The sequence below is a fragment of the Gordionus sp. m RMFG-2023 genome, chromosome 3 (assembly GCF_954871325.1).
Source record: "Gordionus sp. m RMFG-2023 chromosome 3, tfGorSpeb1-WG-v2, whole genome shotgun sequence".
Classification (NCBI taxonomy): Eukaryota; Metazoa; Nematomorpha; class Gordioida; order Chordodea; family Parachordodidae; genus Gordionus; species Gordionus sp. m RMFG-2023.
Genome location: NC_088777.1, coordinates 31,695,434 through 31,970,052, shown reverse-complemented (window position 1 = coordinate 31,970,052; position 274,619 = coordinate 31,695,434). Strand labels below are relative to the sequence as shown.

The following is a 274,619-nucleotide window of genomic DNA, read 5'->3' as shown; positions in this document are numbered from 1 at the left end:
TATGGCATACGCAAAACTCCATAGAATATTGGAGACTACAATAATACCTACTGGTTGTTGTGATAATAATGATAATTATAGAGCCTTAGGAATACCAAAGCTATAAAAACTAAGGTATTCGGTTATATCCCACATTTCCCTTAAACAGGGGAAATGTTGGAGGATATAGCTCATTGATGATCTTGAAATTTTACTTTTAGATAGAGAAAAAAAAATCAAATTATCATCAGATAGAAAGGAGGATCAAAAAATGCCTTAGGAGAAAAATTTTCAGAAGTTAAGAGAATAAATAAGACAAATATTTTAAAATTCTGGGAAGAAAATTCTTCAATATATCCAGAATTATATATATATTGTCTAGAATCGTCATGGCTGTACCGGCGACATAAGTACAATAATTTATGTATTATAAAGATAACTATCTATTTTAGGTAAGCGCAGAACGTGGATTTTCATATTTGAAATATATATATAGTCTAATTTACGTGGAAATCTCAAGGATGATATTTTAGAAGATATTATGATCGTGCGATTGCAGGCGCGTACGCAGGAATTTGGTCTGGGGGGGGGGATAATAAAATTTTTTAATAAATATTATAGTTTTTTAAAAATATTAAGCATAAATTTATTAGGACTAAAAACTATTTCTAATACACAATTTTAAATTAATGTGAATTATAAAAAAATTATATGTAAAGAATCACTTAAATGACCCAAAATAGAAATTTGGAATTTTTTGAGCCTTTACACCAAAAGTTTCTTAGGAATAATTGCATTTTGTATGTTATATATTTACAATGTAAAATCCAATTTTCGTTGTGATTGAGCTAATTTTTCAATTATCTCATCCTTGCTTGTCGTCAAATACCTATGAATATTCAAAAGATCCAAACCTTTCAATCTACTTTCAGATGTTGTACTTCTTGGCATGTTTTTCAGAGACCTGCAGGCCCGGCATCCGGGCCGCACAGCATTTTAATTTTTTTAAATATACCCGGGCCAAAAAAACACCCAAGCCGGGCCTGAATTATTTTAAAAAAACACCCAATCCGGGCTGTATTTTTTAAAACAGCCTATATTTGAAATCGTTATTATTAGATATAAAAATCAAAAATATATATAAATTATTTTTAAAAAATACGGGCCGGGCCTGAAAATTTTATTAAAAAAAAGCCGGGCCGGGCCTTTAAAAGAAGCCGAGTCGGGCCTAAACATTTTTTTTAAAAAGCCGGGCCGGGCCTGAAAATTTTTTTAAAAAAAACCCAGGCCGGGCCGTAAAAAATCTTTAAAAAAATCCGGGCCGTGCCCTGCAAATGGTACTTCTCCAGGCCTCTGTTATTCTTCTTAAAAGAATGTTCTCTCATTAGTTTACTAATGGGAAGAGTTTATAAACCCTTTTAATACATTGGGAATTTAATCTAAAATGTGGAAGGCTTTTGTGGAAGTAATATTTGCAGATTAGTAAGTTTTGGGTTATAAATGCATCTGTATTTAAGATATACTCTTCTACTGATTCTATATTAATGTTTTAACGATGAGCTTGCCTTGCTACAAGTAGAGGGAGACAAATATTAAACACGTATAGTCTGCTTTTGACTCAACAATAAAATATGAAATTCTTCATCAACATTAGCCCTAATTTTCTTGAGTTCTGATAAAATGCTCTCCGCTATTCTAATCTTCTTAATCGAGTCAATGTCATGTTTTTGAAAAGTAATACTTAAAATAGTTGTATAATTAAATAATACATTCTAATGAGAAATAAAATTTGGAATAAGCATTGAATCCAATAATTTTCTTGCTTCTGAGGAAATATTTTTTTCAGGCCATTGTGATATTTCAGTAATAGCAAATAATTGGCTCTTCTAACTCCTTAAAAGCTGTTACTGCTTGATGGCAGAGACTCTATCGCGTTGGACAAAGTTGCAATTTCTTTTTCCCTGTTGGACAAGAAGTTTCAGAAATAATTATTATTTGACTAGAAATTTGAAAATGGTAGATAAATATTACGCCACTAAAAATTTGAAAATAATAATTAAATATTACGCCAGAAAACTTGAAATCGAAATTAATTGATAAAATAACTTAGTAGATAAATGTGATAATAAATGTAATTAAATATATATTTAATATGAGATACGAATAAATAACAAATATAAATTAATATAAACAATAATATTTTGAAAAATATATCCGGCATCTGCATTTTTTGGCTTTGGGGGAGGGGGATTTGCCCCCCCCCGCTGCGTACGCCAATGTCCGATTGAATAAAACATTTAACATATAAATTATTTCATTTTATAATTTTTTATTTGTAAATTATGAATATATTGAAATATAATAATAAATGAATGAAAAAAAGTATTTTAAGTCATTTTTTTATGTTCCCTGAACCCTGGCCCTTTTTAAATTTTATTACTGTACCCGAACCCGGACCTGGATTCTTTTTTTTTGTCGAAGGGTTCACATCCCTGATTTATATTTTACGAATTTTTTTATTATAAAATTCAAAATCAAAATTATTTATATAAAAACAAGAGACCTGCAGGCACAAGCCAAAGCCCTTAGGGCGGAGTGGTAATTTTTTTAAATAAACCGGGGCCGTGTTAAAAATGTTTATATATATTTTTTTAAGAAATATCCAGGCCCGGCCTAATACCCTGGTTAGGCTTTAAAAAAATACCCGGGCCGATCTTTAATTTTTTTAAAAAATGCCTTGGCCATACCTAGGATTTATTTTTAAAAAAAATCTCCTAGCCGGGCCTAAATTTTTTTTAGAAGAGGCTGGGTCTAAAAAAATTTTTTTTAAAAATACACAACCGAATATTTTAAATCGCGATTATTACACGGTTTGCTGTTTTTTTTTCAAACAGAAACTCTTATTATGAGAGCACAAAATACGTAAACAACATTTTTTATACTTTGTTCTCATTCAATTCGAACATCATGAGAAAATAAAAATATCAATACCCCTATTTTTACCATTTTTTTTTATTTGCTCAAATAATTTTGTGCATTTATGGTATTTCACAAAAATATATTATAAAATACTCGAAATAAACTATATTTTTTTAAAAAAAGAAGAATATCTATAAACTTATTTTTGAATAAAAAGAAAGTTGTTTTTTTATAGAAAAGAGTACTCAGATATCCTTATTTTTTACAAAAATATTTTGCCATATAAGATTTTGAAAGTGATATAGAATAAATTTTTTTTAATGAAGGAGGTTGAAAGAATCGCATCAAGTAATTTTATTTGCTAAAAATACCATCATTATGTCATCTAATATACTAAAAAGAAATTAATTTTTTGGTATAAAAAATATTAATTCTAAAATGTAATCGCATGTGCATAATTAGCTAGAACCTGGAAGGAACATATTTTATTGATGAATACTTACTTTTATAAGTATTTTTTAAATGAATGATGAAAAAAGAAAATTAGCGATAATGGAATGAATATATAAATCCTTGCTTAGCCATGACGTCCATTAATATTAAAATAACAATAAAAAAATTTATGCTCTTTTTAAATGGGAATTTGTTCGCAAAAATTATAAAAATAAGGGCAATGACATTTTTTTTGGATACCCGAATAGAACAAAATATAAAAAATATTGTTAACATTTTGTGCTCTCATAATAAGAAATTCTATTGGAAACAAAGTATTTATTCACTTCTCATATTTCCTATTTGCATTTCAAAATTATTTTATCGATTGTTAGAAAACACTTAACAGGTTTATAAATAAAGGTAAAATATTTTACAAATTATTCAACTAATTATTTTTATGTGAAGTTAAAAATTTTATATCGAAATCTAGTTATTTAACTATTTTTTTTGGTATTGTAAAATAATCTCTATCATTTTAGAATAAAGATAATTTTGAGTTATTAGATGAGGAGGCTCGGGCAAAACGATGGGTATTTTGCATTTTTACCATAATATTTTGAAACATTAACTAATCAGAACAAATTATATATATGTAGTCAAATCCCTCATCTACAAAATAAAAAAAAGTGTAGCTCTCTACCTCATATGAATAAATTTTTCTATATGAAGGCAAATGACGCTGCACTATCTGATTTATACAATATTTTAATGAATGAATGTGAGTAGTAGATATGATATATCATTGAAAACAATATATAAAAATTAAGAGGTATACCATCCAAAAGTCCAAACTGGCCGAAAATTTTCTAATAGTTTTTAAAAATTATTATTTCCAATGAGGTTTAACTCCATGTTAATATTTTTTTAAATTTTCTGGCTGATTTTGTTGATTTATAATTTTAATATTTATATTATATATAACTAGTTGATAACCCGTCAAGAATGACGGGAATAATAAAATCTTGTATATGAAATTGTAATTAAAAATGTAGGGTAGATATTGATAAATTGGTATTGTATGTCATTTCCAGAGTTTAAATATTGTTGTTGAGATAAAAATTTTATACTGGCATATTTTGGGGTGGTAATATGAGATAAATATTTATTTTTCAATTGGCTAAATATAATTTAAATATATTTGTTAAATCTAAATTATAATAAGTACTTAGGATTAGTGAGGGAGGTTAATTTTCTGGCATGGGAAGATATTGATAAATAGGTATTTTATACTATTGCAGAGCTCCCATATTGTGGTTGAGATAAAAAAAAATTTTACTGCCATATTTTGGAGTGGGAAATAATTTAAATTTATTTGTTAAATCTAAATTGAAATATAAAAATAATTTTATAAAAATTAATAAATTTTACTTTGATTGAATATAAATACTTACGCTAAAATTAATATGAGATAAATGTTTATTTTTCAATTGGCTAATTATAATTTAATTTGCTATTTTAAATTTAATAATATTCATTCTTACCATAATTTAAGGTGAGGTTAGTATTCTTTTTAAAATAACATAAGATCTAAATTATATAAGAAAAATTATATTACAAAATCTAATATAGAAGGTGGCTGCGTGTAAGAACGTTTGCCTTCAAATCGTTAAGTCATAGGTTTGAATTCCGTGATGTACAAAAAATTTTCTTAAAATTTAACATTAGAAATATATAGTCTCCATCGATTTATTTAATATTAAGAGGATAGGAAAGTTGATAGAAAAAATAAAAATTAACATTTAAATGATAGGAAAAATAAAAATTAACATTAAGATTATATGAAAACGTTCATTTCTTGATTACGGTGATTATATATATAGATAGACTACTCATTCGTTTGTTTAATTTTTTTAAAAAACTTATTTTTAAATTAAGGATATTTTGGCGATATAACTCCTCAAAGATGGTTACCTAATCAATCATTAGCTAGTAATCTTAATTTTACAAAAAATAGTTATCATCATCTCACCAAAAAGGATGATATGAATACTAAAATCGATTTTAAGGATATTTCCCTATTTCGTTCCAAACAAAACATACCATGGCACTTTATTACTTCAAAAAAAATTATTCCAGAAAAGGAAAATAATGATACCAATCTTACTAATACTAGTAATTCTAAAATGTTTACTACTCTGTCGGAAACTTTAGAGAACTCCGTTACACAACTCATCCCCATTCAGTCAAAAGGAATCATTTTACTTAATAATGGCGCTTGGAAAAAAAGTTTAGAGAGAATAGATACTTCCCTAAAAAATTTGAGTAATAGACAAGAGATAATTTATGATATGGCTGTCATTGAGAAGATAGACTTAGAGACTAAGGTATTAATAATATAAATTTTATTTTTTATACCAAGAATAAAGAATATTTTTTTATATGTTATAATACCATTAGGGCCACAATTTATATCTTGATTATTACAATGTTCTATCCATCTACTACACTAATTTCGTGAAATTAAATTGCTTTTACATAGAATGATTATGATTTAACTTATTATCTCTAAATTTTTTTAAGAAAATCTAAACTAAATTACCAGAAGGAATTGAGATATTATAATAATCAATAAACGATTTGTTTTTCTTTATATAGTCTATATTTGAAATATTACCCACAATTATTACACCCTTGGGCTTATATATAGAGGGCAAAAGGGAAATCGTTTTTATTTTTTTGTAAAACTATTTGAGTCGAAATCAATTTGTTTAAGGATGTAAATTTAAGGTATGCAGTGCCTATAGGAAATTTCCCGAATATCAGGAATATAGGGAAACAACGGGAAAAAATGGAAAATTTCCTTTAAAAAATTATTTTACAGGTCAATATTAATTTTTTTTTCATGTTTTATTAAAAATATATAGACTATAAATATATTATTTAAATAAGTATGATATATAGTCATCTTCGCGTGAAACGATTCCAAATCTCTAAAATTATAAGCAATTTGTCATTTGTCTCGCATAACATCTAAATTTAGGTATCCAGAAAATCGGGTTATAACATCTTTTATCATACCTTTAAAATTAAATCAACAATATCTTAGGTAAAGTATATGAGCAGAGTAATGTCCCAGCAACAGAAAAAAATTTCGGTTTTTTTAAATAAATTGTTCGATCTTTATAATTTCCTATCCTTAAGATATCTCCCTAATATGAATAAATGCTTGAGGAACGTTAGATAAGTTTCATTTGCCCGCTTCCACAACTTTATTGTATAGATGTGCAAGATCATTTAAAAAACTTTATTATTAGGAAGAATAAGTCTCTTATCCTCTATAAAAATATAGAGTATTGCCCAAAATATTTTTATTTTTTAACAGACTATTAATTATCAAAGTTATACTGTCCAAAGAGTTGGGTGGGCTAGACAGCTTTAATGAAATAATCCTATTTTTATCTTAAATAGTTGTTTTTCCTTAAATATGTTAAAGAATGTTGAATTTTACATATTTTATAATGATTTGGGCTTTTCCTACTAAAATTTAAATTGACAATATTTTATTTGATAGATCCTTTAAAAGCAAATTAAATCCATGAGATGCAGCCCCAATGCATTCGATAATTTAATATTTATTTCTCACAAGTATCCAGGTTTTCTTCATTTTATTATGATGTTAATTTTTGAGTTTCCTATTTCTACAAGTACTTTAAAAAAATTATTAAATATATTTTTTCCTATATGCATATTGGTTAATTAATTTATAGAAAATGATTCCGGGCTATAATAAAATATAATACATTCCACTATTTCTCCACCCATCATTAATAAAGGTCAGATTTTTATTTTATCTTTCTTTTACTGTATTTTTAATCTGCTTACAATTTTTTACTGACTAAATATCTTGAGAGCATGTTAAATGCTATTTTTATAGTATAAAATAACTTCTTCCAAATACACCTTGCATTATGGAAAATGATCAATTTATAACATAAAAATGGTTTTGCAAAATTATCAATATATTTCATTAAATTAATTTCCCATAAATTTATATTATTAGTTGAATCAAAATTAGAAGATGTAGTTAGCCTACCCTATCTTATATCTCTTTAATCTTTAACCCTACTCCTTATCCTTTTTCATTGATTATTAAAAATTTTAAATATATATCAGTCAATGAAAAAATTTCCTTCTGATGGACATTATTAGAATTGTGCTATTATTATGTTACCGAAACTGAACGTACATACAAAAACATAACACAATTATGATTTTTTTTTCTCTTTAGCTTTCACCCTTTCTGGTGGTAAGCTCCTTCAATATTGTCACAATTGGGTGTTTTTGATTGTGAACTTAAAAACCTAAATATAAAATAAAAATAAAAATATATACTAAAATATGATTCTAAATCTTTATTTAATAAATTACTATAATCAAATACCAAGTGAAAAACATAATCAAAATAAAAGAAAAATAAAATTAATATAAAAATAAAAGGAAAAATTAAAAATTATATATAAAAGTAAAAATTAAAAAAAGTCTTCCAAGCAAAAAATAAAAAAGTTCAACATCCCACTTGTTAAAACTCTTAAAGTGAAAAAATCTACAATTATCACTCGTTTTTTTCTCATTTACATAGACGGGGATCTAAATAATAACTTAATAATTTTAATAAAACATTATTTTTGTTTACAATTTGAATAATGCATTTTTTTGTAACACAAAAATGCAACATATATCTCTCTCCACTTTATGTTATTCATACTATCTCGTTTATCTAATTTATACTTCTTCATATTGGCTCTAAATTTATGGCCCCATTGAAGTTTTGGCCTTTCTCTTTTACGTTTACCCATCACTTCCAAACTCTCAACCTTATTTCCTATGTAGTTCATAGGCCTTCTCATTGTATGCCCATACCACCTAAGTCTGTTTACCATTATCCTTTTAAACTTACTAGTATTCTTGTACTTCGCACCTTATCCTTTCTTGTTACCCCCGCAATCATCCTCAGCATTCTCATCTCCATAGTTTATAGACTTCTCTCGTCTGATTCTTTGGTTGGCCATGTTGAACTATATAGAATAGTTGGTTGTACTATGGAACTGTAAATTTTTCCCTTCAATTCGTGTGGGATTCTTTTGTCAAAGAGCACTCCAGATAAAGATCTCCACTTTAACCACCCTTGATTAATTTTACTCTTTATCTCTTTCTCTATTGTGCCGTTTGTTTGTATAGTGGAGCCCAAATATTTGCAGCTTTCAATTGCCGATATCTGCCATTCATTTATATCAATGCTATCTATTTCTTCTCCTCCTATCACCATATACTCCGTCTTTTCTCTAATTACTTTTAGTCCGTGCTTTTCTAGGATATTTTCACAGCTCACTAATCTTTCTTTCATTTCATCCTTGCATTCGGCAAGTACCACAATATCATCTGCAAATATCATATTCCACGGGACTGTTTGTGGTATAGACTGTGCTAATACATCTATTACTGTTATGAAGAGAAATGGGATGAGAGCCGACTCTTGATGAACTCCCTCGGCTATTGTGAAGCCTGTTGAAGTACCAGTTCTGCTACGGACCATTGTTGTATGGCCCATATACATATCCTGTATTATTCTTATATATTTTTATTCGGGAACCTTTTTGTGGCGTAGCGCCCACCAGATAAGTTTTCTTGGGATTCTATCGAAGACCTTTTCTAGATTGAGAAAGGCCATGTATAGCCTTTTGTTCTTTTCCCTATATTTTTCACTCATTTGCCTAATTGCGTGGATAGCATCAGTTGTTGATCTTCCAGGCATAAAGCTAAACTGATTCTCTCCTATTTTGATTATGTCTCTTAACTTTCTATTATTTTTTCGTAGAGTTTAAGACAGTGTGGCATTAGTTTTATGCCCCTGTAATTTTGACAATTGTGTGGATCCCCTTTATTTTTAAAGATAGGAACTAGATAGCTCTTTTCCCATTTTTGAGGGATCTCTTCATTTCTCAGTATTTTATTGTACAGATGAGGAGATGCATTTCATCATCTCCTAGTGCTTTAAGACTTTCTATTGGAATATCATCTGGACCCCTAGCTTTGTTGTTTTTCATATGCTTGATATTTCTTGTTCTGTTATTTGTTGTATAAGGTTTTGACATGGGGAGTGTTCGTCTAGATGTAGTATGTGGGGATTAAAGTTGAGAAGCTCCTGAAAATATTCTTTCCATCTATTCATTATTTCTTTTTCCTTTATTAACAATTTCCCATCTTTATTTTTGATTACTTTCGGAGCTCCGTTTAAATCCCTAGAATTTTTTTCTCGCTGTTTGGCTAATCTATATATTTTATTTTGCAATTCTTTGGTATTTACTTCTTCATACATGTCATCGTATGCCATAGCTTTGGCCCTAGCCACCGCCTTTGTAGCTATTCTCTTGGATTTTTTGTAATTTGTCTTGACATCTGGGCTTTTGGATTTGCCATATTTTATAAAGGGATTTTTTCTCGTGTATAGTGGTTTGTACCTCTTCATTCCACCACCATAGTTCTTTGTATGATTTGTTGCCTCCCTTTGTCAAGTATAGTGTCGATTTGGCAATGTCTATTAATCTGGATGAAAGGTCTGTCCACATTTTTTCACTGTTGTGAGGAATCTATTGTTTCAATGTTTGCATTGATTGCAAAGGCATCTGTCATTGTTTTTAATTTACCCCATTTGATGCATGGTTCAAGTTTAATCTTATTTTGAGTAGATTTATTTGAGATGTGTAAATCCATGACTAGCATGTGTTGCGCAGCGATATCTTCTCCTGGGATGACTTTGCAGTCTATTACATCTTTTAATCTTCTGCGAGAGATTAGCATGTAATCTATCTGTGTTTTCCTTGTATCACTTTCATATGTTATTAAATGATTGTCTTTTTTTCTATAGTAGGTGTTGGTTAAGGCAAGGTCGAAGGCCTTCGCAAATTTCAGTATATGCTCTCCTTCATCATTTCTTTCTCTGTATCCAAAACTACCATGATGCCTTTTGTAACTATCTCTTGCTTTTCCCACATGCGCGTTTAAGTCACCACCTATTGTGACTAGGTCATCCTTAGGAATTTCCATTACAGCTTCACAAGGATAGTTCTAAAGTCATCTTTTTCCTCTTCTTTGCAACCCGTTTGAGGAGCATATACTGAAAGGATGTGTAGTATTGATTGACCAATGCAGAGTTTTATCTTCATTAGTCTATCAGAGATCCTGTTGACTTCTACTACTGAGGAGGTTAGATCTTGACTGAGGATGATGCCGCACCGTTCCTATTGCTAACAATTCCCTTATAGTACAATTTATACCCATCTCCAATCAATAAAGTCTTCTGACCTTTCCATTTCGTCTCTTGTATGCACGCTATATCAACTTTTCTCTTGTTCAACATTGATGCCAATTCTCTCGTCTTACCATTAAGTGTCCCAATATTCAAACTTGCTAACCTTATCTTCTTTGCTTTGACCTTTATTTTACTTTTCGCAGGATGGAGGTCTACACACTGCGCGTCGCTTGGAGGGAACGCCCTAGATTTCATATTCATATTTTCATTTGTGTCCTACATTTTTGTTTATTACAAGTATCTTTAGCACCGGGCTGTCCAAGTTTGTCGGTGACCGGGGTGTCATCTCTAAGCTTCGAAATTCATCCTAGAAAGAACCTTTATAATTTTTTGAACCGTAACCAAACCTTAACGCCAACTCGCTTAAGGTAGTGAACCGAATGATGTACCCCCTTTTAAAAAGTTTAACTATTTAAAAATTATATTGCAAATCTTATATTGCTGATAATATTCAAGTCTTTACACATCAGTCATCGAAGAAGAACAATTTTTACGTTCCTTACCAGGATCGAACCTGGCACCTTCTGTTTCCAAGCCTACATCATAACCCACTAGGCCACCTTGATATATAGCTAAATTTTTTTTTTATCTAAAATATTATAATACTCCTAAATATTTAATCAAAAAAACATAAAATAAAAATTGGGTGTTACATCCCTACCTGTAATTCCCCTCACTCCCGAAACAATTCAATAGATTAGCTTTCACAATAAAGGAAACTAATTAATACCTATTATATACTATGTTACCAATATTAGGCACTTCATTTTGCAACTGTACTTTGCAGATTTATTATGAGGGTATTACACACTATAAACTTATATTAAATTAGTTCATTTAACCATAAAATAATATATTATCTTTTGACCTTTTTGCGCGTAGCCAAAAAGGAAACGCAGAATACTCATTTCCCAAAGCTAATATCTTTTTCATATTTATTAGATTTTTAAACTGAACCCTTAAAATGTATTTTAACGCACTTTAAAATCTTCTATAAATGAGATCGTCAATAATTTTCAAATACAAAGATCAACTGGTCTCACACGAACTTAAGATTAAAAACCTAATGATATCTCTCACCAATTTAAAATTCTTAAATTCCGCAAACCCTTGCCTTGTAAATTCGGGATAGGCATTTGCTCTACCTTGTCCTTATGAATATTAACCTTCATGTTGTCCAATATTTTCTACTGTATAATCTTGATCTTCTAATTCTCTTTCAAGTCCATTACTTAGCTCTTATTAGACTCTGGGGCAAAAAGAATCATCTATCCAATATTAAACTCACTTATATACAAAAATAACACCGTTTTAATGATTATCCCATTTTGAACGGCCAATTCGACATTAATCTCAATTAATTATCTTTATATCTAAAATGGGCTACCAATGGCTTAAAGTTATACCTAGCTCTAACCTTCAGCTCATTCCCTTAACTAATAATCTCTATTAGCCTGCACCTTGGCTACAAAACATTATTACTTATCTTGTATTGACAGTGGCCAAACCATAGATGACAAGGACCACCACCCTTCCTGCAAATATTCCGTGGATGTTTTTAATTTTTTATCACTTTATTTACATAACTATCAATAATAAGGTGGACCATTTAAACACCCTTTTGCTCAACTTATCATTTCGAACAGGGCAGTTAGAAAATGCATCAAAAGACGCCTTTTACAAATTGAAAGCGGTATCTATTAAAGCTCAAAAATCGGAATTCGGGGGTTTACAAAGGCAAAAAATGATAGACCTATTGTTTCAAACTCAAGAAGCCATATCTAGTCTCCAAATCGAAGTATATTTGATTTTTTAATTATAATATATTGCTAGTAAAATTTTATTTAGATGTATATTTTGAGATATTAAATTTAAACTTAGATCATCCACTTTGATGAAACCACTAAAATATTAAAAAGTGAAGATTTTATGTTTTTAAATATATTAGATTATTAATTTAGATCAGAACAAACTAAATAAGATAGTGGTGCAATCAAATGCAATGCCCCCCCCCCACCTCTGCTCATATCTGGAAGAAGAATTTACTTAAGATAAAAATTTCAGGGAAGAAATCGAAATATTTTTTTAGAATATTTTTGAGTTTCAGTTACAATTTATTTATTTAAATATTACTAGTGCTGTGCTGTAAAAGTTATACTTCAAAAAAGAAATGCGTTACTCGTTATGTTCGAAAAATAGAACGTTACCGTTACTCGTAACCTTGTGAAAAAATATTTTCACTATTCATAAAAGGAAGCGTTACTTAATAAATACTCTATTAGTCTTGTTTAGCGGCTCGATTTTCAAAAGCGGTTAGCTCAATATTTTAGCCAAACAAATTACGCTAGCCTCGAGATTTCGTTTATAGATGTTCAAACCTTTCTCCCTTATATGTGATAAATCTTCAGGCTTTCGTAATATTTTTTGGGCTAAAATATTGGGTTAACTGTTTTTAAAAATCTAGACGTTATGTAAAAAATTTCTTTTTCTTCATTTTTTCCTCATAGATAATAAAAATGAAATTGTGCAAAAATAATATATTATAAGATAAATTCTTTTTATAATAATTTTTTATTTTTTTAACAATTGATTTTCTAACAATAGCACTTAAGATCAAAGCCTTCGCTGTGCTAAGCAGTTCAACTGACGCGTTAGGATAGGAGAATTGTATTATTTTTAATAAATAAAATGAGGAACTTATTAGATCATCTTCACAAGTATCTTTATTTCAGATCAATCAAATTTTTATCTTTATCAGATCCTCATCAATTTTTTTTATCTTTATCAGATTAACAGAATTTAATCTGAATTAATATTTTTACTTTTATATGTTTTTTAGATTTGAACTGCTGGACATCATAGTTAGAATTTTTAAATTAGAATCTACGCTTAGAAAGAGGAGACTAAGTGCCTTTAATTCTTCATTTGTGTAGAAAAATGTTTCATAAGGCCAGAGCAGAATTAAATCATCCCTGACATATATTCTTTATAATATTAGATAATATAAATTGAGATAATTATAGAATTAAAGTGCTCCACTTGCAAAATTGTTAAAACTGGGAAGATTTTAAAGTTTAAATTCAAATATAAGAAAAACTTATAGATTTAATTAAAAATTTAAGAGGCAATTTATAACAGGAATGTGAACCCGAACCCGGACCTTGAACCCTCCTGAACCCTTGTATTTTGGCTGAACATGGACTCGGACCCTTTTTAAAAGTGGAGGGTCCAAGGGTTCTAGGTGGCATAAAAATTTTTAAAAATAAAATATTTTTTTTAAAAAATAATATAAATTTTTTTAAATTTTATTAACTTTTTTTGTGGAATCATTATTATCTTCGCGTTTTTCTTTTAATTTTCTTCCTGGACTTCCATTATATTTAGAGATTGATATCATAAATTATTTTCCAGTGTGATAATATTTTATTATGTAAATTTATTAATATTCTATGTTATAGAAATACGTTGATTATTTTGAAAGTGAATTATTTTGTAGTACAATTAATAATATTTTAATTTAAATGATAATGCACAACACGTTGGTCCTCAATTTATATGAAGCTAGAACGATTATTAAGTTTGAAAGATTTCTGTAATGATTAATATAGGAGCATGTGAGGTCATTTTGTCGGAAGATGATTGGTGCCAAATTTATTTGATTTTAAGGCATATGGATTAGATGCCGATTAGATTTAGAAAAATTTACCCTTTTTATACGAAATATTAGAAAACATGAAAATTCGAAAGCAACAATATTTGCATGTTGTATACGCTTCTATATATTAGACACTCGATATCTAGTTTTATTTAGTATTGAGCAAAAACAAATGGCTAGAGACCATCTTAAGGATTTATGGCATGAGCAAAACTCCATTACAATATATTGGTGGCTACGACAATACCTATTGGTTGTAGATAATAATAATGATAGCAACATTGGTGATCTTGAAATTTTACTTTTAGATAGAGAAAAAAAAATCAAATTATCATCAGATAGAAAGGAGCATCAAAAAATGTCTATTGCATCTTTAATAGTAAAGTTCTCAGAAGTTAAGGGAATAAATAAGGATATAAATATTTTAAAATTCTGGGAAGAAAATTCTTCAATATATCCAGAATTATATATCTTATCTAGAATCTTCATGGCTGTACCGGCGATACAAGTACAATATTAAATATTTCCCAAAGATTTTTATTTTTTAAAAATTTTAGTCATTAAAAAAAATCATCTGCTTTTGCATACTGTTACTATATATATATTTTAAATTTATATTTTATAACATTAATCATATTATTTGGTATGAGATTTAAATTTAAGAAAATTGACTTATCAAAAACTAAAATATACTTTAAAGAGCGTATTAAGAAAAAAGACTTTTTAAGAAGGTTCCAGTCAGGAAATAAAAAAAAGGTATTTTTTTATGTTGGGCAAGATCTCAATTGCTTCAGTCTAATTTGGGAAAATTCAATAGCTAATTCAATAGACCTTCTTAATTTTTTTTTATTGATCAATTTTTTTTAAAAAGGAGATTTATTTTACTTAATAGATCTGCCATCACCAACATAGGAAAATTTTACAAATGATGACTATTTAGATATTTGCCATATATTAAAAGTACCAAAATGAACAAATATCTCATTTTACTTAAATTTAATTTGAATTTACCCCTATATAATTCTTTTTGACAAAATTTAATATTCATTTTTGATAATTGAAATTTAGCAAACATATTTTAATTTGCTACGAGCAGAAATTGTAATATTATTTTTTTTAAATCCAAATCAGACTGGTAGAAATGAATGCTCTTAATATTTTCAGGTTCAACCCGTTCCGGGTCGAAAAAAAGATAAAGTTTGTAAAAGGACTTTATTTTCAAAAAAGAAAACTAAGATCGCAGGCTTAATATCTTTTAAAATAATGAAAAATAAACAGTTATCGACCAACATGTCTCTTACAATATCCAAGACCCGCGAATTAGAAACTAAAACAGAAGCTCATGCTATTAAATTGCTAAATTTGTCTTTAGAAGTTTGTAAAGATATTAGCGAGAGATTACAAATGAAACTTGATACGATGGGGAATGCCATAACTCTTCTCAATCATTCCACTAAAATCGAACAATTTTTGATCAAGTTTTCTTCTAATAATACTTTAGAAGTTTTGTATTTTTATGATAATTAAAAATTCAAAAAAAATAAGATATTAGTCTAATTAGACGTTTAGATTTTACTTATTTTTTTTATCACATCCTCTAACTTAAACTACTATGCAATTATTTGTGAAATGTTGGAAATTTATTGTAATAAATAATATAAAAATATAATGTAGAATGAAAGATGTGCAAAGCCGATTGAGTCAGACACCGACATATGTTGATTTACAGAGTCTGAAGGTATGTGCTTAGAAATCGATATAAATTTTGGAGAAAGTGAAATTATTTTTAAAACTGATTTTCACATAATTTGTATAAATGAAGCAATAAAACAAATGAATTTTGTGAAAAGTAGCATTGTTTATTAGGGAAATTCCACGAAAAATCAACCAAAATAACGTGATTTTCGGACGATCATTTTTAAAATGAATGAAACTTGACATGGTTGAATAGATTGTTTATTTTGTACAAATCAAAATTTTAATGTGTTCTGGCTCAAATATATCCCGAGTTATGGGTCTTCAAAGTCTTTTTCTCTTAACGAATCTTAAAATAATGAAAATATTTTTGGTCTAAAGGTTACAAATTTTATATCACTTTTGGCCCTTAAAATTCTCTTTAAGAAAATGTAAAAATTATTTTTTAAAATATCTTTAGTGTCGTTGTTTTTTCGGTGAAACAAAAAATAATTATTTTGAAAAGTTTCCCATTTAAAATGATGACTCATGAAATATGTTACATATATTATTTATATATTTAAGTAAAAATATTAATGGAGAAAATAAGAATTTAAATTTTATTTAGTTTTTTATAATTTTAGAAATAGGAAAATCAATTATAAAGGGCGCGTGAAACGAAGAAACGTATCAAATATGTTTATTATCAATATACTTAAATATTAAAGTAAAAAATATAAATGGTTAAAATAAGAATTTAAATTTTATCTAGTTTTAATAATTTTAGAAATAAATAAATCTATTATAGACAGCGTTATTTTTAAAAATATAAATTTATATTATAAATAACCATTAATATTTCTATAAAATTATTATATACATTAGAATTATTTTAAAAAAAAATACATACCCCAATAAAACAAAACATTATAATTATCTTTATAGATAGCGCCCTCTATAATTGCTTTTTTATTACTAAAATTATAAAAACTAGATAAAATTTCTTATTTTCTCCATTAATATTTTTTACTTAATTATTTAAATATATTGGTAATAAATATATTTGATTAATTTCATCGTTTTAAACGCTCTTTATAGTTGATTTTTCAATTCATAAAATTATAAACTAAATAAAATTTAAATTCTTGTTTTCTCCATTAATATTTTTACTTAAATTATAAACATATTGGTAATAAACACATTTCATGAGTTTCGTCATGGGACACTTTTTAAAATAATTATTTTTGGTTTTACCGGAAATACAACGACACTGATGATAGTTTTAAAATAATTTTTGTATTTTCTTAGGAGAATTCTAAGGGCCACAAAATTATATAAAATTTGTTACTTTAGACCAAAAATATTTGAGTATTTTAAGATTCGTTAAAAGAGGAAAAGGCTCTCATGGGTTATATTTGAGATAGGGCATTAGAATTTGGATTTATATAAAGTATACAATATATTTAACCTTTATGCAAAGTTTCTTTCATTTTAAAAATGGTCATCCGAATCACTGGTCGATTTGTCATGGAATAACCCATTAGATTAATATATAATTTTTAAAATTTAGGAAAAAATTGAGGCTTTATTTTAAATTTGTAAATAGAAAACATTAGGTATGATCAAGAATGAATTGATTAGAGTCAAAGGAAACGAGATAGAACATTTAACTACAATGGCGGATGGTGTATCAAGGATGGTGTCCAAAATAATCAATATATTTCCTCATGGTAAATAGTATTTGAAAAGGAAAGGAAGAAATGTAGGAAGGGCGGAAGAGAAGAAGTGTGAGAGGGAGGGAAGGAAAGAATGAAGGAAGGAAAAAAGAAAGAGAAAATGAAAGAAGGAAGTGAAGGGCATTATATATTTTTAAATTTATGTGACTTTATAGACTGTTCAATGGACTGGAATTTTGTTATGCAGGATTATAAGAGCGGCGTTTACGTGATTAAACCTAACTTGTCTAAGGATGTCTTCGAAGTATAAAATAATTAATAGATTTTAATAATAACTTTATTTTTGAATTCGCTGTTGAGTTAATTATTTTATAATTCTAAACTTCTTCTTTTTTCAATTTTGTATCTTATAAAATTTAATAGGTGGTCTAAACTTCAAAAGTTGAGCAATTCTACATAACAACCACGAATCATAATTTCAGCTCATGCTTCACGAATCCAATTTTATATGACCACCTATGAATCATTTTTAGAAACACACTTTTATGAATTAAATTTGGAAATTTCATTTGCATCAGAATAATATACTTTATTTAATGAAACTTAACAAGGTTATATAATTTCCTTCTTAATATTTATTATTCGGGAATCTAAACTCCTCTTTTTATCTATTTATTAAATTTATCTCAAACCACACAATAAATTCGAGAAAAAGAATCTATTTTTATATGAGGAAATGCATGTATTAAACTAAAAAGGTTTATTGCGACATGGATGAAATCATCAAAAATGAACATACGATCCAAAATAACGCATTTATCAGCGGCACCATCAAAAAGAATGATAATGATGACCTATACAAAGGTAAGGGTTGGACAGTTATACAAAGAAGAATCGATGGAACAGTTAATTTCACTAGAGATTGGAATGATTACAAATGGGGTTTCGGGAATTTGACAGGTTAATAATAAATATAAATACTAACAATAAAATATTTTAACATGAAAATAATTATTTTGATATTTATAGGATATATTGTGAGTATAGAGAAATTTTTTTCTTCTTATACCTCGACTTATAAGGTATTTCATTATCTATGCTTACTTCAAAGTTTCGCCAGTTAATTTGACAGCATTAAATTGCATGTTATTTTATGATCATTAAGAACGCTCAATAATTTAATTTGTCATTACAATATAAATATATAATAAATTCAATCGTATTTTATTAATTATCAGGATGACATATGCTTTTACTTGTATTTTATTATGTTTTTAACTTTTCGCCATTTTTGTGTTCCGATTTCGGCATAAACGTTTTATTTCTTTTAGATTTTATGATATACTTTCTATTAAGTGGATTAACAATCAAATATAAATATATAAATAGAAGCATTCACACAATAAGCAAAACCAGGGTTGGTAAGTCGATCAATTGACCTAGGAGTAATTGACCTGGTCAAATACTCCAAAAAATCTGAAGATAAAAAATTAAAAATATATTTGAAAAAAGAAAAAACAATATAAATGCATGTTATCACAATATTGCTTTCTATTGGGTCCCTACTATTAAGGGGAGCATCTTACTAGTATTGAATTTAATGAAGCAATATAATACAAGAATTAGGCATTTTTACAAAGTGGTGATGATCAAAATATTTCAAGTGATATCATAAATTTTAGAAGTAAAAGCGGCATGTTTAATAGCAAATTATATGGAAGGCAATAATTTCCATAAGAAACAATCAGATTCCGGTCTCAAGTTAGTGGAATAAGCTTTGGCGACCATGCCCATTAAGAGAAGCGGCATTTTACTAACAATTTTTAGTTCTGCTTCTTCTTCAGAAAGAAATAGATCGATTTGAGTTAATATACTTACTAAAACAGAAATAGATTGAAGATCTCGACAAAGGATAATGACAATATTGAATAGAACAAAAATTTGCCCTGCAGGAAACATTAGTTATTGAATGACAATGAATTTAAAGAATATTGTAAAATTAATATAAAAGATTCATTTTACTATTATATACAAAATAAAGTTAATATTGTCTTAAAAACATTTGTTTGAATTTGACCAGTCATATCGGTCAATTGACCGAATCGTATTTGATCGGTTAAATACACAACCCTGAGTAATACATCTAGCATTACAATCAGCTAACATTCTCGAAGCAATACTCTAATTCCTGGATTGGTTATTCCCTGGTAGTAGGGGAGACCAGGGCTAGTCGGCGCAATTTTTGTCAAAATCATCATAGCTCCGAAAATAATGATCGTATAAGATCCTACAAAATACTAATCGATACCTTAAACATCTACCTATAAATATATACTGTTACATTTTTTAAATATTTAATAGTTTTTTCTCTAAAAAAGATTTAGTAAAAGTCATTTTTTGAACCGAGTAGCCCCAAACCCGTGGCTAGTCGGATCATCGATGGGGCTAGTCGAATCAAGTGGTTTATTAGGCTTCTTATGAGACAAAAATTTTTTTTTTCATATTTTAATATATAACTACGATGCTTTATTTGTATAATATTCTATTTACAATTATAACATATAAAATAACAATCTTTTTTGACACATGACCCATGCGCCCAACCTTTACATACTCGACATTGAAACCAATCCTCAAAATTATGAAAATTTTTATAATCTTGTTTACATATAATACACACATCTTTTATTAATTTTTTAACAATATTTTTTTTTGATTTTTTATTCTTTTCTTTTAATAAAAGTTCCCTCTTGAATGGGGATGAGGTAAAGATCTCAGCCTTTTTTTCCTTGATCCTTTAGTTTGCTTTACCAGATGAGATTGATATCGGAGTAAATGACGAACCTGGGAGAGTATTGTTTGAAGGGATAGTATCCTTAATTGAGATGTTAGTAGAGGGGCTAGGAATAGAAGAAAAAGTGTTGGGAAGAGAATTAGTAAAAGAGCTAGGAATTAACATAATTGACGAATTTGAAGGCGGATGTCCTGAACTTTCTCCTAATATAAACGATCTTTCATCATTTGATGAAGGAATAAAATCCTCCTCCCGAAAAATATTTTCATTGTAGGGATATATTCCACAAGATTCAAATCCCTTTTGAATATTTTTTGAAGAGGCTGCTAAAGGTAAAATATCCTTTACAATAGAGGGAATATCATAAAGAGAAAAAGAGATTCCACGATGATTTGGATGGATCCGACTTGTTTCTGACCCTTTTGCGCAACAATTTTTGATAGATTTTGCACAGTTGTCAAGCCTGTTTCGTCCATATTGTAAATTGACATAGGTCTTAATTCTTCTTTATCTAGTATTCCCTTATAAAGATTAAAAAAATATAGAACAGCCTCTTGATTAAAACCAGCCGCTCGAGCTAAACTTGTAGCTTCCGGAGATCTTAAAGATAATCTTGGATTTCTTCTCATAAATGAAGAAAACCATTCTTCACCGGCCATTTTATTAATAATCCATGATTTTGGTATTTTTTTGTTTAATTGAATAGCATGATAATATGCTTGAATTTTTATCTAAATATAAAATAAATAATTTTAGTATAATTTTTTAAATACCTTTTTAACGGATAAACCATAAAAGGGTTTACTACATGCAATTAGATATTCAACAATTTTATTTTCTTCATCATCATCAAAAATTTTTTGTTTATTATCTTGGCCTATCTTGGGCATAGTGCCAACCAGTTTGTATTTTTTGTAATATCTTAAAAAATTTGTTGCAGGTATACCTAATAAAATATATAATAAATTTACTCAAAATTTATCTAATTGTATATTTAAATATATAACATCATTTGAATATCCTGAAAACTAAAATGTTCATATCCAATAAAATGTATTAATTTAAATCATATTATACTGTTAATTATAATTATTATATATAAATATTTGTTTGCTTCACATAATTTATATTAAAAAATTGATCTTATTATCAAGCTAAAGTTTATTTACTAAAATGTTCATATCCAATAAGATGTATTAATTTGAATCATATTATACTGTTATAATTTATATTAAATAATTGATCTTATTATCAGGCTAAAATTTATATATGCAATATATCTATGACAATATATATTTAATTATCACAATATATATATATATATACAAAGATTTTATTTGCAAGATATTTATTTAGGTCTGCTATTATATTAAAATTGATGAAAAATTACATGAATAAATTTATATAATAATTATTATTTTTATATTACATTTATAAAATATTATATTTTAACCTGTAATAGTTGATATTTTTCTTGATGATGATCTTATTTTCATATAGTCTAATAGCTTCTTCAAAATCACTATTACTAAATATTTTCCTGTTTTGAATTTTTCGTATATATAGGCGTACCATATTAATATTATAAACATTAATTGATTGATTGCGCCGACTAGCCACGATTCTACTAACCTCAATGGTGGTAATATTACTAATATAATCTTAACATATATTTAAGCATTATATATCAATCTGAAACTTTCCCAGATATTAAAATAGATATTTTACTTTCATATATTGTGCATTTTGTCATGTTTAAACTTTTACTTTTTTAATACAGCTTAATAATATTAAGGGAAAATATTCTGAAATTCATGTCAAAAACATGTTATAACAGATAAAAATTTAAATAGCTAATATTATAAATTATTTTTATCCCCAAATATGGATATTATAGAATTCTACTTTAGAACAAAATTTCAGTTATTAATCGTTACTAGTTTTAAAGTAAAATCCTTTGAACCGACAAGCCCCTTGCGCCGACTAGCCATGGTCTCCCCTATGTGTTCTTTAGAAATGTAATCCCCATTTACTACAGATTGCACATACAATCTAACAATATTTATTATAATGCTAGCATTTTTATTCCAATAATATTATTTTGTATTTTGACGCCCACAGATAACAAGTGGAATTATTATTTGTTTTAAATATTGTAAAATAAAACTTAAAATAAAATATTTTTATCTAAGGAATATAGAAAAAATTTATAAATTTTTTTTAAAACTTATTTAAAAAAGTATTTGTAATATTTGGGGAAATGTGTGATATTTTATAATAGTAACTAATTGGGGAGATTGTAAAATATGAGAACAATTAATATAGAACGTTATTTGATTATGATAGGGTTCTAACCTTCCTTTGATCAGAGGAGAGCCACTTAAAAACAACATCTCATCTGGGATTATGATAACTATATATTTTATTAAATAAAAACCCATTCAAAATAAATTTCTTAAGTTTTTCATAAATTTAAAGGGATTGACATAGATTGAATCCATTAGGATACAATTTCTCACTTTCGACCAGAGACCTGCAGGCCCGGCCCTAAGCCCCGGGCCGGGCGGTATTTTAAATTTTTTAAATATACCCGGGCCGGGCCTAAAAATTTTTTTTTAAAATGTATCCGGGCCGGGCCTAAAAATTTTTTTTTTAATATATCCGGGCCGGGCCTAAGATTGTTAAACCCGGGCCGGGCCGGGCCTTAATATTTTTTATAAAAATTTTTACATTATGAGTTAATGGTTATAAGATTATATTATATTATAGTTATGATTAATATAATATTGGGTGATGGTTAACACACCTAACACCCACAGATCGATCTAATTATTAATTTCCTGCAAATTTATTCAAAGTATTAATATATTTTTTTATAATTCATATCTAAATTTTTACAACATATTTTACCAAAACAATCAAATAAAGGAATATCTTAAATAAGCCCCAATATTCAAGTATTAATAATATATTTTTTATAATTCATATCTAAATTTTTAGAATATTTACCAAAACATAAAGGAATATCATGGCACAAAATACTAATGATATAATTAATAAAATTAAAAATAATATTTATTCTTTTAGAAATACAAATAATAATTTAAAATCTTGAAATATGGGCTAAATTTAACATCATAGATGAAAATAAAAAAAAAATTGGCTACGTACAATGTAAGAATTGTTCAAGTATATTATCTTATAATTATAAACATGGTACATCACATCTAAAAAGACATAAATGTGATGGTAAATCCATGAAAATTAATAATTTTTTTTACACCTGAAAAACCAACCTATAAATGTAATATAAAATATTTAAAAATTATAAAATAAATTATATTAATATTGTGCAATTAGATTAATTTTCAAAATACTATTTATTATACATGCATTTTTTTAAATAGCGATTTATTTTTATTTTATAAATTAAATAGTAAATTAAATACAATATATTATATTCTCAAAATATTTTCCATTTTTATAAATTAAATATTAGTTTTATTTTTTTAAATGCAATATAAAATATAGGGTTACTGCCACTCTCGGGGGGTATATTATTTTTATTTTATTTTTTTTTGTTATTTTTTATGTTATTTTTTTTATGTTATTTTTTTTATGTTATTTTTTTTATGTTATTTTTTTTATGTTATTTTTTTTATGTTATTTTTTTTATGTTATTTTTTTTATGTTATTTTTTTTATGTTATTTTTTTTATGTTATTTTTTTTATGTTATTTATTTTATGTTATTTATTTTATGTTATTTATTTTATGTTATTTATTTTATGTTATTTATTTTATGTTATTTTTTTTATGTTATTTTTTTTATGTTATTTTTTTTATGTTATTTTTTTTATGTTATTTTTTATGTTATTTTTTTTATGTTATTTTTTTTATGTTATTTTTTTTATGTTATTTTTTTTATGTTATTTTTTTATGTTATTTTTTTTATGTTATTTTTTTTATGTTATTTTTTTTATGTTATTTTTTTTATGTTATTTTTTTATGTTATTTTTTTTATGTTATTTTTTTTATGTTATTTTTTTTATGTTATTTTTTTTATGATATTTTTTTATGATATTTTTTTATGATATTTTTTTATGATATTTTTTTATGATATTTTTTTATGATATTTTTTTATGATATTTTTTTATGATATTTTTTATGATATTTTTTTATGATATTTTTTTATGATATTTTTTTATGATATTTTTTTATGATATTTTTTTATGATATTTTTTTATGATATTTTTTTATGATATTTTTTTATGTTATTTTTTTTGATATTTTTTTTTATCAATTTTTTATTTTTAAGTTATATTTTTGAGAATTTTGCATACAAATTTAATTTTTTTGTGTTAAAAAATAGGAATTATTAATTCCGCATATTTAAGTTATATTTATGAGAATTTTGCATACAAATTTAATTTTTTTTGTGGTAAAATATAGGAATTATTAATTCCGCATATTTAAGTTATATTTAGGAGAATTTTGCATACAAATTTAATTTTTTTTGTGGTAAAATATAGGAATTATTAATTCCGCATATTTAAGTTATATTTAGGAGAATTTTGCATACAAATTTAATTTTTTTTGTGGTAAAATATTTAAATTATTTTTATAGGAGAATTTTGCCTACAAATTATATTTTTTATTTAGGTCTACAAATTTTTATTGACCCCCCTTTGAAGTTTAAGTGATTTTTAGGAAAATTTTGCCTACAAATTTAATTTTTTATTTAAGATATTTAAAAAAGCTTTTTCTATAAATTTTTATTTAAGATATTTTGAAAAATTTTTTCTACAAAATGTTGTATTAAGGGTAAAAAAATATAGAAATTCTTAATTCCGCATCGTTTATATATATCAGGGAGAGAGGGGGTAGGTAATGGGTCAATCATTATCGAAATTTTGTTGACCCTAATGACAGATCCATCCACACCCAAAAAGTCGAAAGGCTGTGGCAGGATCTAAAAACAAACTATAAAAGACATGGGGATCGCGATAATATTCATGAATATCTTCTTGAATATAGATATTTTAGAAAATATAAATTGTTAAATCGTTCTGACATTTTATTCATTTTATAAATGATTGTATTAACTTTAATAATATATTTATTCAATGAATAAAATTGAGTATTTAATACTATATATCGTGTATAAATTTGAATACTATATTTAATTGCGTCATTTAATACTATATTTCGATTTAACCCTTCATTAGTAGAAAGGTTAAAAATCACTTAAACTTCAAAGGTGGGGTCAATAAAAATTTGTAGACCTAAATAAAAAATATAATTTGTAGGCAAAATTCTCCTAAATATAACTTAAATATGCGGAATTAATAATTCCTATATTTTACCACAATAAAAATTAAATTTGTATGCAAAATTCTCCTAAATATAACTTAAATATGCCGAATTAATAATTCCTATATTTTAAATTTGTAGACCTAAATAAAAAATATAATATATGCGGAATTAATAATTCCTATATTTTACCACAATAAAAATAAACTTTGTATGCAAAATTCTCCTAATTTACCACAAAAAAATTAAATTTGTATGCAAAATTCTCAAAAATATAACTTAAAAATAAAAAATTGATAAAAAAAAATATCATAAAAAAATATCTTAAAATAATAACATAAAAAAAATAACATTAAAAAATAACATAAAAAAATAACAAAAAAAAATAAATAAAAAAAAAATAATATACCCCCCGAGAGTGGCAATAACCAAATATTGTATATGCTCAAAATATTATTACCATTTTTATGAATATTAGTTTTATTTTTATAAATGCAAAAAATATAGTATATGCTCAAAATATCCATTTTTATAAATAACAGTTTTATAATTTTTATAAATTCTATATAATATTCTCAAAATATTAGCTTTTTTCATGTATTTTTTAAATAATAAGCGAAAATACTCGCTGAAAAATATGGTAAAATACCTCATAGGTGAATTTTTGTATATACCAGGTCGAATATAATTTTAAAAAATTCCGAGGCCTTAAATTTTTAAATCCGGGCCGGGCCGTAAAAAATTTTTTTAAAATTCATCCGGGCTGGACCGGGCAGGGCCTTAAATCTTTAAATCCGGGCCGGGCCGTAAAAATTTTTTTTAAAAAATATCCGGGCAGGGCCGGGCCTAAAAAATTTAAGACCGGGCCGGGCCGTGCAAATGGTGCCTCTGCAGGTCTCTGCTTTCGACCAAATAAGGAATTAAACTAAGAACAGCAAAATAATCAAGCTACGATATATATAATGTAAATGAAAAGTATGGCATTATAGTATATATAATTTGCAAATTAAATGGGACAGAATTATATTTATTCGAATCCAGATAAATTAGGAGTAATTATATTTATCGATTGTTAAAATAATTAGTTTGACACACTTCCAGGTAAGCCAGAATTAAGCTTTATTAAATTATTCAGTAGTAGCTAGAGTTAGAAAGATTATTTTTTATACATTTTATGCCTTATAACTAGAATATGGAACACTAATGGTGAACACATTTATTTTATATAAGGAACTTTTACCCGCATTATTATTTAAAGAATAGTTTATTTTATAATATACATGTTTTAGGCATAATATTAAATTGAAGAATCACAATTTTTATTAGAAAGGGGTGATATTGGTAAATTTTTTGAATATTATTTAAGGATGCATATTTTAAAAAAAAACGTATATAAATTTTCCATATGAAGGGATAATTATTATTAGAAAGATGACTTGGAAGTTTAATTTTAGGAAAGGGTGAATTTTTTTTGCTGTTGATATTCCCTGTTATTTATAATTCAATTTATGAAATGTAAATGTTTTCTTGCTTTTATTATTTTGATTTTAGGTCCTAGAAATCTTCAATTTAAAAATTTTAACCTTTTTAAAAATTTTTCTCACTTTTAAATTATTTTTTTAAATTGCCTCTTGAGAATTGTTATTAATATTTTTTTTAAATTAGGTGAGTTTTGGCTAGGTAATGAACGTTTGTACCAATTAACCAATCAACATGAGCAGCAATATATCCTGAGAATAGATATGTGGGAAGACTCAGTGACATCTTCAACCACTTCCCAAGTATACAGGGCCGAATATGAATATTTTAAGATTGGCCCAGAATCAGATGGCTACTTTTTAAATATTGGTCGTATATTTAATGAAACTGCTACGAAATACTTTAAAGGTTTTAACCCAGTAAACTCAAAAGATGATGATAGTATTACCGAAAATGATGATAATAAAAGAGTGGACAGCGTTTTAAAGGAGGGTTTAGCTAGTGCAAAGGATAATGATGATGAAAATAATGTAATGTACGTTTCAGATTGTTTGGCACAGTACCATAACGGAATGAAGTTCAGCTCTATCGATAAGTAAAATTATCAATTTGTTTCGAATTATTTTGGTTCTAATAGATTTAATTTAAGAATTTTTTTAATGTTATAGTTTTTCAATTAAAAAATATATAGTTAATTCTACAACAAATAAACAAAAAAAATAGTTTTTTCATCCCGGCTTCTTCAATTTTTTATAAAAAATTTTGGGTAATTTTTTATTTTGATTAAAATAAATGCAAATAATTTTCAATGACTATTTATCAATCAAGAATATAATTTTTAATATAAATGCATCGATTTTGGGAGCGATTTAACAGAAATGCTTTAGCAATTAATTTGACAGAAATCTTAAAAATAAGCAAATATTCAGACATAGTTTACGTAATATTTATCCCATTTGTCACCAATACTCTTGGTGTTTTTGGTGAGAATTCCTTAAATTTATTACATTATTAAGGAGAAAGCTAAATAAGTGGCGATCGTAATGAAGCCTCTTATTTCAAACAAGCCATTATGGCTATTTATCGAAGTAATTGCATTGCTATTCATGGTTCCATAGAGCAATACAATTAAACCGATCTCTTCATTGTTTTTTTTAATAATTCTGATTTTATTAATAATTCAATTTTTTTTTTAAATTTTATATATGCGCTATATTTTTATATAATTGTTTTTTATAAGACCTTTGGTTTAAATTCATTTTAATAATATATTTTGCAAAAATTTCTAAAATTTTAATCTTTAATGATGAATTTGATGTTTAACTTTATCAATTTAAAGGTTATCTAGGATAAAATGCTACCATCCTCATAACTCTAAATCTTGTAAAATTTCCATTATATACGACTATGATCAACTTATATAAAATGAGTCAAGGAAAAAATCAATTTTCTTTTATACCTATTTCCGGTTTGATGTTTCTAGCATCATACATTGACATTTTTCCCTAAGTTAAATTTTTATACAGTATTAAAGAACTATTATTAAACCACTAAAATATATTTGTATAATTATGCTAGCTCAACAACTTTTAGAAATAATTCTATTTCTAAATTCAATAATTTCCCTAAAATTCACATTTCTAGATCCATATCTCGACCCCTGAATGAGATTGAGATAGAAAATTATATTATTTTCTTTTTTACCATAGGTGTTATCACACCAATACACAAAATTCTTATAAAATCTGAGTGGGTAAGGCCGAAACTCTTGTTGATTTGAAGTGGAATCTATCATATATATTATATAAGCTTTAGCCAGAGTTAAAATATCTTAAGAATATTCTATAAAATTCATCCAAAAATTGAAAATGACAATTATTTCTAGGTACTATTTCCCTGATAATTTATAAATAATACATGTTTACAATCTATCTCAAAAAAAATGAAAAAAATTAAATGAAGATTACGACAATTGCTACATCCAAAATTTTAATTAATATTAATAGTATTAAAATACAGGATAAAAATGAAATGTAATTAAGATATAATAAAAATTCAAAAAACAATCTATCGAAATATATTTGTAAGACAAAATTTCAAAACCTGGAATTTTTAAAAATATGTAAAAAAAATTATTTAATTTTTGGTTGAAATTTTTTCTTTACGTTTGGAACTTTTCCTTTCTTGGTCGAGGTTTACCCCTTTTTCTTTTCCTTCTTTAATTGACCTTTATACTTTTTTGATCAGGGTTTTTCTTCTATTTAAAATGAAAATCATTTATGAGTACTTTTTTAAAATTGTTGATGGTCAAGGATTTTAACTTTAGAAGTACATGAAAGGTTTTAATATAATTAACATTGAACAAAAGATGATATCATAGATCTGGACGGGTAGGGTTGAGTAACATGTGCAATATATAATTTATGATTTTTCTTAACAAAAATTATTACTGGCATAGAACTTGTAAAAAATTTTTTAAAGGATCAGAACGAACCTTTTTAAAATTTTTGACTGACCAGTTCAGGGCGTGCCAATCTCTAATTTATATATGATGTTTATACACAAGAGACCAAGATGCTAGCTCAACGAACTGCGCCAAATTTTATTCTGGAGGTTGGTGGTATTCCAATTGCCAAAAGTGCAACCTTAATGGAAGGTATGGGATAGGCATAACTTGGTTTGATTCGTTTATCAAAAAGGATTGGATCAAGGTAAGCCGAGTAACCATGAAAATCAAAAGGCGAAAATCTATAATATGATACGCCTAAAATATTTGACTCATTTTAATTTTTAAAATTCTAAATTTTTTTTTACCATAATTACCAAAGTAATTGTAGATAATTTTAATTAAATTTTATGCTAATCATTTGTTAATATAAATATCATCTATCTTGCATCTTGTATATTATTTTAATTGATTTTTGTACACATTTCCTATTATGATGCTACATTTGACCATTAATATGTTATATATATATATATCATATTATACCTTTCTTATTGTAAGTCAGAGCTGAAATCTTTCTACATTACATTTTGTTCACTATTTCATAATTAATTTGTATGTAATGCATTTGTAAATAAATGAAAAGTTGTGATATGAATATACTTATAATATATCTGTAGAATTGCAAATCAATATTAACCAAAGAAATCTTATACGATTTAATCATATTTTTCTTATGATTTCTAATAATTAATGGGATCGTTAATTTTTTTTTACTATGAATTCTATAAATAAAATTTTTATAGTAGGTATTTATACTTATTATTCCTATAAATATCAGATTTAATCATATTTTTCTTATGATTTCTAATAATTAATGGGATTGTTAATTTTTTTTACTAGAAACTCTATAAATAATTAAATAGTAGGTATTTATACTTATTATTCCTTTAAATATCTGATTTACTCAATTTTTTTTGTTATTTCTAATGATTAATGGGATCGTTAATTTTTTTTCTTACTAAGAACTCCTTTAATAAAATTTTTATCGTAAATATTTATATAATATAATTATGGATACATATAAATATTTTTGTTTATTTCAAGTGCATTATTAGCTTTTAAAACGGAGTGGCACTATAATTTGACAACACAAAACTAAATTATTTTTCATTATGAAATTTTTCTAAAAATTCGCGAATATAATTTTATTTTTTCATGCCTGTGTAGACAATATTAAAATGTATTTTATAAGAATTTAATTACATATATATCAGGTTAAATAAAAAAAATAATTTTATAATAGTGCGCGAAACAAAGATATAAACGTACAATATGAAAGATGATTTTTATATTTCTATTCATCATAAACTTTGTGTTGATATTGATTTGAATTTTTGCTGGTAGCAATTTGGATCTTTAATACATTTAATTTATATATATTTAAAAATATTTATCTGCCAGTACACTCTTTAGATATACTAAATACATTATATTTGAGTATGTCTTTCCCTTTGCATGATGCTTTTGAGCTACAATAAGTATTTGATTCATTATAATATTTATGTAAACGGAAATTTGGGAATAGGCATCTTCAATTATATGTAATTTATATATCCATTTTTGAATAAAATATACCTTTCTTTTTTTTACTGCAATATGGTTTAATTGAAAATGAATATCTGCAATATAATATTTATAAAAGCTTGTAAATTATATAATAATTAGCTGCATTATAATAAGATTTATGGATTATTGAATTATAAAGTAAGGCTACTCTTTTTTAAACGGTAATATGGTTTAATTGAAATTGAAGATTCAATATAATATTCATAAAAGCTTGTAAATTGAGTAATAAATAGCTGCAATGTAATAAGATAAATATAAGATTTATGGATTATTGAATTATAAAGTAATGCTACTTTTCTTTTTATTGTAATATGGCTTGAAAATGAGAGCTGCGATATGATATTTATAAAAGCTTGTAAATTGAGCAGTAAGCTTAAGATATTTGAGCATATGAATTTTAGGCTTAAGCGAAATTTACCGAAAATTTACCGACAAAATACCTAATTATAACTAAAAAATTAAAGGCGGTACGATATGAATGGAAATTTTAAGATCTTTTCAATTTTTTTTTCATTCTTTGATATAATTTGCGTTTTTAATTTAATTTTTATTACATTAATTTTTAAATTAAATTTTTGATTAAATTATATTTGGTTATGATTTTATATGAATACAATAATAAAAAAATGGAATTTTTGAACAGAGACCTGCAGGCCCGGCTTTTTTAAATCCGGGACGGGCCTGAAATTTTTTTAAAAAATTTTTAAAACCAAATATTTTGAAATTGCCATTTTTAGCTGTAAAAATCAAAAATATATAAAAAAAATCCGGGCCGAAAAATTTTTTTGAAAATATGGTTCTCTGCAGGTCTCTGTTTTTGAAATTATATTTTTATTCTATTTAAATTTTAAGTTTTTTTCAAAACTAAATTGATAGTATAAAAATATTGTAAGCTGGAAGAAGTAAATGACAAATATAAATTTAATGACATATTTTATTTTCGAAAACATTAGAGGGGGGGGGGGCTAACATTTTAAACGTAATTTCAAATATTTTTATATCATTGTACTTAGATTTCCTATTTTAAAATGTTAGTTTTTTCCCTCTTAATGTTTTCGTGACAAAAAAAATATTTCGAACCGGAAACTTAAAAAAATACATCTAAACACTTTTAGATAGGAAATTTAATTCGTACAATGATATAAAAATATTTGAAATTACGTTTAAAATGTTAGCCTTTTCCCTCTGAATGTTTTCGCGACAAAAAATAATTTTTCGAATCGAAAACTTAAAAAATTTTTATCATTTAATTTATATTTGTCAATTACTTCGTAATCCAGTACTTACAATATCTTTATACTTACTATCAATTTAGTTTTAAAAAAATTCAAAAATTCCATTTTTTTAAATTGTATTCATATAAAATCTTCTCTTTTTTTTCCTTTTAGCTTTCACCTTTTCTGGTGGTAAGCTCCTTTACTAACTATCTCCACTTTCTCATGCTATTTATTTTTATCTAATTTATATTTGTATTTCTGATCGATTTCATTTGTATCGATCACCGGTGTATCGCTATAGAGGCCAAAGTATCTTGATCTCCCATCGGTGTATCAAATCAATATCGACCAGATATTCCACCGGAGTATTCCTCACACCGAATTATCAAATCGACAGATATCCCAATCTTGATCTCCCACCGGAGGATCGTTATCAAGTCCATTGTATTGGTAGACATTGAGCTTGAGCGGCCCCCGAGATCACCATCATCCCATCATCTTAGCGCTGGCCAAGAAATCGTTATCACCTGACCCACGAATTCAGCTGGCCGTCTTTTTTGGTTTATTAGACAAGTATCCTAGCACCCGGCTGTCCAAACCTGTCGGTGACCGGGGTGGCATTTTCCGGCCCAGAAATTAATCATATCATATGTCTAAAGCCATCCGTCATCGAAGAAAACCCGAAATTCTTTAGTTCCTTACCAGGAATGAACCTGGGACCTTCGGTTTGCAAGCATATATCACACACCACTGGGTATAAAATCATAACGAAATATAATTTAATCAAAAATTTAATTTAAAAATTAATATAATAAAATTAAATTAAAACCGCAAATTATATCAAAGAATAAATAAAAAAATTAAGAAGATCTTAAAATTTTCATTTTTTTAAAATATTATAATATGTTAATATAATATTTTTCTCGTAAAGAAAGTAATAAATCAATCAAATTTCTCATTAATAATTTTCTTTGTTATTTTATTTTCAATATTATTTTTTAGCCTTTCGTATTACCAAGCCTTTCGACTTATAGACCTTGCGAAAATTTAACATTGGAAAAACAAATATAATATTGTAATTTTTTTAAAAATAAATAAAGATACTATCATATGATTATATAATGTTGGGCAAGCGTTGGGGCAGCAAATAAAAAAATGCTTACTTATAAATAGAAGAGAAATTTAAATTCTTAATAGTAATCTCAAATTTTCTTTTAAGGAAATCCCACTCATTTTTAAAATGATCATTAAATTTAAATGAAATATGTTAATTGTTATATATATATATATATATATATTTTTGACATGTTAAATTTATTAGCTTTATTTTAATGATATTTATTTTTGTTTTAAAGTTTCAATGTTTTACGGCTAAAGCACGATTTATAGTTATATTTAGTTTTTCTTAACTCAAATTCCATTTGTATCATCGTTTAAATTATATTTAATTTTATTTTACATTCGTTTTGCGTAACTTAAAATGAATGAATATTTACCTATTGATTTATTTTAACTTATCTAAATTTTTGACAAAAAGAGATATATAAAGACAGTCATATATTATTTATGATTCAGTGATATATATTTTGATGTGTGATTCAATAAAATTATAATTATATATTTAAAATCTGACTTGATGACAATTATAGAATGTGTTAAATACATTATTCTCCAACCACCATTAAATTTTTTATCTCTCTATAAACAACATGGTGGCAGCTCCGAGGAGAAGATGGTATCTTCCGATTATAACAATAATACTTTGAATTAAATATCATAAATAAATAAAAACCACAAATATACATGAATTGTCATTTTATGATAACAAAAATTTATTATTTTTCTTCTTTTTACTTAAATTTGGGATTTTTTTTCTTTTAAAGTCCAGAATATCTTATGACTATGGATATTTTACTATGGATATTTTACCATAGATGTTAGTTAAAATGAGACAATTCTAAACGTACCTAAGCAGTAAAGGAATTTATCTAGTTAATCATAATTTAAAATATTATTTCAAAATAAAAGTATATCTATATGTTAATATTTATGTAATCATAATGGACATAAATAAATATATAGAAAATCGTGATAAAGTAACTAAAAAAATAATAAAAAAAATGATTTAAAGATTATATATAGTTGTAAATTTTTTTATAAAAGGAAAATTAATTAAAATTGTTTTATAAAATAATTATGGCTTAGTCCACCAAAGGTGATACCGAGATAACTATAAAGATTATATATAATTGTAAATTTTTTTATAAAAGGAAAATTAATTAAAATTGTTTTATAAAATAATTATGGCTTAGTCCACCAAAGGTGATACCGAGATAACTATCAGTTTACCTATAGATGAGACAGAGGCCTTTTTTATCTTTTCCCAAGCAAATAGGTGATATGCACTTATATATTTCAAAAATTAATGAATTTTTTGAGACTAGTAAGTTAAGCGATCGCAATAAAGCAAATTTTGTAACAAATAACGTATCTGAAAACTATTAAAAAGTGACCATTTCGACAGATGAGGAATTTAAGTCTCCCGACGCTTAAAAAATCTTGAGCTTTTATAATAATATGCAGGAAGATTATCATTATGAGTTTAACTAGTAATAAGGGCATAAATCTTATAAATAAAAAAAATTAGTATTCATAAAATTAACACGTATGAGTGAAATTCATAATGATAGTATATTATTTAATAAAATTTAGTAACTAAAGAAAACTATGATTTATTTTGCTTATAACTCTTTAACCTTTGATTCCGCTGATGTTTGGTTTGAAGATCAATTAGGATCAATTAAGACTCTAAATATTGGCATAGGTTTTGTTAATTGATCCTCACATCGTTCCGCCAACTTCACGGACCTAAAAAGAAATAGATATAAAATCTAAAATTTATGTAAACAAAATTTTCGAAGTCATCAAAATTCAAATCTTACTTTAAATGTAAAACTGTTAAAAATATGATTAAATCCCTTATTCATATAAAATTAAAATTATGAAAAGGTGATATAATTAACATTTAAAAATCCCCATGTTTATGAATTTGTTTAATATAAAAACGTTGATGAAAGTAAGGACTTTTAAGATATTAAGATACTTCACATTTTAAAGAACAAAGAGCCAAGTTTAAATAATTTCCTGAAAATTATAAGGAGGGAGAACCTCATTGAACAAGGTGATAAATAATTCAATTTTTAATATTTAAATGATTATTATTGAAAATTAATTCGATTAAATATGAAAATATAATAATCAGTATTGATTCTCATTTTATTTTTCAACGTTGTGGATATTATTCAATGTTCTCAATTTTATTCCGATTTATTCCTAATTCCATTATTCATATAATATCATATGAATTATACGAATTCATTCTTATTACAATTATTCTATTTGCTATAAATTTAAAATAATATTGATAACTATTATCATTATCGAATGATAACGAAAACAATCAAACGAGATGACGATAAACAACAAGATGGGTGAAGAGCACAATCGAAAAGCTTAACTTAGCAAACCTCTCATATGAATAAAACAAAGGAGGGAATGTTATAAATATTTATTTTAATGATATTTATTTAATTTTAAAGTTTTAATGTTTTATGGCAAAAATATCATTGATACGATTTATATTTATATTTAGTTTTTGCTTAACTCAAATTTAGTTTATATCAGAGTTTATATTACATCTAATTTTATTTTATTTTCGTTTTGCGTAACCTATAATGTTTGTTTATTTACTTATTGATTTATTTTAACATATTTAAATTGTTGACAAAATAAGATATATAAAGAGAGTCATGTATTTATTATTCAGTGATAGGGGAGACCAGGGCTAGTCGGCGCAAGGGGCTTGTCGGTTCAAAGGATTTTATTTTAAATCTAGTAAAGATTAAAATTTGAAATTTAATTCTAAAATAGAATTCTATAATATCCATAATTGGGGATGAAAATAATTTATAATATTTAGCTATTTAAATTTTTATCCGTTATGACATGTTTTTGACGTAAAAATTACAATATTTTCACTTTATATTATTAGGTTGTATTAAAAAATTAAAAGTTTAAACATGACAAAATGAACATTATATGAAAGTTAAATATCTATTTTAATATTTGGGAAAGTTTTAGATTGATATATAATGCTTAAATATATGTTAAGATCAAATTAATAATATTACCACCATTGAGGTTAGTAGAATCGTGGCTAGTCGGCGCAATCAGTCAATTTTTATTATATTATTATGGTACCCAAATATATATGCAAAATTCAAAATAGTAAAATTTTTATTAAAAAAAGATTATGAAGAAACTATAAAACTCTATGAAAATGATATCTCATTAAGAAAAATACCATTTATTACAGGTTAAAATATAATATTTTATAAATGTAATATATTAAATAATAATTATTATATAAATTTATTAATGTGATTGATTTTTCATAATACATTTCAATTTTAATATAATATCAGACCTAAATAAATATCTTGCAAACTAAAATCTTCATATACATATTGTGATAATATATTATATATTGTACAAATAATCATAATATAATATTTTATAAATGTAATATATTAAATAATAATTATTATATAAATTTATTAATGTGATTGATTTTTCATAATACATTTCAATTTTAATATAATATCAGACCTATATAAATATCTTGCAAACTAAAATCTTCATATACATATTGTGAATATATATTATATATTGTCACAGATATTATATATATTGCATATATAAATTTTAGCTTGATAATAAGATCAATTATTTAAATTAATTATATCTAGCAAACAAATATAATATATATATATTTGTTTTTATTAATTGACAAGTTAATATGATTCAAATTAATACATTTTATTAGATATGAACATTTTAGCATATAAATTTTAGCCTGATAATAATATCAATATATTTAAAATGAATTATATCTAACAAACAAATATTTATATATATATATCTATTTTAATTGACAATATAACATGATTCAAATTAATTCATTTTATTGGACATGAACATTTTAGTTATCAGATTATATTTAGCCTGATAATAAAATCAAATGATGTTATATATTTAAATATAGAATTAGATAAATTTTGAGTAAATTTATTATTAATAAATATAAACATTAACAAAAGATGTGTGTATTATATGTAAACAGGATTAGAAAAGTTTTCATAATTTTGAAGATTGGTTTCAATGTAGAGTAGTTCTCTGTCAAAAAAGATTGTTATTTTATTTGTTATAATTATAAATAGAATATTATATAAATAAAGTATCATAGTTATATATTAAAATCTGCGAAAAATTTTTTTTGTCCCATAAGAAGCCTAATAAACCACTTGATTCGACTAGCCCCATCGATGATCCGACTAACCACGGGGTCGGGGTTAATAGGTTCAAAAAATGACTTTTACTAAAACCATTCTAGAAAAATAATTATTAAATATTTAAAAAATATAACAGTATATATTTATAGGTAGATGTTTAAGGTATCTATTGGTATTTGGTAAGATCTTATATGATCATTATTTTCGGAGCTATGATGATTTTGACAAAAATTGCGCCGACTAGCCCTGGTCTCCCTTATATATTTTTTGATACGTGATTTAATAAAGTTATAGTGATATATTTAAATTCTGACTTGATGATAACTATAGAATGTGTTAAATATATTATTCTCCAACCACCACCAAATTCTCTCTCTCTAAATAACAATAATATATTTTAAAATATTCCTGATCCATAGAAATTTTGTTATGAAAAAATTGAATTATAGAGTAAAGAGACCAACACCAACTTTTGAAAAAATAAATCTAAAATTTTTATCTGTTATTGGCAATTTTATCTCATTGATTTTAATTCTTAAATCTCTCCAAAAAATATAAAATATAAAAGTAATAACTTAATTCAGCACTTATGTATATTACTTAAATACTGAAGCAAATTTAACCCATTTTAAACATTAATTTAGAATAGTTTGTCTAATATTAATAAAATAAGTGTTGTTGCGAAAAAGAGCGCTATCGCTTTCGCTATTTTTTCAAAAAAAAAATTGGGTGTTATCATTACTTTATTAAAAAGAAACTTGTTTAAATTTATTTAAAAAAATTGAATATATTTAATATACATATATCATATCTATATTCATAAAATTACTATCCCAAATACAAATATGATATTGTTATAAAAACTTAAATTTGTAAAGTATATGCAATATCTTTTTAGAGCATATTTTATAATAAAATCACCGCTATATTATCATTTTCATGTCTAGAACCTGGTTCAGAAAGTATGAGGTATGCCCTTTCAAATAATAGCTTTCAACGTATACAGTACAGAATATTCACAGGAAACAACCCCCCCCCCAATCAATATACCCCCCCCTCCCCCCCTCCAAAAAATTTGCTATCGAAGGCGGCGATATTATCACATTATTAATTACACCTTTTTAATTATAATGGTACTCCATTCATATATAGTAAAAACAATAACTCAAATTATCAATACTCTATAAATTATCAAAAATTGGGAATGTAAGAGGGTTATTTTTTAGAACATGGATTAAATAAAAAAAAACTCCTTTACAATGAATCCTTGAATATAACATATTATTTGGCATGAACGTGAGTTAGTTAATTGTATAGCCCTTTTTAAATATATTTAAAAAGATAGCAGCATTATCCATAGGCCTATAATCAAATTATAAATTATTATAACAATATATTATCTATAAATTTTTCAAAAATAATTGATAACATATTAAATAAATATATTCTAACCCCCAATTAATGCCTACCCAAAACACCCTTATAAAATATTTAGAAGCAAACTGCCCCTTCCCCTTCTGTTCATATAATTAAAAATGTTTATTTGAGTATTTTAGATTTAAAATGCACCAACACACCATTTATTAGCTAATGGTATTAAATCAATAAACATTAGATATTCTCTTCAATAAAGTTAAAAGATTAAAGCATAAATACTTTATTCTACTTGCATATCTCAGGGGCGTCGCAAGCCTTTACAATCTCAGGGGGCTCAAGTAAAAAAATTTGTATAATGGGCTTCGCCTCCCATACCTCCCAATTAGCGGGCCTTCGGCCGGGTTCTATAATAATTATACCTTTTTTAAATTTGCTAACTCTGAACAATTATTCTGAATTTCATATTTTGTCATTTATTATATTATGCATACAAAATAAACTAGCATATAAATAATTAAAACAATACAAGACATTTCTAGAAATAATATTTTTTAATACAAAATCTATATAATTTCGATTGCTGATATAAAAAATTTTGCGTCTAAGGAATTACAAGTGATAAAAAAGGTTAATTAATTCATAAATATGCCTCAATATATAATGGTTTTTAAAAACCACATAATATAATATAACTCTTAGCAACTTACATTGACAAAAGGTCGTCAAACTATTATAACTCTCTGTTAACATTCTAAAAAGTGTTTTATAGAATGAACTAATAAAGAAAAATTTATATGCCTAACCAAATCAAAAATTCTTGTAGAAGAGAATATAAACGGCTAATCCAAATCATAAAACTATATGGTGGTTAGAGCTTCCTCTTAGATGACATGATGGAAGCTTGATATATAATCGAGAAAATTATTGTGAGATATTAAATTTATAAAAGATTATCTTCAATTTTTAATGATTTATAAATGACTACACAGTTGACCATTATTGCTTATAAAATACGCATATGCTCTCAGCAGCTGTAGTAATAATCTTAAATTACATAGCCACACAAATGATAGATGCTGGTTAATTTGTAGTCATAGCCATGACACTAACGATGTTAACTCATATCAGAATTTATTATGTTAGATAAATTGATAAAACAAAAACACTAAAAATCTTTAGAAGATATTATGCAAATATATTGAAGCCTTAAGTTATTTACACAGCATGGATGCCATATTAGAAATAAAACATTTTGTAACTATAAAATAAGAACCAGAGTGATATGATAAAAGCAATTAGGATTTTATATATTATTGTCGCACCACCTCTAGTTGGTATATTATATCTTAAAATAATAGTCAAAAATATACTCGTATATCAAACTCAAAACTGTTTTTCAAATAAGAAAAAATAGCTTTCCTAAAAGCACGTAAAAAAGAGAGAAAAGTTATCTAATTTATTACATATATTGTGGGATACAGGGCCGTAGCCAGGAATTTTCACTTAGGGGGGCCAAGTGCTTACTTGGGGGAGGGGGGCACTATTTTTTTAAAATCAAACAAATAATTACGCATTCATATAAATTTTTTCCTATTTTTATTAAAAATTTAGTAACAAAATAATACTATAATATGAATATACAAAACAAAATAATACTATAATATGCATATACAAAACAAAATATTACTATAATAGAATACGGCGATTTTTATTTTGAAATTTTAATATAAATGAACTAAAAGATAAATTCTGCGTTATTCTTTTTTCATACGCCATTAATACTTTAATGTAGAGAACGAGGCCTCACAAGAAGCCGTTGATATCCCAATGATTATCGCTGCTGAGTAGCATTTATATAATTCTTTAAATGCATGATTATATTTTGTTTTATACATAATATGCAAGATATTTTCAAAATTATGATTTTCTTTAGCTTCCGAAGCTAGCAATCCTTTTGCTATCTTCATTTCATGATGCAGTGTTTCCATATTTAAGTTTAACAGGGATTTTAATGGGGCCATTTTATCTGATAAAAAATAATCAGAGTCAAGGGGGGACAATGTATTAAAAGATGAAAAAAGATTAAAATCATCTTCTGTAAATCGATCTAAAAAACGATCCACAAAGTTATCTATAATTTCATAATATATCCTTTTTAAAGAACTCCAATTGGAGTCTTTTTCACAATCGAATTCTAGTTTGCTATCAACTAAAAAATCTTGGAAATTTTTAGGCGTTTTACGTACCCGTGATGATTTTTGGGGAGTAAGATTAAATTTTGATAGAAGTTTTTCAGCCTTAATCATAATCAAAGCAAAAGAATTATCACTTCTTTTATTTTTTAATTTATTGATAGTAGAATCAATACAATTTTTAGCATCCACTAGATTAGTACCTACTGATTGTAGATACTTATTTAGTGGATCTATTGTAATTAATATCTCATAAATTATGATGGCTAATATAATGTAATTTATATTAATACATTGAGATAAAAGACCAGAGGCTTCGACTGAATCATGAATTGAAACCTCTGAATTAAGAGTTCTATTAGAAAAGTAAAATAATACTTCACCAATAGCCTCAAAATTCTCATAAATAATGCGAGATGTTTCCAAATGACCAGGCCACCTCTGGTCTAAAAGTCTCTTAAGGGTGTGGCCTGTATATTTACAGGATACGTTAAAACGCCTGAAAAAATTATACAATGCATTTGATAAATTAAAAAAATTAGAAATAATAACAATATTATTATACCAATTTTGAACCACAAGATGCAACTTGTGGTTGTAGCAATGTATAAAAGGAACATTTTTATTAATTTTTTTTTGAAGAAGTGTTTGCACTCCTCCATTTCGGCCAGACATAACGTTTGCACCATCATATGCCTGGCTTATTATATTAGCTGAATTAATATTTAGATCATTAAGTTGCTTTAAAATGCAATCTGTAATGCTTTCAGCAGAAAGACACTCTAAATTAATGATTCCTATTATATTTTCTTGGATTTCCCAGAAAAAATATAACGAATTATTATGCTCAGGTTTTCACAACCTGAAGCATCTTTTGTCTCATCAGCCTTAAGACAAAAAAAGGGCATCTCGCTTTTATTATATTTGTCTGAAATATGTTCAAGCACCATATTTGCCATAATGAATATTACTTCGTTTTGAATCTGTGGTGATGTATACTGGGCATTTTGGGGTATAAATTTCATAATTTTATTTAATTCAGGGTCTTTTTGGATGGTGTAGGAAAATATTGCTATAAATAGCCCAGAAGAATAAATTATGTTCTCATCTTTTGCAGCATCCGTAATATTTGTTGAACCAGTCCCACGGAAAGGTAGCTCTTGTATGCTAAGAAATAGCATCAAATCAAATATTGATTTAATATAATATTGATTACGATTAATTTGATCACCTCCCAACATTTTAGTTATTTCTGTACCTTTGTTTATATTTTGATTTTTATCATACAATATTGTAATTGAATTTAAATGAGCTTTTGAGCTCTCGTGTTTTAGCAGTCCCTTCTTGGCAGCTAACGCATTTTTCCAATTTCTGAATCCCGTTTGTCCAAATTCATCACTTGGATTACACAAGTATTTCCTACATGGAAAACGAAAGGCAGCGTCAGCTTCTACATTATACTCCAACCAGTCTCGGCCTCTATACCATGATTTTTGAAATGATCTTTGCCTTCCATGGATATCTTTTTTCACGTAATTGTTTAATTTGATTTGATTTGGTTTATTCTATCCAAAATCACCTGGGATTTGAATTGAACCATTAGAGGATTTTTTGACACTAAAAATATTATAATTAATAAATTGTAATAAGGGAAAGGGTCATAAATTAATAATGGTCATCAGGATGGGCGAAGGAAGGGCCTGCTGAAAATGAACAAACACAAAATTTATCTTGTATTTAAGATACAAGTATTTGCTATACTGTAGTGCCCAACCTTGATGAAGATTATCAGTAAAGTTGATCAGTAAAATTATAGATATTCAGTATTAAAAACTAGAAAAAGCTCATAAACGTTATATCTTTAAAGATTAACAAAAAAATATAATATTTTTATATTTATAAATCAATTACTAGTTGCTTCTTGACAATGAGAGACTGAGCTGCTAGATGAAGTTGATTGAGTCTCTTCTTCGTCTTTATTTGTTTTAAAATCAAAATGTAATAATGAAACACCATAATCTCCTACTACTATTGATATTGTCAAAAATATAATAGAAAAATTTGGGTTAAATTTTAAACTATTTACCATCTTCCTCCTCCTGAGTGTAGTGAGGATCATTTTCTAGATTATTAGCTTCATTCATATCTTGAAATATGAGTGAATATATTTATTTTAATAATTAAAATTATTATACAAAAATGATAATATTAAAAATAAATGTCTGTCTCTTATCTTATATAAAATAAATATATATGAAATAATAATATATAGGTAATACCCTATATCAATATCATATAAGTCATGAAATAATAATGTAAATTTATACTAACTATGAGAAGAATCAGTTTCTGAAATTTCTGATGTAGTATTACTAGATGTTTGTAGAGGTGATGTTGCTTGACATTTGTTTAACTTTAACTTAAAATAAGAGTTAATAACTGATTGTTTCTTCATAATTTTAAAATAAACGTTGTAAAATAAAATAACTGGTTATATATTATAATATAAATGTGATACCTATAGAGAATGTTATACACAACAAAAAAAAATGAATGAATGATAATTTAATATTGGGTAAAAATAAAAATAAAACAGGATAGAAAAAAATTTACAAACTAGACATGTTTGTAGAATAAATATTCAAAATTTATTTTAAAAATATAAAAATAATCAATTCTAAATAGACATGTTTTTCGAATATTTTTGAATAAATATTCAAAATATAAAAATAATCAATTCTAAAAAAAAAATTCAAATTGGGGGGGGGGGGCCAGAAAAATTTTTGGGGGCCACTTTTGGGGGCCAAAGATTTTTCCTGAGGGCCAGATTTGGGGGCCAAAAATTATTTGAGAGGGGGGCCGCTTCCCCCCCCCCCCCCCCCCGCCTCCCCACCCCCACCTTGTGCCCCCCGTGGCTACGGCCCTGGTGGGATAATAATAATATGTTAAATTTTTAATAATATTTCTAAATAAATAGATAGAGTTAAATATTTGAATGCAAAATAACTTATATTTATTATCAAAAGCATTTATTAGTAAATTTTATTAAAATATTAACTATAATATATTATGTACTGTCAAATACGTCTGTAAAAGTGGCATTTTACCTAATATTTTATAGCCAATTATATATAATAGAGTATATGTCTACTTACTTTTTATAAATAAATCTCTTATACCTATTTGGATGTGGACCTTGAAAATAATTTAGGAAGAGGCTTGGTAATTAAATTTAAAAATCAATAATATAGTTGATTAATGATTTTGAACTCGGCTAATTTCAATATTAAATTTGTTAATTTTTAATTAATATTTATTTAATTAGATAATAATTTAAATAATAAAAGTCAATCAAGCTTCAACTATTAATGCTAAATTAATATTTATTGTGTGATATTGATATTCTATTTTTAACACAGATTTTGATTGCAAGCTGACAATGAAAATATAATTTACATGTTTTATTCTAATCTAATAATTAAAATAGTATTCAGATAGTATTATTAATTTTTAAATAATAAAATTAAATCGATATATTACTCATAGAATTATAAAAGAAATCGTTCAAGTGGCAATTAAAATTATTTTTAATTCAAGAGGATATTAAGGAGCCATTAAAAAAAGTTTTTGCTTCAGGGGGCTCGAGCCCCTACGCCTCCACCCCCTCTAGTGACGCCACTGGCATATCTTGAGTCCTAACAATTTTTTGTTTTGCAGATATAAGCTTTTAGTATATCTGATATAGACCCTTTAATTTCTTGAAAATTATCAAAAATTACCATTTGCTTCTGTGTGCAAGATATCGTAGCAATTAGCAACAAATGAATGTGGCGTATCCAGGATTTTCCTATAGGAGGGGGGATTTTTTTGGGGGGATTCGCTTCCTAAAATTACCCTTAGTTGACCATCGGTCAGCTTTTCCCCGGCCTTCGGCCGAGTCATATGTATGAGCTATTATATAAAATTATTTATAATTCAACAATAATTAATATTTTTAGCTTTTATTAACTAATTCGCGATTATGGATATTTAAAGTATGACTCAATTTTTATTCTTTTAAGTTAATAAAGTTTAGCATCATTTTTGTTTATAAAATTTGCTTCAAAAACTATCCTCAGACTAAATTATCACACAATATAAGTAGAATAATTTTTTTTTATTGAAAATACTATATGTAGTGTGTATAATATTTTGACTAGAAAATAATCTGAAAAATAATTTTTATAACTTCTTATCGAATCTAATATTATAAAAAAATTATTAAATACTATAATTTTAATTCGATTTTTAACTTTCATACCAATATCAAGAATTTATTTTGTCGTTGGAAACAAATCTCTGTGGATATTTAATAGAGCTAACCCATTTAGTTGAGATTCGGAAGTAATAATTCGTAAATAAGTTTTCAACCTTCTCAAGTTGGAAAAGGTCTTTTCAATCGTACATGTTGTAATAGGCAAGCATGCAAGAATATAAAACAACTTCAAAATATTTAGAGAAATGAGCAAACGTTTTCTTACACCTATTGAGTGCAGTGCACCAATAACATGCTCAGGTAAAATAAACAAACGTAGTAAATATTTATACCACAATTCGAATTTATAGATTAATTTTAGTATCAATTTTCAATAGTGGCATCAGAAAACGAAGAAGAGTCTTTAGGTAATAAAATTTGAAAATTGCTAAAGAATTGTTTTTAAAAACTTATATTTGCGATAAAAAAGTATCTAAAATGGGATGAAAATGGATATTTTATAATATTCTTCAATTAAGTCAACATTTATATTACATCTTAATAATTGCCTAGGGTGCTAAACGAGGTTTAATTAGTGTTATAATATAAGATTTAGCTTTCGATTCTATTATGAAAATATTCATCTACTTTCATTCTTATTATTTACTCTCATATACATTTTTCAGTGGCGTAGCCAAGATTTATCCATTGGGGGGAGGGTTTAAGATTTTATGGGGGGGGCTTCGCCCCCAAACCCTATTTTAAATTTTGCTAATATTATGTGCTTTATTAGTGTCAAATCACTATTAATATTGTTAAACGGCTCTTTTTGAGCCGATTTTTAAAAACGACTAACTCAATATTTCATCCTGAATAATATTAAGCAAGAATGAAGATTTTGTTTGTAGAAAGAACAAAGATTTGAACATCTATTAGCAAAATCTCAAGGCTTAGGCAATATTTTTCTGGTAAAAATATTGAGTATGCCGTTTTTAAAAATCGGCTCAAAACGAGCGGTTTAACAACACTACACTATAGTAGCCAGCATAAATGAGAGAATATTAGTAACAGAATTTTGGCCAAATTTATGGTTAATAAGCGGCTGGAAATATTATTCTAAAAATTTTATCAATGTTTAATAAATTGTAAATTAATCTATCCAGTGTAGAAAGAAGAAAAAAATTTGCCCCCAAACCTTCCATTTTTATGATCACTCAATATATCTTATTGAGTGTTAAAAATAATAATTTTAATTAAATTTAAGAGAATTTCTTTATAGATTTTATTTATTGTTAAAATAATATGGTATAAATAACATCTCTTATTTATTTTAATGATAAAATACAATAAAATAAATTTCAAAATGTAGAAATTTTATATAGATTATTATATTAAAAATTTATTGTATACAACTATATTTAAAAAAATATAATTCAATAAAATATAAGTAATTCTTGTACGGTATTTAAAAAAAAACAATTATAATTAATACAAATGAATCAAAATATAAATAATTCATATTGCAAAGCAATAGTTTTATTAAAAATAGGCAGAGAATCTAAAATGCAATAATACATGGAAATGGTTTGCAAAACATTTTTTGGCCTCAAAGATTATTCTATTTTATCAAGATTTTTATACCAAAATACGACATCACAGTAATTTATCATGCGATCCTGATAAATCATCAGAATAAAATGAGATTTTATCCTCTCGCGTTTCAAGTGTAATCAACAGTTCAGACTCAACTGACAGAAGAAAATAAAAGCTTTTTAAAATAAAATTGTGACTAATAAATCTTTTATTTAATTTAAATAAAAATGTAGAATAAAATATTTATATAAAAAGCCTCAATCGTAGATGCATCAATATTTAAGCGATTGGACTGTCTAAAAACTACTCTAGGTTTAAAATTACAATCCCAAACATATTAGCGATCTCTTTTACTTTCTCGTATATTTAATAAAATTTTCATCCATATTATCTCTGATATTTGTTAATATTTCAACACTGCCCTTTGACCTATTCATAACCTCCCTTAAATCCTAATCAATTTTTTGTAGCATTTTGCTAAAATCATATGTATAATTTAATAAAAATATACACATTGAATTGATATTAAAAATATGGCTTTGTAATAGCCTGCAAAAGATTTTCAGGATCTGCGGAATCCTTTACTTTGCTTGATATGTAGGATTCGAGCGCTGCAAAAATAACTTCATATAGTTCGATGAAAAGTCTCACTGATTGTTGTCTTTCAATAAATAGTTGGGAAAAATCTTTTTAGTTTTTTTTTGATTATTTGAATCAATATCATAAACGTTCGGTTAAAGGCTGCCTCTTCTTGGGTGGTGTGAAAAAGTCACAAACCGACGATATTGTTTCTATATAAATATATATTAGAATTATAAAAAGATATATATAATACATAATAAAATCCAATAAATTCCAATTAAATTAAAATATTTTTACGTAAACTGTTCCTGATGTCTCGAATTTTGCATGCCTCATATATCATCAAATTTAGGCAATGTGAATTACAGCGAACATATAGAGCTGTGCTATAAAGCTTTCTAATACTTGACTGCACCCAGTGGCGTAGCTACGGGGGTGGTTTTCGGGTTTGAACCCCTCCCAGAGCAAAATTTTTTTTTTAGATTATACGTTCAAAAGACTTAAAAGTGATTTTATATGAATTATATTTTTCTGGTTTTGATGTTTGTGGAAGGATATTATTTTACTATTGAAATTATTCTGGATAGTATTATTATAAAGTCATTGAGAATAATTTACTAAATTATAATAACACATTATTGATGCATTCAAAAAATATATTTATTATATATTATCGAAGATATGGTTATGATTTGTAAGATAAACCCGGCCAAAGGCCGAGCAAAGGGCCGAAGGCCCGTTAAAGGGGTCTGGGGGGCGAAGCCCCTTAGCTTTTATATGTATGGACCCCCTCTAAGGAAAATTCCTAGCTACGCCACTGACTGCACTCCTTTAACCTGACCAATCAGGGAACTCTATCATATCCTTCATTAGATTTAAATTTAAATCTAGGTCTTAAATGGATGCTAAAATTTTTTGGCTAACGTCTTTGACTTAGTGTCATGTAAAGTCAATAAATTGAACAAAGTGTTCCTTCATTTTGAAATCACCTGATTCCATATCAATAAACATTACCGCTATGGATAATTGCTCTATGTTAACAACATCGAAGTCTCATCTGCCAAAATATTAAAAAATGGTGATGCTTTCACTTTTGAAGAAATTTCTTTCAATATGAACCTATTTGCATATGGCTATTATTTCATTTTGAATACTTAAACTAAGATAGGGTAGGTGGCATTTTTAGCAGAGCTTTCAAATGTAGTTATCATTATTATTAAATAAAAGTTTCAACAATTCCTTAAAATTCCCTTCATTATGAGAAATTTATTTATGAATTGAAACCGTTTTTTAAATAAAATTATTCGCAATAAGAAATAAATTAAAAAATTTTCTAAATTTTTTTTTTAAATTAAAAATTTTGTTTTGGAGGTTATGGGGGGGGGGGGGGTTACTGACATTTTTCGCCAATTCAATAACTTGACTAAATTTAAATTTGTGTTTTAAAATAATTTATTGATGCAACTAGCATTAGAGATAAACTCTGATTGATATTGCAAACTAGTGGAGGGGGGGGGGAGAAGTATTTTTATTAGAAAATTATATTTATGAAAACAGGGGAATTTCTCCCCTCCTCCATTGGTACGCATCTGAATGAATTAGATCAAATTGACAAATAAAGGATTATTCACCAAAGAAACGGACTTATCGATTTTAATTATAAAATTATTATAACTTTATAAGTTACTTTTTGAACACCTTTATCAAAATTATAAATAATATCTTAATATCTTTTTTTAAGTTGAAGCTGCTAATATAGTGAACGATATTTTACTGTGCTATTTTATCCACTAATATTAAATCATATATATATTATTTAAATTCAAAATATTTTTCAAAATTAAGAAAAGTTAAATTCATAATATCAATTTAATAAAGTTTTGTAGTAATTATCTGTCCCAAAATTATCTTTCATCTATATCTCTTTTTGCGACATTTTATATTTAAAATAACTTGATGAATTAGATTTATAAAGGCTTTTTTAAATATAAATTTTAATTAAAGATTATAATTTTAGTATATATTTATTATATAAAATTTTAGAGTAGCAAAGTAATGTGCTACTTAACTATAAAAAAGAGCGCAATTCCGTGTTCGCTACTTCTTTCTAAAGTAGCTCACTCAATTACTTCGCTACTAATAAACTTCACGTTTCCTTATATTTTTATGAAATGAAGGCATAATTTATTTATATTAATAGTGTTTGAAGGTAATAGCCATTCCATATGTGTTCATTTTATAGCTGTCATAGATTACTTGATTGGCGTAATTTAACTTAATTATAACATATTCTTTAACATATGTTCCTTATCCAATTTTAAGAAATGCCATCCCCAGATACAAATAGCAATGCAGGGGAAAGAGCGCGTATGTCTGTCAATTCATTTAAAAACTCATCTGGGATTGTTGATAGTCTGAGACACGCATTAGCAGTTATCGAAGAAAGGAAGGCAGCTTCTTTAGCTGGTTTTTAATTATTATTCAATATTAATTTTATTTTAAGCCTCTGAAGAAAAGATTTTGAATCAAAATAAAGTAGGCATGTTTTATTTCTAACTTATAAAAATTTGCCTTATAGAAAGATACAGAAATACAAATTAATGATGTAAATATTGAACACAATCATAGATTAGTTGGAAAACCAAAACCTGACTATAAAGAAGATGAAATTTATAATACTTTACATAAAATAAATTCAAATGAAGATAATTTGTTTTCAAGATTATCTAATGGAATTGATAATATCAATGATAAAGTTATTATAATTTTCCATATAAAAATGTTTATATAATATTGCTTAGGATGGACATAATACCAATGAACAAAAATGTAAGCTATATTATTAATATATAAAATTTTAATTCCATTTTTAAAACTGAAAAAGATGACAAATTTCAAGTAATATTTAATTTAATAAAATTGTTATGTTGCATGTTATTATATTTTAAATCAATTATTATTGAATTTCAGAGTTGTTAAAAGATACTTTTTAAATGGATCTAGATACAGATACATAGTCTCAAAAGTTATCTAGATACAGATACAGCGTCTAAAAAGTTATCAAGATACAGATACAATTTTTAATTAAATGTATCTGTATACAGATACAATTTTTTATTATGCTCTTATAGGTTTGCATAAACCTAAATTAATATTATATTGTGAAAAGGTCATGGTAAAGCAATAGAACTTGTTGTTGCTTCCTCTTTTTCATCGATATAGATCTAAATAAATATATAAACTTAAAAATTTAGTTATAAAATAAAATTTACCATTTCCATATTGTAATATTAAAATTTGTATGGTTTATTGATAAACTCGGACATAATATTTAAATTAATGAATATTTATATATATTTTTTATATATAAGTTTTAATATTTTATGTATATATAATTCTTTATTATAGTATTAATAAATATTAATATATAATATATATATATTTATTTATATTATAAGCTCATATGAAATAAAATAAATTTTACAGTCAAATATTTTTATTTATAATAAAAAAAGGGGTATATAACATGTATCTTAAAAAGTATCGAAAAACATATACAGATACCTCTAAAAAAATATCTAGATACAGATACCTTTCTAAAAAATCTATCTAGATACAGATACTACATTTTTATATCTAGATACTTTAACAACTCTGTTGAATTTATATATATTATTTAACACTTCAATTAATCAGAGAAGTATAGGACAAGGCCAAAAAATGGTATGATTATCTGACCTTAAAAAATACAAACATATGCCTAATCACCCACAATGCACCATAACATCCATTTACTTATATATTTTATTTATTTCCCATTAATATCATTTAATACATAGGTATAACCAGGCCCTAAAAAATTTTCCGGTTCTTGTTAATATCATTTTAAGTTAATAAAAATCCCCCCCCCCCCCCCCCCCCCATTCCCAGTATACAATATATCACTATTAGGCCTATTCAAAAATGAATTCGAATCGAATAGTGCATTATTCATATTTTGTACAAATAATAAAATCTACTATTTGTATTCAATTCGAATTATTCAAATAATTCAAATTAATTTTTTTAATAAAGTAAATCATACTCAAATATATTGACAAATTTTTTTATTACAAATTTGATTTTAAACAGAAAAAATTATAATAATATGTAATCAATAATCTGATAATAAAAATATATAATCAAGTTATAAAAAAAATTAAAATATATTATTAATTTAATTTATAATTTAAGCCAATTTTTAAGGCAAAGAGTTTTTCTTTTATTTTCTTCCTTATATGACATGCGGTTTTTTGACAATAAATTAGTTCCAACTGAGAAAAGCCTTTCACAAGCGGATGATATTCCTTGTATAGATAGATAATCCCTTGCCATTTTTGAGAGTATGGGGATCTGATATGCATTTGCCTTCCACCACATACGAATCATTCTAATAATGTTTCTTAGTTTTAGAATTAAAGGATCTAAAATTTTTAAAATTTCTTTGGATATTGAATTAATTACATGGGCAAAGCATCGGATGTGCCCTATTTTTATTAATGGATATTTTAAAGAAAATGTATCAATAAATGTTTTATTATTAGTTGCATTATCTAAAGTTATATAAAAAATTTTATTCTCTAAATTATAATTTTTAATTATTTTAACAAAGGCTTTAAATATATTTTCACCTGAATATGTTTCATTTAATGGACTGACATCCAAAATTATCTTATTTATTTTAAAATTATCATCAATAAAATGGGCTGTTAGCCCTAAAAAAGGAACCTGAGTTGCTAGTCCAAATGTCAGATGAAAAATTAATTTGACTTTTATTTTTATATATTTTTCCTTTACCAACTGTTCTTTTTCTGCAAATATATTATACATGTGCAATTTAAAAGAGTATTGGAGCATATTGATTTTACAAAACAATCAAGATCACTTATAAAATTTTTAAAATCATTTGAATTAATAATTTTAAAAGTATATTATTATTTATCAATTATTTTAATAAATTATTCTTAAAATTAATTTTTTTTTGAAGAATTTGGTGTAGACTTTAAAAAAATGTCAATTTTATTATTTTTTTTTACTAAGGTGTGAATGAAACCTATAATAATGATTAATAAGAGGATATGTTGTTTTGCCTTTACATTTTATAATACTCTTGCAATGATTGCAAGCAGCCTTTTCACCGTCTTTAAGGATTTGTTATTGATCCCATATGATTGCTCTCTTTTGTGAGGAAATTTCTCATCTTCAACATCAAGCATAATTTCATCAGAAGAATTCTCCTCTAACTAGGCTAGCTAACAATAATTATTGTAGAGATGTAATATATTTTTATATATCTCTGGTTTATGTAATTTTTAATACAATTTATTATGAGATTCAAAAAATAAATTTTTCGTGAGATGCAAAAAATATGGCAAATAAAAATTTAAATTTTCACTAGAAATTTTTAAATTTGTGCTAGAATTTTTAAAAACACAAACACATCACCTGTCAGATTGGCAGGTCAACGAATAGAAATGACAAATGTTAGATTTATTAAACAATTTATTAAATATTACGTATAATTCGTTTTATTCGAATCGAATAAATGATTATTCGTATTCAGATAAAACAAATAATTTATTATTCGTATTCAATATTCGAATTATTTTTGAATAGGCCTAATCACTATAAACATAATTTTTAAAAAAATAAGCAAAAGTTAATAATTTTTTAAAATATTGACTATAATCCAATATTTTAGAAAAAACATATTTTATATAAAAAAATGAAAACCATTATTATTTTTATAAAAATGTAACAGCCAAAGGCTTATAATAATTGGACCTAATGATTTCCAATAAAAATTATGTGGGAAAACTCCTAATAGCAAGTATCCACAGTAAGAATTATTGGTTCAGGTTTAGCTTCAAATAAAGATTTAGGCTCAGTAAAAATAATATATTGGTTTGGTTTCAATATAACCAATTCAGACAGCAATCAAGGGTATTAGGATATGTAATAAAAGGATTTTTTAAAATTTATCACTGTTCTCTAATAATATTTAGCCATATGCAACTAAAATACATGATTCTTTTTTGTCAAATTATATCTGTAAGGAGAGATAATGAATTTTACGCTTAGAACTCTTCTATTTGCATTGGGTAGCTAGCACTGTGAAATAGTGATATAGAAAAAATATAATAATAATTACTGATACTTTTTAGCCATAATTGATTATTAATCATCTTTAAAAGATTTAAAATATCAAGTGGTTCAACACGGTTTATAGACGTTTTTAGAGATTCAGTTCAGGTTCAGGTGATTGAATGGAAGAAAGAAATTATAAGGAGGCATGGACGATCAGTTGATGGAAGAAATATGGTTGTAACTAGTGATCTGCATTGGGCCTAATTTTTTGAATCCGGCCCGGCTCAAAATTTTTCTTACAAAAGTTTGCCGGCCTGGCCCGAGCCCCTAATTTTTTTTAAAAAAGTTTTGCCGGCCAAGCCCGAACTTGAAATTTAAAAAAAAAATTTACTGGTCCTACCCGGCCCGAATTTATTTAAATATAGATATTAATTTTTATAATTATTCAAAATAAAAGACATATGTTATATGTCATCTAGTTTCTATGAATAAAATCAAATATTTTTATTTTACATAAAAAATTCAATATAAAATTGATAAATTTAGATTAAAAAAATTTTCAAGGCCCGATTCGACCCGGCCCAAATTTTTTTAAAAAATATTAGGCCTGACCCAGTCCAAACCCGATTTTTTTAAAAATAATGGGTCCGGCCTACTTTTGCAGATCTCTAGTTTGAACCTATTTGTGGTAGCAAGCTTTTGTTGTAAAAAAAGAGATTCCTTAGGCTGATCAATCTTTTCACGAATCCATCTCCCTAATCCCAAAGTATTAAGCATTGCTGCCAAAAATGGTAAGAATAGAGCAGACAATTGGTGTGAATGAGTTAGAAAACAGACAATTGGTGTGAACGAGTAAGAAGTTTTGAGAGATGTATTTGGTGATTTTTAAGGTTTCTGCAAGGGCCAGAGCATCGATGTTGTGGTTGGATGGTACATTTGGATCAATACAGTTGAAGTCCTAAACCAGAAACTAAACCCCTTAACAAGAAATTAAGGACATTCAGGTTATTTTCCATCGGTTCTAAATATGCTAGTTGGTTCTAGTATAGAGGGAATACCTGCAGATTTAAGAGCACAAAATGATGTTACATTTGGTGGGCTATGGAAAACGACTTTGACATAACAATCTCTCAGTTGAGCCGTAATCCAATAGCAAATCATAGCTCATCAGCCAGCAAATCGGTTGGTGGAGTGTATGGTTACCAGAAACTATAACCGGAAATCGACGAATCCATTGATAGAATGGGTTAGAGAGAAGGTAAGCTGGCATTTTTGAAGTTTACATTGAGTTATGATTAAATCGGAAAGTAAGGATATTTTCAATGGGAGATTTACACAAGTTTCAGATTATTTTAATGAATCAGGAAATTTGAAAATTGAGGAAGATCGAATGACGAAGAATTTTCGGAATATAATAAAAGTTTTGAGAAGATAGAAGCTTGATGAGGAGGGTGATGCTTGGAGATGTTTTAAAATGAAGTAGGCTAGATGAAGGATTAGTTATGAAGAAGTGATTGATGGATTTTAAACCACCAACTGGGGAGCCAAGATGAGTATGGGACGAGAGTTCTGTTATGTGGAAGTTAAGGATGAATGGGATATTTTGCAGGTCTAAGGTTTCTTTTCGTTAAGTGAAAGTCCAATTGTTTAGGAGTGTGTTTTAATGATGACTAGTTTCTTTACGACTTTTTAGGGGAGCCACAGATTATTCCATCATAGATGTACCAGGTGTGCAATGGAAGATTACAATAGGCGCTAATATTTTTGACCATTTCGTTAATGCCTATGCAGAAAAGTAGCGAACCAAAGGATCGCCTTGTTGGATCCCATCTTATGATGAAAGTAAATAATTGTTGAATTTGAGATAATATGGCAAAGAATAGCAGGAGCGATATTTAATATTTATATTGTTAGAAATTATCTTGGCCTTTAATTGGAGGCTAAAAAGCTTGGTTTTTATGAGGGGTTGCAGTAGTTATAAGGGTGAGGGGATGTAAGGTTGCCTCTTTGATTTGTTGGGTTAAAGATATCTGGATTTCTGGGTATGGAGATTGGAGGGTGGTGAAGGAAAATGGAAAAAGTTTGAGCCAATAATCAAGAGAGGAAAAGTTATTTAATAAGAGGACAGGTGGAAAGGACTTTGGCTACTTGTACTCTAGAACCTTTATTAATTTTAGGGATAAGGGGAGTTTCAGATTTTAGGATGTTGATAATGACACGAGTGGCAGGTGGTAGGGGAATAAATGTATATGATGAGATAGGTATGTAGGTGTTATTGAACGGGTAGTAGTGTTATGTGACTAGAAAAGTTAGAAAGGGGGTTTTGGAAAGAAGTAGAAAGACGCCTTCCGGATTCAGGACATACGATGCCTTAGATTTTATGTTAGGCCGGGTTATCTTCAACAAATTAGTAATCGACAGTTTAAATTACTTAAAAAATATGAAAATTGTATTTCTTTGTTGTAATGATACGTACTTTGCTTATTAATTCCACATTAAATTTTAAACAAATATAAAAAATTACTTTTTCTTTTATATTTTCACTTTTAAAAATAAATACCTTAATATATTTTTGAAAAAAGAACAGTTTAATTAAATCGGTTGGATCTAAATATAGAAAATATGATACCGGTTCTGGATTGAAAACATTTAACAAAAAAGAGACAAATTTGTTCAATTTTTTGGAAGTAGACCCAATTTTTAAAATCTATTAATAAGCTGGAACCCATTTTTTACTTGCAGGGATATAATAAAAAATAAGCTGATTTCTGCAATTTTTTTGGAATCATTATATATCTTATCTAATAATAAAGGTATCAGAGAAAGAATTATTAGCCCCTCTATGTACCTGTACTTTTCCTGCCATTAAAAATCCTTATTTTAAAAAACCGAATCTCTGCCAAGCCAAAGATAGTGTGGATGACAAAGTAAAATTATTGAAATTATTACACCAGGTTAAAAATTATTATAATATTTGAATTTTTATAGGTAAAAAAACTATTAAAACACTAGAACTAAAAAAATTGGAACCTAAGAAACACATTTTTAAAATAAATATATATTTTCATATTTTTAAAAAATTATTTAGTAAATAAATCTTTATTTGGCTATATGAAACATTATCAATATACATATATAGGTTTTATTAAGATTTGAACATAATAAATTATTAATATTGTTATCAGTATATATATAAATATATAATACATAAAGACACGTTCATTTTATTATAAAAGCTTGTGGGATGCTTAAATCCCGTAAACCTCATTGAAATGTGTCGTCCGGCCCCAAAAATAATGTTTTCCTACATGTGTCAAGTTCATAAGAAAAGACTTAAACACCATCATTGTTGTCCAATTTGTGGAGTTTTTTGCACTCAGGTAAATAATTTTTTAAAAAAAATTAAATATAATCTGAATGTATACTCTGTATAGGGCGAATTTTTGGTTTGCTTCAACAATATCCCTATGGCTCCTTTGATAGATATTAACGAACTAAGTGACGAAAAAAAATTGAAAGAAAAGAGAATTTTGCACCTCTCCCACGTCTATTGCGCTACTGTTTACTCCCAAACTAAATTCCAGGATGATATCGAACGATCAAATGAAAATTTAGGAGACTTAAGCACACAAGGTAAATGAATATATTTCGAGATTTCATTTTTTTTATAGTAAATCTTCAATTTTGAAATTTAAATTTTTGGAGATATATTTTATGGTTAGGTTACCATAATTGTAATCATTTTTTTTAAAGTAAATGTATCAATGTACAATACATTAATGGTTATCGATATTTATAAAAAATATGCATAAGAAAAACCAGTAAAAATTTAATACTTTAACTGTTTATATATAAATCTGTACAGGCGTCACTTTATAGTTATATTATATTGATGAATTAAATGACTTAAAATCATTGTTAATAAATAAAGGAAAAGAAAACAAGAGAGAAATAATTGCAAACATTAAATTAAATTTAAAAAAAAATGAATTCTAGTCTCTCGCAAAGCTACTAAAAGCGATTCAAACAGCAATGGCTCGAATAATAATCAAAAAGAAGATAAAGGCGAAAAAGTTCAAGAAAATAATGATCAAATTCATTGCCCTCATTGTTGGAAGTTACTAAGCCTGATAGCTTCAAAGATAACCATAAAGTTGCCCGTAAATATGGTCAAAATCGAACATTTGTTACCAGTGCCCAAGTAAAATAATTTTAAAGTTATTATGTTTTCAATTCTTATTTTATGCTTTGAACCGTTTATTTAACATTCATTTAGTTTTTATATGCCAAGCTTCGGTAAACAGGGACCCGAACCGTTATTTATAAAGGTTACGGTTTGGATATGGTTCAGTAGTTTAAAATTAAAAAAGGTTTTAGAAAAAAATATAAAGTTTTTTTCAGGTTTTGAAATTTTGTAATTTATTGTCGCCTTTTTAGTCACACATTGTCCCTTTTTAAACAAGTGAATTTTTCAAAAACATAGTGTCCATTTGTCATCATAATGGAATTGCATGGCCAGGTCTCCCCCCATCAGCGAGAGCCTCTCTCAATTTTTTAGTCAACACACAACACACAACGATCTCTCTCCCGCAAAACTCCCACAACTGAAAATCTCCCCCAATTTTAAAATGGAATAATCATTTTTTAAAATGTTTTTAATTCGTAAATTATGATAAACGTTAACTAATTTTCCTAGTCAAAGTTTTCAATTGATTTCTGCTCTTTGTGTGAATATTATTCGAGCGGACCAATTTTTTTCTGCAAAAGTTGAACTTGAAAGGATAATAAGATATTTGCTACTTTCCCTAAAGGGCAAAGTGTACAAAATCCCTTTAACTAGCTTGATGCCGAAATCTGATTAATGGTTATTGATTTTCTTCCACTTATTTTGTTTATCAAATATACCGCATTTACAGCGAATTTTTTTTATATCACCTAAGATGACGTGATTATCACCATTTTGCAGAATTCTTAGTTTTTTTATCATATCACAAGCTTTCGAATTCATTATTGGTAAGGTGCCGTCCATAATATTGAAGAACTTTAAGTAGGCAGCATTATGACAAGTTGTATTTAGATCATTTTTATTTATTTCAAACTTATTTATAATTTTTCTTCTTCTAATGGAGAAAATATTGGGATTTAGCACGATTATGTTGTTCTAAAGAGAATATCTCATTTTTTATTAAATTATCAACAATGACTTAGTAGTTTAAGTATATTTAAAATCTTTAAATTTTTCATCCAGAATTGTTCTTCATCTCACAAAAAATTCCTTAATGAAGAACGCTTTTAAAGCTCATTTTTAAATTTATATTTATTGCAGAGAAAATACTGCACTTGGTATATGTTAATTTTAAAAAATTGAATATGGTCATAGGTCGATAAGCAGCTTTCATATTAGCCGCATTATCCTTAACCAAAGAATACACTTTTTTAAGATTTAATTCTTCGATTATATTTATTGCTGGGGAATATAATCTTCCTTATGGCGATTTTTCATGGTATTTAAAAAACTTATAAAATACAGGAACCTGTGTCATTGCCATATAATTTATAATGCTTTCTTTGGGTATTGCTCCACTTATCTGAGACAATAGTTATAAATGGGAAGCTTTATGTAAAATATCTGTAACCTTCACTTCTATATTTTCAAAAATTTATCTTAAAAATAAATAAATTTTAAAAAATAGAATCGACTTCGATATATTAATTTTTAAAAAACATATTTTTGGATAAATCACATTGCAAAATATTATTTATGAAAATTTTTTATTATTTTCCAAAAATTCCAAGATAAATTAATCAAAATTTTTGATATTATATTATAATTATTATGCATTTAAATATTTAAAATATACATATTAACAATTAATTATTATGAAACGATATATAATATAAAATTATGATAAACAGATATTTAAAAAAATACATAATAATTATGATATATATTTAAGCAAAAATATAAAAAATAACATTTTAGAGTATTTGATCTAGAGTTCTGCAACCCCACCCATTTGTCTAAAGTTCCTTACACGCCCGCCCGCCTATTAGTCTAAAAATTTTTACCCGCCCGCCCATTATTTATAAAATTTTTTTAACCCAAGCTCGCTTATGAAATTTAATTATGGCCGTTCTTTCAATTTTTTAAGTATTTAATAAAAATATTTCAGCATTACACCTTACAAAAAGTTTATAATTTAGTAAATAAATTTAATAAAAAAAATAATCAATTAAAATTATGGACAATTTATTTGATCAAATAAAATATTTATGAAAAAAATATAAATATAAAATTGATATCAGAAGAAGCACTAGTTGCAGGAATTGCCAATATTTTTCTTGCTAATCTTGATAGCTTTGGCAAATCTCTTTCTTGCTAATCTTGATAGCTTTGGCAACTCTTTCTTGCTAATCTTGATAGCTTTGGCAAATCTCTTTCTTGCTAATCTTGATAACCTTGGCAAATCTCTTTCTTGTCGTTTCCACCAAAGTAGGATATCCGTTTGAAATATATCCTCTTCCTCAAGTGAGATCCGGTATGCAACTTTTTTGAAGTGAGTACGGAATGATTAATCTGCCATTCCAAAATAAAATACCATGCTATTTTTGTAATCGTTTTCATGATATTCGGAATAGTAACAGAATAAAAAGTATAGAGTTACAAACCGGACCTCGAGTTAATATTAGAAACAAATGCATCTAACCAAGGATTTGAAGCTGTATGCAAAAATATGATAATGATAACGAATTTCCAATAGCTTACACCTCAAGAATTTTACAAGACGCTGAAAAGAGTTATTCTACAATAGACAGAGCAAAAGCAATAATAAACGGCGCAGAAAAATTTCATAACTATTTGTATGGACCAAAATTTAAAATACGAAAACACCACAAACCTGGTAATAGCAGAGATTTAAGCTCATTAACAAACCAAAGATTATTACTTTGGGCTTATAAATTATCTGCAATGATTATGATATAATGTACAAGAATGGCGCTAATAATATAACTGCAGATGCTTTATCGCGAAACCCAATAGAGAAAAATGATGATAGAATAACAAGCGAAAATAAAACAGTGAAATATATAAGAAATCTTACTTATGACACATTAACTCTAGAAAGAAAAGAACTTAGAGAGGAAACCGCAAAAGATCCAATTTTAAGAAAGTAAAAATATTTATAAATGGTAAAAATATACAAAATCAAGCACCAGAATTACAAGCTTTTAGAACAAGAATAGATGAAATAGAAAATGATGACGGTATTTTATTTTGAAATGGCAGATTAATCATTTCGTACTCACTTCAAAAAAGAGTTTACATATATTGCATACGGGACATCCGGGTATTACATCAATGAAATCCATTACGAGACATTATATATGTTGGAAACAATTAGATAAAGATGTAGAAAAACTAGTAAAGTGCTCTTCACTTAAAAAAACGATTGGTATTATAAAAAAAGAAATATTATTATTGATCATTTAATTTATTATGATTTTTCTTTAGTTTGTTTTTGAACAAAAATTTAAAATTTCTTTAACCCGCCCGCCCATTGTTTAAATTTCTTAACCCTCCTACCTACCCACCCGCCCGCCCATATTTTCAAATTTTTTTATCCGCCCTTTGGTAAATTAACTATATTTGAAATGGCAATTGATTAGCTAGATAACCCTGATTTTAATTTTTAGAATTAAATATATTCAGCAACAAAAAATCAAATATTAAGTTTTAAAAAAAACAAACTTATCAACATTTAATGTGAAAGGATATATCAACTAAAGGTTTGCAATTGGCGGGTTTTAGCCAAAAAGCCCGCCCACTCGTTGTTTTATTTATTTAACCCGCTTATCTGCTCACTTATAATTTTTTTAAACGCCCGCCCATTTATCTATAAATTTTGCTTAACCCGCCCTACCGCCTAGTGTTAAAGAGTATTTTAATGGCTGGTTTGGCTCTTTATTTATTTATTTAAATGTATTTTTAATTAAACGTATATAATATGCAATATTATGAAATAAAACTATTATTTTTAATAAATTGAAGTCTGTTCTGCTTATTTCGCCTGAAAAATATCAAAAATTTACTCGCCCACGCCCGCCCATTACGTTAAAAAAATTTTTAACACGCAAGCCACCCACCCAATGTTGAAAATATTTTAAAAACCCTATCATGTCAATTTAAAGTATGGGTGGGCGAAAAACCTGGCCAATGTAGACCTCTAATATCAGCTGCGAAATTTAAATCACCGCTTAAAATCTCCCAAGGAAAAGTCATACTTATCAAACTTATGGACTTTAATTACAATTTATTTTATACTGGTTCAGAAATATATATTTAGTACGATATTTTTAGCATTGTTTCAGAAAATTATAAGAGTTCATTCCGATATAGCAGTTTGGTACACCCCGAGTCTCGGTAAATAAAAAATGGCCGATGATGGCGAACTACTTATTTTCATGACCCCTATAAAGTAAAGGCATAATTTTAGACTTTTCTGCTGATTCCGATATATCTAATATTATATTTAATGCCTCAATATTTTGTTATGATATTTCAGAATAGGACTTATCCTATTTGTATATCTAATTTTTTGACGCTTGTCAGTGAAAACATTTTCTTAAAGATTATTATTATTTTGAAATGAAATTAACATTGTTGAAAGTTGGGGGGTGGGGGTGAAAATAGAAAATCCCCTTTAGCAAAATTTGATAGTTTTCATAAATATCATTTTGAGTTTATAAAAAATTCCCTCACACTCTTTCAACCCCTCTTTCCAAAGTACAATATGCCAAAAATTGTGTAAAACAAATTTTTTTTTCCAATTGCTGCCAAAGACCTTCAAGGATGGGGTTTAAAACGATCCAATAAAATTTATGTCGAAAAAAGCTTCTCAGAAGTCTTCCCTTCCCCCTTACGAAAATCCTGGATACGCCTATGCAAATTAAATTGATCATTTACATACACTTTTACAATACCTTTAAATTTAAAAAGTAAAATTCATCAAAGGGAAGTTTTCATTTAGATAAATATTTGTTATACATTATATTGGCCAATTATTAAAATACTGGGAATTGGAAGTACCGTGATTCTCTACTATAAAGTACTATTTATTTCAGCCAATTTTCAATTTTCAGCCATAATTTTATCGGATATCTTTTTTATTGATCCTTTTTCGAATCGAATATTACGTAGAAGAGCCAGGATATCTAGGAGCTCCTCTAAATACTCACAGCCGCATTCAGAACATAATAACGGGTACAGTACAGAAGATAATACTGAAACGAATCACCCCAATTTTCTTCAGACCTTCAACAATAATCACCCACCCAATGAAGAGCACCACAATAATGATTGCGAAGACTATATGACCCCTTCCATACCTTCCCCAGATAAAATAATAAGCTACTTAAGGGCCGCTATTTCGAATAACTGTTTAAAATGGAATGCGGGTATTAAAATGGCAAGCGCATCCAAATGCAAATCTAAATCTAGGAAAAGGGTAACAAATAGCGTTACGGTAAGTACAGACGTTAAACAAGACGGTGATGGGAATGATGCTAATGAATCTCTTTATCTAGAGAATTTGTTGCTTATTGTTAACAAACTGGCACAAACCGATATCAAGTTTGGTGTTTTATTATTTTTTTCTTTCTTATAAATTTTTTTTACATCCCGTTTATTATTATTTTTGATATTTTCTCAGAAGATTTCGGAATATATGATGATCATATAGAAACCAAAAAGAATCAGGAAGAGAATGAATAAATAAATTAGAGAAGAATAAAAGAAAAAATAATAGAGAGTTGTTTAATAATTAAGGGAAAATCAGTATAATTCAGATAGAAGAAAGCCATTATAATTGACTCTTATAACTCAAATATAAACCATAATAATAGAAGATCATTTTAAATACAAAAATAAATAAACAATGGCACCTAGTCCTCAAACTATCAGCGTAAAACAAAAAGACTTGTACCAAGCTTGTATAGAAGCGGACGTCGAAGCCGTTATTAAATTTCTATGTATGTACGCACAAAAAATATTATAAATACATTTAATTTTTTTATTTAATTAAGTATACCTCTAAAATAAATACTCTTTGGCACGCCTAAATTATAAGAACTAAAAATTAAAATAGTTTTCATTTTTTTTATAAAATTTTTAAAAATTTTATAAAAAAAAATGTTGTTAATTTTTGGATCGTCACTTTTGGAGATTTTACTTAAAATATGTAATCGAAGGCAAAACAACTTCTCCATCAGCTCTCTATTGGAGTACTTATGCCCCCGCTCATTTTTCTATAACAATTAAATATTATATATGTAAGATAAAGGAAGTAACCCAAATCTCAGGCACATAGACCCGGAAAATGGAAGGCAAGGGGAAAACGCATTGCATGCTTCTTGTATTTCCGGAAATTTGATAATTTTGCACCTATTAGTTCAGGTCTAATATATTTTTAAACAATCAATTTTTTTTCTCTTCCCCTTTCTTCTTTTTCTAATTACGTATTCCTTTTTTAAAATTAATATTCTTATAGTTTTTTTATGTATAATAAATAAATTTTATTATAAGTTGCTTGTTAAGGTTCTTTCGTTGAATTTTTTTAAAATTACAACCAAAATTCGAATAAAGTAGGGGAAACCGGGGATGGTTGGGGCGCTTTTCGTTCAAACCTATAATTTCAATAATATTTGTCTAATCTGAATAAGTAAAACATTTTCTGAATCAGTATAGGCTATTTGAAATAATTAATATATATTTTATAAAGACTATTTTTTTCGAAAATTGAATTGAAATATTTTTTTGCACCAACCATAACAGACTCTGTGTACGTTGGGACACACGTATGTGATAGTTGGGACACTCATGAAATAGAGGTCTAAATAAATTAAAAATATTTAATCAGTATTCCAATAAGACTGGTGACTATAACACTATTTTTATTGATAATATTATAATTTATGGTAAATAACTTTATAAAAAATATTTTCGCAAAATTTAGGAAATTTATTTTGGTCAAAAAAGTTTTGTAAAAGATAAATATTTAATTACATTTGCTCTTAAAAAAATTATCTAATTTGGCACCCATGTACCCATTACAACCCTAATTCTTTTAATGTTTTTTGTGATATATAATACAAATATTTTCATTTAAAAAAATATAAAGGATAAGATCGAAATATAATAGATTTTAATTTAATATTATATATGCCTGATTAAGGTGAAACTATATTACAGTCCTTTATAAGCTTAATAATATAAATTTTTATTAAGGATATTATACTGTTTTATATTCTAAAATATGATATTATAATGTTCTATATCCCTTAATATAAATAATAATAATTCTATAAACAAGTTAATTGTATCTTTCTTATGAAATATATTATTATAAATTTAGCTTATAAATAATGACAATAATTTAAATGAGGAGAGATTTTTAATATCACAATAAAAATGTTTAAGTATGAAGTGAATATTTTAATTATTATTAAATTTATATATTGAATATTAATTTATATTTTAAATGGCGAGAAATAGGATTATTTTAATGAAAATCTATAAACAAGTTAATAATTTTTATTTTTTAAGTTTGAAATGAACATTTTATTATTAATTTAGTATTGTGAATAATGATATTATTTTAAATGATGAGATTATCACAATAAGAATCTATATATAAACAAGTTAATAATTTTTAAATATAAAATAAAAATCCTAATTATTATTAATTTAGTATTGTATATATATGATATTATTTTAAAAGCTGAGAAATCCCAGGATAAGAATTAAATTTCATTAAATCTATAAAGGACTGGAATATAAGTTTGCCTTAATCATTACATATAAAATATTAAATTGAAATCTAGTAATTAGCTGATCTTGTTTACCTTTTTTTTGGTCAGTCTATAAATTTTTTTAGATGTAATATGTAATTAGCAATATTATCTTCCTCCACTTTATTGAAAACATATTTATGATGTGAATATCCCATTGTAGGTAACATATTATTTCCCTCTTTCTTCTTTTTTGATATTTACCTTGCTATGTTTAATTTTGGAATGCCTAAAAAAATATATTTAATAATATAAATAATCCAGCTGTAAGTAATGATAACTCTCTGACTGAGGTTTTCGTATACAAATTTAAGGGGTTTTCTTATCTTCTCTACTGAAGATGTTCCTATCTTTTTAATGTAATTTCGCATAACAGTGAATGATAAAATTAGCAAAAATGGTGTGTTTCAACTATACTATAACCAACTATGACCGAACTCACTAACTTCATAAATATTCAAAATCATATAAATTCATGTTTCTGATAGTTTGTCAGATTGAAAAATAGGGTAAATTTTCCTAAAATTTATTTATTAAGATTTTAAAAGTATAAACGATAAGGTTTACAATTATTTTTTATCACTTTTGGTATGCTAAAAACATTTTCTTCTGTAAAAATTAAAATACTAGCCAATTATATATGACGTATTTATCTATGTTAGGCTCAAATTTCCAGTCTTATAAAATAATAGCTTAAATTATAATTGGAGTGACCTAATGTTCCACTGTACACAACGTACCCCGGTCTCCCCTAAAATAAAATATTTATTTGCTGTCCAAAGGGTTATAATAATTTTGTGTGGTTATTTTAATGTAGACAGGAGCTGATCTAAACGCGAAAAATGATTATTTATGCACGCCACTAATGATGGCAGCTTCCAATAATTACGTGAAACAGATCGAATATTTGATTAAGGCCGGCGCTTGTATCAAAGATCAGGTATACATTCTACACTTAAATTTTTGTTATAAATGAGTAATACTTTTTCTTATTCCTCGTAAATGTTTACATAATATATATTTTTTCTCTATAAAGAGTTAAAACATGAAATGCTTAGAGATTAAATAAAAAGTGAGAGCCGAAAAATTAATGTTATATTTTCATTATTATATTGTATTATATATTTTTGAAGAATATGAAATGGAAAAATTATACAGAATACCATTTTTATTGAATTTTTTTGAAATAATATTTATGTTAAAAGGAAATTGTTAAGTCTTTATAAGAAGGAATTAATCAAAATAATCTTTTATCTTATTGAACAAAATTGTTGTTTTCATGTAACATATTTCTCTATATATGAAAAAAAATCCAATCTATCAAGTAGTATAAAATATAAACCAATTTAATTTACATATTATCAAATGCGATTATTTGCATAATATTATTGCAATAAAATAATTATCTAATGGTAACAACCGTAACAAATAATAATAAAAACCCACAAGGCTTAATAATTACATGAACTACTTACGATAATAATAATGTTGAGGTTATTAAAACCTTAGCAGAAAAACAGAAATAAAAACTATTTTTTCTTGGATTACATATTAAAATCTAAAAGGGAGTAAAAAAGAAAATAATACAAGCCAATTGAACTATCGACCAAGAGGTAGGGTCTGTTCTACTCCACTCTTAACCTAACCTTCTATCCCAGGTGCTAGGGTCTGCTGTTTTCCTTTTAGTACCCGTGGCCTAAAACTGGAGCGAAATAGTTTAGCCTATATGCCTTTACTTAGAGAAATTTACATTTGAATATAGATAAAGGGTCCCTTTTATTAGGTTTCCAATAGGAATTGCGAGCAAGCTTACAAGCGAAAAATTAAATGGCCCCAGGACCGATATCATGGTGAACTTAGGGAATTTGTTAATGCTTTTATTTCCTGTCCCAAAATTGTCAATTGTGTTGATCGTGGGGCAACGTAATTGACTAACCCAGGTGCCGAGGGCTGTTCTCTCTCGAATATCTGTGGTGCAACCATTTGTTTTATTTTTTAACCTTTTTTTATTTTCTTGCATTTCTCGTTAAAAAATCTTTTCAAAGGAACATTTTGAATAAAATTTTCAAAGACAAATCTTCCGCTTCCTATCTTTAATATCTATGGTAATTATCGAACGATTACGGTGTTTAACCGAAAATCTTTGCTCTAGAGACTTCCCACAATTTTGATAATTTTATAGTTATTGGTCCATGTCAACTGGCGGGTGACTTTGACAACTTCAGGGATATGCATTATCTCTTCTCACATGTTATACAAAATAATAATGATGAAATGGAATAATTGATGAAATTGAATAATAATGATGAAATAAAAAAATACAAGTTTGAAGAATTTTTTTAAAATTAATGTAAAAAATGGTTATCATTATTGTTAAGATGAAATATAAAAAAAAGGTAAAATCTCACATAGATATATTATAGGATCTTTAAATACCGAGGGTAGACTTATCTATTAATTTAAGTAAGAACTTACTTTTTATCCGTTCATTCATAAACTATCAGTAGTTGCTACTTTTGATGCTTGAATATTGGGATTTATACCAGAAATAATTTATTTTTTAAGGACGAAGATGGCCTAACGGCTTTCCATATAGCCGCCAAATTTGGTAATCTCGAAGCCTGCAAAATTCTTTACGCCACCAAGAAATTCAAAATTAACGTTCAGGTTTTTTATTTATTTATAAATTATATATTTTTTCCTTTTCTGATAATTGATATTTATCTGGGGCAGGCCAGTTCTCTCAAATCATCGATGTGCCCCATTCTTTTTATTTCCTACTTTACCACCTTCATCATGTTTGTCTCGCTCAATATGCCCAAATAATCTCTTTTAGGATAGGAATGAAATATCTAAAAAAAAATATCTTTAATTAAAGAAAGTTCGATTTAAAAAGTTGGGCAAAATTTTTCAAACTTGCTCAATCGATAATCTATTTTCAACAATTTTATATATTTATATGAAAACTAAATAGGTAAAGCTGCACACTATAATATCATGAAACCCAGTATAAGGGAATCTTTTTTTTTCTATATATAATCAATTGTTTACTTCTTTTATAGCCTATTAATTTGTTATCAAAATTTTTTTCTCCGGGCTGGGCCAAAATTTTTTTCAAAAATACCCTGACTGGTCATAAATTCTTTTTAAATACCCGGGCCTGGTCGAATATTTCAAATCGCGAATTTTATATATTACATATAAAAATTAAAAGTGAATAAATAATATCGTCAATGCATTACTGCCAAAACTTCATCTCGAATGCATTATAGAGAATGTATAACAACGAAAAATTATCGCGATTGCATTTATAAAAAAAATAATGCAGCCGCTAATGCATTATTGCGAAAAAATTATGTTAATGCATTAGGCTACGTCTTCGCAAGCAATTAACAATGCTCGTATACGCTCATTTTGTAAAAATAAAATAATGCTTTTTTATTGATGCGCATCAAATATTTGCGAAGATACTAATATCTTTTTATATTGTTTACAAAAATATGCGAATTTTAATTGCTAGCGAAGACAAAGCCTTAGAGCGAACATAGTACCACGAAAATAATATCGCGAATGCATTATGCCATTACCGCGAAAAATTACCGCAAAAAATTATCGCGAATGCATTATAACGAAAGCAATATCGCATAGATATTGCCGCGAATGCAATAGTAATTTATTTATAGTTGACAAATGGATATAATTAATATAAAACAGGGTTGTGTATTTGTCCGGTCAAATTCAAATAAATATTTTTTAAAACAATATTTACCTTATATAAATAAATAATAGTAAAAAAATGAATATTGTAATATTAAATTATATTTTTTTAAATTCTATAAATGTGTCGCTCTCCATGGCAGAGTCTTGTTCTGATTTATATTCAATATTATCATTTTCTTTAATATTTTTAATCAATCTTAGGTTATGATATACTCTTACCAATTTTCTGGTTGTCGAAGTCTTCAATCGATATCTTTTCTTCGTATGAATATTATCTTAAACCGACCAATTTCTTTCTGAAAAAGAAGTATAACTAGAAATTATTAGTAAGATATTAGACACATGCTTAAAGTGGGCAAAGCCCATTCCTTTAGGCCGATATCTGATTGTTTTTACAAAAGTAACTGTTTTCCACACACCTTGGTTATTAAATTACCGCTTCTTTTACTTCTGAAATTTATGATATCACTTAAATTTTGATTATCACACCTAAAATGCTTAATTCTTATATCTAGAGATGTCAATTTCCCGGGGAAATTGGGTAAATAACGGAAAATTAATAAATAACCACAAAATACACTTAACCTTTCAATTTTTTTTATTGAATAATTTTATTAAATTTGGGGAACTAAGGGAAAATAAAATTTTAAACAATAAAGACATAAATAAACTGTAAATATTTTATCTTTTTACTGAATAACTTTATTAATTACAAGAAGCATGTATTATAAAATACATTTAAAATTCATGGGATGCTAATGAAATAGCATCAACATCTTCATGGGATGCAATTGAAATATCATCATTATCAATTGATATTGATTCCTGAACATGATGTATTTGTGTGATTCTTTAAATGTATGTTATGCAGGATTGATATTAATTTTTCTACTCTTTTATTCTTTATTCTATTTCTCGGAATGAATTTCCTAATGCGGACCAGACTCTTTCTGGCGAGGTGGTATCGAAAAACATCTTACTGTCACTTGATAAAGGGGTTGATTTGCACAAAACCCTTTTCACCTTATGAGTGGTTTGGTATGGATCGAGCTCTCCCATATGCCAGCTCCTTTATAGAAATTTTGTTTGAAAGATATTCTGCTAAATTATCCATAATTTTTCCAATATCGCAATTAATTTGGCCTGAAATAATATTTATTAAACTTAAAGCTACTGTCCATTAATTTCACACCATAATATCTAGGATCTAGAAGATTCGTTGCATAATGATATTCTCGGCATCAAAATTTCTTTCGTTGTTTATTAATATGCATCTTAACACTTTTCAAATCATTTTCATTAAAATTAAAAATTGATGCTTTTTATATCCCAAAATATTTTTGATACTTCAGATAATACCGCTGTATCCGATTCTACAATTATAATTTTGTTATAAATAAATTACAAAAAAGTCAGTACAGACTTTAATTTATCCCAGTATCCTTCTTTGTCTAATATAATTTACCTTCTTTGTTTGTCTATAAATAAACTTGAAATTGCAATTTCTTGCAAAACTTCCTTATTTTTCACAACACTTGGCAACATTATAACAAAACCTCCCTATCTTGTCGGACTTGAAATTTTTAAGGAAGATTTATATTCTTTCAATATTTGCCTTTCTTTAAAAGTTGCCAATAAAATACCATTAAATTTTATATATTTAATTAATTGTTTGGTTTTTATGAAGATCTTTTTAATAAAACTTATTTGGCATAAATCTTTAATAAGCAGATTCAAGCCATGTGCGGCACATCCAAAGCATTCAATATAATTATATTTTGCCTTAACAAGACTCCAGGCCTTTTTCATATTCTTTGCATTATCAGTTACTAGTGAGATAAATTTTTACTACCAATTTCTTCAATTACTTTGATCAGCTCAGATGCGATATAATCATCAGTGTGAGCACTAGATCTTGTGTCAATGGATTCTGGAGTCATAATTATGAAATTAATGATGGACTCTCCATGAATGTTTGTCCAGCCATCAGTAAAATTTTTTAAAGTTTCGAATTTGTTGATAATATTTGTCAGTTTACTATATTCAAAATCTAATAATGTTTACTAATTGTATATCTAGATGGAATTTTATAGGCTGGGCGCATTAATTTTAAAAAATTGATATAATATTTATTTTCAACTAAATGAAAAGGGCAATTTGCCATAAAAATAGCTAATGCAGTACTGCCAAGTTGTGTTTGATTTTGTTCAATTACAATGTCAAAACAATTTTTAATTTTAGATATGCCTGATACATTATTAAAATTATTGGTATTTTCTTTAAAAGTATTTAGAATGGTTTTATTTATGTATTTTTATAGGATTACTGGAATCTGGTCTACATACTATAATATCCTCTTCAGTAGAATTATTATCAACTTCATTAAATTGTAAACTGTTAATATACCTTTGACATATTTTGATAAGGTGAAACATCTTTGTCGAATTTGGGAAATTATATGTCAATTGACAATATTTGCATATTGATCTATACCCTTACATTAGCTGTATCTTTAATAAAATGTTTCCAGATGTTGTAAGTTTTCCGAGGCATCTATAAAATATTGCAATCATATTTATTTAAATAAACATCAATAAATTATTATACCAGTTATATAGTATGATTAAAATATAATGATCCTTATATATCTCTAAATATTTCATTAATTATTAATAATTCTATAATATATCATATTAATATTATATATGAGAATATAAAACATTTTACCTTTGTTTTTGTAGTTTTAAAATTATAGATTTGAAGAGTTGCACTCAATGGTTGCACTAATAAAAAAAATAAGTTTAAAGACTCACGAGTAGGGCTGGGAACCAATAGTAAAAACCCAATATTAACAAAATATTGTATTGGTATTGGTATTGGGTCTAAAATATTGGTATTGGTTTAAACAATATTTTCTATTTCTTGTATTGATATTGCTATTGGTATTGGTTTATATTGGTAACTATTGGTTTATAATGGTATTGGTTTAAATTCAAATTACTGATTTAAAGAATAGAAATAGTGATTATAAAACCCTTAATTTCTAATTTTAAATAAACATGGGAAAAAAAATCATGATACCATAAATCAGGACTAAGAACCAACTCTCAAAATTTTACTGAATTCAAATTCTTTTTTTAAACTAGGAATTTATTAGGTGATGTGAATATAAAAAATTTTGATTTAATCATGTATTTTTTGTATCAACAATAATAAACGTATTGATTTTGAACCATTTTATTTATCACAAAGAACATAGCAAAATAAGTAAACTAAAAATGTAACATAACTGTCTATTTATACAAAATATAATGCAAAAGAATGATATAATTTTAATATAAGAAGAGGAAATAATTTTATGTATTTAAGAAGAATCTTGCATGCGCATCCAACTTTTTAGGCACAGGCAAGCTTGTATAGTATGCTCATCTAGTTAACAACGTTGGTCTGTTATAACATACGGTCCTTCTGAAAAAGCCCTTTCAGAGCTAGATGAGGTGGCCGGAATTGCTAGATAATCTCTGGCAATTTTTGATAATACTGGATATCTATTTTTATTTAATTTCCACCAATCTAATGGATTTGTATCATTGGAAATTGTGGCTTCATCTACGTATTTACTTATTTCTAAGTTGTTATTATTATGAGGTTTCACCTGATAAATTTTGTCATAAAAGGACAATTTTTTGTTATTTTGTGCTTCATTTGTAAGTTCCGCTTAATTGTTATTATTTATTTTATAAATATTGTATTCATTAGTAAGATATCCAATAAGAGTTTCCATATTATTATGCTTTAATAAATGACTTGATAGTTTAAATCTTAAGTCAATCATTGTTGAAATAATATATAGGTGTTTATTAAAATTATAGTATTTATTAAGTTTTGTCAAGGCAGCTATTGAAGCTGTCTTTAAAATAGCATTAGGATTATTATTATAACTCTCAACGTGCTCAAAAATACTGGAATATAAAGGAATGATTGTTGAAACTGATGGTATTAGCACATGAGACCATCTCTGTAGCAAAATTAAATGGTTCTAAAAATTCTCTGTATATTTCAGTATTATTCCAAGCTAAGGCACTAATATAATATTCTTCATTAGTATTTTGTTGATGATTGGTATATATTGTGAGATAAGGTTTGAGCAATATAGCCCTTTAGAGCATTTGGTACGTTGAATTTCAACGTGTTGGTATATCCAAAATAGGGTGAGGAAATTTTAAATTTGGATTTTTTTCAAGATATATTTTTTCAAGTTTATTAAATTTAGAAATAGAAAGTTTAAAATTTTTTTTAAAATTTCTTATTTTTTTTAAAGTTGGATTTAGAGGTTCCAGGCGCGTAACCAATGGGGGGTGAAGGGAGGAATTCCCCCCCCCCATCGCAAATTTTACTAATTTCATAAATATCATTTTAAGCTAATAAAAATTTTACCCCCCCCCCCCCCCCCCACCACCACCAATCAAAATTTTACAAATATTTGAATATCAATTTTCCAACATATTATTCAAAAATATTAATAAAATGGAAAAATATTTAGTCAAAGAGATTGAAATCAAACGATAATTTATAAATAAGGCTGAGCATGAAAAAAAGTAATGTGTCGTCAGCAGCGATATCATTATTGAATTCATTGCTGCTAGTTGCATCAATAAATTATTTTTAGCTCACTACTTTGTAGAAATTTACAAAAGTAGAAATTTACAAAAACCAAATTTAGATTTGGTTCAGGTTATTGATTTGGCGGAAAATATACATGAACAGGTAGATACAATAAGAATGAATGTAGATAAATATTTTCATAATATTTATGGAAGACGTTGAATCGAAGGTTAAATTTTATGATATAACACTAATTAAACCTCGTCTAGCACCTAGGCCATTATTGAGATGAAAATAAATATTGGCTCAACTGAAGAATATTAAAAAATATCCATTTCCATCCCATTCTTAGATACTTTTTTATCGCAAATAAAAGTACGGGTTTTAGATAAAAATAAGTCTTTAGCAATCTTCAAGTTTTATTACCCAAAGATCCTTCTTCATTTTCTAATGCCACTATTGGTAAAATTAAATATTTAGAAAAATTTTATTCCTATGAGATTGATACTGAAATAAATTTAATCAGTGAATTCAAATTGTGGTATAAATATTTATACGTTTAGCTATTTATACGTTTAGCTATTTTACCTGAGCATGCTATTGATGCGCTCAATCGGTGTAAAGAAACCTTGGCTCAATTTCTTAATATTTCGAAGTTGTTTTATATTCTTGCATGTTTACCTATTACAACATGTACGAATGAAAGGACTTCCAACTTGAGAAGGTTGAAAACATATTTACGAAGTACTGAATCTCGGCTAAATGGGTTAGCTCTGTTAAATATACACAGAGATTTGGTTCCAACGACAAACGAAATAATTAAAAATCTTGTATTTGATAAGAAGTTAAAAAATCTTGTTAATTTAATTATTTTCTAGTCAATATTTTAAACACACTACTATTAGTATTTTCAATAAAAAAATTATATTCTACTTATATTGTATGAGAATTTAAGGTGAGGCTAGTTTTTAAAGCAAATTTTATAAAAAAAATGACATTACACTTTATTTCAACTTTACATTTAAAAAACCTTATTAAATATAATATACCTAACTTGAAATAATAAAAAAGAGGCTTGTAATATCCTATCCATAAGCACGAATTAGTAGCCACTGAGAGGTTCCAATCCAGCCATGACAGACAAATGGATAATATGGCAAAAACATTTGCACACATTATCAAAATTGTCTTTTAGTTTTAAAATTTTTAAAAATGCTAAATTATTACTAGCATTATCTAATGTAATACAAAAAAAATCAATTTCAAATTTTACTTTTAATACATTAAAAATATTATAAATATTAATAGCATTATGTGCTGATTTAAAAGGAATAAAATCTAATAAATGATTAATTAATTTAAAATCATTATCAATATAATGAATGGTTATGCCCATAAAGGGTATTTTATTTGGAGAGAACCAAATGTCCATTGTTAAAGAAAATTTAGAAGTAATTTTAGAAAGTACAGATTTTAAATTGATAAAAGAACTATGATAATGTTTCATAATTTCTTTTTCTAGAAATTAATGTTAATGAGGGGTTGCAAAAGCTTATTAAATTTTTAAATGACTCATTTTCAACCATTGAAAAGGCTAAATTATTTTGAATAAAAAAGTCCATAATTAAATTATTTAAATTAGCTTTGTTATTTACATTATTAATTAAAAATGATTTTATGGTGTTAATTTTTTAATGCCATTATTTATTTGTTCACATTTCTTGTATAAAGTTGGGTGGATGGATTTAAGATGTGTCCATAATCCTGAGGTTCTAAAATTGGGAATAGATAATTTTTTTTTACATTTATTACAAATAGCTATTTTTTTGTTATCACAACTAGTATAAAATTCCCAGATTTTTGCTGTATTTCGTCTTTTATTAGATATCGTTGATTCTTCTTGTTCATTATCGCTATTATTATTAGTATCAACATCATTATCTATATTTATTAACTCGATTTGGTTTTCATTCATTATAATATCCTAAATGAATAAATAGATAAAATTGATAGATATCATATAGAAAACTTACTTCCATAATAATAAACTATAATTATAAATAACACCAATATATAAATACAGGAATATTTGGAAGAAATAACAGATGTAATATGTTTATGAATGAAAGTAAAAAAATATACCACGATATAATTATCCACGATAAAACCAAATAATTTTATGTATTTATCTATTTTAAATTTATAATATTGGTATTGGTATTGGTTAAAATTGTATTTAAACAATATTTCAAAACCAATATATTTAGGTAATTGGTATTGGTATTGGTTGTAAAAACAATACCAATATTTAATTATATATTGGTTTATATTGGTATTGGTATTGTAAACCAATATTATATTGGTATTGGTCCCACCCCTACTCACGAGGAAAATAAAAATATTTTAAAATTTATTATAAATTAAATTATAAATCATAATTTTTGCAATATATTATATTTTATAAATTATAAATCATAATTTTTGCAATAAAATATTGTATTTTATTAAGGAAAAATTCGGGAAATTTTCCGTTATTTTCCGAGAAATTTTCTTACCTTTACATCTTTATCACATGCTTTATCAAACTAATTGCTAGTTAGATATTTCCTTATATTGGGGATCCAATAATTAATCAGCATATGAGCACATGTATTTTGAATGTTTTTTCAAATAATCTTTAATTTTTTTTCTTTAGGTGGAGAATTATAAAATCATGGCATGAATGAAATATGTGTTTTCCAAATAAAACATCTCGTTTTTACGTGTGATAAAGTACATTTTTCCCTTTGCACTTAGAACAATAAAATAGATAAATGTTAAAGAATAGGTTAAAATTTTAAATTTCACGTCCATAATATTTCTTTATTTAATATAATATTGGTAATTCCTTTTGGACACAACTTCTTCAACAGCTGCTTTCAGAGCTTTCTTGCATATTTGTATTTGCTTTTACATTCTATTAAAAACATCTTGTTTGAAGACATAGTAATTTCTCAAACCATGTTTTAGCAAAATTATTATATTTTTTTATATATTGAGATCCAGAAAGTATTAACGACAAAAATTCTTTTATTTTTATATTTTAAGATATAATATGGAATTTTATTATTAAATTATAATTAAGATGCCTTGATGATACAAATATATTTTTAAATAAATTGTAACCTATAGATTGAAAACATGCTTTAGATATATAGTAATTAATTAAATCAATATATTTATTCACCAACAATGTTTTAGGTATTTGAGCAAATACTCCTTCGGTCAATTGATCGACTTGCCAATCCTCATAAAAAGTATTAAAATTCCTCTGCTACTTTTATATTTTTCCTACTTCGTAGCAAGGAATTAGTTCATCAATAACTAATTTTGTTATTAGAAGCTTTAAAAAATTTACTCAGAATTTAATGAGAAGCAAATGCCATTGCATTATTTTTGACCATAACAATTCTGTCTAATATTCTTTTCTTTATTTTGTATAAACCATAATAAAAGATGTGTATTATAGGAAAATGAAATTATATAATATAATAAAATTTAGATTTGATTGATTATTGTTTTTATTAATAAGAAAAAAATAATAAAGATAGGCCAAATAAAAAATATTAAGTTTGTACAATTTTCAAAATTAACTATAAAATTTAAGAAATTATGAATTGGCTTTGAATTTTTGAAAATTAATAAAAGTCCAACATTGTTGTCTTCCTTCCATCATAAACAGTTGGCATATTTTTTGGTATATCATTGGTTATCTTTTATTTATTATCTGTCATATGATTGGGTGAATTTTATTTATTTATTTCTTTTTAAAATATTTTTTTGTTGAATGATATTTCTTATCAAATACCATTGCTTGCTTATTTTTACACATATTTTGTTTAAAATATTTTTTTGTTGAATGATATATTTATTATAGAAAATTATTTAGCCATTTTTTGTAAAAAGATAAATAAAAATGAGATGGATAGGATAAAATTTAAATAAAGGGAAGGACAAATTTGGTAAAAAATCTTTTGTGCAGTTTTGTAATTTAGATATATTTGATTCTTTCTCAATGGTCACTTATAACATTACTTATAAGCTTTATTTCTAATTTCATATTTGTTTAAAATATTTATTTTTCAAATTTAAAATATAAAAATGTATAACAAAATATATATACTATATATTTATAATAGAAAATGCTTGAATAATATATTTAAAAACATTTTTAAAGTTATTCAATAAATTTATATTTTCTCTCTTCTTTAAATAAATGTATGCCGCTATGTAATCTTCATAAACTGGGATCTCCCAGATTTAACATATTTTGTTTAGAGGTCTCGCCAAAGACGCTTGGACTGGGTATTTATGCTTCTATTAACCGGGTCCACAAAAATATATTATTTTCAAATAAATATTTAAAACATTTATCCTACTACTAAAAAAATTATTAAAATTTAAAAAATTATAAAAAAAATTTAAGAAATTAATTTTAAAAAAAATATATGTAAAAATTAAAACAAACCAATGGTTTTCAATAATAAAAATATCATTCAACAAAAAATAATTTAAAAAAAAATAAAATAAAATTCAATCAATTATATGACAGTCAAATAAATAAAAGATAGCCAAACACAATTAAAACCATAATTCTATCCCCATTATTTTCCCTTTAACTATTTTAAATTTTGTCTATTCAATATTAAAAAAATTAAAAGAGAGTCAAAAATATAAATTACATTGAGTCAACTTGAATTCATATAAATTCATTACATTTAAAAAATCATAGCTTTATTTTATGTTTACTATTTTATTCTTAAATCACATTTCTATTGCTTTATTAACTCTTTCCCTCCCCTCTTGATTTTCTTTCAATTCTAATATCATATTGTTTAATTCGTTATTTCTTATGCATGTTTTATAATTGTGAAAATGTCCATTTGCGATTTCTATATACTTTTTATACCCACAATGAATAAATAAATATAAATGACCTATATTGCAAGTCCTTGAAGAAGATAAAATCCTTCTTTTGGTTCGTCTGTTTTTACGGAAATTCTTTGGCCCAGTTTCTTGATTAGCTCTTGAGCTTGAGGACAAAAAGTTGTGAGAGTGTTTATGTGATGATTGGAATGAATAATGTTGTTCAGAATTTTTATTATATATAAATCTTTAAATATAAATCATATCTTGGACAAAAATTGACATTTGAATAAGTAGCATAAAATAAATGATATAGGATGGCCAATAAATGATAATATTATATATTAGATTTTTAATATGCTTCATGAAGCTATTTAAGAAAAATATTTGAAATTTTGTTTCACTTTTTTTATGGACATCTATGTTATTTATATTATTTTTTAGGGTTTTTTTTATAAAGATGTTTTGTTTCCTTTTCTCCTTATATCTTTTGTCATCCCGGAAATTTTTCTCCCGATTATAACTTATAACCCTCTTGTCCGTATAAATAATAAGATTATTTGAACCGAGAGGTGCACCATTATTGTTTAGACCCCTTTTTGTGAAATAAATTGCAAATTCCTTTGTAATTTATAAAGGGTTAAATAAAATAATACTATATGGTTATAAACCCATTGCGTAAGCTTTTTATGAAGACCGAAAATCATCATTTTTTTTATATGGAAAAGTGAAATAATTTTTGAATCCAATTATTATTATATATTTATAATTCAAAATTCAGGACAATGGCGGCTGGACTCCTATAATTTGGGCGGCCGATAACAAAAATGTTGGAGTTATCAAATGGCTCTTGGAACTTGGAGCCGATGCTAAGTTAACTGACTCGGTAAATGCCCGTTTTTTTAAAATAAACTTATTGATACCTTGATTTATTTTGATGTTCGAAAAATATTTTACTCTTTTATGTTGAGTTATAAGATAATTTTTCTTTTAGGAAGGCAATACTGCCCTACACTGGAGTTGCTTTTCGGGTTCGGTCAGCGCTTGTCAACTGTTTTTAGATACCCACTGTGATATAAATTGCCAAAATGAACGAGGAGATACTCCTTTGTAAAAAAATTAATCGATATTTTTGTTTCTTTTAATTTTAAGAATTTAAAATTTGCATTTAAATTCATTCCTTTACAAAGTATACTCTTTGTGGAAAAAAATTACTTTTCACCTGCCTAATAATATTTTTTTAAAGTCTCAATCATGATCACATAAGAATTTTCAATTTTGCATTTTAGGCACATAGCTTCCAGAAGGGAAAACAGGGATTGCGTTTTGTAAGTATATTTGTATTGCATCTCATCAAATTTTAATAATCATTTTTAATTATTAGAATTACATTTTAAAATTTAATTAATTTTCTTCACTACAGTTATAGTTAGAGGAAAGGAAAGAAAAATAAATAAATAATGTTTTTATAATGGTTTAATAATTTGACTCTTTTTCTTATTCAGATTTAAGAAGTTAATTAAAATATTTAGGAATATCGTCTGATCATATTTTGGAAGAAGATAGATATTTTATACTTTAAAATTACATAAAAAATAATTCAAAATAAAGAAACTTATTTTTTTTGTGTTGTCTCATCAATTAAGGAAAGAGTTTAAATGAAAAGGGGTACATTCAGCCCACTACATATTAATTACTCCATTGAACGAATCATATTTCTTATTTTTTGAAACAAAATCATAAGCCGAATAAAGAATTATTATAATTATTTAGATTATTGTTATCCCGAGGAGCGGACACAACCATAAATAACAATAATGGCGAAAATTCTATTCAAGTAATTTTATTATAAACTTTTAAATAAAGAAGGAAATAACAAAAAAGAATGAATTTTAAAATATGCCCGACTCTCTTATTTATAGCTCTATAATCCCCCCCCCCCACCCTAAATATTAGATTCTAGGCCACAACTAATAATCTTCCAAACCATTTTTCCTAATTAGAGTTATGTATTTTTTAATTCCTTTAATAATGAGTATTATCGATTTTTAGTGAAATAGGTATGATTGTTAGCAAGTTAAATAATTAACCTTTCTTAAAAAAGTAAGTGGAATAAACGCCTTTATCGTTTTACAAGCATAAATATATTCACAACTAATTTTTTTTCTGCTTCTCTTTTCTAAAAATATAAAGAGCTGCAAAGATATGAATTCCCAGGCATGGATGTCTCTCAAAATCAGCCAAAACCTTAATCAGTGGAGAATGGAAAATAACTATCCAAAATTTCATACTGTAACTAGGTTAAAATAAAAATTCATTTAATTTTCATTTTGATCCATAATTTTTCTTATCTCTCTTTTCATTGTAAGCGTCAATTTGAACATTTTTTTAACGGTTTCATCAGAAGTTCATCCACTGATGGTAAACAAATAATATAAATATGCACTAAGATGTACAGATTTATAAATATCGAATCAAGTTTTAATCTATCAATTAGTGTGGGTGGTGTTATATGCGGTATGGAATGATGGGACATAGATTTAAAATGGATGAGTATAACTTTAAGCATTGTTGGATGATATCGGAAGTCGTAATGAGGATTTGAAACTAATAAGATCTTATTATTGTTTATTTAGGTAAGATAAATTATTAATGTATATAAATGATAATCTATAACAATTGATAATAAGTATTGGTTGAATATAAAAAGAGATAATTTTGTATTTAAAAAGTGTAAAATTAGAAGAATTTTTTTTCATTAATTGATAATAATTATGTTATCAAACGTCGATCACAAAAATCATGTCTCCACGATCGACAAACAAAACTATCGAAAAACTTCACTCAAGATACCTCGATGAATATAGGGTTTTAAAACCGATCCAATGTATAGAAATGGCGGAGAAAATATTTTTGAGACAATGTTGATATTAGATTATAGGAATTTTTTAAAAATTTGCTTTCTATGCACTGGGTTTGTCGAAGAAGAAGGGGGGGGGGAGTTCAAATCCCCAAAAATTTTGAATTTTTTGATAATGAATTAATTTTTTTAGATAAAATTTTGCTAATTATTGTTTTTGTCAATTTTTAAAAAGATTTTTTTAGTTAATCCCCCCCCCCCCCTGCCACAGATGCTAGCGATGCTATTGTTTATATGTAAGATTTATTTTTTTGTTTAGTTTACTCCCTATAAACATTGTTCTCATAATCTTATATTTTTATATATATTAAATCAGTTGATCATATAGGTATCTATAAATCTATATAGTTACATCTCTTGATTATACAGTTATCAACTAAATACACGATTTTTATAGGTTTTATTATGTAAAATTTAATTTCAAATGGAATATATCCAGAATTTATTTTTGAAATATAATGTTGATCTGGAAGGTTGGCGGTAATCAACAAATTAGTTTCTTCACTTTTTTAATACAACCTCTTACAAATAAAAATGTATCTATAGACGTTCGTTCCACCAATTTAATTAACCACAACAAATAAACAAGCTAATTTTATGAAATCATATAAATATACAGTATAACCCCTGTTATCGCGATCACATTTATATTTCTTGTCCCGGAAATCTTGTAATTTGCAATATTTAATTTACCAACTTTCCCATTTTTGGTATATATTTTGAAATTATAACCAAGTTATATTTATATTCTTCTAACCACGTAATCAATAATGAAGCGATATCTCTAAGGGTAGGGAAAAGCACGCTATTCCTTGCGTTTTAGAAAAGAATGACCTAATTTCAAGCAACGATACCGTTAAAGTTCTATCTTGTCAAAATTTTATGTATGTTTCGGATCACGTTCAAACACAGGAATTGGACATAGACCTCACTATAACCTCTATGACGGTAAAATAACATTTATAAAACATTGGAATAGAGAGAAAAAGAAGGAATAAAGTAAGGACAATATAAAAGGATAATAAAAGATGGTATGGAAGAAAGAGGAACATATGTTTTTAAATCTTTATTATTATTAGATATGTAATTGCGAGGAGGACTGTTCTCAAGAAAATTGCAGTTGCATCAACGAAAGCGGAGGCTGTTTTTATGACCAAGTTATTTCAAATTTTAATAAAAATTGATTACCATTTACTTACGCATTTTGTATAACGTATACGCTTTGTTTGCGAATTTGTTAGTTGGAAAACTATAAAGGTCTCGAAAAACTAATGTTTTAAAATGACAATCAACAAAATAGATTGCCTAGAATTTTAAATTTTTGAGCTATAATATTTACTTACTTGTGGTACTATAATTAGACATTCGGGTTTTGTTCTTCGACATCTATTTAAATATTTTTACAACGGTCATTCGATTTGATATACAATTGTAGTCTAGAAGGAAAGAGACCTGATTGTTAAAGCGATTTTCAAAATTTATTTTATTCCATATATTAATTCAATGATCAAACATTGATGACTATTTCATCAAAATTTTAAGCAAACGAAAAAAAGGAATGTAAAATAAAATATCATAATGTATTTTCTTCTTGTTTTCTCCCGATATAATTATCAATTTAATAAACCTTTATCGGTGAACCCAGATTGTTACTTTTAATTATAATGAAAACAAAACATATTTTGCAAGACAAAACAGCAAACTTTCATTTAAACATTAAAAGAGGGATATTAGCGTATTTTGAAACAAATTTCTTGAAATAAAAGAAGAGAATCATAAGATTATATTACCATTTAGGGAATGGCCTTTAGTTTAAAATAATCTGTTAAACAAAATATTAAACAACAATGTTGTGTGTTGGGAGCACCATAAAATCCACCCAAGGTTGGACTGGGGATGTTGCAGCCCCATGGAAAAATTTTCCTAGCCACCTGATTTATGGGGAGTTTCGTTCCTCATGCCCCCATTTGCGAGATTTAAGCTGGGTCCCCTTCGAAAGCTGATTTTTTTTAATGAGTACTTAATTTTTTAAATAAAATTTTCACCAAAACGATGGGTTATTGAAATTGCAACTATTATATTATAAATTGATGATATGGCTGGTATTAAATTTTTTTTATTTATTTAAACAAATTGTACTTAATATCAAAAAATGTACATATAAAAATATATATTATTTCTAAAGTTTATATAATAAAATATATCTCATGAGATTTGAATAGCTCCGTTAATGTACTAAGGCTATATATAAAAAAAATAAGTTAAGAAATAAGAAAAGTTAAGTTGAATATTAAAATAAGGTTAAAATCTATAAATATATTTTTCTCTAATATAACATAAATAAATAAGGAAAAGGCTAGTATGAAACGATAGATCTATAAGACAAAATTTCACCAAGTTTTCGACTTTAAAAATATATATGAGGGGTGACATTTTAAATTTATTTATCTTTTTCCTTGTTTTTTTTGAGGTTTTGGACATATATAAAAATAATTCAATTTCATAAAACACATGACAAGATAATATTTTTTTATAAATACATTATTTTGTTTATTCCTTGACTCAAATGCATTTTTTCTAAATTTTTATTTATATCATTGCATTTAAATCAATTCCTTTGCTTTTCCTTTTTTAATATTTAAATTTATTAGATAACAAGCACTTACAAGAATGGTGAATAACATTTTTAAAAAATTTAACATACTCAAAAATAATGGAAATATTTACTTTTTTCTTTTAATATAGTTATTAGAAGGCACAATTTTATCAACACTGATAATTATTATTTTCTTTTCTACGGGAACTGACTACTGAGTTTCCACTATCTACCGTTGCAAAAGCCTAAAAATAGATAATTATTTGCACTCAGCGCTAGGGTTGAGATATTAAGTAAGGTAATACTAATATAGATAGCCTTTTGCAGTGTCAATAGAAAAGGCCGAACGTCGATCCCATATGGAAGAAGACAATTAAGTAGAGGGTCTTACCAATTTACAAATCTTCCCCTTTTCGTTTAAATATCAATAATTTAAACAAAAAATCTATCCTCCATTTTACGTCAGTGGTCACTATCTATTGCACGAATCTTGAACATAGGAAAATTTTGTTGAGATATTTTAGCTATATTTCTATCATTGAACGCAAATTTATTTTAAAGCTTAATTAAAGAAATAAAATATTCTTAGCAATTTTTTTTAAACGAAAATTTAAAATTTATAACAATAAATATTTTTATATCACCTTGGAAAAATTTCTGCGTGCGCCCATGAAATGGTTAACTTGTCTAACAATTGTTTGAAACGTTTAAATTTATATTCCCGTGAGGAACCTTGGACCTAATTTTAATATGTTAAATTTTTAAATGTAATTATTTTGATCATTATTTTTAAATTGTTTTATGTAAAAATTTGACTCCAAAGACCTGCAGTATGTTAATTTCAATAGAGCAAAGAAGATAAAATGTATAAAGCTCATTTAATATTAGAATTATAAATTATTTTTTTTCGATAAAAAGAATTTGTCAAAAAAATAATCATTTATGTTTTTATACAACTGGTATATTTTAAGAAAAAAAAATTAAATATAAAATATTGATAAAAGTACCAATGCAAATAATAAATTTTTTTTTTTACTTTCACCAACTGGCCTCAAAAAACTGTATTTTTGCCTTACCGTTTTCCAAAAACTGCATTTTTCCATCGGTCTCATATAAAATTTCCCAGTAGGCTGGCCAGTCTGTCCTGAATCCATCTCAAGAATCAATTATTAAACGATTTTTACACTAAATATACTTTTATATCACTTTGGTAGGAATTTCAATTTGTCTTGAAAATATTTATTTTAAACTATTTACGAAAAAAATATTTAGGAAGGTAGATTGGTCTCCGATTTTAATTATAAAAACAGCCCCGTTATATTTGAATGCAACAAAGGTTGCCGATGCTGGAACAATTGCGTTAACAGGGTCGTTCAAAACGGAATAAAGTTAGTAAAGGATTATTATTTTATGAAGTTAAAAAAAAAATATAAATGGATAGGAAATCATTTTAAAAAAGATTTATATTTTAAAACTCTTTGCTTTTCAAAATAATGTTTTTCTTTTGGAATCGTGAAAAATTATTTTGACTAATAAAAAAAGTTGCAGATTACAAGTGTTCCTGACGCCTCAAAAAGGCTGGTCCGTTAGAACTTTACAAAAAATACTGAAGGGTACTTTCGTTTGCGAGTAAATTATACAAAAAAAATGTTTTTTATCATTCATGATTTATATTAGCATTTTAAAAACCTAGTAATTGTATGTCCCTTTTTTAAAACTCATTCTTTCCATAAAAGATAGGACCCTCTGTTCAAGAAATTATTTAGGTTAAAATGCTTATTTTATTCCATGTATTAATTTTTTTTTAAAATGTATAAGTTAAGGATGCGAGTTTTATTTATATAAAAAAAAATTGAACAAACAAATAATAAAAAATATTTATACATAAAAAACATTAAAATTAGATAATAATTGCAATTTTTTTTATTGAATTAAAGAAAAATTGATGGAATAAAATTAGTTTTGGTTTGTACATATATTTTTTTACTTATTTGTTTAACTGGATTCTCCCGATTGTCATAATACACATAACATATGACTTGTTATAACTAATTTTTTGTATCTATTTTTTTATATATAAATATTTCAAATAAAGAAATAATTGAACGGAAAAAAAAGAATAAAATGAAATAAGCTTTATTTAAAATATTTGAATGTTTTACAATCGATTCATTTATTTATAAATAGCTCATTTAATGAAATAAATAGTAAAGATTTTTAACGAGAAATGAAAAGTAATTTCAAATTTTAATTTAAAAAAAGGCTTACTTAGTTAAATGGTAGACAAAAATTAATTTTCCATCCATTTATCCTTCATTGTGAAAAAAAATAAATTTATTGTGTTCTGTGCCGTAAAAATATATTGTTCACATATCATGTCAACTTTTTAATCCTCCCTCCCTTCGATAAACTAAAAGTGAAATTTATTAATCTCTTTGATTGTCATATCAATCTTTTTATCATAATTTATGATCCAGGTATATAGGCGAGTTAATTAGTGACAAAGAAGCTGATGAAAGGCAAGATGATTCCTATTTGTTCGACTTGGAGTACAAAGTATTATTGTTATATTATTTAAGTTTTTATTTTTTTTACCATAACTAACATCCACATATTTCCCTTTTAAAAAAATACACAGAACTAGAAGTATTATATAACAAACAACAGTACATATGTTATATATCCATCATTACTTTTATACACACTATGGAATATTTTTTGCTCCTTCTTTGATGTTAAATTCTCCAAAAATTATAAAAATAAAGTAATTATAATGTTTTGCAGAACTTCTGATATTTCTCATAAAAAAGGCAAACGATCAAAAAAGTAAAAAGTCCTATCTAAATGTCAATAAAAAAAGATATCATAAAAGAAAAATTCCCCTCAAAGAAAAAAAGTTATATTTTAATAATTCTTAAATGTTATTCATTGCAGTTTTCTTTAATTGTTATGTTTTTTCTAACTTTTTGTGATCTCTTGAAGGGATGTGAGCCCGTCTTGTATTTCTGCTGGACCAGGACCCTCTTTAAAAGTGAAGGGTTCTAGGTGTCAAAAAAAATTAATAATATTTTAAAAAAATTTCTTTCTTTAATCCATTAAAAATAAATTAACAATTATTTAAAAAAAACAAATAAAAATTTTCAATTTTAAATTATAACATGGTTTAAAAATATAATTAAATAACAATAAAAATATATTGTAAAATTTTTCTCGCATAGTTAAATTAGATATTTATAAATTAATTAAAAATTTATATTGTTAAACTAATTAGATAGTTTTAAAAATTGTAATTAATTTTTTATAATTTTTAAATAAAAGAAAAATCATTTAATTTGAGAAATATAATGAGAAAGTAAAGGCGATCGCTAATATGTTTGGAATTAAAAATTTTAACCCTAGAGTAGTTTCTAGATAGTCCAATCGCTTAAATATTGATGCATCTACGATTGAGGATTTTATAAAATAAATATTTATACTCCTCTTATTGATATATTTTTATTTCAATTAAAGGAAAGATTTATTAGTCATAATTTTATTTTAAACAGCTTCTATTTTCTTTTGCCCGTTGAGTCTAAATACACTTGAAACGCTAAGAAAATCTCAGAGTTTTATTCTGATGAATTATCAGGATCTTATGATATACTTTGTGATGTCGAATTTTGGTATAAAAATTTGACAGAATAGACCAAAATATGCTTTGCAGGCCCTTTCCATGTATAATTGCACTTTAGATTCCCTGCCTAATATCAAAACATTGCTTTTTATTTTAGCTACCTTACCGATCAGCACTTGCACTAATGAAAGGTCTTTTACTACTTTGAAAAGGTTAAAAACCTATTTAAGAAAGAGCACTGGTGAAAGCCGTTTAAATGGATTCGCAATATTAAATATTTATAAGGAGATTATTCTAGATAAAAATTAGATTATAGATGAATTAGTCAAATCTCAGAGAAAAGTAGACCTCTCTTTATAAATTCAAATTATAAAATTGCTATATTATTATAATATGATCTTAGTCATAAAATTTTATATTCAAAACGTAATTATAATGAATTCTTAGTCATAATATTTATATATTATACTATTTTTAGTAAAAATATTGCATTTGCACTAAGAATTAATGATCTGCATCGGGCCTAATTTTTCAAGCCCGGCCCTGCCTAAAATTATTTTAAAAAAGTTTTGCCGGCCCGAACCCCACATTTTTTTAAAAAAGTTTATTTAAATATAGAAATTAATTTTTATAATTACTCAAAATAAAAGATATATGATATATGGCGTCTAGTTTTTATAAATAAAATCAATTATTTTTATTTTACAGAAAGTTTTTTATATAAAATTGATATATTTAAAAAAAATTCCAAGGCCCGACCCAACCCGGCCCGAATTTTTTTAAAAAATATTAGGCCCTACCCAGCCCGATCCCGATTTTCCTACTTTTGCGGATCTATAAGAATTATTTATGTTTTTTAATATACTCATTTGTATTAAATTATATTATAATTGTTAAAATAGATTTTTTAAATACCGCACAAGAATTACTCATATTTTATTGTAATTCTATTTTTTTTTAAATATAGTTATTTAGAATAAATTTTTAATATAATCTTGTATAAAATTTATATATTTGAAAATTTATTTTATTGTATAAATAATAAATAAAATCTATAATGAAATTCTCTGCAAAATTTTGTTATATGCAAAAATTATATTAAAATAATTATTTTTAACATAGAATAAGATATATTGAGTGATCATAAAAAATCGGCGGTTTGGAGGGCAATTTTATTCTTCTTCCTACACCGAATGGATTGAATTAATTTAAAATTGACTAAACATTGATAAAATTTTCCGAATAATGCTTTCAGTCGCGTATTAATCATAAATTTGGCCAAAATTTTGTATGTAATATTTTTCCATTTATGCTGGCTACTATAGTGGTTAAACACCAATAAAGCACAGAAATGGCTAATTTTTAAAATCGGAAACTATAGTGGTTAAACACCAATAAAGCACAGAATTGGCTAATTTTTAAAATCGGAACCCCCCCCCCCTCTCACCCCTCCCCTTCTTCATGGATCAATCCTGGCTACGCCACTGTTTTAAACTAATAGGAATTTCCTCCTTACATTCGCTCCCTCTAAAAAAATATATACAATACTATACGGAAGAATTTAAAAGAAAAAATATATAAAAGTTAGTAAAAAAAATTACGACTAAAATTCAAAATTTTTATAAAATAATCATTTATAAAAAAATGAAAACCAAAAATTATTTTTAGAAAAATCTAATATAAAAAAGGCCTACAATAAGTGAATCTAATCTCCAATAAGTTTATGCAAAAAAAACCTCTAATAGTGCTCACCCCCTCTAGCAAAATCCTGGATACGCCTATGTTTTGTATTGTAGGTAGTAATATTTTATTATAAATGACAAAGGGAGAGAATATTAAGGATATAAGAATAGAGATGTAGAAATTTTTAATCTTCGTAGAGTGTTTCAGGGCATTTTTCAGTAAGTGAATGATGGAATATTCACTTGGCTATGCGATTAAATAAAACATTTAAAAAATAAATTATAATTAATTTATAACTTTTAAAAAAAAATTATCATTTTGAGTCAATATTTCTTTATGTCAATCCGGACCCTGGACCCTAACCCTTTTTTTATATTTCTGAACCCTAAAAAGTTCACATCCATGGATCTCTTGAATTTTATGTCATATTTTTTTATCATTTTTGATTAATTTTGTCTTCTTGACACTATAATCTTTAACTTTTTGTTTTCACCTTATTTTATTCTCTATTTTTTAAATTATTTTTAGTCATTCTTTTTCTTATTACAAATGCGGAAAATAAATTCGGCCTGAGACCCCAATTTTGTAAAAAAAAACAATTAAGACCGGCATTCGTAATATATTTTTTTTAAATCAGTTCCGGAGAAAAAATATTTTGGCTACTTCCGGTTCGTTCAGGGTCATTATGACAAATCGACAACAATTCGGCCGACCCCCCTCGATTTTTTTAAAATTTGGTAAGTAAAAATAGATTAATGTGACTAAGAAATAGCCAAAATTTTAGCCCCTAACATTTATATTTTTGTAGATATTAAGATTCAAGTTTCAAATATGACTTATTTTTACTATTATCTGCCTTCATTGAATTAAGCATATGTTAAAAACTACATAATTGTAAATAACAAATTTAATAACAAAATTAGGGTAGGTTTATAAGTCGAAAGGCTGCATGATACATAGTGTTAAACGGCTCGATTTGAGCCGATTTTTAAGGGCTAACTCAATATTTTATCCAGAATAATACTAAGCAAGCCTGGAGATTTTTCTCATAGATGGCATAAAGGTCTAGACAAATTAGTGAAATTTCGAGGCTTAGGCAATATTATTCTGACTAAAAGATTGAGTTAGCCGTTTTTAAAAATCGGTTCAAAATGAGCCGTTTAACACTATACGAAAGGCTAAAAAATAATATTGAAAATAAAAAATAAGGAAAATGATTAATGAGTAATTTGATTGATTTATTTTTCTTTACGAGAAAAATATAATATAACAATACATTATGTATAATATATTAAAAAATGGAAATTTTAAGATCTTTTCAATTTTTTTATTTATTCTTTCATATAATTTGCAGTTTTAATTTAATTATATTAATTTTTAAATTAAATTTTTGATTAAATTATATTTGGTTATGATTTTATATGAATACAATTTTAAAAAAAATGAAATTTTTGAAATTATATTAAAAAAAAAATTTATTAAATTTTTTAAATTTTTTTCAAAACTAAATTGATAGTAAGTATAAAGATATTGTAAGCTGGATTAAGAAGTAAATGACAAATATAAATTTAATGATATATTTTTTAAGTTTTCGGTTCTTATCTTATCTAGCACTTTGGTCATATACCTGCCCAAAATGAGCAAGCGTGAATTATATGAAGGCTTACCCTTCATATAATTATACCGATTTTTTCTCAGGATATTGACAAACCTTGTACCCAGATGAAACTAATTTAATGAGTGGAACTAACCTTATACCGTTTTAGTAAATAATTTGATTTAGTAGAAGAAAGTAAGAAAATATATAATAAGGAGAAATAGATTAGATATAGAAATACTGTTTAAAGTATTCCAAATACAACTGTCTAATATTAAAATTAAATTAAATTAAAAACTTTAAGGGAAACTTTATCTTTTTACAGATAACCAATTGAATCTCATGATGTTTAAATATTTACAGATATCCAATTGAATATCACGATTGTTTAAATTTATTTATTACAAAAATATAATCACGATTGTTTAAATTTAATTTATTACTATAAAATGTAAAAGTATCAGTAAGTGGTTTTTACGGAAAATACGACAATTCATTCACTTATTATAATGATGTTATAACTATAATAAAATAGTAATTTATATTTCCATGTAAAACATCTTTTAGTAGATATCAAATATATAAACATAACCTAGTTATGTGAGATACCGTATGAATAGTTAGGAATAATAAAATTCAATATAAAACATTAAGGGATTTCCATTTAAGAACCTCCTTTTCTAGTATAATAGCTCACTGTCTTAATTATTTTATAAAATAACTTGATAATGATTATAATTTATTAATTATTTACCTCACTTAGCAGTTATTTGTTATGTGCTCGTAAATAAGCCTCAGGATATACTTGAAGATTTATCCGCCGAAGCTCTTTTTAATAATTCCCAAGATAGATCAAACTCCCCCAAGGACCTTATAATTTTGCCGAACCAACTGCCTTTGAAAGGCTTAACCCTTTCGCTCCCATGGATAACTTTTGGAATCTTTTTCAATAGTATTTTTTATGCATTAAAAATAACCACTGATAACTTTTGAAATCATATTTTTAATATTTGCTCTTTCGTATTTTATCAATAACTCGCTTTGTATCATATGTTATTATATCATATTATAGTTATAAAAAATCAATTTTTTCATATCATTTTCGCGCCAAAATTTTAACTCATATTTCTGGTTATCAAATCTTGCTAAAAATATAAGTAATAATTTTATTATTAATATATATATGAGTATTAATATTTTTATTTAAAAATTATCATCTTTTTAATCATTTTAGGTGCTAGAAATTGAGCATAATGCCATTTGGCATCAATGGTCATTTCTTATGCACCAAAATATTAATTTATCAATAAATGGAAATTTTAGGCAAATTATTTAGGATATTAAGTTTTAGGGTTATGAAAACTAGATGGGGGGGGGATTAAATTTTTGTAATTATTACCTGTATTAATCATATACTATCTATAAGTAGGTTTTCTTGGATATAAAGAGGTTCTAATAAATATTTTTTTATAAATAACATGTAATATGAGATGCTTTTTATATCAATATGCATTTAGATATGACTACACTTATCCCCGAGGGTGATATATCTGAGGCTGATATAGAGAGCTCAGACGAAGAAGATAATTATTATCCTTTGCTGGGAGATAATTTGCCGACATCATCTTCTATTACGAATGAACTAGGTCTTCAATTGGAGGATATAGTAGAAGATACAACTATAACTAAAATAAAAGATAACCCGATTTGGTCTAAGAAAGACATCGGACAAATTAATTCAGAATTTATCCCTGGAAATTCCTGAGCATGATTCAACTCCTTTAACTTATTTTCGTAAATTTTTGGACCACCAGATAATTAGTAATTTCGTATCGGAAACAAATATTTATTCATTCCAATGTTGTGGTAAATCTATAAATACAGATAGCGATGAAATTGAAAGATTTATTGGGATACATTTATATACTAGCTTAGTTAAAATGCCTTCTATAAGACAATATTGGTCTGTTGAAACATCTATTCCACAAGTAGCGGAAACTATGTCCCGAAATCGTTTCCTTTTGATCCGGAAATTTTTCCATATTAATAATAACAAAGATATGGTAAATAGGGAAGATGAAGGATACAATAAATTATTCAAAATTCAACCCTTTATATGCCAACTAAGAAAAAAATTCAACTCGAAGAGAAGTTAGCTGTAGACGAATTCATAATTCCTTTCAAGGGGCGCTCTAAATTAAGGCAATACATTAAATCGAAGCCCCATAAATGGGGGATAAAAGTGTTTGCCCTATGTGGCTCTTTTGGATTTATGTATGATTTTGAAATATACCAGGGAAAGTCCACTAATACTATAAAATCATATTTAGGTATCAGTGGAGATATCGTACTTCACCACTGAAATAATACCATCAAATAAAAACCATAAATTATATATGGATAATTTTTTCTCCTCATACCAATTATTTATGATTATTAAAAAAAAGGGATATTTGGTGTCCAGAACGGTGAGGTCTAATCGATTATCAGGATGCGCACTTAAAAACGATAAGGCTTTAAAAAAGGAAGGAAGAGGCGCTGTAGATTATAAAAGTGAAAAAAACGGTATTATTTTCTGCAAATGGCAGGACAACAAAGCTGTTATTACAATATCTAATTTTATAGGTGTTTTACCTACCACCAAAATTAAACGATGGTCTGTATCGGATAAAACCTTTATAAATGTAGAAATGCCCGCTATAATTAAAAACTATAATGAGGGAATGGGTGGAGTAGATCTTCACGATATGCTGGTAGAGTTATATAGGACAGATATTAAATGGAAAAGATATTATATGCGAATGGTTTTCCATTTATTGGATTCTTGTGTAATAAATGCATGGCTCCTTTATAGACGCCATATGAAAGCAAATAATATCAAATTTATGACATTATTGGTATTTAAATCTCAAATAGCAAAAGGGCTGATGCTAGCAGGAAAGGTTAATAACAAGAAGACTGGAAGACCTTCCAGTATAGTTGTAAAGAGAAGAAAAGCCATAAATATTGTCCCCATATCGGATATAAGATATGACCAAGTAGGTCATTTCCCAAAGCCCGTAACAATTAAACAAAGGTGCAAGTACTGCGTAGATGCATATTCAAGAATTATGTGTCAAAAGTGTAATATTTATTTATGTTTAAATAATAAACGAAATTGTTATTTGTCATTTCATATGAAATAAAATATTTTTTTAAATGAACTTGCATTTTGCCCATTGATGACATTTGGAATCATTGAATATTTTTTGACAGAAATACTCAAAATAAGTTTTTTTTGATAAAAATGTGTTATTTGTGTCTATAATAGTATCTCTTAAAAAAAAAATTTTTCATCGAGGGAAAAAAAGTCGGGCGCGAAAGGGTTAAGAGCAGTCTCTTCCAGGAATATGTTTACAAGTGCCTGATGGATTAGGTTGGAAAAATGTTATTTTTGTCGCGAAAACATTCAGAGGGAAAAGGCTAACATCCTAAACGTAAATTCAAATATTATTATATCATTGTATTCAGAATTTCCTATCTAAATAAATTAAAATGTATTTTTTTACGTTTCCGGTCGAAAAATTTTTTTGTCGCGAAAACATTCAGTTTGAACCGGAAACGTAAAAAAATACATCTAAATATTTTTAGATAGGAAATTTAATTCTGAGTACAATGATATAATAATATTTGAAATTACTTTTAAGATATTCTTTTGAATGTTTTCGAGACAAAAATAAAATTTTTCGAACCGAAAACGTAAAAAAATACGTCTAAATATTTTTAGATAGGAAATTTAATTCTGAGTACAATGATATAATAATATTTGAAATTACTTTTAAGATATTCTTTTGAATGTTTTCGAGACAAAAAAACTATTTTTCGAACCGAAAACTTAAAAAAATACATCTTAAGCATTTTTAGATAGAAAATTTAATTCTGAGACAATGATATAAAAATATTTAAAATTACGTTTAAGATGTTAACCTTTTCCTCTAAATGTTTTCACGACAAAAGAATATTTTTCGAACCGAAAACGTAAAAATAATATATAAAATTTATATTTGTCAATTACTTCTTAATCCAGTTCTTACAATATCTTCATATTTATCAATTTAGTTTTGAAAAAAACTTAAATAGAATAAAAATATAATTCAAACTCCATTTTTTAAAAATTATATTTATAAAGTAAGTATAATTTAATTAAAAATTAATATAATAAATTAAAATTAAAACGGCAAATTATATGAAAGAATTTTAAAAAAATTGAAAAGATCTTAAAATTTCCATTTTTTTAATATATATTTATAATGTAATGTTATTATAATATTTTTCTCATAAAGAAAGCAATAAATCAATCAAATTTCTCATTAATCATTTTCTATGTTTTTTTTATTTTCAATATTATTTTTTAGCCTTTCGTATCATGCAGTTTCGACTTATAGACCTTGCGACAAAATTACGTACAAAGATTGTACCTTAAATAAAAAAATTTCTGTGATTTTTCCAATTTCCAGCCAATTTATATCTTCTTAGTCTTCTTCTCCGTTTTATGGCGATTTCCAGGTTTACCCGGGTAGGCTAGTTTTCCCTCTGATTTTTCTTTTCCATTTTTGACGGTCCTGAGCATCAATATTTGTAAGATTCATGCTTCTTATATCCGCCGCTATCACATTTGTCCACGTCATCTTGGGTCTTCCTCTAAGTCTTTATCCTCCTACTTCCATCATTGTGCATCTCTTTACCCAGTCATCTTTTGTCATACGTTCCACATGCCCAAACCATCTTAGTCTATTTTGTCGCATTACCATTCCAATCATTTCTATACCCAATCTTGCTCTCAATTCCTTGCTAGTTTTTCTCTCTCCTCCAGGTGTTCCATTTTTCCTTCCATATTTTTCAAACACTTTACACCTATCACATCCTGCCTCTTTTTTGACATCTGCTTTGCCATTCGAACCATATTTCCAATTCCATCAGCGCATTCCATTTCTTTAGCAAACTCGTGTCTTTTTTCTTCTTGAGCCTTCGCTAATTTCTTAGATTTTCTTTTAGCCATCTTGTAAATATCATTATCACATTTTCTTTGCTATTATACCATACTTTGAAACACCTCCGTTTCTCATCCACAGCTTTCGTTACCTCCGGGATCCACCACCAAGTCTCCTTATGTCTAGGCGGCCCTTTTGTCCATCCACATACTTCCTCAGTTGTCATCACCCAGGCTTTTTCTTCATGGCTTCCCACTTGTCATTTACCCCAGATGCTTGTGCCACCTCCGCCTCCCTAATCACCAATGTCATATTAAATTGACGTCTAGCACTCTCCTTCAATTTCCAAAACTTCAGCCTTGGCACAAACTTTCTTTTAGTGACCCTGAAGCTGATTTATACATTCCTCTCCCGGTATTACTTTCACATTTTTTACTATATATCGGTCACATCTCCTTAATAACAAGTAATCCACTGCACTTTTGGTACTACCCGACTTATAAGTCACCAGCTTCTCGGATTCTTTCTTAAACATTGTATTACAGACAATCATATCCATAGCATCACTAAAATTTAAAATCCTTTCTCCTTCCAAATTTTTCATGCCGTAACTGAACCCTCCATGTACTCCTTATAACCCTCACTACTCGCTCCCACATGTCCATTCAGATCACCAGCCAGGATAATCCCCTCTTCATTTGCCAGTCTCGATGTCACCCCCAATAGACTGTCCCAAAATATATCTTTCTCTTCACTTCTTCCAACCTGAGGAACATATGCCGAGATAATATTATATAGCTTTCTACCAAAAATCATCTTGATAACCATTATCTGGTTATCTAGCCTTCTCACTTCGACTACTTTGTCTACCAATTTCTCCGCAACTAATACCCCAACTCCAGCCTTACCATCATTACCTCCTTGCCAAAAGAATTTATATTTTTCGCTAGTCTTGCCAATCATTCTGGTCCCATTTCTTTTCCATCTAGTCTCCTGTATGCAGCACGCATCTATATGCCTTCTGTGCAATACAACGACGACTTCTCACGCTCTTCCCGTCATACTCCCAACATTTCATGTCGCGACCTTAACTCGATCCCCCGTAGACTGGTTTCTCCACTTATTATCAGGTCGTTTATGGCCGTCATAAGTTTCATTTTCATAAATCGTGGTTCCACCAGGTTTCCCATCCTTCTTTTTGTCGTCGGTGGATGAGGAGGCCCACGAGGTACTTTAGGCTGTACCCCGCCCATGCTTTGTTGTAACCATAGGGAAATTTTGTAGCAAGGTTTTTACAATCGGATGCCCTTCCTGACATCAACCTCTTTAAGTGGTTTTTACACCCTGTCGAGGAGACGGTGATCCTATTCTAGACCCAGATCACAGGGAACCTTTTAGACCTTCATTAGCCGCCAAAAGACGTTGACTCCCCCGCCACAATGAGGCTGAAGGTAGGATTAATATATAAAAACTAAAAACGATTTTTTGGAAATCAATTTTTATAAAAAATTTAATAGACATTACTACTTAACTCTTCCTTCATATTTATAAGGTCTGGAACGCGGCCAGCTTCATTCTCAAAATCGATAAAGATTATTAGAAGTGTATAAATTATTTCGAAAGGGAGCGTCTTTGTATGGAATTATATATTAATCAGTTTTTAATGGTTTTTTTGAAATATTTGATATAATTTAAAGAATTGTGAAAATAACAATAAATGGGGGTTTCAATCAAATAGAAATTGTCTATCGAAAGAATTTCAATTTATTACATTATAATTTATTATAAAATTATTTGCCCATATAACATTTAATGAATATTAATAAAATATTTTAACTAAGTTTAGAGTTCTTGAATATATGAATTCTTGCGTATTTCATATATGGCGTCAAAAATAATATCAAATGTTTTACTCTATTTTTTAAATTATTTGATATTTTTAAAACATTACAAATAATAATTTATTTTTATGAAATTATGTACAAAATAAAAAATTATCATCATAAAATAACCCATAACAATAAAGATATTGGATTGGATATCTAAAGCCGATTTTTTACATAATATTGGCATAGCCATACTTTTTAAATAAAAATAACAATAAATGACTGCAAAAATTTTAAATCAATGATTATTGGATCAAATTTGCCCTTAACCAAAGATGAAATGTTGCCCTTTGAAACATACAAACATATTTTACCCTTAATAATTTGTAATCCACCTCATCCTTCCTGTTATGTGGGCAAATGTATTAATTTTTCAGGGTCAAAACATTTACGCCAACAAATAGAAATATTGTTTCGTTCTAAGAACATCTAATTTATAACATACAAACAATGGCTATCCGTAGATAGAACCACTCGAATGTATTAATTTTTCAGGGTCAAAACATTTGCGCCAACAAACAGAAATATTGTTTCGTTTTAAGAACATCTAATTTATAACATACAAACAATGGCTATCCGTAGATAGAACCACTTTTAAAACAATCACTAAGCCAATAGATGAATTTATCATTGCCTTTTTTCAAAAAATGGAATCTTTATTACTGCATTTTATTTCAACGCAACAATCATATTAAAACCATCTAAAATTGAACTTATACGAAGGCTAATATTTAATTTTATGTAGTGCTGTAAACATTTCTAAAAAAATCGAACGCGTTCAAACGTTCATTGACAAAAATCGAACGCGTTCACGTTCAAGTTCAAAAAAAGGGTTCATAAAACCGTTCAAAATTTTATGATAAATTATTTTAAAATTAAATTTAATATAAATAAACTTATATTTTTTAATACAATATATTTTAGCCATGTTAAAAAATAATATAGTTTTATTTTGATATTATAATTAATCATAAATAAAATATAATATAATATAGCGAATAAAAAAATATTTTTATTTATAAAAAATCTTATTAAATTTTAATAACAATTGTTTTCAAAATATTTATCTGATAGACAGGAACACTTGGCAATTAATACGGCATTAGCTATACTAAAAACGCGCTCTTCAGGGGCAGATGAGGGGATTGCGGTATTATACTTAATAAACAGCTCTTTTAACGTGGAGAATTAATTAAAAACATATTGTTTTGTTATTTGCAAAAAATTGAGATAAGTTATCCTCCTCCAATCCATTCTCTACTCTCGACAAAAAAGGATATCTCGAACAGTTCTCTAGGGTTTTCATAGTATTTTTTTCATTGACGCTATAAGTTTATTTCTAATAGGTTCGTTCTGTGGAAGTTTTATCCATGGCCATTGAAGTTTGAATGCTGGATGTATAATTGCAGATAGAACATATTGATCCTTATATATATGTTCAAATCTTTAAAAAAATAAAATATATGTAATTAATTGAGAGTAATAGGTTTAATACCTCTTATTAATCCCATTTAATACGGCGTCATCAATAGTTGACCATATTTGAGGCCACTAATTTTTTAATTTTAAAATAACTATCGTTATTGTTGTCAAATATCCCAAATGCATTATTTCTTCAAATTTAATGATTTAACTTAGTTATATCATATAAAATCAAATAATTAATATTAAAATCATATTTCGTTTTAAATTGGAACCTGAAGATTTTGACAATATAATACTTTTTGGCCACATTTTACACTTTAGCATTGGATTAGTTTCTTCAATATAGGATGTTAATGTAAAACATTTATCATATTTGCCATAGTAATGATAATTCATTTGATTTTGGATTTTCAGAATCAGATGATGAGGATTAAATAATAATATCCATGCTTATGCTAATCTATTAAATTAAAATATAAACGATAATATTCAAATTAATAAACTGTGTTAAAAAAATTGAAATTTGAAAAGGAAATACACAGCCGATTAAAAAATATAAATAATACATTTTTAAAAAAAATTCGGAAATATTAAATTTTTTAAATAAAAATATTTTTAAAATTGAACGAACGTTAAATTTGAACGCGTTCGTCATAAAAAAGGAACAGTTCACGTTCAAAATTCGTCAAAAATAAAAGGAACGCCGTTCATCATTTTTTTCAAAAAAACGAACTTATATGATTTTTACTCCAGGATGAAGTACAAAGTTATCATTCGAATAGGGCTCGATCCACTGGTTTACCCTTTATTTATTTTGATATCCGAATCTTTGCAACATAATTCAATAGCAGTACATTATTTCCAAAAAACATTGGTAAATTTTTTAATTAATAATATTTGCCATCATAAGATAGATTTCGGAGTACACACGGGAAAAGCATTTGTGATAGGATTGGTGGCAGGGATCCAAACCGAAACGAATATCGGTTCAGGTTCAGATAAAAATAACGGTTCAGGTTCGGTTCGTAAAAAATAAAAATATCGGTTTGGTTTGAACCTCTAAAAACCGGTTTGAACATTTTTGTATTAAAACCTGTTATGTTCTATCCCCCCTTATTTCTTTTTTTTGGTTTCTACTTGTTTCTTTTGTTTTCCTATCTTCCTTTATTTTGTTATGAAATTAATATATTATACCTTATTTTTATATTGCATTTGAAACTGGTTCTTACCAGTTTCATGAATGATTATATCCCGATTAAATAACAACTTTTTTTTCCCCTTTTGTTTTAAAAATTATAAAGGTGGAAAACAAAACACCATTAATTCATTAATTATTTTTCGTGCTTTTTAAATTGAATTTTTCTTTTTTGTTGTAATTTCACTTATTCGAATAAACTTTGAAAATTACGTTGTCCAAGTGATTCCTTGACTAAATCGATAAAACCCGGCCCCCTGGATCCAGTCATTGACCATCCCGGACTCCCGATCACGGACTGTGTTATTCCCATTCAGACTGGGGGACCCATCGGTCCAAAAAAAACTGAATAAACGGATCTGAATAATACTCTGAAATTGATAAATAGATCTGAATAATATTCTGAAATTGATAAACGGATCTGAATAATATTCTGAAACTTTAATACAAATTTTTTATTTATTCTAAAAGCATAAAAATATAATATTGTAAGAAATTCTCCCGAGAAAAAAAATAATAATCATAAAATCCTTTTTTTTTCTCTATAATTCAATCTTCATGATTGACATTTTACATTAACAAATGAATTAATATTATAAAAATTACAATAAAACTAGGACATGTCACCCCTTTATGGGCGTAACAATCACTAGTATATAAAAAAAATTTACATATACTATATATATACTACGTACTATATCACTATATTAAAATTGAATTTCTTACTATTTTAAATTAATGAACATCTAAAATTGTAATATGTCCGATTATTTGTGGGTATCCATTATCATACTTTCTTCCCACATTTTTATTATTCTTTCTTGAGTTTTACTGTCAACATTTTGTATCTGTAACGTTTCTATTGGCGGAATTGATGTTGATTCATCAGTACTGAATTTATTGTTTGTCATTGTTTCTCTTTGTTTGTTTATATTTTCAATTGATTGTTGAGTTTCATTAATTCTTTCTTTACTATCATTGTATTTATTCCTTTTTTTAATTGTTTTATTCTGAATGTTGTTTCTGTTTATATATCTAGGGCGTTGATGTATCAAATGGCTATCAGAGTTGCATTTGAAACATCTTTTTGGCGTCATTGCCTGTGGTATTGTTGGGGTTATCAGTTGAGTTGGTCGGGTTTGCATTGTGGAAGTGGAAGCTTCAAATCTATCTAGAATCATTCCACTCTTTTTTGGGATAATAATCACTTGGAGATAATGTGTGTCAAAGTCTAATAACTGACTGGTGGTATTCATTTCAATTTTTAATTCTTTTTAAAAAGTTTTTTGTTTTTATCTTTTTCCCTAACAAAATCTAAAACAATAATTTTTTCTCTCGAAAAAAATTTTACTTTCAAATTACCAAAAAAAAATTTATGAAAATTAATGAATAAAAATTTGAAAATGTAAAATTTGGAAAACATTTTTTTTTTATCCTATTACCAAAACAAATAATAACATTATTTATTTTTTTATTTTTCTATCTACATCTTTTCATTAATAACTCATAATATTTCACTTTTTACCCTTAACACATCTTTCTGTTTATTTTATAAAGAAATGGGCCAAAGGGAACTATTGTCACCATAATTGGATACAAATTAAGTAAAATTAATTTAGATAATGGAGTGATGATCGTTAGACATCATGATCATTTACAGGCGCGTACTGCAGGAATTTGGTCTGGGGGGGGAGATAATAAATTTTTTTAAGAAATATTATTGTTTTTTAAAAATATCAAGCATAAATTTATTAGGACTAATAACTAATCCTTATACACAATTTTAAATTAATGTGAATTATAAAAAAATTATATGTAAAGAATCACTTAATGACCCAAATATAGAAATTTGAGTTTTTTTGAGCCTTTACACAAAATGTTTCTTAGGAATAATTGTATTTTGTATGTTATATATTTACAATGTAAAATCACAATCTTCGTTGGGATTGAACTAATTTTTCAATTATCTCATCCTTAGCTTGTCGTCAAATGCCTATGAAAATTCAAAATTGATCCAAACCTTTCAATCTACTTTCACATGTTGTACTTCTTGGTATGTTTTTCAGAGACCTGCAGGCTGGCTCCCTGGGCCGGACAAGTATTTTAATATTTTTAAATATACTCCGGGCCAGGCTGTATTTTTTAAAATAGCCTATATTCTGAAATCGATTATTATTAGCTATTAAAAAATCAAAAATAAATATAATTTTATTTTAAAAAAATTCCGGGCCGGGCCTGAAAATTTTATTTAAAAAAAAGCCGAGGCCGAGCCTGAAAATTTAATAAAAAAACCCAGGCCGTGGTCGTAAAAACATCTTTAATAAAAAATCCGTGGCCGTGCCCTGAAAAATGGTACTTATGACAGGAACTCTCTGTTATCTTTCTTAAATAATGAATTAAGTTATGACGGTATAAATTGTAATTTTCTCTCGATCAAGTATTCCCACATTTAGTTGGTCCAAGAGTTATAGCTATAACTTCCTGTTCAATAATAGCATACCTCGTCTGAACTTCTCGAAAGTTCTCGAAAAGAAAATAAGTGTCTCTCCGAACATCAATTATATGCAATAGAGCACCTCCAATAGCATTTATTGGAGGCATCTATCACCAACCATTATGTCTAAATCATTATTAAAACATACTAAAATTGGCTTCACTAATTTCAGCTTAAAGTTTCGAAGGCATCTTGTTGTACAATTTTCAATCATCATTACCCATTTTGATAATCATACAATCTAGAGGCAAATATTTCATTTTTCTACCGATGATCACCATATCATAGCCAAAAATGATTGCTCCATTATTGTGGAAGGCTTTATATGTTGTATTTTTTAGATTAATCAAGATTTACCACGCATTCCATTAATCTGATGTCTGCATGATGAATTAACCAATTACTCCTACACCTTTTATTTACTGGTTAACCCTTATCCGAATTCGTTTAATCTCTATCCTCTAAAGATGATTACGTCGTTCCCGGTTTACTAGAATCCCATATTACCATATAATAAAATAATCCGATGCATACCTTGGCAAACTGATGCCATGGTACGCTGAAATATCGAGCGCTGACGCACTAAATCCATTATAATCTACGTATAAGGCTCATAGACCTTTAGGACTCATTATCGTATAACAATTTATTGAAATTCTTCCTTTAATGGCAACTGCAAATAAGTAGACGAAAAATCCACTTTCGAAAAACATTTGGCAGCTTCTAAATTGGCCAAAATTTGCTCCATCCTAGGTAAGGCGTATTTAACATCAACTACCCATTTATTTACGGTTACATCGGAAATCAGCACTAGCCTTAATTTCCCATTTGCTTTTTTAATGACACCAATGGTGAGCCCATTCACTGTATTCAATGGGAATAATAATTCCATCTGATACCCATTTATCTAACTCTTAATTTATTTCCATCTTCCATTCAAATGGAACTCTTCGACAAGCTAAGAAAATGTGTCAAATACCCAGCTTTTGCTTAACGTCCACTTTATAATCATTTAAACGTCCTAAGCTTCTGAGGAAATTATTTCATATTTTCTACGAACATATTCATATCATGATAATTTCAATTAATACATTGGTTCTTCAAATTCTCTTAATTAATCTTTATAATTTCGCAATTGATTTGGAGTGATATGTGTATCAATTTTTAATTCTTCAGGAAATTCAGGAAAATTACTATTAGCAAAGTATTTTGTTCTTTTAATATTTCAATATTCCTCCTTCTTGATTAGAGGTTTCCACTATCAGCTATTAATTTTTTCTAGAATTATCATAGCTAATTCATTTGTCAATAACTAGACAATTTGCCAATAATTATTACGGGGATTATAATCCATCCCACCCCATAATAGTTCTACATTTTTGTCCACTATCCATAAATTTGAACATATATATGAACATGGTAAAGTACATCCTATAGCACGTTTTACCCAAAACTTCAATTTCAGAACCATCTAATTGTTTTATAAACATATTTTACTTTATGAATGTTGATTAGGTCAATATTTATATAAAATTTTCCCGAGATCATTATTAATCTCGCATCCTGAGTCATACGAATACAATACCTTCTTCAATTCTCAAAATAGTAAACCACCTTCAATATCATAGCGAATGGACACTGGATTTTTGAAAAGGGATAGGTAGGTACCGAGGACATCTGCATAATTATTTTCAGATAGGAAATCTTTGTGGTAGACGTATGAGGGCCAGGATTTGTCACCACCATTAGATCCACAAATCTAAGCCAAAACTACACCTAGCATAATGCGAGTGACGATCATTAGGCATCATGATCATTTAAGAGTGAGATCTTAGAATATGAGAATTAATATTTAAAAAAAAAATATTCATATATGTCTTAGTTTCTTGCAATTTACTCAACATAAAAATATTAATACATGTCTTAGTTTCTTGCAATTTACTCAACATAAAAATATTTAATATTTGAGACACTTTATAATTTGTATTCTTTTACAAAAATACTTATTTGATAAAATAAAATCTGATTTGAAAATATTGTGTCTTATTGAATCAAGACGTTTTTAGTGTATTATTAATTAAGTCAAGTTATCAAGACTGGTTATGTTAAAACTCTGGAATGTAGATAAGTAAATTGTAAAATTAAAGTTAACAATTACAAAAGACTTAGCACATGTGGATTTAAAACACAAATGTAAATTAATAAATGTCCGAAGTTGTAAATATATTAGTTTTATAAACTTTCGATTATTATATGTGTAGCATAGATAAAAAGAGAAATGGTAAAAATTGTGAAATTTCAAATTTGTAGAAGACATATGTATGCATTAAAGAAACAAAAAGATCCGTTAAAGATAAAAAATTTAAAAAAAAAAAATTAAAGATAATGGTCGAAGTAATTAACATATATGTTTAAAAAATATAAAATAAACAGAAAGATGTGTTAAGGGTAAAAAGTGAAATATTATGAGTTATTAATGAAAAGATGTAGATAGAAAAATAAAAAAATAAATAATGTTATTATTTGTTTTGGTAATAGGATAAAAAAAAAATGTTTTCCAAATTTTACATTTTTAAATTTTTATTCATTAATTTTCATAAATTTTTTTTTGGTAATTTGAAAGTAAAATTTTTTTCGAGAGAAAAAATTATTGTTTCAGATTTTGTTAGGGAAAAAGATAAAAAAAAACTTTTTAAAAAGAATTAAAAATTGAAATGAATACCACCAGTCAGTTATTAGACTTTGACACACATTATCTCCAAGTGATTCTTATCCCAAAAAGGAGTGGAATGATTCTAGATAGATTTGAAGCTTCCACTTCCACAATGCAAACCCGACCAACTCAACTGATAACCCCAACAATACCACAGGCAATGACGCCAAAAAGATGTTTCAAATGCAACTCTGATAGCCATTTGATACATCAATGCCCTAGATATATAAACAGAAACAACATTCAGAATAAAACAATTAAAAAAAAGGAATAAATACAATGATAGTAAAGAAAGAATTAATGAAGCTCAACAATCAATTGAAAATATAAAGAAACAGAGAGAAACAATGACAAACAATAAATTCAGTACTGATGAATCAACATCAATTCCGCCAATAGAAACGTTACAGATACAAAATGTTGACAGTAAAACTCAAGAAAGAATAATAAAAATGTGGGAAGAAAGTATGATAATGGATACCCACAAATAATCGGACATATTACAATTTTAGATGTTCATTAATTTAAAATAGTAAGAAATTCAATTTTAATATAGTGATATAGTACGTAGTATATATATATAGTAGTATGTAAATTTTTTTATATACTAGTGATTGTTACGCCCATAAAGGGGTGACATGTCCTAGTTTTATTGTAATTTTTATAATATTAATTCATTTGTTAATGTAAAATGTCAATCATGAAGATTGAATTATAGAGAAAAAAAAGGATTTTATGATTATTATTTTTTTCTCGGGAAAATTTCTTACAATATTATATTTTTATGCTTTTAGAAAAAATAAAGAATTTGTATTACAGTTTCAGAATATTATTCAGATCCGTTTATCAATTTCAGAATATTATTCAGATCTATTTATATATTTTTATGCTTTTAGAATAAATAAAGAATTTGTATTAAAGTTTCAGAATATTATTCAGATCTATTTATCAATTTCAGAGTATTATTAATAAGATCCGTTTATTCAGTTTTTTTTATTGGAATGCCGTATTTCCACAAAAACACCTTTTTTTTTTCTATTTTGATTATATATATATTGATTTTTTTTTTGTCTGGTCATCCATCTGTTACAAATCCCTTTTTTTATATATGTCCTCCACGTGTTTTCATAATTTAGTCGTAATTAAATCCGCTCTAAGCCAGCGGTGCGGCGAATGCCGTTTTATTTATTTTACTGACTTAAGGTAGGGTTTACCTTCGTTATTAAATCCACTCTAAACCAGCGGTGCTGCGAATGCCGTTCATTATTTTCGTAGGAATTAAGAATGAAATCGGCGCCGACGGCCGGGTAGCCGTATTTAAGAGGGGAGGAGTGTTATTATCCCCCCTTATTTCTTTTTTTTGGTTTCTACTTGTTTCTTTTGTTTTCCCATCTTCCTTTATTTTGTTATGAAATTAATATATTATACCTTATTTTTATATTGCATTTGAAACTGGTTCTTACCAGTTTCATGAATGATTATATCGCGATTAAATAACAACTTTTTTCTCCCCTTTTGTTTTAAAAATTATAAAGGTGGAAAACAAAACACCATTAATTCATTAATTATTTTTCGTGCTTTTTAAATTGAATTTTTCTTTTTTGTTGTAATTTCACTTATTCGAATAAACTTTGAAAATTACGTTGTCCAAGTGATTCCTTGACTAAATCGATAAAACCCGGCCCCCTGGATCCAGTCATTGACCATCCCGGACCCCCGATCACGGACTGTATTATTCCCATTCAGACTGGGGGACCCATCGGTCCAAACTCAACAAAACCTACATTCGAATTATATATAGAGAAGAATATTTTTTTTTATTTCATCATTAAAGTAAAAATCATAAACATAAAACCTTCATTTTTATTAATTGCACATTATAAAATAATTTTTAATTTATAAATATAATAAATAAATATCAATGATTAATTTTAATATGAACAATATTTAACTTTATTTACTAAATATTTTTTATTAAGCCGCGCAATTAATATATTTTCAGGATTCGTCTCACTCAAATTACATCTATAAGGAGATAGTATAAATTTAATTGTTGAAAAACATCCACACTAACTTAGATAGCCGGCACTGCCAGTATGATATCCAGGGCCGTAGCCAGGAATTTTCACTTAGGGGGGGCCAAGTGCTTACTTGGGGGGGCCACTATTTTTTTAAAATCAAACAAATAATTACGCATTCATATAAATTTTTTCCTATTTTTATTAAAAATTTAGTAACAAAATAATACTATAATATGAATATACAAAACAAAATAATACTATAATATGCATATACAAAACAAAATATTACTATAATAGAATACGGCGATTTTTATTTTTAAATTTTAATATAAATGAACTAAAAGATAAATTCTGCGTTATTCTTTTTTCATACGCCATTAATACTTTAATGTAGAGAACGAGGCCTCACAAGAAGCCGTTGATATCCCAATGATTATCGCTGCTGATTAGCATTTATATAATTCTTTAAATGCATGATTATATTTTGTTTTATACATAATATGCAAGATATTTTCAAAATTATGATTTTCTTTAGCTTCCGAAGCTAGCAATCCTTTTGCTATCTTCATTTCATGATGCAGTGTTTCCATATTTAAGTTTAACAGGGATTTTAATGGGGCCATTTTATCTGATAAAAAATAATCAGGGTCAAGGGGGCACAATGTATTAAAAGATGAAAAAAGATTAAAATCATCTTCTGTAAATCGGTCTAAAAAACGATCCACAAAGTTATCTATAATTTCATAATATATCCTTTTTAAAGAACTCCAATTGGAGTCTTTTTCACAATCGAATTCTAGTTTGCTATCAACTAAAAAATCTTGGAAATTTTTAGGCGTTTTACGTACCCGTGATGATTTTTGGGGAGTAAGATTAAATTTTGATAGAAGTTTTTCAGCCTTAATCATAATCAAAGCAAAAGAATTATCACTTCTTTTATTTTTTAATATATTGATAGTAGAATCAATACAATTTTTAGCATCCACTAGATTAGTACCTACTGATTGTAGATACTTATTTAGTGGATCTATTGTAATTAATATCTCATAAATTATGATGGCTAATATAATGTAATTTATATTAATACATTGAGATAAAAGACCAGAGGCTTCGACTGAATCATGAATTGAAACCTCTGAATTAAGAGTTCTATTAGAAAAGTAAAATAATACTTCACCAATAGCCTCAAAATTCTCATAAATAATGCGAGATGTTTCCAAATGACCAGGCCATCTCTGGTCTAAAAGTCTCTTAAGGGTGTGGCCTGTATATTTACAGGATACGTTAAAACGCCTGAAAAAATTATACAATGCATTTGATAAATTAAAAAAATTAGAAATAATAACAATATTATTATACCAATTTTGAACCACAAGATGCAACTTGTGGTTGTAGCAATGTATAAAAGGAACATTTTTATTAATTTTTTTTTGAAGAAGTGTTTGCACTCCTCCATTTCGGCCAGACATAACGTTTGCACCATCATATGCCTGGCTTATTATATTAGCTGAATTAATATTTAGATCATTAAGTTGCTTTAAAATGCAATCTGTAATGCTTTCAGCAGAAAGACTAATGATTCCTATTATATTTTCTTGGATTTCTCCAGAAAAAATATAACGAATTATTATGCTCAGGTTTTCACAACCTGAAGCATCTTTTGTCTCATCAGCCTTAAGACAAAAAAAGGGCATCTCGCTTTTATTATATTTGTCTGAAATATGTTCAAGCACCATATTTGCCATAATGAATATTACTTCGTTTTGAATCTGTGGTGATGTATACTGGGCATTTTGGGGTATAAATTTCATAATTTTATTTAATTCAGGGTCTTTTTGGATGGTGTAGGAAAATATTGCTATAAATAGCCCAGAAGAATAAATTATGTTCTCATCTTTTGCAGCATCCGTAATATTTGTTGAACCAGTCCCACGGAAAGGTAGCTCTTGTATGCTAAGAAATAGCATCAAATCAAATATTGATTTAATATAATATTGATTACGATTAATTTGATCACCTCCCAACATTTTAGTTATTTCTGTACCTTTGTTTATATTTTGATTTTTATCATACAATATTGTAATTGAATTTAAATGAGCTTTTGAGCTCTCGTGTTTTAGCAGTCCCTTCTTGGCAGCTAACGCATTTTTCCAATTTCTGAATCCCGTTTGTCCAAATTCATCACTTGGATTACACAAGTATTTCCTACATGGAAAACGAAAGGCAGCGTCAGCTTCTACATTATACTCCAACCAGTCTCGGCCTCTATACCATGATTTTTGAAATGATCTTTGCCTTCCATGGATATCTTTTTTCACGTAATTGTTTAATTTGATTTAATTTGGTTTATTCTGGCCAAAATCACCTGGGATTTGAATTGAACCATTAGAGGACTTTTTTGACACTAAAAATATTATAATTAATAAATTGTAATAAGGGAAAGGGTCATAAATAATAATGGTCATCAGGATGGGCGAAGGAAGAGCCTGCTGAAAATGAACAAACACAAAATTTATCTTGTATTTAAGATACAAGTATTTGCTATACTGTAGTGCCCAATCCTGATGAAGATTATCAGTAAAGTTGATCAGTAAAATTATAGATATTCAGTATTAAAAACTAGAAAAAGCTCATAAACGTTATATCTTTAAAGATTAACAAAAAAATATAATATTTTTATATTTATAAATCAATTACTAGTTGCCTCTTGACAATGAGAGACTGAGCTGCTAGATGAAGATGATTGAGTCTCTTCTTCGTCTTTATTTGTTTTAAAATCAAAATGTAATAATGAAACACCATAATCTCCTACTACTATTGATATTGTCAAAAATATAATAGAAAAATTTGGGTTAAATTTTAAACTATTTACCATCTTCCTCCTCCTGAGTGTAGTGAGGATCATTTTCAAGATTCTTAGCTTCATTCATATCTTGAAATATGAGTGAATATATTTATTTTAATAATTAAAATTATTATACAAAAATGATAATATTAATAATAAATGTCTGTCTCTTATCTTATATAAAATAAATATATATGAAATAATAATATATAGGTAATACCCTATATCAATATCATATAAGTCATGAAATAATAATATAAATTTATACTAACTATGAGAAGAATCAGTTTCTGAAATTTCTGATGTAGTATTACTAGATGTTTGTAGAGGTGATGTTGCTTGACATTTGTTTAACTTTAACTTAAAATAAGAGTTAATAACTGATTGTTTCTTCATAATTTTAAAATAAACGTTGTAAAATAAAATAACTGGTTATATATTATAATATAAATGTGATACCTATAGAGAATGTTATACACAACAACAAAAAAATGAAAAAAAAATGAATGAATGATAATTTAATATTGGGTAAAAATAAAAATAAAACAGGATAGAAAAAAATTTACAAACTAGACATGTTTGTAGAATAAATATTCAAAATTTATTTTAAAAATATAAAAATAATCAATTCTAAATAGACATGTTTTTCGAATATTTTTGAATAAATATTCAAAATTTATATTAAAAATATAAAAATAATCAATTCTAAAAAAATTTTAAAATTTTTTTTTTGGGGGGGGGCAGAAAAATTTTTGGGGGCCACTTTTGGGGGCCAAAGATTTTTTCTGGGGGCCAGGTTTGGGGGCCAAAAATTTTTTTCGGGGGTTCGGGCCCCCTCAGGGCCCCTCCTGTGGCTACGGCTCTGATGATATCAGATTTGATGTGTCATTTATAATACCATATGTAAATAATTTCTATCTTGTATTTAATTTTTCTCCTAGGCATTATAATTATTAAGCTTAAAATATTTTAAAAAATATTGTAAAATGGCAATATACTAAAGTTTATAAAAATTATGACTGACACTTATCAATCAAAGGTGATTGATAATAATTTGTAAACAATTCGAATATAATTAAAATGTTTGCAATAAGTAATAACTTACACATTATTTTATAAGCATGAAATCACGAGGCTCGAACCGGTTCAGAGTCATTTTAATCGTTCGGTTCATGTTCGGCTAGTAATTTTTTAGTGGTTTAGGTTCGGTTTCGGTTCGATAAAAAATACCGGTTTACATGGTTCAGTTCAGGTTCGGTTTGGATCCTTGTTGGTGGCACTGTTAAAAGAAAGGTATTACTCAAGCAAAAATCAACATCATATGAATTGTACGAATTCGCTAAAGATAATATTAATGGCATATATTTTGAATATATGACCCAAACAAATTATGATGACGAAGAACTATTACTCAGAGAGATTTTAAAAACTAGACCAATACCTGGAACACAGAAAATTTACATCAGGATTCCGACATGTCTACATCAATTTAGAAGTAAAATGTAATCGAATTCAATAGTAAGCACTCTAGAATATTTATCATATAATGATGAAAGTATAATCTTGAGAGAAATATCAAGATAGATAACGTATGTTTATGATTCTAATTGGTGGTTAACCTTTGTTTGAAGGAAAGATCAAAAGCAGGAAGAAATACATATATATATAAAGTTTTTACACCCATTCGGACCTTCTAATTCCTTTACATTTTTAAGTATAGACGACACTCTTTACTTGCCTACTGGCCTTAGGTTCACAAGAAAATAAAGCGCTACCAAAAAATTAGAATCCTTTAAAAGTGAGTTATATATTGGATTTTCGAATTTATATTATATTAATTTATCTATAATATTTAGGGCGCCATATATGAATGCACAAAATTCTGATTCAGTGGCGTAGCCAGGATTGATCCACGGGGGGGGGGGGTTTAAATTTTTTTGAAGGCTTCCTCCCCAAACCGCATTTTAAAAATTAGCCAATTCTGTGCTTTATTGGTGTCTAACCACTATAGTAGCCAGCATAAATGAAAAAATATTAGATACAAAATTTTGGCCAAATTTATGATTAATACGCGTCTGAAAGCATTATTTTGAAAATTTTATCAATGTTTAGTCAATTGTAAATTAATTCAATCCATTCGGTGAAGAAAGAAGAATAAAATCGCCCCCCAAACCTTCCATTATTTATGATCACTCAATATATCTTATTCTATGTTAAAAACTAATATTTTAATTAAATTTTTGCATATAACAAAATTTTGCAGAGAATTTCATTATAGATTTTATTTATTATTTATACAATAAAATAAATTTCAAAATGTATAAATTTTATACAGATTATATTAAAAATTTATTCTAAATAACTATTTTAAAAAAATAGAATTACAATAAAATATGATTAATTCTTGTGCGGTATTTAAAAAAATCTAATTTAACAATTATAATATAATTAATAAAAATGAGTATATTAATAAGACATAAATAATTCTTATTAGAGATCCGCAAAAGTAGGAAAATCGGGCTGGGTTGGGCGTAAATTTTTTAAAAAAAATCGGGCCGGGTTGGGTCGTGCCTTGGAAATAAAAATTTTTTTCCAGAGGTTATGAGGGGGAGGTTCAATCCCCCCCTCCCCCCCCCCCTCACCCTCTTCTCTACGCCACTGTTCTGATTCACATATGAAAGAACTCTAACTCAGTTGAAAACATTTTATTATTATTCATTAAATGTTATATGGGCAAAATGTAATAAATTGAATTCTTTTATCGATAAACAATTTCTATAATTGTTATTTTCATTTACAAGATGAATAATACTTTAAATTATATTAAATAATTCAAGTAAAACCATTAAAACTATTTAATTTTTATACAAAGTCGACCCCCTTCGGGAAAAAATACACTTTTCTAATCATTTTTATTGATTTTGAGAATGAAACCTGCCGCATCCCAGACACATTTTTTTAAATATAAAGGTAGATTTATTAGTAATGCCTACAAATTTTTTTATAAAATTTGAAGGTCATATTATTTCTAAAAAATTATTTTTAATTTTAATATATTAAATAAAATGGCCGGAAATTGTAAAACAAAAAAATTTTTTTTGTCTAAAAACAAAAAGTATTTACTTTGTACCTAATTTTGATATAAAATTTGTTATTTACAATTATCTAGTTTTTAAGATATGCTTAATTGAATGAAGGCGATAATGGTGAAAATACGTCACTTATGCCACTTTGAGCCGTAATATCTCGAGAACAGGGTTGGGCAAATTTTCAGAAAATCGTATTCGGATACAGATACAGATACTTTATAAAATTTTGTATTTAAGATACAAGATACTAGATATTTTAGAAAAATTTCAATAAGATATAAGATACTTGTATTTTTTTTAAAAAAAAGTATCTGATACAAGATACTTTTTTAAAAAACTTTAAATAGTCAAAATCAAAATGTATAAAGCTTTATTTTCTTATCTATAATATAAATTTATAAAAAAATATTTAAAATAAATTGTAGAAAATAACAAATTTATTATTAAAGATAATTCGATATTCCATTTAATAATTATATAATTAGTAAATAATAATAAATCAGCATTATTTTTAATATTAATTTTTCGTTCAATCTTTGACGATTTGGTCTATTAACCATATTAGCAAAGCTAAATAATCTTTCAACGGGGGCTGAGGAGGGTAATATTGTGTTATATTTAATAAATATTTCTTTTATATATTTATAACTATTTAACATATTTATACTCCGCCTGTCATCTTTCATATAATTTAGGACCTCTATTTCAATATCATTTATTGAATTATAAGAATTGGATGTGGTACTTTTTAGACAAAAGTAATCAGCGTCTACATGAGCGGGAGGGGTAGGAACAGTTTGCATCCTATTTTTTTGAGGGGGTAGGAGGTAAGCTGCTTTATTGGGGGTAGGATAAATTTTTTGGGGGGTTATCTATTAAATTTTGAGATGAGATAGGACAAAATTTATTGCTGTAAAAATTATACTTTTATTATAGTATATTATTATAATACAATTCATCGACCAAATCTATATATTGCAAACAATCATACACATTGTTTTCCAAATAAACTATCCTTTTAAATGTAATTTAAAAGATTTAGATATTTTAGCAAGCTCATAATGCCATAATAACTAATTCATTGTAAATAATGGAGGTTTTAATTGAATTTATTATCTAAAAAATAAATTATTTATAATCACAAAATATAGATAGTTGGTAGTAGATATAGATTAATTTAAGTTATCCTTTATAAATTCTTTGAAAAGAGTATCAATAAATAAATAGGTAAAAATAATGATAAAGAGACACCGCCACCGAAGGCGGTGATTTTTTAGGGGGGTAGGCAAAGGTTTTTGAAGGGGGTTTGCATCCAGTGAAAATCCTGTTATGTAGACGCTGTCATCAATTGTAGATTTTGTTGAAGTATTCATTTCAATATTATTTTTAAAAACAATTAAAACTTCATGTAATAAAAAATCCTGTAGGAATTTTTTTTCTTTTTCACCATCAATCCAACGATTTTTAAAATAGGGATGAGAAATAGTTACCAAAAATGCACTTTTAAAATTGTTATCAAAATCATATATATTTTTAAATCTTTTATTTAAATAATTTTCTATGGCAACAGCTAATGGTTTGCAAAATTGTAGATTGGTTTGAATTAAATTTGTAAATTTTTTTTAACGACATTTAAAATTGGAGCTGATTCTCCATAATAGCAGTTGATTTCACTCTGTATTTTGTCAATCGCTATAGCCAATGGGGCCATTATATTGCAATATTCTTCTAAATATTGAATTTCAATATCTCTTAATTTAGGAAATTCTAATTTTTGACATAATTTAGGAAGTTCGCCTTTAAATTTTAATAAACTATGAAGACTATCATACAAACTATTCCATCTAGTGCAACAAGGTGTAACTAATTGTTTTCCTAAAACTGCTTTGATAAGTTCTGCAGTTTTAGGCCTATTATTTGCATTCCATAGCTTAGTACATTTAGCTATTGCAGGATGATAAATTTTAGAAATGTTAGGAGAATCCTTAATAGCTCTCTCGACATCTGTTGTGGCAATTAGACTTATCATATGGCACAAACAACGAATGTGTTGAGGCAATGTTATTGAGGCTTTTTTAGACCCTTAAATAAACAAATAAATAATTTTATTTGAACAAAATTTTTTACTAAATTTACAATATCATAATAAATTTACAATAAATTAATAAATTTTAAAGAAGTATTAAATAATACTTTCAATGATTTTGAATTCTATACATTCATCATCATTGATGTCAAAGTCATTCTCTACAGCTTCCATAGAATATCCAAACTCCTTGAAAGCTTTCTTAAAGTTAGAGCCGTTATCTGTAACAGTTGCTATAACTTTTTCGTCAATACCAAAGTCACGATGAATTTCTTTATTATGATCATCTTGAAGTACTTCAAAAAATTTGCCATTAAGTATGCTTAGTTTTAATTTATTGTTGTAATTTTCGGTTGAAGAATCATCTGAAGACGAAGATAAAACATATTATTCTATTTTCTTCTTCCATAATTTTAAAATAGACATATATAAAACGATTCAAATATGGTAGTTCTAATTGTTAGCAAATTGCTATATGACGACCAACGTCATATATCAAAAATTATCTTAAAATATCTAAATTTTGATTAAATTTTTCATTTAAATCTTAAAACAATATCATTTTAAATTTTAATACTATTTAAATTAACCAATATAAATTTTTATTAAAGTATCTTTATCTTTTTTAATACAAATTTGGTTAAGATACAAATACTTTTAAATAATATGTATCTTAGATACTGGATACAAGATACTTTCCAAAATTTTAAAAAAGATACAAATATCCGCGATACTGCCCAACCCTGCTCGAGAATATAAATGTTAGAAGGCTAAAATGTTAACTATTACTTAGTTACATTAACCTTTCTTTGCTTATCAAATTTTTTAAAAAAAGAAGGGGTCGGCCGGAATTCTCATCTTTTGCTCATTAGTTGACTGGATTAAATATAATTCACTAATCATTTGGTATTGGAGTTAAAATTTTATTTTATTTAAAAATGGTACTTTATTATAAATGATTAATTTATTTCCCGCAATTGTAATAAGATAAAGGTGAAAAAAGAAAAGAATGGTTAAAAATCACAAAAAAGAGTGAGTTGAAGAAAGGCGGGGAAAATAAAGAAATTATTTTATAAAAAAATGAGAAGACAAAAATTATTCAAAATTAAAGAGAAATCGCAAAAAGTTAGAAAAAGGAAGAAAATTAAAAATAAACAAAAATTAAAAAAATACGTTTCAGAATTATTAAAACGACAATAAAAAATGTAATAAATAGCGGTTACCCTTTTTTGAATGGGAATTTTTTTTTTAATTGAACCTTTTCTTTTGATCAGATTATTATCATTCAACTTTTTTTTTTGATCGAGAATTTTCCTAAGTCGTAAGTCTTTATCGATTGAGACCTTTCTTAAGTCTTAGGTGCGGTTTAATTTTTTGATCAGGACCTTTCCTTGTTTTAGTGGGAAACCCTATAAATAATTACTTATCAGGTCAATACCGTTAAACTTTTTACGCGAAATGCATTACCGCAAATGCATCATAGCGACAGTATAGCGAATGCATTACAGCAAATGTATTATCGCGAATGCATCATAGCGAATTTATTAAAGCGTAGATATTATCGCGAATGCATCATGGCGAATGCATTATCGCGACTACATTATCGTGAGTGCAATATCGAATGTATTATCGCGAATGCATTATCACGTATACGATAGTGATTTATATGTGACAAATGGTTGATATAATTAATAGAAGTATTAAAATTCCTTACTACTTATCCACTTACTTTCTAATAAGGAGTTCATCATTAATATCTTTTTATTTTTTAAATATATCGGAAACCATAAATTTGTTACCTTTTGGAAGTTCCTGGCCTATAATATTTTTCCACCGGGTCTCTATTTCTCTATGGAAATTCTTTACACTCTATTATATTGTAACTCATTTAGCAAGTTCAGACCTTTTTCAAAAATCCAATATTTATTTAAGGTAGCGTTTTTAAATTTTTATAACTAAAGCACGTCACTTGCTATTTATGAAATTTCATATTTTATTAAAAAATATATGGAATTTAATATTTTCAATTTTTTTTAATTATTAGATTAAGTCGTTTTTTTTAGAAAATTTGAAATACCAATTATTTGAAAAAAAATAACTTAAGACCCTCATTATTTTTATATATTTAAAAATGGGCTAGACGTGTTCCCATTATGTTGGTCTACAGCCCGACTCTCGCTTTTTTTCAAATTTTTTTCGTAATTATAAATTATGAGGCAAAACACAAAGCGTACTTTGAGATCCATAAAATTATTAGAATCATAAATATAATTAATCTATCCTTTTTTTTTCTTGTATAACACCTAACAATAAACGCCAATTTGATTATTTTTTGCGAAATTATAGACCATATTTTACCAATTTTTTTTCAAGAATTTTTCGGTATATGGAACCCGTATTTTGAGATCTCTTTAAAGCTTGTTGAACTGGACGAATATTCCACTTCCTATAGAATTCAGGAATTAAACTTCATTCCAATTTTTCTTCTCATGGCATAATTTTATTGTCTTTAATCACATAACTAGAAAAAAGGCTCGTCAGGAAGCAAAAGCCAGGAAATTATTATTCGATTGTTTTTCCTAAATCCTAAGTCACAATTTTATCATCAGAGATTGCATAAATTAAGTTCTGAGATGTGTAGCCATTCAATTCGATAATTTACCTATGATGCTGAATATTGTTTCATGTCTTTTTATGATTGTGATAAGCTTTGGCTTGTCTTTTTGATTAAGCAATAAGAGAACTTACAAATTTATTATCAAAATATGCTTATTAAATCAATCCTAAATCCCTCACTAATTATAGCATATTTTGTCAAAGAATAATATAAATGATTTCCGAGGACTAATTATCTGTTTGGCTCAATGTTTTAAATAAGATTTTTTCTTAGCGCCTCGCAAATTTAATTTATTTCAGCCAAAGCTCCATCCAAAATCTTTATTTATTTTAGCCTAGCCATTATTTTAAATTTTACTGAACCTGCCCTGTCCCAAATTTAATTGAGAAATATAACTAAACGCGTATTTAAACAATCATTTAATATAAAAATTTAATTCCTAATCTATTTTATTACTTAGAATCTTTTTTTATATATTTTGAGTCAAAAACTTAAGCACTATTTTCAAAAAAAAATGTTTTTAGACCCAAACCTGACTATAACTTAATTTCCAGGTTTAACTAAGTCTGTCTAATGGCCGATAAATATAAAATTGTAATTTTCATCAAACTCCATTCCCGATATTGCAACTCATGTAATTCATTTAAGATAATGCATACGCGATTATGCATTCGCCACAATACATTCTCACTAATGTATTCGCTATAATAAATTCGCGATAATTCATTCGCTATAATGCATTCGCTATAATAAATTCGCAATAATTCATTCGGTATAATGCATTCGCGGTATAACTTTTGCTGCAATGCTTTCGCGGTAATACATTCAATTCATTCGCTGTAATGTATTTGCTATAATACATTCGCCATAACACTTTCACGGTATTACATTCGCCATAACACTTTCACGGTATTACATTCGCTTTAATGAATTCGCCATAATATTTTCGCTGTATTATATTCTCTATAATGCATTCGCTATAATATTATTTCGCTATAATACATTTTGCGGTAATACATTTCGCGCTAAAATTTTCGCATATTGACAATAACCAAATAATTATATCAATGAATCAAATAAAACAAAGAAGAGATAAGTTAAGGTGTTCCATCTCCAAATCTTCTGAATAAGATGAATTTTCTCAGAGGGATCTTTAGATGATAAGAATTAAGTTAAATAAAAATATAATATGAAATCTTGTAAATTAAAAGATTGAATGATATTTTTAAAAAATAACTTTTGATTTTAATATTTGGTAAGTTAGATTTTAAAGAAAATATAAGGATTTCATTAAAAATTCCCAACTGAATCCTTATTCCTACAACGTAAATTATCTTCCTTATAGGAAGGAGATCTGAAAACAAGCCATTCCTTCTGTATAGATGCTAGGTTTTACGGTAACGTCTCTAGGTTCCTGAATCATAATTGCCAGCCCAATCTGTCTCCCGTTAAAATTCATAGCCAAGATCACCAAGATCTGAGATTCCCCAGGATAAGTTTCTTCGCCACTCGGGATATATCGCCTTACGAAGAATTAGGGTATATTATATAAGCTTTTTTAATTGGAGAAGTAGAAAGAAAATTTTGAAATAACACTCGTGAACATGTTATTATTTTTTTAAGCTTTGATTACGGAGAAAAGTTTTGGGTTATAAAATACAAGAATTTTACTTGTAAGTGCGATACCCCTGCTTGCAAATATTCTGACGCTAAAATATTCGACACCTTGGCCGAGTATCACAAAAAATTGCAAATGTTTAACAATCAAGATAACGATAGCCTTACGGAAGACGAATGATGATAAATATAAAAGAAACTTTATTTCGAATGAACCTTTATTTATAAGTTTCTCCTCATGTTTCTATCATATTATCCTTCATTCAATTTTTCTAAATTTATTTCACTCTATCTTCTTATGATAGTTGTGATGTTTTTGACTGTGATTATATTCGATTGCCAAGCTTTTAGCCTTTTTATATAAATTTTTTAAAATCATATATTTAAATTTTATGATCTGATAGGGACTTACTTAATATTTTCTATATATTTTTAAAAATATGTACATACATAAATTATTATAACTTGTTAGCGACTTAAAAATTATTTATGATATTGTAGACAAATGATATATTTTTTAAATGAGTGCTTGGAATTTTTTATATGATAATTTATATAGTTTTTGTTTGAATAAATTATTTTTTGTATAATATTCTATAATAGACATTATATATTATTAATAAATTTTATATATAGAATGGTAATTAGAATCAACAGTTTTATTTCTTATATAAAAATTATTACCAATTTAACTTCATCGATCTGATATTTAGATTGATTTTTATTTACCATCTTTCTCCGAATCAATGTATTATAAAATCAATATTTTCTAGTGTCTTTAATGCACTCAAGTTTAGACAAGCTTTCAGCCTAAAAAAATGAAAACCTAAATTAAGCCACAAATTGAGGATTAAGACAATTTTTTTTAAAATAAAAACTTGGTTAAGTCGTTTTCTAGTAAGTCAAACTTAAGTAATAACAATAACCATGGGAAATAAGTAACATCTTGAAATTTTACGTTTCTCATGACCAAGGTGATATGGGCACCAGCACGAATTTAAGTGTATTTTGTTTTTTTATTCCCTAAAGGTTAATAATATCCTTTAAAATATGGGCAATGTTGGCTGAATCTAAATTTTCTTGCTGCAATTAAATAACACAAAAATAGTATTACATTTTTAGCTACTTTTTATTTTAAAATAATTCGATTTTATTCAAAGATTACAAATAATGGTTCCTTTTATTTATTATTATTAGGAAAATATGTAGAAAATATTATATAGTTATAAATACAGTCATAAAATAACCTAATAGAATGATCATAGCGTGATTGAGCCGGTTTATTTTGATAAATCGGATCTAGTAACTCAATGGCGCAGGCAGCTAATCTCCTTTTAACGATACCCGTCATTCAAATAATACAACTACTTTTTAATAGATACCAAGTCTCATTCAAAATATTTTTCAATTGGGCCGTTCATGAGGTTGAAGCAAGGATCCAAACCTTAACAGATTTCGGTTTAAGTTCCGATAAAAATAACGGTTCGGTTTAAATCTTCAAAAACCGGGTTTTCCCATCTCTTCTCTTTTCTTTATTTAAAATTTTATTAGTATTCTCTAAAAATAATATTAAGCCAATACAAATCAAAATATTTTCAAGATTCTCTTGTCAAATTAAATCTAAAAAGAAAAGGCATAAATTTTATGACTAAGAACACTTTTATATGCTAACTTGAGTAGCCAGCACCGTCAAATAAAGATAATTACAAATATTTATCAGTCAAAACTGATTATTAATCATCTTTAAAGGGGTTAAAATATCAAAAGAACCCAGTTCACAGGCATCTTAAATGTGATCCAGATTTGGCGAAGGTCACAAATTTCTTAATGGCAGGTTCGGTTTAATAAATAATACCGGTTTAACGGTTCCGTTTAAATTTCTAGTTTGACGCAAGGTTGCTAGATCTCCTATTTATCCGTAACTGACGATTTTGCCTCATTTTTCTTACGTTTTTTGAACAAATTGAAAAAATCAGACTTTTTAAAATTATTTTTGGTCAGATTCAGACTAAATTTATTTGGGGTCGGACTCGGAAGACATCAATGGTTTTAAACCATTATGTTTTTTTAATGTTATTATAGAGAAGATTATCGTCAGTTCGCATACTTGATCGACTTAATTTTTGCACTTATCTGAATTTTGTTCAGAATAGCAGCCTGAATACCATTTTTTTAAATGATTTCTTTTAAATATTTTAAGATATACTTATTCCTATTTTTTAAATCTAAAAATCACTATTCTGATGAGATTAAAAAGAAAAAGGACGAGCTAGACCCCTTCTCAGCGTTTATCATTTTTCCGATTTCGTTAAAATATTGTACTTTTTCAACGGTTCAATAAAAAATTCGAATCGGACCTATTTCTAAAATAAATATTCGTATCGCTCTCGAATCTTTAAAAAAATTATCTAATCGTTGGGGCAAGTTTTTGTCGGACCTGAAGAAAAGGCCAGATGTAGGATTCTAATCAGATTATAAATTTTAGCATATTATCAAAAACCAAACTAGATTTTAAATAAATTAACATACAGAATTTTTTGAAAAAACCTCAAATTTATAAAATGTTTTAGAGCGAAAACAGTGATGGGATATATAAAAATAAGTCCCGAATAAACAGCCCACGAATAAGAAAAAATTCAATATTTTTAACAAAACACCCGGCCATCCTAGGTTGAATTGAAAGGATAGCCTGTGTATTGTATAAAATTTGATAGATTGGTGAAACTGAATAAATTTAAAAACATTAAATAATTGAAGAAAAATGATGAAAATCAGGATTGTGAACCGGAACCCTCAATATTTTAGTGAACCAAACCAAACTATATTGAAATGAAATTAAAAAAACATGCAATTTATTCTAATATATTCTTATTATCAATATAAAGACCTTTTTAATTAAAAATCATTTTACGTGGAATATTTTAGAGTACTCCATTTTATGTAAAAATTTTAAATAACAGCATATTATGGAACTTTTTTTAATGGATACTGTATAATATAATAATATATCTTTTAGGTATCTATTTTTGTTTGTTCAATTATTAAATTAAAAGTAAGACTAAAGAAAAAAACATAATCACAAGGTAAAATAAAATGCAAGTTACAATGCGCTCGAAAGGCATAAAAAATGATATTTTAATTTTAGCATTTCGATTTTGGAAGATATCATAATTCGTTTATACTCTAATTATGATAAATTATTTTTATGGTAAGGGCTAAGTATAGTAAAATAAAGTTTATAAAAAAACTGATATTCCTATTATTTTTGCTATATTTTATAAGCCTTTAATTTCCCGGACCACGAACCTGGTTCAAAGATATTTCTCTGAACCAGAACCTAAGTCTGAACCCTTTTTTTAGAAGGAGAGTGTACAAACCTAAAGAAAATAAAGAAATTATTTAGAAAAAAAGAATAATTTAAAATGAGAAAAAAAAATCGAGTAGAAGTGACAAAAAGTAAAAATATTTTATTTCCTAAGAAGAATATTTAAAGAGTTTCGAAGTTTAGACGATCGATATGTGTTGATTTGTCTTAAGAAATGAACTTATACTGGTATAGTCTCAAGCTAGAGGTTCTCATCAAGAAGTTTGCTGTCTAAGGTATTGAGTCCTATGAGTTTTCGTGTTGTTGGAATAAGAGTAGTAGATAGGGCAAGCCATCAAGTGTGTGGAAACGGACACTATCTGACTAAAAAGGCTATATATAATATTTTAATTTTTTATTATTAATATTATTAAAAAAAAATAATAAATTTTAACTTCGTACAAATAGGAAACTATTCAGTTCGTATTCTACGTGACAATAATTTTCAAATTTCTTTTTATTGCTTTGTAAATAATAACTTTAAACTTAATATTTCTATAATACCACCAAAACTATATATAAAATAAAAACACATGATTATAAAATATATAATAGTTATATAATATATTAAAAATCAATATTTACATCCAGTATATATATTTATATTTATATAGGTTTCGTTTTCGTCAAAAAAATGAAAAATTGCACACATATAATTCATTCTTCTATAAATTATTATAAATTATAAATTGGTAAACTCTTTAATACAAATATCATATTCATGCGAAAATATGAATTACCTCGAAAAAATATTATGCAGGTTTCAGATAGTTTTGGAAAAAAATTCATTTTAATAAACGAAGGATAAATTATGAGTTTATAAAAAATATAGTATCCAAATTCAATTTAAAAATTTTTTAAATAAAGTTCTAAGGATACAGAATAAAATTTCGAATAGATAAAAATGAGATATGAAGAAAAACAAAATTTTACATTTTGGTTAGAAAAATATATTGGCTAAAATAAACAAAAAACCTAAAATTTTTATTCGTCCATAAATAATTTACAAATATACCTACGTATACTTATTATGGCTGCTACTATTCTCTACCATGTATCAAAGAAATTTCTGTTTGGAATAAAAAAGATAAAATAAAGTGATATAAGAATTCGGTATATAATTTAAGAAAAATGATTAGTTTTTCTTTAGACAATTTTGTCACAAATTTTAAAAGTTCCTTTGCAATTCGAATCCGGCAAAGTGAGGAATAAACGTCCGTTTTCGCAAATACATAGTTGAAATACCCCCTTGTAATGTTCTTCTCCTTGGTTAACGATGTTGTCGCTGTTCAGATTACGTGGGTTCTCGATGTCGTTATTACTTTAAATATTAAAAAAAATAAAATATTACTTAAAATTATTATGGGATTTTAAAAAAAATTTGTCCATTACGTTCTGTTTCATTTCTATATATTTTTCAGAAGAGCGATTTGAAAACAACAATATACCATTTGTTTAACATTATTATAAATATATTTTATTACATAAAAAACATACTAAATAAAGATAATTTGAGTTTTTTTTATGTAAAGGAAGAAAAAAATAACTGATTTTGAACCAAAAATAGAGTTAAAACCTTATAACACGCGACACATAAATTATTGTCATAAATAAATTTTGATATTATTATTTTCTTAAACGCAATAATACCATTTTTTTCATGTTTCTTTAAAAAATATATAAACATTACCCCGAGTTCAATTTGGGAAGATTAGGAAAGTATATGCGACCACCAGCCAAATTAATCTTGCCTTCCTGCGAATTCAAGGTTATATCCTGCAGTGAGAGAACGTTGATGGGACCGGCTAGCGCTTTCATATCTATACCGTTCGATTCTAATTCAAGAGTACGGGTTAGGGATTCTAATCTACAAAGTGGTGAGAGTGGGAGTATAATTTTGTAAAATTCAAGGGAATAAAAAAAAACTTTTTGATAGCCATTTTTTTTTAGTTTTAGGAATTCCTTTGAAGATCTTCATTTGCACCCCTTTTAATTATTTAGTGTCTCTTTTTGGCTATATCTTTTTTAAAACTTAATTAATGCCTCCGTATAAAGATAATTATCAGTTTTTCTGACAAAATAAGACTAGTTAATTACACAAGAAATGACACTAATTAAATCAAAATGACTATAATTTAGTCAAAATAACAATAAATAGTTTAAAAAAGACATCAACGTGATTGTTTAAAAATGAAAGTAAAAAAACCATGATAAAAAAATTAAAAAAATGAAATATATTAATTTTAATTACTTTAAGGATTCAGAAGGCGGGGACCGAATCAAAGGAGTTTGAACCGATGTTTTAAACCTCCCACCATTTTTACCTTTCATATTTTAATTTAAAGTACAATATTAATTAATATTGGTTTCTGTAAAACAATGGGTTCAAAAATAAATAAAAAAAATATTTATTATAATTGTGTATGATATATTTGTGAAAGTTTTATTCTTAATAAATATAAAAATTATTATAAAAAATTAGGGATAAGAATTATAATGACTTAAATTTAACAGTACATTATTGATTTTGAATAAATTCAAATTAGCTAAAATGGAAATCCCAACAAATTTCCTATAAAAAGGGTATAATTTTTTTAAAGGGACTTTTAAATTGAGATTTCCTATAATTGTCATACAACCGCTATATTTAACCCATACCTAAATTCGAAGCCAATTTATATAAATAAGGAGACATCTCCTGCACTTGTAAGGGATATTTTTCTCGAAAAGCTGCACTGGCGAAAAATAATATATTGTAAAAACATTTGGCATATAATTTAGTTGAATAAGTTTATGACCTATGATTGACTTAGAGGAGTAAAAAATTATGTGAAAAAACAAGTATTAAATTACTGTTGACGTTGAGAGTATTCAATTTTATGGTCATATTATCGGGAGTCACTGCGAACACGGTATGCCCAAATTTGTTTTTGACTTCGAATTTAGGCCCTTGTGATATTATGCCGTTTGGACCTGTGTATAAAAAATAAATTATAATATATTGCATTTGAAAAAAATTTAAATTTGATCGCTTAATTATTTATATAGGATTTTTAACCGAATTCGTGTTTTTAAAGTGCCTTTTTCCAAATCAAATTTTTTAAGCCAAAGTTCTATCATTTTTAAACTAAATAGAGTCCTGGAAACTAATTTAAACCCTGCATTTTTAACGCAAATACCGTCTTATAGCCTAATTGGAACATTTTAAGTCCAATCTGTTTCATTTTTTAAGTTTATTAGTATTATTTTTTTAACCTTATTAGTGTATTTTTTAAACATAATTAGTTCCTTTTAACCTAATTATCCCATTAATCAGCAGTTGAAAATGCCTAATTTTTTCAAATATTATTTAAATCTGAACTGCTATATATCTGAAACGTTACCCATTAATAAGAGCATAAAAAAATGTATAATAGAAAAAATAAAAATATGTTACAAATTTAAAAATTTATTTATATATATTATATTTATTAGATACAATATAGATAATTTTAATATTTTGTTATTTTTTATAACAATTATGGATGGCACGGACGACATATCTCTTACCTGATTATGACGAACTTTATATCAACAGTTTTTCTATCACTAATCATTTTAATATAATAGCCACCCACAAGCATTTTCAGGTGTTCAGTTAATTAATTTATTAATGGGATTTTATAAGCGGCAGTTATCTCCAGACGAAATGTAGGTAAATGACTTCTTATCATTAGATAGCTTAAATATTTTAAAAATTTATAACTGAAACACCAAAAAAATTGCGAAAATTGGGTCGTAACATTATATATGTTGATACTATATTATCGCATGGATCAAGCAGCTTCATGAGAATTATATGAATTTATCAGATTAGGTTGAATAAAAAAAATTGAAATCTTACAATAGAATCTAAATATAATTATTTAACATTTTTTTAAACATATTTTATTTGTTTTCAAATATATAAGATAATTATAATAATATATAATTGCGCCTGACAAAAAATTTAAAAAAAATATACATTAAATATTAATTAAAAAAAAGAAGTATTATTATAAATTTTCGTTATCATGAGACAATGGCCATGAAGCTTTGAAAAATTTAATATTAAAATGAATTACCTCAAATCTTATTTCCTGTTTAATTTTAAATGAACTTGGGATTGTGGATTTAGGGCTTCTTTGACTTATAAATTTGAAAGAGATTTGTTCTTTCAAAAAGAATTTAGCTAATACTACTAATGGGATGAATATGTAATTAACATATGTGGGAATAATTTAAGCTCTTCTTTTTGCAATTTCACCAAGAGGAGTAAAATTATCGATATAGGTAAAATCCCAATATGTATACCTTTGCACCATGGGATCAGTTTGTTTATATTCATCCAGCTGAGTGTTGTTTATACAGAGCGCTTTGTGAATTGGTAAGGGTTGTGCTTGTTGCTTCAACAAGCATTATTAAAACCCATCGACAATTTTATTTAAATAAATGAAAAATTTTTTTCCTTGGTCAACGTTGCAAATATGGTACACCAAAAATTATTTGATTATAAATTAAAAAATAGATAAAATGATTGGCTAAAACTAAATAGAATAGGTTAAGGTTTCTATAAGGAATAAATTTAAATAAATTCTCTGTCCAAAAATTGACGATATTCATTGGCATCTAGCATACTGAAAAATAAATACTTTCTATACAATAATATAATAGTAAAATCTATGAGTTATGAGCTATAAAAGGCATCTTTTAAATGATTTCAATTTAAAAAATAATATGTGAAAAATTAATAAATATCAACTGCACCATATTTCCTTTTCTTTACTTTCTTAATTTGCTACCACTTCTTGAAATCTATCTCCTGTAATATTCGGTTCTTATCAAAAATTAGAAAAATATCATAATATATTTATTATAATTAACCTATGTACAACGAATTAGATATGTTTGAATTGTTATCGAATGCCTGCATAACTACGCTTCTATCGGATATGAGATTCAAGTTGCCCTGAATTTTTTGAAAAATATACAATTAATTTGTAATTTTTGTTATTTATTAAAAAGTAATTTTAATTGATAATACATATCTAATAAAAAGAATTTTTAAAAATAGTTAAAAAATAAGTAAGGAAGACCGAGAATCTTATGAACCAAGAGTTCTTGTGAGCGCTTTAGATTTTCTTCTATACTTAAAATATATTACTATATTATGAATATGCGGCTGGATCACATATTCATGTCAAAATATATAAATTTAACCCTTAAAAGTAACTTTTTTTAAATTAGGCTATTTTAAAAAATATAAAAAAATAATAATTTTAATTATCTAATATCTTATATAAGAACTAAACCAACCCTGTTTTATATAAAAATTATACTTTATTTGATCAAAAAATGTGTTTAAACTAACATAAAAATAAATTTTATATAAAATGATGGTATGAGACTTGTTTTCAGAGGTTCATACGAGCCAATTATATAACAAATATGACTAAATTTTTTAATTTATATATACATCTATTTTATAAATAGTGATAGGAAAACCTTCCCAGGGTATGGCTTATATTTTCCGGAAAAATCAATGTGCTAGAAGTATAATAGATTTTTATATATGATGTAAAAGTAGGTATATTATTTAATAATTATCAAGTAGGTTTGGTTTTTTTGCGCCTTTTAGGACTAGCATGATTCCCGGCCTTCCTCAAGGATATAAGTAAATTTGCCATTTTGAAAAATATTAATGTTGTTTGCTTTCCAAAAGTAACTAGTTACATTAGTAAGTTACATTGTCTAAAACTGGTGTTGTTAAAGGGCTCGATTTGAGATTTTTTAAAAATAGCTAACTCAATATTTCATCAATAAAAATATTATGCAAGCCTAAAGATTTTGTTCATAGATGGCACAAAGATTTGAACATCTATTAGCGGAGTCTTGAGGCTTAGGAAATATTTTTCTGGTTAAAATATTGAGTTGGCCGTTTTTAAAATCGGTTCAAATAGAGCTATTTAACAAACTAAAAAGTAACTAGTTACACTACAGAGTATAGTTACCAGATATAAAATATACCAAGTTAAAATAACTCATAAAAGTTACTTTTGTATTAGAAAGAAATAATGCTTATTATAAATAAAAGCAGCTTTGAGAAAAAAATAAGCATTTTATTTATATTTCATATGTATATTATTTACTTTATTATATAACTAAACATATAAATATATTAAATTCTATTACAGAGATCTTTGCCAAGCAAGTTTTCATTTGCTTTTAAAATTGTTTTTAAAACTTTTAATAAGCAAGTTCTATTTTTCCCATAAATCAGTTTTGCAATGCAAATAAATATTCTAGCGTGGTATTTGATGAAAAAGGAACATTATATTTGGCTAATATTAGCTTTATAAGAAGATATTTATCACAAGGGAGAAAAGTTTACAAGTCTTCAATACATTCGCAATTGGAGTTCGGCCTTTTTTTTAATCAAAAATTACCATTTAACCAAGGTTAGTATAATCTTGTATTTCGTTATTTTTAATAATTTGATTTTTTGTTCTTTTGGCTTCGATCTTGTTTAATCAAACCAATTTTAGATTTGGTTGCAAATATTTTAGTTGATTAAAACCTTGATTGTATAGTTTTGAATAGGGTTGTTATTTATTATAAAATCATTAAATCATCAAATTTTTCTTGTTTAGTTGTTGGTGTTTATTTTGAACTACAAGTGAGTTTACTCGGACTCAAGTTGATTTCAATGGATTTCTTCTTTTTAAAAATTGTTCCAATATTTTTTTAAATATTTAGTGTTTCAGAATAATGCATTTCTAAAAAATAATTATATCAAAATTATCCATTTTATAAGATGCCTCATAAATTTCTTGCTGAAGAAAGAAAAATGTTTGCAAAGAAGATGGATAATTAATTATTATTCCCATTTGATTAATATTATTTAAAACTGGTGTGGGTAAAGGTTCATTATTATGATTCTCCAATTTCGAATCTAATAAGTTAAATTAATGTTATCCATAAAATTACTATTATTTCATATGATTGAACCACTCATTTAAAATGTAATTAAGCTTATCATGAAGTATAAATTATATCTAATATATTTAAATTCAAATGGGCTAAAAAATTTAGTAATGTAATAAAATAAGAGGAAAAAATTGTTTTAACTGAAGTCTGGTTATGATATCTGGACAAACCTATTTAGGTTGCTTTTAAAAGTGAGGGGACTATATTTTTTTAAAACTCCCCTTTCTCAAAATAAAATCAACATATATAAAGAAATCTTTTTAAAGGGATATCCATTAGTGATCTGCATCGGGCCTAATCTTTCAAGCCCGGCCCGAATTTATTTAAATATAGAAATTAATTTTTATAATTACTCAAAATAAAAGACATATGTTATATGTCGTTTAGTTTCAATAAATAAAATCAAATATTTTTATTTTACATAAAAAATTCAATATAAAATTGATAAATTAAGTTATATTTAAAAAAATTTCCAAAATCCTATCCGACCCGGCCCGAATTTTTTTAAAATATTAGGCCTAACTTTGCAGATCTCTATTATCCATATCGTTTTTTTCCTTTATTTTTTTTCCTTATGTCAGTTTTTTTATTTTTGATAAATTTTTTAATAAAAACTCGTAGTAGAAAATTAAAAATGTTTTCCTTGATATAAAATAAATCTAAATACGATGATTAGATTAGATAATCAATATGGCTCAAGAAAGAAGGAAAAGAAGTTTATTTATTAATAAGATTTCTTTGAATAATTAGAAAATATTATGGATTTAGATATCATGAAAGCAAAGTGTGGAAGGGGACATCATAGTAAAAATCAATAAAAAAATATAATCATAAATCCAAAAAGGTTATTTGTTAGTAAGTGATAAACTGAATCTTAAAAAATTTAATTATAACGGATACACCATGCTCGTAAATATATGTGAAAAAATTTTTTCGGTTGTCTGTTTTATTTCTTTTTTTATTGATTAATTTTTTTTCCCATATTTTTTATTTATCTCTTTCTTTCGTTCTTTTTTTCTTGCAATATTATCTTAAAATCTAATGTAATGCTTTGCACTTATAAATTATGAAAATATTGATACAAATCGATTCGTTTTATCTTAATGAGATTCAATTAATGAATAGGAAAATTAAACAATATGAACCAATCACTACTTTATAATTTATACGTAAAAATGTGTTATAATTTTAATTTTATTATATTTTGAATAAAAAATTGAAATCATCAGCACCATTTCGATAAAATATGATTTTAAAAAAATAAATTAAAATTAATTGATACAAAAAGGAAATTGGGCAATGTAAAGTAAGAAATAATTGAAAATATAATAAAATTTATGATATATAATTGGGATTTTACATAAATGTTTTATATGAAATGGGGAAGGGATATACAGGCGCAGAGTGTAATGATAGTGCACACACTGTTCGAGGCAGCCTATAGCAACTTATTAATCAACGACCAAATTTTATTAAAAACTATTAACCTCTCTAACCTGTTTGAACCCTAACATCGTCCAAAAAGTTGTTCAGAAGAAATGAATTCGGCTGTGAATTGTACTTTAATTAATTGTTGGATTATATCTTTATTAATGCTCTCATACTGTGTTAACCCCGAAATATTTAATATATAAACTCATGAAATTTCAGTAATGTTAAGATTTAATGAGATATTAAAATCTTTTTAATTATTTTTGCCTTGTTTAATAATTATTGGGTTAATAATTTTTTTATAAGAAGATTAATATTATATCAAAATATTAATTAAATTAAAATAATCAAAATTGTTAAACATAAAAATTGGATTTCTTTAATGATAAATTAAATTTATATGATCTAATAGTTAATTCAATTTTATTGTCAATTTTACAATGGTTTATACTAGAACCGAATCCAAATCCAATCAAATTCGGGTCGATCGCGTTGATTTTTCTCGAACACCGTCGCGGGCCTAGGTTAACTTATTTCAGACCGGAAGAGGGCGACTAAATTTTTTTTTAAATATTTTGCTTTCCTAATGTTTATAATATTTTCTTCCAGCGTTTTAAATTTTCCGCTTTCTTTGGACTTGGTATATCGTACTTTTTTTAAGACCAATAAATTAAATATCGGATGTATTTTTTAAAATAAACTTAATATCGGATCGGACTTTAAAAAACTTGGATTGGATAGGTAGACAAAAAATTTTAAATTTTTTCTCAGCTCGGGTTGGACATGAAAAGATAGGCCCGATGCAGGGTTTAGTTTAACATAAATTCCACATAAAAACATATGTTTGCTATATAATTAAATTAATATGCTAAATTAATAGCTTTCCCTCAGAAATTAATTTCCTCCAGGGTATAATTTAAAAATTATTTTAAAAAAATGTGATTTAATCAAAAAATGATTTTTATATATTGCACAAATATAAATTATAACTTTTTAAAAAATGCCTTAATTAATACTACATAGTATAAAAATAAGTTTAATATATAATATTCATTGAAAGAACCATTTTCAAATAATAAAGTTACAATACTAACATATAATTATGCCTAATAGAATATTTATCATTGTAAGTATAAAATAACATATTAGATATATTTAGTCCTGTGGGCCGGCCGGCCATGATGAAAACTCCACCGTTTGTAAGAATCAGGCAGATAGACAACGCATAAATTTTTTAAAAATAATTTTCATATTTTATACATTTTTAAGGAAAAAGACCAGTTAAAATAAAAAAACTTTAGGACTAAGAAAGGTTCGATGAAATGTTTAAATTTTAATTCAAAGAAATTTAGAAGAGAAATATATTGAAAGGCTGGGGAAGATTTTAAAATATGCAAGAATTTGGGTAGAAAAAGACATTTTTTGGATAGGAAAAAAACTGATGAATTGAAGGTGATGAAGATTGTTCAGGGAATTAAATAGAAATTGCATCAAGTTGTCAAAAAATTGTCTGGGAAATAATTTTAAAATCTAGGGGAGGAATAATATCCTCATTATTGAGGGATGATATCTCGCATTTTTTCCTGTTTAAGGAAAGACAAATTTTAGAGATATGCAATTCAATAAATTTAAATGACATTAGGTAAAGATCCGTCAAAAGAACAGTCAAGATACCAAATCAAAACTCTACAAATTTGAGTAACGAAGGGAAACCATAGCAAGAGCTGAGAAAATTACCGTATTTAGGAAAATATATGGAAAAAAGAAAGGCAGGAACGAATGCATATAGATGCTATGAAAGACATTTCTGAAGTCTAATTTACAGAAAACCATATCTCTCATTATTTATAAAAATACGTGCAACGTGATTGGCTACTTCCCAACCACCCCATAACTCCGAAATCTAACTGGAAACCGAATAAAAGGGAACTAACTTTCGAAAGGATTCTGTTTACTATAACCTTAGCAACTAAACGACGAAATAAAACTCAACAGATATGGGTTTAATACCACCGTGCGGTTTGTTTAATGACACAAAGTGTGAATCAAAGAGAATAGGACGCATCAAAAGAGGAACTTCCCGTATGAAGATATTATTTGGTTAAAGATTGTAGCAAAGGGTCAATAAACCACTATCAAGGCATTGGATGTTAAAAAAAAAACCTATAAATATTGTTTTTGTTAACAAAAAAACCTATAAATATTGTTTATTTGTGATTTTTGTCAGATGAATATCATAATATGAGAACATTTTTTATTATTTTTTGAACTTGCACGCCATGTAAGATTGGATAAGATTTAGGATAACATTACAAATTAAAGAAAATATCGGAATCAGATCTCGTTTAATCCATACTAGCAAGTATCGGATCAGTAAACATAAAATAGATCGGCGAAGCTCTAGCTAGAACCCTTTATTATAATAGTTTTAAGTAAGACTGTATTTAAAAGCCTGACTTTAGCATCCTTTTTAAAATTTATTTCTAGCCTGTCATTCAGGACAGTTAACAGCGATTATTAAGTTAAAGAAAAAGGTTGACAAAAAGTTTCAAAAAATTTGGTTAAAATGTAACCTGCAGCCGAAAAATGGTATGATTTTAAAAATCCGAGCCGGGCTAAAATAATTAAAAATCTAGGGGTCGATTTAAAAAATTTAAATTATATCAATTATTCAATTGAAAATAGTTATTATTCCTCTTTCTTTAAATATCGGTTAGGTCGATATTTCTAAATTTTCCGATCAGAAAATAGCTTAATTATAAAATTTAAGAAAATATAATTATTAATAAGATTAAGAACATATTATATATAAAATATATAATTGAAGTGATAAATTTAAAAAACAAACTAAATATTTAAAATGCTAAAAAAAATAATAAAATTTTTATTTTTATAAGGATATTTATGATTATAAATCTAAATAAATAATTTTTAAAAAATTGTAACAATTTACATTGGGCTATAAAATTTCTAAAAAAGATCCGGGCCAGTAAAATATGTTTTTTTTTAAATCTCGAGTCGGATTGGGAGATTTTTTTAAAATTCGGGGCCAGCCTCTTGTAGCAAGAGGAAAGTTAAGTCAACGACTAAATTACAAATTTATTTATTAAAAATTCATCACCATCATTCTCGTTAACAATGAGAGTCGATTGAATTTATATTTGAAAAGACTTCTCTAGTATGTGATAAATTTTTTGGATATAAAACAACTTTAGCCATGCCATTTTAGATCCTGGCAAATCAAATGGTTTAATCAATATTTTTTTTAACTTTCTTCCTAGTCCCTAGCCTTCTATTTTTATCTTTTTTGCATGTTATGTAATAAATCATATTTTATAATTGGATAATTGATCTGAACTGAATATAACGAACTAATCGATTCGTATAATACTAAATATAAACTATTTTCCCCTATTCCACTATCCATTGATCATTTTTTGTATTATTTTCGTCCATCCATCCAATCATCGATTGTAAATCTTATCACCATCTAATTATATGTAATCATAGTGTAGCATAATGATTGTGTACTTCATAATTAAACTTAGTGGGAAGAAAATTTTCAATAAAATTATTTAAAAAATACAACCCCCCCCCCCTTTATTCCCATCTGACAAAATTTTTAAAAAGGAATTTATAATTAACAAACCAATTAATATACTACATTTACATATAAATTGTATATTTTGATATAATATATAAATAAATATAATAATTTTAATTATATTATTTGTAAATTCCTTATATGAATGGGAATTAGATAAGTGGGTATAAAATCAAATTCTCTTTAAATTTTAATTTAAAAAAATATATTATATGGTAAATTTCAGAGGTCGGCGCAGCCCGGCCCCGAAAAAAAATTTTTTTTATGTCTGGCGACAAATTTTTAAAATTTTTTTTAAAATTTATGTCGTTTCCCTTATAAAAAATTATCAGAGAGCTGCAGATACCTGGCCTACCTGGCCCGTGGTTTATATTTTCACCCAGCCCGTAATATTTCTTAAAAAATTCCGGCCAGGCACATGTATCAAAATTTTTTTTTGATAGCATAGGTTTAAAAAAAAAATCCCCGCCCGATAAAAATATACGAATTTGATTTACGGTTCGTTTTTCAGCTAATTTTAAAATTATATTTATTCTAAAATGAAGATTATTTTCATACCAAAAAAGGAGTAATTGTGTTCAATTTTGGTGAAACGCATTTTATTTTGTAGTGTATGTTTAATTCATAGGCCTATCAGGATTTTACGTTAGGGAGGGGAACTATTAAATGTGTTTTCCCCACAAATCTTATTGAAGATCTTTAGGTCATTCATTGTACTTTGACTATATTATATTTTTATAAAAACAAATTTGGGTTTTCACTTTTTAATAAAAATACTTTTTTTTAAAAAATTTGAATTATAGTCGTTATTTTAAAAAGTTAACTTTTACTAAATATTTTTCAAATTCTTCCTTATAGTGATATATTATATATAATTTTTGAAGAGAATAGGGGGGGGGGGATTTTATTAACTTAAAATGATATTTACGAGAACAGGCAAATTTGCGATGGGGATCTTCTGGTTTGATCGAATAAAAAATTAAAATTATTAGTTTCTAAATTAATATTTTATTTACCTTGTATGTAAGGTATATAAGGACGGATTAAATAATTGATTATATTGTAAGTTATTTTCTACTAATTTATAAAAATTTAATAATCTATATAAAAATAAAAATTACCTGTAAAATTAGTTGGATTTGGATATTATGTTGTAATTATTTAAATAGTAACTATCTTTCTTCATAACAGTTAATGCAATTTTTGATTAAAAACATTTTATTTACCTAGTATAATAGAGTATATAAGGACAAATTTAAATGATTTTGAATTATAATTTGTGAATAATTTAAAAATGATTTTATTTTTTTATAAACTAGTTAAGTATTTTCTAACGAGATATAAATGGGTTTTAAATGGAAATATGATAAGTGAAGGAATGTGATATATCATTCGATGTAATTAAAAAATATACACTAATTTTTTAAGTGATAATAGTCGAGTTTTAAAATATTCGGTTTTAAAATTTTTTTAAGGCCCAGCCCGTATATTCGGGCAGGGTATTGGTTCGGGCCTGCAGATCTCTGAAAATTATTAAGGGCCGGGCCGGACAACTTACAAAATATATTTCCCTGGCTAGGCTATGTAAAATAATTATGGATCAGGCTGAAAAACCCGATATGAAATTTTCAGAGGCGGTTCGGGCGATCTGTATAAATTTCTTATTTTAAAAAAGGAATTGAGTAGTATTTTCAAATTCTAGTTATTAATCCGAACTTATCAAAATACAAATTCGCTCGTTAATTGACTTTTTATGAGAAAAATTAAATATAATACTGAATAATTATACTATATTTATTTAATATATAATATGTGGTTCAAAATTAGATAATATATTTATTTTGATTAGATATGTACTTCATAAGGTAGTACCTATCAAATTTATAATATACATTTGAAAAATCGTGTTTTTTTAGAAGCGTCTGTGTCCAAGTTGGCAAAAGCATCGCTTACCAATCCGATGGTTCTGGGTTCGAATCCCATCAAAGATAATCTTTTTTTCTTAATCCAACTTGGTGGTTCCGTCTTGGGGGGATAATATATAGGAGATCGGACTCGACCACGTGATTCCGTTAATATATGTTAAATAATAAGAGGGTCTTATTACAGATAAATATTGTCGATATTTAGCAAATTAGGTTGTTATTTAATTTAGAAAATTGCTATGTTGATTTGGCCATATCCATATTTAACCTTTATTTGTTTTAATTTTTTTTTTATCTGAAATGATTTTGAACAAACTTGGGCTCGAGCCGGATCCTGCTGTGTCAGTTATATTCTCTACCTCTGAGTTACTAGCAAATTGAAAAATGTTTTTTATAAGTTGGAAATGATGTCAAACTTTATAAAATGAAAATAAATATTACCTCAGAATCAGAAATAATCGGGTCAACTCATCAACATGAAAAAATAACATTAATCCATTGCGGCGTATGTGGTGTCTCCTTAATGGTAGATTTATTTTTCATTAACTCATAGCATACAAAATAACGTTCAAATTCGTTTATGTGGAACATTTGTATGTGCCAATATCCCAATGTAAAGATTTTTATAGTTTAAACTTGATATTTGTACATACACCATCATACAGTGCCAAAATGACCCCAGATTTTCTATCTATTTGACAGAACTTCATCAGGTATTCAGAATAGCTACTGAATTATTTTGATTTGATTCCATTAGATTATCAAGTATTGTATACCAACTCTTGACAGTTAGTATAATATGTATCTCGATCTCTATTGTCATTATAAGAAAGGATTCCGGATATGACCTTTACAAAAGAGAATATTATATCAGCCATGGTGGGCATGTAAGAAAATAAAGAACTTATTAACATCGATATTATTAAAAGTTGAAAGTAATCTAAGGGCTGGGAAAGGAGGGGTGTCGGAGGTATCGATTTTTATTTGTTTATGAAATTTGTAAATTTGTCAAGGGGAATTTCCGATTCCTCTTTCTTTACCAAATGGACATTGTGAAGAAAATATTTAACATAAACTTAATATAATCTTCTTTGCTACTATTTATAAATGAGCCATGCTACTATTGAATTTTAATATTAAATTATAATTCATTCCAGATTTATTTTGTAATTTATTTCATATTAATGTTGAAATAATTTTATTAAGAAAGGCCTATGATTCTATATAATTGGTCGACTTTTTAAAGAAATTCGAATCGAATTAAGAATAATAATGTAATGTATTCTTTTCATTTCAACTAACACGAATTAGAGGTCTGCATTAAGCGGGGTTTTAGACCAAAAGCCCGCCCATCCAATGTTTTAAAAAAAATTTAATCCGCCCGCCCAGCCCATTTGTCTAAAATTCCTTACCCGCTCACTCGCCCATTACTAAAATTTTTTACCCGCCCGCCCATTATTTATAAAAAATTTTTAACCCAAGCCCGCTTATAAAATTTAATTAAGGTCATTCTTTCATTTTTTTAAGCATCTAATAAAAATATTTCAGCATTATACCTCTACAAAAAGTTTGTAATTTAGGAAATTAATATAAGTATAAAAATAATCAATGTAAATTATGGACAATTTATTAGATCAAATTGAATATTTATGAAAAAAATATAAATGTAAAATTAATATTATATGTAATTATTATGCAAAAATAATAATAAATCGACATTTTCTGGATTCAAACACGTTCTTCTTTGTTCTAAAAATCTTCGCACTAGTTGCAGGAATTGCCAATATAAGAAAAAAGTTTTATGTTGTGTTTATTACATAATATAGTTAGGTAAATGTTCTTCACTTAAAAAAAACGATTGGTATAATAAAAAAAGAAATATTGTTATAGATCATTTAAACAATTATTTTTTTAGTTTGTTTTTGAACAAAATTTTAAATTTCCTTAACCCGCCTGCCCATTGTTTAAATTTAACCCGCCCACCCAACCCACCCATAGTTTCAAATTTTTTTAAACCCGCCCGCCTGCCCACTTTCGAAAAATATTTTACCCGCCCATCCGCCCACCCATCGGGCGGGCCGAAACCCCGCCCAATGCAGACCTCTAACACGAATACATTAAGAATCAAATCTTATCAATATATGCTTTTTATAAACAACTATTATTTTCCGGTTAGAAATTCAAACTAAAATTTTTTTTCAATTCAAGAAACTAGAATTAGAGATCTGCATTCCAAAATCTAGACCCAAAATTTGAAAATTTTTGCGGGTCGGGCAAAGAAACCTTTTTAAAAATCGTAACGAAAATTAGGTCAGATTTTATATTATCCTATCTTATTGGTTATACAAATTTATATTAACAATATAATATTCAACCAGAGACTTCAGGCCCACTCCGCCTGGGTCGTTAAATAGTATGATTTGAAAAATCAGGGCCGTATCTAAAAGAAATTTATCTACTGCTTCTATAATTTTGTTCCAGCATGATACCTATCCTATTTTCTTAATTTGCCAATACATTTTTCTTTAAGCTTACCAAAAAACGGGTTAAGCACTAAATGCAGGGTTGGCAAGTAGGTCAATTGACAGAAGGAATATTTGACCTGGTCAAATACGGTCAAATACCCTAAAATGTTATTGGTGAATAACTATATATATTTAATGAACTAATATGTATTTAAAGCATATTTATCAATCTAATTTATTTCATTTAAAAATATATTTGTATCATCAAGGCATCGATTTAGTTATAATTTTATATAAAAATATAAAATTTTCATATTAAAATATTAAGAATTTTTCTCATTATTAATTTTATATAAATAAATATAATAATTTTATTTAAGCATGGTGAGAAAATTACTAATTGCCAATTTATATTACATTATGTACAATTATCTAAAAAGATGGGCATCATCAATAAAATGTAATGAACAAATATAAATATGCAAGTAAGCTCTGAAAGCAGCAGTTTAAGAAGTTGGATATTTGTCCGATAGAAAATGCCAATAATATATTAAATGATATTTTGGACAAAAAATTTAAAATTTTAAACTATTCATAAAAACATAAATTATCTTATTGACCTTGCCTCACGTAAAAAACGAGATGCTTAATTTAGAAAATACATAATACAATCATGTCCATGATTTTATAATTTACCAACCTAAAGAAAAATTATTAAAGATAAGTTTAAAAAAGAAAACAATCCAAATACATGTGCTCATACTGCACTGCTGATTATTGATCCCCAATATAAGGGAAACATCTTACTTAAGTTTGATGAAGCATATGACATAATACAAAAATTAGTCGTTTCATAAAGAGATTCATCAAAATATTTTAAGTGATTTCATAAATTTCAGAAATAAAAGTGGCGTATAGCCAAAATATGTGGAAACCAGTAACTTTCATAAAAAACAATCAGATTTCGGGCTCAAGTTGTTGGAATGGGCTTTGTTCACCTTGAATATTAAGAGAAGTGACTAAGAAATCTGATTGAAGAACTCGACAACCAGAAAATTGGTAAGAGTATATCATAACCTAAGATTGATTAAAAAATGTTAAAGAAAATTATAAGATTGAATATAAATTAGAACAAGGCTCTGCCATGGAGAGCGAAACATTAATTATAGAATTTAGAAAATAATTTATTATACATACATTTTTTACTATTATATATAAAATAGAATTAATATTGTCCTAAAAAACATTTATTTGAATTTAACCGTATTTGACCGGTCAAATGCACAACCTGACTAAATGTACTTAATACGCACCAATTTTTTTTATAAAAGTTTAAGAGTTAAAGATTCCAGATTGGCTGACTTCATGCTTAAGGCGCGATATAGTCTCTATTTGGATTATAATACCTTTATTTTTGTGGTTGGCGAAATTGATTGAAGAATTAATAAACCAGGTATTTAGCTTCCTCCACTCTGGCATGATGCAAATTTTTTTTTAACTATGCTAATATATATTTTTTTCTTTTTATACTGGTCCACCAAGCAAAAACGGATTAAAATATTATACAATTAGGCACTAAACATTGATGAAATTTCAGAATGCCTTCAACCGCTTTTAATCCTAAGGTTGACCAATTTGGTGAATAATAATTTTCTTCCTTTACAATGGGTAGTATGCTGGTTAAAATACTCATAGGCACTAATACATGGAATATTAGCATATATTTATAACTGTGCTCCAAATTATTCAGCTACTTCAACGGAGATGATTAAAGATATTACATATAAAAAAACAAAATTAAAATAGCTAAAGTAGACGGACTCCCACCTTGTATGCGGAAATATTACGGCCATGGTACTCCCGGCTTAAGGTTGCATCCGGAAATTAACATTTTAGTCAAATGGATGGTGTGCAAACCGCGGGTGATAAGGCTTTATCAGAGGTTTAAAAATTGGATGTCAACTGACGGGGGAAAGACTGTATCACCTAAGGCAATTATCCCAAGGGCGATTGTATTGGCAAGATTTGAGAATGTCCAAGGAATGGCCAAGAGAAAACCCCATGAGGTCATCATAGCGTCAGAAGTAAGGTGGTTCGAACATGTTTTAATTCAGATATATGTCAATTATTTTAGATGATTTTATAAGAAATATAAAATACTCTGGTCTTAAATTTATTGGAGGGAGGGGGCGTGTTATAAAGGTTTAAATTTGTATACATTTTTCGTGGTTTTTCGAAGGTGAAAATAATATTATTTAATATTTTATTTTTCTTATTTCTTTATAAGGCGATGTCCAAAATCTAAAAAATAGTGCTGTTAAACGGCTCGTTTTGAGTCGATTTTTAAAAACGGCTAACTCGATATTTTAGACAGAAAAATATTGTCTAAGCCTCGAAACTTCGCTAATAGATATTTGGACCTTTGTGCCATCTATGTGCAAAATCTTCAGGCTTGCGTCATATTATTCTGGATAAAGTGTTGAGTTAGCCGTTTTTAAAAATCGGCTCAAATCGAGCCGTTTAACAACACTATTAAAAAATATAAAAAAAATTTTGAAGAAAAAAATAACATAAGCTACTTTTAATGTAAAAATATAATAGTTTCTAAATCATTTGTTATTTACAAATTTTTATTTTTTGAAAAATAATAGAAATTAATAAATTTGAATAAAAATTTATTCAAAATTTATTTATTTAGGTAATTTTTATGAAAAAACTAGTAAGTAATATTAAAATATGTTATTTTTCGTATTTTATTCTAGTTTTTTTAGTTGTATTTTTCTTTATTTTATTTTTCGTTTTTTTGTAAAAATAAATAATGGAAGATTTCGGACATGTTTCATATAGCGAAAATTTATAAATTTTGAGGTATCTCAAAACCTTTTGGACACAGCCTAAAGAGAAATAATAATTATAGACATAATTGTGTATTTTATGAAAAAAAATTATATTATTTTTTAAAATATTTTGTTTTAAAAGAGAAATTTAATAAAGTGAGATTTAGTTGATATAAATTCCAGTTCATAAGAGATAATTTAAATTAGAGATTAATTGAAATAAATACCCTACAACACAGACTCGTAATATAATTCTGGTTACGGCACCAACATTGCGCATAACGATTAAGTAATTTTGATGGATTAAAAAATGAAATATTTCCCAGTACTTCCCTGCACTATGCCCAATTTAATGATTTAGATGTGCTATATATATAAAGAATGGGTTGGCTACCCAAACTTGATATATTTTAAATATTTAAAATTAAAATTTTACATTTGGCGCTTGTAAATTTGCTACCCTGAGAGGTTGGTTGAACACAGTATTCCCGTTGAGTATTATATTATCGCGCGTAAATTTCATGGTGCCCATTCCACGCTGTAAACACATATTACATAAATTAAAGTTTAATTATAATAATAATAATACATAAATAATGCAAATCACCTTTGTCCAATTCAGGTTTAAATTGGGTAAGTGCACATCTTAACGGGATATCAAATAATAATTAAGTGAAGAAAACGTAAGATCAAATTAGCTAAGTAATACTCTAAGGTTAAATTAGTTACATTTAAATTGATATATGATCCTCATTTTATATTAATAATAAACGTCAGAGCCCCCCCCCCTCCTTTTTTTTATAGATGCGATAAAAAAATGCTTTAATCAAATTAAATTTCTAGTTCGCCAATGAATCCACTTAGAAAAGGTCTCAATTTTCACAATGAAGAACAGTTATGTAATAAAAAATAGCGTAAGAAAAATCCCCTCCCTCACCCATAAAAAGCGAAATTTTTTATGGGGCTCATCGCCAAAAGGAGAGGCTTCGCAAGGCTCGTTTGTTTGCTTAAAAATCAAACCAACCCGTGGGATCGATACGATGTCCGATACACAAATAGTAATAAACGGTATTCTATAAATAAGGAACACAAGTTATTAATAAACAAAATTATATATTTTTGAAATATAAACATATAAATAATATCATAAATTCAATATTTAGGCTAAGGTTAATTGTATGTATATTTATTTATAAAATTTTTTATTATATATAAAAATTTTATAGTTTAGTTTGATTTTGAAAAATTATTGATATTATATTGTATTTTAAGAAAAAAATGTAAATAACATTTTTATAGATTTTGAGAAAAATATGCTTTGGAATCTTTTTTATTGTATGTGATTGTGATTATTATTTTAATCATTTTTATGTTTAAATTTAATATATATTTATATGTTTTTTTAAATAATAAAATTTCAAAAAACAATATGAAAAGGAGTTTTTACAACAAATTATGTTAATTTTTTCGTGGTTTGATTTAAAATAAATCTTTAATATTTTATAAGGCAATTTTTCAAGATTAAGCGCATGTGTGGAGTAGACTTTTTATCAGATTATATAATTATGCCTATGTTTTTTAAAGATCGACAATCCAGTCGATTTGCCAAAGTTAGAATCTAATCCGCGACTTTTTAACAACTATGTAAAATAATAATTATCTCTTTATATCTATCAAAATAAGTTAAGCTTAAGGTATCTAAATTAACCAAATTATTTATTGTTATTATAAAATCAAGTTTTCTCTAGCCATTTTCTCTATTCATTAATATTTAATAATTATATAACAATTTATGAATTGCATTATCGGTTGAATTTTTCAAAGGAGGCATGAATTGGTATCTGGATTTTTTTCTAATTTTTTATGGGGCTAATTTATTTCATACTTAACCCTAACATAAACATCAAGCGTTCTATAAATATAAAATAACAAAATTATTTTTAAGCTAGTATTTTCTAATTCTGTGTATATATAGCTATAAAAATCAAGAAAATAAATTTTATTTAACAAAAGTTATAGGATAATTAAAACTATGGTATTTTAAAAAATGCTAATAAATTACAATATATTTTTTATTTATAACTCAATTCAAAATTAAAAATAAATTTTTTTCAATCAGTTGATTTTCTTTCTCTTGAAACCATGCTGGGTTGAAACTAATTTGACAATTGAAAATTTCAAGAAATATAAAATTATAAAGTTAATGGAATATACAATATATTATTTTTCTCAACTTTGAGTTTATAGAAAAGAATATATTTCCCATTTTTTTTTCAGTTTCGAGATTTTTGATTTGTAAATTTGTGTCTAACTTTTGTATAGTGCCAATAAGAAGCAATAAAAATAATATAAATTTATTTGTATGGCCCTGGAAAATAAAAAAAAATCAATTATCTGAGATAGGCCAACTACCATAGAAAAAACAATATATCAATACAATAGTAGCAAACTAAATCATCAAAATTATTTATCCTAGTTTAAAAAATATATAACTGAATAAGAAATAAAATTTAACTCAATGATTACTCAGCATATAATTATCTATATTATATTCATTTTAAAAAAATAAATGGAAGGCTATTTTAAAACATTTATATGATGTTCATTTTCTTTTAAATGCTTAAACTTTTTAGGCATCACTAACTCTTATCATTTAGGTGTAACAATTGTAATGTTATATAAAAACCGGTATTTTTTTTATTTTTGCTTGATCAAAAAGTAAGTTTTGCTTAGAATATTTTAGGATTACTCAAATTAAATGTAATGCTGAGCCCTCTTATAACCATCCATAGTAATACCATTGAGAATAAAGGTTTTAAAAAATATATATATCAGGACAGAAAATTAGCCAAAAACTTAGCATCTTCCATTTTCTACATCCAAGCTACAGACCCTTAAATCTTAATTGTACCAAAGAAATATCATCCTACTCCTATTCATTTTTTTTAAATTAACTGTAGTTAGAAAACAATCAAAAGGGAGAAAATTAGCTTTAAAAATTTTTTTTTTATTAAGGTGAAAAAAATCATTTCCATACATTATCATTTATATTATTACCCAGTTGAATCTTAAAAGCCTCAGCATCCATATGGTTAAAGCAAGGTTGAGTAGGCTCAACAAGCCCAATGTTAGCACCCAAAAATAGAGACACCTCTTTCTCCAACCATACACACCTGCCCTTTGTCTGTGGTAGTGGTAATTAGGTGATACAGTACGATCAATCAACTTGGTATCTGGGTTGCTGTCCATGATTCTTACATGCTTTTCTGTCTCTTCTCTATCATTTCTCCTGCCTTCTTGATTCTTATAATTACTTGTTGTTCTACTATCATCAACTATATTTTGTGTGTTGCTTTCATTCCCATTCTTGTCTCTATTCTTCTTTAGAAGAGCACCCTGATTTATGCTTTTTCCCCTAGAATGATAAGTATCATTGATTTGATCAACGTTTTCATCATAATCTCCAATTATGTAGCCTGAATTGGGTTGTCTGACTGAATTTGTATTGCTGTAACTCATCCCATCATCTCTATCTTTTGAACCTTTATTATTAGATGAATTAACAATATTGTCGTTTGAATTATTAAGGTTAGAATTGGTTGATTTGTAATCATTTTGATGATTCCCATAATAAAAAGATGGGGTTCCCTCTATCGATAGTAATTTGTCATATTTAATATCTTCTTTGTCCTTACTACTTAGATTTTTAAGCAATTTTGGTTTATGGTTTTTATGAAATGTTGTATCATTGTTATTTTGTAAAACCATGGTAAGAAAGATATTTTTTTAAAGATTATGGTGCTATGAATATTTTATTGATCATTATTTCATAATATTGTTTTTTTAGTGAAATTAGTTATACACACTAGATTTTTGAATGCAAACTATTAATTCTTAGTGAATGAAAGATATATTTTGATATAAATTCATTATACACAAGATATTAGTTTATTTATGCATTTAAGAAATGCAAAACTCTCCAACTTTTCTCTATTTAATTTTTTGTGAAAAGAAAATGTTATGACAGTTTTTCTTGAATAAAATTTTCAAAATTCATGATAAAGTAGAATTGAATTAAAGGCTCAATTTAAGCAATATAAACTTTAATATAAAATATAAGCTTATAATATATTATATTTGTGTTTTTATAATTTATTAAATAAAATGTAAGAAGCCATATAATAATATTTAAATTATTTTTCAAAAATATTTAAATTAAGTTTCATAATTAATTTAAAAACTGAAGCAATTTGTTATTGAAAATAATTTAGAAACTTATATTTATCGCTAAGCATTAATTTAATATAATCTATCATATTTATGTTAAAATTACTTCAATTTTTAAAAATAATATGTAATATTCAAGATATAAGGGTTATTTTATATCTTATCTTATCTTTCATGTTTAAGGGTTACTTTAAATCGAACAGCTTGTATTATGAATGAACGCAAACATGGTAATATTAATTTTTTTTAAAATTCTTTTGTAGAAGGTATAATTATCGCGTAATAATTATTGGGTAAGGAAAACCCTTACCATAAATATGACAATGTATTTAATAGAATGTTCTATTTTAATAATTATTATAACTTTTGTTGAACATTAATTATCATAAATTATTACCTAATAAAATCTAATTCAATATATTTATTACTCCATGTGCTAAATGGTAGCGAGGAAATGTCAGAGTAAAAATAAAAAAATGAGAAAACTCAAAGAAAAATAAAAAAATAGAAATTATGATAAAAATATTTATAATTTTTATATAATTTGAATTTATCTATTATATCCAAAATTACTTATTGAATTATAAAGATTGGTTATGCACAGATAATATATTTTGTTAGACAAATAATTTTGTTATATAGATATGGAAACGCGAGATATTGTATAATTATTCACTTTTTTAAATATTTCTTATAATCTTTTATTTAAATTTTTGTTTTGTTTATACCTTTTACCTTACGGATTGTAATACAGATTATTTGATTAATAAAGATTATTAAAGGAGTTATAATTTTAATTAGAACCTTTATTATTTATATATACATTTTTCTTCATTACAAGGGTTACTTCAATCATTTTTTACAAAAATAAAATCCGATTGAATGAAAATGGAGCCATAATAAAAATGGAAATAATGTGTAAATTAATAAAAATAAAATCGGTACAAATCGAAAATAAATCTATCGAAATGAACAAAGAAGAAATCGGCTTCCTTTTTTATTTTGAATTTATCATCTCATAAATTTTCGGAATTAAATTGAAAATTATTTAATCGATAATTAAAATAAAATCGGTTTACAAATCGAAAATAAATCTATCGAAATGAACAAAGAAGAAATCGGCGATTATCGATCAAATAATATTCAATTTAATTCCGGCTATGAGATGATAAATTCAAAATAAAAAAAAAGAAGTAATTAAAATAAATTTATAAATGAAAATTTAAAAATAAGAAATAACCGATTTAATAATTATACAAGGGAAGATAAAGAAAGAAAAAACGTAACACAGAAAAATAAATATGAAACATAAATATTTTTTTAAAAAAGAATAAATTTAAAAAAAAGGATAAGGATAAAAATAAATTTATATTAAAAATTAATTAATGTAAAATGAAGTACAAATAATGTATTCAAGAGATTTGAAATTTTAATTTAGGATACAATTCTTCTGTAAAAAAGGAGATGCTACTTAATTACTTTTTAAATATATAATAAAAGTAACTATAAACATGAAAATTTAAATATAATATCATAATTAATTATTTTTATGATTCATTATTTAATTTTGATATTGAAATTTATATCTTCAATTTGTATTATAAGCCTAAATCATCTGGTGTAAATTATTAAAATGTCATCGCAAATGGATATCGAAATCGATGTAATTGAGTCAGATAATGATGCTATTATTGAAATGGAAGGTACCATGGAAGAAAATGTTCCTGGTAACAATAATTTTCGATTTCATTAGAAAAATATTTTTAAATTAATATATAAACACAAGGTGACCACAAATTTAATTGTTTAAAATGTAGAAAAAATATATCCTCAAATAAATCTAGTAGCTATAACCTCAAAAAATACCTTAAGATAATTGCCATTTTCAAATTCTGATGGTATTATTATTTTGTAAGAATATTCATACCTAGAGTTTTAAAGAGATAGAAAAATATCTTAATAATTTTAGTATAGGGCTACATATAAAAAGACTAATTCAATTCAAACTAAATTGAATAATAATATTGCACATGCCAATATTTCCCAGAAAGTGGCTGATAAACTCATTTTCGATTTTATAATTGATACAGTTTAGCCAATGTCATTGGTTGATAATCCATCATTTACCATGATAATTAAAACTATCCCCTGATATAAATTTTTTTATCGTCAGACACTAATATTAAGATAGTAGATAACTTTGAAGTGATGAAAGATGCTCTATTCTATTATGCTAAAGATCAACGTGATAGGCTTGGTAAAGCTTAATAATCTAATACCAAACAAAGATACCTTAGTTAGAATCACAAAAACGACTCCCACTGATTTTTTTGAAATAAAGTACACTAATATATTAGAAAATCTCATAGAGGCGTTTTTTAAATCTAAAAATACTCAAATGAGTTGATAATTTTTCTTGTATTAAAATTATGTATATAAAATTAAATACTGCTTTTCGCTCAGGTGTTAGTGTTGAGAGAATTTGTATAAATAATATTTATTTCCCATTCTGAATTGTAAAGTTCAAAAGCTTAATCGTAATAAAAATAAACCATGCACAAAGGAACAACAACAAAGATTATACTAAACTAATAAAATTGTATAGTTAATTAGCCATAGCAATTTTAAAGTTTACGGTTAATAAGCCTTAGTCGTTTGTGGCTATAGATAAAAAGCTAAGATGGCTGAGTAAGACGACTATACTTATTAGGTACCTCTGCTTATAAAATTAATTTAATCATCCGATTGCATAGATGAAATTATTTAGGATGTACCTTTTTCAATGTCAAGCAACAAAATTAACTAAAGTATTGCTGTAAAATTTTAAAATTAGTCCAGGAAAAAAGTATCAACTGATTCTCATATAAAAAAAGGCATAATATGAATCTAATATTTTCTTCATTTGGAATATAAAATAAGCTAATTCCATTATAATAGTGCTCTAAAACCTTCAATGGTAGTTTTAAGTTAGAAATTGATAATAATGGGGGGGGGGGGGGGAGAGGAATAATATTTGGGATATAAAATTATCATTTACTTAGGGAGAGTATAGAAGTCGCTGTTAATGTAAATAATAAATTTAAAAAAGATATATTTCCCCAAAATATCAATTTTATTGAATAAAATAAAATAATATTATTATTATGCAATTTAATCTTCCTCGAACAATAAGCAATTCATTAAAGATAAAAAAAAAATTTTTAAATAAATAAAATCTTTTGTTTTCCTACCTTTACCTAATTATATGATTTTTTGTAATTTTTTTTAAATAAAATTTCCCTCATTATAAAGTAAAAAAAAACTTATGAATTATTGAATTCAACTAATACCATTTATTATAATAAAAATAATCAAATTTTCTTTCTTCCTTTAGTTTTTTCTACACTCTTTTACATTTATGGTATTTAAATCTATTGAATATAGCTAAAGAATGTGAAATATTTTTTGTAAAACCCTATATTAACTGACGTGAGTAGCACTTTAATTTATCTCGGGCAATGCTTGACTTAATATTTGTTTAGGCTAGACCGAGTCAGACATGATTTTGTTTTAAAATATTATTCAGTTTTTTTAAAAAATATCAATTTCATTGAAATATAAACATTTTGGTTTATCTTATTTTTGCATGGTTTCTTGCATTTTTATAATAGTTTTAAAATATTAAAGTTCACCACGCTAGGCTATTGCGCGTTATCTTTTTTTCTCAATAAAAACCAAAATTGTCGATGATTAGAAGTTAAATAAAAATAAAAATATCTTAAGATTTTTTTCGCATATTTTTATTGATTTTCATAGTGAAATATGCGAATTTATTAAATCTTCAAAAATTTTATTATTTATAAATAAGTTAGGTTAAGTTTTAAAATATTAAAACTTAATATAGAATTTGAGAGAGATATTAAAGGAAAATAATGGTTAATTATGCCATACATAACCATTCGTCTTTTATTTACCGAATCTCTTAAGAGTTAAAATTATTTTAAGGCCAAACTAGATGAGACCTATTTTACAGGTCTGATGTATAGTTCTAGTTCTTCTAGCAATTATGAAAGTATTCATATAGATGATTTAGTGATAACCAATTATCTCGAGTCAATTGGAATACCAAAATATAAAATGAATATCGAGGCCACGTTAGTTTTGAATTGTAAAATTATTTAAATTGAAAAAAATAGAATTACTCTGTGCACATATCTAGGTCAATCATAATAATTTTAAAAAAAAATTAGTAGAGGAGACAGAGAGATAGGTTGGCACAGAGGTTGGCTTACCCCTTCCAATTTTTTATATATTGGATTATTTTTGTTTTGTGTGAAATCTTCTTTAAATACAAACTATGTACCCTACCAATGTTCATATCAATGATAATAGAGTCTAGATTGGCAATTAATTAATTAAAAGCGTACATACATAGGAGCCAGCGGTAGCGCCATTTTGTGAACGTCTACTAATTGTCTTTTCGATCAATAAATTGATGCATATTAATGTCATTTATCGAAATACAGATCAAAAAATAGCCCTACTTTTGAATATATGTATATACACTTTTATATGTATTTAATGCACGAATCGCCAATCTAATTATATATATGGATTGGTACATGTATTAGACTGGTAGCGCCATTTTATTTGCATTTTTACTAATTACTTGTTGATCATTATATTATACATGCAAATCTCGGCGCTACAGCTGATACTTGTGTATGCATTGATTTAAATGCATTTAATACATGAATTGTCAATCTAATACTATATACGCGTCATTGGTTCATATATTCGATTGATTAATCCAAATTTAAAAAAAAAGATTATGGTACACTGCTGAATAAAAATTTATTCTGCATTTTTTTATCTAGCAAAAATTTATTTTATATAGATAAAATCCTTAAACTTTAAACTCTATCCTGAAAAAATTCGGAACTTAAATGCTTTATTCACCATACAAAGATCATTTAATAATAGTTGATGGGAAGGCAATGATTTGCCAGTCTAAGTGGCCATATTATATAACTCAAAATCTTATCTACTTAAGATTATAAATGATATCATCCTTTTATAATATTTAAAATATTTCTATAATTATAGGTTTTTAATATTTAGAAATAGCAAAAATTATTAATTTAAATGAACCAATTTGAATATCGATTCGGGTTAGGGTTAAAATAAAGATACTAAACATGCCACAAATATGAAAATATATTAGCTAAAAAAAGGTATATATGTGAATTTCTTTTAAAAGTCATTTAAAAATAACCTATCAGAGTTTGCTTTATCTTTAAAAAAATATAGCATGGTTATTCAACACCAAAAAAATGGGTTTCATTTAAATTATCTAGCTAAATAAACTATGATATAATTTTAATTTTATTAATGTTTGGGCTACTAATTCATATGAAGTTTTTAGATTAAAAGTAATCTTTTTTAACCCTCTTGAGCGAAAAATGACTACTTACAGTCTTCTCTACCTTCATTATTTTTTATCCGGTGTGTTAACTTAAAATATATACATTAGATACTTTCCATTGCACAAAATCTCAAAAATATAGTCAAGTGAGATCAAAACATATATTTTTCTATACGCATTTTATTTATCTTAGAATAACGTTGGTTTGTGAATAAGACACAAGAAGTTTTATTTTTTCTAAATATAATTAATTTTTGCTAATATTCAAAATCACTATTTTAGAAGGTACAGTAAGCGTTAATCATAGGCAATTTGATTCACATTTATATTGATTCACTCTAAAAATTTATATAATTTTTTTAAATAGTATATGCTAACTGTAGAGAAGAATAACATTCAATTATATTTCTATTTTATTTAAAAAAATGAAACATTGAACCTAAACTACTTTTCTTGATAAAGAATAACTTCCCATAAATATCCTTTCTAGAAATCGGGGAAAAATTAATAAAATTTATTAAGGTAAAGATTCTGAAATTGCATTTTAGTATTTTTCCTAAAGTGTTAAGTAATATGAAGAATTGATTCCACATTTTTTCAAAAGTTTGAATATGGAATTGCAACAACCTACCAGATATAGCAATTTTAAGGGTAAAACTATATCCCTTTTCCACCTTTTACTAATTGTTTTCTTGGAAAAAACACAAAATCAGATTTGTTAATCATTTTTTTTAAAAAAAATATATAATTTGTGAATAATTAATAAATTATATAAAAAGATTTATATAAGATAAAATTAATTAGAGCATAAATATGAGACAGAGTGATTTTTTGTTTTAAAAATGAATTAAATAAAAATGATTTTTTAAATAATTTGCAATCAAATTGTTTTTGGAAACTACATTGCGATATCTAGATTTAAGTCTAAAAATAAACTGTTGTCCTTAAATACTAATTATTCAGGTAAGGTTTAATTTTATTTACTATCCAATAAACAAATTGGAGTGTAGAATAGTAATCCATGCAAGTTATAAGTCTAATAAAAATTGATCATATTGGAAAATTTTTATAATTATAAATAAATTTATTGTGTCTCGAATTTTCGGTCAGGAGTATGGGTAGACTATTTAACTTAATATTTAGAGAGGTAGATTCTTAGAGCGGAGGCATGTATTTAATCAAAAATGAGTTTTAAATAGTAAATATTGGCTTAATTCAAGGATTAACATTTTTATATTAACTCATTTATATATTGTTCCACGAATCAAATGTATTGGGAGACCTGCAGGCTGGGCCGTATTTTAATTTTTTTAAATATATCCGAGCCTGGCCTAATTTTTTTTTTAAAATACCAGGGCTTAGCCAATTATTTTAAAACTGAATATTATAAATCGCCATTATTATCTATAAATTAAAAAAAATATAATTTATTTTAAAAAAATCTGGGTCGGGCCGTGAAAATGGTACCTTTTCAGGTCTCTGATATATATGTAAACCTTATTTACTATAAAAATAAAATATTTCTATATTTTGCAATTTTATTCATTATATATCCATATCACATCCCAGTTTTACATTATAACTTAATTTAGACAAATCATCTATTATGCGTTTTACTTCATTTATTTATATCTTAAGATAATTCGTAATTTCTTTCACACGGTTTATAATTACAAAGACAGAACTCATCTACAATTCCTGGATTTTAAACATTGTTAATAAAGAAAAATCCTTTATATTTTTTTTTAAATTTACAATAATGATTTGTTGTAAAAAATTTCCATATATTTGTAACCAGGATTGGGCAAGTTACTCTAAAAATGTAACGGTTATTGTTACCATTACTGAAGGAAAAATATAACGGTTACGATACTCTCGATACCATAAAAAAGGGTTAAGTCGCCGTTATCCAAAACATGTAACGATTAAAAAAGCTCTTTGTTACATTAAAAAAAAATTTAATCATTCATTTTGCTGCAAGTCTCAAAATAATAAAAGGAAGTATAAACACAAACTAGTTTATTTATATTTTTTAAACTAAATAAATCACAGATCTGCAGCCCTGGCCCTAAGCCCGGTCCGGATACACGGGGCGTGCCGTATTTTAATTTTTTTTAAATACCCGGGCTTGTTGGACCTAGTATTTTTTTAAAAAATACCCGGGCTAAGCCAACGCCGGGCTGGGTCGGGCCATGCAAATGGTACCTCTAGAGGTCTTTGAAATAAATATTATAACAATTAAGTATTATAATTTTAAGTATTTGATAAAAGAACTAATTTTTCAAATAGATCATCATTTAATCTTTTTCTATATTGGTCTATTACAAATTTGCAAAGAAATCAGGCCTACTACAGGACAGGAGGATAGTAAATTTGTATTATAACGAATAAAAATTTGATTATCGGATATTTTTGCAGTAACTTCAAATGATGGATCATGATTTTTTAGAGTCCAACTCTGTAAGTAAATGCAGAGATGTTGATATTAAATTCATTCGATTTTAATTTCTTCCTAATCTAATGTCTTCTATAATTTTGCTTTCTAAAAATTATGTCTTTAGTTTTTATCAATTTGAAGTGTAAATAAATGAATGCATGAATTTTAACAGTAACGGAAAACAAACGTTTACACAAAAAATGTAACGATTACAGAACTCGTTTTAGAAGATAAATTAAAGGAGCGTTATGTAACGTAACGCTACCTATAATGTAATGATATTTATAACTTCGTGCCCAACTCTATTCTTAGCAACTTTCTTATAAAATTATTTAATGTGTTTTTAATTTTATCAATAGGTTATTTTCATAGTAATCATAGCATGTTAAAAAATTTTATCAGAAAGTTGTTACAAATATATGAAGATGTTTTACAATATATATTATTACTATTATATAACAAGAATTTGTTTGGCAGCCATTTAATTAAGATAGTTGTGATTAATGCACCTAAGAAAAATCTTAGATATTCCACTGATATGATAAATGTCGTTTATTTAGCTTTTAATGGGTAATCTTTTTTAGTGTTGTTAATTAACAAAGCCTAAAAAAACTACCCGAAAATGAAATCAACCTACTAATATGATTTAGAATTTGATTTAAATAGTGAACGTTTTGAGTCAATACTTATTATAAAGAAATTGAAAAAAAAATATTTTTTTTAATTGAAATCGGGATAAGAAACAGACAAAATAATGTGAAAAAAGAAAGTAGATAAATATAAGAAAAAAAGGTAAAAGAAAGAATGCCATATTTTTGTCCTTATTTAAAAAAATATTTTTAATTTATGCATAAGTTATTTGATAAAATTGGATAAAATGAAATATTTATAAAAATTTATTAATTTATGTTATGTTATAAAAAAAATTAATTAATAATATCATAATATTATAAAGTATATAATGCTCAAGTTACAAAAAATTCTATAATTTTAAAACACAATAAAAATAATTGTGTTTAACTTAATTAATTTTCTTAAAAATATTATATTTATAAAAAAATTTAATTATACAAATTTTTTTTTAATCAAAAATAATTCTTTGGAGAAAGGAATATATAGAAATAGATTCTGCATTATAAATATAGAAGGTAAATTATAGAAAATTTAAAAAAATTAAAAATCATAATTTGAAATATAATTCATTCTTCCTTTAATACTGAACAACCGCTAAAAAATTTGAAAATCATTATTCAAAAGTGAATAAAATATTATATAATAGAAACTTTTTTTTACCGACAAATTAAGATAATTGTTCATAATATTTAATTCTTATTTATTCTAAAAGATGGTATATAAATTGTATATTTTCATGTATACTTTTAGAACAATGGTTAACTCCATAATAATATTTTAAGTAGTTTTTTTTTGTAAAAAAATATTTTTAAAACATTAAAAAAAATTTGGCATGATTTTTATTTCCATATAATAATTGTCAAGTTTTACATGTAATATATTAGCCTTTAATCTAACTTTATCAGTTAATTATTAGCCTTTATCCAATTTTATCCGTTGATTATTATTTTCCCTTGATTCGAGTTTGATTCTATTTTCTAATCAAACAAATGATTCATGTTATTAATATCTTTATCCATTCTTTAAAATAAATTGTAAAATATCTTGTCCTTGACATTTATACATAAATTAGATTTGATATGAAAAAATATCTTCCACAATCCAGCAATAATCGAAACCCAGCTAGCGATCATCCTAATAATGAAGGAACAATCAACACCAAAGTGAAAAGGCCTAATATTTTAGATCAGTGTCCTACATTAAACATATTCCATAAAAACTGCAAATCATATCAATCTACCAACGAAATTACAAATAATATTATGGATTTAGATACCGGTTCAATCTGCGATTCGAACTCATCTCGAGAAGCTCAATTTACCCAAAATCATTTTAAAACAACCAACCAAACAAATAATCCAAAAGAATCCATGATTTATGAAAAAAGAATTTTGACTGATTCGGAATACGCTAGAATCAAGTATAGTAAAAAGAATGAACTTTGCGATGATGATAAAACTGATAATAGCGGCAAATGCCATAATATACTCAAGTTCTCGATCATATTTGGAACTTTGTGTTTGGCCCTAGTAACGGCTTCTATGATATTTATCAGGCTCAACAAAATAGCTGGAAAAATGATCAAAATTAATAATGAGGAAGATTACACATTAACACCAGAAGGAAATATTATAAACAACAATTGGGCCATGTTTGATAGTTCTCAAGAATCGCTAAATTCAGATTTAAATCCTCTTGTAATAGCATCCACGCCACCAGTGGACTCCATTTTCAACATAGACGATAGTGATGATAGTAATTTTAATGAATATAATAAGAATCAAACTACAAAATTTTCCGAAACTAAAGTAGTAACTCGGCGAATAGGAGGGTTTTATAAGTTAGACGCCATGAAAAAGCTGATGCTAAAAGAAGAGGAGATATCTGAAATGATGAAAATATTATCTGCTCTTCAGGTTTAAATAACCCCCCTATTAATAATAAATATATATTTTAATATTACATTACTAATTTAAATGAAATTTAGTTAAGAAATTTAGTTAAGGTCACAGCAAATTTGGCTATAATTTATTTTATTTTCCAAAGAAATACGCCAAGAGTGAAAATTGGGTAAAGAAATATTTTAAATGCCAAGGCTGTAAAAAAGGTTAATTTCTTTACCCCGCATCTATTAAAAGAAGGGGAAAAATAAATTATCCCGAAAAAATAACCAAAATATAATATATATCGAATAAGAGTATATATAAGGAATTTATGGAATTTAACAGGCGTATATATTTTTTAATTTTGAAAGAATTGATTTTATTGGGTGTCAGTAAAGTAGTATACCTACGCATAATCTATGAATTTAGGACAATTTTATCATTAAATTTTAATCAATTTTAATTTAAATCGATTTTTCATAGATTTCTATATATTAGTTAAATTTAACCAAAAATTTTTTGTCAAAATTGTATAATATTTTTACATATATATTATATATAATTTATAAAAATTTATACGGTGGCTAAAAGTTTTTCGTGGTACCTATATTCAATAACTTTCAAATAAAACTTACAAAATTTTAACAAATTGGACGGCGTTGAAAATCTCTAAAATATGCTAAATTTTATTATCATTTTAACTTTTAAGACATAAAACATGAAGCATTATTTAGCAATAAATTTAGTAATATTTAAAAATTATTTCTATTGATTTGAGGGATATTAATATCATTAGTCAACGAATAGTTATAATAGCCTATCACTATCATTATTTATAGGCTGGACTTCCTAACGCTAAATTCGATCATAACAATAACCTGACATCTGCATTTCTTCATTCCTAATGGATATCTAAAAATATATATTTGATTACTCTATGCAAATGTTCGGAATTTGTCTTCAATACTTTATATAATTTTAAAGATAACATCGAAATCTTCACTTAACAAAAAAATATAAAAAACAGATCTCTGTATATTGATCCTTTACCTTTATGAATCCTTAAAGCTAATACTTAAATTGCAAGATATGATATTATTTTAACCATGCAATGCTTGATTTTTTCATGAGTTGCAATAATGTACGTGAGCTCATATCGCAAACAATACTGATTTTCCTTTATTATTTTCTATGCAATATCAGAGACCTGTAGAGGTACCATTTGCATGGCCTGGCCCAGATTTTTAAAAAAATTTTCCAGGCCCGATGTGAATTTTTTAAAAATATATTTTCATTAATTTTTATAGCTAATAATTGCGATCTAAAATATTTAGTTTTAAGGCCCGGCCCAGGTATTTTTAAAAATAATTTTTTTAAGCCCGGCTAGTCCGAATATTTTTTTTAAAAAAATTTTAGGCCCGCCTGCAGGTCTATGAAATATATAAAGAGCCGTATAAAATAATTACTAATTTTTCAATCTTTAAATTGTCATTTTCCAATTGGAAAATCCGTTATGAACTAAAACCTTAGATGTTTTCTCTCATAATTTGTAGATGGTAAAGTGATCTTCAGATCATTTTTACAATTGTAACAGTAAAATGCACATTTATATTTTTTACATGTTCTGTTGAAAGCCTTTGAAATAAAAAATATGGTATGTTTAAAAAAATATATGGTCGAATTGAAACAAGGAAAAGTAAGAGCACGGGAATATTATATATAAAATCGTTTATTAAGTGTTTGGAATAGAGAAATACAAATTAGGGGGCTAAACGCTCATAGAAATTTGCCGTGGCAGCTTATAAATATAATATAATAAACATATTTGTTTAAACTTCCAACAGTTTAAGCTAATAATGTATTCGAAGATAACCCTTCTAATAAAATCTATGAGGGCCAACACAAAAGTTCACCCCATTTTACAAAAATCCTGACCACACCTATAACCTGTAAATACTAATTACAACCAACCATTACTTGGTCTGTAAGTACTGATAATTGCATATACCTAGCTAGGATTTTGCTGAGATGGTGGGGGGGGGCACTATTTAGTTAGTTTTTTCCTCATAAATTTTATTGGAGATTTTTAAATCCACATATTGCAGACATTTGGCTATGCTGGATTTTTTAAAAATAATTTTGGTCGTTTTTTTTATAAATGGGCTTTTTTAATAGAAATTTTGAATTATAGTAATTATTTAAAAAATTATTAACTTTTACGTATTTGTCTTTTAAACAATTGTTTATTAGAATATATTGTTTGCATACATTATTGTGGGAAGGGGAGGGGGAGTGAGGATAGGAGAAATTATTATACGCTTAAAATTATATTTACGAGAACAGGCAAATTTATCCGGAGAAGGAATTTCCTCTTATCCCCTCTACCTTTGGTTACGCCTATGGATTACAATGATTAATTATAATATGAAACTCGAAATTACTTAATATATGAATTCCTGCAATAGTAATAAAATAAGAAAAGTAATGAAATAATAATTAATTACTTACCTCTAAAATGTAAGAAAAGAATATCAGCAAAAGGATCTCAATGTCAATTTATTGATTATCCCGCTTTTATATCCTAAAATTTCAAATTTTGTAATTGTACTATTTATTTTATTATTTTGGGTGTTATTATATTGCTTGCTTTAGAAATTTCCAATTTTTCAAGGGATTTATTTTTTCAATAACCTCGGAGTAATTGAAAACAAAATTTTTAAAAATTTTGTTGTTTTAAGAATTTTAATATTTTATTTACCTAAAACTTCTTGTATTTAGTAGAAAATCTTGTAGAAGGATTGTAACTATTATAATATCCTAGCAATACAACAGTAAGATTATTAAAATTCAGTAAACAAAATTATAATCAGCCTGCTTCAGACTAATTGGAAGTAAACAGTTTTTATGTCAATTGTAATAGTTTAGTTAATTTGCGATTAAAACGGTCACTTTATTGAGGAAACCCTAAATATTAGAGATGGGATATATTTTTCATTAGTTTTTTACTCTCGGAGAAGGTGAAAGTCACCCCTCTGTCCCTCCCCCCCCCTTCTTCCAATAGAATTTTCTAAATTTATAAAACAAATATTAATTAAAAATACTTTACAACAATATGTTTATCTAGATTTACTATTATGATTTGTAATTTATGCGCTGAATATTCCTCTAATTCATATCTATTATTTATATGATGTTAAACTAATATATCTTATAAGTCATAAGAATGCATGTAGATGTATATTTGGCATAATATACAATAAATTTTTACATTTAAGAAAAATATTATTTTCCTACCCCTTTTAGTGAAAATATTTGGTGACCGCCCTGTTTTTAAGTATATTGGCTTTAGCTGAATATACATTCTGACCTAAAATCATAAAATTTTAGATCCAGATCTAAGTTTAGGATTAATTTAATTATTATTATTGCGATAATTCCCATGTATAATATGTTAGGAGTTTCTCTTTCGTGTTATCATCATTTTTTTAAAAGTTCTATTATAATTAAAATGTTGATACTGTTATACTTTATATATTTAATCTAGAAACAAACTAATTAGCACAACCAAGTAACTTATGACTATCATTATAATCCTCTCTTTTTCACCCCCCCCCACCCCACCCACCCACCTTTTTTTTGTCCTGGTTATCAGATTTAGTTGTTGAAATCTTAGAAATTCATTTTTTCACTAATAAAACAAGTCGTTATCATCCAGCTTAGAATAAATATAAAATATAACATATTTAATAATTATAAAAATATTACATATTTAATAATTATACAAATATAACATATTTAATAATTATAAAAATATTACACATTTAATATTATATAAATATTATATTTAATAATTAATAATTATAAAAATTTATTTAAAAAATTTTATTTTTAAATGTGATGAACTTTGCAAAATAAATTTTGAATCGAAAAATATTTATAATTTTATTTCACTTTTTTTAGGTCATTTCACATACTTTTTTTTGGACAAAATATGTGTTCTTAGGTACATTATACCTAATTTAAATCCCGAAAAAAAATTCTCTCAAAAAAAAAACTCGACCAAAAACACTGTGCAAAAAAAATCTCAAGGACTATGCAGGAAAACAACTTTGGAATTAAATTTTAGATAATAAATCTCAGGGTAAATAAACTTTAGGGGGAAAAACCTATGAGTAAAAAAACCAAGAAAAAAAATCTTTTGGCCTAAAAGTTCGTAATTTTATTTTTATTTAAAAAGAAAATATGACTATTTAGAGTATTTAAGGATAAGAATTAACATTTATATAATACTTGCTTGCATAATTGTGATAAATTTTTAGAACAGGTAGACTATATTTATTCATGGAAATTAAAATAATTTCAAATAAATTGGTTTTGGCTAACTACCCAAATCATTTTGAGTCTGTTAACCTATCTCTGTCTGATGGCAAAAAATCAAAAAGTCTTACTAATATTCCCTGTAAATAAAACCATCTCATTTAGTATTCTACCCTTCCAGTTCTCTTATGACCTCAACATTAATCTAATTATCTCTACTAATGATCCTTCCCTAAGCTTCAATTCTTTTAAGATGGTAAATAAAATTTCGGTCAATAGGGATCGTGAAAGCTCTTTTGAAATTTTACTATTGGCCCAAATAACTGTGTTCAGTGGCAACTACCTAAGTTTCCTAGGAGTTAAATGATGGCCTTCTTATTCTTATTTATGTATTCTTTTTAATTTTGTTTTATATAGTTTTTATTTATATAAATAAATTTATAAGTTATTTTTAATATATTTTTTAAAATAAATAAAATGTTTTGACTTCTTTTAAAATTGATTTAATGTTTTAAATGACACTGCAGAAAAAATTATTCAAGTTTGAAATAATCGATTTTATTTCAAATTTATTATATTAAACTCTAAAAATTAAAATTAATTTTAAATATTATAATATAAAAACGAAAGCCCTAGTATAATTTATTTTTATAATATTATGAAATTTAAATATACAAATTATACTAATATAATTGTTAAGTGTATCTGTCCCCGGAGTATTGTTATTATCGGCTCGATTTTTAAAAACGGCTAGCCCAATATTTTACAAAATATATTGCGTAATCTTCAAGATATCGTTAAGAGATGTCCAAATCTTTCTGCCTTCATTATGCAAAATCTATAGGTTTGCGTGATAGTTATGACTAAGATATTGGGTTAGCCGTTTAACAACACTACTCCGAAGCTTGTAAAGTTTCTAGTATAGATCTTAAGTGTTTGTCATATTCTTCCAAAATATTTTTTAGTATGATAGATTACTTTTTTATGAGCAACTCATTTTTTTCTTTCATTGGGTGGACTGGAAAAGGAGGTTTTATATGTTGGCTGCAAATTGCGGCCTTTTCAATTTTCTCCACCAACTTAGAATTTGTCGAAATTGGGTAAAATTTCTTTTTATACTGATGATGAAATATATTTAAAATGGTTTTTGATGGTATATTCTCTTCGATACAAAGTTTATTAATATCAGAAACATTGAACTGTGAATTGTTGTAATCCGACTCTTGTCCTAATGCTTATTTAGGAGAAGATTTAGTCAAATGCTAGAGGCACCTCAGGATGCACACGTGTTATTCTATAAAAGCAACAAATTTATAGCATATTATTTAATTACACTTACTCAAAATATTTTTACACCATTAATGAGTATTTTTTGACATCGAGGCATATTATTTTGTACACTATTTCTAAATAGTGCTTTATTACTTTCATTTTCTTCCTTTATATCATCAAGACTGGCGTGTTCTAAGTTCTAAGATGAACCCAGTTATTGCGCAATATAATGACCCTCTACTAGACAAGAATTTGATAGCTTGTTATTTATATTTACTCAATTTTCCTTGCCCTTCTGTCTGATTACTTGTAAAAAAAACTCGGACTACCATTGATAGCCCGTTTTATTGAATATATACTAGCAAAGCAGTAATTTTTGATAATAAACAGCCTGGAATTTGTAAAAAAAGGCTATGAAGTGAAAGTTATCTCCAAGAACTGCAAATAGTTATCAAACTCTAAACCAATTTCCCCATAGTTATCTTTTCAATGTATACCACTTTGCTTGCATCAAATAGACCTACCCTTTCCATATTAAATACTCCAAAGGTAGGCCAATTAGACCCAAAATTGTAAATAACATAATTCGGCAGACTATAATAAGCGGACAAACACACTCTCGAAGCTAAAAGATGTACCTAGAAGACAATAAACGCCATCCCTTGGCAATTTAGTTGCCCGTCTATTGGGAATACTCATGTATAGACATATTCGCAGCATCGAATAATAAATAACACTAATAAAATATTTTTTTTCAATCCCCGTTGATTAACACCAAGGTTGGGGTTGAATTTAAAAAAATATTAGATATGAAAATTTATCGCAATATTGGGGTAGCTGTTGAAAGCTTCGATTTTTTACAAAAAATTGAAATAGGAGTATGCCGATCAAATGTTATTTTTATATATGGGTGTATATCCATTATATTTTTAATATATAATACATTTTATGCCTTTTTTAATATTTTGATTTTTGAATTGAAATTAAATAAAATTTTTTTAAAAAAATCTAAGTTGATTATTTCATCGAGCTATGATAAATTCCATAAATGACATCAAACTCTGTTAAAATCGTTTTCAAATGATTAAACTTCTCCATAACACTAACAAACACACTTATTTCGACGGCTATAATAAAATATTGTCACGATAGGTCATTTATATAAATATAATTATCCAAAATGTTTGAGCTTGAAATATAAATAAATACATTTTTTTCACCCTATAAAATAAGATGCTGATTATTTTAATATAATGATTAATATAAATATGGACAAGTAATCCTAACACTAATAGATTTGATAAGTCAAAATATAAAATGATAATGAATACTAATTTTATAATATGAAGATAGCAAAGAGAAAAAAAACGAATATGAACGCAAGAATTTACGAAAATAAATGTTAAGTGAATATTACATTTTTAAGCATAATTTGAAAAGCATCGGTAATCTCTTTTCAAGGAAATGACAAGGATACAAGATGGATTCTTTTAAAGATAGAGTATCTTATAAAAATATCATAAAGATACAAAGTACGAGATTCAAAAGGATCTTGTGCCTTAGATGCAAGTACCTCCAACTGCTTAACTTTGGTCAATAGTCACTTCTTGAATAGTAACTGATAATAAGATAGCATGATTTTGTATTTAGAATGTATTCAATGCTGATCAAATAGCCCTAAGATATTTGAATATACCATTTGGTTAAAAACATACTATATATTTTTTTGCGTGCGAGAAAATCTAGTGGGTGGGCAATGATGATTAGAACAAAAAAAAATTATAGGGATAAAAACAAAATTTTTTTAAAAATTAGTATGTGTCGAGTTAAAGCAAATTAATTATATTATTTAAAATTATAACATTAACTAACCGATTAATTATTAAAAAAAGATTTCGATATGATGATTTTTCAATATTTTTATTTTAAATGAATTCAATATTCCACTTTTATTAATAATCATAGAAAACTAAACTAATAAATCAATTTTTCACTTAATGAGGAAATAAAATAGAAAAAAAAATACAATTGTTTTAACCCAGATTACAGGTATTATAAAATTGTATTTTAAAATTTTCTTATAGATAATTATCAAAATATTTTAACATAATTCCTCAAATCAATTTAATTTTCTTTTCCCTCTTTTTTTTCTCATTATAACAAAAATTGTGTTAATAGATTAGTAAAAAAAATTTTTCACAAAATATTGAAATCATCTTTTCACTATATTGCAAGAACCTATAAAATATAAAAGGGAATATGATGCATTAAATAATCAGCTTTGCAACTTTCGTTTATTTTGTTTATTTTATTTATTTGGGAAAATCGGATTTGGGCTTATATTAACTGATTTGTATTTTATTTTCCAAATATTTTACGTCCAATAAGATTAACAAAATTGTATTAGCATTTATTATATTTAAGGACGGGATATTCTGTTCTCATATTTATTATTTTACATTTTCTTTAGGCTTCAAACCAAACCCAGTGAAACTGGTTTAGAGTGCATTTTTTTAAACTTGAACCTTTCCATAAGCTCCTTATGAACCCAAACCGAAGCAGTTTTTGGAACTTCGGATTCGGTCCTGGTTTATATTTTTTTTAATTATTAAAATTTATCAAAATTATAAAAATGGAATTTAATTTGTGCTGAAAAAATTATTATTTAATCATTACATAATAAATATGCATTAATTTTCATATTATGATATGGAATCCATGGTTCCGAATCTCTGAATTTTAAATCATTTAGTTATGGAAATTTTAAAAATATAAAATCTTATTATATTAAAATATAAAGATAATTAATATTGATGACATTTGTATTATTTAGCAGACTTGTTAAAGAAACTTTTAATGTATCGAAAAGCGATGCATTCTAAAAAGGTTTATCGAACCGATATAAATATATTTTTCTCAAATATATTCGATGTCAATAAAAATTATCGATAGATTTTCGAAGCATATTTTTTACTATTCATTAATATAAAGGAGGCATCCCATCCCATAAGTGAAAAATTTTTTAGCCAGGCTGAATAAATATTCAAACGGTGCATTGGAAGGTACTGTTGTATTTCATAAATAACTCTTTAATATTAGGAAAATTTTTTAAAATGGTGAAATCTTTAGTCTGTTTCCTAAAAAATAACAGCAAAAACAACAAATTTTTTTGCTCACTTACTAAAGTTAGGTCTTCCTTAAATTTGCTATGAATTACGAAATTTAAATTTATAAAATAAATCATGGAGAAAATAAGATACTGCATAGTTTGTATAATTCGGATTAAATAATTTTATAACAAATTCAAATTTTTTTTTATAAGGATAAAGTTTTTTAATTTTTAAATCTAGGGGTGTGTATGCCATTCCAAGCGTTTTGAAATTGGTAAGCGGGAAATAATTTCCCGAAACATAAACGTGCAAAAATTTCTGAAAATAATTATCCGAAAATAAATTTTACCAAAAAAAGTTTTCGTTAAAAAATTCCACGGAAAAAATATTTCCCGTATACCATTTCCTGACAGAACGTATTTTAAAAGTGGTTTTTGAGGTATGTTTCTAGAAATTTTTTTATGTTTCTAAATAAAGGTTAATAATTGGTCGAATTATTATTTTTGTATATATAATATTTAGAAAAAATTGTTCAGCCACCATTTAATCATTTGTAATAATCAAAATCATTTGTTTTCTTTAACGATTAAATAGCGCCGGAGATATCCGAACAGACAAGTCTTTTCCTAAGAATTATATGTGCAAAAATTAATTCGCAAATGGCAGTAAATTAAATCGTGGGAGAAAAAAATTCCCAGAAAATAGATCTCCAAAAAATTCCCCTCCAAAATAAATTCCCAAGAAAAAAATTTCCCTGGAAAAACGATGCCCATTTTCTTAGATTCTAAAAGGTATAAGTGGAAAACAATTCCCAGGAAAAAATTTCCTAAGTAAAAATTTACCAAATTTTAAAGATTGGTATTCTCCCATATGAAATTCTCAATAAAATAGGAAAAAAACCATAGTTCAAAGTTTGTTGAAAATCAATGGAATTGTCAAAAGATACTTCCAAGTAAAAACTTTAAAAAATTAGGTAATTTTTAATCGAAATGATTGTAGAAAAAAAACTCTAATATTCAATAAGTAAATATTAGAAAAAATTTTGCTGAAATATATATAACGCGATTATTTGTTCTAACTACCTAAATTTTATGTTTTCCATCGAATAATAATCAGGCCTCCATATACTTTCTTTCCTCCCTTCTCCTCCCTAGTTTCTTTATACTATTTTTTTTAGACATCTTTTTTTAAAATAGATTATCATCCTTTTGTCTTCCAAAATTATATTTTTATATTTATCACCTTTATCAATTTGGTTTTAGAAAAATATAGTATATGTTTTTCCTTTTTTACAATATATTATATTAGTTATATCTACTCAAATAAAGAAACGATTGAACGGAAAAAAAATATTAGTTTCATATGGAAATTATTCAATCAATAAATTTTTATTTTTGAGATATTACAGTAAATATATATATCCTTGTTACCTTTGTCAAATAAATTTATAACAAACTTTTTAGAACTTTAGAACTTAAAAATAAAAATAAAATAATCGATAAATTTCAATATTATATTTATACTATAGAAAATGTACAAATATCATCATAAAAATTTAAATAACTTTAATTAAACTTTGATTAATTTCAAAAACCGAAACTAAGATGGAATAAAGTCTGGAAGATAACTTATAGTTAAAGGTTGACAGTTTATAATAACAGTTTTTGAAAAATTTTATGGAAATTAGGCGCGGGAGTAGGGCTAGGTTACGATTAGAGAGATGTGGTTTATGGTTAGTTTATAGTATTGAGAATATAGTATCGGATTCAAAATAATATTTTGGATTAATTTCCTCAAAACTAGGTATACCAGGTAACTTATGGTTACGGGTATATCAACCAAATATTCTTGCATAATAAACTATTGTTTAGAATAAAAAATCAGAGCTGATTAATAGATAAATCACCTTAGCCAAAGACATTAAAGTTTTTCTGCAAATTAAGCCATCTTATATCAGTTTTTCTTTTAAGGAGGAAGTAAGATGGAAATCAAAAAAACAAGAGAATAATTCGGAAAGTGGGGGAAGGGTCTTAAATAATGCTATGACAATGAGATCAGGAAGTAACCCTTATGAGAGCATTAGGTATAATATTATAGGGGGAGAGTACACAAATCACCTGGATAGGGTTATTGTTACATGGATACGATTTGGGATTAGTTTATATTTTAAAAGATAAGTTAATTGTTTTTTAATTGTTTTTGTTAATTTAAAGTAAAAATTATTTGGGGATTTCTTTTACGAGGAAATATTTTCCTGATAATTTTTTTCCTTTCTTAAATTTTAGAATACTTTTTAGAATCCAAATAAATCATGGATTTTGTTTTCAGGGAAAAAATTATTTTTGAAGAAATTTTTCCCATAAATTTTTTCTTTGGGGATTTTATTAATTTCTCTCTGGGATTTTTTTTCCATGGAATTATTTTCCACGAATCTTTAAAATTGGTAATAAAAACAATTAATTTATATTATTGAAAATCTTAGTTCTATTAAATTTACCTTAGAATATGATATTCCAATTTCTAATTTTGTTTATTTTTTATAGTTTCCTAGTTTTTAATATATATATAGACCTACCGGATTAATCCAAAGTCCGGAGCTGGCATTAAACTGGAAATTTAAAAATCTGAGCTGGGTTAAAAATTAAAAAAATACAAATCAGGGTCGGATTTTATAATATTTTTTTTGTAAGAATCGATTTAATTTTTTTTAAAAATTAATTAATCGGTTTGTAAAATTTTGAAAATCATATAATGGAGTTTAACATTCATTTATTGCTCATATTTTGTATTTCCCTTTAAAAAAATTTACAAATTACAGTCTAAATTATTCAAAATAACAAAAATTAAAAATATTGGCTCAGCCAAGTCAATTTTATTAAAATGCGACCCAGGCTTGAAATTTTGATTTTTTCAGGCCTCTGAGGGTTTTGAGACATGGGTGCATTTATACACAGTTTTTTAACCTTATTTATGCTAGGAAAAAATTATTCTACTTTATTTTGAAGAATAAAAATATACATTTTGAAATATATCGATATATTTAGTTAATTATTTTTTTCACTTATTATATAAAGATTTAAAAAGGTAGGAAAGATCGGAGCCCGTTGGGTACATTTTAATTTTTGAAAATTGTTCTAGCATAATGCCAATAGTAACAAAATATAATTGCAAACTTCATAGTTTAAATTTATAAATAAAGCTTTAAAAATCCCAATAAATAGATATCAAAAGTTTAACCATATTTTTTATAATCTAACAATATTTCAGAATTATAAACATGAGTTTATGATTTTAAATTGCATTTATAAATTGTTCTTACGTTAGTCCTATCAATTATTGTATATTTATAATATTTTAATTAAAATAAATACAACTAGTGTTAAATGAATATTTATCAATCTAAAATATTTATTATAATACAAATTAAATTTAATTTTTATCCTTGAAAGAAGGCCTATTACACATAGCTTAAATAATTTTGAATTTAATTTACTTAATTATTGTGTATATATAATGTTATGAGTAAATTATCCTTTGGTTTAATAACAATATTTTTTTAAAAAATATTTAATAAAAACTCATTACTCTGGGAACAACTACTCCTATTGTTTGACCGACGTGCCCAGAGTATGAGATGAGAACATTGGCCCCATAAGTTATTTTCAATTTTTTTTTAAACCAATAAATATATTTTTTAAAGAAAATATATGTATAAAGCGAGAAAAAAAAAATAAATTAAAATAATTAATAGGAATAGATATATATCGGTTTGACACAATGGTTTATCAAACCAGCAGAGCCTTTACTTTTTTTACAGAATATTGAAGGGTATATTTATAGTTGTTGATAGTTATATTTTTAGGTTCTTAACCCTAATATATATCATCAAACATATAGCAATATTTTCATCTCCATATGTTCTATTATTTTCAGCTTTACCATATTACAACAAGCATACTTTTTGGGTTTTATTAAGTTAAAAAATGACAAAAATTAGATTTTAAAAGATAAGCTTATATTATAAAACAAGCTATAGATTCCTTAACCTTATTCATATTTTTTCTAGAATAGATATGACAAACTATCTAAGGAAAGAATAGATAATCAACAGGGAATTGATGCCATTAACTCTAATCAACAATTAGAAAAATATCATGAGTTACTCAGTAACTCTTCTACAGCAAACAGTATAGGATTAATGCAAGTCCCAGATGAGAATCTCCCAAATGTATTTCAATACTACAAAGCGAATTATCAAAATAAAAATAAACGAATAAATGATAATAATAATGACAATAATATGACTTCTCAGGATGAAAAAATTAAGAAATTGGTCAAACGAACAAAAAGACAACTATACAATGATTTTGGCTCGTTCCGGGATGAAATCAAAGGCGTAAGAGATGGAGGTAGACAGGGGCCCTTCCCTCGTTCTGGTAAATATAATTAATTTTTCTCTAGTGGTAGGTGGGGGTGAGACCAATGCCCATATATTTTTGGTTTACAATATCAATATCAATATAAACCAATATATAATTAAATTTTGTATTGGTTGCCAATTACCTGTATATATTGGTTTGATATATTGTTTAAATACAATATTAACCAATACCAATACCAATATTTGAAAAAAAAATAGATAATTACATATAATTATTTGGTTTTATCGTGGATGATTATATCGTGGTATAATTTTTAACCTTCTTTAAATTGCCTAAACTTATTACATCCTATGTGTAAATACTAACTTTTCTGTACTATGTTATCAATATTTGTGTTATTTATAATTGTAGTTTATTTTTATTATGGAAGCATATTTTTTACATGATATCAATTTTTATCTATTCATTTAGGATATTATAATGAATGAAGACCAAATAGTAGTAAATATAGATAAAGCTGATGATACTAATAACGATAATGAACAAGAACAATCATCAATATCTAATAAACGAAATACAGCAAAAATCTGGGAATTTTATACGAGTTGCGATAATAAAAAGAAGGCTATTTGTAATAAATGCAATAAAATATCTCTTCCCAATTTTGGAACCTCAGGGTTATGGACATATTTTAAATCCATCCACTCATCATTATATAGAAAATGTCAATAAACAAATAAAATTGGCAGTAAAAAAATGAACACAATAAAATCATTTTTAGTTAATAATATAAATAATAAAACTAATTTATCATTTAATTATAGACTTTTTTATTCAAAATAACTTAGCCTTTTTAAAGATTGAGCATATCACTTTTAAAAATTTAGTAGCAACCCTTCACTAACATTAGTTTTTAGAAAAACACTAAAAATAGAATTATTAAAATTATCATAGCTCTTTTAATAATCTGAAATCTGTACTTTTTAACATTACATCTAAATTTTCCTTAACAATGGACATATGGTCCTCTCCAAATAAAATACCCTATGGGCATAAAAATTCATTATATTTAATGATTTTAAATTAAATAATCATTTATTTTATTTCATTCCTTTTAAATGAACATATAATTCTATTAATATTTATAATATATTTAATCCTGTATTAAAAGTAAAATTTGAAATTGATTTTTTTCGTGTTACATTAGACAATGCAAGTAATAATTTAGCATTTCTACAAATTTGAAATCAAAAAGATAATAATTATTTAAATAATGTGTGCAAATGCTTTTTCCCCGCTTTGGAACCCTTAAATAAAACTTTTAAAAAAAATAAGAAAATTTTTATAATTTCTATATCTGAATTTAATAAATTCAAAAAAAATATTCCTTACAAAATATCCAACCTTAAAATTTCCTCACTAAATTTTGGATATACCAACACGTTGGAATTCAACATACCAAATACTTGAAAGGACAATATTGCTCAAACCCTATGACAACATATATCAAGGATTGCAATATACCAATGAAGAAAATTATATAAGTGCCTTAGGCTGGAATAATATAAAAATATATCGAGAATTTCTGGAACCATTTAATTTCACTACAGAGATGGCCTCTTGTGCAAACATTCCATCAGTTTCAACCACCATTTCTACAGCATTTTTCAACATATTGAGAGCTACAATAATATTCCTAATACTATTTTAATGAAGGCCTCTTTAGCTGCCTTAGCAAAACTTGATAAATACTTTAATTTTAATAAATACCTGTATATTACAACAATGATTGACCCACGGTTTAAAATATCAAGTCACCTATTAGGATAATATTATAGTCACTCTCATTGAAAACCTAACCGAAGAATATAATATTTATAAAATAAATAATTTCAATTCAGCTGATCATATACATGAAACAGAAAATAAATCCAAAAATTGTCCTTTTATGATAAAATATATCAAGTTAAAAATAGTCATAACAATTATAGCTTAGAAATAAGCAAATCTGTGGATGATGTTATCATTTCTAATAATACAAATCCAATAGACTGATGGAAATTAAATCAATATAGAGAGCCAATATTATCGAAAATCCAGCTACCTCAGCTAGTTCTGAAATGGCGCTTTCAGAAAGATAGTTTGTTATAACGGATTAACGTTGTTCACTAGGTGAACATACTATTCAAGCTTGCCTATGCCTAAAATGTTGGATGCGCAATGCAGATTTTTTCTTAAAGATATAAAATTTTCCCTTATATTAAATTTATATCAATAATCTGCACTGTATTTTATATAAATATGTTATGCTATATTTAAGTATACTCATTTTTCTCTATTGTGCTAAATAAAAAGTTTCTAAATCAATACGTTTATTATTTAATTGGTTTGGTTAGGTTTGTTGATACAAAAAATTTATGATTAAATCAAAAAAATTTTTATTCTCATCACCTAATAAATTCCTATTTTAAAAAAAGAATTTGGATTCATTAAAATTTTAGAAGTTGGTTCTTAGCCCTGTTTTTATGATAATGCTTCATGATTTTTTTCCCCATATTTATTTAAAACTAGAAATTACGGGTTTTTTAAATTACTATTCTTTTAATTAGTAATTTGTATTTAAACCAATACCAATATAAACCAATACCAATATAAACCAATACCAATATGAACCAATATAAACCAATACTAATATAAACCAATCCAATACCAATATAAACCAATACCAATATAAACCAATACCAATATAAACCAATACCAATATAAACCAATACCAATATAAACCAATACCAATATAAACCAATACCAATATAAACCAATACCAATATAAACCAATACCAATATAAACCAATACCAATATAAACCAATACCAATATAAACCAATACCAATATAAACCAATACCAATATAAACCAATACCAATATAAACCAATACCAATATAAACCAATACCAATATAAACCAATACCAATATAAACCAATACCAATATAAACCAATACCAATATAAACCAATACCAATATAAACCAATACCAATATAAACCAGTACCAATATAAACCAATACCAATAGCATTACCAATACAAGAAATAGGAAATATTATTTATATCAATACCAATATTTTAGATCCACTATACCAGGCGCGTACGCGGGGGGGGGGGAGGGCAAATCCCTCCCCCAAAGCCAAAAAATGCAGATGCCGGATATATTTTTCAAAAATATTATTGTTTATATTGATTTATATTTATTAATATTTATTCCTACCTATCTCATATTAAATATTTTATTACATTTATTTATCTACTAAGTTATTTTATCAATTAATTTCGATTTCAAGTTTTCCGGCATGATATTTACTTATTATTTTCAAATTTTTAGTGGCGTAATATTTATCTACCATTTTCAAATTTCTAGTCAAATAATAATTATTTCTGAAACTCCTTGTTTAACAGGGAGAGAGAAATTGCAAGCTTGTCCAAAGAGATAGAGTTTTGGCCATAAAGTAGTAATAGCTTTTATGGAGTTAGAAGAGCCGATTATCTGCTTTACTGAAATATCACAATGGCCTAAAAGAAATATTTCCTCAGAAGCAAGAAAATTATTGGATTCAATGCTTATTCCAAATTTTTTTTCTCATTAGAATGTATTATTTAAATATACAACTATATGTAATACTTTTCAAAAACATGACATTGACTTGATTAATAAGATGAGAATAGCGGAGAGCATTTTATTTCAAGGAAATTAGGGCTAATGTTGATGAAGAATTTCATATTTTATATGTTATTGTTGAGTCAAAAGCAGAGCTATACGTGTTTAATATTTGTCTCCCTCGACTTGTAGCTAAGCAAGCTCATCGTTAAAACAAAATGGGATCAGTAGAAGAGTATTATAAAACAAATGTCCCCTCTCTTAAATATATTTATAACCCAAATAAATGAATGGTTTTTAATTCATCATGCAGCACTTATCAATCTGTAGATATTACTTCCACAAAAGCCTTACCAAATTTTTCAGATGGTGATAGAAAAAAAATATTTGTTAGATTTTTATCATGAAGATGTTAAAATATCCTATGATGCCTTATTAGCTGAATAACTATGTTTATAAAATTAACTATGGTTGATATAGTCCCAAAAATTCTACGGATGCTTTGCATTTCAAACACATTTTAGATTATATTACCAATATTAAAAGGGTTTATATATATTAGCAACACTTCCCATTAGTAAACTAATGAGAGAACATTCTCTTTTTTAAGAAGAATAACAGAGCCCTGCAGAGGTACCATTTGTATTTTTTTTAAAAATTTTTTACGGCTCGGTTCGGGTTTATTTTAAAAAATTTTCAGGCCCGCCCCGACTTTTTTAGAATAAAATTTTCAGGCCCGGCCCGGATTTTTTTTAAATAAATTTTTTTTTTGATTTTTATAGCTAAATAACGATTTTAAATATAAACTGTTTTAAAATATACAACCCGGCCCGGATATTTTTTTTAAAAAAATTTCAGGCCCTGCCCCGATTTTTTTAAAGATAATTTCAGGCCCTGCCCGGGTTTTTTTTTAAAAAAATTTCAGACCCTGCCCGGGTTTTTTTTAAAAAAAAATTCGCGTCAGACCCGGGTATATTTAAAGAATTAAAATACGGTCCGGCTCGGGGGCCGGGCTTGCATTCTGAAAAACATACCAAGAAGTACAACTTCTGAAAGTAGATTGAAAGGTTTGGATCTTTTGAATATTCATAGGCATATGACGACAAGAAATGATGAGATAATTAAAAAATTAGCTTAATCCCAACGAAGATTGGATTTTACATGTAAATATATAACATACAAAATTCAATTATTCCTTATAAACTTTTTGTGTATTAATTTATATTTCCAACATTTAAATTTTTTATATATATAAATTTTAAAGGCTCAAAAAATTCAAATTTCTATTTTGGGTCATTTAAGTGATTCATATAGTGGCTATATTCACATTATTTTATAGTTTTTCTATACCGCCAGTTATATCCGTTTAATATTTTTTAATTCACATTTATTTTATAGTTTTTTATATGACGATTTATACATATAATTTTTTTATAATTTACATTAATTTAAAATTGTGTATTAGAAATAGTTATTAGTTCTAATAAATTTATGCTTTATTTTTAAAAAACAATAATATTTCTTTAAAAAACAATAATATTTCTTCAAAAAATTTATTATCACCACCCCCCCCCCCCTCAGACCAAATTCCTGCGTACGCGGCTGCCCAATACCAATATTTCGTTTATCTTGGGTTTTTAATATTGGTTCCCAGCCCTAGTAGTTGGTGGATAAAGTGACCACCTTGAAGTGGATCTGTTTTTTTTATTATATTGGGTAATCCACCACATTATCATCACCAGCTTGAAATTAGAAAGTGTTACATGATATTTTTCAATCGCATACTGCTTAAAATTTATATAATAATATTTTAATCAATTCTTGTATTGTCAATAGAAGAATTAAAAATGACTCAAAATTTCTGAAATTTATAGGATAGGTATTCTACACATACAGGAAAACATTTTTAGTAAAATCAGATTCTTCCTTAAAAATCGCTTCCAATAAATTATTCATTGAGCGCGATCTTTAAATTTGAATAATCTGCTTTTGACAGAAATGTATTCCAGCATATGCAGAGTACCTATTATAAAAATTTTCAACATAAGATATTACACATATTGACTAAGGTATTATGCGTATTGACTGATTACGATATTTGAATGTAAGATATATACCAAACAGTGGCGTATCTAGAATTTTCTTATAGGGGGAGGGGGATTTTTGGGGCTTCGTCCCCAAACCCCCCTTACCTAGCTATTCTATTAAATCATTTATAATTTAATGATAATTATATTTCTATTTTTAACTTTTATTTACTAATTCGTGCTTATGGATATTACAAGCCTATTTTTTATTATTTTAAGTTAGGTATATTATATTTAATAAAGTTTTTTTAAATGTAAAGTTGAAATTTTTTTTGTAAAATTTTCTTTAAAAATTAGCCTCAGCTTAAATTCTCATATAATATAAGTAGAATATAATTTTTTTATTGAAAATACTAAAAGTAGTGTGTATAAAATATTGACTAAAAAATAATTTAAAAAACAAGTTTTTTTTAACTTCTTATCAAATACAATATTATACAAAAAAAATTATTATATACTAAATTATAATGTGATTTTTAATTTACGTGGGAATGTTGCCCATTCATCAAGAATTTCGTTTGTCGTTGGAATCAAATCTCTGTGGATATTTAAGAGAGCTAACCCATTTAGCTGAAATTCGGAAGTAGTACTTCGTAAATATGTTTTCAACCTTCTCAAGTTGGAAAAGTCCTTTTATTTGTACATGTTGTAATATGCAAACATGCAAGAATATAAAACAACTTCAAAATATTAGGAAATTGAACCAAGGTTTCTTTACACCGATTGAGCGCATCAATAGCATGCTCAGGTAAAATAGCTCAACGTAGTAAATATTTATACCACAATTCGAATTCACTAATTAAATTAATTTCAGTATCTATATCATAGGAATAAAATTTTGCTAAATATTTAATTTTACCAATAGTGGCATTAGAAAACGAAAAAGGATCTTTAGGTAATAAAACTTGAAGATTGCTAAAGACTTGTTTTTTATCTAAAAACCTACTTTTATTTGCGATAAAAAAGTATTTAAGAATGAGATGAAAATGGATATTTTATAATATTCTTCAGTTGAGCCAATATTTATATTACATCTCAATAATTGCCTAGGTGCTAGACAAGGTTTAATTAGTGTTATATCATAAAATTTAGCCTTCGATTCAACCTCTAGATAAATATTATGAAAACATTCATCTGCCAATATTTATATTACATCTCAATAATTGCCTAGGTGCTAGACAAGGTTTAATTAGTGTTATATCATAAAATTTAGCCTTCGATTCAACCTCTAGATAAATATTATGAAAACATTCATCTACATTCATTCCTATTGTATCTACCTGTTCATATATATTTTCCGCCAAATCAATAACCTGAACCAAATCTAAATTTGGTTTTTGTAAATTTCTACAAAGTAGTGAGCTATAAATAATTTATTGATGCAACTAGCAGCAATGATAAACTCTGATTGATCAATATGATATGGCTTCTGACGACACATTACTTTTTTTCATGCTCAGCCTTATTTAACTTTTGTATTTCTATTTCTTCTATTCTACAAAATGGTAGTAAAAATGAAAAATATTAAAAATAGATATTTATTAATAATTAAAATATTATTAAAAATTAATTCTAACTCACTAATAATTTTAAATTTAATAAAATAATTATATATAATAATAAAATAAATTACCGTTTGATTTCAATCTCTTTGACTAAAATTTTTTCCATTTTATTAATATTTATGAATAATGTTAATGTACTAACAAGGAAAGGAAATTTTAAAAAATTTATTTATAAAAAATAAGTTTTATGTTGAAAATGATATTCAAATATTTGTAAAATTTTGATTGGGAGGGGGGGGTGGGGGGGGGGGGGTGTAAAATTTTTATTAGCTTAAAATGATATTTATGAAAACAGTCAAATTTGCGATGGGGGTGGGATTTCCCCTTCCCCTCCCCCTCGGTTACACGCCTGATACTAAATTTATTCATTTTGGTTTAGTAGTTTTATATAAGTATTTTATGAGTGACATGTATTAGACCCCACTAGAGAGTAGACAGATAACTTTATTTTTATTTAATAATTATTTTAAATTTCTATTTTATTGTGAATAAACATTTTAGTATTAACATTGGAAAATATATATAGATACAAATTATTAATCACTATATTTTTTATACTTAAATTTACAAAATAACAGCAGTATACAATTTAACATTTAGAGCAAAGTTTAAACCCTCATTAATTTTGAATAAGTTTTACAAACATTTATGGTGTCTAGATACTATTTTAATCCTGATTAGTAAAGCTAGCATTACTAGGGATTCCCTAAACAAGTGAACCATTAAAATTATTGCATCATTATAAAATATAATCTTAAATTTATATTCAATCTTCGATTATTTTTGTTGGTTACTTATTTTAATTTCATAAGATATTAAAAAAAAATGCAGAATTAATCATCTTAAATGTTCAAAATTTTTATATTATAAAAATTATGTTTTAATTTTTAAATATATTTTAGCTAAATTTTATTGCATAATTATAATTTAAACAATAGAATATTTAAATTATTATATATGTAGTATTGGGATTCGGAATATCTTGATTTTAAATCCTTTACCGAGAGCAATTTAAAAAATTTTAAAGTTCGATTTAACCGGAAATGTATTCTAGCAGGGTAGAGTACCTAAACTGTAAATTTCAAACAATTTTGCTATGAACCTTAGAACTACTTCTAATTTATATTAATTTTTATATGGATTTTTCATATAAATTAAAAAATACTAAAATGTCTATCGCTGAAATTGGCTGAAATTATAGAGTAAATACTCTACACATGCTGGAATGCAATTCCTGTAAAATCAGATTTTTAAAATCCAAAAATCGCCCTTAGTAAATGATTTAAAATTGAGAGATTCCGAATCCCCACAAATTTCGAAACCCTATACGACATATATCAATCTTAAATAAAGCAGAAAATTCAATGGTTTTTAAAGCCCCATACGGTGGTTTGACAAACCCACAGTTGGGGCTTGTTGAGAAAAATAAACACTTTAACAAAAAGGAAAATTTTAAAAAATGCTAATATATTAAAAAATTATGATGGGACCCATTAATATATAGTTGTAGATATCTAATGAAATATAGTACTTTTTAAGATATAAAAAGGCATGGAAATTATTCATAATATTTAAAACTTGTTTATCTAGACAGGCCAGTCCTAATTAACTTTTTTAAACACAATATATTCATAGTAAAATATTTTAATAATTTATTTCATTCTTTATTAGGTGGAACGGGACAATCTGATAATGGCTTTGGCGAAGTACCTAGAAACGATAATGGCGATGTTGTTTCTTTGGGAGGCGATTCAGATGGTATATACTATATATTTTTTTATCTTTATTCCTTTCAATTACGTTTATATTAATTTTGAAAAAATCTAAATGGTTTTATTTTAATACTATTTTATGAAAAACGTAGGAAAAAAATAAATGAAATTTGTAAGACTCAATCTTGGATTTATCAAATGAGTTTAAATTACAAAGAAAATGAAAAGGAAATAAAAATTTATTTATAATTTCCAATAAAATATTAAACTAAAAATACAGAAACATGCCCATGTAGGCCTGCCCCCTCAGGTCCACCAGGGGACTCCGGAAAAGAAGGAACGCCTGGCGAACAAGGCCAACGCGGGCCTCCCGGAAAGCCCGGAGAAGTAGGGCAAGTCGGTCTAGATGGTATTCCAGGGAAACCTGGACCTAGGGTAAGAGATTTCAAACATCTTCTCTTAAAAATAATTTCAAAAAGATCTTAAAGTAATATTTTTTGCCTATGATAACTTTACTGATTTGACATAATATACTCTCCAAATTTAAAATAATATTTTTCAAGTTTGGCGCTTTGGTTCATTGGTATTGTTTATATCTTAAAAGTCATATGGTTCTTTTGATTCAGAGTTTAATCGCTAAATAGGGTGTTTTCATCTTTTAAAAGTAATAATTTTTACCGTTTTAACCTCTCCCTTCTCATAGAAAAAAAATGCCAATTTTTATTTAGGATAATTAGTTCTCTAATTTTATTGTGTCTTTCGATGTTCAGCATGATCTTATAAGAAAGGGGCGTATGAATTTTAAAATCGCAGTTGCAATGTCTGCATATTGAGACCATAGAAAAGTAAACTCTGACTTCGTTGATATTTGCATACATCTTTTTGTTTCATTCCCCCTAGTAGTTATGTTTCCTTGTCTCGAACCCATTTGTTGGCATAGGACATTTGAAAATATAATTCCTTTGCCACTAGGTGGCATTTGGCCCAGCTTTCAAATTCTCGATATCTAAAGATTTCACAAATTTTTTTATATTAGATCTCATTATCTGATATTTTAAACTTTAAAATTACAGGTTTTTATATTTGTTTGTTAAATCACGCGTTTGTTTAATATAAAAGTCTCTACAATTCTCGTTAGCTTCGATGTGTTTTTAATATATGCCTCTCATTTTGCATCAATTATTTTTAAGCATTTGAATTTTGATAGTGAATATAAGAGATTGGGGGGAATGTTGGTTGGTATAGCTAAGTAGTATAAGGGGTATATCAATTTTGTTCAGATAAATGAGCTATTAAATTTACATTATAATTTTTGTTAAAGATGTAAGAGGGGAGAGGAATAATATAAGATTTTGAAAATTTTGTTTAGATTTTTTTTTAAATAATGTTTGAAGCAGTTCACAATATATCAAATTATTTTATCATGGTTTATAACATTTTATATTTTATAATCTAAATTTTCGGGTTCAATTTATTTATCTTCCATTGAAAGTATTAATGCTCTATTTATAATTATTTATACTCCATCTAATTTTGAGATAATATAACATCAACAGGGTGCTGAATCGAGGCAGACATTGAAGAGCATAGGTTAGAGTGGCAACTTTATTATTTTTTTAATGCTTGGTTGGTTTTTCCTTGTTAGTTACAACTTTCTTTGTTTTTGTAGAGAAATTATTAATTTTAAGGTCGATTTAATTTTTAGAACTTCAAGAAAGGATTCCATTTTGAAAATGACAAGAATTTATTTTGAAGAGTCTATATATGTAGGGATTTTAGATCGAATTATACAAGAATTATAGATACGTATTTAAGTAATAAAATAATAATCTCTCACAATTTATATGTATTATCTTATTTTTACAAGAAAATAAATTAACTTTTACATTTAACGATAATTTAAAATGGTTTGATACTAAAGAAGAAGAGCTACTTATTTTTTAAAAAAATAGCTTTTTTTGTTTTTCGATTCCAAATATATAACAATTCTTAGTATTTAATCATGTGGCCTAATAATGTATGATGTATGCTTGTAAACGGAAGGTCCCAGGTTCAATCCTGGTAAGGAGCTAAAAGTTTTCGGGTTTTTCTTCGATGACAGATGTGTAGACATATGATAAGATGATTTTCTGAGCTGAGAAATGCTACCCCGGTCACTGACAGGCTTGGACAGCCGGGTGCTAGGATACTTGTCCAATAAACCAAATAAGATGACCAGCTGAACTCGTGGGTCATTCAAGGATGATAACGATCTCTTGGCCAGCGCTAGGATAATGGTGACCTCGGGGGCCGTTCAAGCACAATGTAACCAAGCTACAATGGACTTGATAACGATACTCCGGTGGGAGATCCATCGAAATTGATACTTCGGTGGGAGATCAAGCTTACAATGGAATCGATAAGAATACCCCGGTGTACCCCAGTGGGATATCTGTCGATATTGATGCTTTGGTGTGAGGAATACTGGGATATCTGTCGATATTGATAGTGTGAACCAAGATACAATGGCCTCTATAACAATATTCCGGTGGGAGATCCAAATGGAATCGATCAGAAATATAAAAATAGATACTATGAGTAATAAAGTTGAGAGAGATTGAAGGAGCTTACCACCAGATTAGGTGAAAGCTAAAAGGATTATGTGAGTTCAAAATGTAATATATAATTTTAATCCATAATAGGATATTATATGATTGGTTACATTAATTGTAATGCTTGTTGTAATGTAATATTTAAAGTTAATCCATTATTGGAATTATGATTACGAATTGCAACTATTAGGTAATTAACCCCATATAGTGTAAATAATCGTTTTTAAAATTAAAATCATTATTACAAAAGACTAGTATGGAAAGCTATATTGACTCTCCTCCCCACCTCTTTTTGTGAATTTGTTGACATATTAATTATTGTTATTTTTTCCCCAAGTAACATATATTTTTTTTCTCTCATTTTTTTTAATTTTATGCGATGCATGTAGTATTTTTATATATTTATCTTTTTGCATGTTATTTTGCGGCTATATGTTAACATAATGTGGAAAATTTATTAACTTTCTTTTTGTTAATTAATAATATATATTAAATTGATTTAATATAATTTATTTTCTTGTTGAAATAATATTAAAATTTTTTTATAAACAATTAACTTTTACCGAAATATATATACTGATAAATTGTGATAAATATCATTAATTTACCACCACTTAAATAAATATCTTTAATTCTTGTCTAATTTGATCTTTAAATTCCCGACAATATATGTTCCTGGAATCAAAGTATTACCTCTTTGGTGAATAAAAAATAAGGTAAAAATGGACATGATATGTCAAACTATGCGTATATGCTCTATTATATGAAATAATTTAAAATATTTTATTTAAGTTAGTTCACTAATAATGTTATTATTAGGCTTCTTTTAATAAGCCCCTTTTAAAAATTTCCATAAAATTGATAATTGCAAGTTCTACTTAATATTACTAATTAAGTTAAAAGTAATTAATTTTTTAAAACATGACTCTAAAAACAATTATTAACGATTTATAAGGGCCCACCAGGACCTTCGGGAAAACCGGGCACCTCTAGTGGAAGACCTGGAAAAGATGGGCCACCAGGACTGCAAGGAAAAGATGGTTTCCCAGGGAGAGATGGGCAGCCGGGTAGAAACGGCAATAAGGTTTTACAATAAAAAATACATTATCGGTATATTGTTTTATGCATGATTATATACCCATAGTATATATATATATATGTCTCATTTGTATTTTTTAGGGAAAAGCAGGTCAACCTGGAATAGCAGGAAGAGATGGAGAACCTGGAGAAGATGGCCTACCAGGAAAAGATGGTCAAGATGGCAAACCAGGATTAAATGGATCACCGGGACCTATGGGACCTCCAGTAATAAACTAAACAAAAAATTGTAAACAAGTTTAACTTTGTTTGCACTATAAAAATTACCACATCTTTCTATTTATATTTAAAAATTGATAAAAATAGTTAGTCGGACAAGTCTAGCTCACATCAATTCTTTATAAGCTTTAGTTAGTTTAGACAAAATTTGAATAATATAGCCACCGCTATCTCTTATAGGCTAACTCTAGCCCATATCAGGTAAATCATTCGTAGAATCGATAAAATAAACTTAAGGTTACTTCTCACCCGTTGATCATAATGATGGAAACTCCATGACTAATATCAAATTATTTTTATCAAAATATCATAATATTATTATTCCAAAACTCGACATCCCTTCTATTAACCTAACCTATATCAGATTAGCATAGGTCAAATTAAGCATGTTTTATTAAATTATTGTTTATAAAAAAATTTCAATTCTCTTAATATGGACTAGTTGGTGTATTAGTTACTGATTGGACGTTCATTATCATACTATTTATTATATGCCCCAAAATTTTAGTAGGCTTGCACTTATAATATTTTTGAAAAGAAGGTAGTCATTTTTAATTATTCATATTTTAAGTAAATTTATATTTAAAAAATTTTGTGAATATTACATTTTTTATTACTTATTTAGTTGAATTTTTTTCAGATTTACTTTTTTGATAATATATATATTCATTATATCCTTATCAACCATATTTAAACTTGAACAAACAGAATAAGTAATTGATTAGTCATTAGTTTATTTTAGGATGACACTCCACTTTCATCATTTCATAATAGTTGAGACTTTACACAACTTGAACTTCTAAAGGGCTAATAATTAAAATATTTTATACTCGGATTGAGAACTATTTATCATTGCTATTGTGAAAACATTAAATAAAACAAAATTAAATATATTATATTAAAAAAATCTTTAAACAGAAAATTAAATTATTAAATACTGGTAGTGTACAAAATAAAAAATAATGGGCAAAATCTTAATTTAAATCTTTGTTCGATTTAAAAGTACCCATTTTTATAGGTCTTTTTAAAATATATAAATATAAAAAAATTATAAATTCTTATACATAGGGTAATCCTGGATTTAGGGGTAGAGACGGTTCTCCAGGTTCTCCCGGCCGCGTGGGCAACGATGGCAGAGATGGTTCTCCAGGCTCTCCAGGTAAGGATGGGCAACCTGGGTTAGACGGGCCACCGGTATGTTACTAGCTTTATTACATTTATACGTATCCCTTTTTTATATTAGATAATTTTGATATTTTCAAGATCATTGAAGTTGAATTTTAAACATAAAAACATATAAAGAAAAATTAAATAACATCTCCCCTATAGTCGGAAAATCCTAACTTTTGATATATCTTTTGGATTATTTTAAAATAATATATATAATATCTATTTTTTAAATTATTTAAAAAAAATATTTGGTGGGCTTCAATAGTCCAATACTTAAAATATATTTAGTTTGAGCATTGAATGTGAATTACAAAAAATCGAATTTAATATTTGATTTGAAAATTTTGAAAGTTATGATTTAGTGTTCAAAAAACTCTTATTTTTTAGGATTGATTTTATGTGTTATAATACAATTATTTATTTGAAACATAGGCGTATCCAATTCTTGGGGGAGGGGGGGGGGGGGTGATGGTGTGGCACCATTAAGTTGGTTTTTTATTTATAAATTTTATTGAATATCTTTAGGTTCACTTATTGTAGACCTTTGGCTATAATAGATTAAGATTTTTGATTTTTTTTGCTTTATAAAAATAATTTTAGGTTTTCTTTCACTTTTTTTAAAAAAAATAAAAATGCTTTTTATCTAAAATTTTGAATTATAATGGTTATAAAAAGTTATTAACATTTACTAATTTTTATATCAAGTTCTTCCTTATATTTTAAATATGGGGGGAAAAGGGGGAGGGATTGTGTAGGGGAAAATTTTTATTAGCTTAAAATGATATTTACGAGAACAGGAAAATTTGCGATTGTTGGTTACGCCTGGTATAATATAAAACCATAACAAAAAGTATTGATAGAGAGAGAGATGAATTAATAATAAATTTTAAACAGTTATTCCTATTCAATCTATAATTGATTGAATTTGATTAAAATAAATTATTAAATATTTATAGGTTTTCCTTAATATATTTGATATTTATTTATATCATTGTGAATTTAATTTTATTTTTATTATTTATAAATAATTTAATGTGTTGAAAGAAAATAAATATTAATCCAGTAGGGGAAATATTTTTTGAAAAACGGGCCTTCGGCCAGCTTTTTCCTGGCCTTCGGCCGGGTCATATGTTTGAGCTATTCTATTAAATTATTTATGATTCAACAATAATTATATCAATATTTTTAGCTTTTATTTACTAATTCGCAAGGATATTTAAAGAAGAAATAAAGGTTATAGCCCAATTTTTTATTATTTAATGTTTGAAATAAAGTTTAGTTCATTTTTTTTATAAAATTTGCTTTAAAAACTAGCCTCATCTTAAATTCTCATACAATATAAGTAGAAAATTTTTTTTATTGAAAATACTAATTGTAGTTTGTATAAAATATTGACTATAATAATTTAAAAAACAAGTTTTTATAACTTCTTATCAAATACAATATTATACAAAAAATTTATTAAATACTATAATTATAATGTGATTTTTAATTTTCGTGGGAAATTTGCCAATTCATCAAGAATTTCTTTTGTCGTTGGAAACGAATCTCTGTGGATATTTAACAGAGCTAACCCATTTAGGATTCAGAACTAGTATTTCGTAAATAAGTTTTCAACCTTCTTAAGTTGGAAAAGGTCCTTTCATTCGTACATGTTGTAATAGTTAAACATGCAATAAAACAACTTCAAAATATTTAGAAATTGAGCCAAGGTTTCCTGACACCGATTGAGCGCACAATAGCATGCTTAGGTAAAATAATCAAACGTAGTAAATATTTATACCACAATTCGAATTCACTAATTAAATTAATTTCAGTATCAATTTATCAATAGTGTCATCAGAAAACCAAGAAGAGTCTTTAGGTAATGACTTGTTTTTTATCTAAAAACCGTGCTTTTATTTGCGAAAAGTATCCAAGAATGGGATAAAATGGATATTTTTCAGTTGAGTCAACATTTATATCACATCTCAATAATTGCCTAGGTGTTAGACAAAGTTTAATTAGTGTTATATCATAAGATTAAACTTTCGATTCAACGTCTAGATAACTATTATAAAAATATTCATCTACATTCATTCTTATTGTATTTACCTGTTCATATACATTTTCCGCCAAATCAATAACCTGAACCAAAATCTAAATTTGGTTTTTGTAAATTTACAAAGTAGTGAGCTATAGGAAAATAATTTATTTATGCAACTAGCAGCAAAGATAAACTCTGATTGATATTGCAAAATATTAACTGGAAAGGGGGGGGGGGTGTTTAAATTTTTAACAGCTTAAAATGATATTTATGAAAACAGACAAACTTGTGATTGGGGGAGGGGGATTTCTCCCTCTTCTCCCTCCATTGGTTACGCGCCTGCAGTGCACTATTAACAAAAACAATGCTGCCAAATAAATAAGAATATTTGACAGTTTACCTAATCAATAAAAAAAATTTATATTTAGGAATAATTCAAATATATATGAATATTTGAATTAAGAATAATTCGTACGAATAATGTTAATTTATAATATTCGTCAAACTTTTTTTTATTACTTATTCGATTTGGAAATTTAAAATCGAATTATTCATATTTGAATTGAATTACAAATTATTGATGAAATGTTTTGACAATACAAAAAATTATAATACAATTAAAATGTATTCCTTCATAGGAATGAATACAATATTAAAAAATCTTTTGCATATTAAAAATTATTTTGATATTCTTTAATAGGGACCCACGGGGGAACCGGGACCAGATGGAAAAAATGGAAATCCAGGTGGAGCAGGGAATGATGGCCAGCCAGGGAGAGATGGACAACCAGGCCGGGATGGGTCGCCGGGAAGATTAGGACCTCCTGTAATAAATATTTTTTTAAATATGTTCGAAATAATTTACTTAAATCTATTGATTATTTATAAGTTTATAAAGTTAATCTCATAAAATCTAAGTTTTAAAAAAAGAAGACTTTTAAATTAAAGATATGAGAATACTGGAATTAAGTTTAATTTTAATAATTTTAGATAATCATGAGATAACATGTAAAAAATAATCCGGTAAATTATTAATAATTTTAAAAATAATTTTTTATAACTCATTCTTTTATGACTTTTAAAAATTTCCTAAAGGGAATTCCGGGTGTTCCAGGTAAAGATGGAAATTCCGGTTCTGATGGCATTCCAGGAGAGCCAGGCACCGATGGAATACCGGGTTCATCAGGGATAGACGGATCCCCTGGAAATGATGGAATACCCGTATGTATAATGGAAATTTTAAAAAAGCATTATTTATAATTTTTATAAAATTACATAGATTATAAAATTGTGTCATTCGATTTTAAGTTGAGTTAAGGCTCAATAAAAGATAATTACCGATTCATCACGCAAAATTTCATTTTTAAATTATGTTTTTTTAAATAATAAAATATCATTTGTAATTTTCTAAAATTGTATATCTTATAGTCAAGTAATAAAAATTTACCCGCCCGATAGAGTCCACTCATAAGCAGATAAAAAAAATTATTCTCGTGTAAAATTATTTTTAAAAATTGGAGCTAGAAATCTATAATTATCAAGCGATGAAGTAAGAAAATACTTTGGAAAAATATATTAATTTGTTAAAATTGTTTATTTTTTTTATTTTTTTTCAAATAAAAAAGGGTCCAGCCGGTCCCCCTGGAAAAGATGGATTAGATGGTGAAAATGGTTTAGACGGAAATCCAGGAAAAGATGGAGATGATGGCTTAGGTGGAAAAGATGGACAGCCGGGAAGTCCGGGAGACTTAGTTTCATATAAAATATATAACATTTTTTGAATAAAGAAGTGAAAAAGGTAAGAAAGTATACCTATATATTTCTTCTTATTAGAAAAAAAGACATATACACTTTTAATACTATAACCCTTTATTAGAATCTTTACCATAATAAAGCAGGTGTCATTTTTTTAGATACAATAGGAATTAATGTTTGAGAAGTTTTGTTCGAAATAGGGAGTTACCTAAATATGAAAAGTAAATTTTGCTATAACTTGTGGATTTAGATGGTCTAAGCTTAGCGCAATTTGTCTATAAAATGATAAAGATTGGAAACCATTTAATCCAAAAAATTCACCAAAAATTATTTTGATTTGACCTGACCCCATAAGATTTTTTTAAATTTTAGGTATTGATAATTGATATCTGTAGAAACTAAAAGAGATGTAGAATTTAAGTTTCAACACTAGGGCTTGAATATGGGCACTCAAATTTAGTCGTGCAATTATTTGCACTTTGAGCTCTCAACCTCTAAGTATAGTTGAGACCATAATTTATTTTATAGTTTTCTATATGCATACCATCATTAACAAAATTTTGAAAAATATGAGAGAGGTCAGGTCAAAAATTATCCCTTTTATTTATTTGTCATGGTATTATTTTTTACATATTTTGATTTGAAAAAAATAAATGTTATAGGGAGATCAAGGAAACCCCGGAAAAGATGGTATAGATGGCAGACCTGGAAACTCAGGAATAGATAAAACAGATGGGCATTATGGAATACCGGGGAAAGATGGTCAGCCAGGGCCACCTGGTCCACCTGTAATCTAAATAAAAATATTTGATTTAAAAAAATAATTACTTCTTAATATAGTCGTATTATAATATATTCCGACTATTTATCAAGTAAACTTCAATGTATTTTTGGATTGCTTAAAAGGATCAAAGTTTAAAAAAAACTAATTAGATAAATTCTATAATATCAATTATCATGAATTATAGCTTAATATTTAACTACTTTAATATATAATAATATTTATTTATTTTTATCACAGGGACCGGAAGGTGAAAAGGGGCCTGAAGGAAGGCCAGGTAGGCCAGGTGGAAATGGAAAAGATGGTCCAGCTGGCCCTAAAGGAGAAAGGGGAGACCAAGGAATACCCGGTTACCCAGGCAGAAGGGGTCGGGCGGGAAAAAACGGGGGAATAGGAAGCAGAGGTGTTAGGGGAACTCCGGTATACACAATTTATATTATAAAATATAACACTGTATTTACTAGATTATTGTTAATTCGCAAAAAGCTGTTTTTTAAGTTTGTTGATATGGAACTATATACTTTTATGGATTTAGAGACTCCGATATATTGCATTTTTGATATATAATAAATATACTTCTACTATCTAGATATAATTTTTATTTAAAGTTAAGTCAAAACTTGAAAGTTTTAATTTATATAAGTATCTCCCCCAAATTTTTAACTGCCAAGACTCATACCAAGTGAATTTATCTTAAGATCATTGTAAAAAAGATCGCCAAAAAGTTTCACAATCAATTTAAATGTCTGATGATCGATTATTGAACATATCTTTTCTATTAGTTAGGATCAAGATCATTATGTTGAGAAATTTCAATAATATATAGTAAGCTTTATAAAGAAAAAGGGCGATTTTTTTAGGAAACAGTAGTAACTTACACCATTACAAATATTTGTACAATACTATATATATTATTAATAATTTACCTGATTTATAACTTATATGCAACTATTAAACCCCTGTGACTGCACTGAGTACATCAATTAACTCTTTCTTTATCTATTTATAGAATAAAAACTTGTATTCAAGTGTAACATTTTAATAATATTTTTTTTTAAACTTCTATTCCTTTATTGACACTTCCTCGATATTGACTACCATAGGGTGATGTGGGCTTTCCCGGTAACATGGGTTCCCAAGGGGAAAGAGGTCCTGATGGGGAAGCCGGACCTGCTGGTGAACCTGGACCTGTAGGTGAGCAAGGCCATCCTGGCCCACCTGGAACAGGAGGAAGTCTAGGAGAACCAGCCACCTGCGGGCAGTGCTCTGCCCCTCAAATTGATGAGTTGGAAGATATAGGAGGTACGTCGTACGTTAGGTGGGGATCCAGTACATGTCCACCCAGGGCTAGTATACTTTATTCAGGTTTAGATTTTTATGTTTATTTTTAAAAAATTTAATCAATTTTATTCTTATGTATATATGAATATAGATAAATAAGCATAGCACTTTTAAAATCATATCAGCTAAGTGATACTTTGTTTGTTTGAATCTGAAACCATCTAAATATAATAACAGGCATGGATTCAGGAATCTTTTATTTTAATTTTTTTAAATACAGATTTATAGACAGAATTAAGAGAAATATATAAATACCATTAAATGAAAAGAATATGTATTTATCAAAGTTGAAGTGGTATAGGAGATTCTTTTTTTTTCCAAATATGAAAGTTTAAAAAATTTCACTTTTCATGTTAATGTTTTCTAATAGGAATGATTTTTGTAGAGAGCATAACCTCGTTATGCATATATTATAGCCTACTAAATTTGAACTAATCAGATGCCTATTTGTTTCGATATTATCTAATTATACTTTACTTTTTTATTATTAACTTTATACTTAATTCGCGCTACTGTCAACTAAATTTTATAACTCTGTCTATTTCATAATATTTTGTTATAGTTATATATTGGCATCAGAAAAAAGGGGTGAATGAGAGCATGGTGCCAAATAAAAATAAGCACCTCTTAATTTTTTATTTTTGAGCACTCCCAAGTTTATTTAAACTTTTTTCGACGAATTTAAATAGGTTCGGGTGCGCTCTATATACTCTTAAAAATATCAAAAAGGCAAATATGCTAAAATGGCTGTCAAAATGGCCCCTATAAAAAAATAAAAAATTTAACTTTTACAGATTAGATAGATTTTACTATTTAAGTGTTTAATATTAAATTAATATTATATAAAGAAAAATTTATTAATTGTATAAATATTAATTTTAGTAAATATATAAAATATTTAATATAATTACATAATTAATATTAAAATCAAATTTAATATAAATGGTATTAATATAAATTTTAATAAATATATAATTGTTGTATTTAACATAATATAATTTTAATATAATATTTAATTAATATATTTAATTGAAATTTATTTGATATAAAGAAAAATATATAAATAGTATTAATATAAATTTTAGTAATATATAATTGTAATATTTAATATGATTTAGTTATAATATAATAATTAATATAGTATAATTTATATTATATATTATAATATTATTTACATTTATATATTTATGATATTATTTACCTATTTAATATAATTTATTTATAATTCAATATTATGTATATATTTTAAAATACAATATTAAAACATTATATTATAATTAAATTATATTAAATATTACAATTATATATTACTAAAATTTATATTAATCAATTTATATATTTTTCTTTATATCATATTAATTTAAATTAAATTTATTAATTAATTTAAATATTATATTAAAATTATACGTTAAATATTACAATAATTATATATTTATCAAAATTTATATTAATACCATTTATATTAAATTTGATTTTAATATTCTCAGCTTGTTAAATTGAGCATACAAATTTTAAGCTTAAGCAAAATTTAGCAAAAAGTCACGCGACAAAACATCAAAACACAAAAAAAAAAGCATATCATGCGGCACGATATTAAATATACTAATAAAAAAAATAATGTCATTTTTATGACTTCCACATGATTAAAAATATTAGTCATCTTTAAATAAAAAAGCCGGTGAATAAAAGGGATATAAGCTTCTTATTGAATAAAAGATCTTATTATTTTCTACCTAATATGATTTTTTAGTGTCAATTTATTTTAATTACTACATATTTCTTTATTTCTTACTTAATTTTGGATTTTTTTATTACATTTTTCCCTTGACAATATTAAATAATATTATATCGAAATCTCTGAACCAGGTTCGGGTTCAGGTGGATTCCGAGTTCGGAGACCAGAAAAATAATTGTTAAATGATGAAACTTATTATTTAAAACCTGATCTTAAAATGAAACATTATTAATATTATATATATAATCTGCATCATAAAACGATTGATCTTCTTATAAATACTTTATTTTTCATTACACAAATACATTATTGAAGACAAAGCTTCTTCAAACATATGATCATTCTTTTACATTAATATCCACTAACTAACAAAAACTAATTCAAAAGATCACTTTTGATTGACATTTCATATATATCATTATATACAGTGTTGTGATGATTTAATACAACATATTAACCATTAAATTCAAACCCATTCATATAAAATTATAATATTTGCAAAAATAATTAAAATAACAAAAGGAATAATAAAAGAATTTCAATAATGCTTTGTCTATATTTTAATAATTTTTGCAAATAATATAATTTTATATAAATGGGTTTGAATTTAATCGTCAATATGTTTCATTAAATCATCACAACACTGTATATATAAATATATAATAAAAAATACAAAACTACAACAATAATGACTTATTAAAATTAGTTAAAATAACAGAAACATTATATTTTTTAAAAATTTAATTAGTATCGCTATAAAAATAATTTATCATTATATATAATATTACTACAATACAATTTAAAAAATAACATTATATTTTTATTTTAAAAAATTTTACGAAAGTGGTCGACTATTAAATTTAACAAATAATTACAGGAAAAAATGATCAAAATTATTTTTAACATATAATTTAAAATAAATAAAATGAAAGTTTAGAATAAAATAAATAAATTTTAAAATTAAAAAAAAAAGCTTGAACACTGAACCCTGATTCTAAATTTTAAAAAAGAGTTTGAGTTCAATATTGAGAGTTCGAGAAGGTTCGGGTTCTCGTTTCATTGAATATTGCTAATAAAGTTAACTTCATATAATAGTTAAAATAATATCGGGTAAAATTAATCAAATATTATGTCCCATTAAAGGTGAACTATAACCAGATTTAATTGTATGCTTAATTAAATCTGGATTAGAAAAGACTATCATGATGTGGGGCTAACGTACCCAGAGTCTAAGGCTCCAATTTTGAACTCTACATTTCTATCTGGAGGGAAGATCTCTTGTAAAGGACCTTGTTTAAATCCTTTTTATTATCTTGGACCATGCATTTTTAATTGTTTATTATATAATTTACTTTTCATCTTAACAGTTGTATTAAGGCTAGGATGATTATATAGCTCTCTATAATGAAGTCACGTCTCTGAAAAAAAAAACTTTGTTACTAAAAAGTCCACAATAAATTTGTTATCTTACAATGTGAATATAATCTAATGGTGTTATTGTTTTTGAATAAAAAATATATCGAAAGTTTATTATTTCTGAAAATACAAATATAACATTATATTCTAGTGCTAGTCAATTAGTTTTAGAGTTATTATACACTAAAATCAATCAGATATAGCTCTTTGCAAGCTGAACAACTGCTAAACTTAACCAATTTTGTCACTTTTTTTTCAATTTCCTTACGCAACTAGCATTTTTTTTTATTTGATTTGAAATCATCTACATAAAGATTTATATCATTTATATGTATTAATTGGGTCAATTTTTAAACATTCACAAAAATTTTAGGATATGTAGCCGGTGGTCACTATTTGTTCCCTGGTAGTGGAGCCAATTATCTATGTCTGCCCATCACTCCCCAATTCGACAAAATAATTCAAGGCGTTCAATCGATGTCTTTTATATATGGAGCTGAATATAGAGTCTATCCGATGGCTAACCCCTTTGTCACTAAAGGTATCAAACAAAAACCGGCCGTTTGTGCTATGTGTTATCTACCTAAGGTTATATTCTTTAAAACCTTATATTTTTCATTTCGAAAAAGTATTTTTAAAAGTGATTGTGGTTAGCGTTATAGTAACTTTAATATAATTTATTACAAGAATAGAATGTCCAAAATACATCGATACCAGAATATACCTTATAGATTTTCAAATCATTTTTAGATGTAATATTCTTTACAAAAAGCAATATTAACAACTTAATAAAAATATTACTTATTATCAGTTTGAAATCTGGATTAAATAGAGTTCTCCGGCTTTCGGAATCTTTTTAAAAAAGTGGTCCTAGTCCGGTTTTTAACTCACAACATTTTAGACAATATACATAAATTACTTGCAGTGGAAATTTTAAAATTGGTTCTGGATTTTAGTATAAATTTTAAAAGAGGATTTAAGGTTTCAGTTCCTAAATTTGCCTCGGGATGGTTCCACACATTATATTTTAAAAGAGTATTGATAGAATTATATTTATGTTATCATATATTTCGAAAGAACTATACTATTACGATGAATCAAGCTCTGCTGTGATTTTTTTTCAAATTTACTCTTATTAAATATAATGCACATCCATATTTTTCCCTTTAAACAGTAAGCACTTTTTTAGCGTCTTCTTTATTAACTTGGTTAATCTTTTTAACTATTTTACGGGCTATATTATTATTTATTAATTTTCAAAGAGTCTAATTATGAATAGTAATAAGACTTAAAATGCAGGAAAATAGTAAAATTAGTCAAAATTTAAAAAAAAGGTGGCAGTTTCAGTCATGATCCCAGCTAAAATAAATTGCCCGCCACAATGGGATGTCGAATATTCTGGGTTTATAATGTCCTTGAACAATCAGTTTGCTCGTTCTGAATACATTTGTGTGGATAGTGATGGCGAAATATCTCATCACAATCGAGGTAAGGAAAAGACAATCAAAGGAGATGGTTCAGCTCTTTACGTAGTGCAATCTATTTGCAGTAATGGAATTTTGAATTGCGACAATTATCCAGCCGATAAAGTAATCAATTGCGTTGTTTGTTCGCGTTAAACGTGTTTCGGTAGGGGAAAAGAACGAAGATAAATAGGATGAAGAAAAAGGGAAAAGTTAGATAAACGATATATTTAAAGCATTTTTTCAAATTTCAACGCTTTTATAATAATTATACTATTACTTTTACTTTTATTTTTATTCTTTCTCTTTAGAAAAATATTAGATTAATTTTAAAAAATATATACTTACTATAATTAATTATATATAAAAATTAATGATTTTGTCCCTTTTTTATATTTATTTACGTGAAATTTGTATCTTATTTTTCATAAACCAATATTTCCTAATAACATTTAAATTTTTATTATTTTCTTATTTTCATAATTTAATCATTTTTTTTTAAATCCTAGAGCTGCAACCTAACTTTTTTATATTACCATATTTAAGTCATTATTCGATATTATTTCAGCTAGATAATATACTATTTATCATATAGTATCTTCCATGATATTAATAAAAATAATATACATTGAAACAATATAAGTTTTCAGTATAAGTATTCTAGGGGAGGGAGCAGGGCGGGTTGATGCCAATAGCCCGTAGGACATTCAAACTTATATTAAAAACAATAAAGTCTTAAGTTTAAAAAAAAACACCTTATGTAGGTCATTCTGATATCACCTATAAGTGAAAAATATTTCTTTTATGTCAACATGGAATTTAACGTTAAAAATTAAAAAATGTTTTTATATCTTAAAAATAATTAAATTTATTTGCAATTTTTTTTATTTCAAATAAGGTGATGAATAGGGGGGGGGGGGTGGATTTTGTTAAATTTCCTGCCCCCTTTACCCCTGGTTACGCCATTTGTTAGCTACGATATAATTTATCAAACAAAATTTTTAAACTTATCCTATCATCTGTATGAATTTGATATTTTAAGAATAACTATTAGTATATTTAGTTTCATTATAGTACGAACCTATATAAAGAAAAGGGCTTAATTAGCTCAGTAATTAAATTACACGAATCTTAAGTAATGGTTGATTAAATATATTTCATTTCATTATTTATTCTATCATTTAATGTCCTCCCAAAATTAATAATATAAGATTATATCTGCAAATATAAAGAAAATAAATTACAAATTATAAGTTAAAGCAACTAGAAAGTAGTTCTCATCACCCTTTAATTATATCTGTGCCATTAACGTGAAAATTTCAAATGTTTTATAGTTTAAATTATTTTAAAAAATTAACAAAAATATTTGGTAAAGAAGTTACTATCTTCAAATATAATCATTCATCCAGACTTTTTATTATATTTAGATTTTGTAGTCTTTACAAAATTATGTCCGATGTGCCCGGATCAGTGTTATTAATTTTTTAATATTTACTCAACTTTAAATCAATTATTGATCGCGTTTTTTTTAATTTAAAAAATCCTATTTTGCCGAATGTATTAAAATATGTGTACAATACCTTATCCTATCAATGTCAAACAATTTTGTAACGAATTTTTGAATAAATTTCAATTTGCATTAATTTCTCCAAATTTTTTTATTTTTTCACAAGTTCGTTAAGGGTAGGTATTCTACATATATTGGAATACATTTTTAACGAAATCAGATTTTGAATAGATAAAATAGAATATGGGATGCTATTTAAAGTTATATGTAAGAACTCATATCATAAATATAGTAAAGTTTTCAAGTTTTTTTTAGCATGATATCAATATTGCAATTTTTCATTTTTAGCCAATAATGTATTTTTCTTTAAACTGTTCAATAAACGAGCAAGCAACAGAATGTAAAATATTTAATGATATAAGTTTCATAGTTATTGCTTTTAGAAGTTCGGCTTACTTTACGCTTAAGGCATGATATTAGTTTATATTGAACTTATAATTCAGTTACCTTTTAGTGGTTGGCGAAATTGATGGAAGAGATTAATAAGTAGGGCACTAAATTTTGACCTAAACTAGATAATTAGAATCTCTATATTCTCTGTTCTAATATATATTTTCTCTTATTTTATCAATTATTCTTCCCTTCAAACCCTATTCCAAACAGATTAAAGCAATAAAGTAAAATTTTCATAATTAGCAATCCTCATTAATTAGCAAAGACATTTATAGTCACACTTAGGAAGTCTTTCTACAGGGGAACATGCAGCATTATGCTATATTTTATGAATAACAACTTTATACTAAGATAATATTTAAATATACTAAAATCCTGACACTCATTTTTTAAAAAGATCAATTAAAATTTGATAAATCAAAGTTTATACCATCGGATCGTTTTTTATAGATCTCGATTTAAAACATATGGGTCGACTTTTTCGACCTCACTCAAATTTAATTTGGGTCGTTTTTTAAGACTTTGACCCTAAATGGTGGTCAATTTTTTCGATCCAACCCGTCGTTTTCTTAAAAACCTGACTTAAAGTTTGGATCGTTTCGACCCAATTTTTCACATTATCTAAAATTTATATCAAATTTTTTGACCAAGAGCCTACTCGGATCGACTCATAATATATTAATGTAATAACAAATAACCTTTAGATTTGGATATTTATTATGGTTGGGATCTTAATTTTGAGGCTGACTCTTATGTACCACAAAATATTAAAACATATGATATGGGTATCAGATTAAAGCTATTGAAAAATATTTTTTACGTAAACTATTCCCTTTAACTTTAGTGACGTTTTTATTTGTTAGAATAGACGAAATCTCTCTAAACCTCTTACATGCATGCTTGTTTGACATTGCAACAAAGCGGAATCAACACCTCCATCTGCGTTTAGTATGTCACCTAAATAACAAAACTTTTCCACTTTTCCCAGGGTTGCCCCATTGATAATATTCAAACCACTATTTTCTAAGTAAACATCACGTTTGTTATTATTCGGCCGAAAACTTTTATTCACTCATTTCTGGCCTTTAGCGCATTGGATTGAATTTATAGCAACTCCTATTCCACATATACCACATGTGTCGGATTCCTCCACTTAAAATTGTCACCACTAAACATCACCATAGTTTTTTATGCGTCTCGGCACGGATTCTTGGTAAAGTAATACCTTCACTTCTAAAATTTCACTTTCCATCATCCGTCTATACCGCATCACCAAATATTTAAATTTTGATGATTTAGAAAGCTAATTAGATTTTATTCTTAATTTTGATTAAGCCTTAATGATATTATTCACATAAAATTTTATAAAGTGGTTAATAAAAAATTATAGAAGTAAAAACATTTTTAGTGATAAGATAAAAATGGACTTGCAAAAAGTATTCTTAAAGTATTATTTAAATTCTTTTTCGAAAATTTTAATATTTATATGATAAAATCATTGTTCAAAACGTTGTTATTTAAATACTTTTTCTTATAAGTGTATCTATATTGATATTCGACTATTCTGAAAATTTGATGAATCCAGGGTATCGAATATCTAGACATAATCTTGTGAAATATTGTAATCATTGAGTTATAAACCATCGCCTAATTTAAGCAAACAATTAATAAATTTAATATGATTTTTAAAGTCGTGGGTATTATCCTTCTAAGTCAAGATGTCATAAATCATTTGAATGTTTGCTATGGAATCTTACTACAGGCAATGTTTTTCTAAAGATATTACCTAATAAACAAAATTGGCATTTGTTGTGATTAACAAAAATTATATAAATATTTTGTTAAAGAGTAGGATTTTTATTTTACAAATAACGTTATATTATTTATCATATGTGGTGTAAAATATTTTATATATATATTTATAATTGGTTAGTCATGTGAATGTATGTGAGTCATGGTACTACTTTATTTTGTTGAATATAAAAGGATAAATTTATTATATTTTTCCTTTTCGAATTTTATAAAAGAATCTTAAATTAAATAAAGAATTTCATATCTATTTAATTGTAAGTTTTTGGGTAAACATCAGTGACCACTTTAAGGAGAAAATAAATCTGCAGCAAAACTATAACAATTTTAATGCAACGTTGTATTGCAAAAGTATTATTTTGCCTATCTTTTAATAAACTATCATGGCCGCAATGAGGTTTATATATCTATTGAAAATTTATTATCCATTGCTTTAGGACACCTAAGATTTATTCGTGCTGAAGTATCTAATAATGTAATGGCATAGGTGATTTAAAACAGGAAGATATGACAGTTGATGCAAATAGTAATACAATATCACCCTCCCCTCAAATAGGATGTAATAAAGTATTATAAGAAAATGTCTTGCCTAGACCACCAGGATCATCATGGCTATCCACACAATCGACTTGTTATATTGTCGAAGATTAGGTAATCAGCATGTAAGATATTCTTAATCTAAAACAGAATGATAACATCAAAGGAATAACGCCAATTAAGAATTATAAGCTCATAACCTTCATAAAATGGTTATAGGCATACAACGGATTTGATAGTAAAGTTTTGTTTTTAAAGGGTAGGGTATCTGATATTACTTTATAGCAACAATTTAAATTAACCCTCAAGTTTTCCGGAAAGAAAAGTTAATATATTTAAGGCAACCCCATGTGAACAGGATAGCGAGAAGGGAAGCTGCCTCGGACCATTAGAATAAGACTATTTTAAGTACCGCCAAATATTGTTTTTTATGCATAGGTAAATTGTAATTATGAATATTATATAAATAAATGACGACTTTTTTTTTATTCAAAAATAAGTTTATAGATATTATTTTTATTATTAAAGTTTTTAATAATGCTCTTTTTAAAATGACTTCGAAAAACACTTAAAGTAATAAGGGTAATGACATTTTTCCGTGATGTTCGATTTGAAAGGGGATTATAAAAACTGTTCTTTAGGTATTTTGTATTCTCGTAATATGAATCTCTCCAAAACAACGGAAAACCCTGTATTGGCAAAATTTTTATCATCATACATCACCTCATCAGCTTAATGGGTTGCATTCATCTTTAATTACCTCAAAGATTTAAGGTAAAGGTAAGACTAAAAACAATTGTACCTGAACATTAATTACATCATTTCTCTTTATAAAAAATGAGGTATAAAACATTGTGTGGCGAAAAAAAAATATATATAAATAGATAACAAATTACTTTTTAATAAAATATTTATTCTTTTTTAAACTAATTAAATTAATGTCGTCATTGTACATGGTAGCATGTTGAAGGTAATGATTTTCTTTATGAAAAGTCATTCATTATATATTTAAATAAACAAAAAAAAGCAAATGCCTAATTAAGAGTTTTTTTTGTAAATAGATGTGTCAGATAAAAAAATTAGGATTTACAAATAAATTTTTTTTAGCGTTTATTGTAAATTAAGCCTATGGTATATTTTTTTATGAAACTTTCATAATTAAATTTATCATTCCGATACATCAATTTTTTAAATTTTCTAGAAATAAAAATAGAGGAAAAAATCACAAATAAAGAAGAGAAAATCATGACTAAAATTTACAAAATTATGATTTAATAAAAAGAATAATTAAAAAGGGTCAAAAATGATAAGTGTTTCTTTTATTTTAAATTAGATGTGTTTCAAACTTTATAATATTTATGATTACAATACCAAAGTTTTTAGGTGGTAAATTTTTTTTATAATTCAAAATGAGATGATATCATTTTCCAAAAAAACATATATTAGCCCCCCCTCCCTCTTTACATTTTTGCGCTAATGATCTATAAATTTACCTATCGAGTATAGAGGACAAGAAACATAAGTTTCACATTTTTATAAACCGATAAAATTATTTTTAAAAAATAACAAATCAAAAAGCAATTTAAAAAAAAAGTCCTATACTTGTGTAAAGGGGTGGGAGTCATTTTAATAATAGATATTTTTGGGCACTAGGAGGAAAAAAAATATTCACATAAATTTACAGTCTTTCTTTTCTAATATAAATAAATTTACAATTTAAAATCGAGATTTTTTTTATTAAGTGTAAAATGGCTTAAGGTCGGGTTAAAATAACAAAAGGAAGATTGGAAGTATTGGGGGTAATTTAAATAATTGAAATTTGAGAAATAAAAATATCGAAAATTTATTTTAAGAGTTTCTTTTTTTCAAAAATTTTAATATCCGGATAATTCTTGGAAAGTATGATCCAGTTCTTCACTGACAGCTTTGTATTTTTCTTTTTCGTGTACCAATTCATCTTAAAAAAAATTATTTTTAATTAATTTAAATTTTTGAAAAGTAAACAATGATATAAACAAAATTTTAGAAAAATAGGTATGTATAAAGTATGAACTTCCCTACATTCAGCCTAAACTTCTTTGGGCTGCTAATAGAGGTTTTAAATGTTCCATGTATCCTCGACAAGGTGTAAAAATAACCTACAGAGGTTATCCGATCAAAAAATCGTTCCAAAAACCTCCAGAAAAATATGGCTGGGATAAATTCCTTAATCACCTACAAAAATTAAGATAATATGGCCAAACTATATTCCACAAAAGTTGTGGAGAAACTGGTCTAGATGATGAAGTAAAGGTCTGCAATGGGTGGGTTTTAATCCGAACGCCCGTCCAAGGTTTTTTAAAATTCACTTGCCTTATTTATCTAAAAAATTTAACCCGCCCGACCACCCAATGTATAAAAATTATTTTAATGGATGGTTTGGCTCTTTATTTTATTTTTAATTAAACTTATGAAATATGTAATATTATGAAGTAAAAAAATTATTTTTAATAAATAGAAGCCTGTGCTGATCATTTCGCCCAAAATTATTTAAAATTCACCTGGCCATTGTTTTAAAAATATTTTGACCACCACCCGCTTAATTAAAATTTTTTAAAAAACCAGCCCACACTCATCTGGGGGATAAGAGGCCGAGCTAGAAAAAACAGGCCCATTTCAGACCTGGGAAAAGTTAAAGCTAGAACACAGAAAGTATGTGAAGTTATGGATGCACTGTATATAATGAGAGTAGATGTGCATTGTATGAAGATTAAATGGAAAGGTAATGGAGCAAGAATTATTGGCAATATAAATCATGTTTATAAAAATTTGCTGCAAAGTTGGTGTTGGCATGTTAATGTCGAAAAATGGATGGACAAAATCGTAGAGGCGAAAAAACTGGATAATCTTATGATTATCAAGATGATATTTGGTAAAATATTTAAGATTTCAGAATATGTCAACCCCGTTGGCAGAAAGTACATTTTGCTATAATCTATTGGAAGTTCATCTAAACTCTTTTGCGGGGAGGGGATTATGAGCGGTGACTCAAACATAATGAATTAGTAACGAGGTGGGTTGAAAAAGCTCATGGGGATTTGGTTTTAAGGAAAAAAATCCTGAAGGTGAGAGAATTTTAGATTTTTTATAATAATCCTTTCAAAAATGGTGACCTACAAATCAGGTGGTGCCAAAAGTGAAGCGAATATTTTGATATGATAGGCGCAGACATGAAAGTAACGGGGATAACAATGAATCAAAGTAGAAATTAAAAATAAATTAATAGCAAAAACGAATGAGGCACGGGTTTGCAAAAGACAGGAGTGTGTGTAAGGAAATAAAAATATCTTTTAGTTTATAAAGCAGGTAACGAAAAAGAAACATGATGTGATAAAAAGTGCAAAAGGAGAGACTGTAATAGATAGTTACGGAATTAAAAATATATGAAAAACTTGTAAGATAAAAATATTGTGTGAGGGGGGTGCTGGTTGATAGTCTAGAGAATGTTGAATTGGATATCAGAAATGGAGATATTCTGGATAAAGTGTGCATTGTTGCCTATGATAAGTTTGTTGAGAATGATGACTTGGTAATTGTGTCAAGGTATAAATATACTTAAATTTTTTTCAGAGAGGAAAGTTGATATCAGTTGCGTGAAAATATATATGGCAGCGGAAGATGGTCATTAAAGGGGATACATGAAAAAATTTAAAAAAACGGAAATGAGAATGATAGATAGGGTGAGGTATCTCCGAGAGAAAAAACAAGCAAAAAATTGTGCGAAAAGTCTACCTCTTTAGACATAATAAATTTAAAAAATTTATATTACCTTCCAAACGATCGACTTCTTTCTGTAATTTAAGAACAGATCTCTCGGAAAATTCGGCTCTAGTCTCCGCCTATTTGAAAAATCAAATCAATAGTGATTTTTTTAGAATATAAAATTAATCATAATTTCTTTATTATTGAATTTTTTATTTAAACAAATTTTGCAGTTAAAAGGTAAATTAAAGGTATATATATTTATTCCTAAATGTTATGCGCTTACATCTTTAAGTCTAGCAGTTAATTCGCGTAATTGTTCATCGTAACTGTCTTCCCGTTGTGATGCCTGTGAAAATTGTAAAAAGTATATAAGTATTTGAAACAAGAAATTTTTATATTTCGTAATGAAAAAATAGCTAAACAATGCCGATAAATAATATAGCTTGTTAGGATTGCTCTAATGGGAACTACTTTCAGGGTTAATTCCGCTATTTAAATATCTAATAATTTCCAAACTATTTCGACTATGGTCTATGGTATTTAATATTGAATTAATCTCTATCCATATTTCGCAATTTTTGCATAATGGGCACCTAATTTACTCTAATACAGAAAATAAAAATAACAGGAATGAACCATATACAATATGAATGACTTGACTATACATTAGATAAAAAAAAACAAAGGAGAAAAAACGAATATATTTGTATTAGCGCTTATTTACCATTATGTTTTCTTCGCCTATTATTAGGGATGTATCGATATTTTTTATTGGATCGAATCGGGCCGATATTTCAACTTTTTAAAACATCGGTATCGGGCAATATTATAAACTTTTCCGATCCGATAAAATGGTTTATTCATTTTCAAAAAATTTTATCCAAATTTCATATATTTATGTTTGTTTATTACTTATTATGTAAATAGATTAATGTTATAATATAAATAAGGATTTATCAATAAATATTTTATTTATAGATTCATGAATATAAACTATAACTGATCATTATAATATATTTAAATGACTTATGTTATAGTATAGTTAAATTATAGATGTTATACTATTTAAAAAGTATATATGAGTAAATGTAGTGATGCGAAATCGCTCCATTTGAGCCGATTTTTAAAAACGGCTAACTCAATATTTTAGCCAATAATATTGGCTAAGCTTCGAGATTTTGCTAATAGATGTCCAAACCTCTGTGCTCTTCAGGCTTGTGTAATTTTTTCTGTATAAAATAAATAGTTAGCCTTTTTTAAAAATTGACTCAAATGGAATGATTTTGCAATACTAGATGTATGCATTAAAAATTAAAACGATTAGTATGTTTACCGAATACAAGATATGATATTGGATCGGTAATTAGCCGATATCAATTTAATATCGGTAATATGGGATCGACCTCCAAAAAGTGGATCGGTACACCCCCACTTATTAAAAAAGGGAAAGAATGAATCAAAGAATAAGAAAAGGGAAATAAAATATGTATCAAAATAAAACTTTTTCTTCGTTAACTTCCAACGATTTCAAATTATTGCCCACGACCCTGAGTTCTTCTTCCAATTCCACAATTTTACTTAAATTTTTTTTTAAAAATTAGAGTAAATAATTTATTGGTTTAAATTTAAGATAATGAATAGCTACTTATTTCTCTCGTATTTATCTTTTTCAGTTTTATTCGTTTCTTTCTTTAATCTTTCTTCCTATCTATCTTTTTTCTATCAATTCTTCACTTTTACTTACCAATTTTTGAACTTATAATTAATTTTAACATATATATATCATAAAAATTGCGAATTGAAACTAGAAATTTATATGTTTTTAAAAAAGTGTTTAGAGCGTGTTACTATATTCCTTCTTATTTTTCATTTCTATCACTAAGATATATAAAATAAAATGCAAATTTGAGATATGAGGAACAGATAGGTTTTCCAAAGAAAGTAAAATTTAAAAAAATATGGTGAAAATATTAGTTAAAAAAGAAACTTTTGAAATCCATATGAGATAAGGTACATAGTTAATGATTAACTAAAGAAATACTCGTATTATTGAATACAACGCATAATCAAGGGAAAATTAGATTTTAAAGAAATATTTAAAATTTGGAAAGATATTTAAATTCCATTTATAGTCGAAATATTTTACGCTTCTGCAGCCTCGGCCCGACTTTCAGAACTCTCTTGGGATGATTCTAACATAACTAGTTTTCTAGCCACCTAAAAATTTGGGCAATGGAGAGGAGGAGGAAGACATTGTTGGCAAATGGATTCGTTCATTGTGAACAATTTTTGATTTTTTTACGAAAGGAAGAGGAATCAGGAAAAAATTATTTTTTAAAAAATATAATATTTCATATAAAAAATTTAGGTAAGGATAAATTCTAAATTTTTTTTTCTTAATTCATCACTGCTCACTAGCTTCTCAGAAATTCCATTGAAGAAAAAAATCCCCAAAAATAAACAATTTTGGAGTAGTGGGAGAGATTCGGCAAGAAAAGAAACCCAAGAGGCGAAGAAAAACCTAATTGGAAACAATCAATACACCCGATTAATGTGAAGAAAGATGATGTAAAATTAAAAAAACATAATTAAATCCATTAAAAAAGTATAATTTTCTTTAAAAAGGTTTATTACGCTTCTCCAGCAGCGGCCCTTTCTTCCGCTCTCTCGTTATCACTCTCCAAAATGGTCAATTTACGCATCACCTATTTTTTATTTTTTTCAAATTTTTATCGAACCTAATTTAAAAGCAAAAAAAATTCTTAGTGTGTACTAGAAATTTTTTTTAACCGTTTTTAAAAAAGTAAACGCCAAGGAATAGAGATATAAAAAAAACAAAATTTAAATAATGCGTACTAAGATATTTTTACTATTAATACTAAATTAATATTTAAAATTACTAACTCAAAAAAAATACCTATGAGAAAAATAACCTTTTTAATAATAAAATAACAGTAAGGTGGTGTTTATGTTTAAATATAAAAAAATTCACAAAACTGATATCTTTTCTTAAAAGCTTAAGTTTTATAAGTTGTAAAAAAACTTAACTAATATAAAAAGTGCATCTATAATATTATATTGTATAATGTCATTGTGGTATTTTAATGTAATGAGTATAAATGAATGGAAAAGCCGTGGACACGTTTCAAAATCCATCTATTATATGTATATTTACAAATAAGATTTCAAATATCATGATGCGAATAAGTTAAAATTTTATTTATGCATAGAGGGCGGATTTGACACATTAGCGGCTTATAAAAGAATCGGTTATATTGTTGCGGAAGTATAAACGGATAAATTGGTATTAGGGTGCATTGATATGATATATGTTTAGGTAAATATAGTAGTTTTGATTGATGAGATAAATTAGCTAATAATAAAATTGTTAAGTCTTTGCAGTTCAAACGGGGGAGGGATCACGGTTAGTAATAGTTAGATGAAAGTTGTTCAAGAAAACATACACAGTCAATCATTTATATAAGGAAAATAAGTGTTATATTTTATATTACAATATATGAGTATGATAATTAATTATAAAAATTGAGGTCTGCAATACAATGGATCGCCATGGTTTTTTAAAAAAAATTAACACGCCCATTTATCTAAAAATTTTGTTTAGCCCGCCCCGCTCAATCTTTAAAAATTATTTGATTGGTTGTAATTTTTATATAATTTATTATCTTTTTTCTTAAACTTATAAAATAAGTAATATAAAAAATATTTCGCCCGAAAATTATTTCCGCCCACCTAGCCATTGTTATAAAAATATTATTAGCCCACCCGTCAATATTTAAATTTTTAAAATGGCCTACCCATATGATGGCGAGTTAAACCAACCTGTTGCAGACCTCTAATAGTCCTTTTTGAAATTTATAAAAAATATCGTTAGTATAGATGTTTCATGCATAAATGATTAATTTTCATTTTCTAATAAATTTTTTTAATTTTAATATAAATGCCTCGCACACAAGTGTATTAAAATCATTGGTAATGAAAGAATTTGTTATTCCATTCAATCAATTTGAAGGATTTTTTCCTTCAAAATATCATGCAATTTAATCTCTTTTAAAAATATAAAAAACATTCGATTTTTTTCTTTATAATATAAATTATTAGGTAATCGGCTATATACGTTCTGTATAGATTGAAATTATCACGGATCTATAAAGACAATGAATGCCATTTTATTATTTTCGAATAAAATTATTATAAACAAGCGAAGTGAGCTTTGAAAAACATGCAATATTCAAAATATATTTTTTCAAGCCTTTTCATCAAAATACCTCGTCGTATTTCCTATCCGCTTCTTCGGCAATATACTGTGCTTCCTTAAGCTGAGTTTCGAGGACGTCAACTTTTTCTTCGTCATTCATGCTACGGCTCTCCATTACTTTTCGAACTCTTTAAGGAGATTTTTAGTTGATATTTTTAAGTTTAATTAAACAAACTTTTCACTTTAAGCACCAAAGGAATCGATTATTTTTGCTCAAATTAATTAAATTATGATAAAACTGATATATCACGGGCCCACACAATTTTTCCAATAAATATTTAAGAATTTTTGTAAATAAAATAAAAAACACTTTTTGATTTTTTTATGGTGTCAATTTCGCGTGATTTGAATTTGTCTTTATATTTATATTTTTTTATTGAGAAATCATGGTTAAATCAGAATAAAATATTTAAATTCTTGTTTTCACGTTTCTTTTTGTCTATTTTTTTATGCAATTAGTTCTTTAAAAATTCGGAGATTAGATTAGGTCCCCATTTCTGATCGCCTAGGTAATTTTTTTATTTTCATTGATTTGGGTAAAGAATCTATTTAAAAGTGGTACAAAGATGGCTATTTAGTAATAATTTCCAATCGGTGTAACGCTAATATTGGAACAATGTGTTTACCTCAGTGAAAGTCGAGACATGCAAATCCCAAAATAATACAACGTTCTCTTAACAATCGTATTTCCTCTTACTTTTTAAAAACTATTTTATAAATAATTTGCATTTTTGGCTACGGGGGGTTTACCCCCACCCAATCCTCCCCTTAAATGCGCGCCTGGCGTTCTTATTTTGCCGTTTTCCAAAGCTAGCACAGGTTAAATTTAATAAATTTGAATTTTTCTACATTGTTGATATTACTTTATATACTAAACTTAGCCGAACCTCTAGCTAATAGAATCTTGCCATTTAGAAAATTTATACTTAATATACTGTTTCCAAGAAAAATAATATTTATTCTTCAGTTGAAAATTTGTGGAATTAAATCATGAATGTTGTTGATTCATGATTATTGGAATATTGTATTAATTTTTATATAGATTCGTGAAGTTGTATTTTTTTGATTTAATAAAAGTGATTTTATAAATTTTTCTGTGTACGATTAAAGCTTCATCCTATATTCTTTTGTCCAATATGAGTTGAAATCCATTGTACATGACTATTTTTAGTTTATTCATAGGATTATTGAATTTTTTATATATGTGATTCAAAAATTACTTTTTCAAATAATAATAGACTTTTAAGGTAGTTGGGTGAATATGTGGATATACTTTTAAGGTAGTTGGGTGAATATGTAGTAAAATAAGAAGAAATAGATCAGTGTGAAAAAATAAATATTTTTATTATAGAGTGAGACAGGTAGAAGGTATTTTCTGTTCATATATTTTATTTATGAATCAGAAAGAAAAGATTATATGATTAAAATTAAAAGAAGGAATTTAATAATATGCTTGGAATAAAGTAAGATGAATATATAAATTAATACCCTATAGAAGTAGAGGATTAATGATATAAATCCCATGAAATAAATAGATGATAAAAAAAGGTGTAAGTGAGGACCTCTTGAAATTTAGTCTCCGATTCAAGTGCTATTTTTTGAGCCTCTTTCAATTGAGCTTCCAGCATTTCGAGCCTAGAATCTTCGATGTTACTTCTATTTTCAAGTGCTTTCCTAGCTCTAGGTTTAAAATTATTTATTATTTTAAGTTTTATTGATTGATTCTACTAACAAATGTTTAAAGCAACATGGGCTAAAATTTATGAAAGTTTTAAAGTTAATTTTAATATAAATATTTGCAAAATTTTAAAATACATAAAGAATTTAATTTTTTTAATATTTCCCATATCTATCATTTATATTTATATTATTGGTACAAGTGGAACCATGAGCATATAACCTAATGATACAATCTAAAAACAGCTTTGAAAATAATATAATCCTTGATTTTTGCTTTAAATTTGGCATTAACTAAATTATCTAAAATTAATTAAATAATTAAAATGATATAAATAATTGATTAGTAAAATATAAATCAAGATTTAAAAACAAATACATTTAATTCAAGGACCATATTATATTCCTTAAATTACATCTTATGTCTCATAACTTGAATAAAATTTATTAAATAAATTAGTTTGCTGTAATATTTTACAAGATCTAAATGTATATTGTATATTTTAAATTTTGCAAAAAATACTAAATATTAATCTATTTTTTTTAATCTAAACTAAGATTCCTAAGCTAATTCTTTTGAGTTGCTTAATCATATAAACAATAATATAAAATAATTGATTCTAAGTAAATTTAATTCATATAAGCTCCCAATTTTTTGCAAACATTAAAATAACCTGGTTATAAATGCAAATATTTTAAAATTGGCAAGATTGAGATATTTTTTATTACATAACCATCATGCAATGTTAATATATAAAAATAAGTTATCAAACAAAAATATTTTAAGGATAGGTTGGTAGTAATAATAAAATCAGCCTGTTTTGGATAAGCAAAACCAATCTAAAATAAATTTTGAATTGTTCAATTAAAATAATTTTGTTTTATAACAAGTTGTGATGTTATAGCAATATTACAAAATGTTTATGTATAAAAAATTAATTGCCAATTCTGAAATATACATTAATTAGGTCATTTCAATATCAGTTATTAGTGTAGCTCTATAAGATATTGCTTTGGGAAAATATTAAGTCAAATTTTAACAGACCTTTCACTTTCATCTGCAACTTTTGAAGCTTCTTCAAGCTTGGAGGTGGCAATTTTGAGTCTTTCTTCAGATCTTTCTAGATCTTCTTCCAGTAATTGAATCCTTCTATTTAGAGCTGCAACCTCAGCCTCAGCCTAAGATAAATATGTATATTAATATAGAAAAGGTGATAAAATGAAATAATTTTTTATAAAATATCAAATTTAAAAACAACTATAATTTAAATTGTCTGAAAAGTAAACAATTATTTCACATAAAATGGAAACATAATTAGGGTAGCAATCCAATCTCATATATTTTAGAAAAAGAGGTTTTTATAAAAGGAGTGATTTTTGAAGTGGGTTACATTTCCTATACTCAAAGGGGGAATTGCTTTTAGAAAAGTGTTAACACTACAGTAGTATATATAACATAATTTCATAAATTGTATTATTAATATATATAAGTATTGTTAGCCATTATAATTTAATTAAAAAGCTTTTATAAAATATAGGGCTAATGTTTAAACACATCTCTATGTGAGACAAATATATTCAATCCTAGATAACATTACTTCTTGTGATCTCCGTTGTTCAATGTAATGTTGTCTCCTATATTCTTCTGCTTGATCTTTTAAACTATCTAACTCTTCCCTAGTTTGTCTCATTTTCTTCTTAATTACATCAATCATTGGTGAATTATTTTGTTTAGCGTTTGCAATAATTGACATTTGGTAAATAATATATTTCTTTTAGATATATGTTTTAGTGCAAATGGATAATAAAAATATCACAATATCCTTTTATTTGGTTTAGATATTTGGAATGTAGATGGTAGGAAATGCAGATAATATAATTTATATTGGCTTTAAAAAAATGTTTATAAAAAATTATTGTTTTTCAATTGTCAATAAATTATGTTAAATATTAAGTTATTTTAGATAATAAGTTGATTACAATATTTTGAGTCGTTATAATTAACGTAACAATTTATATAATTCTTTTTAAAAAATGCAAAAATGCGTTTTCCTTTATTGGATAAAAAATGTTAAAAAAAATGAGTAAATGTCTAAAAAATGTGTGTAATTGATAAAATATGGTGATGCTTTTAAAAAAATTTATCCGACATTTTATTTTAAAATTTTTATAGCCTGTATGTTATCTAAATGATAAATTTAATTTAAAGTTACATTGAAAAAAAGATTTATTAACATTATGAATCTTATTTATTATTAAAATGCATTTGAAAAGATAAAGCTATTGTGATATATTGATTAATGTTTTGTCAATCATCAACAATTTACGTCAAAAAAGAGAAGTAACCAGGAATCAAAACCGTAACGAATATAGGTTCGTTTTTAGGTACAGATAAAAATAACTGTATAAAGTTACATTAGGTTTGTAAAAAATAACAATACCTGTTAGTTTTAATCTTTAAACAAATGAATTTTGAAAAGGATTTTTAGGGTTAATTAAAAGTTGGAAATAAGAGGGGCGAAAACCGTTATGAAAAAGGCAGTATATTTTTTTAAAATTTTATTACTAAAACCCATAATGGCAATATTTTAAGATTCTTTTCTTCTTTTTTTAAATATCAATAAGCAGAAAGACTATTTTACTTTTGTCCCATTTGTCGAGCTCGATTTAGACATGATACATATTTCTTTTTTAATGTAGCGTCACTGGGGATAAGGGGGGGGGGGGGGGTGAAGAGTCCTTTCATAATTTTAATTTTTTTATACTACTAAAAAAAGGTAAATTAGAAAATAATTAAAAAAAATTTTTTTGAACCACCTGAGATTGTAAAAGCTAGTGATGCCCCTGCTTTTTTACCAAGTGTCCAATTCCTTTTATTGTATAAATTTTTTATATTAGGTAATTCTCTCTTGCAATATTGCTATTTGTTCTTTATGCACCATCCAAATTTCCCCAATTTAAAAAATTTATAATTTTAATCGACATCCATATATTTAGGGCTTAAAGATCAGCATCCATGATTATAATACAGGCAGATTTGACCCAAAAACAAACCAAAAAGTTTCATAAAATTTAAATAAAAGAAATAGTTATGTAAAACAAATAAGTATTTATATTTCCTATTCTATGATTTAGTTAAGCGAGCATAGTTACAAATATGATTTCTTTTAACACTTCTATGATCTAGGTGCATTGGCGTACGCAGCGGGGGGGGGGGGGCAGGGGGACAAATCCCCCCCCCCCCCCCCCCAAAGCCAAAAAATGCAGATGCCGGATATATTTTTCAAAAAAATTATTGTTTATATTAATTTATATTTGTTAATATTTATTCGAATCTCATATTAAATATATATTATATTACATTTATTATCACATTCATAAGTTATTTTATCAATTAATTTCGATTTCAAATTTTCCGGCGTAATATTTACTTATTATTTTCAAATTTTTAGTGGCGTAATATTTATCTACCATTTTCAAATTTCTAGACAAATAATAATTATTTCTGAAACTTCTGGTCCAACAGGGGAAAAAAATTGCAACCTTGTCCAACGAGATAGAGCCTCTTCCATCAAGCACTAACAGCTATTAAGGAGTTAGAAGAGCCATATTACTGAAATATTACAATGGCCTGAAAGAAATATTTCCTCAGAAGCAAGAAAATTATTGGATTCAATGCTTATTCAAAATTTTATTTTTCATTAAAATGTATTATTTAATTATACAACTATTTTAAGTATTACTTTTCAAAAACATGACAATGATTTGATTAAGAAGATGAGAATAGCGGAGAGCATTTTATCAGAACTCAAGGAAATTATGGCTAATGTTGATGAAGAATTTCATATTTTATATTTTATTGTTGAGTCAAAAGCAGAGCTATACGTGTTTAATATTTGTCTCCCTCGACAGCAAGGCAGGCTCATCGTTAAAACATTAATATAGGATCAGTAGAAGAGTTTATCTTAGATGCAGATACATTTATAACCCAAATAAATGAATTTTTAATATATCATGCAGCACTTACATCTGCAAATATTACTTCCACAAAAGCCTTCCCAACCTTTTTCAGATGGTGATAGAAGATGTTAAAGTATCTTATGATGCCTTACTAGCTGAATAACTATGTTTATAAGATTAACTATAGTTGATATAGCCCCAAAAAATGCTATGGATGCTCTGCATTATTTCAAACACATTTTAAATTAAATTCCCAATGTATTAAAAGGGTTTATAAACTCTTCCCATTAGTAAACTAATGAGAGAACATTCTTTTTTAAGAAGAATAACAGAGGCCTGCAGAAGTACCATTTGCAGGGCACGGCCCGGATTTTTTTTTAAAGATTTTTTACGCTATTTTTAAAAAAATTTTTAGGCCGCTCGGCTTTTTTTTTAAATTTACAGGCTCGGCCCGGCTTTTTTTAAAATAAAATTTTCAGGCCCGGCCTGGATTTTTTAAAAATAAATTATATTTATTTTTGATTTTTATAGCTAATAATAACGATTTCAAATATAGGCTGTTTTAAAAAATACAGCCCGGCTTGGGTTTTTTTTAAAAAAAATTTAGGTCCGGCCCGGGTGTTTTTTAAAAAATATTTTGGGCCCGGCCTTGGTATAATTAAAAAAATTAAAATATTGTCCGGCCCAGGAGCCGGGCCTGCAGGTCTCTGAAAAACATACAAGAAGTACAACATGTGAAAGTAGATTGAAAGGTTTGGATTTTTTGAATATTCATAGGCATTTGACGACAAGCAAGGATGAGATAATTGAAAAATCAGCTCAATTCCAACGAAGATTGGATTTTACATTGTAAATATATAACATACAAAATACAATTATTCCTAAGAAACTTTTTGTGTAAAGGCTCAAAAAATTCAAATTTCTATTTTGGGTCATTTAAGTGATTCTTTACATATAATTTTTTTATAATTCACATTAATTTAAAATTGTGTATTAGGAATAGTTATTAGTCCTAATAAATTTATGCTTGATATTTTTAAAAAACAATAATATTTCTCAAAAAAATTTATTATCCCCCCCCCAGACCAAATTCCTGCGTACGCGCCTGTCTAGGTGGAATGTATAGTATAGGCCGTTAAAGTGGGCAGGAGGTTGAATAATGAGTAGGTGGTAAAGTAAAGGGTTTTTCTAATTTTGATCTGGGTATAATTCTTTCTTTTTTGGTAATTTGGATTTCTATTTCATTTTTTGCCATGAATTTACTTTTTTTCTAATTTGAATTTATTTTTCTTTTTGCTAATTTGGATTTCCTTTTTTTTGCTATTTTGGATTTCCTTTTTTTTGCTATTTTGATTTTCTTTTTTTGTTAATTTCGTTTTGTGTGTTTAGTGGGTATGCGTAGAGAGTTTAGAACTACCTGCTTCAAACTAAATTAACAATATACTTCGTGCTAATAGTTAATTGATAATATTTATGTCAGGTACATAGATATCTTTGTTCAAATGTTGTTATTATTATTTAGTAGGTAGTTGTTAACCATATATTTAAACCTATTTAAATCGATATTTCTACAAATTCTAATTTTATTAGTGCCCAAATAAGTTATGGAGATATTTATTTGGTGCCGTCGTTGGCTCTAGCCACTCCTATGTATATTTAATTAAAGTTATGAATCTATTTTTTGATGGTACTACATAAAAAAAATCAATAGTACGGATTGCCGACATAGTGTCTATCGATATCTTAACAACCCATAAATTATTGCAAATTAAATTTTAATATATTTTTGAAAATGAATTCGGTTTTGTTTAATTTTATTTTTTTTGATCTTCATTTTATGTCATTTTTAATTTATTTTTGAAACTTTTTTTCTTTTTTTCTTTCTTTTGCTCATTTTTGATTATTCTTTTTTTAAAATCTTTTTAAAAATAATTATCTATTTTCCTTGTCTACTATCTTTAATTCACTATTTTTTGGCCCTATTCTTTTGGCCTTTTCACCTTTTCACCTTTATCATATTAGAAATCCAGGAATTAAATTTATTTCAATATAATAGTGCAATTAAGGAATCAATTAAGAAGCGTGGGCATATAATAAAATATTTATCGCTGTATAATATATAACCCATAATTGAATATATTTTCTGTTTTTTCAATGGAAAATTTTATTAAAATTGAAAATTATAATAATAAAGGGAAATTGATTGGAGAGAGAGGAATAACCAAGAAAATACCAAGAATGATTTTATATTTATATTGTATTCGTGTAATTGTAAATGAAATCATTTGATTATAAAAAGATATTGACAAAGAAAGAAAATAGTAATAGAAATGTAATAAATGAAAATATAAGGAGAATAAAAGAATAATGATAAAAAGAGAAGAAATTATTTAAAAAAAGAGTTGTTAAAAACAAAAAATAGAGAATTGAAGAAAAATGAATAGATTTAAATTAAAGATTTTTAAAAATTAGAAAAAAAAATTAAAATATCCTATTACATGTAACACACTTAGTACTTAATATTTGGAGTTAGAAGGTAAAAATTTCATATACTTATCTTTATAATTTGAATTCAGAGTTTTAAAAATTAACAATTATTTTGACAATTATAATTAAGGTAAACGCTAGATCATAGTGGGTACAAAACTGAAGAATATAATTGACGTGAGAACTGACGTTGTTAAATCAACTAAACTTGTCTAAGACAGCCAAAATTTTAGCCTAATGAAAACCTCAACCTAAAGGTTGAGGCAATTTCTCTTATGATAAAACTTGGCTATGCCTTGAGATTTGGAGAAAGTTAGGTGATTTAACAATATTAAGAAAACATAATTTAAAAAAATCTAAACTTTTAATATGCACATTTGAACTTTACTGCCCCAATTAAGTTTAAAAATATTTTTATAATTATAGATTTAAAAAAAAAATAGATTTAACCTCGGCAGCTGCTTTATCTTTGGCTTCGAGGGTTTCTTGGGCTTCTTTGAGAGATTCCTGAGCCGCGTCGAGATCGTTGTCTAGCTGTTGTATCTTTTTTTGCAAGCTTTGAACCTCTTCTTCGGCCTTTTTTAAAATAAATAATATTAGATTAACCCATCAGTACTCCAATAAAAATGAGTTAACATATGGGATTTGACAGATCCAAGTCGGAAGCAAATAGTTCATATTTTAAAAACTAATGATCCAAAATTAATGAAATTTTCGATGTATATTAAAATGAAGCTGCTAGAGACATAATAAATTACCATTTTCAAGCAATATTTATTTTAACAGGCTTGGGGTACTATAAACCCCAGAAGAGTACTGAAGGATTTATATAAAGAAGTTTATGATATAAAATATTTCGTAAAGAAGCGTATGATATAAAATATTTATAAATGAAAAAAAAAAGCCTAAAGTTTTTATCCTAACCTTTAACCCTAGAATGATTAATTTTTAAGGTCTTATTTGGGTTAAAATCAATATGATATCAAATCGTGGTGAATGTAATAAATCAGTCAATTAAAAAATATTTTAATTGTTGGTAAGTTTGTGATAAAAAATTTTTAGTGACAAAAATCGTCGTTCTTTTCAAATCTCAAGCTAGTTTTTCCCCACTGCATTGTTTTAATATTATATAGAATATTATTTAAAGGCAAATTATGTACTCTTTAATAATTAAATTTTAAAAAATTAAAAATAATTGCGGGACTAATTTATAGGAAAAATTATATATGATATTTATAAAAGTTTGCCATTTCCAGAAAGCAAACTATAATTTTAAAAAAATTTCGACTACGTAAGAGAAAAAGGTTTCAAATAAAAAAAATATGAAGGAAATAATTAAATTTGTACAAAATTTGAGAGAATTAGTTGTGTTATTAGTTGTGTTGTTGCGGGGGGAGTGGGAGGGGGGGGGGGTGTCGAAGGAGGGTTCAGGCTTAATAAAAATTTTAGAGCTTCCGAAAAATTATGAAGTGTTTATTTGATTTATTTATTCAAATTTTTTTTTGGTTATTTAAAAAAATATAATTTTTTTAAAAAAAGTAAACCCTACGCTCCAAGAATACTATGAGAGAGGCGCCAAGTAGAGCAATAATGGAAGAGTTTCGAGATAATATTATCCTTAAACATGTAGTAGGGCTTTAATCCTAAAATGAATAATTAAAACTAAGGCAATTTCGTAGTGTTTGTGAGTCAAGCCAAACATCAAATTTGGTCGTTTGCCCATTAAAATTTTTAATTGTTTAGTTTAGTTATTCAGCTGCATTTTTTCAATATAATTAACATATAAAAATATAATCAAAACTTACCAATGACATTCAAAGAATTCATCTGGAAAGAATCTTAATTTTGGAATTGAATTTCTCTATTTATTGAAAGAATAAAATAAAATCCTTTCTTTATTATTGATAATAATATCTGGGTTTGGTAAACATACTTATAAACGCTCATTTTTGATTTCTTTATATTGGTCCCCAAAGTCAGATATTTCAAACGCTAGAGAGTATAGTATTGCCTTAGCTTTGCCTATGCCTTGCACATTTTTATTAAAATAATAAAATACTGATAAACCTATAAAAAGCCAATTAAATTATCTCCTTAACACCCAGATTGAACTAAAAACTTCATAAAATTAAGCAAATCGATTCAGATGACAATTTAGTTATTTTGAAATCGAAAATAATAATATCCTAAATTGTTTATAACTTCTAAAACATTGCTTAATTTATGTACACAATATTATGTTTTTTCATGCTGAAGCAAGTAATATACTAATTAACACGGCAAGTATTTTTGATTCAAATAGTTTTAACACATCAGGAATTATGACTTTCAGCATTTGTAATAGTCGTAATTTATTCTCTACTGATGATTTTAAAGTAATCTTATGACACGCCAACTTAAGATTAATTATTTTAAGATTCTGGTAGCGGATGATTCGAAAATTATCACCAATGTATTTTTCTACTGTAAAATTTTCATCTTAGAACTAAAATGAAACTCACTCCAATAATAATAAATGAAAACAGAACATTATTTTTTATCAATTAAAAATAATGACATATAAAATCTTACAAAATAATCCCTTTAATGGAAGAATGGCGACTTAATCAATTTTTAAATGTTTGATTTATGAAAGTAACATAATCATAATAAAGTTATTTTTGCATTTACCCTTGCATGCTGAAATATTTATATATCAAAATGGCTAAAAAGAAAACTCAGAGGTCAATTATCTACGCTTAATTAATTAAGAGGAAGAATATCATTTCTCGGGAAATTTCGATAGTTTTTTTAAGTCTTTTTAAGCAAATTAATTATATTCATTAGAAAAAAAAGATTTGAATAATTTTACCTTCTGTCGTCTAAAATAAACAAAACAAACCAATATATTCAGAGTTATAATATTATATTCGTTCCAGTTGTTACAATGAGGGATTTCCTATCCTTAAGAAGATAGGAAGAAAAATTACCGCAATTCTTAAGCAGAGCATAGGTTTAGAAATTTGTAATTTAAATCTCAATGTAGGCTTTTATCCCCCGTTTTTATCTTATGTTTTATTTTTAGATGCAATTATTTTTTTTCCTTTTATAAAATTGATAGTCATTTCAGAGACCTACATGGGAAAGGCCGGCTTATTTTCTAGCGGGCCTGAGCCAGGTCTAGGTTTTTGTAATTTTTTTTAATGGGCTTGGTTGGGCAGGCTTAAGCCTAAAAATTTTTTATTTTAATTTAATTTAAAAAAATATTACAATTTTTTTTCTTTTAATAATAAATTTCAGTATTTCAAACAAAATGAAGGCCTAGTAAACATTGGCTCAAAACAAAGCTTCCATTACAATATTTTAAAATTTCAAAAAATGTTAGAAAATGCTTGACAGATCATCCCATCTCAGCCAAATTACTTTGATAAAATATATTATATAATGATAAATCATAAGAAATTATTTAACTTGAGCCGCTCTTTTGTTTGCTTCTTTGCATTGTTGATCTAGTTGTTCGGCTCTGTCTAAAGCATTCTCCCTCTCAATTTTCATCGATTGCAATTTTTTCTTAATGGCTTCCATTGCGTCTAAGTTTTTTTAGGGTTTCTGGTTTATTGTGCTAATTATCAGTTTACCACAAATAAAAGATGGGAAATAATTGAGGTTCGGAAAATATAATTGATTCGAATTAGTGAGTTTTATAATCTGTGGAAAAAATAAAAAAAAGTGTATTAATTTAAATATTATCTTATAAAACAGAAATGGTGACTAGTTAATGATTTATAATACGGTCATTCCATGTCAAATAGAAAATCGAGATTTTGGCCGACCTCTTTTCAATTTTGATAAAAATTTGGGAATGTTATATATATTCTATAATATTTTAAACTAGATTTAGCTCATTACAATTATATTAACTAAGATAATGGGGATTTCGGCTTTTATAACCTTTTACTGATGGTAAAAAGGTAAATTAGTACAAATATTGAATCTAATATTAATAACAAAGTCAATAATTAATAATTATAGGAAAATTCTTTTAAGGCATTATAATTGATTTATAGCACCATCTATACGTTTTTTATATACTATCTACGATATTTTTTTAAAACTATTATCTAGCAGCCTTATTGAAGAAATAAATAAAAGAAATAGTAAATTAATAATAGAAAAAAAAGTTTGAATAATCGTAGCTCATAATCTTAGAAATATAAATTTTAAATTATCAAATGGATATAGAATGACCAATATTTTTTAAAAAAATTAATTTTGATGTTTACCCCTTAATTATCAATTAATGGCTTAGTATTAACACTAGATTCAATATTAGAACTAATTTAGTTTATAATTTAAAACTAATTATTTAACATCAGTAAAAGGTTAAAAAAAAGCCGATTTTTGTATCTTTAATTCCCATTATCTCAAGTAATATAATTATTAGAGCTAAAAAAATAGTATATACAAATATTTATCGAAATTGAAAGGGGTGGTCAAAGGTGTTTAATTTAATATGGAAACCCAATAATTGCCAAATCACACAATAAAGAAAATCAACGTTATTGTGGAGCTATTACAAAATATAAAAGTGAAAATTTGTTTAAAATTACTTTTCATCGAAATATCTAATTTAAAAAAAATTAGATTTTCATTTTGCAAAATGTTTTTTTTCAGTAGTTAATCAATGTAGCAACAAAAAAATGGAAATCAAAATTAGCAAATATAACGATGCTGATGATATAATTATATTTATCATCTATTATAATAATCCTCAAAAAAAGTCAATCAAATTTAGCCAATTGTGTTCTTTTAAAAAAATTTTGTCCAATAAAAATGATTATAGGGTAATCGGTCCAATAGTAATCATGTAAAAATCCTACATTTACCCCCCCCCCCTTAACTTTCTTTAATCTCCCCGTGATAGAAGTCTCTGAGTAGATAAATCACCCAAGTCAAATTCTTTAATCCAAAATCATCCTGTTTTAATTAATTCATTCAAATTTTAAATAATTCATTTTTTTTATAACCACCTCTTATTTTGTAAATACTAACTGAATAAATTTTTTCCAGTAGGTACGGGTTTGTTGTTAAATCATATATGGTTATTATATAATACAAATAAAATAGTATTTTGTGTAGCGTATGACCTTGTCGGTGATTGATCGAATATGCAGGAAGGATTAGGTTTTTTAATCTAACTTTACTAGTTTTTTTCACCGGGGTCTGAATACCTATGTATGAATATTACTCCAAAGGACTTATTTCTTTTAAAGAAATTGAACTTAACAGGACTATAACATTTGCCAATTCCCTTAAAAGGTAAATGGGCAAAGTCTCCACCAGCTTAATGCCAATTGATTAATGTTTATATCATGTTGCACATATTTTAATTATCAAAGATAACGCGTTTATACATCGGAAATTTATTATATCAGCTAAACCACCTTGCATAAATTCTAATTCTTTTAATTAAATCATGAATTTTCTCGAATCCAATATTCATTAGGTGTCGCCTTGGTATTGGGGATGTAATAAGTAGATTGTGGGCAAAATTATTTAAAACATGTTTAGGTTGGATAGCATGCTGTTAAAGATAACGCTATTTTATGTGGGTCAAAGTAAATTCATTGAGCTCATTGTAATTAACATAAATCTAAATGATTCAGTGTGTTGATTTCTATCATAAACGTAAATTATCCATTCCATGTTAAATCAAATATCTCACAACATACATTTCTTTCAACTTTGATAAAAATTAGTGGACCTTTTTTTATCATTTTTCTCTGTTGGACAATTAGTTTTATTAATTATAACCTAATTCAATTTTAATATTTATAATAATTTGGTCGATTATTGATAAGGGGAAAAATAAAGATGAAAATTTTGATTATAGATGGTCATCTTAGGCTTATTTGAAAGTTTAAAATTAAATTTTGAAAATAACTAGGAACTCCGATATATAACTCCTAGCTTTCCTATTTTTCAAAAAAAAATTTCGCCTTAATTTCCTCAAAATATTATCAAGAATAATGTACAAAAAAATATAGATGGCTATGATGATTAGATGCAATGAAACGCTGCTTATTTCCAGGGGGGGGGGGGATTATTCTTTTTTTATTTTATTTTTATGTTATATGTTTGTTTAAATATTTATATGGGAGGGGGTAGGGGGTAGGAGCATTTTGACTATAAATTTTTTAAATGGGGTTAGAGGTAAGGACCTTAACTACAAAGATGGGGTCTATTTTACCCCAAATTTTGATTAACCATATCTCAGATCATATTAAAGTAAAAGATCAAAAATGTTAAATATAAGTTGCTGAAATATTTTTATATTTTTGGGACCTTCCTTTATTTATAGTATTATCACCAAAAATGCAAATTTTATTATATATTTTATTAATTCAAATGTTGAATAATGATAATTACATAAATTTTATATAAAAAAACATCAAATATCAAAACAAGGTGGGACTTATAACCCCCCCCCCAAAGTTCAATTGCAAATATTTTAAAAAATATTAAATAAATAATCTTGAAATTTGGTATATAAATATTAAAATACTATAAATACCAGGCCAAAATATCTTCAGGTTTTTTTATTATCGAGATTATAAACGTCGTGGCTTCCCAATCAAAAAAAGGAAAAGGCCAATCAAAAAAGGAAAAGGTCAATCAAAAAAGGAAAAATATCAAACAAAAATGGAAAAGGTCCAATCAAAAGGAAAAGTGCCAATCATAAAAAGGAAAATTCCCATTCAAAAAAGGAAAATCGGTATTTTTTAAAATATTTTTAATTACTTGTCAATATTTCTAAAATTTTTATTTATTTTTATTATTCCTTCCTTCTTATTTTATTTCTAACTTTTTGCGATTTCTTTAAGCCATTTTTAATCTATATTTTTCTTACTATCTTTTCTCAATTGGTAGACAATTTTTTTTAATAGAAATTTTTGAATTTCAAATTATTTAATTACTAGAGAATTAAATTATTCGTTTGGTTATAATGTACCTTTTTAAAATTAATTAAATTTGAACTATTAAGCCATGTAAATTAATAAAATATAATCATATTTAAATTCTTATTTTTAAAATTTTAATATTTATGCAAGTACATTCAATACTTTTGAGCAAGTAAATAATTTTTTTGTAATTATTTTTAATAGATAATTCTTTGATTTATGAATAATTACACGTAAAAATGAGGTATATGTTATAATCTAAAGGATTTTAGTCTTTTTGTCATTCATTACATTTGTTGAGTATATATATTTAAAAAAATTTTTTTTTTAGTTTAAAGAATAAAATCATGAAGATATGAAACACAAGGGGAAAAAAGGAGGGATCCAAACCGAACCTGAATTGAACCATTAAACTTCAAAACCCAGTATTTTTTATCGAACCTAAACCGCTAAAAAATATTCTAGCAGAACCTGAACCGAACTGCTAAAATGCCTCTGAATCGGTTCGAGTCTCATAATTTTATGCTTATAAAATAATGTGTAAGTTATTATTAGTATATTGAATTTTTTTTAATTATACTCAAATTGTTTTAAAGATTATTATCAATCATATTTTATTGATAAGTGTCAGTCATACATTTTATAAACTTTAGTATATTGTCATTTTCAGTGGCGTAGCCAGGATTGATCTAGAGGGGTGGGGGTTAAAATTTTTTTAGTGTCTAACCATAGTAGCCAGCATAAATGAAAAAAAATATTAGTAACAAAATTTTGGCCAAATTTATGATTAATACACGACTGAAAGCATTATTCAGAAAATTTTAACAATTTTTAGTCAATTGTAAATTAATTCAATCCATTCGGTGTAGAAAGAAGAATAAAATCGCCCCCCCCCCTTCCAAACCTCCCATTTTTTATGATCGCTCAATATATCTTATTCTATGTTAAAAATAAATATTTTAATTAAATTTTAGCATATAACAAAATTTTACAGAGATTTCATTATAAATTTTATTTATTATTTATACAATAAAATAAATTTCAAAATTTATGAATTTTATACAGATATTAAAATTTTATTCTAAATAACTATATTTAAAAAAAATAGAAATAAAACATAAATAATTCTTATTAGAGATCCACAAAAGTAGGAAAATCGGGTTCAGGCTGGGTCGGGCCTAATATTTTTTAAAGAAATTCGAGCCGGGTTGGGTCGGGCCTTGGAATTTTTTTTAAATATATCTAAAATTATGTTAAATTTTTTATATAAAATAAAAATATTTGATTTTATTTATAAAAACTAGACGCCATATAACATATATATCTTATTTTGAGTAATTATAAAAATGAATTTCTATATTTAAATAAATCGGGCCAGGCCGACAAAACTTTTTAAAAAAAAAAATTTCGGGCAGGGCTGGGCTTTAGGCCCGATGCAGATCACTAATTCTTAGTGCAAATGCAATATTTTTATTAAAAATAGTATAATATATAAATATTATGACTAAGAATTCATTATAATTACGTTTTGAATATAAAAATTTTATGACTAAGATCCTATTATAATAATATTATCATTTGAATTTATAAACACATGTCTACTTTCTCTGAGATTTAACTAATTCATCTAGAATCAAATTTTTATCTTGAATAATCTCTTTATAAATATTTAGTATTGCGAATCCATTTAAACGGCTTTCACCGGTACTATTTCTTAAGGTTTTTAACCTATTCAAAGTTGTAAAAGACCTTTCATTAGTGCAGGTGCTTATCGGTAAGGTAGCTAAAATAAAAAGCAATGTTTTGATATTAGGCAGGGAATCTAAAGTGCAATTATACATGGAAAGGGAAATTCGACATCAATAAGTAACTTATAATACGATCCTGATAATTCATCAGAATAAAATTCTGAGATTTTCTTAATATCCTCTCGCGTTTCAAGTGTATTTAGTAGACTCAACTGGTAAAAGAATATAAAAGCTGTTTAAAATAAAATTGTGAATAAATCTTTCCTTTAATTGAAATAAAAATGTATCGATAAGGGGAGTAAAAATATTTATTTTATAAAAATCCTCATTCGTAGATGCATCAATATTTAAGCGATTGGACTATCTAGAAACTACTTTAATTTTTAATCCCAAACATTAGCCATCACCTTTACTTTCTCATTATATTTACCGAATTAAATTAATATTCTTTTATTTAAAAATTATAAAAAATTAATTAAAATTTTTAAAACTATCTAATTAGTTTAACAACATAAATTTTATTATTAAATTTATAAATATCTAATTTATGCGAGTAAAAATTTACAATATATTTTTATTGTTATTTAATATTTTACATATAATTTTTAATATATATTTTTAAACCATGTTATCATTTAAAATTGAAAATTCTTATTTATTTGTTTTTTTTAAATATATTTCATTTTCATATCGTATATAATTTTATTTATAAATTGAAACCGTTTTTTAAATAAAATTATTCGCAATAAGAAAAAAAATTTAAATTAAAAAAATTTTTTTATGGCTTCTCTAAGCCACTGGCCATTTTACAACATTTTCTAAATATTTTAAGCTTATAAATTATAATGGCTAGAGAAAAATTAAATCCAATATATAAATTATTTACATATCTATATATATAATCGCCGTAATCAAGGAATGAACGTTTTCGTATAACCTTAATGTTAATTTTTATTTTTAGTATCAACTTTCCTATCATCTTAATGTTAAATAAATCGATGGAGACTATATACCTCTAGTGTTAAATTATTTCTTTTAAAAAAAAGAAAACTTTTTTAAAAATTTTTTATTCATCAACGAGATTCGAACAACTGACTTAACGTTCGATAGACAAACGTTCTTTCCAGTCACCCCCTTCTATATTCAATTTTGTACAATTCTTCTTATATATGAAACTATATTATTTATGATAAAGTAATTTAAATATATCAATATTTATTTATTGGAAGCTCCAGGCTTGGGAAAACAATTTCAAAATTATTATCGGTTGGCCAGATTTGAGAAAATTTCTGAAAAATTTTTAAAATTATTATCGGTTGGCCAGGTTAAAATTTTTTAAAATTATAATGGGTAGGGTTGAGCTTGGAAAATATTTTTATAAATTATATTGGGCTACGCTTGGGGAAAATTTTTCAAATTATTATCAGCATGGACGCTTGGAAATTTTTTATTATCATGATTTTTTTAAATATTTTATTCTAATTCTCAATTACCAAAATTATTATGATCTTTCGTTGGGGTTGGGGAAATTTTTTCAAAATTATTATAGCCTTCGTGGGAATTTTTTCAATATTAAATAATAGGCATAGATGATCAGTAATATTTTAACAAATAATATTGATATGGATATCAAGTAAAAGCTTTAAATAATTTTGACTCAAAACATAGAATTTAAACTTAGTTTTAATGAATTGGACGTGGCCTGAAGGTGGGAGGGGGTTATAAAGAATAAAAATTGGATATTATTTTCAAATAACAGGTAATAACTATCATAAGAGTAAGGAGAAAATTCTGATTTCCCGTCATTTTTGACGGGCTCAGCAATGCTGACATACGGGAGCTCTGGTACTCAGTTATTATATTTTCATTTTTCCCATCAAGAAAGACGGGTCATCATTTTAATTCTTCTACAAAACGTATAACAACAGCATTGAAGGGATAAGTTGAACGGTGTGACTAAATGGTGCGAATTATTACACCATGTTATTGGATGGCTTACCCTAATTCCTGCAATTGATAAAATATTTTTTTCAGGTCTTTAAAATTATATTTTTTAAATTCTGGATCTTATCATCTTTTTTTGAACATGATTTGGACAAAGCCTACTTAGAATTGAGTACATAAGTGGAGTTTTTTTAATAATTATGATAACTATTGCAATGTTGAAAAGAAATGCAATTATATTTTCTTCATTACCTCATTCTAATACTTTTTAGCCTGGTGGTAAGGACTTTATGGAATTGCATTTAGTTTTGGAGGTAGAATTGATGATCAGGTAAAATTATCGCATAACCCAGGGGCGGACCACGAGGCCGCAAGAAAATGTCGATTTATGAGGCCGATCAGAGGAAAATATCAAATGAGACCGATTAGAAAAAAAAATATTATTATGTTTACATTATTTTCTCTTATCATTTATTTATTTTTAATGATATCTATATTATTTGAATATCACATTCCTTAAAAATATGTCGTTTAGTTGATTTTAATGTATAAAATATCAATAACGTCGCTTGATGCTATAAATCATTACCATGTGCCTTTTTTTTGTTTTTTTTCCAAATGAAGCGAAAGCGCTTCCGTTTGAGTTTGAGTAGAGTGATAGCTAAGTTTTGATTAATTTACTATATTATATTTTTATAAATTGATTTATTGTAGAAATAATATAGCCAACATTTATAATTGTATTTCTTGTTCTTAATTCATTGAAATTAAATAAAACCTAGGTATAATAATTTTAATAAAATAAATTTTTGATCAATTTGATTTTCTAATAATGTTAATTTATGTGTTACAATAAAACTAATATGTAATAAAAAAGCCAAAACTGTGTACTGCTCAATCTGCCTGGCAATTGCAGTATGCCAAAACACTTTCACAACAAGCTCAACAAATTTTCGACATATGCATTTAGTAATTAAAATACATGAAATTCAAGAGTTTATATTAATGCAGTCGAGGCCTACATTTGAAAATTGAATTAGTGTTAAAATATTAATTGGGAAAATCGACAAATTTATAACAATGTCCACATAATAAAACAAATATCGGAGATAATAAAGTTTTTAGCAGATAAAACTTACCTACAGAGGATCAAATGCTACTTAAACACTTAGCCACTTTAAAAATGGAAATTTGAATCATGGAAATTTCCTGGAAATGATTAGTATTATATCAAAGAATGATTACATTTCAGAGATCATTTAGAGAAAGCTATTTTAAAGAGCAAACATAGAAAAGAAAAGCTTAAACTCTGACAAATCATAATTGAAGAGAAGAGGTTCACTCAATACCTTGTTGGCAAAAACAACTGTTAAAAAAGTTATTGATGTTGTTCTTGATCAAATCAGGAATTTAATAAAAAGGAGATTACGGTTTAGTTTGCAAATGGATATTACTAAAGACCAGTGTCTACATGAGCAGGGGGGGGGGGGTAGGAACAGTTTGCATCCTAATATCTATAAAGGGGTAGGTGGTAGGAATGTTTTAGAAAATTTTCCATTACATTTTTAAATTATCTTTGGATAACATTTTGGTATTTTTAGGGGGGTAGATATATATTTTTGAGGGGGGTTTGCATCAAGTAAATATACTGTCATGTAGACGCTGCTAAAGACATTAGCGTTTATGATCAAGCAACCATTTGCCTACAATACATATATAATGACAAAATAACAGAAAGGCTTTTTGCACTTAAAAAATTTACAAACTCTTCTGGAAAAGAATTTTTTGATATCTTGAGTGAATGCTTTTAAAACATGGAATAATGAGAAATATGAAGGAGGATCGTTTGATAATTGAGGTGCACTTATCGTTATTGAGAGCATGTTCTCTTTACCATATATCCATCTAAGGGCTATTTCACGTGCCCACCACCTTGTCTCACCTATTTTTTGCAACCTTCTTCAATTTACTTTAGCCAGATGAATTATTTTGTTTCACTTATGTATACATCCTTTTATATGATTTACCAAAGAAGTTGCTAATCTGTTCAATAATCCAAATAAATTTTTGCCTTCAATATTATCGCATGAATCACATATGCAGAGATTTAATACGTGACTCTAACACAAAATATAAAAAACTACTTCGAGCCTCTAGCCTAATAAGAGCATGCAACCCAACAAATTCACCCCACATATTAGAAGCAATAGATAATAAATCATTTGAGGCAAAAACCTCATAAGAAGCTCAGTCATTGATCGATAATTTATGTTGATGTCATTATATCTTCAAAAATTTGAATATTTTATCAGCATGGAAAATGATAGAAGATGTTAAGTCTTCTGTATAACTATTACATCGATTCAAAATATAACAATAAAAATGGCGTCTAATTAAAATGAAACATTTTAATAATTATAGCTCCCAGCATAGGCGTAGCCAGGGTAGGGGGCAAGGGGAAATCCCCCCCCTTCAGAAATTTATCATTTTTTGTGAATATCATTTTAAGTTAATAAAAAATATTCCCCTTAGTCCTCCCCCAACTCCCTGACCCCCAAAAATGTATGCATATATCTTAAACAATAATTTGAAAGAAAGAATGTAAAAGTTGATATTTTTTAAACTAAAACTATTCATCACATTTTTGGAAAAAAGCATTATATATAAAAAAAGTGAACCAAAAGTGTTTTTAAAGAAATGGAATATAAGTCAAAGATAAGTCTTAGGACAAAATGAAATATATTATAATTATAATAATAGATCCATAAAATTAACTAAATAATATAATATATCAAATATAATAAAAAGTGAGTAATTTAAATTTATTTATCCTAATAAAATTAAAATATAATTACAAAACTATTGATAAAATTAAATCATAAATTAAAAATAAAATAATTAAAGCACAATACAAACAGTGGAATATTATATGTCGTAGATTTACAGTATATCTAATTTTATCAATTATCATATGACAATTTACCAATATAGCGAATTATATATTTTACAGAAAACTATAAAATATTGATAAGGACATCAGAAAATATCTTTTAAAGACATTGTGGGATAAATAATATAAAAATTAATTTTTAATATCAATTTTTATTTAAAATAAATAGATGGCGTTAAATAATTCAATGCAAATTGTTGCTATATTTATTATCAAGAGCATTGATTAGTAAAATTTGTTAAAATATTAATTGTAATATATTCTCCAACTGTCAAATATGTCTGTAAAAGTGGAATTTTACCTAGTATTTTGTAACCAATTCTATATAATAGAGGAATACAACTAAATGTCTACTTACTTTTTATTATAAATAAATTTCTTATATTTGTTTGGAATAAATTATTAGCATGCATTTATATTAATGTATATACAGGTAATTTATTATATTTTATATAAACTAATAAAAATATATATCATATTTGCTCCAGGCTTATTTTTTTTATTAAAATTAACCTCCTATCTTGTAAAAATATTTTACGACTATAAAAAGATCGAACAGGACGAGCGAATAGAATATATAGTGATGAAGGCCAAGATGAACGTCCTTTAGAATAGATTGAACTTTATAGGGTCGAGGTATTTCGTCCTATAATTGATCAAATTATAATTTGTCAGAACAGTTTTTTGCGAATAGTAGCTTATTTTGAATGTGCAATATTTGCATCCAAATTTTGTGAAATAAATAGTAAATTCTGAAAAGGCTTGGAAAAACTAACAGAATTGGCAAATATATTGAGTGTTAAATTACGTAACGAATTGTGTTCATTTACCAGTGTATTCAAAGATTTAATAGTAGAATTAAATGAAACGGACTATGGTATCGAATGTAGCAATGAGAAATCAGGAATATTACAATATGAAAATAACTCAGAATGTGATAATAAATGTAACAAGTGTTTAATATGCGTGTATGAAATTCTTAAAAGATACAATATGCACACAAGTGCATACACTAATTTATTTTGGGCATATGAATACATTTTAACTTTGTCATTTACGCAGGTTAATTGCGAGAGAACATTTAGTAAATTAAAAATTATAAAAAATAGGGATCTCCAGCTAATATAGGCCAAGAAAAATTAGAAGCATTTTTAATGATGACAGTTGAACGAGAGCTATTCGCGCAGATTGAACTAGAAGATATTGTTTATTTGCGCAAAGGTTCAAAGTTAATGAGAGATTTATTAACGTAAAAAGTATATATTATCTTAATTCTTGTATTTAAATCATGTTTATATCTATTTACAGGTGCCTGATTTTATAAGTGCAGCAATTTTATTCTCTGTGTAAAATTGTATAAATGCAATAATTTTATGTGTAATTAATTGATTTTATATATTGAATATGTATTATTTTATATTTAACACGTGATATATGATTTTATTTTATAGTGTAATATCGTTGTAAATCTAATATAAATTATATATGTACAATGAATATTTTTTTAGATGCAATGAATAATTTTAGATGTGCAATTTTTTTAAATAAAAATATGATAATCGTGTCATTATTCTATTTTTATTAAAAATGTAAATCGTGAGGTAAATATAGCCATTTAAGGGAACCCGGCCGAAAGCCCATAAAATAAGAGAGGGGGCGAAGCCCCCATAATATAAAAATAATGCCCACGAGGCCATAACGTCGCCAGTCCGCCCCTGGCATAACCTGTCAAAATTTTTATAATTCTCTCAAATATTTATCAAAAAAATTAAATCCCAATTAAAATATAATTAAATAAATATTTATATATTAAATTTATCTGCAATTTTTTTATATAAAAGTAATATACTGTAAAAGATGTTAATTTTGAAGAATTTATAAACATTTTATTTTTATTTACAATAGAATGCAGTATCACATTTTTAAATTATTTTCTTGTCACTTGAGAGTCATTTATTTTAAATTCTTTTTAAATTTTATTAATATTTCAAAATTAAATCTGGGATTAATTTCTGATATTTTTCTTTTCGATTGTTCAAAAACTTAAAACAGGGGATCCCAAATACAATATGTTAGAATGAATAAACAAATTTTTAATTAATATATTATCCGTGTTTGCATAATTTCAAATTATAAAATAAGTTATTATATGTTAACGTCAATGTGTTTTTTCCGGCAATGTGTTATTTTTTCAACTTTAAATCGTTTTTTGAGCAAGTTTTTAAAATTTAAAAATCTGATTTTACCAAAAATGTATGTCATGTTTGGAATACCTACCCATTTCAGACAATTTTTCCATGAACTTTTAGACTTATAATTTATATTAAATTTTCAATATAAATTAAAAATTACTCAAAGATTAATAGCAAAAATGTCTATAATTCATAAGATAGGTATTCCAAACATGATAGAAAATATTTCCGATAAAATGAGATATTTAAATTTCAAAATATTTGCTTAAAAAATGATTTCAAATTGTAAAAATAACAAATTGCCGGGAAATAAAAATTGACGATAATATATATATAAAACCAAAATTGAATGTCACCGAGGGCTGGTGGAAGGCAGAGCAAAATGGACCATAGGATTTCAAAAGGCTTTCAGCCCCCCCCCCTCATATAAAGATATATAATAAGAATTTTAGCACAATTCAAAAATGATCTGGAAACCCTGGATCGAGGTCTCGCCAATTGTTTAAGTAATTATTAATAGGGCGTTTTCTCTTTAAAACTATTTTTCCTGTTATAAGTAAATTGCTTGCGAGAAATGACAAATTATTTTTATTTTAGACAAGCGGCGGAATAAAATTTGAATTGTGGGATAAACTTAAAGATCACTTCTTTATCAGATTTGAACTACTTGCAAAGGCCGTCTTTAGAATATTAAATCATTTTCCTTTTAATTTTAGATTGGAGATGAAATAAAAATCGAACTGTGAGATGTACCTAACAAAATACTGTCCCTCAAGACGATAAGTCGGTTAATATTTTGATTCACTTCATGATCAGTTTGAACTACTAAAAATTTAAATATCATTAATTTATGTTAATATCGTTTTTTAGGATTAGGTGTAGATTCGTTAAGGTGTATTATAATTACATCAGGGACGTAGCCACCCCCCCCCCCCAAGTCCCCAAACCTGGCCCCTCGAAAAAATCTTTGCCGCCAAAAATGGCCGCCAAAGTGTTCCGGCCCCAAAAATTAAAAAAAATTAGTCTTATCAATTAGGCACATATGGTACTAGAATATATCTCAGAAAAATAAAACTGTAATGTATTAACTTTAAATAAATTGTATTTTGTTATTTTGGTTTAAGGCTACACGGTGATAGATTAAATATATAAACGATTTTGTAAAAGTTATATATAGATATATTTTCTCATTTTATTTTATATAATATATCAATGAACACAACATTATAAACACCATCGATTAATTTAAAAGAGATGTATAAAATTAAAAGGTTAAAATTATACTATGCCTAAAGAAGACTCGAGGAAGATATTTCTAAAGAAAAACGAAGAAACATCAACATCTAGTCACATCTAGTCAATTCCATATTCCAGAATTCGTCAAAGAAAGTGAATATTCAGGACTATGTATATAATTTAGAGCTCATCTTCAAAGTAAAAAATATTGTCGATCAAAATAAAAAAAAGATTTGTTACTAGCATACATGTGCGGATAACTTAATTAAAATAAAAAATTTCCACTACCCAATTAATTTAGAGAGCAATCAGTAAAGATCGACGTAAATAAAATTAAGTATTTTAATAATTGGAAAAAAAAATCACAGAATTTAGCATTTAATTCATTTATGATAAAATTTAAAAATAAAAATCTTAGCCTAACTATGTTTTATTTAAAAATATATTAGCCCCCGTAAGTAAGCGGTTGCCCCCCAGCAAGAATTTCTTGGCTACGGCCCTAAATTACATACACAATATACAGCCGTTTACGATGTTATTTCAATCTATCACTCATGAAAATAATTATGTGATATATTTAATGATATAAATAAAGTTGTTTTAGAGTGCTTGACCGGCCAATACTTTCGGTCAAGCCAATTCTTATCAGATAAAGAGTTATGGATATATGATGAAAAAAATATATATTAGCTCTGTAATTTTGAAAAAAGTGCATTATCAAAAACTTTCAGGAAACAATAAACTGGACAAAAAGGCAGAGCAAAAATAAAACCAATAAGGCATATATCAAGCATAAAAAACACCAATTTATTTTAAAAGAAAATTTATTTCCCCGCCATATGTCTTTCAATCTAGTTCCGGGATTTTTTAAGCCGGTTATTGTCATATTCCAAAAAAATAAAAGCCATTTTTATTAAGTAGTCAAAAATCATTTTCCTATTATCTAGATTTATCAGGCATATTATTATTGAAAAAAAATTAAATATCGTTTCAAAGTATAATATAGTTGAAAATTTGATCTCAACTAATTGATTGTAATCAATATCAACCCAAAAAATATAAATATAGAATATAAATATAGCAGAATGATATAATCATTCATAAATTTAATATCTTACTATATTTAGTGTAAAATTTACAGGAAATAATAATAAAGTTTAAAATTAGATAAAAGATTCAAGAACACAACCTTCGTAATAAAAATTAAATGGTATTTTGCAAATTTTAAAAACTCAAAACGCGTTTTATAATTTAAGACGATTTTGTTGGATTCGTAATACAGCAAGTATCTGCCTGCCCTGTGAATTTTATTAATATAAATTAATAGTAGGCACTCTATATATTCTAATCTTATCAAGTCTTTCAAAATTTAAAAAACGAGGTATAAATATTTATGTTTTAAAGATTTACTAAATAACCTAAATTTGCTAAACCGACATTATATTCAAACTCAGAAATGATTAATTAGTTTTAGAATGAATGCAATTCAATATTCTTTAAAGATTAATTAAGTAAATATTAAAAACTGGATTCACATTACAAGATATTATAAAAATTCAGCTATAAAAGTCATAACATTTGAGCCGATTTTTAAAAAAAACCAGCAGTATTTTATCCAAAAATTCATACACAAGGGTTCGACAACGAAATTTCTAGGCTTAGGCAATATTTTTCTGGTTAAAATATTGAGCTAGCCGTTTTTAAAAATCGGTCCAAAGTGATTTTATATAATTGGTGGATAACGACATACCTGTTTAGTAAAATATAATCGAAGAAAATTCAAAAAAAAATTAATAAAATATTTAAAAAAACAAGATATTTCTAATTTACCTGTTAAAATAAAATTATCCCTTGGAATAATATTTTTGTATGCCGAATTAAATAATATCTTTATTATGAAAAAAATTTTTAAAGGCCAAATGTAATTTTATCTTGTTTTTTCTTTGTAATTTTTTTAATATATTTTTTTAGTTATTGATTGATTTTGATATCGATATTATTGTATTATTAACGTCAAATGTTTATAATACTAAAAAAAATATGAAATTAATATTTTGATAAAGTTTACTAAAAACTAAAAAATCCAAACGATATTTTTCATTTTCTTGCTTTCAGTAAAAAAATAAAAAACAGATTCTCTTTTCTTGATCTAACAAATGTTATTTTTTTTAAATAACACTCTCATCCTAATTTCATATCTCATCTATGATTTTTTAAATTCTTATACCAATTATTTATTTTATTTAATTATTTTTTTTCTGTTATTTCTTAAATTTTTGTTTATAAAAAATAAAGAAAACAGCTGTTTTCATTAATTTTTAAATTTCGTTAGCTTTCATCAGACCTTTAAAAAAATTCACTTCTATAATTTACCTTTTGCAATTTTAACATTAATAATAATATCTTTTTACGCTTTTCAAGCAATTCCAAGTAGAAATAAATTATGTTAGAATCCAGCATAATAATTTTAAAATCATGAGTCGATTTTATATAAAAGTACCAAATAATATTGGCAATTTCATAAGCCAGCTAATTAATCCGGGTATTTTTTAAAAAAAATTTATAGGCTCGGCCCGGATATGTTTAAAAAGAATTAGACCAGGCCTGCAAGTCTCTGAATACATTGAATAATGATTTTTTCTACTAGAATTTTCGAATCCAATAACATTTGTAAAATATACGTGCCATTTTATTTTATCACTTCACCCATTTCATCTGAACTCAAGTTAATTTTTTAGCTATTTGAATTCATCAACGAGGCTAAGAGCAATTTTTATCACCACATTTTCTTCTAATTTTTGCATTTTTTTATAAATTTATTTCCTTTAACATGTGTTAGACCTTGATAATGAAGAACCGAAATTTAACTTTTTTCATCTACTTCTTTCTAACAAAAATCTTGTTTTACCTTTATATTTTTCACAAAATATTACTGCTTACTTTCATTAGGATAGTTTATAGTTAATTCAAATCTAGTGATTTTCAACATAAGTATATTTAAAATAGCAATATTATTACTATTAAAGTTTAAAACTTTACACAAAATTTATATTCAATCAATAAAATATTACTATCAATTTTAATCAATAAATAATAATAATAATAATAAATATAAATATAGAGCTGATGACCTAATATGGCAAAGGTAATATCAAAGGCTTCTCTTATATTATCTAATATATTTTAATATTTATTATTTATTTTAAAACCACGCAAACAAAATAGTAAATACTAATAAATAAAATCGAACGTAAACATAAAATTGACTAATCTTTGATAATGAAAACGTAATATTAATAAATCTAAATTCCTATTGTAATTATTTGCACAAATGTTTCACTTTGCGAATATCTCCTTGTATCTACATATTTCTAAGAAATTTCGATTATATATAAGTAAGATATTTTTTACCAAGAATAAAATTAAAGAATTGCCTAATAAATTGACACATTATACCAATTTTTTCCCCTCCCTTTTTTAGGTTTTCATTTAAAAATAGATTGGAGATAAAGGGGGTCAGCGAGGCAATATTTTTTATAGATTGCTTTACGGTCTAACATCAACCCTATTAACATAGATTAGATTTATATATACCTAAAATTTTAACTAATATATTTATAGTTATATTTCGATTGATTTTTAAAAAATATTTTTTTAATTATTTTATTTCATAAAACATCCAATAAATTCATATAAAAGAAATTCAATATAAAAAATATCAATTGAATTTTTTTTAATTCATTTTTTAAAAGGTACCCTCACCTCACATTGAAGAGATTGGTAATGTATGTACTTATAAAATTTTAATAGAAATGTAAATTTTGGTTAATTTTTACCTGTAAAAATAGAATCAAAGAATGATGAGAGCCCGATTCTAAATATAAATTATTCTTGAATAGTTATTTTTCTATCAAATAATATCTCAAATTTCATCAAAGTATTTCAAATATTTTTTATTTATTTCAAAACTTTAAGAATCGTTAATTAATAATGAAATGTATTCATATTATATTGTCATTGTTCTGTAAAAAAAATAAAAAGGCACGGTATTTAGGCGTGGTTTAATGGATTAAAATATGAACTGGGGAACTACAAATAATGTTTATATTTCTGAAAGAGGCAGATCCAAAAAAATTCCTAAAAATATACATTTTAATATCAATTTAAAACAAAAATAATTATTAAAAAGTCTTTGATTTAAATATTATAATAATTAAAAGGTAAAAAAAATGTAAGATTAGTGCAATCTCTCTGGACGACCTGATACCATTCTATTAAAAATTGTCTAAAATTTTTTTTTAGAGAATTGGCCAATTTCAGGATTCATGTTTTGATGTGGAGTCAAAAAAGAAAAAAAATAATTGTAGTGCCGTTTTACTTGATAAATTCTCTTGGTATTTCAAGTTGCTTTTAAGTTGTAAAAGTGAATTCATTTTTATCTATTACGTTTATGTTACATTTATTATTAGGAGAGTTATTTTCCAAAATATATTAAAAGCTATAATTAATAATGGTTATATTGATATTCCATTTAAATTGTTTTAGCAATCGATTTCTTAACTATTTAATTCCAAATGATTACAATTGTTCTTGTTCTCCAATTCTCAAAACCAACTATTTTAATTTATGCATCTAGGCTAATAATTTGACTGATTGAATTGGTTGGGCATATATATCGCATTTTGTCTCTTTAAGTATCATTTAAAACTTGCAAAGTATTAAATATTAATTGGTTCATTCCCAACCTGTTTCATGAAGCTTCACGGAGGCTGAGTTAAAAAAACTCGCCAAATATTTGTTAACGCTACCTAATAACTACTCATTTCTACCTATAATCGCCGACATTAGTATCGTTCGATTCTCATGCCTTAAACTTTTACAGCGTTAGGACATTTTATCGAGGACCGAGGATCATAACGAGGCTGAGGATGACCCTAAAAATCCCCAAAATCAACATAATGTCAATAAATGAGACATCATGAATGCGAATTTTATTATTGGGATACGTTTTCGACTTTTCAGCTGGGTAATGGTGACATTGACAAATAATTCTTAATTCCGGAGGGAGTGTAACCTGGATAATAGCACGGAATCAGAAATAATCATTAATCACAAATAGTGGTGTATAACAAGTGGTGATGAATCACAAATCATTATATATTTTTTTTATGCAATTAAAATAATATTTTAAAACACATAATTACTAGAGAACCAAAAGAATTCTATTTTTTAAAACAAAACCTACAAATCACTATTTTAAAATATAATTACTCATGTTTTTTGGGAACTTGTAGTCCCACCTCCGTTTTTATATAATATTGTTTTATTTTATTTTATATTTGATATGTTAATTTTAATATTAATTTTATTTCTAGTAATTAATGTGTTTTTAAAATATTATTTTAATTGCATAAAAAAAAATATAACAAAAATATAATATAGATATGGGGCTGAGGAGGTAAATTTAAAAAATATTATTAATTTATTTATCGCCATAATATAAATGAGTTTATTTTCAATAGCTAATTTTATTGAGCAGGAACAATGAGATATAAAAACAAATATTTGCTAACAATATGCAAAATAATAAGTAAATGCGAATAAAGACGAATATTGTTCGGGGAAATGATTTGGCAAGCTTTTACAGTGAAAGAGGGGATATTTTTTACCAGATGTTAAAACAAAATAAAATGATACTATTATATTTTTATTTTAATCATACTTAAACATTAATCTATGTTAAAAAAATATTAAACAACTTTTTTAAATGTCACACTTACATAAAAAAAAATTTTTATAAAAAAATATAAAAAGTTTTGTCATCACATATTTTCTTTTACTTAGTTAACGATATTTTATGTAGAATAATTTTAAATATAATGATAAATTATTCATTTAAGTTGTAAGATCTTAGTCAGAATCTTTTATTTCTTAAAATAGTTTTTTTCTCTCACTTTATTTTATCATATTTGAGACATAACTTTAATTTAATATTTTATTCAATTCGTATATGTAATACATATAATTATATATAATAAGAAATATATTCGTAATTACACTAATACATGAATATTAATTAATAAAATATGAAATATTTAATGATAGTTCATAGTCATAAATTGCTTGCTTAAGTAGTACCTATAAATATTAAAAAATGTTAATCGTAATTTATTATATAATTAGATTACTTTAGTCAAGAGGTAGTCCACGATAGCCCAGCTCCCAAATAATGTTGCATATGATTATAGAAATTTGTAAAATCATATGGAATAAATTGATTCATTATTTGATTAATATTATTTATTATATGTTCCCTTGTACTTGGTCTGGGAATTAATGACCTGTACTTGTTTTTGAAAACCCCGAAAAAATTTTCAATTGGGTTTAATTGTGGTGAGTATGGGGGAAGATATTCAATTCTCTCTTTATAGTCATCAATTAGATGACTTTTATGTATTGACGCATTGTCCATAACTAATATGGCATCTGGTGGTAATATACTAATAATATCCATTAATGAATTTCGGAATAACATACCATTATATGATCCTTCGATGATTTTATAATGTATAACTCCACAAATTCCTATAGTGCAAAGTACACTTACATTTTTCCCTTTTGAGGGTGGCACCTTTATTGATGGTCTAACGTTGAGTGGTGCCCAAGCATAGACAGGTACAACATGAAAATTGATGCCTGTTTCGTCGAGAAAATAGAGTCTTTCTCTGGAGATGTTCAGCAATTTGCGGCAATACACCTGTCAAATATTGATAGCTCCTGGTGTATTCCTGCGATCTGGTTCATTCCCAGCTCTTTTTTTGGACCATCGGATGTTTTTATAATATATTTCCTTATAGTTCCAATATTTTTTGGAGAACCAGAGGGCAAATTCTCAATTATATCCTTCACCGTGAAGGTATTATTGTCGATTAGCAAATCCATAATTTGCCTTTCAATATTTGCTGTGTCTTTAATTTTTCTCCCCCTTTGTTTAAGCGAGAATTCCTTTAGGGGCTCACCAATAATTTCTGGAAATGTATCCCGCTTTATTTTATGTATTGATGCCTTCGACATATTAACAAATTTAGCAATGTCCTTAACCTTCATCTGTTCTTCCTCTGGCATTGCTAATATTTTCATTACCATTTCAATTTTATCTTTGTTCCAACAATTGTATGTTCTTTTGGGTTTAGGAATGGATGATATTTGAGAATGATTTATATTTTCATTAATAGTTGCTAAAGAATTATTATTTGCAGAAATATTAGACTGTGATTGATAATTTTCCATATCATTCCCATCTGAGATTGGCAAAGAATAATTTACAGAAGTACTTGAGAGTAAAGGAGATGTATTATAAAGAATGTGGTCTATATTAAACATTATAAGATTGAAAAATTAATTAATATTAAATTAAATATACAAAAATATTAAATTACGTAAATGATATGTGAAAAAAATATGTTTTTTTTAAAAAGTTTTTTTTTTAAAAAAAGTTGTTTAAAATTTTTTTAACATAGATTAATGTTTAAGTATGATTAAAATAAAAATATAATAGTATCCTTTTATTTTGTTTTAACATCTGGTGAAAAATATCCCCCTCTTCACTGTATAAGGTAGGATCCTTAAGAATAGATAAAGAATATTATTTAAATAATAAATATAGCATATCATGTATCGTCCTTTCTTGATTTGTGCAAAATAAAATAGTGGGGAATATTGTGGGGGGTTATACCAATTGGTAAGCTTTAAAAAGGGAGGATCCTTAATAGATATTTAATTTTATTTGAATAATAAAAATATCAAACTATGTATGCATTGTTCTTTCGATCCGATTTTAATAATAAAAATAGTGAACCATATATAGTTTTTCCTTCGAGGAGACCAATTGCCAAACTTCAAAAAAAGGTAGGATAGAAAATTAAAGAAATAAAAACTTAAATAAAATAATCAACTAAACTTGGTAGGATTTAATATCAGACGCAGTTCAATATTAAATGAGGTTCTAACATTACATATTAGCGGAGGATCTAGAAAAGATGTAATCTAAAATATAAGAGTTTTTTTTTCCTTTTAGCTTTCACCTTTTCTGGTGGTAAGCTCCTTCACTATCTATCTCCACTTTATTATTACTCATGCTATCAATTTTTATCTAATTTATATTTGTATTTCTGATAGATTTCATTTGTATCGATCACCGGTGTATCGCTATCGAGGCCAAAGTATGGTCCAGTGGTGTGTGATGCATGCTTGTAAACCGAAGGTCCCAGGTTCAATCCTGGAAAGGAACTAAAAAATTTCGGTTTTTCTTCGATAACGGATGGCTTTAGACACATGATATGATAAATTTCTGAGCCGAGAAATGCCACCTAGGTCACTGACAGGCTTGGACAGCCGGGTTCTACGATACTTGTCCAATAAACCAAAAAAGACGGCCAGCTGAATTCGTGGGTCAAATGATAACGATTTCTTGGCCAGCGCTAGGATGATGGGATGATGGTGACCTCAGGGGCCGCTCAAGCTCAATGTCTACCAATACAATGGACTTGATAACGATACTCCGGTGGAGATCCATCGGGATTGATACTCCAGTGGGAGATCAAGATTGGGATATCTGTCGATTTGATAATTCGGTGTGATGAATACTCCGGTGGGATATCTGGTCGATATTGATTTGATACACCAGTGGGAGATCTAAAATATAAGAGATAACATTATAAAAAAATTGTTTCATCCAAAGTGTTGTGTTTAATCTAAATCCATTGTTTTGTTTTATATATTCTTTTTTATACAACTTTACAATACTTTGTTATGATATTTCCTTCACGTAAAAATCTTTTTTAATAGCACTTCTTTCAAAGCCTCTCCACATTGTTTGTCATATTTTATCCCCTTTGTCGATCATATTTCTTTCCTTTTTTTACACGATATTGTAAATTATAAAGCCTTGTTATTATATTTTATTACTTGAAGATGGTCCTAGCCAGTTTTAAGGATGGTCAATATTTATAAAATCATAAAAATACTTCATTCGTTATTTTTTTTGAGTACAAGAACAAAAGTTGTTGTCAACGAATTTTTAAGTGTATAAGAGGTGTAAAAAATGTAATCGGGATCATATTATGCATTTTTTTGTCAAATTTGATTGCACATAATTGGAATGAATTTTTTTATTCTTTTGGATTTAAGCTTGGACGAAAATTTTTAATTGAATAAAGTCTAATTTTCCTATATGGACTTCGTGAGTTAAAATATGTTCTTTACTACATACTAAACAACGATTACGCACGATTAGTGCTTTGTACGATGACCAAAATGCCCGCAAAATCTGGTCCCCCGGTCCCACTCTCCTACAATCCTGAACCATCGAACCCAATCGATCCCTCCCCCTTCCCTATCGTTTCCCATGGTTGTGGCCCCAACCATTGGACAAAGAAACATGTAGTTTTTTTTAGTTTATATGTTTATATGCATATATAATAACGAATATCTATTTTGTCGAGATGAGAGTATTTCTTTTTATCATGATCTTTAGTTCGTTTATATGCTGATTTATGCGTCATCTTACTCTTTGACTAATTATGAAATATACCTCAATACTTGCAGAATCATAAGGATGTTAAGGAATGACCATCCTAAAAATAAAGAAAATAATTGCATTAGATTAGCAAATAATCTAAAGAAAATATAAACTAAAATATTGGAAAGGTGGGAAAAAAATTTTGATTTTATAAATATAAATATATCTTCTGTTCTATTATTTGATATAATTATATAGTTTTTTATATAATAATAGGGATGAAGTTAGAATGATATGAAGATAAAGCTGTGCCAGAGGACGAATTATTGTGAAAGTGAATTAAAATATAAATTAAACCTCATTTTCTGATGGATCTAAATATAGATTATTTTGTAAATATATATTTGCTTCTACCTAGCGAAAAAAAACTAAGCTTTATTTATATTTTTAAAGCTATTATAAAAATTTTAATGTGATGTACTTATGTTGATTAATCATGAAGGTTTAGATCAGCCATAGCAAAATATCATCAAAAAGGTTTTGGTTTAACATTTAAATTTTAAAAATCAAGAAAAATTTACATTATAAAGTAATTGTAGTAGTTAAAATGTTATGTACTTTTGTTGATTCATGAAGGTTTAGATTAACCATATCTGATTATCATCCAAAAATGTTATATTTTATATTTCGACTTTAAAAATAATTCAAGAAAAGTAATCTTTTTGAGGAAAAGTAATTAAAATAAATTAAATACACAACTTTCCATGTAATATTAATTGTCCATATATAATTATGGAAATTTAATTTTTCATATATCATTTAAAAGTATCACCTCTGATGGCGATACTCTATGATAAAATTTTAACTATATTCTTTTTTCTTATTTTTATTTTTATATCATAAATTAAACATCATTATTTTTGAAGAGTAAATAGGTAAAAATATATATTGTAAATGTGTTAAAATAAAATTTCAGTGAAGATGTACCATAGAAAAGTGACAATTGTCATAATCGTTATTTTTTAACTTTTTTGAATTTTTTTGAAGTAAAAAGGTAAAAATATATATTGTAAAGATGTTAAAATAAAATTTCAGTAAATAGGTAAAAATATATATTGTAAAGATGTTGAAATAAAATTTCAGTGAAGATTTACCATAGAAAAGTGACAATTGCCATAATCGTTATTTTTTAACTTTATAATAGGTAAAAATATATATTGTAAAGATGTTAAAATAAAATTTCAGTGAAGATGTACCATAGAAAAGTGACAATTGTATAATCGTTATTTTTTAACATTTTTGAATTTTTTTAAAGTAAATAGGTAAAAATAGTGACAATTATCATAATAGTTATTTTTTAACTGAATTTTTTTAAAGTAAATAGGTAAAAATATATATTGTAAAGATGTTAAAATAAAATTTCAGTGAAGATGTATCATAGAAAAGTGACAATTGTCATAATCGTTATTTTTTAACTTTTTTGAATTTTTTTAAAGTAAAAAGGTAAAAATATATATTGTAAAGATGTTAAAATAAAATTTCAGAAAATGTACCATAGAAAAGTGACAATTGTCATAATCGTTATTTTTTTAACTTTTTTGAATTTTTTTAAAGTAAATAGGTAAAAATATATATTGTAAAGATGTTAAAATAAAATTTCAGTGAAGATGTACCATAGAAAAGTGACAATTTTCATAATCGTTATTTTTTAACTTTTTTTAAAGTAAATAGGAAAAAATATATATTGTAAAGATGTTAAAATAAATTTCAGTGAAGATGTACCATAGAAAAGTGACAATTGTCATAATCATTATTTTTTAACTTTTTTGAATTTTTTAAAGTAAATAGGTAAAAATATACATTGTAAATAGGTAAAAATATATATTGTAAAGATGTTAAAATAAAATTTCAGTGAAGATGTACCATAGAAAAGTGACAATTGTCATAATCGTTATTTTATAACTTTTTTAAATTTTTTTAAAGTATATAGGTAAAAATTATATATTGTAAAGATGTTAAAATAAAATTTCAGTGAAGATGTACCATTCCCCGAATACTACCGTGCCCCCTTGGCCGATTGCATAATCCATCAAAGAGGAAAAAATAAAAAGGATGATTCAGAATTAAAATCTAAAATTATACAGCTACTAGAACATAATAATGGATTAACGATAAATAAAATATAGTGGAAAATTTACCACCTCATCTCAAAATGAGTGATTCGGGAATATCTATATACCTTAAATCAATGGGATGGAGCAGGAAAGGGGTTGGAAAAGAACCCGATAGACGGAATTCCCCAGTTGTTATAAATATTGGTAAAGAATACTGCCTAAATATGATGAACGTGTCATTTCAAAATATATTCTATTTAGATGAAACAGGCTTCAATTCCCACGTCATTTCCCACTATGGATGGGTACCTCTGGGTAAGAGGCTATCCGTCAAACTCCCTCCTTCAAAGGGGAAAAACGTATCGGTTTAATGCACCAAGTGAATTAATGGTTTCAAAAAATACATGATTATAGACGGGGCATTTCACTATAAAATTCAAAACTTACTTGGATAAATTATCATACATTTTACCGTTGAATTCGCTAATAATAATGGATAATGCGCCCATTTACCGAGCTCATATAATAACAGAAAACTATCAAAATATAGTATATCTTCCACCCTATTCCCCTCAATTAAACCCCTTGAGAATTTTTTTGGCGTTTTGAAAAATCAGTATCGTTCTATATATCCCAAACCCAATAACAGAATTCATATAATTGAGACAATTACTAGCCTATTACTTAATTTCATTAATTTCAATTTCACAGCCTTCTATTCACATACGATACGATATATCGAAAAGGGAATCCGATCTATTCCTTTGAACAAGGAATTTAATAAATTATTACACTAGATTATTATATAATATAGAGATATTTTTTGTTATATTATGTGCAATACAAATAGAAAAATAAATATTTTTTGATCTTTTATTATGTAAATAAAATATACACTAAATAAAGATTTCACAAGTCATTTTCGAAACTTTAATATAAGAAAGGTAAATTTGATAGAAAATATAATAAACAATGAAGAAATAAGTTAAAAATGATCATTAACGATTATGACAATTGTCACTTTTCTATGGTAAATCTTCACATAAATTTTAACTTAATTTGTTTACAATATATATTTTTACTTATACGCTGACTAAATAGATCAACTTAGTCGACTAAATTAGTTGTTTTAGTCAACTATATTAGTCTTTTTAGTCGACTATATTAGTCTTTTTAGTCGTCTATATTAGTCTTTTTAGTCGACTATATTAGTCTCGACTATATTAGTCGTTTTAGTCGACTAATTTAGTCGTTTTAGTCGACTAATTTAGTCGCTTTAGTCGAGTAATTTAGTCGCTTTAGTCGACTATATTAGTCGTTTTAGTCGATAGACTAATTTAGTCGCTAAAGTTTTTAGTCGATTTCCATGACTATGGCTATTAGTCGTAGTCGAAAGAACTCGACTAATTAACAACACTAAATTTTACAATTAAAAATATATTTTTAGCGAATGCCCCGCAAAACGACCGCAATTGGAAATCTACGGTGTGTGTGTATAACATTATAGGGATAGGCGCTTAATTATCACGTATCACTAAATACATAATAAGGTACTCCAAAAATAAGAAATAATACAGATGCAACTACAGTTGCGGCAATTGTAATCAGTTATATTGTAGTACAACATTCGCAGAGATACTTTAGAATCTTTTCCTCATAATATTTAACGACTCTAATATAAATGAAAACTATACTGGTAGAACAAAAATGAGCAAGGCTATCATTAATGTTTTAGGACCTAAATCCAGGAAGTCAATTCTTGACTATTTGAAAGATGGGCATACATATGCAATTCTAACAGATGCATAAGCTAAATATTTATTTCCCTTGATCCTCCACTATTTCAACAAAATTAAGGTCGTTTCAATAAAACTATTAAATTTTTTCCCCTCAAATAGTAAAAAATCCAAAGACATAGCTAACCATAAAATGGTAAATATAACAGATTCGAGATTATAAATTGCATGTCAGCTTTCTATTTGATAATGCCTCAGTGAATTTGGTAAAAGCAGAGTGTATTTACAGAATTGAGTCAGCACAATGTTGGTTGCGATATGTTCCTAATATCTGCCATCGATAGAATTTTAAAATTTTATAAACCTTTAAAAAAATATTTCTTAGATAAAGATTATAAAAGCTGTCCTGACATTTTGAAAATTTTTTTCAATAATGAATGGCAGAGGTATATTTAGGAATGATTTCACATAGAGGAAATCTCGTATATGATGTTAATGTGTAGTTGCAATAAGAGAATCTCAGATTCACAAAATTATGCTGCAGATGTGTTCATCTTTACAGTTAAAAAGTGACAATAAATATTATGGCGCCATTAAACTTAATTATATTTTATTTGAGATTTAAATAATAGAACTAAATGTTTACCGTCGTTATTGAGATATTTATAAAATTCCTGGCATGGCATATTATATATTTGTTTAACCATTAGCTCGGCCTCTAATGTTGTTAAAGAAATCCTATTTCTCTCCTTTTTCCAGGCAGTCCTCATCAGGCTAAAAATGTGCTCGGATGAGGCATTAGAATGAGGTAAGGAGAAGACATACTCGCATATTTTTTTCCAAGTATGGAGATTTATCGTTATTACGAAAAATTTATATCCATTTCTCCTCTGCTTTTAGACCATCTAACTTTAAGTATTTTGGCGAATCATAAAAAATAGGAATTATAATCTCCTCAAACAAGACATCAATGTCTTTCGGTATTTATAATATATTTATTAAATTATAAAAACCATCAATTGATGATTTCTGTTTCAAGGTCATAATATTTATACATTTGTAAATAGAGTTATTAAAATCAAATTTTGATTGTAAATATACTAAAATTGTCATAATAAAAATATCTGCTTCATTTAAAAATGTATTAATTAGAGTATTGAACATTTTAATATAATATTTTTAGCAATAGCGCCATAAAATTTATTATCAATTATTAACTGTAGAGATAAACAGAGCTGTAGCATGATTTTGTTTATTTTTTTTAATAAAGAATATTCTGATTGCAACTGAATATTAACTGCATGAAGTAGATTTCCTACATGTGAAACGAATCCCAAATATGCTTCTTCCATTTCATACTCGAAAAAAATTTTCAAAATTTTAGGACAGCTTTTAAAATCTTTATTTAAAAAATATTTTTATAAGGGTTTGTAAAATTTTAAAATTCTATCGATGGCAGGTATTAATGCCAACCACCTGATAGGTATATATCGCAACAACTCACACCATTACAAGTCAGACCATTTCACCACTCTTTTAATTCATTAACTCTTTTAGTTGATGAACTAAATTCTTTAAAACATTTCATCACAATTATTTCGGCATCCACAGATAGTACATTCATTGCCTTCTTGCAAGAATTATGTAGTATATGGCATATACAGCCATATACAGCCAATTGGTATTAATTCATTATTGTGCTGCCTCAATTCGGCAACTTGATTTTTTCCCAAAGTTTACAGAGGCATTATCAGCGCAGAAAGTTGACATGCAAATCATTGATAACCCTGAATCAGCTATATTTACCATTATGTGGCTAGCTACATCGTTGAATTTTTCACTATCCGAGGAAAAAATAAATTTTAAGTTTTATTGAAATGTTCTTATTCTTGTTGAAATAGCGAAGGATCGAGGGAAATGTTTTAATATTTTCCTTATTAGATGCATCTGTTAGAATTGCATATGGATGCCCATCTTTCAAACAGTATAGAATTGACCTCTAGGATTCAGGTACTAAAACACTTGTGATAGCCTTGCTCATTTTTGTTCTGCCACAAGTAAGGTTTGCACTTATATTGGAGTCGTTAAATATCATGAGAAAAGGATTCGACCCACATTGAGATGATATAGCTCTGTGAATGTTGAACTACATGATAGATGTATACGATTTCCGCAAATGTTGTTGCATCTGTATTATTTATTATTTTTGAGAATATTTTTTTATTGCAATCGATGTTGATGTATTACCTTGTACTGACTTATATGAATGAAATGATGTTGATTTATTATTGGATAAAAATAAAACAAGATAGAAAGAAATTTACAAACTAAACAATATTTAAAATTTATTTTAAAAATATAAAAATAATCAATTAATGTCTCTCAAAATTATTATATATATATTAAAAACGTTAAAATACTTTTAAAAAAATTGCTGGAGAAATTAAAAAATTGCGGTAGATTTTTGCGGGAGATTTCCAATTCGGTAGTTTTGCGAGAGAGATGTCTGCGTGTAAACTAAAAAATTGCGGGGGTCTCCCGCTGATGGGGGGGGGGACATGGCAAGTAAATACGACAGTATTGTAAAAATAAATTGATGTATGTTTTTTGTATTGTGTGAAATGTATTATTAACTTTAAATAGTATTTTATTTAAGGATACAATTTATGGTAATTGATTGATTATCGTAAATGTAGTTTCGATCAATATATAAACATATTATTGTTAAAGTTAAATTATCTTTTTGATCTCATTGTTAAAAATAAAATTATATCTGATTTTTATAAAATCTTATATTTCTTAAATACCACATTAGCGATTATTAAATTCATAAAGATATATTAAATTAAAAGGTTAAAGAGATGAAGAATATTATACTATGTGTGGTAATATTCAGTTACAAAAAAAATATAGTATTCAAATTAGAGATCTGCAAAAGAAGGCCCGGGCCTAATATTTTTTAAGAAAATTCTGACCGGATAGGGGGGGGGGGCTTAAATTTTTTAAAAAATATATCTAAATTTTATAATTTTATGTTGAATTTTTTATGTAAAATAAAAATATTTATTTATAGGAATTAGACGCCAAATAACATATATCGTTTATTTTGAGTAATTATAAAAATTAATTTGTATATTTAAATAAATTCAGGTCGGACCGGCAAAATTAATTTCGGGCTGGGCCGGGCTAAACTTTATAAAAAAAATTTCGGGCTGGGCTTGAAAAATTAGGGCCGATGCAGATCATGATTCAAATTGTGCTAATATACAAACAAAAATTATGTTTTATTAAATTATTACTGTATTATTTAAGTCTTAGACTATGCAAATGAGATGAAGCGTGATAATTGTAGATTTTTCATACTTTAAAAGTTTAACAATTGAAGTTATTCACTTTTTATTTTTCGTTTATAAATTTCTTATTTTTTAATCTTTTTCTATTTTATTTTTCTTTTTATTTTTTGTTACTTTTTCCTTTTATGTTAATTTATAATTAATAGAGTTTAATAAAAATTAGAATTTATATTATGATTTAATTTTATTTCTATTTTATTTCTAGGCACTAATACTCAACTTATCACAGTGGTGCTGGAGTGTGGATGCGTTCCGGGCTACTTCAACAATTCATTCTAATGCCAGACAATGGTTACATGGGAACAAGAAATGTTGTCAAACTGCATTCTAAGGCAAAAATTCGAAAAAATAAAGAAGTAAGAAAAATAGTTTTTAATAAAAACATTTCGAGAATTATAATTAAAATTTAAAATATTGGGAAAAACAAAAGAAGAAAATTTATCTTTTAAAATTAAATTTGGATAAGAGAGATTTGGAGTTATTTTTAAAGATGTAGGTTGAAAAAGAAAAAATTTTACGGTAGCTCATTTAAATTTCGAACTATTTTTTGTAAATATTGATAAGATTATGATACAAAATTGTTAAAGAAGTTTGTGTTATAGTTATTTATAGGTGATAATTTATAAATTTTATATTTAGAAGTTACTGGTAAACTAGAAACCAATTGAATTTAACTGAAAATAATAGAAACTAAAAAATATTTTAGACTTTAAATTATTATAAGTTATTAAATAATTGATCATTAGAGATAACTATGACAAAGAAAAAGGAACTTAAATTGTGGAGATTAAATAAATTTATTTGTAAAAATATTTTATAATTGAAAATATGCGAAGATTAAAATTAAACAAATAGTTTGCTTAAAAGATATGATTATTTAAAAAATTCGGTAAATAAGATTGACTATAACGAATATACATTTATTGTTAGAAAATAGTTGATGTTGTAATTAAATTCTTATTAAAGATTGCGTTTAAACTTTTATTTTAAGGGCTACGAGATAAAACAGCCTCAAGGATCTGATATGTGAATAAGATACGCATAGTTGATAATATTTAGTAAAATATTAGGTTGTTAATTAATCAAAAATCTTCATAAGTAGAAACGGCTTTCATCATTAGAAAATCTATCCCGCAATCGGACTCAAGTAGAGATCGGATTTTTATTTTGAATCATTAATAAGATTTGAGGTCAATTAGTCAACATTATTCTAATAATAGTAAAAAGAAAAACAAGAGGAAAATAGGTAAATACTAAAGAATTATAAAGTCTTTAAATTGTTTTAATGGAGTTTTAGATATAAGAAAAAATCGTGTAGAATGAAGAAATAATTTTTTTTTGAATAATGATGATATGGATACGAAATACTTCAGAAGAGAAAAAGATCTTTTGCTATTTAATTGAAATAAGACTAGTTACAAGAGTGTAAAATGGAAAAAAGTAGGAGAATTTAAGAAGTTTAAAAAAGAAGAATTGAGTGTAAAATAGTGATATATATAATTGTGAAATAAAAAGTGCGCTAGAAATGTAATTGATAGGTTATTTTAACAAGTTGTGCTAGAGTTATGAGAATCATAAATTTATGTGTTTTAAAATTGATGATAAACAGTTGAGAACAAGTGACAATTGTGAGAATCATGATTTTAAGTGTTGATGATAGACAGACATAAATGATTTGTTTTTTAACAAGTATGAGAATGTTATGAGAATCATTAATTGGTATGCTGAAAATTAATGAAAGACATAATTGATTTGTTTTTTAACAAGTCTGAGAGAGTTATGAGAATCATAATTTTGGATATGATAAACATAATTGATTTGTCTGCGAGATTTATGAGAATCATAATTTTGAGACAGTGATGATAAACTTAATTAAGTTGTTTTTCAACAACGAGAGTAAAAAAAATAAATTAGTTGTTTTCGAACAATGGGTGTTAACCATAAAGGAGAAAGAAAGAAATAGATATTTTATTTTGCTTAAAAGAACAGGCGTGTACAAGGAATTATTAAGTAAACGAAATAAATGCGTAATACCACAAGAAGACAAAAATTTTTGGGTAAAAATTTAGAACTAAGATTTTTTTTAGATTCAGGTTGACAAGGATGTGGATTGATAGCTAAAGGACAACTACCTGCATTCAATGAAGAGAGGGGGTGGGGTTCATTGAGGGTAAAGGGTGGTAGAATTTGATATAATTATATAAATTAGTTAGAATATTTTTATTATGTGTTATAATTTTAAGATTTCATTTAGAGAAAAAGTGGGTAAATATTTCAGGAATTAAGAGAGAAGTTAGGCAATTGAATAGATTATGTAAGGAAGAATTAGATTAGAGGCGATTACCTTAAGACGAATGGGCATATTATATATTTTATTAGTATATTAGACTGTGTATTATAAATTTGAGAATAAATGTAAGAAAAAGTGATAAAATATTTCAGAAGTTATAAAGAGTTAAATAGATTATTTTAGGTAGAAGTAGATTAGATGCGATTACCTGCAACCTTAAGATAAGGATGAAGTGAGAATAAAGAGACCTTAAGACAAAGTCGATATATCGGCAGGTGCAGACTGTCGCAGAAGACCCGGAAGTCAAAAAGATCTCTATACGGTTACAAGAAGTAGATGAAAAGAACTAATCAATTACAAGAGAACGTTAGAAACAAGAGTCTAAATAGAACAAATGTTCGAGACGTTCATGCTGCAATAGTTAATTGCTTACCAATATTGCCAATTGTTTACTGAAACTTTAGTCTAAGATATGGAAGTTGACGATCATTGGAACAAGAATTCGTAGTAACAATCTTATCGCAGACAAATTATCGTCAATCGTTTACCAGATAATGTGCTAATTATTAGTTACCAGAAACCGTTAGAAACAAGCAAAGACTAGGATAATTTATAAAGAATTGAAGACGAACTATAATTGAAAAAGAGACTAGAATTCATCGATAATCGTTTACAAGCAATCGTAATCAATTACCCGTTATAGTCAATTATCGCGATAAAGAGTTATTAGTTACAAAAGAACGCTTAGAAACAAGCAAAAACTAGAATAAGTTATAAAGAGGATTTAAAACGGGCTTTAGAAGAGACAAAAATTGTAAAGAAATAATAGTACTAATAAATAATTGATAACTAGCCTTTGTGAATCGTTGAAAGCATGTATTAATTTAGTTCAACAGTCGCCTACAGAGATATAGAGCTAATCGTTTACCAGGGGTGGACAGGCAACAGAAAATAGAATTCAAGAATTTCAAGCTGCAATCTGATACAAACGGTCGTTAGAAACTAAGAATACTAGATAATGGACAACCGTAGTTTGAAATTAGAAGACATTAAAGATTAAGAAGAATAGATTTGGTGGAAATACAAGATTGGTAAAGTCGAAATCGAAAGAAAGTTGGTCATTCGCAGAAAGATGGGTCTAACTTAAGTGGAAGGGTGTTTTAATATTCAGTTACAAAAAAAATCTAGTATTCAAATTGTGATAATATTCAAACAAAAATAATGTTTTATTAAAATTATTACTTTTATTATGCAAATGAGATGAAAACGTTTAATAATTGTAGATACTTTAAGGGTTTTTTAATTTGAGTTATTCACTTTTTATTTTTCGTTTATAAATTTCTTAATTTTTAATCATTTTATTTTTCTTTTTACTTTTTGTTACTTTTTCCTTTTAAGTTAATTTATAATTGTTTAATTTATAATTAATAGAGTTTAATAAATGAATTAGAATTTATATTATGATTTATTTTTTTCTATTTTATTTCTAGGCACTAATACTCAACTTATCATTCTATGTCTAACGAAGACTCAAAGATAGTTCTGAAGAAAAACGAAAAAGCATCACCATCTAGACAATTCCATATTCCAGAATTTTTTAAATCGAAAGTGAATACTCAGGAGTCAGGACTATGTATATAATTTAGAACTCATCTTTAAAGTAAAAAATATAGTCGATCATAATAAAAAAAAAGATATGTTACTAGCATACATAGATAGGTACGGATAACTTAATATAAATAAAAAATTTCCATTATAAAATTAATTTACATTGATAGTTTGGACAAAATATTTAGGATTTTCTTTTATCGAAATAATTTTTATACCTTAAAAAGAGGCGGCGACTATTATAGATTTTTAGATAAAATTATGAGTATTTGCTCACTATGTAATTTTAAATCGCCTGTTAATTAACTTTTATGAGATATTTTAATCTTAGGAGTAGGGCTGTTGAGATGGATAAAGAGTTTAGGTCAAAGTATATCAAAGGCAATATCACTTTTGAAAATACCGTGCGTTTAGCGATCGGGCTGTCTCCTTGGAAAAGGAAACCCAGGTAGAGTTAACAAAATCATTAAACTTACTCCGAAGCAAGGTTCCACAAAAACACATATTTTAGGAATAATAATTATAATAATGGTAATAAATTAAATAAAAATAATAGTTATAATACCAACAAATTAAATCATAATAATTATATTCCTAATAATTGTAAGTTTAGTTTTAAAGTTAACTATATGAAAAAAATTCATAAGCCTTCAATGCGGCAATGCAAAACACATAGCGGAAGATTGTAAAACACATGCCATAGAGATGATTTAACCACGGACACATCGGCGGGCGGTCATTGGCTAATAAAGTGACCAATAGTGTGGTTACAGCTTTCATTTTTTTTATATTGTATATATTATTAATTGGTTTCAGACAATTAATTAATAAAACTCAGAGAAGATCAGTGAATAATAAAATAATAAAATTAGGTGATCTAAATAGTAATAAATCTTTATATATTTCTGAGGATATCAAAAATAGTTTACATTTAATTTTGTTAGAATTAAAAAATTTAAATAGTAAAAAAAATGTTGAAGATAAATATGAGAAATATTTAGATACTGGTGAAGTATTTAATGTTCCTCAAAATATTGACATATCGGAGGATATAAATAAAAAATTAAATTCAAAATATTTTGTTTTTGAAATAAAAACATGAGTGGTGTTTTCATGGAAAGTTTATTTCTTTGTATAATTTACATAAGGGAAATATGTAAATAATGTATATTATAGAAAATGGAGAAATTAGTGTTATATATGAATTACATAGGGGTATTAAAAATGATAATTAATTAGGGATTTTATTCATTTAAGAAAAGTGAAAAGTAACATATTTTAAAAAAAATAAATAAATAACATGAGTGTTGTTTATAGTGAACATTGTTTTTATTTAAATTTAAAATTACATAGGGATAAATTGCAAATTATAATATATTTAAAAGAGAGAATTAATTAATTATAATTTAAAATTTAAAATTTTTTTTTAAAAAAAAATAAATATTAAAATGAGTTATAAAATTGAAACCACAAATCATTTATGTGAAAATAGTTAAAAAAAGAAAAATGGGAATACGAAAACCTAAATCTGATATATTTAAAAGATGCTTTCGATGCCAAAGTTTTGGACATCAAATAAAAGATTGTAATATTCCGACACATGTGTTACAAAATCGAGAACGTGAAGATCATCTTAGTGAAACAGATGAAGTTACGGGAACCAGTAATTTTTGTGGAAAAAATAATAAGATACAGCCGGAGGTAGCGTATCAAAATTATAATAAAATTAATGAGATAGAATCCAGATTTAAACCGTATGGAAATAGGCAGTGGCCGCCTATTATTTATGATGGAATGATAAAAAGAAACAATATAATTCAGGATAGGACAGGAGGAATTACAGCGATGGGAAATCAATACTATGGGAAGATACAAGATAAAAATGATAATTCGATCAAATTGAGATCCAATATAGTCAAAGTGACAATAATGCGGATGTTCAAAGGAGAATTGATGTTATGGATACAGAAGAAGAAGAGATATTGAAAGATAGAGAAGAAGATTTATAATGTAAGATTTGTATACGCGTTTTTTTTCATGTCTTGGTCTTTAATAAGGCGGACGTGATGTATATTTTACAAATATTGTTAGATTTAAAATAATTATTGATAAATGAAAATGTCAATCAATAATAGATATAAAATTGATATTATTTTTATGATTATATTATTAATTGATTTTTGTTTGATATATTTTAAAAAACTGAAATTTTACTTCGTTTTTATGAATAGTTTTTGTAAATAGGAATTTTTTTTTATTATAGTGTTGGAATTTATTATTGAAAAATAAAGAGAATTTTATCCGAATAAATTTATATTTGTAGTAAAAAGTATTCTTAAATATTAAAAATTGATGTATATTTTACATATATTTAATTTTATTGGTAAATAAATATTGTTAGATTTAAAATAATTATTGATAAATGGAAATGTCAATCAATAAATAGATATAAAATAGATATTATTTTTATGATATGTATTATTAATTGATTTTTGTTTGATATATTTTGAAAACTGAAATTTTACTTCGTTTTTTGATGAATAGTTATTGTAAATAGAAATTATATTATTATAGTTTTGGAATTTATTATTGAAAAATAAAGAGAATTTTATCCGAATAAAATTATATTTGTAGTAGAATATTTTTAAATATAAAAATAAAGCTAACATATGCGAAGATAAATGGTTTGCGGTTTACAATGGAATTTGATACCGATGCTGCGTGCAGTGTGATAGATGAAGTTGCCAGGAGACGCATTGGCAAACCATCACTATCACCTGTGTATAAATTAGGGGGTTATAATAATATCAAAGTCAAAATGTTACGTAAATGTAGAGTGAATGTGGAAGTGTAATATTATTGTTGTTAAATAATATTTTATTTTAATATTTCAATAATATTATTTTCGATTATCCTTTTAATGTTTACTGTTTAAGGCTATATTTTTAGATTGTGATATGTAAATTGGACATTAGTTTATATTCAATTTATTTTGAAAGAAATTTATTTTGTAAATCTAATACATACATACATATATATTGTTGTAGCTGTTGAAAAAAAGAATAAATAAATTTAATATAATACATCAAATGTCAGTTATTTTCTGACAGGGGAATTAAGTTTTTCCTTGGGGGAAGAAGAGGAGGTGATGAACACATGATGGGTTGATGGGAAAGGATTCTTTTGTTATCCATTTTGGGATGAAGAGTTTGGATTAATTCGAGAAGATGTCAGCGAGGAACTAATAATGGACCTTTGGGACATGAGGAATTAGATAATTAGATATTTATGATTTGTAATTTTTTTGATAATGTATAGATATTGTTGTTGGTGTTTTTTAATAAAGAAATTTGAGTCGTATTCTTATTCGTATTATTATGAAAGGATGGCTTGTAATATTATACCATGTAATATTGGTGCCGTGACCAGGATCGGATCTATCTAGGGATTAATGTGAAATCACAACGCAAACTCATTGAATGGTGTTATAGGTATTCCGTCATAGGAAGCTAGACCTCATGATCAGCAGGACAGAAAGGATTGTTAAATATTTAAATATGTGAAATTTATGAAAATATATATGGATATAGACTTTTGTAATAAAGTGTGTATTATTTAATTATGCATTTTGGATTTGTAAAGGGATGAATATGTATGGGATAATTTATTAATAATTAATGTTAATATATTGCATAGGTAACATATGATATATTTAACTATGAAATATTATTTATAATGTAATATATTGTATAGGTAACATATGATATATTTAATTATGAATGAGAATTTGAAGGAATTGAAGTATGATGAAGTCAGAATAATATCTATAATGTTAGATGTGGATAGTTATTTTGATTTAGTGTCTGCATTTAGTGTATATATAAATTGGATAGGAATTTATATGATACATTAGATGGTGTATAATATTTTTTTTTTCAAATTATGAAATCTTTATATTTAATATGTATATTTTTTTTTAAATTATAAAATGTATGGGATAATTTATTATTAATTAATGTTAATATATTGCATAGGTAACATATGATATATTTAACTATGAAATATTATTTATAATGTTAATATATTGTATAGGTAACATATGATATATTTAATTATGAATGAGAATTTGAAGGAATTGAAGTATGATGAAGTCAGAATAATATCTATAATGTTAGATGTGGATAGTTATTTTGATTTAGGGTCTGCATTTAGTGTATATATAAATTGGATAGGAATTTATATGATACATTAGATGGTGTGTAATATTTTTTTTTTCAAATTATGAAATCTTTATAAAAATATTTTTACAGATAAGGTCAGCCCGTGTTGAAGGGTATGCCTTGAGGTGAAAATATTGTTTAGTTTGCATACTGGGAAAAGTTTTTTTTTTGTAAATTTATCCTGCATAATACATTTTTTTTTTATCTTTTTAATAATTTTATAACACATCACATTTTACTATGTAATTATGAACATGTTTTTAAAGAAAAGACTCAAATTATTTTATATTGTGAAGGTATATTAAAAATTCTTTACATATATACCATATAGCCCATTATATTATCAATTTTTGTTACTTTGCATTCTACATTTTTGTGAATTTGTGCTAATTGTGATGACAGAGTTAGGTAGAAATGGTATATTTTTCTTAGGATAGAGTAATTCCTAGATGGAAAATATTGTGTTTTCTACATATTATATATTTGTTCCTTCATATATAATATTAAATGTATTTATATACGTATGTATTGTAATTTTATTTATAATCTTTGTTCGGCCAAGTTTCGCAATTATTTTTAATACCTAAAGATGGATTATTATATTCATTTTAGGAAATATAAAGATGCTAATAATGTATATTATAGCTAGTAGTTCCCAAATGTCATAAAATGAATAAATTATTATGTTTTGCGGATATTACATTGTCCATATTAATGTTCCGTAGATTATAAATGCAGATACCCCCATGTACATGTCATTATTGATAATGTCTGTTTTGGCGATTTTATATTGAAATGTACTGGAATTATTATATTATAAATCATTATAAGGGAAGTTGATTCGATAAATTCCCTGAACATCTTTAAGGCGTCCCAATACAATTATAATGGGCGAGTCGATACAATTCAAAGAGGTGATTCGATACAATTCAAAGGGGCGATTCGATACAACACCACCACAAAGAGAGGGATGCTGGGCTTGTGAAGGGTGGGCGTGTTGTAGCTGTTGAAAAAAGAAGAAATAAATTTAATATAATACATCAAATGTCAGTTATTTTCTGACAGGGGAATTAAGTTTTTCCTTGGGGGAAGAAGAGGAGGTGATGAACACATGATGGGTTGATGGGAGATTCTTTTGTTATCCATTTTGGGATGAAGAGTTTGGATTAATTCGAGAAGATGTCAGCGAGGAACTAATAATGGACCTTTGGGACATGAGGAATTAGATAATTAGATATTTATGATTTGTAATTTTTTTGATAATGTATAGATATTGTTGTTGGTGTTTTTTAATAAAGAAATTTGAGTCGTATTCTTATTCGTATTATTATGAAAGGATGGCTTGTAATATTATGGTTTGTAATATATATATATAAATTGGAAATGAAAAAGTGACATATGAAATTTTTTTAAATAATATTTATATTGAATAAAGTTGAATTGCAGAACATTTAAATACATTCGATTTATATTGCAACCTTCCCATTTGCAACATGCGGGGTACCAGCTTATTGAAAGCTGGCGGGGAAGGAGTCTGGATACGTCTTTCACGCGCCTGGTATGTGACTGAAGACGAAGAGACGCTTGTTAAAAGAAAGATTGATGATAGATTCAATATTAAAAAGAAATTTTTCGTTTGTTCCTTCGCAAAATTGAGTGGTATTTTAGATAAAGAGCTGAGTATGGATAATCACACATGTATGGAATATTTTGTAATCACACATTTTTATTTCAGCCAAAAAGGCTTTTAAAGTTTTTTTTACGTTGTTCAACATTTAAATTAAGTTTAATTTTTAATAACAATGATTAGTATTTTAAAGTAATATATACCAGGCCTGTTGTAATATAATAATTACATTTTAAACCATTATTGGTAAATATTATTATATTATATCAATTAGCTGATATATTGTGTAATTTATACCTTTATAAGTTAAGGGTATAATTACGGAAAAAACTATTATGGACAGCTATTTTGATCCCTCCATATTAGCCCATATATAGTGTAATGTGTCATAAATGATACCCATTTTAGTAGAAATATCAATCAATTTTATAAATATATAAATATATTAGTTTTTAATTAACCAAATGTCAGTCATTTCTGACAAAGATTTTTGTTTATATTTTTTTGTTGAACAAAGAAAGACTTTTTTTTTTATGACTTTTCGATTTTTATATTTTTGTGATTTTTTAAATTTTTGATAACTTTTTTTTTATGGTAATAAAACCTTTTTAAATTATGATAATATTTTGCGCCTTTAATTTTTTACCTTTGTAATTTGATATAGTTTTATTTAATAAAGATATAGATCCGAAGATTAGTTTGCCTAGCATTTAATTTGATAGTTTGCATTCTGAGTTTAGCTTTATAGTAGAATTTAGTCTTAGTAATTTTTCTGATATAATTAATATTTGAACCTCTTGTTTCCTCGTTATTTTCGGTTTTTTGTCATTGGTGACCGAGACCACCAGGATTGTTTAGATTCCAGGGTTATTCGGTATTTCAAGGTAAAGAAAAAATATTTTATTTTATATTTTGTATCTCACCTCAGAACACAACGCAATCACATTTTTGTTTAAATTTTTTAAAAATTGAACAAGGCCGTTTTAAGGTAATATAAATTTTTCATATAATGAGATGGGCTTTATATTTAATTTTGATATTGAGCCTAGCGTATTTGATAAAATTTCGGAGTATCCGAGTATTACTTATCAAAGTTTGTATCAAATGGTTGATAAATTTGATGTAAATAATGCCTTAGTGACAATTTTATTGTTGGTTCTACTGTACGTGTTATATATTACAATAAAATTTTTGTTTGGAAAATGTACTCTGGGCGCGACTAGAGTATATGGTAATTGGAAAATAGACACTCCGGTGTCGGCTGATTGTTGGAAAAAGATTTCGGTCTTGGAAAATAGTTTAAATGGAATTTTAAATGAAATCAAGAACGGCAGACCTGAAAAGGTGGAAATGATGAAAGATAATAACGATGATCGTTTGGATAGTGTGGAGAGATCTATAGTTATCCTCCAGGAATTGAAAGAATTAAAAGACATGATTAAGATTATATATCAGGATATGAATACGTTGGTTATGGCTAATAGTAATAGTAATAAAGGCCAAGTGCGTGGTCCGACATGGACAGATGGAAAAAATATTTCCATTGAAAAAAATGGCTTTTCAGGTCATAAGAAAATTTTTGAAGATTTGAAATGTACCCGTTGTGGGTATGTGGGTCACAAGGTAGAGACCTGCGTAGTCAAAGAACAAAATTTTCGTGAAGGTTTTCCGTTAAAGAGATTGGCATCAGAAAATTTTAATGTTAGAAAAATTTCTGGTACTAACACGAATAAATTTGATGTTTTACGACCGAATTATGGCAAATCCCGTTTGTGTTTTAAATGTAACAAACCGGGACATGTAGCCATAAACTGTATCAAAAATTGACTATATGATTGCAAATGTAATCATATAGTAGGTAGGAGATCGGGATGGAAAAAAAATAATAAAGTAAATAACCATGATAATAACCGAAATTTTTTAATTTATGATGATAAAAATAATAAAGATTCTAATGAATTTAAATGGGAGAAATATCCTTTGGGTATTGTTAAATATTCCGATGAAAGGAATATGAATATTTTCAGATGGGAAAAATATCCCAGTTATATAAAAAAAAACAATATGAATATTGTTAAGGAACCACTAAATTCCGAGTTGAATTTATGTTCAAATGAGAATTCTCATGAAACTGATGTTTCAGATGAGATTAATATTGATCCGTCAATTAAAACATATGATATTTTAATGACTGAAAGATTAGTCGAACCTCGTCCTTGTCCAAGAGTTATCGTAAGAGTTGACTCTAGGGATATTGGCATGTTGTTCGACACAGGGGCTAGCATTTCTATAATGTCTCGAAGAAATTATTTTAAGTATTGGCCTAAAGGTAAGCTTGAGAAAGAATCTATGTGCGTCAGACAATTTGATGGGTCTGAGATAATAGTTTTGGGAAAAACTAAATTGGGCGTAATTCTTCATGATACCACATTTTTCCTAGATTTATGGGTAGTAAAGAAAGATGTGGAAACCATCATGGGGTGGGATTGGATTGTTCAGTTAGGTCCTTTCAGTAATTATTGGAATATTTTTGCCCTACATAATGGTTCGGTCATAATTAACCCGAAGGACCAAAATATTGCTTATAACGCTCTAAAAAATATCTGTGAAATAGAAGGGAAGGATTTAACCATAAAACAAAATGATTCAACCCATAATTCTGATTGGTATGTAAAGTCCACGGAATTAATGGTTGAAAACAACATTAGCATTGATAAAACCCCAGTGGTGGCTATTGGTATTCCTGAATTACATAAAATGAGTGAAAATATATCTCGTTTAATGAAGAAGTATGAAATAATTTTCGAAGACAAATTAGGTTGTCTTAATGATTATCAAGTAGATATAAAATTAAGGGAAGGATTTGCACCTATTTTCCTAGCGTGTCGTCGAGTCCCTTTTGAATGGAAAAAGGAGATTGACGAAGAATTGGATCAATGGGTTAACGATGGTATCATTGTTCCAGTGGAATATAGTGTATGGGCAACCCCGTTGGTACCGGTTAAGAAATCAAATGGTAAATTGAGACTCTGTACTGATTTCAGAGTAACCGTTAATCGATGGGTAGTAGAGGTTAAATATCCTTTACCCCGAATTGAGGAAATTTTGGCCCAGTTGAAGGGAGCGAAATATTTTTCAAAGGTTGATTTTTCGTCCGCCTATTTACAATTACCTTTGAGGGAGGAGATTCGTAAATTATTGACGATCTCGACTCCCAAAGGGCTGTTCGCTTTTTGTAGATTACCATTTGGGTTAAGTGTGTCAGCGCCTATTTTTCAGCGAACCATGGCGTCCGTTTTCCAGGGACTAGAGGGTGTATTTTATTACATGGATGATGTGCTAATTACAGGGATAACGCCTGAGCAGCATAACCATCGTCTGGAGGAAGTTTTTAAAAGAATTCAGGGTAAAGGCTTGAGAGCCAGCAAAGAGAAAAGCCTTTTGGGTGTAATGGAGGTCGAATATTTAGGCCATCAAATAAATGGGATTGAGGTGAAGCCATTGCAAAAAAATTTGAAAAATATATTAAATTTAAAGCAGCCCAATAATAAGGCTGAAGTGCAGTCCTTTTTGGGTATGGTAAATTACTATCATCGTTTTATAGAGGATTTTGCGAAGGTAGCTGCCCCGTTATATGAGTTATTAAAAAAAGGCGTTCATTTCGATTGGAAAGTAGAGCAACAAGAAGCATTTGAAATTTTAAAGGGAAAAATTGGGGAAGAGCCAATTTTAGTCTGTTTCAACAATGATTTAGAAATTATTTTAGCGGTTAATGCCTCCAACAAAGGTGTTGGAGGAGCCTTATTACATGTAATTGATGCTGTGGAAAGACCCATCCTTTTTTTTCCCGAGTTTTTAGGGATGTCGAAACGAGATATTCGGTGATTGAACAGGAGGCCTTGGCCGTGATTTTCGGTTTGACGAAATGCCGTGAATATTTGATTGGTAAAAAATTTGAAATTTTTACTGACCATAAGCCATTAATCCACCTATTCCGAAAGGATAATAGGGAGTTAATGCTATCTCCCCGGTTACAACGTTGGTTGTTATTAGTGGGAAGTTTTAACGTGGAAGTTAGATATCGTCGGGGCAAAGAGAATCATTTGCCGGATATTTTGTCCAGGTTGGGTTCTGACTGTGCAGACCCGGAAATAAATAGTAGTATAAGTGATAGAGAGAAGGCCTTAGTGCGTTCTCTGTCTTATATTTTAAAAGGGGGTCCTACCAATTGGGAGGATTTGAAAGCCAATACTGTGAATGACAAAGTGCTAGGTCAGATAAAATTAAGTCTAACAGGAGATAAACCTTGGAAAAACAAATATGATGCATATAAAAAAATACAGAAAGAATTATCAATTGTTGATGATTGTATTATGAGGGGAAACAGGGCCGTAATTCCTTATAAATTACGGAGTAAAATTATGAAATTATTGCACGCCGGTCATCAAGGTCGAGACAAGATGAAGTCTTGGGCTCGAGAATATGTATGGTGGCCTGGTATGGGCAAAGATATTGAACGGATTACCAGGAAATGCGTTCCTTGTAATGCATGTGCTCCTATGCCCCGTAAAGAGGTAGGGCAGGTTTGGCCTAAATCAAAGAAACCTTGGGAACGTATCCACATCGATTTCTTTGATCTTGATAAAAAGACATATTTTTTAGTGGTAGACTCATATTCTAAATGGATAGAATATGCATTAGTACATGGATACACCACAAAAATTGTTGTGAAAAAATTAAGAGAATTATATGCTCGGTTCGGTTTTCCGGACAAAATAGTGTCTGACGGGGGTCCCGCCTTTGTCAGCGAAGATTTTAAACAGTTTTGTGTTGAGTCACAGACAAAACACATTCTAGCTCCACCATATCATCCCAGCTCGAATGGACAGGCTGAGAGGATGGTAGCCATTGTTAAAAATTGGATCAAAAAGGCTGGAGCCCATAAAGAGGAGGCTTACATGTCTCAATTATATTACCTCAATTCTCGTAATCGAGAGGGAGTTACGCCTGTCGAGTTATTTTTAGGTAGGCGAACACGGGGTCCTTTGGATTTCTTAAAACCAAAGAAGAAGACTATTACCTCAATGGAAGTAAAATTAGGGGTAAGGTTTGCCGTGGGACAAAAGGTTTGGGCCCGATTGTTCGACAATCGAGCAACCAAATGGGAAAAGGGTCGGGTCATATTGAACCGGGGTTCGAAATTAAGTGAAATTTTGTTAATAACAGGGGTGACCGTGGTTCGGCATCACGATCATATGAGATTGGGATAAATAAGAAGCGTCTTATTTGTTTGGGGTACATATGGGTTCGGTTTCCGAATATATTTAGTCATATTGAAAATAGTTCAATATAGACAGGTTGTTGGTCATTTTCAGTTAAAAGCATATTTCAATTTAGATGAGTTTAATAAAATCGGGTTCTTAATATATTTGGTCATATTAAAAATAGGTCCATATAGACAAGTTTAATAAATTTATCAACATGGTAATGATATGGAAAGTTTTTTTCGGTTTGGTTCGTTAAGGAATGTCTTTGTCTGTTTTGTCAAATGAAGATTTGTGTTAATGTTGTCTTGTATTAAATAAAGTTTGATTTTCAAAGTAATGAAAACATGTTTGTATATTGTCCGTTATTAAATGAATAGAAAGTTTTTTTTCTTTTGTGTAAGGAAAAATTGTGTTAATGTTGTCTTGTATTAAATAAAGTTTGATTTTCAAAGTAATGAAAACATGTGTGTATATTGTCCGTTATTAAATGAATAGCAAGTTTTTTTGTGTAAGGAAAAATTGTGTTAATGTTATCTGGTATTAAATAAAGTTTGGTTTTCAAAGTAATGAAATAATGTTTTTATCTTTCATTAGATTAATAGAAAGTTTTTTTTTTTAAAATGTAATGAAAAGATGTTTATCTTTTATTAGAATAATAGAAAGTTTAGTTTTTTTTTTCTGTTAGTTTTAGGATGGCAAAAATTTTTCCTCACTTATTTTTATTGGGGGATTCGCGTGAATAAGTTAGAAAGTATGTTATTTGTTTCAATTGACGCTCCCACCAAGGGATATTATAATAATATTATTGAGAGGAATATTTTTTTTTGTTTTGATACAATATGCTTGCGCCGTAAATCGTGAGTATAAAAATAGTTTTTTTTTATTAAACATAAAATTTTTTAACATAAAATTTTTTTTTAAAAAATAAGTTAAAGTAAATTAGTTTTATATTAAAAATTTAAAATTTTGTAAATTAATTTTATATTAAAAATTTAAAATTTTTTTTTAAAAAAAAAAGAGGTTAAAGTAAATTAACTTTATATTAAAAATTTAAAAATAAATCTCCCGTTGCAGCTGATATCCACATATTCCGGACGATAAGATAAATGGAAACTACCAGTCGATTAGTGGATCTAGGGTCCTGCTACATTCAAATTACCCTGATCCCCAAGAATACCGGTATGACAATACCAGCCACGATGGTACTAGATAATTCGATGATGTCTGGAGGTCCCCGTATCAAGAAATGTTTCCATTGTCGAAGCAATGATCATATTCGAAGCCAGTGCCCAAGCTTAGGAAGAGACGGGCGATCGCCTCTAGCCCCTATCAATGACAACACTATTGGGCAATCAACCAGGCAATATCGAAGGAGAGGGGAGGACTCTACGCGGGAGACAGCTCCATGCGCTCCCATACGACAAGCGCCGTCAGCCAACAGGGGTGCCCTGAATGGTACCTCCAGCGGAAGTTCCAGCAGCACGTCAAACCCCCCCATTGACAACATTCTCCCGCGAACGGTCGATAACATTCAAGGACCTACGCCGACGACGTCAGCTTTTTCTGCGGAAGCTACACGTATAGATGACATGGACTTGTGGGAGAATCAGTTACTCTCCTGAAGGCTCCACAAAAGGTCCGCTGCACCCAGACACCTTTTATATTATATTTTTTTTGTTATTTGGCGTGCCACAGCCCATAAAGGGGTGGCATGTCATAAATGATACCCATTTTAGTAGAAATATCAATCAATTTTATAAATATATAAATATATTAGTTTTTAATTAACCAAATGTCAGTCATTTCTGACAAAGATTTTTGTTTATATTTTTTTGTTGAACAAAGAAAGACTTTTTTTTTTATGACTTTTCGATTTTTATATTTTTGTGATTTTTTAAATTTTTGATAACTTTTTTTTTATGGTAATAAAACCTTTTTAAATTATGATAATATTTTGCGCCTTTAATTTTTTACCTTTGTAATTTGATATAGTTTTATTTAATAAAGATATAGATCCGAAGATTAGTTTGCCTAGCATTTAATTTGATAGTTTGCATTCTGAGTTTAGCTTTATAGTAGAATTTAGTCTTAGTAATTTTTCTGATATAATTAATATTTGAACCTCTTGTTTCCTCGTTATTTTCGGTTTTTTGTCATAATGTATACCTTTCTTATATCTTTCTAAGTTAAGGGTATAATTACGAAAAAAACTACTATGGAGAGCTATTATGCCCCCTCCACATAAGCCCATATATAGTGTAATTTATACCTTTCTTATATCTTTCTAAGTTAAGGGTATAATTAAGAATGAATAGCTATTTGAATCAGTCCATATTAGCCCATATATAGTGTAATTATACCAGATTATGTTGACGGTATAGTTACGAGAAATAAAAAATATTATAAATAGCTATTTTGACCTGATTTTGTTGACGGTATAATTACGGAAAAAACTATTTTGAATAGCTATTTTGACCCCTTCCCACTGTATTTATTTGATTTGTTGATATACTTTTTATTATTATTTCATTATTTCTCCAATATATCAACTTCTCAATGTTATAAATTATTTTACAATTTTATCATCACTTTCATATACCAGATTTTAATGGTAATGGATAGAGTTTTTTTTTATTAATTTTTTTTTATTTAAGTAGTGCATGTAATATTATTTTTGTTAAATAATATTTTATTTTAATGTTTCAATAATATTATTTTCGATTATTATTTAATGTTAACTGTTTAAGGCTATATTTTAAGATTGTAATATGTAAATTGAACATTAGTTTATATTTAATTTATTTTGAAAGAAATTTAATTTTATTAATCTAAATATATATATATATATATATGAATTGGAAATGAAAAACTGACATGTGAAATTTTCTTAAATAAAATTTATTTTGAATAAAGATGAATTTCAGAAAATTTTTATATATTCGATTTATATTGTCTTCCCATTTGCACAGCAAGTAAAAACATTTCCAAAATTTTTCCCACTTGGGTATTTAAAGGAGAGAATTCTCTTATTTTTGGAATGCCTTTTCATAGAGAGTTCGATATAAAGCTTTTGAAAGAAGTTCGGATTAATAATATAAATATGAATGTTCCCACTTAATATTCTATTGTATCGAAATTTCTTTTGAAAAAAAATTAGGTGAAATAAAACTCCGACATGCCGTTATCCGCATACAACCGAACGCATTACCGATAGCTTTACCAGCAAGAAGAGTTCCATTTCCGCTGCGTTGAACCCTTGAAGCTGAGTTGGACAGACTTTTTGACGAAGGCTTTATTGAAAATGTAGATCCAACAATAACTCCAATCACTTAGGCTACACCACGGTTAATATCTTTAAAAATCCCGTGTCGTGCGAATATGCGGAGATTTTCGATTAACAATCAACAAATATTTAGCGTTAGATAACGTTTACTATCAACTTTCGTAGACCTTACAAATAGGATCACGGGTAGTAAAATATTTTCCACGATAGATTTAAGAGATACATTTTTACAAGTCGGAGCTAGTCCATAACATGTCGGTTATTATCGATACCTAAGAATCCCTTTTGGGTTGACTAACGCTCCGATAATATTTCAACGCTTTGTGAAAAACCTATTAGTAATTCCTATAGTTAGTGTATTTTTAGACGATATAATTATGGCGGGCATAATTTTGAACATGTAGTTAATATAGAAGAAGTATTAAGAAGATTTGATAAAACTGGAATGAAAATGACGACAGATAAAGTTAAAATTGGAGATGCTGAATTACCATGAGTTGTATATACAAAATTTTTATTCTATTTGTGCGCCTTTTATCAAACTAACGATTAAAAATGTAAGTTGGTTTTGGTCAGCTAAAAAGAAAATTAAATATTGTTAAAAATATATTATCAAAAGAGGATACAATAATTCCTTACCCAGCCGATATTCCTATTGTGATTTCTTATGACGCTTCTGAAGATGGTCTAGGAGCTGCTATTGATCGTCGATTTATTACTGCCCAAACCAATTGCTTACGCATCTAGGACACTTTCGGTGGCTTAAAGGAATTACGCCATAATTGATCGGGAAGCTTCGGCGATCATGTTCACTATCAAGAAGTTCCATCAATATATTTATAGAAGTCATTTTATTTTGGTTAAGGTTCACAAACCTTTAAAATATATCTTAGGTGATAAAAGAAACCTAAATAAAATAACAAATAACCTTTTAATATGGTAGGCGACTAAATTATGAATAGGAGATAATTCATAGACTGGTAACCAAAACAACTTTGCCGACGCTTGGCCCATTTAGAGGACAGATAGAAAAAACCAATGAGGTTACAAAAATATTCTAAGATGAAATCAGAGAATTAAAAATTAATTTAATAAAATCCATCACTCGTAGTAAAGTCGTCAGTGAAACGAGCAATGATATCAATCTGAAAGAGATTATTAATTTAATTAAAAATCATTGATATATTGATAATATAAATAACTATTCGGAAATTTAAAAAAAAATTATTTTAACATAAGATAATACTTCATTCCCTAATTATTATTTTATAATAAAAGGATTATCATCCCTAATAATCAAAGAGGGAGATTTTGCATGTTATTTATCCTATATATAGTGATAGTATCCTAATTATTATTGAGGACAAATGGGATAGTGGGGATGAAATCATTATGTAGATACTGTCTTTTGGGGAAATCTTGATCATGATGTTAAAGATTTTGTTAAATGTTGCAAAAGTTGCCAGGTAGGAAGACCGAGAGCCAAAAATTGGAACATTCCTACCCGACCTTGAAAACGATCGATTTGACAGGCCCCGGATTATCTGAAAAGTATTGTTATTTGCGTAGACGCCTTCATCAAATGGGTTGAAGTTGCAATTTTAACACATATTAATTAGACGGTTGTAATTAATAGTATGCGCAATTATTTATCTAGATTTGGGTTACCTAACTGAAAGCGCATTATGAAAACAATACTATTAAGATAGAAACGTTGAGCCCTGTGAAGAGAATCAAAAGGTTTGGGTAGAAAACAAAAGGATTGCGGAATTGCATGAAGGAACAGTGGTTCAATGGATAAGTACGATATTATTTTATGTTAAGTCTGACAGTATTGTAAAAAACAAGCATACATACAAACTGAGGGATGCTCATATACAACCAAGGGAATACCCATAACATAACAATGATGAAATATTTTGACAATGCAGAACATAATGGAAATACAAGTCTTAAAAAAAGAAATTCGATACCCCCACTGCCTTATCATAACGAAATTTGTAGTGAGAAGAACGGTAATGTATTAACATTAAATAAATTGTATTTTGTTTAAGGTAATAGTGTCACTAGTGGGCGAGAGAGGGGAGGACGCAGAGGCTCGAGCCCCTTGAAAAATCTGCTGAAGCAAAAAGTTTATTTTAATGGACCCTTAATACCCCACTTATCTAAAAAAAAATTTTGATAGCCTCCTGAAAGATTTCTTTTATAATTCTATTAGGTATTATATATAGATTTAATTTTATTATTTAAAAATTAATAAGACTCTCTAAATATTTATTAAATGAGTGCTATTTTAATGATTAGATTAAATAAATTATATTTTCACTATGTCAGCTTACACAATCAAATTCTGTGTTAAAAATGGAATATCAATCAGAATGTCTAAATAACGATTTAGCATTAACAGTTGAAGCTTAATTGATTTTTATTATTTAAATTATTTTATAACCCTAATTAACCTTTCAATACTCCGGTGAAAAAAATAACGTTAGTACTCGGGTCGGGTTTAATAGACCCCAATTTCCAATGTATATATTTCCAGTAATATTCATTATTTTCATCTGATATTTGGATATAAGATAGATATAATCTTAAGCTTGATAAAATATTTAAATATTTTTATTTCTTAAGACTAGATTAAAGATGATGAGGATAATTATAATTTGTGCCAAAATATTTTAGAAAAAGCTTATTTTTTTTAAATTTCAAATATAAAATTAAAAAAATAACTTATCCATCATATAATCATGATAATTCATAATACGGATCTTTATTCTCCAATATAGAAAAAAATTACACTAATACATTCAAATATAAAAAAAATATAGAATATACAAATTTACACTTGTGGGGTCAAACAGACCCCAATCAGTCACAAAATGCTTATATCTTAAAAACTACTCAACCGAAATTTATGAAATTTGGAATATAGATTCTAAGATATATTTGATGAAGCTACTGAAGAATCCAGATCATAATATTTAACCGTTTTTATGTAATATCATTTCTAGCATTCCTGGGTTTTCATATACCTCATCAAAGTACTGAAGGGTTAAATAAAATTATTATTTATTGAAAATTAACAAATTTAATATTGTAATTAACCGAGTTCAAAATTACTAATCCATTTTTAAATTTAATTACCATGCCTCTTCCTAAAAATATTTCCAAGGTCAAAACAAGTATAAGAAATTTCTTTGTAAAGGTAAGTAGTATAATTGATAATCCTCTATTATATGGAATTGGTTACTAAATATTAGGTAAAATGCCACTTTTGCAGACATATTTGAAAGTTATAGATTATATTACATTTAATATTTGAATAAACTTTACTAATCAATGTTCTTGGTAATAAATATAAGTAAAATTTGCATTTAATTCTTTAACGCCATCTATTTATTTTTAATAACAAAGTATATGGTTAAATATCTTATTATTTATCCCACAATGGATGTTATCCTTATTAGATATCTTTTTTTCCCTCTCTTTTTTACATGTTTTTAGGAAAACTATTTTTTTTTCTTTGAAAAACAGTTTTTAGTTAAATTATTAATACGCTAATATTTTGATATTTTTATATAAACTACTTATTTTAAGACATAATATACCAACTTGAGGTTTGCGACAATATTATATAAAATCTTAATTGCTTTTATCATATCACTCTGGTCCTTATTTTCTAGTTACTAAATGATTCGTTTCTAATATGGCATCCTTACCGTATAAAAAACTCAAGGCTTCAAAATGTTTGAATAATTATTTCTTCTAAAGATTTTTAGTTGTTTTATCAATTTATCGAATATAATAAATTCTGATATGAGTTTACATCGTAAGTATCATGGCTATGACTGCAAATTAACCAGCATCCATTATTGGTGTGGCTATTATAATTTAAGATTATTACTCCTGCTGCTGAGTGCATTTGATTGCATAATTTAGATGAGCAATAATTATCAACTGTCAAGTCGTTTATATATCATTAAAAATGGAACATAATCTATTAGAAATTTAATATCTCACAATAATTATCTTGATAACTTATCTAGGTTCCATAATAATATCGCAGAAGAAGCTCTAACCACCATATAGTTTCTACAAATTTTTCATTAGATCATTGTTTAAAACATAGTCTAACATAGTTACACAATGTTATATTAGTTGAATTTTATTGCCTTGCGTGGTTTTTAAAAACCATTATCAATTGAGGCAGTATATGAATTAATTAGCCTTTTTTTAAAGGCGTAAAATTTTTTTATATCCGTAATCGAAAATATTTAATTTTGTAATAAATGAATCATTATTTCGTATTAAAAAAATAATATATTTAGAAATGTCTTGTATTGTTTTGCTTTAATGACAAAATATTCAGAATAATTTTTCAGAGTTTGCAAATTTCAATTAAAAATGTATAATATATTAATAAAATTTTTAGTTAAGTCCCCTGAGATTGTATAGGCTAGTGACGCCCCTGGTTTAAGGATACAATTTATAGTAATTTGAAGGATTATTATAAATATCTTTTATAACATATAAACATATTATTGCTAAAGTGGAATTTTCTTTTTGATCTTTTCATTTTGTTAAAAATAAAATTATATTTGATTTTTATAAAACCTTTTATATCTTAAGCACCACTTGTATTTAAACCTTTTATTAGGATGTCTAATGATTATTGTAGTTTTAGAACAATTATATCCAAATATCATCAATAACATTGCATTATTAATATTTTTCAAGTGATTGTAATAATTAAAATGTAATATACTTTTGATGATTCATGTAATTTTTGATCAAACATATCAAAATATTATCAGGATATGGCTTATTATACCAAAAATATTTTATGATATTTAGATTTTAAATTAAAAATTACATCACGATGACATGGCATAGTGAAGATATTGGAAAATTGTAATATAGATATATGTATACGCGAGCAAATATAATATTTAACACAAATATAGAATCTAACTCAAATACGATCTAGAAAAATATTTTTAAAGTTTGTCCTTTGATTTTGCTTTTTTTAACAATTAAAATGGGACTCATTCAAAATATAACAATAAATTAATTGGAAAATAAGCAAATGAATTTACATACTCAAAAATCAGCGCAAAAATGAATAAATATAAATAGAATTAATGCTCTAATTTGAGAACCTACATTTGCACAAGCCACCACATGACAGGATTTTCACTAGATACAAACCACCCCTCCCCTCCAGAAACCTATACTTACCACCCACCCCCCTAGAAAATTATCGCAGTCTTCAGCGGGAATGTTTTTACATTAATTACACTTTTATTTAAATTATAATAGTATATATTTCATCAATTTTAAAAGGAAATAAATTATTTCAAAATATTGTGAATATAAAAGAGTTATTTTTAGATCATGAATTCAATTAAAAATACCTCACATACAATTATTGCATTATTATAGCAAATTGATTGGCAATAGTGAAGGTCACGGTCCGGTCTTTGGTCCGGACTGGGCCGATACCCTCGGACCGGACCGGACCACGGTCCTTAAAAAAAGATCGATCCAGACCGTGGTCCTAAATAAAAAGACCGGTCCAGGACCGGTCTTTTTATTTGTTTAATTTAATTTGTTTTATCATTTTATTAAATATAAGAGTATTATATAAACAATATAAAATTAATTATGAATAATATATTAATTAATACAAATATTTAATTTAAATAAATGCTAATGTCTTTGTTTGTAGAACTTCCTTGGAAGGAATTAGAAGAGGGACTTAATGGAGGCGGTAGATCTATTCCATTCTTTAACCAAGAGCCCATACACATCAAAGCTTGTATTGTTTTGTTTGAAAGCCTATTCTCTTTTTTAGTGACAAGATCTCCTGCTTTCGAAAATATTTGTTCACAGGGGACAGTGTTGCTTTGCTAAAAAATTTCTAGCTGCTAATGAGAGGATTGGAAATCTATATAGTAAACTATATTGACTATTTAAAAAATATAAAAGACCTTTCACTATTGGCTTTCCACCATACTAATATGTCATCCTTTAATGAAACAAGAGGTTCATTCAAATAGATGTGAAGTTCTGATATATTTTCTTAAATGATTTCTGCCGATATATAATCCCCTTCTGAATTTCTTTTTTGAGATAAAATTCTTTCTAAAAAACTAAATTCATTGATTTCCTCCTGGCACAAATGTTTGAAAATTAGGATTTAATAAATAAATATTAAAAATATACCTGAGAATCCGTTATTCCTGTATTTTTTTTATTTTCTATTTTCCTTAAATAGTTTGAAAATTTGGTCATATACTCAATTCTATTAAGAGTATTAGGCATGTAAACTTGTTTTAATCTCGGATCCAATAATGTTGAGACATATGATTCATAGCAAAATAATTTTTTGAGATATTTCTGCATTTTAACCAGCATGTTATTAAGAATTTCTTTTCTTGTATTGTTATTATCCTTTTTTATATTATTTAAAATTTCATTATTTATATTCTCCATATATAACATGGAAATCCCAACTGTAGGATATTTGGATCCTGATAAATCAAGTGTGGTTTTATAGAAGGGCCTTAGAAAATCTACAGCCTCTTTAAGGTCTTCTTTTTCACACTCAGTAAAGAAAACCCCATTAAATTGTTTGTAATTCAAAAAATGTGCTTCTTCTATAGCATCCATGTTCTAAAAATTAAATATTTTTTAAAAATAATTGAATAAAAATGTAAATACCTCATAAATTGTATTCATCATTAAATAGGAGCT

General features: G+C 26.4%; 5 protein-coding genes and 1 long non-coding RNA gene across 17 annotated transcripts; 4 read left to right on the top strand and 2 right to left on the bottom strand.

The window, feature by feature from the left end:
* The first annotated feature begins 12,080 nt into the window (after positions 1-12,080).
* Positions 12,081-34,982, top strand: LOC135926892 (fibroleukin-like). Its single transcript, XM_065462826.1, has 10 exons — positions 12,081-12,101; positions 12,303-12,500; positions 15,636-15,835; positions 16,032-16,095; positions 17,638-17,761; positions 17,923-18,011; positions 18,466-18,667; positions 27,478-27,886; positions 29,858-30,002; positions 34,896-34,982. Exons 1-10 carry the CDS (start codon positions 12,081-12,083, stop codon positions 34,980-34,982), a joined length of 1,539 nt encoding a protein of 512 aa, XP_065318898.1.
* Positions 34,983-50,181: 15,199 nt separating this feature from the next.
* On the top strand, positions 50,182-120,886 carry LOC135925791 (histone-lysine N-methyltransferase EHMT1-like). 5 transcript variants are annotated; one of them, XM_065461271.1, is made up of 26 exons: positions 50,182-50,378; positions 50,425-50,447; positions 50,491-50,667; positions 50,714-50,741; positions 50,797-50,810; positions 56,852-56,965; positions 57,275-57,418; positions 57,473-57,671; positions 58,035-58,239; positions 63,238-63,669; positions 63,985-64,067; positions 64,373-64,491; positions 66,703-66,825; positions 68,451-68,552; positions 79,897-80,001; positions 80,110-80,225; positions 80,405-80,443; positions 80,889-80,952; positions 81,309-81,415; positions 82,812-82,983; positions 83,115-83,192; positions 85,904-86,019; positions 86,174-86,260; positions 87,109-87,187; positions 120,211-120,404; positions 120,489-120,886. In XM_065461271.1, exons 1-26 carry the CDS (start codon positions 50,237-50,239, stop codon positions 120,661-120,663), a joined length of 3,237 nt encoding a protein of 1,078 aa, XP_065317343.1. In that variant the 5' UTR covers positions 50,182-50,236; the 3' UTR covers positions 120,664-120,886. The 5 variants fall into 5 exon arrangements, with proteins under 5 accessions (XP_065317343.1, XP_065317342.1, XP_065317345.1 ...); XM_065461270.1 differs by having other exon boundaries at positions 50,416-50,447; positions 120,489-120,885; XM_065461273.1 differs by lacking the exons at positions 120,211-120,404; positions 120,489-120,886 and adding an exon at positions 98,047-98,169 and having other exon boundaries at positions 50,416-50,447.
* A 3,558-nt stretch (positions 120,887-124,444) lies between these two features.
* Positions 124,445-147,101, bottom strand: LOC135925842 (delta-sarcoglycan-like). The gene is made up of 7 exons (XM_065461362.1): positions 146,171-147,101; positions 143,550-143,651; positions 128,749-128,833; positions 126,700-126,819; positions 126,098-126,170; positions 125,537-125,713; positions 124,445-125,167 (listed from the first exon to the last, which is right to left on the bottom strand). Exons 1-7 carry the CDS (start codon positions 146,879-146,881, stop codon positions 124,993-124,995), a joined length of 1,443 nt encoding a protein of 480 aa, XP_065317434.1. The 5' UTR covers positions 146,882-147,101; the 3' UTR covers positions 124,445-124,992.
* Positions 147,102-156,184: 9,083 nt separating this feature from the next.
* On the top strand, positions 156,185-195,914 carry LOC135925679 (collagen alpha-1(IV) chain-like). 2 transcript variants are annotated; one of them, XM_065461114.1, is made up of 16 exons: positions 156,185-156,329; positions 156,887-157,730; positions 170,463-170,832; positions 179,749-179,835; positions 180,070-180,224; positions 183,336-183,464; positions 183,560-183,685; positions 184,766-184,891; positions 187,594-187,719; positions 187,989-188,114; positions 188,519-188,644; positions 189,311-189,436; positions 189,670-189,849; positions 190,533-190,794; positions 194,295-194,509; positions 195,256-195,914. In XM_065461114.1, the coding sequence occupies exons 2-16, from the start codon at positions 156,894-156,896 to the stop codon at positions 195,538-195,540; spliced, it is 3,276 nt and encodes a 1,091-aa protein (XP_065317186.1). In that variant the 5' UTR covers positions 156,185-156,329; positions 156,887-156,893; the 3' UTR covers positions 195,541-195,914. The 2 variants fall into 2 exon arrangements, with proteins under 2 accessions (XP_065317186.1, XP_065317185.1); XM_065461113.1 differs by lacking the exon at positions 156,185-156,329 and having other exon boundaries at positions 156,759-157,730.
* Positions 195,915-201,490: 5,576 nt separating this feature from the next.
* Positions 201,491-234,825, bottom strand: LOC135926086 (tropomyosin Mac r 1.0101-like). Of its 7 annotated transcripts, none has more exons than XM_065461763.1 (10): positions 234,676-234,825; positions 219,285-219,521; positions 216,285-216,410; positions 210,433-210,566; positions 209,273-209,390; positions 206,069-206,139; positions 204,936-205,011; positions 203,718-203,780; positions 203,499-203,568; positions 201,491-201,647 (listed from the first exon to the last, which is right to left on the bottom strand). In XM_065461763.1, exons 2-10 carry the CDS (start codon positions 219,396-219,398, stop codon positions 201,565-201,567), a joined length of 855 nt encoding a protein of 284 aa, XP_065317835.1. In that variant the 5' UTR covers positions 219,399-219,521; positions 234,676-234,825; the 3' UTR covers positions 201,491-201,564. The 7 variants fall into 7 exon arrangements, with proteins under 7 accessions (XP_065317835.1, XP_065317834.1, XP_065317833.1 ...); XM_065461762.1 differs by lacking the exon at positions 206,069-206,139 and adding an exon at positions 205,581-205,651; XM_065461761.1 differs by lacking the exon at positions 209,273-209,390 and adding an exon at positions 207,721-207,838 and having other exon boundaries at positions 234,676-234,822.
* A 1,311-nt stretch (positions 234,826-236,136) lies between these two features.
* Positions 236,137-241,838, top strand: LOC135926540 (uncharacterized). The gene is made up of 4 exons (XR_010571910.1): positions 236,137-236,240; positions 236,598-236,625; positions 236,694-236,782; positions 241,024-241,838. It is a non-coding gene; the product is annotated as an uncharacterized LOC135926540 (long non-coding RNA).
* Positions 241,839-274,619: the final 32,781 nt, after the last annotated feature.

Coding starts and splice junctions, on each gene's coding strand:
- LOC135926892 (XM_065462826.1), top strand. CDS start 12,081: ATGGGCTACCAATGGCTTAAA. Junction 12,102..12,302: donor TGGGCTACCAATGGCTTAAA/GTTATACCTAGC, acceptor ATCAATAATAAG/GTGGACCATTTAAACACCCT. Junction 16,096..17,637: donor TTGATTTACAGAGTCTGAAG/GTATGTGCTTAG, acceptor ATTTGTAAATAG/AAAACATTAGGTATGATCAA.
- LOC135925791 (XM_065461270.1), top strand. CDS start 50,237: ATGCCATCCCCAGATACAAATAGCAATGCAGGGGAAAGAGCGCGTATG. Junction 64,068..64,372: donor AGCCGTTATTAAATTTCTAT/GTATGTACGCAC, acceptor TATATATGTAAG/ATAAAGGAAGTAACCCAAAT. Junction 68,553..79,896: donor AATTCAAAATTAACGTTCAG/GTTTTTTATTTA, acceptor TTCAAAATTCAG/GACAATGGCGGCTGGACTCC.
- LOC135925842 (XM_065461362.1), bottom strand. CDS start 146,881: ATGGTTTTACAAAATAACAATGATACAACATTTCATAAAAACCATAAA. Junction 143,652..146,170: donor GGCTTTTAAGATTCAACTGG/GTAATAATATAA, acceptor ATGTGTTTACAG/CGTGGAATGGGCACCATGAA. Junction 126,171..126,699: donor GAATACTCTCAACGTCAACA/GTAATTTAATAC, acceptor AAAATATGAAAG/GTAAAAATGGTGGGAGGTTT.
- LOC135925679 (XM_065461114.1), top strand. CDS start 156,894: ATGAAAAAATATCTTCCACAATCCAGCAATAATCGAAACCCAGCTAGC. Junction 189,850..190,532: donor GAGGTGTTAGGGGAACTCCG/GTATACACAATT, acceptor TGACTACCATAG/GGTGATGTGGGCTTTCCCGG. Junction 194,510..195,255: donor CTATGTGTTATCTACCTAAG/GTTATATTCTTT, acceptor TTTAAAAAAAAG/GTGGCAGTTTCAGTCATGAT.
- LOC135926086 (XM_065461763.1), bottom strand. CDS start 219,398: ATGGAAGCCATTAAGAAAAAATTGCAATCGATGAAAATTGAGAGGGAG. Junction 203,781..204,935: donor TGGAAGTTAACGAAGAAAAA/GTTTTATTTTGA, acceptor CAATTTTCACAG/GCATCACAACGGGAAGACAG. Junction 201,648..203,498: donor AGAAGTCGATCGTTTGGAAG/GTAATATAAATT, acceptor ATTTTTTTTAAG/ATGAATTGGTACACGAAAAA.